At 41.1% G+C, this 204,947-nt stretch overlaps 11 protein-coding genes and 1 long non-coding RNA gene across 19 annotated transcripts; 7 read left to right on the forward strand and 5 right to left on the reverse strand.

The window, feature by feature from the left end:
• Nucleotides 1–315: 315 nt before the first annotated feature.
• On the forward strand, nt 316–7,278 carry LOC119134667 (zinc finger CCCH domain-containing protein 6). Of its 5 annotated transcripts, XM_037271641.1 has the most exons (13): nt 316–601; nt 702–812; nt 1,972–2,197; nt 2,274–2,396; nt 2,455–2,695; nt 2,777–2,925; nt 2,997–3,122; nt 3,561–3,675; nt 3,756–3,865; nt 3,944–4,194; nt 4,262–4,665; nt 4,739–4,927; nt 5,000–7,278. In XM_037271641.1, exons 2-13 carry the CDS (start codon nt 727–729, stop codon nt 6,436–6,438), a joined length of 3,459 nt encoding a protein of 1,152 aa, XP_037127536.1. In that variant the 5' UTR covers nt 316–601; nt 702–726; the 3' UTR covers nt 6,439–7,278. The 5 variants fall into 5 exon arrangements, with proteins under 5 accessions (XP_037127536.1, XP_037127535.1, XP_037127539.1 ...); XM_037271640.1 differs by having other exon boundaries at nt 316–812; XM_037271644.1 differs by lacking the exon at nt 702–812.
• A 6,445-nt stretch (nt 7,279–13,723) lies between these two features.
• Nucleotides 13,724–49,884, reverse strand: itga9 (integrin, alpha 9). Its single transcript, XM_037271645.1, has 28 exons — nt 49,445–49,884; nt 49,125–49,252; nt 47,650–47,756; nt 45,726–45,849; nt 44,660–44,727; nt 42,767–42,896; nt 42,603–42,688; nt 42,454–42,516; nt 42,035–42,172; nt 41,667–41,772; nt 40,565–40,659; nt 39,713–39,803; nt 39,373–39,418; nt 39,144–39,295; nt 37,888–38,048; nt 26,234–26,386; nt 25,472–25,548; nt 24,411–24,558; nt 21,194–21,280; nt 21,013–21,092; nt 20,804–20,887; nt 20,326–20,434; nt 20,136–20,243; nt 18,785–18,910; nt 18,585–18,704; nt 18,400–18,495; nt 16,245–16,364; nt 13,724–15,997 (listed from the first exon to the last, which is right to left on the reverse strand). Exons 1-28 carry the CDS (start codon nt 49,618–49,620, stop codon nt 15,899–15,901), a joined length of 3,078 nt encoding a protein of 1,025 aa, XP_037127540.1. The 5' UTR covers nt 49,621–49,884; the 3' UTR covers nt 13,724–15,898.
• Nucleotides 49,885–50,873: 989 nt separating this feature from the next.
• On the reverse strand, nt 50,874–69,660 carry golga4 (golgin A4). Of its 2 annotated transcripts, XM_037271528.1 has the most exons (25): nt 69,454–69,660; nt 68,425–68,502; nt 66,246–66,347; nt 64,577–64,645; nt 64,145–64,471; nt 64,031–64,078; nt 63,879–63,935; nt 63,678–63,776; nt 63,361–63,505; nt 63,091–63,281; nt 62,247–62,330; nt 62,008–62,155; nt 61,724–61,902; nt 61,481–61,579; nt 61,254–61,409; nt 57,394–61,067; nt 57,158–57,279; nt 56,964–57,094; nt 56,730–56,816; nt 55,377–55,397; nt 54,859–54,927; nt 54,442–54,517; nt 53,208–53,305; nt 52,007–52,093; nt 50,874–51,489 (listed from the first exon to the last, which is right to left on the reverse strand). In XM_037271528.1, exons 1-25 carry the CDS (start codon nt 69,529–69,531, stop codon nt 51,472–51,474), a joined length of 6,243 nt encoding a protein of 2,080 aa, XP_037127423.1. In that variant the 5' UTR covers nt 69,532–69,660; the 3' UTR covers nt 50,874–51,471. The 2 variants fall into 2 exon arrangements, with proteins under 2 accessions (XP_037127423.1, XP_037127424.1); XM_037271529.1 differs by lacking the exon at nt 66,246–66,347.
• Nucleotides 69,661–78,756: 9,096 nt separating this feature from the next.
• Nucleotides 78,757–93,565, forward strand: kcnk12 (potassium channel, subfamily K, member 12). Its single transcript, XM_037271767.1, has 2 exons — nt 78,757–79,615; nt 91,913–93,565. Exons 1-2 carry the CDS (start codon nt 79,276–79,278, stop codon nt 92,782–92,784), a joined length of 1,212 nt encoding a protein of 403 aa, XP_037127662.1. The 5' UTR covers nt 78,757–79,275; the 3' UTR covers nt 92,785–93,565.
• A 7,286-nt stretch (nt 93,566–100,851) lies between these two features.
• Nucleotides 100,852–107,134, forward strand: msh6 (mutS homolog 6 (E. coli)). Its single transcript, XM_037271588.1, is given in 16 exon segments — nt 100,852–101,216; nt 101,565–101,770; nt 101,865–102,031; nt 102,147–103,365; nt 103,368–103,432; nt 103,434–103,530; nt 103,533–103,556; nt 103,559–103,612; nt 103,615–103,632; nt 103,635–104,702; nt 105,149–105,435; nt 105,565–105,682; nt 105,757–105,846; nt 105,920–106,074; nt 106,247–106,446; nt 106,511–107,134. Coding segments are annotated over 15 exon segments (3,777 nt in total). The 5' UTR covers nt 100,852–101,216; nt 101,565–101,637; the 3' UTR covers nt 106,593–107,134.
• Nucleotides 107,135–107,219: 85 nt separating this feature from the next.
• fbxo11a (F-box protein 11a) lies at nt 107,220–115,695 on the reverse strand. 2 transcript variants are annotated; one of them, XM_037271655.1, is made up of 22 exons: nt 115,340–115,695; nt 113,543–113,667; nt 113,378–113,459; nt 112,987–113,128; nt 112,581–112,710; nt 111,931–112,014; nt 111,697–111,829; nt 111,507–111,613; nt 111,315–111,426; nt 111,117–111,223; nt 110,913–111,050; nt 110,598–110,815; nt 110,335–110,515; nt 110,106–110,228; nt 109,755–109,840; nt 109,573–109,649; nt 109,358–109,501; nt 108,851–108,961; nt 108,679–108,786; nt 108,496–108,604; nt 108,319–108,417; nt 107,220–108,162 (listed from the first exon to the last, which is right to left on the reverse strand). In XM_037271655.1, the coding sequence occupies exons 1-22, from the start codon at nt 115,431–115,433 to the stop codon at nt 108,033–108,035; spliced, it is 2,640 nt and encodes an 879-aa protein (XP_037127550.1). In that variant the 5' UTR covers nt 115,434–115,695; the 3' UTR covers nt 107,220–108,032. The 2 variants fall into 2 exon arrangements, with proteins under 2 accessions (XP_037127550.1, XP_037127549.1); XM_037271654.1 differs by having other exon boundaries at nt 112,987–113,131; nt 115,340–115,694.
• Nucleotides 115,696–124,499: 8,804 nt separating this feature from the next.
• Nucleotides 124,500–140,485, forward strand: foxn2a (forkhead box N2a). 2 transcript variants are annotated; one of them, XM_037271766.1, is made up of 7 exons: nt 124,500–124,673; nt 126,838–127,033; nt 132,866–133,443; nt 135,136–135,260; nt 135,510–135,559; nt 136,338–136,406; nt 137,105–140,485. In XM_037271766.1, the coding sequence occupies exons 3-7, from the start codon at nt 132,880–132,882 to the stop codon at nt 137,527–137,529; spliced, it is 1,233 nt and encodes a 410-aa protein (XP_037127661.1). In that variant the 5' UTR covers nt 124,500–124,673; nt 126,838–127,033; nt 132,866–132,879; the 3' UTR covers nt 137,530–140,485. The 2 variants fall into 2 exon arrangements, with proteins under 2 accessions (XP_037127661.1, XP_037127660.1); XM_037271765.1 differs by lacking the exon at nt 126,838–127,033 and having other exon boundaries at nt 124,501–124,673.
• Nucleotides 140,486–142,112: 1,627 nt separating this feature from the next.
• Nucleotides 142,113–152,301, forward strand: ppp1r21 (protein phosphatase 1, regulatory subunit 21). Its single transcript, XM_037271678.1, has 22 exons — nt 142,113–142,745; nt 143,659–143,727; nt 143,955–144,101; nt 144,587–144,688; nt 144,801–144,965; nt 145,066–145,124; nt 145,207–145,301; nt 145,534–145,586; nt 145,717–145,866; nt 145,945–146,046; nt 146,129–146,217; nt 146,297–146,433; nt 146,524–146,616; nt 147,489–147,616; nt 148,002–148,151; nt 148,326–148,418; nt 148,663–148,914; nt 149,184–149,219; nt 149,321–149,437; nt 149,747–149,845; nt 149,931–150,059; nt 151,081–152,301. The coding sequence occupies exons 1-22, from the start codon at nt 142,686–142,688 to the stop codon at nt 151,108–151,110; spliced, it is 2,355 nt and encodes a 784-aa protein (XP_037127573.1). The 5' UTR covers nt 142,113–142,685; the 3' UTR covers nt 151,111–152,301.
• Nucleotides 148,726–155,536, reverse strand: LOC119134792. The gene is made up of 2 exons (XR_005100396.1): nt 155,400–155,536; nt 148,726–149,462 (listed from the first exon to the last, which is right to left on the reverse strand). It is a non-coding gene; the product is annotated as an uncharacterized LOC119134792 (long non-coding RNA).
• Nucleotides 153,287–159,078, forward strand: LOC119134687 (stonin-1). Its single transcript, XM_037271687.1, has 5 exons — nt 153,287–153,448; nt 154,442–154,567; nt 155,482–157,404; nt 157,563–157,765; nt 157,910–159,078. Exons 2-5 carry the CDS (start codon nt 154,483–154,485, stop codon nt 157,973–157,975), a joined length of 2,277 nt encoding a protein of 758 aa, XP_037127582.1. The 5' UTR covers nt 153,287–153,448; nt 154,442–154,482; the 3' UTR covers nt 157,976–159,078.
• A 593-nt stretch (nt 159,079–159,671) lies between these two features.
• gtf2a1l (general transcription factor IIA, 1-like) lies at nt 159,672–163,045 on the forward strand. Its single transcript, XM_037271465.1, has 11 exons — nt 159,672–159,698; nt 160,197–160,298; nt 160,382–160,505; nt 160,625–160,668; nt 160,857–160,950; nt 161,063–161,343; nt 161,448–161,606; nt 161,738–161,757; nt 161,946–162,270; nt 162,463–162,552; nt 162,638–163,045. Exons 1-11 carry the CDS (start codon nt 159,672–159,674, stop codon nt 162,743–162,745), a joined length of 1,374 nt encoding a protein of 457 aa, XP_037127360.1. The 3' UTR covers nt 162,746–163,045.
• Nucleotides 163,046–163,702: 657 nt separating this feature from the next.
• On the reverse strand, nt 163,703–170,443 carry LOC119134695 (lutropin-choriogonadotropic hormone receptor-like). Its single transcript, XM_037271700.1, is given in 11 exon segments — nt 163,703–165,012; nt 165,996–166,043; nt 166,165–166,353; nt 166,689–166,763; nt 167,372–167,440; nt 167,618–167,695; nt 167,882–167,956; nt 168,221–168,295; nt 168,916–168,987; nt 170,059–170,130; nt 170,250–170,443. Coding segments are annotated over 11 exon segments (2,010 nt in total). The 3' UTR covers nt 163,703–163,949.
• Between the last annotated feature and the right edge of the window lie 34,504 nt (nt 170,444–204,947).

A 204,947-nucleotide genomic window follows, 5' to 3' on the forward strand; every position in this document is an offset into this window, starting at 1 on the left:
ACTGTGGTCAAAGTGGGAAGCGCGAGTACTCAGGGCTCAGTTGTTACTTTCTCATAAACATTTGTGTACATTTAAAATATATTAAAATTCGGCTATGGAATTAAATTAGGAAAATAAAGTCTCCCAAGAACAAATTCTCTAATTTCAAGTTAGTCGCAGACAGATGGAAATATATGTGCGAAAGAGTGCGTATGTAGGAGGACTGACATCAATTTACACCAATCACAAATGCCGTTCCGATGACGCCAACAAAACATTGACCAATCACAGGCGGCGATTGTTGGGCTCCAGTTAGTTAGATCTGCAATGCGTTTGAAACGTGCGGACGAATACACCATTTGGGAATGTGCGCGACGAGGCAGAGTAGCCATTTTGAGATGATATCGCTGTTGAGAAATCCCGTGAAGATGCTGAAATCAACGAACATGGTTACAACACAGATTGTTTCTCCCTCCGTCTCCTCTCTTCTTTCACCATGGCAGCTGTCAACCGACGGGACATTAGCAAAGCGGGGTATCGAGCTGTGCTCACAGAGTTAAAACGTCATTGGTATGAAAGAGGAGAGTGTCTGTACATTGTCTCAGTCGAGACATGAAACACCGTGAGTTCTTTTGTTTCCTGCAGTCGGAACATCTTCCAGCATCTGTCACAACACAACGTCTCATTGACTGCTTGAGTTAATTCACTCTTGTACTGGACAGAGAAGTGAAGCAGATTTGATTTCCAATGGCCTCTGTGAGCCTTGTTTCCAGTCCCCCAGCCCCTGTTTTTGACAAAAACATGACAGACTCTGAGCTGGCAGGGGACGAAAGGTCGAGTAACAATCTTAATGCAATTCTTAACACAATCATCTGTGCATTTCAGTGCTGTGCATCGACATTATTGTTTTCATTTTTTTTCCCTCCTCATCACACATTTAGGGGTTTATACATTTCCTGGTGCCCCTTTTACAATTCTTGCATGCCTTTTCAGTGCATTGATTGCCTGCAGTTTTCCTGCCTGTCTGTCGAAACGATTCATTCACGTACATTTCCATGCGATGGGAAACATAATTATGTGCACTGTAGTGTTGGAATTAATCCATTGCTGCGTTGTTGCCATCTGCAGGGGTTGACGTAATGGCACGCCCATTTTTAGTAACGTTCGTTCCTTAGCTGGCCGCTAGGCGGTACTGCACCATGTTCACTCAGGGCTGATGTGATGGTGATGGTGACGATTTATATCTACCCTAATATCCATATACATCATAAAATTGTACAAGTTGACATCTGACGCTTCAGTAGTGGACTGGTGCAGTTTTTTCTCTAAAAGTATATATTAAAAAACCCACCCCCAAATTTACAAAAAAAAAAAAAAGGGATTGGAATATGAATTGCAAATATGCAAATACACAAGAGTAAATTGAGTATTGGGGTGGTCTATTGTCCACTAAATATGCTAACAATATTGGCATCAAAGCAGCAATATTTATTTTGGATTTGACTTTAGATTTGATTGCACAATAACTTGTAATGAGAGACCAACCCTCTTGTCAGAAGTAATTAAAGTAATTACATCTGGTACATTGAAGAATTTTGCATGTGTTTTGCACAGTCAGCGTGCATGGGATGCAAAATTCAACTCTGGCCTTCCTGTGTAGAGTTTGCATGTTCTACCTGTGCTTGCATGGGTTTTCTTCCTCCCACATTTCAAAAACTGAAGACTCAAAACAAAGTTAAAACTGTATAAAAGTTTAATGGAAGTGGATTTTGCACATATGTTAATAGCCTTGGCTTTCCCAGCCTTAGTAGAAAAAAAATGTCTAGCAAAAGGCATGCGATCCAAGATATATATTTTTTAATCCCGTTGTTACACGTTACTGCTTAAAAGGATATTGAAATGGATCAATTGAATCAAATAATTTAGGGCGCGGATTTGCTTTATTCATAGACTTTAGTTACCGAAGTACTCACCTTTTAAATGACATTTCAGGGAGGATGGTGAGTTGGAAGATGGAGAAATAGACGATGAGGGAATCGGGATAGAGGAAGAAAAGAAAGAGGCCCTAGAGGCAAATGAAGACAAAGAAAAGCCAAAAGAGAAGGAACGGGACAAAGCGAAAGAAAAAGAAGACAAGTCTCACAGGCACTCAAGGAAACGCTACAAAAAGACACGAGAGAAGAGAAGGTCGAAAAGGAGGAGACGGGACAGACAAAAAGTAATCTACTTGACCTTACAATTTAAATTGAATTGATTCCATTATGTAATTTATTTCTGTCTGTCTGTCTCTTCAGCATCACTCATCTTCAAGTAGCTCCAGTTCTGACAGCTACGACTCTGACTACGACCGTCCAGAGAGACCCAAAAACAGGCCGAGTCATGGATCTGGACGTGATTGTGACATCCAGAATACTCAGGTGAGTGTATGCACCCCACTGTATATTCATGCAGTTAATGAGTCTGTTTATTTTCCAGTATGGAAGAGACCAAAAAGCATCACGCGGCAACTTGCACAAGTCGCCGCCGCTGCCTCACAAAAGCAGCAATTTTGACAAGTACAGTGATTACAGCGATGACTATGAAGATGAGGAGGATCATTATGAAGATGAGTCAGAGTACCACCAGTCGAAAGATTCAACACCCGGGCCAGGAAGAGGCCGCTATGCGAAAGAGCAGATGATGGGGAAGAGGGGGAACATGAGGGGCATGAGACAATGTGAGAAAGCACCAAACTAATCTTTCATCCCAAACACGTTAAATAGCAATAGAAAAAAAGCACAGATTTGTTTCACTGCAGTTGGGCCGAGAGGAAGAGGCAGAGGAAGTGGACCGGGAAGAGGACGGGGGATGCTCAATAAGAACAAAAAGATGAAGGGCGGCAAACCCTGGATGGGACGTGGAGGACGAGGCAGAGGGGCTGACCAGGACATGGAAGACGTGGCTCCTGTATGCCCATCAAATCTTCTATTTTCAGCAGATTGTTATGGGCCACTAACATGTTCCTATTTATTTGACAGGAAGTGAAAAATTCTGGGTTTCAGAAGAAGCGACTGATTATGAGCAAAGAATTTATCAGTCAACACACAGTGGAACACAATGGAAGATACATTTGCAAGTATTTCCTGGAGGGTCGATGTATCAAGGTACGCTACTTCGAAAAAGTTTTACTGTTTGCTGCTTGAGCTGTTCTCTGTAAAAGTTTTACATAGGGATGCGTTATGGGAGCAAGAAGTAATCGCATTTTCTTTTTAACTAACTCTGAGCTTTTTTTCCCCAACATTCCTTATTTCTAGGTCATCTTGAATCATTTAAATCTGCATGTGATTGCAGTAACCACTAAAAATGCTTGTAATTGCCCATAGATTCCACAAGATGGTAGCAAAGTACAATTATGGTTGAGTGAATCTCCTCAACTTACTTCAACATACTTTCTAGACACCAAGGACAAAAACCTAATAGTGGATGATAGTTCTTCAAAAAAATCTGTAAATGTCAAAGTGTGATTAAGTTGGCTGGCATTCTCTGTATACTGAGTTTAAAAATGCTAAACTCAAAAGACAAGTGCTCACCTCTTCCTGTAGGGGGAGCAGTGTAAGTTTGAGCATGAGCTGGTCATCCCAGATAAGAAGAAGGAACTTTGTAAGTTCTACCTCCAGGGATACTGCAGCAAGGGAGACCATTGCATTTACATGCACAATATCCTTCATTGACAATCATACATGACTTTGTAAAAGTAACCTGACCATTCAGTGAGACTCCTTAATTTGTGACCCAACGTGAATATCCCTGCAAGTTCTTTCACACCGGAGCCAAATGCTATCAAGGGGACAACTGTAAATTTTCCCATGATGCTCTGACTGATGTGACGAAAGAGTTGCTCGATAAGGTGAGACATGTTTAAAGTGTAACAAATGCGCAATTCATGGGAATCCAAAAGCAATTAATAGTCAAAAGCAATTAATAGTATCTTTTCTGCACACATGATAAGATCATTAATACTGAGGAGGAGAACGCCCGTGAGGATGAGTTGGAGCTAGAGGACCTGAGAAAACAAGGCATCGCCCCACTTCCCAAGCCGCCTCCAGGGGTGGGCTTGCTCCCCACGCCGGGTCAGAGCAGCCCGACGGATGAGTCTTCTCAGGGAGGGAAGATCCCCTCCCTATTCGAAATCAAGGTTCATCCTACAGTCGACCTGGCGCATAAAATTGCCTCAAAGTAAGTCAAACCAAAATTAGGTTGTGTTTTATCAGGAACCTTTAAATCGTTTTTTCCTCAATACCAGTGAGACCAACTACCAGGATTCCAATGAAGGCACTGAGCAAATTAGTGGCGGATCAGAAGAAACACAAAGTGGAGCTTTGGTGTCTTCAGGCTCTGACGGCACCACAGTCCCTTCCTTGGGGTCGCCAAGTTCTGTGGGTTACCCAACAGGACCACCCATGAGCGCCCAGAGCCCTCCTGGACCGCAGCTGCCGCATGGCTACCCAATGCAGCAGCCAATTCCACCTGGTCAGCCGCCAGGGTTTCATGGAAATATAAATCATCACGTGAATATGCAGAGGCCTCCATTCCCTGCAGTGCCAGAACTACAGATGCTGCAGAATATATTTCCATTTCCATCATTGGGCCAGAACCCACTTGAGGTCCTCAACAACTTGCTCCAAAACCAGCCAGCGGGCCATCACGGTTTGTGTCACAAACACCGGTGCGAATTTTGAGTTGCTTAAGGTACATTGGATCTTTGTTTTTGTTATATTAGTAGAGCCCGCAATGAACCAGGTCCAGAACCTGCAGCAGAAAATTGGTCCAGATGTTCAGTTGCAGTCTTTACCTCCAGCGGTGCAGAAAGCCATCATTTTACACCTGACTCAGAACCAAACCGAGTCCAAGCCACCTGAGACCGAGCCGCAAAGAGCCGAGAGCCAAAATGATAAGAATACAAACCGAGGTGATTGTCCCTTCCGATCGTAAACAGGTTCCACCAAAAGCCCAGTCTAACTTGTTTGATCTTTTCCTCCAGATGAAACAACAAACTGGTATTCCAGCGACGAAGAGGGTGGGAGTGGTGTCGCGTCCATCCTCAAATGTCTGAAAAGGCAGAGTGAGATGCAGCAGTCCAAGACTCCAACACAGGCTCCTGCAGCACCTCTGGGCGACCCACGACTTGTCAAAGATAGAACTCAACCAAGTGACCCACGTGTAAAGGCAGACCCTCGACAAAGACCTCCCGATGTGAAAAAGGAGTCTGATGCAAGTTTGGATCCACGACTGTCGAGGGACCCCAGGAAACCGAGACCTATGGATTCGAACACCTACCGCCAGCCAAACCAGCCGACTGGCCCGAAAAAGCCTGCTGGTGAAGAGGATGATGAAGGAGAGAGGGAACTCCGAGACAGAGCGGCTCTCATCCCATTGGAGGCCAGTCCGGATGTGGTGCTACGGGACCCCCGCTGCCAGCTGAAGCAGTTCAGCCACATTCGGGTGGACATTCTGCTTCAACGTCCAGCCTTCGCCCAAACGGTAGTCTGGGCTCCTGAAGACCTGATCCCATCTTTGATACCCAAACAGGAGCATAGCATCAACCTACCCCTGCCACCTTTAATCGCTGATGCTCAGATGAACAGAACAAGTGTGCCAGAGCAACCCCCTGCCTCCAGCCCCCCATTGACTGACCCCAGACTGGCGGCCACTCGTTTAAAGGATCGTCTCGCTCGTCTGCCATCTGGATCCTCAACAGAGAGACCTGTAGATCCACGTCAGCAAAAGAATATAGACCCCAGAATCAGGCGTACAACAAGTCTGGACTCCAAGCTGCTGGGTCAGAAGGAAGCTACGGGAGGAGTTGTAGAAGCCAGGTTACAAAAGACCAGTGCTAGCCCCTCCCTTTCCGAGCAGCTGCCACCCTACGCGCCACGGCTGGCTTCATCTGGGGGCGTCCTGGAAAGCCCCACGACAATCCTGGGAGGAATCAGTCTGTATGACCCCCGAAATCAGACAGAGTCGGTTCAGAGGGATCAGGTAGAACCTCCGAAAAAAGCAGGCATTCTCAAACATCCAGTGAAGAAAGACACTCCTTCAAAACAAGCCACCTCCCCAAGTCAAGGCCGTGTCTCTTTGGAGGAGATGAAAGCCACGGACAATACCTCCAAGAACGATCATACTCCACACGACAGTCCGCAGCCATCTTCTCAGGACTCCATCGTCACTCCCCACGCAGTGCATAATCTTCCAGTTCAGGCGTTGGCAGGCTTGATCCGACCCCAATACACTGATGCCAGGCAGGCCAAACTGGCAGGACCAGGGTCTGCAGGGGCACAAGAGGATGCAGAGGAACAGAAGGAGCAGAAGGAAGTTCTCGTAGAGGAACCCAAGCAGATGGACGAGGAGGAGCTCGAAGACAGGACTCTCAAAGAGGTCTTCAAGACTTTTGACCCCACAGCGTCTCCTTTCTCCCAGTAAACTGCATTGAATTGCTATCTTGGTGACACATGCCAATCATTATTGAGCTATGATTCTATTTATTCCTCTACATTCACTTTATACATATTCATAAGTGGATGGTATGGCAGTGCGCATGTTAACGTCTCTATTTTTTATTCGATTGTTGATTTGTCAGAAAGACTTTTCCATTTCCCTGCAGAATATTTCTACTTGAATTGTGAAGTGGACTTTTAACGATCCATAGTGTTTCAATTTAAATGTGTATGAAATTGTTCTGTTAATATGGTCTACATTCATTCAAGTTGTGAAGTCCATTAAACGTTTAATCAAATATTTCCTATTGACAAGTAACACTAAACTCAATAGGTGAATCTCAACAAATTAGAAAATCCTTTTCTAGTTCACTTAGAAAACATTGATAATCAAGGTGGTATACAGGTTAATGCAAATCTAAAATTCCCCTTCTCAAGAAATCGGAATATTACATATAATCCAAATGTCTTAATTTAGAAAGTAGGTAGGAATCAGTCTTGTTGAAGATATTTTCCTGTATTTAATGAATTAAAGTTTTCTTTATTGTACTGAATACATTCATTGAGATGCACTTGTAAATAACAGTTTAACACTTGTAGCTGTTTTTATATCAAACGTGTTACCTTAAAATGAGCTTGGATGAGTATTTTAAGCCATTTTGGAGCTTTTATTTGTATTGTTTTTGCAGCCTTTTAAAGACATGTTTATTGTATGTCTATTTGTGGTGAGCTTTGTTTTCTGTGTACATTTAATCACCTTTTAAATATAGTCCACTGTACATATCTTGATGTGAATTAAATGTTTATACTACAACCTGACCTAAAATTGCATTGAATGAATCGTTTTTACTGCAGCTACACAAGTTATGCAAAACACTACACAGCAATATTAAATACTTTGTCTCTCTCAGTCAACAAAGGCTTATTTTGACTGATAACTATAACCGTTTAAAAAAAAAAAAACATTCCCTCTCAGACATTGTCAAAGCTAAGGGTGATCTCCTTAAATCAAATATTGTGGTCTATTATTGTAACCTCTTAATTGAAGTGTCAAGTTGGAGCCGTCTTGTACTGGAGACGCCAGACTTGGTACGACGGATTCTGATGAAATCCTCCTCAAACCCAACTCATCCGTTTTGGGGTTGGAGGTCAACTGGGCTCGGTGGATCTCCAGGTTCTTCTTCCATTGGAAACACAAGGCAGTCGCTTCGGCTCCATCTGAGTTGGGCTCCGGCTGCTTTAAACCCTCAGACAAGAGAAGAGATGCAACTTTAAAGGATCTTTAATGTTGTTTTATAATATGTAAATGCCGGTCTGTCCTGTTTACTGTGATGCAGGAGGTCTCTGCTGCATGAACCCCTTTAAGGACTGTGTGGAGGAGGTTCTGCGTGTTCTTCACCAGGATCTCATCAGATGATTTACAGCCGGGTGTTACAGAATTGACACTGCAGTACATAAGAAGATCTCATTGCATTCACTTTTTTTCTGTTTGATGAACCATACCTGGAAAGGATGCTAAGCTGGTTGGTGATGGTGAGAATCTGCTCCACTATAAGGGAAAGGTCCAGCGCACACTGTGCATCCAGGCAGTGGTTAGCTATGACTTGAATAAACTTGGTCACCGATTGGCCGCTTGTCATCACATCTTTGGCTGCACACACAAACGCTTCTTTGTTCTAATATTAAAACAAAGCCCAAAGCTGTTACATGATAGTTAAAAACAAAATCCATAAGGGTGCCCTCTAGTGGGGTTACCGGTATTGGGCCTCTATTCCTCAGGTATTGGGTCATATGGTACAGTGTGTCCGCCATCTTCCTGGTCTCCTGGACTATCTTGTTGTCTTTTGGGTCCCAACTGGCGCTTTCTTGCTTCAGCAAAAAGGAGGTGGAGGTCAGAGAGGACGCATCTTTAAAGCCAGACGCAACCTGCAGAGAAATATGAAGGCATGGATCTTGGACAAAATGCCAGACATGGGGTGGAAAATTGCATAGATCAATATACAAATACATATAAATATGTATGGAACATGCACTCTATTTGCTTACCCAACAGACCAATATGGAGCTATTCCGTGGCCACAAAATATTACTTAAATACTTACATCCTTTACTATATTTGTGGGTCCATATTTCTTCCAAGCGGACACTTTTGATTTTACAGCATCTTCACATATATGCCAAGAAGCTTTTTTTGTTTCTTTATATCTCTTTCCATCACATGTCATAGGGACATTCTGGATGCATCCATCTGATGTCATGCCCTGAAGGCCTGCTCTGATATTGTCCTTTACTTCTTGGTTGATTCCATCTTGCTTACTGATCTCCTCTACCAGATAGTGAGCTTCTGCTGACCAGCACTGAATCTTCACCTCCAGGTTGAATATGTCATTGATTGAGCTTGTTTGTGCCATGAGACGCACCATGCTGATGATGTCGGACATCACAAATGACAAATGTGTGTTAATGGAGCGCAGGTTGGCACGTTCACATGTATCCCGCATGTAGATGAAGCTCTCTTCTACTTTTTTGGTGGCATCTTTTACATTCTCAAGGAGTAAACTAACAGAATGTTCAAGTCTTTGCTGTGCGTCATCTGATTTGTTCTTCTCAGTTTGCTTTGCTGCCAAATGAGCAATGCTGACAACATTGTGGAGTGGAGTGTCATAATATTCATTTGCTTTACTCAAAAGCCCGGCGAGCTCTTTCATCTTCATAATGAGGTTCCTCCGAAGAAGCTCTGGCTTTGCAAGCTGCATGATACTTGGTGGTACAGCGAGGTCCTCCGCTGCTTGAAGGTAGCGCTCAGTCAGCGTCTTCAACTCACTCCGGTAAGCCGTCAGCTCTTTTGATTTAAAATCACTTCTACAAGTTAGGCTGGTGAGCCTTGCAGCTTCCTGGATTCTCAGTGAGCCTTCCGATAAGATGAAAAGTTGCTTTTGAGGAGAGTGTTGGCTCATAGCGCCAGACGTTCCCAAAATCCTATCCAGAGAATTGAACAAAATGCAAATGGAGAGACCCCAGTGGATGCACAGACCCTCGAGCTGATCCAGCTGACCATCAGATGAGGTTGTAAACTCCATCAGATGTCTTGTGTTGTTTTGGGCTTTGTGCAGTTTGTTGTGCAAAAGAGTCATGGTCTCCTGGTTTTCGCTTTGAGGGGTCACATGTGATGACTTGAGCACCAGCACGGTGTCAGCGCACCAGTTCATCACTTCACTGAGCTGCTGTTTCACATCCGTTGTCTTAGTTACTTGAGCTCGCCTTAGTTCGGTGTAAATGACGTGATACCAAGGTTGGCTTCCTGGCAGCAGAACTTTTCGAATGTTTGCAATGAGGTCAGAAAACCGCGTACAGAGTCTGCAGATGTTTTCTGTGCCTAGCGACGAACTCATTGCCGTCTCTTGAGCCGTCTGGACCAGCAGAGGTGTCAGTGACACCAGTTCAGCTCGAAAGCGTTCCAAATTCTTACAGCTGGCGTCATCTACGATGGCTAAAGCTTCTCTCGTTGCTTGGGAATAGCAGTTTGAGAGCTCAAGAACACTAGTGCACACTCGGCTGAGGACTGCAACATCTTTTTCTTTGGTCACAATCATGAGTTCTTGTAAGAGGGGTAAAAGTTCAAAGTCGAAAGTCATCTGGATCATTTTGGGTTCCTCTAAGGAATCATCTAGGTCTAACTCATGATCATATTTAGCAGAAAGCTCCAATTCCACGCATTCTCCATCGGACTCCTCCTCATTTTCTGTTTCAGTTTCAATCACATCCAGGATGGAGGAATCCAAACTTCTCAGCCCACGATCCTCATTCAGATCACAAGACTCGTCTTCGGAAAGATCTGACTGACGGGCGCCCTCCCGCAGAGGACTGAGTAGATGTGGATGCTGGTGGCCATCCAGACCCTCTCGGAGGACTTTAAAGTGATGAATAACAGCAGACGCATTGTCAGAAAAGGTCGAATAGTGCTCCACATTCAAACTGCGACCTAAAAGCATGTCGGTGACCGATTGGTTCATTTTGCTTTGACAAAGCTGAGCTTGTTTCAGCAGTACCAGGAGACCGTTTCTGTAGATGGGGTCCTCACTGTGGTCCAAGTACGTCCTGACTGAGTACATCACCAGCTGCATGTGACGTCTTAGGTCGACCGCATGTTGACTAAAGAGTTCGTAGCTTTGCTGTCTGTATGCGGCATCACAACCACCACGGTCATTTGTTATCTCGTTAATGGCGAGACTCGTAAACTCCTTGACATCCATCACGTCACTGAGAGCATCCTGGAGATCTTTCATCACTTCTTCCCATATGGGAAACATTTCTTGAAGCTTTCGAAGCGTCTGCATAGAGTTGTCAACCAGTTCCAGAGACAGAGGAGCAATCTGAGCTTGGAGTCTGGTAAGACACATTCGGGAGTTCTCCACATTCTCTAAGCTCTTTGCATCTTTGGCTGCGGCAGAAAAAAAGCTGGCAACTTGGATGAGTCTATCCAAGGAGGAGATGAACTCTTCCACTGGTGACTGAAGAAAGCTCACGTCGGTTTCTATGGAGGAATCTGCAATCAGAGTTTGACTCACCAACCGTGAAAGTTCTTCAAACGCAGATGCTGCAACCAAAAGTGTGTCTAACAATCGATGAAGAATGGCTGCCATCATTGCTCTATCGAGATCTTCTAGGAGCTCCTCTAACAAAGCGCAGATGTTTTGAAAATGCCCCTCGTGATTCTCCGGGGACTTTAAGATCAGTTTTATGTCAGACCACAAGTGGAGAACATGTCGACTGTGGAGCACTACTTGTTGCTGGAATTCTGTTTGAGAACAGTTGGCCACAGTCATGCAGTGAAAGACAAGATCTCGAACCAGAATGTCCAAGTCACGACCTGGTAACAACGATGAGTTAGACCAACCTTCCAGCAGCTGTGACAAACATTTCCTCGTCTCGGTATAAAAACCACAATCTCCAAAAGGTCCTCTTTGACATTGGCTTTTTAGGGTGCTCACAATGTCGTCCACTGTGCTCCTCACCGTGTCAAGTATGTAGCTCTTTGCAGCTTGGGCTTCCTTGCTCAGTGGGTGCTTGATAGTGGTGCAGGTAGCAGTATGTATCATAGGGATGCACCTCCTTAGGGTCTCCAAGGAGTATCCAAGTTTTTGGGCCTGCCGGGGGTCCTTTAAGGAATCTGCTCTCTCCGTAGTCAGGCGACTGAGGAGGAGCAAGGCGTCAGAGAACGCCTGAAAGACTTGGACCAGGGACTGGAGGTCTGAACAGGAGGCGAGCTCAGAGAGATGCTCAGACACTTGAGCGGCAGCTGCAAGGATTTCTCTCACCACAGAGTCATCATGCACGAAGAGAACCTGAGGGAAGAAAAAGAAAAAGTTAGTACGAGCAGCTACTTTCTAGGGCCACGACTGCGATAATTCATCACTTTGTTTAGGGAATATTAACATTTATGGAGACTGTGCTAATAGGTCATGTTAAAATTCCAACCTCTCCTATAATCTATTTTTGCTATACTTGAGTATAGCTGCAGAAATTCATGAGATACAACATCTGCACCAAAACATCTGGTCTTGCGCAACTATGTTGGAGTTTACCGTATAACAAAATTAAAGATCTTCAGATGATGAGTATACCGTCCACTTTTGTCCAACGATTTCATCCTTACTTTGACTACTCCTAGGAAAACGGCTTGTGCAGCAGTGATGAGTTCCTCTTTGTGCGCAGTCAAATTGGGCTGGATGCTGAGCTTCTGGGCCGCCAGCAGCACATGTTGGCCTGACAGAGTGATGGGCTCCAGTAGGGAGACCATCTCTTTACGCAGCACATCATCGTCCGTGTCAGTGCCATGTCTGGAAATGGAGAAATGATGTTAATTTGGAGATAAGTGTATTATCGGCCTATCAATGATCAACACACCTGGAAGCCACTGCAGCCATGTTGCTAGTAGCTTTAGCTACAGTCCGGGCTGCTTCTTCCAACTGGCTGAAGTGTTCGGGCTCCTCTAGGCTGTCACACAGCAGCACAAGGTGACACAGGTGACATGCAAACGGAGCAACCACCTGGTCTGCCGCTGTTGTTCTTATCAGGCCGTGGTCCAGTAATGAAGACATACTTGTAGCTTATTGTACAGAGAGCTTCTTGCAGGTCTAAACAAAGATGTTCGAAGCAGTTTGTTAATAATTCAGTGCAGTCCGCAACAAGTGCTTGATGACATTGTCTCCCCAGCAACGGGTGTCACGTGACCAAAAAGTAACACTATATTATTTTTGACTTAAAATATAAAGAGTTTGAGCAAAAAGGAAGAACCTTTGATTTTTCAAAGAGCAGATGTACCCAAAATTGAGTGACTAATAATACAGAATTTTAAGTTTATTTCCAAGCAGGAAAGGTGATGGTTCAGATTTTATTTTTTGCTTTTTAATTTGAAGCCGACCCCCCCCAAAACTTTTTGTGCAAACCGTAAAAAAATAAAATTATTTGCCTAACATTTGCTCAATTGTTTATGTCCTGGTTTGACTTTTTGTCAGGAATGAGTTGAGCCAGGACGAACCAGGATTTAGTGAAGGGAAAGGGAGTTGGAAAAGAGGTAGGTGGGGAACCGAAGACACAGACGGGATAGAGACTCACGGCCAGCAAACAGACAGACCGACCGACAGAAGTCCACTTGGACAAGGTTAAAATTCTGACCGTGAACCTCCAGACAGACCGGGGGAAAAACCAGACGACAGGAACAGGAACACTGGGCACGGACATGGACGGAACACAACAGTAGACACCAACAAGTGAAAAGTGGAACGGAATGAATCGGTTGAAGTATGTGGAAGTAGTTAAGCGTCACAAAAGTGAGCGGAATAAGTAGAATAATAATAATAATAATAATAATAAAGGACAGCAATAACAATAGTGTGAAGGTCTTCACCTTCACACTAAAAAGGAGGAACACACGGGCAGGGTTTAAATACATCAGGTAACAAGAGGGTGCAGGTGACAGACGTGACGATAACGAAGGGGTATGGCTGAGGGAAGTTGACGGCCGAGCGTGCTCTGGCATGGGCGTGACATTTTTGACATTACTTACATTCTTACCTGAAATGTAAAAATGTTATTCTATATGCTTCTTGGACTTGAAGATATATGTATATTGCATCTGTAGTATTATATATATATATATTCTTTTTCATCAATGATGAACGCAGTGAGGTTGTGTTGCCTGTTCGTATGGGGCACAACAACCAGTAGAGGGCGCCAGACACTATCAATCAAATTAATAATATTAAAAAAATAATAAAAACACAGCATTTGTTTTTTCCACTCAAAAATTATTTATCATTTGATAAATATACAACCTCAATACAATTTTTAAAAACATCCAACACTATAATGGAAATGATAATGTGTGACAGTAGTATATTGGGAACAACCAAAACCATCAAAACTATTTCCATCACAGTTCAAATTGACCCCCAAGGAAACGTCAAGTGTTTCTTGTATCTGCATTAAAATTTGAATGATCAATGAAGCTGACTGAAGATGTGACGGTGTACACAGTAAATGCTATCATGCCAGTGAAATTCATTGGTAACATTGGTAACAGCACATTTCATTTCATCCAAACACACTGGATATGAGTGTCTATTTAAAAGTGAGCTAAAAACACGTGAAAAAAAATTGCATTCAAACTTTTAGGTTTGCAATGGAGAACTTGAAAATACTTAAAAATGTTACATTTTGGGGGACATTTTATATACATTTCCTTTCACTGTATTTCACATAAGTCTCAATGACGTGGCTGGGGGGCAGTTAAGCACTATTTTTAGTTCGCTAACATTTTATTACCCGAATAGAATACTTGCCCAAGTCAAAATACCAACGTATGTGCTAAAAAAAAAGATGTTTCTTTACATCTGCGTAGATTCTCATTCATCCAGGTCATGAAATTGAAAAGGAAGAATTGAGGCAATTGGATTTAGGCAATTATGTTTTTAGGCTGACTGTTCATGTTATCTTACAATGATCTCTAAAAAGTTCTTTTATGTAGCGGAATATATTGTTGCCTATTTTTAGGGCATGAGTCACACTACAGGCCCATGAGGGGGTCCAATCCCACACATACACACATCTGGCTGTGGAGGGCCATGTAGCTCAGGTTTCTTACTCCAGACTCCATATGATACTATAACCACACTATATAGTAGTATACTTTTACATCATAGTCAAACTTAATACTCGCAGCTGTCGTTAGCTTGCACATAAATCATAACATCTTATCTCATGACATTTAGTCAAACATTTCCTTGAGAATTTCGAACATGATCCGTTAAGATGGGCTGGATACAACGTTAGGCACATCAGCGCAATCTCATCGATCTAAAAAATGCTGTCTTTGAAAAATGAACTGTTTGTTATTGTGGTTTAAGTTTGCACAATATCACACTGACAGCTGTTCGTAGGTTTTCATTCTCATGTCCAATCCAAATAATCCAATCATAACATTAGATAAAACCTGTCAGTATAACACTGTGAATCAAAAGTGGGTTATTCAAAATAGGAATTTTTATTTACAGCAAATTTATTTACTAATTTTGTGGTCAGTCATCTTCATACCAAATAATTATTTTGGGACTAATTAACACATTGCACATTAAAAACAAATCCTTAATACAAAAAATAAAGGCGGCGTACTTGGTTATCATTGTTCGTGGCATCCGAGATGAATGTAAAATGTGTGCCTTGGCTCAATAAATGTTGGCGACTGCTGGTGTAAAAGATGGAAAAGCCCGACCTTTAAAGTGTTCATATTTCTAATGACCTCAGTCACTTGAGGGCCAATTCTGCCGAAAGCCACAGAGGCTACAGTGTTTTAAACGGTGTGCGCGCGCGTGTGTTTGTGTCTCAAAGACACCAAAAACTTGAAATGATAATCAAAGAGAGAACACAATCTTCCACTTTCAATAAGGAACATGTCCAATTTGTTCTGGGCAGGATATACTCCGTAGCTGAGGCATCCAGACGTATCAGTGCTTTTAGGAAAACATACTACAGACACAATGGCCCCACCTCTTCTCCAAGACCACCTTTGCACAATATGGCTTAAAGTGTACAAAAATAAAGTTGCTATGTAACACAGCCCTGAGGTTTTTGTTGTCCACCAGTATCCACATTAGGACTTTCAACTGGCAGCGCCACGCCGCCAACTGTAAGTTATCGTAATTCTTCATCCTCTGGCAGGCCACGCTGTCACCTCACAAGTTCCTGGACTCCCACCCTCGAAAACATATCAAGTCTCCAGAAAATATGGAGAATATTCTTCTTCCACATATGGAAGGCTTGATGGGCCCGGTGCCATTGCGGCGGCAGGGCTGGAAAGGAGCCCCGTGCCGCTGGCTTCATCCTGACACAATTCGGAAATGTCTTTGGCGCCAAGGGGACCTCCACCACCATCGCCAGCACGAGTATCAATGGTTCTTTTCCATCCAGTCCCAGCTATCATCGCTGTCCTTCCTGTTCCGCTCGGCCTCAATGATCTCGCGATACCGCCGACGGAAGAAGCCCATCTGTCAAAGACAACAAATGTTTAACTTGGACTGCTCCTCTGTTATTACATTTACAGTACTTATCAAATTTATTTGACAAATACACTTTAACGGACTTTGCAAGTGCAATTCATTGTAGTAAATAGAAAAGAACTTTTGTTGGTTTGTAACACTGGCGGAGCTGGACGAGGGGCTGCGGGGGCCTTTTTTGAAGAATATTTTGGGTTTGTAAAAAAATGTGAAAACATACAATCTTGAGTAGTTTTACCTTCCATAGCAGCACAGCTAGGAGCAGAAAGATGAGGATCCCCACCAGCAGACTGATAGCGATGATCCAGCCCACTACATAGCCTCTGGGCTCCTGACTGTGCAGTGCCTCGAAGATCAGCTGTAACACACGTGTATACACTTTTTGTCAGGTGTGTTAACTCTTTCAATGCCAGCCATGAAAGAGAGAACCTATTGAGTGCCAGACAATTTTGTGCCTTCAACACTCACAGAATATTGTTTTTATGTCGAGGTAAACACAAACTACCAAATGAATGATTAAATCTTCACTTGCATGAACCAGTATCCACAGAAACCTTGCTCCGCCCACTCCCATAAAAAAAAGTATTTAGTTGCAATTGATGCATGAGCATTCAAAGAGTTTATAATGCACTTTGTACATATTTGTGCAGAATATCAATACATGGTGTATTTTCATTACTTTGGGTCCGGGGAAGGGACAATATTTCTAATCCATGTCATGTTTTTTTTCTTTTTTTTTAGAAATGCTGCATTATTAAATATCTTTTCTGATAAATGGTGTTTTTTTTTGGTGACCGTTTCCCTAAAATATAACTTAATATTATTAATATTCTATGAAAATGATCACACAGGTGAAGGGCAATGCATTGCATGCATTCATCCTATTAGGTCGGAAAGGTCCTTTAAATCATCCACTCCCTTTTTAAAATTTAGAGTCTCCATACATCAGAAGTATTTTTTTCCTTCACAGCTCATAGATTTAGCCTGCTTCCCAGTACATTGACCTCTTGGCTCATCCATCATTGCCAGCAAGTCCAGTTTTTTTAAGTAAATGCAAAATGCAGCAGTTCACCGCAAAATCTTGTATTAGCATGTACTTATTATTACCACTAGTGCTTTAATTTTTGCTTAATTTTCTCACGATTTCTTTCTGTTTCCATCACAGTTATATGATAATTTTTGCTTCGGGAGTAATTTAATTTGATATTCATTCATTTCCAACACAACTCTGAAACAACTCAAACTCGCCTGTGTTTATGCTGGCGTGCAGGAATCTAATGAAGGGCAGTGAGATGCATTTATTTAGTTACTTGTACAAAAATGATCTCAGACAAATGCAAATTTCGTCCATTTGTTCAGGTCCACAAGAACGCTCCACAAAAGGCAGGACGTCATCGTAAATGCAGCTGCCTGGCTCTGAAGTGCCATCTGGCCTTTGAAATGTGGCAAATGTCGCACGAGATGACGAGAGAACACAAATGAAGATAATCTCTGCTGAATCGTTTCTCGCATTAACACCTTCGCCCGAGTTGTCGTGTTGGAATTCAACAACTGCATGGACAGATGAATATCCCCCTCTGGTCAGTGAACAATCTGTTCATTGTTGGAATGTGAAGTTCAATGTAAAGTTCATACATCATGGATTTATGTTGGTGTGTTGACATAAAATAAGTGACGAGAAACCCAGCTTGCTGGCCGGCCGCAAGTGATGCAACCTGGGACTACAAATCAGACTTTGAAGTGTGTGTGTTTACTACTTAATGGTGGTGGGTGGGGTGGGGGGTGAGCATGCCTGGAGCTCAGGGTCAGGAAGCCTGCGGTTTGGTCACTAACGTAATTATTTGAGAGATGCTACCTAAAGCATCGCGGGTGCTCAATTTAATCATCATGACTGATCTTCTGAGCCATTCAATCAGCGGGGAGCAGCGCTTGTCCTTGCTCCCAGCAGAAGTGCCACCACATACCGAAAGGCTCCAGCTGTTCCACAGAGGGATCAACACATTACTATCTGACAGCAGATGGTAAAGTAACAAATTTTCGTGTGGATTTGTATTTTTTTGTTAGCAGAAAAACAAAAAAAAAGTCAAATAAATACAAAAAAAAATAGGGTTATCACATTTTCTTTAGCGTTCATCCTCATTAAAGTCATATTTCGGTACATACTGGACCGGTCACTACTTGAAAGGACAATTCGTTCCAAACATTTCCCATAACATGAACTGATGTTTTTTTAATTTTTTGGTGAGGTTTTAAGGTATGCATCTCCCGAGAGTTCCGCGGCCACAAACCTCAATGTGAACGCTTCTTATTGGAATTTGAACAAACACATTTCCACAGCAGCCTTTTTTGCAGGCTTTGCAGAACAAATCTCTAGAACAATATTTTGTACTCACAGCGATGTCCTCTGGCAGGCCTTTGGGCATCTCCACCGTCCTCTCATTTACTTGCACATGGCCACGTGTTACAAACTGAATTACAGAGGATGTATCCTGCAGAATATATAGCATTGCATTTAGCCTTTGGCCAAGGTCACAACAACTTACAAGCGATTGACTACTATTGGTCAAACATCTCTTACCGTCTTTAGAATTTCAGTATTGAGTAAAAGCTCGATATCTATATTCAACGCTTCTTCTTTCAGCTGCGGCCCCAGATGGCAAGAGATGGTCATACACGCTCTTCCTGGTCGGTCACAGTCCTGATACAGATGGTAGAGGAAACATGTTGAACAAAAAACAAGATGGCTGTCGGGCAAACATGAGCATGGCGCATACTTACCAAGACTTTGCGGCCTGATTTGGTGAAAAAGGCAAATATAGTGTGAAAGATGCTTTCTCGATCCTGGGGAATCGTGCAAGGTGTTGGGTTCCTATGTGGGGTGCAGTTTCCTCGGCCGTCGGCAACCTGAAAAAAAGACAATAACGGGGAAAATGTTTCTTTACTGAGCATCAGAACATCAAGTTTTGAGAAGGAAACAAGTCAGAATGATAATAATGATGTAAATGTAAAAATTGCCCAACCGGGGAAAGTAGGAGGTCTTCCCAAACAAGTAGTTGCACCCTTCCTCAGGTTTCTCATATGGAGTGATTTAAAGGTAGCTGCTTTACAGCTCAGCGCTCCCTCAAGGGAACACTTCCCCTTTTCCCCTCTCTTCACTCTGACCCGAAAATCTCTAGGTGAACCTCTCCCATCGCCAGGGGTCATACATCTGAAATTCGACTACTGATCAAGAAAGCGCAAGGTGACTTGATAATAAATATAGCCGACTCTCAAAATCCCCACCACAATCAATGTAAGACGCTCATATAGGAAAATAAGCTTAAACGAATGAGCCATTTTTTTCAAACTTCCTGTGTGCTCTGCTGCCACCCAACACGCCAGACCGCACACTTTACTACATTACTTTCTGCCTTCATCCTGCCATCGCTGCTGCGATGATTCATGGGCCCTAAACCTGCTGGATTCTTCCCTGGGAAAAGCGTATTTACACGTCAAATAAGCGAGATTGAGGGATTTGCGTGGAAAAGTAGGAACATATGGGGCAAGAGCCAAGAAAGTGGATGTCATACTCAAAACAAATGTGTTAAAAGTAAGAATATATAGAACTAAAATACAAGTGTGCAACTATCTGGTGTTCTTTAGGCGATTATTTCAAGGCCTTTTTGTAATGTGGTCCTCAGCTAGTAAGGTATATTGCAGTAGCCTGCTCCACAGGTGTCCCATTCCCATTTCGTGCAAGCTGTCTGATCCCTTCAGAGTGATTCCAGATGGGTTCAAGTCGGGTGGGATATAGTCAACCCCGTCCGTCCATTCATAGTAAATACAATTAACAGCTTGAGCCCCAACCCCCATGATCTACCTCAATGAAAAGGCCAATGGAAAGGTTAGGAAAATATCCAAACCAACTGGGAATATTGTGTTCCTTTATCTAAATGCAAAATGTTGTGAAACCAAATGATTGGCTAGCTTCAGTCGCAACGTCAACAGTTTGACTTTTCGCCTCACACCCTGCTGCGACACCACAAGAGGTCAGTTAGACAATAAGCTGGATAAATGAGGGCAAGATGTGACTGCCTGCAGGTGAATAAACAAACAATCAATGTTTCAGTCTGGAAATTCAATCATCCACCTGTGTCTCAACAATGTGGAACATATCAGCTCCATTGCCAGCCAACCGGTTGGGTATCCTAATGTCCACAGTGGAGCCCGGCAGCCGACTGGGTCCGTTATTTATCACCTGGAACACATTGGAAAGAAAAACCATCAACGCACACGTAAAGCTAAATAAATACAGCGTGTGCAGAGCGTGCTGGTGTTACCTGGAAAGTGACATTGAGAGGCTGGAAGCTGCACTCCATGTCTTCAAGCTGGACGAAGCGTGAGGCGTCGATGGAGTTTCCGTACACAAAGGAGCTCGGCGCCACCACGCTGCAGAAAACAGGAGAAGAAGTCCTGTTTACATTTTTTGTGTATGGGATTTATAAGTCTCTATGAGCATCCCTGTATACTGTAGTAGTTGAGATAAGAGCCAGATGTGCTTTGACGCCTCCCTTCGCATTACAGACAGCAGACATAGCAGCCTTATCAGATGTCAAAGTTCTGGTGGATTTAGCCTGTTTTACGTCTCTCTCCCTTTCGCCCGGTGATAAAACATTTCGTGATAAGAACTTTCATGTTGATGTGCTCCTCCAGTGTGACAACAGTACTCCCTTATTTCCTGAGCAAGTGGGCACTCAAGCCATATGGCCATTTTGTGCACATTTAAGGTATTAGCATGTTTTTTTTATTGGTTCTTACCCTGTAATTGTTGTATCAGTCTCATGAATCAGCGGGATGGATATATCCAGAATATTGTCTGAGAGGTTGTGCTCTGGATTGGCACTAAAACAAACAAAGAAGCAAACTGGTTAAATAATATGAAACACATTGATCATTATGTTTTTTTTTTATACAGCTATTATATTAGGAAAATTGTCTATAGAATAAAATGTCTGGTAAAAACGTACCTCTTTGCTTGCACCAAGAACTGCAAAGTGTCATTTTCCCCAGAAATTCGACTGGTGTCAAAAAGGATTGCAAAATGATACTAAAGGCAAGCAAAGAAAACCAGAATAAACCTTATTGAACTGTTTTTACTTATACCGTAAACTGCTTTACTGACTGACAACTCCATCCCATCTTGCTTACCTTTGTCTGTGCTCTCATGAAAGGAAATCCCACGCTGCACCGGAGGAAGTCCAAGTCGACAAGTTCACAGGAAATGCCCTTCTCTTCCTGCAAAGAGAGAGATAGACGGAATAATCGGGGAGCCAGACGGACTGGAGACGGAGTAGGTAACATGGGAATTGTAAAAAGAAAGCCATTTCAAAGACGAGACTTTAATCTAATGACAGAGCAATCGTGTCTGATAAAAGGTGAAGGTTGTCAGTGGCAGCGTGTGTACACTAAAGACAATAATGTTGGGACACCTGCTCATTGCACTTCCAGATAGTGAAAATGAAAAAAAACCTGGTAAGACTTTCGCCAATGTTTTTTTTTTTTGTCCATTCACTTGGAACATTTGTGAGGATTAAACCTGAAAGTTGGCCTGCTCAAAATCTCTTTTTTTTTTTATTCATCTCAAGGGTGTTTAATGAGCATGAGGTCAAGTTACGCAACACCATACTCAGCCTAGCATGCCTTTATGGACCTTCCTTTGTGCACTGAAGGACACTAAATAGCTTTCCATTCCCATAAAGGTAGAAAACCAGTTATCAACAATGTATCTCTTGAAAACCCAAACAAGAAATGTGAAATCACGCAAACTCCACAAGAAAACTTGAGCTGAGATTCAAACTCCACCTCACAACTGTGTGATAAACTTAATAACCGCTAGGGCATCATGTCGTAACAGAATGACCTTTTGCACAGCATAATGGAGAGATAGAACAAGAGATCATAACGTCATTAGTAGCTATTGTTAAGGATTGCTTCATTTTATACGAGTGTTACATTGTACAAAGCAGAGATGGCACACACACACGCACTCATATACTAATCTTGACGAGTGGGTAAGTGGGCCGTGCTCCAGGTTGTGTGTTTGGAAGCTTGTCTAAACAATATGGAGCTCCACCGGCTGCACTGTGTAAACATTCAGGCCCCGACCCTGTGAGTAGTACGGAATCCAGAGGTTCACTGGGAGGCTTTTGGCCGAGCCTGTGTTGTGGGAGCATGGACGAGGGTGGAGAGACACAACTGAAAAAGACCCTCCCGGAACATTCTGCAGGGGGTCGGCCTTGGAGGATGAGGTCTGAATCCACACATTGCTGCCAAGTTTTAAGAAGCCTGTTGAAAACACTTCCAGTGAGCTGCAATGGTGACACATTTGTATGATCCTTACTTGGGTTCTGCTGATTCAGCAGGGTGGGGCAGGGTACCTCATCGTCATTAACTCAATTTAAACAAGCTTCTCTCTTTTGGGGGTGGGGGGCAAGCACAAGTGGCAATGATGGAATTTCCTCTATTTCCTGTATTCCTCTGTGCAAACACCACCCATCCCGTTGGGCTGTGCATGCAGTGCACGAGGGAAGACGGCCTGTTTACTCATCACCCACCTGGCAGTCCTTGACCAAGAACATAGCACAGAAATGTCCTAAGGTTCCTCCATGGGGAAAATGACAAGATTGTTTATTCAGCAATTCTTCACTTTCTGTCGCTTGCTTACTTTGTTAAGTCTCACATGAAAACACATGCACGCACAAACATTGGCATTCTCACAAATGTCGGGCCCCAAAGTGTCATTTGGACTGGTTAGTGTTGTTTAATGTCATCCCTAACCTCTCATGGAGGAAACTCATCAGGATGACAATTCACAGGCGGTGCTGTTGCATCACTTCAGCATCTGTATGTTTATACAGTTGGCTCTCCAATCACATCTGGTGTTCCACAGGGTTCTGTTCTTGGTCTCCTTGTGTTTATCATTTGTCTTTCTCCACTTAGCAATATTTTGTGTAAATATAACATCCGTTTTCTACATATACAATCTATATCTTCACTAGGTCCATGTCAGATGCCACATTGATTACAAAATTCTGTTCCTCACTTTTAAAGGACATCCATAACCTCACTCTCTGCACTCCTACACATCACATCAGCCCACTCGCTCATGTCCTCCATGACCCTCATGTGGTTTCAATCCTTTAGCAACTCTGCCTCCCCTCACCCCTGTAACAACCTCCCCCAAGACAATCACAATATGGATTATGTAAGATATAGTTCCCCTGCTAGTTCTAAAGATAAAATGCATTTCTTCCATTCAATGTCATGTACCTATCTACCCTAAATAGTGGGCGATGGGAGCCTGTAATAATAATAAAAGCCATGAGGAATTGAAAAATGTATTGAGTTTCTGGTATATGAGACCTAATGATATTCTTGGTTAAAATAAAAAAAAACATATACAGCAGACGAATGCAAATATTTCCAAGAATTACTAAAAAAAGAAGCTACTGCGGCACCACAGTAGTCCCAGCAGCGTTGTCCAAGCAATTGGCTTCCACAGCTATCTGACAGCTTACATTGCAAGAACAACAGCGAGCTGAGACCCCTCCTTCTTAAATCTGAGGGGCAGACAGGTTCACGCTGGGTTTACCGTAGGAAATTACCTCTGGGGAGGACTGAGAGTTAGCCTCAGCTTTGCATAAATACAGCACATATCATTACTTTGGTCTTCTCCTGTAGTAATTAGAAGTATCTCTGAGAGCTTTAAATCTGGCCAATAGATTGTTTGTCACCTCTTCATAAAGTTGGCTCCCTATCTCCTCAGTACAGCAGGTTACCCAAACTATCAGGTTCCCGCAGCACATGAGGCTCTGTGAATCTTGGCAGCCTGATAAATGACGTCATAAGGGGACATTAAATTAACTGGGGCACTATAAATCTGCTTTTCTAATAAAACTTGCCCATACCTCCGGTTCTACTGAAATAAAATTTGATCTTTATTGTTATTTTACATCATTGGATGTGAGCCTTCATCCATCACTTGGTTCTGATGAGAGTCTGCTGATAGGATGTGGTCCCTGTGTAGCATCCAAGAGCAAACTGATGGGGTGTCTCTGCGCTCAAGTAGATTTGCGCGCCTCCTCTTCCAACTGACATAAGCAAAGGCAGAGGTTGCCACTGTGAAATCCATTTGCTATTAAGAAAATCTCTCCTCCAGGTATGGCAGGAGATGGTAGTGGGTTGAATTTTATTGTAAAGGTGACATCATGATGGATTTCCATGATGAGTAAAGTGAAGCTCTAATCGGATATCGGATATCACGAGTTTTTTATCTCCTATTGCTTAGCCTACCATCATTGTATTAAATCAAACTTTAAGGGTAAAATGGAAGAAAGGGAAACAGCCAACCAGGCGAGGAACTAACCTTCTGCCAGAAGTTGATGTAGAAAACCTCCCGGGAGAAGTTGAGATAGACGTTGGTGTCGTAGGCGTCGTCACCAGCATTTGAGATGGTCAAGTTCAACGACACATTCCTTACTCCTCCCAGAGCCAAATGTGGCCTGCTGTGTGCCCTGATTGAAACATAAAGTAAACAATATATCAGCCAATAAACTATTTTCTAAACAACTCTGAGCAATGTCACAGAGAATTTCTGAAAGGTTATTCACTCCTCAAAAGCCACAACGTTCGATGATCTTAAAGACTACTGACAGCTAATACAAGTTATAGAATTTTGGCTTTTATGAAGATTATTATGTATTTGATCGGTTTTGATGCTATATGATGCTGTTCCTAAAAAAACTCAACAAAACAAAAACAACCTCAACAATAATCAAGCTCTGGCCAGAGAGGCAGTTTTAGGAAATAATTAGGATTTTCTTTTTATTCATCTGTTGTATTGGATATTATTAGACTGCACATGTGTACCTAATGTCCTAACTTAATATAGTTGATTTAATGCCAATTTTTGGACCACAAAATATAATACACACATTGCTTGACCCAAGTCGCACAATAGTAAAATGAATCCAACATTTTATGGAGGTGTCTAATCTTCTTGCATGCCAACAGGTGGTTTTCACTAATGTAAAAGAGGGAGGATGAAAGTAAGAAAACATCTGCCTGAGCATTCGAATAAAATTTCCACAGCTCCATAAATAATATAAATGACAAAAAAAGAACATCTGAAGAGAAGGTAGCAAAAGTTCTCTGTCTTTCTACAAGCGTATGCTATTGAGGCAGGGTTGCTTCATTGAACTGTACTTTAAAATAAAAATTTAAAAAAATAAACCAGCAAGACTGTCAGTGAGTATTCATAGAGTAATACGCCATAAAAAGAGAGGGAACACCCTGTGCATGGAAAAACATATGGATATCCTCCAAGCATGCGTCATGGACCCACACCCACAAGGCCGATGTCTCCTCTTCGCAAAAAGGCCCAAAACCGACTTAATCAGAACAATGAGGTAGTAGCTTTGTTTTTACCCAGAGAGCAACAGCTTCCCATGGAGACGCAGGTCCGCAGCACAGTCGTCGGAGAGGCAGTTCTTCTCAAACCAAGTCTGAAGAAGAAACACAAAAGTTCACAAAGGCTTCCTCAACTCAATCTAGGGGGCAGTGTTGCACTGATGTCGGACTGCCAGCAATGGGAAGGTCTTGGTTATTATATTGAACTTTTTCATCAGTCTTTCTATGATCAGGTTGATTCATACTGAGAGACTTTAAGAGCAGCAGGTCAGAAGCTTCTTTAATGCTACATTATTGATTCATTATAGATAAATTGATTTTGTGGGTGCTGAAAGACATAAATCCTTCCTTTTCAAGAAGTGCCGCCCGTCTTGGAAGCATGTGGACCAGGTTAGAGTTGGTGAAGTGAAATTAGATGAATCTGTCTTTTGAATTAAGAAAATCTTACACAGATAATAACAAGCTGGTAACCACCAATGTAGATCTGAATTTCTGAATTTGTACGGCTGAAATTCTGAGATGATGTTTTTTATTAAGTGGCTGAAGCAACAGCGCCTCTGCTGGCAGCAGTCAAGTCAACACCACACTTTGATGATTTGCCTGCTGATACGTCCGTCATCATGCTCAGTTAGTATAGCTTTGATGTTGGAACAGTTTGTAATTTGGTTGAAACCAGAATAATTGGCTTTGGCCACAAAATAAATGCACTGCATCATTGCAAATCAGCTTGGAGAAGCCACAACAAGACTTGGCTCATGGCCATGTTTTATTGTCTAATACCTCATTCCTCACTGCGATCTTGTTTCCTTTTCTCCACCGAAGCACAGGGGTGAGAGCCGGCAAGTCTCGGTCCTGGTGTCCACTTAGTACATGCTTCCCAAGGCTGTATGCCACCTCAAACGTGATGGCTGTGAATACGTCCTTCACATCCTTCTGTTTAAAAAAAAAAAAGAAAAAGGAAAATTACCGTGAATTCTGCTCTACCATAAGAACCAATTGGCCTCTTCATGGTCAAGTAAGGAATAATTGTTTTCTTATTGAACAATAAGGGATCCACAACAGTTTGGAATTTTAATTGTATAATTATTTTAAAACAAAAAACAAAATGACAAATCATGAGTAATCCAACATCCACGGAAATGAAACATTTTGCAGACGGACAGACTGATGACACACAAATGAAATACAATCCGGTTTTCAATCAATGACTGCAGTGAATTCCTGCAAAACAAGATCATCTCAATTGCTATTATTGTCTGATTTACTCAATTCATCAAGACAATCTACTGAAAGTAACGCAAGCGAAGCCGCTGATGATGACGTTCGGTGTAATTATTCTGAACACGTGCAGCATTTTTTTAACCTGATGGTTGTGCCTATGAGAAATATCCTTAATCAGAGACCACGGGAGAACAGTTTGTTTTGGCATGGGCTTTGGAAACATGTTGAGACATGGAAAATAGAGCAACATCTGATCAACTCTCATATCTTCATTAGATGACAGAATCATCTGGGAAAAAAACTCTTTTCATCTCCTTTGTCCATTATATATAGAGAGTGGGTCAGGTCAGACTGTCTCAAAGTCAACAGTACAACCACGCAGAGGCTTCATCAGTAATCTAACGACAATGAGCCAAAATCCACAATGAAAACACCCAGTTTCCGGGCATCACACACTCAATTTTGCCCACTTTCACAAGATTTTCCATTGACCACCCACCCATCCTCTTTACTCACACAGGCACACAGCCAGTCTGGGCTTTTTGAACATGCTGAGCATCACGAGTGGTGAACCCACCCAGCTCATCAGCAGTGAGAGAGTAATAGCAGGAAACAGCACTCATTAGAGCAGGACATGAACAGACAGAAACAGATTTGGGTCTGCTTTGGGAAGCGGTGTAGCACGCAGATAAAGAGCCCGCCTTGAGATGATATCACTTTATTATTTGGTTGCCGACAACAGTGAGTTGCTAGTGCAAAAAAAGGGCTTTGTAGAATGATTTGAGGAGCCTTGATTACTATGATACTGTACATACAGTGAAAACGCGGCTGACATCATACAATTTGGTTTCCAACACTCATTTTCAGCAGAACTATGATTCAAAAGTGGAAACATGTAGATCGAGCCATTAGGGATGGGTTCCCTTCGGTTACTCAGTTGGACACCTGAGGACCAAAAGTCATTATATGTCACTTACTCTACTTATGCTACTGATCAATATTAATAAAGCAGCTGGCCAGAGACAGAGGTCAGACTTCAATCCATCAGTGGGCCAGCTGAGATTCATGCCGCATTGGACAGAGATTGTGTTGTGTTGGGTTTTGCTGCTGTTCAATTGGAGGGTGGTAACATGACCAGTGTTGGAGCCATGAGAAATGGCGGCAGACTTGTCTCCACCCTCAGTAGCCATTAAACCAGCATGCTTCTAATGGCCCCTGTGTGAACGGAACCCCCTGGGAGTTCATTGCTCGGGTGTGGAGCCCTGAAAGTCCCTCTGCTTATCTCACGTTTTCATAAGCCACATGGCTTTAGCGAGGAATGGGGCATGATGACTTGTAATGTTGCAGGCTGAAGGAGTGACTTTTTGGACCACTAAATAGGCATAATTATTCTATTAAACGACTATGCTGTGAAGGGATTTCCACATCTCTTTTGAACAGAACATTCATTAGATACAGACATCTTGACAAGACGGCCGACTGTTAACTGAGCAGGCTTACGAGCTGGAATCTGTCTACTAACAAGTCTTCTGAATTTCACTTATCCCTTGATCAATGCTCACAATTGCCACCACACCCCTGGCACAAACACCTCCCGATGTTGTGCCGACATCACATACAAGCATTCTTGAGCACCAGCTAAAAAGGCAACTCGGATAGTGTTAACTACAGGCTGAGTTGATGGAAATACACTCAACAACTGTTTGACGCTAAACAGTGGACAACAGAAAGCTTGTGAGGGGCCTTTCTTACATCAAAAGACTCCTCAAGGGTCAGATGACAGCATTTCCGGGAATGTGATGCTTCTTTTAAGACTGCTTTAATAAAATAATTTGAAATGGAAAAAAAAAAAAAAGGGGAATAAAAGAAGTCACTTTTAAGAAAGATGTCACACTGAAAGGCTACAGCTCATCTTGATCTCATATGACTTTATTTTTCACGAGGTTATTATGCTGATCATGGGTGTGATGCTTTGCTCAAGATCACTTCAACAATAGTCAAGAAGATTAGCAATACATTAAGATTCCTTCATCAATTTGTATCGGACTCAAATCATGACTGTCTTAACAGAAGAACCCCTGCCGCCCATTCGCTTCAGTAGTGACACAATGATATGTGACGTATTCTCCAACATCTTAGTACAGGAAGTGTAGCGTGTCGGAATTTTTAGGGGGTATTTTGTTGCCGGGTCATCTGACAACTCCTGTGACATGGTACTTGACCTCAGTCAATAGGATGACCGTTTAATCCCTGGCTAACACAGCAGCATGCCAACATGACATGAGAGAAAGCGAGACACTTCTATTGCTTGACGAAGAATCGCTCGTTGAGCAGAGCCAGCGGCACTGCTGACTTTTGACATCTACTCGAGGGAGTACCGCAACAAAATCAAACGGACATAAATTACTCCAAATGTTGAGCAATTTGAATAACCTAGACAACTAGATGAGTATTAAACATTTCTATTTCCTACACTGTTGTGTGTATACGATATAAAAATGTCAGAATTACTGCATGGTGACTGTAATCCTCTGTCCCCATCTCATCACTGACTTGTTAATGCTTCCAGTCACACTGTGTGCAACCCAGCAGGAACTATTTTCTTTCCAACTCTGCTTTGGCAACCGTAAGCTCTCAAATATAATATGACAAATGTACATGTTACTACAGTTGTGTTTTTCTTGTAAGTGCTCTTCCTTTCCATATATGTATTCATGAAATTGCAGGAGGTTTGCCCTTCGTTGTGTTATGAAAGAAAACAGCTGTGGCACAGAGCTTTATCGACACCACCACCTCACTCTGGAACAGAGTTGGAGCCAACGCTTGGTGTTTATGTTCACACACAGAGCCAGCGTATTTGGTATGTGCTCACTCTACAATCGCATAAACAGAATGTATGTTTGCACTCAAAAGACTTCAGTGAATGAGGCTTATTGCAAAACTCCACCTTGGTATTTCTCGAGAAGCTCGGATACTCACGTTAATCTGATCGGCATAAGGGTAACAAACCAAGCGTGCCCCCCCCCCTCATAACCCGGCACCCCCTTTGGGTCGGAGTTTAGCTCCACCACAGTGGTTCATTGGGAAGAGTGACGTCAGGCTGTAAGAGGCTCTGATCTTTAAACGCCTCACGCTTGCCTGAAATGCACAAGGGCTCCTCTCTCAGCCAAACCCTCAAAAGCATACGGTTGGATCCTGCTCATGGGAAGTTTTATTAACTTGCGAGGGAAACACACACAAACCCTACACTCCTTATTAGGACAATAGACGTTTGGATGACTTGCAGCTTGAGGCTTTTTCATTGGAGGGCTGAACGCCAGGGAATCTGAGACCGAATGGAAAAAGCTTTTGAGTTAAGTGATGAATGAATCCAGCCTGTCCAACCTTAGCGTGAGATGTGTGTATAATGAGACATGTATTACTTGCAAGAAAAAATTCCAGCCTATACTGTACTATGGCACAATGTCCAGAAATGTGAAGAGAAGTGGTGTGCTCCACAAGAACCACAATCCTGCTTGAAGACGTGAGAAGTCTGGACTGGACTAAAGTGGTAACGGGAAGCGATGTCTCGGGGAAACGATTCTCAGCTCATGGAGCTCTGTAGGTGTGTTTTTTAACCGGCCAAGTTGCTCTTGTGAAAATTCATCGGAAAAAGTCAAGCACTCAAATATGATCAAATGTCACCATTTAAAAATGTCACACTGCAATGATAAACTCCCAAAAATGGAAAGTTCTCCTGCCCCAAAACACTCCATAAACATATCATTCATTCATCGACACTATTTATTCTGTTCAGGGTCCCAGCACGAGCTAAAGGAACACATCAGACTTAGTAGGATTGGTCACCAGTCAATCACAGGGCAAGTCAGAGATTCGATTTCCTGCCAACATGTGAACCACTCCCCCACAAAGGCCCGATGGGAACAGAAAATACATGCATGTAAGTTACCTCACCAGAAAATGTCTGATCAAAATGCATTCCATTACAGTACTTGCTTATTCCACGAGCACTTGAGTCACCACTCAAATGTAGTTATTGGTGGATAGGTCAAGTGAAGTCATGAGTTCTTGTTGATGCGTTTCATTTTGTGCCAGTACATTCTGCAGTCGGTATGAATTGACATACACGTCAAAGCAAAGAGCAGCCACCTGCATGCAACCGTTGGCCTGTTGTGTCAGAGTCAAGGACAGAGCGACTGGCTGGGTTTCATTCAAGCTGTTCTTATTCTGACAGATTCTGCAAATACATATGCATGAGTTTGACCAAAACAGCTTCCTACTTTTCCTAAACTTAACCTTTGCAAGATTCAAGGGCTTCTAAAATCGCACAACGCCGTTTGTAATTGCAAGCCTGATTACAAAAAAAAGCTTACAAGCCAAAAAAACATGCACTTGGACTTTGGAAGCTTGAGAGCCATTGGAAAGTCCAGCTAACACCAGATGTATGTTTTGAAAAACTTCAACAAACATCCAACACACGATCAAACATTCGGCCTGTCTGATATGAGTGGCCGTGGTAGGCAGAGATGTTTGTCCAGCTTCAGGCATTAACCCGATAACCTCCAAAACCTGCTGTCTATCACAACATAGTGAACATGACACAATCCAAACAAACTGAGCATTGAAGAGGTCAGTGCACACTGTTCCCTTTGCAGTACTCACGTTGTTTACTTACTGCAATGTATTATTAAATCAACTAGTCATGTTTAAGAGAACACGTTTTATTCACTTGTGTCATTTTTTTAATTGATCCACAGTTATCGCTGCGTCAATTTTTTTTGTGGAGCTATGTAGTCTCTGAATGCTTTTTACTTTATTTGAATTATTTGTGCAGTTCTCCTTTACACTACCCACAAATCAGAAAAAACAAGTTCAGCTTTGCTTTTGTTTAATTTAGAACCTTATTTGGTTGCAACTATCCATGAAAAGGCAAATCTTGATCTTGCAAAATACAGCGTGTGGCAGTGTTGAAACACATCCTATGAGCAAATACATATTTCCTCCTGACCATCACTTAACTGACGGAAACCATCTGGACTGTCATGCAGGAAGCTGTTACACAAGATCAGGCATGCGTATTAATAATTTGCAAAAGTGCTTGAAATTTGCAATTTAAAGTCCACGACTGGAACGCAACTTTTTTTTCTTTGCATGCAATGTTTTGGCAAAGCTGAGTCAACAAAAACCTGCTGGGTGCAGATAAGGCGCTAAACCTAACATTTACACTTTGGCAAACGGATTACATGTACATCATCAAATATCACAAATCCAAATTATGTTCAACTTTTATAGCCTCGAATGCATCATAAAGAAGGCATTCAAAATTTGACCCTTGGATAGTGAAACCACAGCTGGGTTTCATAAAAGAGGAGAGCTAGGTGCCTGAAGTTCCAGCTTGAAATAGGCAGATGAAATGAGCTTAGGCTACTGGTCAAACATACCAAAATCATCTGCGTTGTTATTTTTACAACATTCTATCAACAGCTACTTGATTCAGTGCCAGCTACCACAGTTGTGTTATGTACCAAATGCATGTGAAGGACTGCCAATCGCCTATAAATACACAGATGTGATTTTCTCACGGCTTTCTCATTCAACCCTCCTACATTTTTGATCAGGCCTATGCTTCTGTTCTATTTTCAGGATCACCGGATTGAATTCTGGAAATGACCCCGAAGCAGCACAGTAGCAGAACCAAGAGGTGGGCTGGTCAAAAGGTTTACTCTTCTAGCTTTGACATTCCACAAATTCTTAACCCAACTTATTATTGTAATCATCATTATCATCATCATCATTAACCCTTCACTTCTACACAGAAACATTGGCGATGAGTGCACTGTAGAGTCACGTGCAACAAACTAAACTAAACAAAAGACCAGAGTACAGATGAGATCCTTTTAAGGAAACAGTTCCTAACAACGGGTAATCAAAGAGTCCGGTCACCACTGCAGCAAAGAGCTCATAAAAAAGGTAACTAATTGTGTCCAAATAAACATTTTCATTAGCATGCAGGCAGGCAGTTTCATTGTTAAATAATTCACTCAGCGAGCCAAAATTCTGTTGTTGTTTACAAAAGGATCCCTCTAAAGACTTCCTCACTTTGAGAAATTAACTTCCTCCAACATGGTGATTAAATTTAATCTATAAACAAGAAGATCATTATCTCCACACTCATGCAACCAGTTAAAACTAGCCGGATACGAATAGTTCCGTATTAAAACAACTCGAGTGTGATGATTGAATCTTTGGGAAAGTTACCTTAAAGTGCTAAATGCAAAAGAAAGCTACAGGGAGGGGCAGTTTAAAAAGTGCAGTGTTTGTGTTTGAGACCGTTCCATCCTGGTGATGGAAGAAGGCTCCAGATGCTTCCTGGAGCTGATTTCGTCACTCAGCGCAAACGCCTTTGGCCACTCTGCTTTACTGTTGTCATTGGAGACATTATTTATGGGCCCAACCCCAATAAAGCTACAACACACAAACGTGATGGTGCTAAACATCCTTCAAGAGCTCTCTATGCTGGATATAAACAGATATCTCACGTATACATTTTTATGTTTACGTTTCTGCAGACGCTGGCTTTTAATGCAGGAAGCAGAGGGTGATGTTGATATCTACAATAATAAGCATTAAAAAAGAGAAGTGGGAAATGACAACACGGTCACGGCCATGTCTCCAAGTGATGAAGTAATGGCAGCCCGCCCCCCACTCTATAGGATAACAGGGTTGTGCTCTCTTTACTTGTGTTTCCTTTGCCGTGGAAGTTGAGGAAACATGGCGAGAGAATCCCCCTCATTGTGGCCAGACTTGGCCACCCATAATGTTTCCTTGCGGTGGCATCGTGTGGTAAGCAGACAGCCAAAATCCTGCAGAACCATTTTGCCCAGCTGCCAAAGTCAACAAAGTCAGCCAATCGGCGCAACTTTCAGTCAGTCAGATTTGGCGATGAATTTACGATGGCATGACCAGACTCGGTATAACGATCCACGGTAGAAACGACACCTCATTAATGACTCGATTGCACATTTATAAGAACGTCAGACGTTTTACTGCAAGAGGAAAAAAAAATCTGCTGGTTGTGCACTCCCAAAACAAGGCTGAAGAAGAACTGTTTCACATTCCCTCTGGCACGACCATGTAGGGAAATCCTGGCAGAAATATTAGTCTATGCTAAATTTAACTGGAATAATTCATCTTTATAACCTTGTGATATAAACAGCCGGAATTTCAGGACAAAGCACCAAGTATTAGCCATTGACGTTTTCCACTTTCGATATTGCTACAGCACAGTTTAATTATATTCTTTAGACACGATGCTTGACGTGCAGCCGTGTGTGACAGAAGACAGCTGGATATGATTACCTTCCCGCTACGTACTTTCACTGTATCAGCTCTCTCGGTAAATGAAACCAAGGGGGCGGCATCAAGGGAACTGCACGTTTCGGGTGAGTCTGTATTTTGTCTGCAAAGCGGCAAACAAAGCAGGCAGTGTGACAGCAGGCCCGGCTCAGGGCTCCCACGTGCCAAGCGATGCCGTCTTTGAGACGTGATCCACATGGGGGACTCTTTGGGAGGTTGTTACAGGAACTGCTGGTTTGCTTTTCTCTCGCCAGGGTTTCCTGTTTGTCTGTCAAGAGAAAGCTGCTAGGTGCCAATGACATGGAACATTTGAACACTCACTTAAAAGGAGTGGATTATAGGATTTCAAAGCATCCATTTATTTGGTTAATTTAAAAAGATGGCAACTACAAAAGAACCAGTGTATACTGTAAATAGCGACTGATACACTTTTCAATTTTAACATCTGAATGGCGCTTTTGTTCCACAATAGAAAAACAAGACTTAAAACTGACTACAGTGGAAGTAACCCCTCTAATTTACAATTCAGAATACAGGAGTCAGAATCTTTGAGTTTATATGCAGCCTTTTTGTTGAATTTGTGCGACAGCTATTCCCAAAATCCGCCTCAAAAGTAGTTTTAAAAGAAGACCATAGAAAGATATGCAAATATACAAAAATGAGGTGATGTCGCCATAGGTATTATCTTATACTTTACTATTATTACTAGTCAACAATTGTGTGGCAGTTAATAATTCAAAAGTCTACACTGTAAATAAGGGTTTTGTGATTGCAACAGTGTGCGCTGATAATAGATGTTATTTTCTATTTTCCTTTGGAAAAATGGTTTGGAAATCTGAACATATTGAAAGTAAAATTGTCTTCAGCCATTTCTTGACGAAGGCCTATCATTTTCATGATATAGCACTGTTAATTACAAAGCAACAGTAAGTCAAGGTGGTGAGAATAAGCATATCAATGGAGTTTAACATACGCCTGTAACCAAAGGAAACAATGGTGATATCGTATTTTCCCCGTGACCGGACGCAAAAGACAAGTTCCACAAACTACAGCATTGCAATGGTGCCAGGCAAATGTTAGTGGGGCACTGGAATATAGGCCAGGGCAAAGTGCACGTGTTGGGGTGTAGCAAGCAAGACACTTACAAGCTAAATTAAACGGACAACTGTTTCGAGCAGGGCTTTAGCAGCCTATTTTAACTCCTCCTTGGAGACTGAGATGCATCCACTGACCTACAAAACACCAGTCAATGTCCACAAATGCTCTTGCTGTAATTTCAAGGCACACATGCATGAACCTATGATGGACTCGCTGTAACAAAAACACACGTGTGACGATGGACACTTTGCAGTCGATGTAAACAATCCATAAGCATGACACGTGACCAGAGACGGAGTTCAGGAGAAGTGCAGAGCACCTAATAAGGCCTTAGTTGAAAAGGGGTTGTTGACTCGGACGAGCTATGAATCAAATGAATCAAAGCAATGCAAGACATGTAGACTCCATGAACAGACAGAGTGAATAATACCTATGTTATAGTGAGACAGGCTGTTTATACCAATGTCACATTAACACCGCACCTGTTGTGCCACTGAACATTCTGCAGATGAAGAGCACACTGAGCCAGTTCTCAAAGACAACTATACAAACCGCTGTACCACAAACGCATCACTGTGGCGATAGGGCAAGTTCAAACAACTTGCACAAAAATACATCACTGAGCAGCTAATAATAATAATAATAATAATAATAGTGCAAATCATCTTCCTTACTCCACCCTCCCTCGTGGTTTATTGTACATTACAATCCATGTTTGCTTCTATTCTATTTTCAGAATTGAAGGGTTTCATTATTTACATTTGTGCATGAATGCGCACGGAACCAAGCATAACAATGATGTTTTAGTCAAAAGTTGTCCAGTTTGGGCAAACACTCTTTCTAACTTTCTATGTGGTTTCCGACTTCATGTTCACAATAACATGGCGGTCTTAAGAATGTTGTCACCTAACACGCCAGGTATCTTTAGTAAAAAGAGATATGCATATATATTTTCATTTTCAGTTCAATGTCCACATCTGCCAAAGTTTTAAGAGGTGTTTCTTTTGGCATAATGCATTGAAAACTCGCCACACCAGAAAAGGACGTCAATTATTCCAAATCATTTAAGGCAACAAATCACGATGAAGAATTTGGCTTGCCTGGCAACGTGACTCAGTGGCACACAGCACCTCTGGTCATTCAAATCCTAATTACTCATAACTGTGCAAAATCTTTTTTTTCCCCTCCAAACAGGGGCAAAAGCACGTGAGTGGTTTTATTTAGCCGAAAATAACCAAACATGGACCATCTGGATGGCTGGTATGCCGCAAGTCCATGCCAATGAAAACATGTTGAAAACGGTCAACATGAAAGACTTGCATAATTTCAGCAGGTAATACTGAATATGAGCCTCTGCATGCGGCATACTTGCTGCTATGTTACATGTTTTCACAAAGTGTGATTTACTGGTCTAGACTTTCACTTGAATGGTAGAAATTGAGCATGTCTGTTCCGGTCCGTTGGATTTTGCTGAACAAATTCAACCTTAACGCTGTATAATTTTTTTTTCTTTCATTTAAATGGTCATTCAGGACTGGTAGGTAATCTGTACTAGCTGGCTGCAAATATATATTTTTCAATTGCTAGCTCAGAGTCAATGTTTAGCAACTTTGGCGTGTCACAGCTCAAGAAATCAACTTTGACGTGGGGCTGACATAAAAGCAACACAAGTCTCAACACCCTGCTGAGGCACTCGACCCTGTTCACTGTATACAAAGACTCCCTGGTGAAGCTTCCAACCCACCCATAAGGATGCAACTGGGAAACCAGATGCTTTCCATTAACATACCGCTTCTGGGGAATGGGCCTACTGACTGGTTGATGTGGGACAACATGTGAGAAAGATAAATGACTCCACTGGTTAGGAAGACTCCTCGAAAGGGCAACGACATCATCTCTGCTAATGCTGATTCTTTAAAGTTTAGGACAAACACATGGTGGAAAAGAATAAAGAGTCCCACCACTTCATCTTTCGCTACGACATCCAGTCACCCTATAGATGTGTCGGTGTTGATACAGCACATATACAAAAAATGAAAAGTAGCAGTGGAACAAAATATCAACATTGTGACCGACGTATGGGTTGAACAGTATCATAGATAAAGCATCAAATATCACTATTTTTCATCTGTGCTGTGTGATGCAAACTATTGTGTCTGTAGGTCACCAAGTAAAAGCTTGGCAACACAGCTTCCCACACAAAAAGTACGAAGAGTGCTCTGTAAAAAAATAAAATGGTCATGAATTTTACAAGCATGCATTATGGGCTTCCGTCTATAAGAAAAGGAAGCATGGCCGGTGCCCTCAGGACGTGGACCCTCCCTGTTGCTGCAGAACCTAATCACAGCGGAACACAATAGAGGGACTGTGATGACAAAGGCAACTTTGTTTCTGTCTTTTTCTGAGACTTGTACACTTGAGGCTAATAACACAGAGCCCTATGACAGCATGATTTCACCAAGCGCATGACTGTCACATTAACCTCAGCAACTGTTGGTAAGGAGGGTGCCAATATTCTCAGAGCACGTCCATGATTGTGAATTTTGCTCGCTTGTATTACCGAGCGTAAACATTTTAACTGGAAAAGTGTGCACTTGGCCTCCAAAATAAACAGATGAAGATAAAACAAACTTCTGAGGGAAATAGTTCTAATGCCACATTGAGTGTTTCCGTCGTGGGAAACAAACTGAGAGACTATTTAAGGGAGTTAGCAGGAAAGAAAACAAGCCAACACGAAGAACCAGACAGTCCAAACTTACTTTGACATAGGCAGTGAAGTGCTGGCACTTATCATTGTTGACGTCCAGGTTGAGCTGCTGGCTTTTCTGGCTGATCTGAGAGCCACTTTGAATGAAGTAGACCCGTGAAGGCAGGTTTTTTTGTCTCTTGTCCACATCAGCCGTCAAGTTGTACAGCAGCTCTAAACCGGATCATACACACAGCGTCAATTGAATCCAATGGGTATTAATCTGATTGCCATTTAGAGTGGTGATTTTATTTTGAGATTGTCATCTCCGAGGTGACTAATAAAATGAGTTATTTTGATTCTGGGATGAATGAAGCAGAACTTTGTGTAATAACTGAGTTTAAGGTGAGAAGATGATGAAAAACATTGGAAAAAGGAAACCAATCCTCCAGCTGGTCAAGCAGACGATGTTTTTATTACACCCCGGCTGGTTCCACCCCTGGCTTTAGTGATGGAGAAAATGAACAACTACTCTCATTTTGAAGAGGAATCACAAGTATGAGGTCAAGTGTTACTGGCATTTCTGAGAAATCTACACACACGTCTCCTGTCATTCAAGCTCCAGTACAGTGAATGAATCAACCTCAGTCTGTAGTAATTGCTTCACAGGGTGTTAGACTGCTAAAAGACTGGGAGGGGCAACAAACACACCCAGGTAGGACCGAACCCCTCTGTTTCTTCCATCCAGTGGAGCACCATGAGCTCACTCTCAAGGAGGCAACGGAAGGTTGCATTGTGGACGTCATCAAACACATGGCGCTGCACTTTCCACGCGCTTTGCCAGACGACCAAACAGAGGGGCTTTATTCCGGCAAGCGCTCATTATGCAACACGTCTCTTACTCCCCGGGGGGTGGGAGCTGGGAGAGACCGCACCCAAACACTAGAACAGGACAGCACCTCAGCGTTCAACGCCACCATAAGCCCTCAGCAAAGACTAAGCACACAGACTCTCTTCCTGTCCTGGCAGAATCAACATGATTAAAAGATTCCTTCTGTTTAAATGAGCAGCAAAAGGTCAGAAAGTAAGATTTTTACTTGAGCAATAGCACCAACAAACGCCTAATGGGATTTTTGGCTTTCAACATTATTTTCACATTATCCTCTGAATTGAGAGCAGGCAGGGTGCAAAAATGTTGATCTCAAGCTGCAAAAACTCTCAAGTGTTTCAAGTAGCGGACATTCGTTTTCTGGAAGTGTTAACACACTGTGGGAATATGATGGAGATGGACTGTGTGTGTGAAACTTACTGATGTTCTCTCAGCCTCACCTATTTGTCCAGGAAGTTGTCTTCCATGGAAGCGCATGCAAACGGTGATGTTGAAGCAGTTTATGTTCTGGCCTTCGTGGCACTGAGGTACAGAAATGTTGATGGACACAGGCAAGAAGATGGAGACGTCCACTGTAATGACAGGCCGGGTCCTTGCAACACAGGGATTATGAGTTAGTATAAATAAAATCAATAAAAAATACACTGCTGCTTTACCATAATTGCTCACCTTAGTAGCACCACACTATCCGTCATGAAAGCTCCAATGGTGATATCTGCAACAAGAATATGCCACAAAGATTGATCATACGGTGTGTGGCATCACTCGATACGCACCTGTAATTGCTAAACAAAGAACCACTGAGAGTCATTGTGGTTCAGATTGAGGAATGCTGTCAACAAAATGCCTCTGTCACGAGTCTATTGCAAGAGAATGAGGGCCAAAACTTGTGACTATGAAAAATGAAATGGTTAATGGTCTTTCCCTGTGTTTTTGAGGTTTTCATTCGATCTTTATGCGGTGGTTGGGGAAATCTATCAAACCTCAATCCCATCTGATTCGTCCCTACCTGTGTATCCATTACCGTCCATGTCTACATTGCCAGATATTGCCTGACCAAACATCTGGAGACCAGGATTGACACTACGCCCAGATATTTTCTGTAACACAAGATAGCACCCATTAAAATAAGTTCAAGATAACATTAAGACTGTGAGACTTGCACTCTGCTTTGTGTTTGTTTTCCCACAGTGACAGATTTAAAAGCATTCGGGGTCGAGTCAAAGAGCAGTCATTAATAAAGAATAATTAGCAAAACATGTCAAAAATCGGAAGAGTGTCCCCAAAGTAGCCTTTTATATACTATATGTAAAAAACAAGTGGCGGATCAAATACATTCATACGGTACTTCAATAATATCATGATAAAACACGTAAAGATTTTTGACTGTTAGACTATATTACATCTCGACATCTTGTGTTAAATACCCAACCGAAATTACAAATAAAATGTTCTCATGAGCAGACCTTCAAGCAGATGATTATGAACAGAACAGAAACAGAAATACAAGCCTACTTTTTTTTTTTTTTTTTTACAAATTACTGGAATACAGTCAGCACTCTCATCATTAATGTTGTAACCATACATCAGTATTACGACTAAAGCGACATGATCCAAAATGGCTTGTGGGGTTACCCAAGTAATTTTCAGCATAGAAGTGCATTGTGGGTTATAATGGTCATAGCTCAGTTAAAGCCTTTTCAGGACTAACATTAATTCCCGAGACCACATTCTCTTCACAGTTCTCTTTTAACTCAAGTTATTCGACACACATGCATGGTGCCCATATGTTTTCTATTTAAAATCCAGCACATAGCCTACATTATACATGCATTGGTGCACATTAATGGCAATGTCTCACCATGGAATATTTGCTGATGATTCCTGTGGCATCCCCGTGATAGATATAAACAGCTCCTCCATAGTCGTCCTCCTTAGGAGCACCTATGGCTACGTCTGCAGGGGAATTGAAATACAACAATGGTAGACTGTATGGTTGTGAAGCATTGAGGCTTGGGTGTGCGTTAGGTTGGCCAGTACACACTAGGGCCACAAACAGCTAACTGTAGATCGACAATTAAGTGTTGTTAGTGGCTAGACAAATTTGGACGATCTTCTGAGGGAGTGGAAACAAGACTATAAAGTGCTGGCAAGAGCAGTTAAATAACATTACCATATCCCATTTCCACAAATAAAACACATATAAGCTGAAGCGAGAATTATAAAAAGGGATAGCACGTTTGAGTATCCAACACACAATAATTAACTAATTATGACTCAACATAGAAGTTATCCTCATAAAAACAATTATTTCTACATATGTTGCTTGAAATTGAATGGGAACTCTGTCAGTCACTCAGTCGCTTTGGCTCTTTTTGCCATCAAGAGAGTAATTATAATAATGGGTTATTAGATGATTTAGAACTGACTATTTTTCCACCACACACAAAAACTGTGCAAGGCTGCATGCCGAGAGACTGTTGAAACTGGGAAATAGTGGGGCATGAGAAGGGTACCAGGTGGCACACCGAGAGCCAAGCCAGGTAAAAGCCAGGAAAGTAGCCATATTAATAAAATGTCAGAATGACAGTTTGAGCTATAATTTAACCAACTTTGAAAGTTGGACAAACAATAATTTGTTCTGAACCCTCATCAGTTGCTCATCTTTTAGAAGCTCTACTTATTCCACGACGGCGAGTAAAGCACAACAACAGTAGTGAATGAAAGTTAGTGAAACACTTCCTTGATTGCACAATTAATATTTGACTTGTGACTCAAGAAAATCTGCAAATTATGTGAAGGCTAACCAAAAAAGATCTCTTGAGCATGCTTTGTCGTCAGAAGAGCGATATGGAGCAAGCACCAATTACTTGATGGCCACTGGACCACCTGAGCCATGCTGCCCTACGTTGGCCCCTGAGCCACGGAGTAAGTGAACCGTGATGCTATTACTTTACACTGACCTTGGTAGCCGTCATCATCGACGTCTCCAATCGAGGAAATGTACTCTCCAAAGTGGGCGTTGTAAGCATTGTCTCCGGTCAAAACGGCCTGCTCCTCCATCACCCCCTGAAAAAGGATATGCAGGCACGCAGTGAGAAAAACAGACACACAGAACTCATGATGTGAAACGAAAACTCAGGAAGGAATCACACAGAGCTCTGAAGCAGAATAACGTCTGTGTTTGGTGGTAGGAAAAATACTGCCCACATAAAAAAAAAATCTACAGAAATTGCATGTGAAGACTGAGAGTGTGCCGCCAGTTTGGAAGCAACTTCAGATTTTGGAAAAATGTTCAGTTTACATGATAGAATTGTGCCAACCCACTTACATTGCCCTTGCTGAGGTACACAGTTACGCGGCCCTCATCCCGTAGCTTGCTGTGCATGGGTGCCCCCACCAGCAGGTCTGACAGACCGTCCTTGTTCAGATCAACTGCACACAATGAGGAGCCAAAGTAAGAGCCCATCTGGAACCAAGCCGAGCCACAGAGCATTGGGTCAGATCACAGACATTTTTTTTCCTATTTCATCATTGACATGCAGACAGTCTGACTGGTGGTATGTTCCCTTTTAACAACTTAAAATTAAATACAAATAGAAAACATTAGCTACATCAATTAAAAGTATATTTTGGTATAAGATAGTCAACATCATCAACATCACATAAATCTATAAAACAGTAGCCTCTACATAATAATCCAAAACAGAAATGTCAGTGTGTGCATTTAAACCACATTTGAAGCCATACCATTTTCCCTGAGGCTTGAAAACTCTTCACCAAAGACACGCCATCAATTTTGAAAATGTAAACCTGAGGGTGGAAAAAAAAAAAAAAAAAACATCATCAGTGTTGCGGTCTGCACCAGATAGAAAACAGCAGAAAGATGAGGTGGCTACCTTCCCGCTGCCGTTGTGCTGAGGCGCCCCTGCGGCTATGTCGATCACATTAGGGGAGGAGAAGTGTCCAGCAGTCACAGCATAGCCTGAAAACACTTTGGGGTCAGCTGTTTCATTTGTTAGACTTTTATATTCCACATTAAGACATAATAGCAGCCTCTTACCAAGATAGCTGTATCTGTGGGAGTCGACATCATCTTTGTTTGGACTGTAGAAGGTGTCAGACGTCAGGTTGTAAACCTTGATTGTCCCAGTCCAGTAGTAAGACCCGGGGGCCCCCATCACCACCAGCTCCTGTAAATGAACCCCCACCACTTTCATTCAGATAATTCTCTCTTTGGGGCCATGAATTACCTTTCATCTGCACAGCTCAAGTGCCTCGGGGTGAAATTTTGGTTAACCGAAGGCCACAAACGGTTGCGCGCTATCTGCTGCTAAATCAACCGGTCGGAGGCCAAGAAGTGTGACGAGGAATGTGGAGCCCGTGCAAAATTGACAGCTGCGGGATGGCTTGTTCAGTCACGGCTTTGCACTGCGACAGCTTGGTGCAAACGTAACAGTGAGCGGTCAGTGACAATAAAGGCTCGCCACACATAATCACTTCCAATGTTTCTCTGACAGTCTCTCTTTTATTGAATTGGGCTTCACACAAATATGAAAACAAAAGCAAGCAACATCTTGCTTGGATGTGTCATCACGTTATTCTTGCTCAGTCACGCACGCGCGCACACACACACACCCAGTCCGAGCGATCCGTCACAGATGCCAAACATCTGGCGACCGGTGAGCTCGGTGCAGATGAGGCCAAGATTTAACAGTTGGACATCTTTTGAAGGAATTCCAAACATTCCTTTAGGAGCGAGGGCTTGTTGGTGGGGGTGGAGTGTCATTCAAATGACTAAATAGCTCAACAGTGAACCTTTGTCGATCCAACTGTTTGATGATTTCACTTTTTGTCCATTTAAAACTACATTCTAAACACTTATTTGAAATGAGAGCAAAAAAAGTTATATGATATAAAATCATCTATCTATTTCTATTCAATCTGCAAACCGTTTAATCGATGTAGTGCATTTCTACAGTTTAATCTATATTGTGTTTTATGGAACAGCAATTCTCAAATTGATTGTTGAACCTGGGCAATTTTTATTGGGAAAAAATGCTCAGTGCACTCCCAATGTTATGACAGAGTATTTGATTTTTTTTCGTTTTACCACAGTTAACTCATGTTTGTGTTAAATGACTTACCATTGGGTTTCAATATTAGCTGGTTAACTTATTTTTTACACTTGGATGACTGTAATGTGACACAGTAATGCAGCTGCAAACAGTAACCAATATGTATAATAAGTAAGACTACTTCAAACGTCACATTTGATTCCCCAGAGACGGAACATGCCTTTCAAAGAAAGACAGGTCTGTGATGGCCTCTGCTTAAATTGGCTCTGACTGCAATGTGAGACTTCTGAGCACCATCAGGAAAAGATTATATCGCAAATGTACAGACAAGATAATGTCACATTTTAACATATACCTTATATGGACTTTTTTTTTTTTGCACTCGACAGTACATTTCACAGAAAGACGCAATTGGACCGCATCTGTTCTACTCACTTGGGCCGACCGTTTAAGGATGGAGTGCTGTACAAAAAGCTATTGTGCGATAGTGGATGATGTCATCGGTCAGCAGTGCATCCCCCGGCCCCGCTATATTCAGAAAAGGGAAATGTGTGTTTTCTTAATCGTTTTTATCGCGGGGAACCACCCCAGAGGTGAGGAAAGGCCGCTGCAGCCGGCGGAAACATAAAATTGCAGTTATCGGCGACATGGATTTCTTATTAAGTTTGAGATTCCACTTAATTTCACAATCTAACATAAAAAAATATTCTCATGATCCCACAGAGTCAAAGAAGAAAAATAGAGCCTTGCAGTAGTGTTCGAACAAAGTAGAGTAAAATTAGGAGGAGTCATTTTATGCATTTGCGATGAAAACATGAAAATACACATCACTGCGTGTGTCACAAAGATTAGGAAGATGAACAAGCACCGTTACTGACCTCTTTAAAAACTCCCGCTATCCCAGCTTGGCAGGAACCGTGCTCTTCCCCATACTTCTGCTTATAATCTGGACACAAAAAAACAAACCACAAATTATTTCACTGTGTGCTTGATCCAACATTTACTGGGGTTTTCGCTCTCTCGGCATTCCATATGGAGTTAGTCAAGGAGCGGGTCACATCCAAGAGGAATCTGGGGGAGCGGCGTGTAGGCAGAAAGGAGCCGCGCAACATCCAACGAGACCACTCAATTTGAGGGGGACGCTCTCGGATTACAAAAAAAGCTCAACTCGAATCAGCGTAAAATGCACGGTAAGTTGAATACAAGACAAGTCACAAGTCCGCTGCTGCAGACTGGATGCGAGGCGAGCGAGTACGACCTGGTGAACGTCATTGGCAGCACAAATGCTGTGAATTTTTCACAATAGAGGTTAACAGATACCCAATCTCCTTTGAGGACTGACCAATGCATACTTTTGACTTTGTACTTTTGTTGGACTTGTGGAGGGGGGATCACAATTCACTCTACCTGTTTTCAGAGGCTCAAAAACAGATGTGCGCCTCTATGACGGCACCATGCACGCATGTCACGTGACTAAAATGGAACTACACATGCAAGTAGTAAACAAATTGCTTCCCAAGATGGGTGAGAAGTAAAAACAATATTTATATATGAATCATCCTTATATTGATAATAAATGTCCTTAGTTGCAGGCACGACATATAAATCACATCATTAAAATCGAAATAAACAAAAGCTGTCATTATCATTAGAACATAACACTGGATGATCCAAAAGCAATTTGGAGTTCAACCAAAACGTTTCTGAACGATTTACTACGTCGTGTGTACTGCTTTTTCTTTGGCTTTTTTGGTGATACCACCACGGAAGGATTTTGGTGAGAGAAAAGTGTGATGGTAACCATAGACTCTTAAATGGAACTTATTGCTGAACAATCAGAAAAACAGCAATGAAGTGCAAATTTCAGTTCCACCAAGAATATGGTATGAATTTACTTTATTTTAGTTTTATAACACAGTTGTTCAAGTGGTCCACTTTACGTACCTTCGTAACACGGAATGAGGGGTTGGGTCCTGCCCTGGAGAGATGGCGGGATGATCGAACAGTATCCATGCGGGAGGATATGCTCCGAGTCATAGTAGACGTTTTTCCAGCGGTGGGCACAGGCCTGCAGAAAATAAAACTTTTACTCTTTTAAACTGTGTACAGAAAGCAGATTGACCTCGACCGCATTGTGTTTGCTCAAGACGCTCTCGCGCTGGGCTGGAGTCAGTGGGTCTCAGAGGATGTGGAACCTTCTTCCATGACTCTGCAGGCTGCATAACAACGCGGGCTTTATGGCATTAAACATGCAGCGTGGACGAATTGTATCTAAATTTAAGCAATACAAAAGCTTGAGGCAACAAAAATGGGCTCCTAAAATAACACCCAAATCATTTGTATGGTACACTGGCTTATAAAAAGGGAGAATCGTCTCCTTCACTGCTGTGAAAACCCTAGATTTATTATATTTTCTTCCAATTTTTTTGTCCAATCAGATTTTACTCTTTACGTTGGCAAGTCACTTCACTGCCGTATACGCTATAAAAGGTTGAGTGTATTTACAAAACGACAGTGCCAATCTTTTAGGCCCAGGATTAATTGAGATTAACCTCACACATTTAAGTGGCAATAGAATAACCTCGCATATAAATGGCGCCACATCTTATTGTCATGTTCTTGTTCAGTGAGAGCCTTGGAAGAAACATCTGCCAAGCAGACGGTTCCCCCCTGATGCGTTGCAACATGAGCTCATTCAGATGACGAGAACAAAAAATGTTACGGGCTGTCGAGCAGCCTAGCAACACATTGGGATATGATGAGTCAGCACCTTTCTTTTATCATACACTTATCGAGACAGCCGCAACACTTTGCAGGTGAAGGTGGAGTAACTTCTCACTCACATTCCTGAAACAGCAGCCAGGGGTAACAGGATGCTGCAAAATCATGCCAATTGATTCCACCAGGGCATATAAAATATATTCACCGTAAATCCTCAGAGACATAAAGATTCCTCTGATTTTTCCTGCATGACGAAGAAGTCAGACGGAAGGCTTTTCGAGCCAATATTCGTATTTACAGTAAATCTGTGTGACTCACGATGATTTTGAAACTGGCTTGGACTTTTTCCTGCTTGTCTAACTGATGGTTCCCCTGCCGCCCATTATAAGAGGTTAATAAAGGACCACCATAGAGGGGTTGAGGTATGCACTGACAAAAAAATGGTGATTTGAATTTACTCAATTTTATTTAATCAAGTTGTTGCATTAAATAAAACGCATCTGGAGTCAAAGATATTTTTTTAGTAGATTATTAGTCTAACTGCCCAATGGGCTGATTTAAAAGACATATTGCAAATTGATGGCTGCTCTTCACATGTTTCTGAAGTAAATGAAGGAAGAAATGAATGAATTTCAAAATCACCACTATGTCAGGTGCGTCTGCAAGACACTCGAGCTGCCAAATAGGCAAAAGTGCAGCGGGCCTGTGCTGATATGGAAATCAGTATCCGCCGAGCGCAAATACGCTGTCTACTAAAATAGAGCTCATATTGTACGTACAAGCCGAAGAAGAATTTAAAGCTTTACCAAAGGGGAACAGCCAAAAACATGAGAGTCTGCCCTTGTGTGCGTTTAGTTTTTATTTTATTTTATTTTGGTATTTTGCTTTGTCTTTGAATTTTGTGATACTTTTCAATCCATGACACATAATAAAAAGACCTTTGGAATAACTTATGAATCAGTGCTACTGTATATAAATAAAACCGAATTGAGCTACATAAAAGAGCCCCCATGATAGGCAACTTATACAAGGCAACTGTTGTGTTAATGAGAGAAAACTAACGCATAATGTGAAACCACATGCTTGAACTATTTTTTGAAACAATGATGCCACTGTAATCAGGCCCAGCTCTCATTAATCAACTCACCAGTATTTTGCCATCGGCTCTGTTCTGACGCGCTAAGCTTACTCCCATCCACTCGTCATCTCTGTCCCCTTGGCACGTCTTCCCGCACGACTCTCGGGGCTTGTTTCCTGATGGACAATGAGAGCAGTTTGCAGACGTCACAACGTCAGGACAAAGGATGCCTTGCCGAAAAAAAATTGTCCGCTATTGTCGGACTTTTGGGTCTTGTCCTGTCAGCTTGGCAAACAATATCCTGATGCTTTAAAAACATGGAAGTTGTTTGTTTGTTTAAATGTGGTTGCTAGGTAGCTGCAAGCCAAGAGAATACATGTACAGTGGAATTGCTTAAGGAAAATGCTCCATAAGTGGCTTGATTTGGAGATCAATCAAGGATTTCGTGAGAAATAGGCCTCAAACATCAAACATAAGTAGGGGCTTAAACTTCATTGTGTCTAACGTCACACTAGATATTGACAAATCTTCAAAAAGATTAAAAAAAATCTCCATTAAAGTATTTTGCTTTATCTTTGGCTTTCTTGGTGATGCTACGGAAGGCTTATAAAACGAGACAAAACACACGGAATAGAACAAAGTAAATGAAACTTGTGATGATGAATCAATGTCTGTCTGCCCTGTAAAAAATGGGCAGTACAACTAACATTTTTGCATCCAAAAGCTAATTTTACCAAACAGATGCTGAGATAAATAGAAGATAAGGCTAATAGCTGATGAACACAGATTAGCTTGGACATAAATGATGCCGGGTTTTTTTGCCACATGGCTTTCAGGCATCTTGACGGCTGAGTATTTTTAATTTTAGTTTTCTTACACAGTGGCCAACTTCTCTTTACATTTGTAAAAGATAAAAAGTTTTTTGGGGGGATCTCCAATAAAGATTTTATGATAGTGGAAGTTTCAGCAAATTAATTCAGTTTTTATTGATTTCAAACGGGTCAAATTGAAAGTTAACCAGCATCCCAGAAAGGTTTGTGTTCAACTTTAGAGGTTTGATTGTATTGTGATAGGATGAAAGCATGACAGTTTTTTTTTTTCTTTTTCAAGCATGTTGGCAATGGGTAGGTTGGACACTTTGTTGTCTATAATGATCAAGATGATTCTTCCTGTTTGTCACCATGTGTTTTTGGTGACACGCTGATTATATCAAAGTCATGCACGAACCCCGGTGTTCTTCACAAGAACAGAAAATGAGGGTGGACGGTGGGTGGTGGAAGCTTTTTTGGCTCTGTCATATGCAGAAGGAAATATTAGCTGGGGAATAAAACATATTTATGTAGGCAAGTAGTGAGAAAAACTTCTGCACACAGAAGCCTCTTGTCTCGTGAATGTTGCAGGTTATGATTTAAAAAAAAAAAGACAAGTAAAGGGCTGCATTATTGTGATAAAACAAAACAGATGTTTGGAGGAGTTTTGTAGATTTTGGAAGGTGTCACAATTTATCACATAGCTGTGGCGTGGATGCTGCGAGCTCGACTAACCTCTTCCCAAGTCCATCTCTGTACAGCGGCGCTCCGGGTTGCTGTGGACTCTGCACTTGAACACAGCACCAGGAGCGTGCACTGTACTACTGTAGGTAGAGTTGGCTCTGGGAGCCCCTACTATGACCCTGAATAAACCAAGAGAGGGAAGAGGAGTGCGCACCATAAAAAGTCAATGAGCATCCCTCAAGTGTCTTTATATTCAACGCATCTCGTCATTTCTTAATAAATCAACAAAATAGTTAGATTGCGTGATTTCTTTTAGCTAATAAAATGTTACAAATGAGCAAAACAACAGCAAAAGGACAAATGGGACTCACCAGCGTGTGTTGTCATAATAATGCTCCAGCACAGAATAGCCAAAAAAACTAGAATTAGGTCCACGGAACACCAAGGGATGTTCCAAGTCTATATTGTATGAGAAAACCACAGAAATAGAAAGGCACACATGCAAAATAGTTTGTAGTCCCGTTTTTTGTCTCCGACGTGGAGCCATTCCTTTTTGCGTATCGTGCGTAATTGCGCAGTAAAAGTGTCCAAAGGGAAAACAAAGTCAGTTGCACGCTGGTCAAAAAGTTTCCAAAATAATGTGGAGCGTGGTTCCTGCTTTATCGTCGCACATAGGTTGTAATGGCAGGAGGAAAAACTTCGCCGAGGAAAGTTAACGGTCCACAGAATAACGGTGCGTCAGCTTCTCTCCATTCTGAGTCCATCTGATAAAGTTACAGTGGGCTGCCAGAGTTCCTGACGGGGTGAGATAAACGCGCACTTCCAAAAACAAACTCACATGAAGGAGTAGAGGTGGGACAGAAGTTTAAAAAAAATTAACAAAGTAAAAGCATGAGCGTTTGGAGAAATTGACGACGGAGTTGGTCGCAGTCGGTTTTACTTTGAAAGGGCAACGAATCTGGACTGTTGAGGCGTAAAAGCATTTTTGATTCACACGTGATTGCATTTCTCAATTTCTTTGGCACTGCGTTCGGGGAGCAATGTCGCCCTCTATCGGTTGTACACTAGTGAGTGCAAACCTCACTTAAATCACTAAAAACTGAAGGAGGGATGTTGCATGGGATAAATGAGGGCAATTGCATTTACTCTGAAAATCTATGGATGAGAAAGACATGGCATCAACTAGCAACAATTATATTATTATTATTTTGTGTGCAACTAAGAGCTCCACTCCCCGCTCACTTTTGCTTGACGTTGCCCTCTGGCAAATGCCACAGGACACTTAAGTCTGCAAAAGCCTACAAAATCAAAAGAGAACAGAGCTCTACCATACAACACAATACATTTGAGTTATTTTTGTGTTTTGTTTTGCATATTAATGCACAGTTATAAGTTGGAAAGATTCTGGATACTGTGGTTGTATAGCATGTCGTGCATGCACAAAAACCATAGGAAAACACGTATTCTTGTTTCATTAAAATGAAATTAGGCCTGAATAATATACAGGTGTTTGGGGGTCTGATTCATCTGAGTGCATACTTGCTATAAAAGCTTTATGGGTTTATTTATATCCTGCTGTAAATGTGCTCCCTACTGAGAGGGCCGTTATTGAAGGCAGCTGAGAACCAGAACTATTTTCTCTCAATGATGACATAAACATGAGCTAAAAAAAATTGTTTCTTGGGTCTATTCAGAGAAAATAACAGATTTGGATGACGTTTTTGATGGCACGTCACTAGCGAGTTGGAATATGTACAAAAAGTGATAGGGGGGAAAAAAAGAGATGAGCTAGGTGGTGGATATATTCTGTAAATAATATTTAATTTGTTATACAGAAAATGTATAGCAAGTTATATAGAGCCCTATAGTACAGTTTACATCTTAATACAAATTACAGTGTTGTTGGGGTTGGTGGGATGGAATACAAAGCTCGGGGAAGAAAAAAATGATCAATAGGCGTCTAACTTAAATATGTAGTGAGGGCAGAGGTCAAAAGGTCATTTACAGGTTTGCAGCAGAAGTGAACCAGACGACAGAAAAGCACAAGAAAACTTTAAAATCAACCGACTCTCGCCTTCGATATGTGATAACAGTACCATTTATTGCACACGCCAATCTGTATAAACACATTAAATAAAAATCATACCTCCTAAAACACCAGTTAATCTAAAAAAAAAAAAATGCAGATTTGTGGAAGATCTGTGTTTGAATTCCCTCATACTTGTAGTGTTACTCATACATACCAAACTATACAAAGCGCACTAAAATCTCAATTGCTGGCCATTCATACGTGCATACATACAAATACATAATGGGGAGAGAAGGGTTTCATTAAATCCTTGGCAGTCTTCCCTTTCAGCAGCAGCAGCAGCAACAGCATGATTTTCATCTCAAAGCATCAGACGCTCAACCAATGCTGCAGAGAAACAAACATCAATCGTCTGAACACTGCATGATTGTATTCTGTAAATAAGCACTTGACGTCTATTGACCTTTATGCCTAAAGTCATGTACAAGCCACTATCAGGCTTTTGTCATTCACAAACATTTCGCCACATTTGTTAAAATTGTCAGTCTGACCTGACAGTTGTGCGTCAGTAAAAGGACGTTTAGAGAAAATAAATATATCAGTCTTCTCTGATCAGATATTGTATCGCCAACATAATTTTAAAAAAACCACCACACCCGAGGAAAAACAACCAAAGACAAAAAAGCTGAAGAAATCAGGTGTCAATAATTCCAGTCAACAAATTTTTAGTAATCAGCCATTCAAGTAGTTTTCTAGATATTTTTTAAAGTATCTGTTTTTAAATGAAATAGTTAAGAAGTACCGTATTTGTACCACCTTACTTGTACAAAGGTAAAATATGTTTATATTTATGCAAATTAGACAAACTTCCAGTCATAAGGTAAAAATAAAAGAACAGCCCTACCATTGCTTTGGACTCCTCATTGTCCAAAACCTTTTGAGCCTGGTCTGGAGGAAACTTTAGCATGGATGTTATCACTTTGGCCATCGTCTGCGAGTGAAATCAAAATAAAAGTTGAAACTCAATAGTTAGTTTAACATCATCAACAAATGTATGTTTACTCATTAGTTTTATGTCACGCAGAGAAACATAGCTTTAGCACAAATACACAGGATAAAATATACGTGTGATGCACTCATCCTACTAAAAAGAAAAAAAATCAGAGACGATTAAGTATGAGAAAAAAATCCTGTGCATAATCAACAGCAGGCCTATCTTGCCAGGGTGCATGCACCAAGCCGTAAACGGGGATAATCAAGAACAGGGCTGCCGAACAGAGAAACCCAACTGCGTGTCTAACAATAAACAAGCGCAGTGTGTCTTTAAATGTGTGCGTCATGCAACACATATGTGCTCCATGTCTGCCTGCGGGACATCCTGCACACAAGGAACGCTACCATGCTGCTATAAACACGGACGCTCTGGAAGCTGCTGGAAAAATCCTGCTGACTTTAGGACCATGTCAACAGCACTGTTAATTAGAGGGATCGATGCCAATTAGATGTTGACACACATTGTGTGCTGCAGACCTCCATTATCAGGTACTCGTGTCATTAGGTAATGTTCCCATAAAGTCCAAACAAGCTAATGTGGACAAATTTGGTCACTCCATTAGGGTACAGCTGCTGCAGCTTTGCAGTTTTCCATTCTGATGTTAATTACAACATGTCTATTATTTTGTAATTCTGTAAAGCTTTGTACAGGAAGACTGAAAGATGCTCTCATGCCTTGGCTTTAAAGTAATATGACACAACAGGCAATTAAAATATCTTAAGTATATGTTTAACTGAATTACCCATTTTTGCCATGATGTGTATTTTCCTTACCACAATAAATAAAGCAGAGGAACAAATATTGAAATAAGAATGGGTTTGTATTTTTTTTCCAATCTCCACATTTTAAACCTTCCACAGTTATGAACGTTTGGTTTATTTCAAATATTTTTATTGATCTATAAAATATAACAAAGCCCACTTCAGAAATGAGAAAACAGGGAAATGACTATGTTTCTGTGCCAATGTCAAGAGTTCTCAGTCCAGTTGGAAAAAAGATTCAGTCGCATTGTTGGTGCACTGTTATTAAAGAAATAAATATAAAATCGTACTTTTGTCTCACGTCCCATCATGTACTCAAAAAGCACCTTCCTCAGGTACTCCATCTCAGTGGCTTCGGAGAGCAGCTCAGGATTGTTGAGTGCAGCACCTTTGGGGGTGCAAAATAAAAGTTAAGCGAATACAGCACGCGAATGTGACTAATGAGCCAATGACATACCCTAAGTGTCAGAAATGTCTGTTGTAAGAGACCCCCCCCCCCCTCCTTCCTCCTAGTCCTACCAAACAATTGGCGCCACTTTGCACAGTGGCACGGGTGCAAATTAAACACTAAATAAAAGTGGAGGCTTGCGAGTCCAAGCTCAGCGTGAACAGGCCTGCAGAGCATTTTAATCCATCGCCTAAAGGTACATAACATTAAAGTTCCAAAATCAATGCTGCACATTGCTGGTGAGGGCTGTTAACACTTACCACTGGCATACAAAGATTTTATTACTATTTTAACCAAGTGCAGATCAGTTTATTCTGTGCCTGAGATAGCAACACAGTTATGTTATAATAATTATATTACAATGAGACATATATATATTACCCATGCGCCAAGCATTTTATGATGAATAAAATCATCAACATGATGTCATTATATTGTACTTGTGTATCCTTAAAAAAATGCTTGAGAGGAAAAAACAGATTCAGAAGATAACAGCAGTTGTGAGTCAGAGTGACGAATATAATAATTTAACATCCCAACCTGCAAAAGTCATTCTTTTCATGAATAGCTGCTTCACAGAACCCCCCCCCCCCCCTTCCACCTTTCACCTTCTGACAGAAGCTTCACTTTCTTACAGCAGCAGCAGCAGCAGGAAAAGTTCAAAAGGGGAGAGTAATTCACTTGATCCCATGACAGGTTTATCATACTGTACACATGAAGACATGGCACTGATTTATAATCCCAGGGGGGTTCAGCTACACGACGACCCCAAATACCTCTTATGCTAACCTTGACCAAAGGGCAGTTCAAACCGCAGAGCTCAACTGAGGCCTCAATCATACTTAGCCATACTGTCCTCTAAAGCACGTGGCCACATGCCACAACACCCCCACATAATACCTCCGCACATCCTGTGTCCCCCTCAGATGTGTAAGGAGACATGGCCGCTGACAGATAAGCTTATATGCATGTGCTCCGGTCTAGGTGCTGCAGTTCCGTTTTGAAAATTTGGTGTTACCCAGCAACAAAAAGGGAAATGGAATCCAGAAGCTGAACTAATCAATTTGCAGTGTTACCTTTGTATGCGCTTCCCAGATGAGTTACGACTGCATTCCGGTGGAAACATTTAATCTTGTCCTCGAGCGAGTGAATCTAAAAACAAGCAGAGAAATTACCATAAAACAAAGCATTTGACCCCAGCGGGTTAATTTCCTCCATTAGCTTAATTGATATGTGGGACAAATGAGAAGCATTTTGCTGAACGTCCTTGGGGATCGGGATGTTTGTGAGAAAGATGATATATGGGAGAGAAACCGTGGGAGGCGTTGCTCTGATTGTTTATGTGGCTAACAACAAATGTAAACAGATGTGCAGTAATTAAGTCGTTGCAGCGGGAGGGCCGTAGCGCTGGCTGGAGGCCACCAAAGCATGGCAACACACTGCTCCAGATTTGCCGTTCACTCGTCCCGAAAAGCACACTTGCAAATAGTCACCTTCTCAACAAAGCTCTGCTCCTTCAGCCGAGCTTCACTCAGCAAAGTCGTCTTCTCGGCAAGTTGGGCCTGCAGTGCAGAGGGATGAGAGGAAGGGATCAGTGAGAGCTCCAAGGGTAACATCTGAACAGGAAGCGAGGACACGTGTGTTCTTACAATCAGGCTATGGAAAACACTGCCAGGCCAAAAGAATTCCGCCTTTGGAAACAAGCTACTTAACCTTAACTGATGCTTTAAGTAGTTTCACGTTGTCCTAACGAACCCGTCGAGCAAAAAAAAAAAAAAAAAAATCTGTCAAGAACTAATGAGATTGCAAATATGATTTAAATTGGGTTCATTTCTTCTCAGCTATTAAACAGTAAAAAAAAAAAAACTGAAGAAAAAAAACAATACAATGTGTGTTCAATGAATGGCATTTCCAAATTTGATTATTATTATTATTTTTGGGGACGGTACAAAAAGTAATTCGGGTTGGAAAACATACGAAACATTTTCACAATGAAAAACTCAGAACATACCTGCAGTTCCTCTGAGCTCATCTGCGTCAAAGGCAAAAGAAAACAAATATGTATTTAGGTCATTGGAATGGAATATGTTGTGTATGTACGTACATAGCAATTCAAAATTGGAGATATTTTGTATTTTTAGTTTTATAACCCAATTGAAACTTTTAAGAGCCCAATAATCCAATCATGGTCTTTTTCTCCTACCAAAAATACCAAAATAAGGATAATTAAAAATAGGATGATGGGTTTAACAAGTAAAATACATTTTCAAGATAGGCACCAACCATCCTAATGCAGTTTCATATAAAAATCTAATCAGCATTCTTTTCTCGAACCTTTTTGATCGTCTACTATACAATTTAACGTCCTTAACATTTGTCCACAATAGTGCACTCAACTTCAACTCTTGTAGAGGAGGCATGAAATCATTCCCAAATTCTGCCGCTGTAAATCCTCAATTAAGTTCCACAATTGCGGACAGCCCCACACACAAACACAACATCCCATGTCACAATATGTGCAGATTTTTTTACGGGCCCAGCTGCTTTTATTTTCCCGACCCAAGCATACTGTCGTGTTCCATTTTTAAAAAGCTCATCTTCAGTGAAAATCAGTGGCTTTGTAGGCTGCTAAACAGATTTTTTTTTTCCCCCTCCAATAAACTCACATCTGAGACTAAACTACTCCAGACTCTCACCAACTTTATTTGCACATTCTGCTAAAAGGAATGTTCAGAAGGCATGTTTTGGAACTAAGTGAGTCTTGAAAACCGGCGTATTGGTGTGCCGTCTCAGCGGAAAGACACACTGACCCACTCTTCCGATGACGAATGGTTTCTGAGGCCCTTTGCAGGGGAAGGCCTCCCTGAGCATTAAACTATACAATCCGTCCATAAAGTTATTACCTCACAGGGGAAATATGCCATAGAGAGACTAATTCTTGTAAATCTGAGCGAGTGTGGTAAAGATAGAGGAATCAGCACTTGGATCTAAACAGTGTAACATCAGCTGGGTCAAGCGTCTCCCTGAGGTGCTTTTGTCCTACCTGGCCGCTTTCCAGTGTGCATTTTCTTGCATGATAGTGTTGCCGAAAGAGGCCAGGGTCTTGAGTCACCTCCGAATAATAATTAAGAGCAGGGACAGAGTCTGGCCTCAGCCTCGCAAGCTCTTGTTTTCCAAAAAGAACATTCCTGAGCCATTCAAATGAACCCCGCAGCTTCCGATACACTTTGGAGAGTCGCCACTCGGCTGAGGCCGAAGAGACGGATTGGACTCGAGTATGAGAGCAAAGTTGAACTTTAAGGAAAATTTACTGGAACCACTTGGCGACTTTTAATACACAGTAAATCTTTTTGACGTTAGGTACCTGAGACGTGTCGTGGCTCTTAGCTTGTAGCTCCTCCAGTTCTTTCTGGACCTGCCACACTCGAGTCCCCATCTCCTCCTCTCGACTCTGAAGAAAATGACAACGACTGAGTCATTTCCTATGTATCACGAAAGCATCACGACTCAAGTATGTTGGTCTCGTCACGGCCTTATTTCAAAACTCCCACCCTTTAAACATCTGATGGAGCTTGGCTCGAATTATTTTCTTCAGTACCTGTATCACCTGTTCATATTTCTGAACTGTTTTGTTCAAGTCTTCCTCCCTCTGGGCAATCACTTTCTTCAGCTGATTGGTTTCCTCCCGATGGCTACTGAGAAGCTCCGCCTCCACAACCTGGGCCTTACCTGCAATGGGTAACAACCAAATTGAGACACTAAAATCCTTCCACGAAAACATCATACACCTACCGATGGTTTCTTTCACTGCTGTGTCAACCTCTTTCTCTTTTACGGCTATTTGTGTGTTGAACTCCATCATTAGCTGCTTGATTGCCGAGTTGTGCTTCATTTCAAGGTCTTCTAATTCTAATCTGTTGGGTCAAAAAGTAGCATGATGATAACATTTAGTTCATGGCACACCTCAATAATCTAATGACAGCTGTCTAAAAAAAAAAAAAAAAAGACATTTTGAAGGCAAAACTTACTTAAGCTTCTGTTCACTCTCGTCCATCAGCTGCTTCTTTGCATATTCAAGTTCCTGCTCGTGCTCTTTCCTCATTAATCGGATGTCTTTCTGTAACCTGGTGAAATCTTTGTGGATTTTCTCTTTCTCACTCTTCATGTGATTTAGTTTGCTCTTGAGAGCATCGAGAGAATCCTCATCCGGTTTGGCTAAGTGGTTTTCCATTTCATTTTCCAACACGCTCTTTGTTTGTTGAAGACTATTTCGTTCCGTTCTGCTGTCAACTTCGACTGATGTGTGGGCCTGCATCGAAGCAGCTTGATGTTGCTCAAACTCAACAACCTTCTGTTGGATTTCTTCTTTCAGAGCACTAACTTGTTCAAGAAGCTCTTCTTTCTGCTCTTCAGCTTCTTTAAGCCTCGATTCAACTTCAAGTGCTTCCGCTTGTTTGAGCTTCATTTCATGGACTGAATCTTGAAGTGCCGAGAGCTTCTCTTCATACGTGCACCTCAGTTCCTCGAAAGACTCCTCCAATGTCCGCTTCACGTGAGCCTGTGTCTGTTCCAGTTCCTTTGCCTGCACTTCTTTGAGCTTGACAAGAACCTCCTCGAGAGATTTGTTTTTTGCCTCTAATGTGTCAATGCATTCTTGACTGGAGATTTCATTTTTCTTGAACTCCTTGTGGCTCGCCTCGAGACTCTTGATCAGCTCATCTTTTTCATCGAGCTGTGACGTCAGCTGCTTCTTGATTTGTCCGATTTTTTGTTCCGCTTTCTTCTTCAGCTCGGATATTTTACGACTGCTCTCTGTTGTCAACCTCTCCTCGGTTTCTTTCACACACTGCTCTTTGCTTTTCATCATTTCCTCTTTCAACCTTTCAAATTCCTCTTCCTGAGTCTTGAGTTGGTTTTTGCTCTTTTGGTTGTCCTCCTCGAGATGGTGCAGTTTTCCTTCCAGCTCTTGCTCTAGATGCCCGTTGCGTTGAAGCTTTTCAACCAATTCTCTCCTCTCGTTCTCCCTGATGCTATGCTGCTGCGTGAGGTCACGTGAGAGTTGTTCGCACTCTTTTATCTTCAAGGCCAACTGCTCCTGGAGCTCACAGAGCCGAAGGTTGGCACTCTGCAGTTCCACAGTCAGCCCGCTCACCTTCTGCTCCTTCTCGCTCAAAACTTGGTCCATCTCCGACTTGCTGATGGACTGATTGTCAAAGCTCATCGTGAGCCTCTGCAAAGCTTCGTTCTTCTCAGAGACAAGGCGTTCCAGCTCTTCCAGTCTGGTCTTCAAAGATGCTACAGTGTCGTCACTTTCAGACAGACTAGCTTTGAGAGCCTCGACCTGCTCCGAAGTGGACTCTCGCTCCTGCTTTAACCCCTGAAAGGTCTCTTCCATTTCAACTAATGCTTTTTGTCTCTCCTCTTCGTGCTGTTGCTTCAGCTCGAGTATGGCTTTCTCCTTACCGTCTACTTGATGTTTCAAGTCACTGATGATGCTTTCCAAGTTAACCACTTGCAACTCATTTTCTTTCAGACTCATTGATATGACTCGGTTTAACTCCTCCGTCTTCTGAGCCGTTTCACTGGCCGAAAGAGAATTTTTCTCATTCTCAATCGTTAAGGCTTTGATTTGCTCCATGTGAGCATTTACCTGAGCAGTCGCCTGTTCTAATGAAATGCATAGTTTGTTATTCTCCTCACACTTCTGGCGGAGATTCTCCTCTAAAGTGCAAACTCGATCTACTTTGTCAGAGAGAACATTTTTAAGGTGCGCAATATTTTTCTGGCTACAAAGAAGTCTTTCTTTTAAATCCGAGACTCGATATTCAACTTTCTGACAAAGTTCAGCGGCCCCGTCGGCCATTTTGCACTGGACGTCATTACAGTAATGCTGCATTTGGTTGCTGATCATAATGAACTGCTGTTGGAATTGGGCTTCCAAAGCCTCTCTCTGAACTGCATCTTCCGCAGATTTAGTCTGCAAGCCCTCACATTCCTTCCGTCTGGAACTTTCAAGGGCTTGAAGCTGCTTCTCCATATCCACCAAATTATCGGACAATGTCTTGATTTTTTCTCTGCTCTCTTCGTCTGTTATGTTGAACTTGTCCTGCAGGGAGTTTCGCTCATTCAAAGCCTGCCCGAGGTTCCTCTCCACTGACTCCAGTTGCTCTCTCAGCATAGCGTCACTTGTTGACAAACCTTCGAGCTTGACACCTACATGGTGAAGTTCTTCTTTTAGTTTTTGCACTGTTGTTTCTTGAATCGCAAGCTCCTCCTTTTGGTTCTTCATTACAGTAAGTAGTTGCTCATTGTCTTCTTTGCTGCTGTTGAGTTTTAAAGAGCATTCTTTCAATTCTTGTATCTTTTCCTGGAGTATGTGCGAGTGTTTTTCCGTTAATTCCTCCTCCTGCTGTCCCAATTTCTCCTGCCAATGGCGCTCCGTCTCAGCGAGCTCGTCTTTATGGCTTTCCCGTAGTTTCTCCACTTCCCCCAAATGGTTAGCTTGCAGCTCTGCCATTGTATTGCTTAAGCCTTGGGAATTTTTTTGGGCCATCTCTAAAATTTTCTCTTGAACTTGCTGCTCCTTTTGTTGAAGCTCTGCGTCTTTCTTTGCAAGTGCCATCTTCATGGATTCTTCTTTCTGCTGAATCTTTTTCTTAAAGTGATCTTGCATTTCTTTGGCTTTTTGTTTGATCTTTTCCATTTTAGTTTCCTGTGTTTTCAGTTTATCTTGCATCTCGGCGATAGTGTCGTTCAGCTTCCTTTCATGAGCAGCTTTTTCATCCTCTAATTTTTTCAGAAGGCTTGTTTGCTCTTCCTTTTTAGTGCTAAGATCTTCACTGTGCAACTTCTCCTCGGCGAGTTCGTTTTTGCTCTGCTGTAATTGCTGCTCTAATTCTTGATGTAATAACTCTTTGTCTTGACAGTCTTTTTTTGCCACTTCAAGCTGATGTTGCAAATCTGTCAAGGCATTCTTGGACTGCTCAAGATCATTTGAGAGTTTATTTGATTCTTCTTTAACTTCTTTCAAGTTTGAATTTTCCAGCTGGAGATGTGATAAGGATTGCTGCAAATCTTCCAGTTGCTTTGCTCTGACATCGAGCTCTTCGAGACTGCAATGCGATTTTTCTTTTAGAACTTCCTCTCCTTGAACGAGCTCTTTAATTTGATTTTCCTTTTCTCTTAAAATAAGGTTCAAAGCATTAACTTCCTCTTTCAGCGTTTTCTCCATCCCCCCAAGTGACTGTTCATGCACCAGCTTAATATTTTCCATTTCTGCACTGTGCTTTACCACCAGATCCTGCAGAGCTAAATTATGCACATCTTGTACTTCAACCAACTTCAGTTCCAAAAGTTGTTTACTCTTCAAAATTTCAGAGAGCTCAGCTGAAATTGCTTCATGCTCAACCCGCTTCGCATCCAATCTCTGACTCATCTCCTCTGTGTGCAGACGAATCTGCAGGTCTTTCTCTTTCAGAAGTGTCTCCAACTCAACCCTCTGTTTTTCCTTGAGCTCTTCCAGAGCAGCATTGTGCTGTTGGGATGAAGCGTCCTTGTGCTTTTCCAGCTGTGCCCGGTGCTCTTCCTCTAATGCTGACATTTGCTCTTTGTGGTTATCCTTCATCTTGTCCAGAAGATTGGACTGCTCATCTGATCCATCTTGGGACATCTTTTCCAGGGAGCTCTCCAACTCCATTATTTTCTGAAGGCATAGGGAGATTCATTCAATGCAGAAAAAGATATAGTTCATCAATCACAACAGACAATATTATAAATAAAAATATTTAAAAGAAAAATAGCTGACAATGTTGCGCTTCACAGCACAAGTTGGAAGCATAAAACTACCACATGACAACCTTCAAAGTTGCCTATAAAAACCACAACTCACAGTTTTTGCTACTTCCAACTCTTGCCGCATCTCTTTAACTCTATTCTCGCCCTCTGCAATAAGAGCCGTCTTCTGCAACTCTGCATCCTCCAGCGCAAGAGCAGCCTGCTGCTCTTTTTCCTCGATTCGCTGAGCAAACTCCTCTTTACACTGCTCCTGAAAACCCGTGCAGCAATCCCATGAAATGGTGACATAGTTGGGAGGAAATGATCAACTTTGACACCTACCACAGCTTTGCTGATTCTGTCATTTATCTCCTCTTCTTTGGCTGCCAGGGCTTCACTGTGGGATTTTTGCATAATGGCCTCCCTCTCTTCTGATGATTTCTAATGTTGAGGAAAAAGATAAAATGGTGATTTTGTGGCTCATAAAGTCAACTGCTTGACCAAAATATTGATGAGGGGCAATCAGCTTTAAGTGCAACGCTGGACGGAGGTATTGTACATATAGTGCAGATATCATGCTCTAACCTTCATGATTGTGACAACTTCCTGTTTGACTCGTGTAAGCTCCTGCTGCAGACTCTTCCTCTCCTCTTCATTGATTCTTTCCGATTCACTCATTTGGTCCTCCATTTGAACCTGCAGCTGCTTTCGTGCTTCCTCGGCCTTATGTGCTGCACTCAATGCCCTCTCAAGCTCTTCAAATACTACAAGAAATGCACAAATAATAAACACATGAATAGATTGTTACTCCAAGATGTTCCATATGTGCTTCCAGGAAGTAATTTTTTACAGGAAGTAATTTCACACACCTGATTTCTCAGCCTTTTCCTTCTGGTCCTGCAGCTCTTCATTCTGGGCATTGGCCAGCTGGAGCCTGGAGCGGAGCTGTGCAACCTCCTCTTCTTTCATTTCCAGAGTCTCGTGCATCTGCCGTTTTGTCTCAGCAATCACCATACCCTAAAAGCCATTTACATTAGTTTTGTCTTAAATTTAGTGCAAACATTGAGTGGATGAAAAACATCAAAAATTCAAAGCTCTTCCCACTGACCTTGTCCTGCTCTAGCTGTTCATTTTGGTTCTTGACATCACGCAACTGATTGATCAACTTACTCTTCTCAGTCGTGTGTCGTTCCTACAAATTATGAACAAAAACAAATCTCACCAAATTGTTCATTCACTTTTGATCTTTGGACATAAATTGTAAATGGTTATGATAAGTTTCACTTGCTCCACCACCCACAAGCCAAACCGCCGTGTAAAACCAGATAAACCCAAAACACTGACCTAAATTACAGCCCAGTTTAGTGGTAGTGGCTTGTAGAAGCAATGTACGTTTTACGACTGTTGGCTACGACACACACGCAGACCGGACTAACTCCCAGGTTTGAGTTTATGAGCATTAGGACCAACACTGATAGCATAGAGAGTACGAATAGATTCCTGTTTTATGATGCACTTCAAGTGTGCTTTGTCAAAGATTTTGCAAGATCATCTGGTTTGTGTTAAGAGGGACTAAAAAACATCCGAGAAATGACAAAAAATATTATCATTCCACTGAGGCGCTAACCCCCCCCTACACACAATGATTCAGGCATGTCACAGTGACACAGCATTAGCAAACATCCTGGCTGAATCCAGGAGTGTTTGGATTGAGCGACTCAACACCACAGTGTCACAAAAGTCTGTGTAATATTGACTCGGACAGCCTTTCTCAAGAAACTATTGATTACTTGCTCTGATTGGCTTTATCTCAGCCTAAGAGAGATATTCTGTGGGAAAATATGTTGGGATGATAACCAACATATTTTGCAAACCAACTTGTAATTGTGACATGAGCTATGAGCTATTGTGACCCATTTTTTGAAAGTGGCAACGGAAAGGCTTATACACACCTTCATCCTTTCCAGTTCTTGTAGTCTCTCCTGCAGCTGCTCTTGCAGAGTTTCATTCTCGCTACTCATGTGGACGCTGCGCTCCTTGTGCACACGTATAATTTCTTTGCACTTCTGTAGTAGGTTCTCTTGTCGCTTCACTCGCTTCTGCAGCGCTTCCATAAGTTTAGCTGGATCACTGACGCCCTCTTCTGTAATAAAATAGAATGCACCATTTAAATCCAGGTTTGTGTTCAACTGTACTTTACGAAGGTAAAAATAAAAACACACCCTCAGGTACTTCAGGCTCAACTTCTTGGTCATTTAAAGGCCTGGTGGATTTGGATTCTGCGGCATCTGTAGAAACGGGCAGCTCACCCTCAGCCACCAAAGCACCGTCAGACACTCCTTTAACTCGTTTCTTCAGCAAAGCAACCTGTGTCAAAAAGAATTTGATTACAAGAAAAGCAAAAACGGAAATATAAGACAATTTGGAGTCTTCAAAGTCTTCATTTAATGCAAGTAACAAAATCCACAATGAGCACTACTCCTTCCCTACCTTTTGAATAGTCAACATGACAATCTACAGTACACAATGAAGTAGTTACCTGAGTTTGCAGGACAGTAATCATCTGGTCTTTCTCCTCCAGTGTAGCATCAAACTCGTCTTGAAGGTGTTTCTTTGCCTGCTGGTCCATTTGTAACTCCTAAAATCATTCTAGGGTTTAACATCACTTAACCATACAAAACACATTAAATAAATAAAAATGATTGCTCTTAGGAGACCATTTTTTTTAATATAGCCTGACCTCTCGTAGTTCTCCTATTCTGCGCAGAGCTTTGTCTTGACACTGGCTTAGGATGGCCTTCGCAGGAAAAATTGACATGTTTATATAATAAATTTTTAAAGTGGGGGGGGGGGGGGGGGGGAAACACGACGACGGATTTTGCAGGAGGTTACCTGTGTTTTTTCTTTATCTCGCTGCACTGTGCGATATGCAGTAACCAGCTACAGGGTAGACAATGAAGTTAATTAGGTAAACTAGTCAACAGAAATGACCTGAAGGCGACTCACCTCCGAGTACTTCCCGCGATACTTCCCCAGGCTCGTCTCCACTCGGACCAACCGATGCAAAAGCTGCTCTTTGGGGAGAGACTCTGCATTCCCTGGTGCCTCCTCAGCTTCGCTCTCAATGTCTGAAGGTGGGTCATACGAAGGGGCACCAGAGGCTTCATTTTCTCCTAAATGTGTCAAGGACTCGCGCGATGAGCTCCGAACCAGGCTTTCTTTAGAGGGAGAGCGGAAGAGGAGTTCAGCCCGACTGGCGCCGCCTCGAATTATGGACTCCATTGAGGGTACTTTCAGCTGTAGTTTTTGGGCAAAGGACTGAGGTTCTTCTCTCTGTCAGAAAGTTGGTCCAAATGGAAAAAAAAAAAACTTTAAAACAGGTAAGGAAAAAAAAATATATATATATCTATGAAGATGGACAAGAGTGTGGTGACGCACATGAGGAGACACACTTCCATCCCCGTTGATACTTCCACTGGGAGATCTGGTTGGACCTTTAGAGGCACTCTGCAGAGATAATGTTTATTAGAAAGAGAGCGGTTACTCGTATGTCGGGTGAACCGATGTCCTGGGTCAGTTAGTTATCCAAACCCAGCATGACTCCCTGATTACTCTGACGGGAGCAATATTAGTATTGCTGGGAGCAATGCAGGGGCATTGGGCACCCTCATGCAACTCAAAGGGGAGGGAAACTGAGGAGTTAAAGACATAAAACGAAGGCATCTCTACAAAACAAAAGGGTTAAAACGCGACTGACCAGCCACAGAGTAAGAACGGACGGACAGTTACATTCAAGTCGGAGAGTTGGTCTTAAGAGAGCACAAGAGAGTTATAACTGGGCCAAGTTGAACATTGAGCAGCTTAGCTGGTTTAGTCAACTGGTTAGAAGCAGATTTAGCAAAGCAAATTATTCTCTCCTCACTTGTCCAGCTCCAAGCTTCCCTGGCCTCGTGATACACAACATTTTAGATTCCAAAGGCACATATAGAGACGTTAAGTCCTGTTGATCTTTTATTTTATTTTTTTTGCTCCGAGGGAGATATTTCATTCATATTTCATACATATTTCACATAAACGTCCATTGTACTCCAATTAGCAATTATTCGATTTTCCAAGAACATTTTAATAAGGAAATAAAGAAGAAAAAAAAACTCCAAACACGGTTGTAGAGTTTGAGTGGCCCTGATGACAATATTTTGACAAGATGGAGATAGAAAAGTCTGATCTGTGTAATTGCAAATTAAGGTTTCTGCACGAAATATTAAGTTCTGTTTTTCTGATGTACCAAATACTTGTTTCATGCAATAAAATGGAAATTAATGATTGAAAAATCATAAAATGTGATTTTCTGGATTTTTGTTTTAGATTCCATCACTCACAGTTGAAGAGTACCTATGATAGAAATGACAGATTTCTACATGCTTTGCAAGTGGGAAAACCTGAAAAATCAGCAGTGTATCAAATACTCGTTCTCTCCACTGTATTTGCAAAGAAATTAGGATTGAAATCGCAGTATGTGAACAAAATTATAGGATAAGAATATACTATACTCGCCCTTCAACAGAGATTTTAAATAATGACAATTATTTCAGTTATGCTGTTTATCTACAGAACCCCCCCCCCTGCCCAATTGCTTAAAAATCATAACAGTAAAGCAAAGTTAGGAGATATAAACTCTCCATTTGGAATAAACACACATAAGGGGGCAAGGTCTTTCAGGCGACCACAGAAGATGCTGTATCGGTGGGGGTTTAAAGAAGGCAGGCAATTGGGGACAAAAGACAAGGGGTATAGATTGTGACAAGTGGGCGTAACACATACAGCAAAAAGCAGACAGGCTTTTTTTATACCACAACATAAGCTAAAAACGCTCATCAGATGCAGAGATATCCCTGAATGGAGATGCCTTCCTGTAGCTAAATCCAAAAGCAAACGGGCGACAGAAGAGCAGGGAACAGGCCCTCCCGAAATGGGCTGCAACCCGCTTCCGCTTTCCCCAAAGGGGGACAGAGTCAGGACGGAGGACCAGAGCAGGAGGAGGAGGAGGAAGGAGGAGGAGGAGCAGCGATGCGGAGGAAGAAGAGGCAGGACGTGAGGACAAACTCACCACACTGGCTACCTGGGCCGTTTTGGGTCGTTTTGAATGGTCCAGAGCAAAGATAGTATACTCAGAGAGAAAAGCGGGTTCTGCTATCATCCCGGCCAGCACCTGACCCCCCGTCAGTGCAGTTACGGGTCGAAAGGTGGAGGGAGGAGAGGAACACAGAGAGCAATGAGAAAAACAACAACACCATGACAGTGGAACGGCGCTGTGGGGAGTGTGAGGCAAAGTGAGAGAGAGAAAGAGAGAGACGGAACCTCTATAGTCGAATTAAATTACGCAGTTCATAATTTGACCATTTGGAGGGTTTCTTTTGTGCCTTTCGAGATGGGCCGGAGCAAACTTTCATGCTGAAATTTTTATTCATTCATTCATTCATTTATTAAAGAAAAGATGTGACACTGGTATCACTTGAGATAATAATCGGAAACTGAATGAAGTAATAATGTAAATATAATCAATTAATAGGTCAATGAAATAAAGAACATATTAAATTGATATGCATTTTTTTTTTTCTGAATCTATTTCATCATTTATAATTCATCAATTTAGCAAATTTATGATTGGAGTAATTAATAAAAAAATATTCAAACATTTATAAACACACAATATTTTCAGAAAAAAAAATCCTAATCAGGTAGATCTTTTGTTTTACACTCTTGACTTCTACAAAGGCTCATCTGCAAAGCAACGCACGATGACAACTAAAATTAAGAGCATTTTATTCTTTGCAAGTCTTCTTAACAGTGCTATGTTTTGTTGTTTTACACGTTATTCAAATCAGTTAATTTTACACCAACAGTATATGATCTTGACATGAGCCCACTTTTTTTTCTCTGTTCAAATTTCATCTGGGGAAATGTTTGGAAAGGCAAACAAAATGGAACTCTTCCAGGATTCAACAATAGAGGCTCCACTATATAAGCAAGAATGAAAGAGCAAGAAAAATAAGAGAAGCGGGTACATGAAATAGTTAATGTTAATGTCACAAGTAACAGTTTAACATCCAAGTGTGTGGTCTTCAAGTTGGGCAGCTGCTTCAATTTCTTATTTGAATTGTCCAGAGGTGGAAACTTCTGCATGTCTTGCCAGGACAATCATATTGATCATTGATGTACTTAAGTTGTAAATATTGTCTTGTTCTTTGAAATTAAAAAAAGAACAACAACAAAAATTCAATGAATTCTTCCTTTGGTAAAAGTTGAAAACACACTCCCAAAGATGTCAAAGTGTTGGAGATTTACAAAGTGAAAATGATGCTGCCATCATGACATGTCATAAAATGGAGGGCTGGCTGGAGGACCTCAATTACAATCAATTTAATCTAGAAAATAAAGGAGGACCACGACTATTTGGGCTGTATCGTCACTAGTCTAATATTTGATGTTGATGGAAATTGAACCAAAGCAGAGGTACTTCTAAACATCCAAGGCTCTTTCAGCCTGATTCTGCGACAACCCATTATCATCTACCTTCGTCTTGTCCATATCCTCAAACTGAGACTGTTATGGAGAAAAGAAAATGCAACAACTCACCAGGGATAGAAATCACTTGAGGTTGCATTCATTATTAATGAAAATATATACTGCACTAAAAAGTAGTCTGTTCTATACCAATCAATCATCCTTTATACAATGCTTCCAATTCAGAAACCTAATGGTGGGTTCTGGTACAATGATGGGGAAACAACTTGCTTATCCACTTATATTAGCGAGCTTTAATAAATGATATTTTGTTGTGATTTTTCAGGGTCAAACATCAGAAACAGTCTTTATTAAGCATCTGGCTTTTCATGACAATAATTGCTGCTCTAGAGCAGTGCGAAGTCATTATGATGCTTGTCATTGGGTTTAAAGTAATGACGAGGGCTTGATATAGAAAATAATGACAGAAATGAATCCCGACAACTGTGATACGTGTGGAACATACAGTGAAGATATTTTTAATTCAATGTGAGTCAGTGATTGACGATGTATATTATGATGATTCATTGGCCGCATCCTTAAAGGTTTAAAAGGCGCTGCAGGGTAGCTGGGTTACATTTATTAGCGGAGGGCTTGTTATTAAAGGAGATCAGAGCATAACAAACTGGATTCTTGCGCAATTATTGCACTTTATCTTGTATAGAAAACAGAGGAGATATAAATAGCTGTCTCTAGCTATCGGATATCATCATCATGCTCACCTCTCGGTCACTGGCAGAGGGAACAGCGTCATTGTATAACGGGTGGGTTTGGCTGCTCCGGCGGTCTGCAGAACCCAGCTGATAGAGAAGAGAGAGAGAGAGACACGCACAGGCAGAAAGAAAGAAAAGAAAATACATCTATTCATCATGTCATTTTTATTGCCATTGTTAACTACTTGGTGGTGCAACTCATTCGGACGGGGATTTAATGTTTCGTATTTCATGTCCACCGACAGCACTGTAACATGGATTGTAAATGTTTCATTAGTGAGTTACAAACAAATAACTCTAAATTAAAACTAAAACAATTCAAAACAAAAAACTCCAAATTAATTAAGTGTATGCATCCAGAGTTGCACAGTTAAACTATCAGACTTACTCATTAGGCAAAAAACGTCTTTAAGACAACCAATATTGGTGAAAACCTTGCAGTAAATGAGTAAATAATAGAACATCAAGAGTTCAACCACGTGACAGACAGACAATGCCCATGCAAACCGATGCTGAATAGCCACGTTTGATTATTTTTTTTATCATATTAATCTGCCAACACCCTTACTGTCAATATTATGCACTGTAGAATTTGCTTTAGTCTTTTTACATATTCGTAAGCAAACAGCTGTCATGCACCGACGGGATCCGAACTCCACTTGCAGCCCACTGACAGCAACAGTCACGCCCATAAACACATTTGAGCGAAGGTCCCGTACCCTTCGTGAAAGTCACTCCCAAGTATTTCAATCAACAAGAAGTTTTTCCTGGATCGTTCCTAACGAGCATATAACTTCACTTGGTTGGAAGTGAGTTGCAGAGTTGTTAGCATACATCTACGTTTGCAAGGCACTAAAAATACAACTCGAGGAAGCGTTTTACATCTTAATAAGCTTAGTAAGAGGGATAAAGAAAACAACGATCAACGATCCCAATGTCACGATCACTTTGCTCTGCGATCGTTCGCCAAGGCCACAAGTTTACACGGGAAACAGATGTTAGCCTAGCCAGTTAGCTCCCAAAGGCACAACAACTAACCTGGGCCTGTTGGGGAGTCTGCGCGTTCCTCTGCGGCGACTGCTCCTCATTTATCTTCTGCTTGAGTTTTTTGAACATCTTGTCCCCTCGACGTTGCTTAAAAAAGTTGACGATCGTATAACAACTGTCGATCGGAGAAGTCTTTTGATTTCACATCCAGTGATCCTTTACTTCCTTGTTCGTGCAGGTGACCAGGCTCTCTGCGCATGTGCGGCCAACGTGGAAGACTCCTGAAACGTCAGAGATTTAAAGGACTAGTCCCCAGCTGTCATGACATCCACAGAAAAGACAAAATTGAAAACAAAAGAAAAGAAAACGCCCTGGGCGGATATTTAAGTGTTTTTCTTCTGCGTCATAATGTCCTCCCAATTGAGCCAAGAAGCTGACGGAAAAGAAATGAATTTCCGTTTGGACTTTGCATCTGCAAACATAGTTTGACTTTTTTTTTTTTTGTAGTGTGGAAAAACGTGACATTTTAAGTAATTTCTGGGCCCTAAGGCATCACATTAAGTCTTTATTTTTTATGTCATTCCTATACATATGACGTTGATGCATGGGGGCTTGGAACAATGGGTTTCAACAATGGGTGGTTAATGGCATTCCAGCGACATGCTGCAATTAATGTGCCATGGTGAAAATTTATAAAATGCATCTGCTTCGTGTCTGATTTATGAATTTTGTTTTCAGCTTCTGCCAAATGAAAAGAAAACAGTTGCAGCACAAACAACTTCTTTCCAAATGTCATTTGAAGTTTGTCTTTATGGTTGGAACAAATTATTGCATGCATCTGTTGCTCAAGTTTACACACCAACTGTTTTGGGAATTATATTAGTAATTAAGGGCTGATACACTGACCAACTCTTTTGCGTCTCATATGGCGTCATCATTGGAAAGTGCCAGTGCCTTCTGTCACTGTGATTCAAGCCAACTCCGAGGGTTGTATGTACTATTTTGCCTTTACAAACATGATCAGACTAACCAAAAGAATATTGTTTTAAAGGTTGAACACCAGAGTTGCTGATATAATACAAATACTGAAGTTAGAAATGACTGAAAGCCACTGAGATGTCAATGTTGACTTTTATTAATTGTGGATTTAATATAGTACACCTGTCTATTATTTGTTATCATTGAGTATTGCTAAGTCTGGTTCCCAATTTTGCAATGCTGAATATTAATCAATTAATCAATAATAGTGATCAGAGTCAGTTCCAATCTGGCATTAAAAGGCAACTTGGTTGTTGAATGATGGGGGAGATGTCCACTAGAGAGCGGTATATTGCTGCACTTCACAACATTGCACAATGACTTGTTTTTGTTTTGTTTTCTTAAGAGGAGAAATTTTCTGTACGCAATGCGATGGCTGAAATGGCATTTAACATTATAATATAATGAGACTGATTGAGAGAATTACAGAAAATGGAAAGACGGATGACCTCATGTCAATAATGATATCTGGAAAAGGCAGATTGAATGCACAATCAGTTTGTGTACAGCATTACATATGAACAAAAAACTTGTGATAAAGGGCATTGTTCTCCAACAAGTGTAGAAACAATGCATCTTTCCATCATTGTCAAGGAAGTGGAAAAAATAGAGTGCGGGCACTAATTATGTTAATTCGAATAAATGATCATGTGGCCTTTGCCAAATGGAAATCAGCGATGGAGGCCAAATGTTAGCAGGCTGATGGCAAGCATTTCCACTGGACTGATCATTTAGCCAAATCATGTAAATACAACTACAATTCCTTTCTTTCTTTCTAAAGAACGCTTCATTTTGCATTTGGTGTTTTAACTACAAAGATAGAGTATTGCTGTGTATGTTCACACAAAATATTAGTGAAAAAAAAGAACGTAATTACTGTCCATAACATTATGACTGCACAATTTAATGAGATCCAATACAATAGCCAAATAAAATATTCTACCGTTACGAATGTAACTGATATTGCTGTGTTAAATTATCTTAGAAGTGTTTTTGTTTTTTTTCTTTGGTGTTTGGTAGCTTTAGCTGGCTGAGGTTCAAAGCTATTTTGCCACTGCAAACCATGATCACAATAAAGAAACTTGTCATTGTTATCGCAGTAAAAGCGGAAATTGTGACACAATTGTAATTGACTCTAAATTAATTTGCGCAGATGGTTATATTGTTGCCAGTCGGGCTATAAGTAAAACAAACCCCAAATCATTGTCATTCTGCAACAACAAAAGTTCAATTCCACTGCGTCCGCAACCCTTTTTAATTTGTCATTTTGGGACATCACAGATGTTACCAACAACAAAGCTCCCTTCCAACGCCATGAAGCCATGAAGTTTTGCAGAGAAGCAGCTTGCACATGTTGCACTAGTCACAGTAGAAAAGCAAAAGAGTATTAGACACGGGCTGAAACAATAGACGACTGGTAAATGGCATCTGTTCCACAAGACCATGTAAACATATTTTCAAACAACTGTGAAAAAGACTTGAACAGAGGAGGGGCATAATGAGAACTTCATCGAAACGTGAACATTCTTCAAGTGAAAGTAGAAAACCAGAAGGTCAGATGATTTAAATGTCATCTCTCATATGGACACTGTGTCAAAAGCATGAGGGGGAATGATTACACTCTGTGAGTTTCATTTAATACATTTCTATTAATTTTGTACTGTAAAGTATTTTTCACAGAAATAAAACCGTAAATTTAATATCCCATAATGACTTCTACTGTTTGAGCTTCAGGGTGTTGTCTTGTTGCACAAGCTGGCTTACAGTCATGCATCATGTCCCACCATGTCAAATAAATAAATGTGACGTAAGTGTGGGATGGAACAAGATTCACTATGAGCAAAAACCTCACGATTGCTGATGTTTTCAACTTGCCACTCTAGAGTGCTCATGAAAACTAATCAGGAGCTTATGATGGTGAACTGATAAATCACAGTCTTTTACTCGGAATGGAAGAGTGAATTTGCCGCGATAGGGATTCACACAATAATCAGTCCCCCACTGCCCCTTAGGAAATAATTACTTTTTAGAATTCTACCTTTTGTGTCATCAATCAGGAGAATAACGTTCTTTATAATCCCAGCGGGAAGCAAGAAAGGATGACTCTTACCCGTAGGCGATGCTGACTTAGCTGCTGAAATTTGCTGTCTTGCTGCATTGCATTGGAAGGGAAAAAAATGACTATATACAAAGAGAGAGAAAGAGGGAGATATGAGAACATATGAGGATGCAATTCTTCTCATAATTGTTTGGGCTTCCGAGTGATGGAGTGCATATGCATCGCAAAGCTACAACATTCAGCTCCTTGGGAAGAAATGGCTAAATGAAGATGTTTTATGAAGCAGGGACCAATTTCTCACAAGGCTGCACTCGTCACAGTAACACTCATTTCTAGCAGTCGGATTGCCATCTTCCTCAGTGGACAGAGCCAGTGGCATTTCCAGATGGCATGAACACCATGGTGCATAAAAGCTGCATATTCATCCCCGCCCCTCCCTCAACCACCAGACTCATTAGCATAGAACGGATATACACTAAGGACCACAGTAAGTTCTATTTCTGGTTCTGTGGTCATTCTCACTATTTCTGGTGCCCTCTTGTGAAATGCGAAAGAACAAAGAAAAAGTGTCAACGGGAAATCTCTGATCCCAGTTATTGTGTTGCATACGTTAGCAGTCAAACTAATGGTGGAGAAAATCTTGAAATGATCTATCTGGGTCTCATTTTTCTATAGCACAAAAAGCGAGCATTCGAACAGGAGTGTGTCGAATTTTCATATTCGTTGTATGCCGTAGCTTGACAAGATATGTGTTTTGAAATTTAGTATGGGTGTATTTTTCCCAAAATTTTATTTGAATTCAAAATGATGTATGACCTTTGTTTTTGTCGCCGCTAAAATTGAGTAGAAATACCACAGGCGTATTTTTTACAAGAGGAAATTCACAGAATAGCTCGATAGATCTTTTTCTCATTTTTCTTCTCCAATTTTTTTAATCATTTGATAAGATCAACGAGGCTTCCAGAAAATATAAAATGAACGCTTTGGAGACATATGTACCATTTATTTTTGCCGTTCTGCAGGGAACTGTGTACTTGGTTGTAAATTGATTAAAGCTGAAATCTGTGTGCAACAGAAACTTGATGTCATGAAACTTGATGATCCATAATATACAAAACTGTCCTATGCGAGTTGTTATCTTAAATATGCTATTAGTGAAAGATGGGGTCGTCAAATGTTTACAACAGGGACGTAATATGTAATGACGGAGTGACAGGAGGGAGAAACTGAATAAAATGACTGCTGGCCTCAGGCTTGTACTTATCTCTCAACGCCAATTAGCTTGTACAAGGCCACGACCACATGTTCAGACAGATACACTCCAATGTTCGGGGATACAACGAGTCATCTGCCAGCGAAGAAGATGCAGTTGTCCAAGTCTACGGCCTCCGATAGGCTTGGACAAAAAGAGGACGTTTGCACATGTGACCTTGCAATAACAGAGTGGAGTTGTTATCTGCTCACTCATCATCATGCCTGTGGTAATCCTAAAGCGATGCTTTGTGCAAGATGATAAAAGCAATCCCGTTGATACCTGTCATTCGCTCCCCACCTTCCCCCTTCTGACAGCGGGTCTAAGATGGAGGGAGAAACTAATGAAGTGGAAGAGGGGCCTGTAGGGAGAAATGAAGCATCCGTCAAAATCTCAAAACCCCCCCGCCTACATTCCGAATACAGTTGATGGATTACATTGGCACTTTGAGATATGGTGTTGTTCAAACATTTTTTTTTTTTGCTTTGACTTATGGGTGACAGTAAATTCAGCTCACTTCATGAACTTTGGCGATTTTTACAAGGTAAACAGACTGCTAGGGGTTGTGAAAATTAAGGTGTGTTTATTTTTATGCTTTGTTAAAACTAATATAACTACCTGGGGTGAATAATTTGAGACTACACCAAGTTATTGATATTCTGTATTGTCGGAGTTTATTCTAGGGAAAATATGCAAAGATTTTTTTGTTGCTATGAGCACTAGCATAAAAAAATTAAACTGTTTATACACTCGTTCCTATTGCAGTGTCAACTTAAAATCACAGACCTGCACGTGACACCCAAAACGAAAAAAAGTTCCAAATGGAAAAAAAAAAGCTCAATTTTGATGGACACTGTCATAGATGTATGCTGTATTGCGCAACTCCATGAATATCAAAAAGGCTCTTTTGTAGTTCTTTTTATTTGAGTTTTCATTCTATGCAGTACAAATATAAAATGCTTTGTTATCATTGTTAAGTGAATGAAGTGCGCTGTCGGCTTTGTCAAAACCTTGTTTCCTCTCATGGGCAGCGAGCTTTCACAATCGCTTGATGAAGACACAGTGTCCATGCTGCGACAACATGACATAGTGTTCAACTCCCTCGGGCCCTTCACATCTGCTGAACATCCAGTTTGTGATTCTGAACAGTTTTGAACGCTGAATAGCAGTCATTCAAATCTTGCGTAAATGTTTCATTATTGTGTCCAAGTTTAGCTTCTGTATGTACTGCATCTTTTTTTTATATGCTGTCATTTTATAATCAAATTTAATTTGACAACCCAAGTTTGCAACTTGCTATTATATATAATTTGTGTGTGTGCATATTAAACTTGCTGATTCTATCACACCAAGAAATCTAAATGAGAAAACAGAGAGCCCGTATGGAAGGAAAGGAGAGGAAACCTATTGGAGTCTGTCAGCATGATGAATGCATCGGACCAAGTTAGTTTTCCTTCACTGTACAACTGAAAGTCTCGGTGGGCTATGTGAGTCGAAGCTTATAGGAACTCTTCTCATAACATGAAGAATCTATAGGTTCCAATTGATTTTTGTTTTCCCGTGGGCAATTCCCTCTTCTGGTAAAAGTAGTAAGAGAGAAACAAAACTCACTGGTGTTAGAATTAGAAACAATAGCATTATCTCATTAGCAATAGCAGGAAGAAAAATATACTTCTAGTCCTAATGGAATAGTATAAAAAGAAATATTTTGTTTTTAAAAGCTAAATAAGGAACATCAAATATTAGATGTATTATTAAAAAATATTAGATATGTAATATTAACAACAAACATTGCTAAATTAACCCTCTATGCAGCTTTAGTCATTAATTTGGGGTTATTATCTACTGTATTATTGCCATGCCACTTGTGATGGTTTACTTGACACTTGCTTCACCCAATAATAGTTGCTTGGTATTAAATTTGTAGGCAAATAAAAGACCCAACGGAGAGCTGCACTGTTGTGGTTGTGCAAGTGCCACTTAAAATTACTTGACTGAGACATCTGCTGCTTCAGGAAAATCGCAGCATCCACCTGTGCAGCCCGGGAATTGTGAACATGTGCCATCAGCTTCTTTTCCTGAAATGAGAAGAATCTCAGGGTGACTCTTAACCTTACTTGACCTCATTGAGGTGCATTTATTCAAATATGCAGAGTAGCTCTGCCTCATCAATTTGAGTCACACATAAAAAGCGGGAATATAAATCAATGTTTGTTGAATAGAACATTTATGTTGCTTATCGGGAAGTCGAGGCATATTTAGTTTTGTAACTCCTCTCCACTGAGAGCTGTAGAAAAGGTGGGCGGATGAAACACTGCAGCAATCCTTCCAATGTCCACCTCCATGATTTCACTGGACTCTGGTCACACAGTGTGTCATCAAGGGACGTTTAACACAAAATTGTAAAACACTCACACGCATTCAGGGCTAACTCAATATAAATGCAGAATTTTGCTTACTGGGCTGAACGTTCATTTCATTTCCCCCGATAAGCGAGAAGCTCTGGGAAGAGACGACAAACGGTGAGCGATGCAGTCACACATTCTTGGCTCCTTCACGCTGATGAATCACTGTTGCCACTTGAGAAACAAAGTGTTACTACTCTACAAAACACGACGGGTTGTTAGATTGTTGGCCCTTTTCCCCCTCTGCCATTTAAAGCTCTACATTTAAAGAGTTAAAAGTACCCAAATGGAGTGTGGGTGGCCGTCAAGCTTTTGTATTTTCACTGTGTATCATTTATGACAATATAATGTATGCATAAATAAATAAATAAATAAATAAATAAATAAATAAAGTTAAATAAGTTAGTCATCATGGCTACAATTTACCAGCGACACACTTAAAAGCAAAGCACACTGAAAAGGCAAAGCTTTATGATTCTGATCAAGCAACACATCTGAAAAGAAAAAAAAGAAAAATGTATAAGATTTGGGAGTATGAATCTTTTGTTTGCTTCAGTCAAAGTGAATTGAAATGCCTGGCAGACACTCACTTACCAATGTTATCAAAGACGCCTTTATTATTTGTGGCGTTTGTGTACCAAACCACAATATCTCATGAAGCACGAGACACATGGTTGGCAATTCTCTCGTTAAAAAAGTGACATTCCAGCAGCCTGAAAGCTAAAGTGCTGCTGGTCTACTAATCCACAGTTTCTAGATTCAAGTCCCATCTTCTTTACTCATTCTCATTTTTGCCTCAAACCACCATGACAAATGACTTTGTGTGGTGTTCTTCCGGACACTCAGAGGACTGGCCTAATTTGCTTTGTCAAGCCAGAGCTAGATCAATAAACCCTAATTTATTTTAATGTAACCAGGCAAGTGCCGTGTCTTAACCTTCCTTTCGAGAACTTCCCGGGACTCATTAGATCCCATTCCACCACTGAGCATTGAGCATTCCTGTCTCCCGACTATTTCCTGCATGACAAAGGGTCGGTTCCACCTCTAAATGACGGCGAGGCCGCTTTCGTTCAGCAGGGTGAAAGGAAATCCCTCTCTCCCTCCCTCACTCAGCTGCTTCATTTCTCAGTGTACGTGCATGTGTGTCCTCCCTTGTTTTCTCATCATTATTCATTGGAGGAGCTGCTCTCCCTGCTGCATTTTGAAGGATAACCTCACCTATGGCTAGCCCACATGTCCTCTGTATCTCTTGTAATCGTACACTTATGGGCTGCCATGGTTTGGGTGCTTGCGCTGTTTAAATCAGTGACACGGCTCAGCATTTGCTGACGGACGGGACTTGCAAGTGGGTCCTTCTCCAACAAATGTGTCCGAGCTCGAAGCCTAGTCAATTACTATGCAAATTCAAATTCGATACCACTTTACTTTGATGGACACTTTGCTGCGTGTGACTTGATTTTGATCTGCTGGAAAAAAACAACGATAATTGATTAATTGATTCACCATTACACCAACATGGTCATATTTCAACGTTGCCACTCTTGTTGGTTTGATATTGAAAGTTTAAAAGGTATAACTTTGTGAACAAGTGCATAACCAATGTTGTTGTTTGTCTCGCTAACATTCAAAGCAGTGTTTTCATTTTTATTAAATCTTGGAATGACCTTGCCCCTCCACATAACCCTGAGAAGAAATTATAGAGGGCGGAGCGTGAGGATCAAGGGGTTGTATTTATTAATTCGATTAGAAAACGCAATCAATCCAGCTACCTGCAGTATTTTGCAATCAGGATAAGCACTCGTGTCCTCTCTTTGGAAAAGAAACTCCAAAAGTAGATTTTCCACATGTGCAGTCTCTAATTTTCTACAATTTTCCAAATTATTCCCAGTCACACAACACATTGATCGTCTTCTTCCTTCCTGTGACAAAGTGAGAGTTTCTTGGAACACATACACCCAAGCGTTCATGTTTGAAAGAAATAGTCAATACTTACTTGGCCATCTTCATGGATCAGCAGTTTGAGGTCACCATTGATTTTGCCAAGGTGTAACACACACATATTGTTCTTTTAGTGGACACTAATTGAAGCCCCTGTAAATGCTCATCAAGCAGAAAAACTGCAAGAAGTATACAAGTCTCCGCCAAAAATATTGGAACAGCAAGGTTAATTCCTGTGCTTTTGTTGTACTCTCTAACTAATACATTTGATTTTGTGATCAAAAGATGGTTATGAGACAACAGTTCAGAATTCTAACATTTATTTAATGGTATTTACATCTACTATAAATATTTTAAACAACTTAGGATTGACCCCACTCAATTTTCAGGATCTCAATGGGACAGCCAGTGTCATTCCCAGTTAGAACTTAATAAATAAAAACATTATTACTTCTTAAAAGTTTTATTTTATTTTTTAAGAAAAAGCTGCTTTTGCACATGTATAAAGGTGGTAATTTGACGTGTTTTTGTCAAGACGTTTTGAAAACGCTCAAAGCTTTCTGCAAAACTTTTGAAAAGCATATTGGGCACACGACGTACGCACTTTTGTGATCTGCATTCACGCGTTCCATGCAACAAAGCAGTCGGGTGCCTTTCTCTTTTGGCGAGATGGTAAAGTGGAATGAGCTCGTCATTTGCGCGCCACTGAGCCAGTGCAGTCTGCAGCTCCTGCGTTTACCCTTCGCGTGAGACGTTGCGTGAAATATTTTTTGGCGCAGGGCACGCAGTGGAAAGCTTTATCGTGTCCACCGTTGTTATTTTTTATTATTTTTATTATCAAGACTTTACTATTTATTACTACTCTCATTACTCGTTCTTTTGGATTCCCGGTTCGATTTGGGCAACAATTGCGTGCTGGGATCAAGCATGAGACAATGCGCCGGTGCTTTTTCTCCTTAACTCTCGCTCCTCGGTCGGTCCGTGCAAAGTGGTGGATTTCCCCGAGCGAAGCTTCTTTGATGCCCACTCCGCCATGGGACGGGGTGCCGTGGCACTTGAATGAGAGGCATCCCAGGGAAGTGCAGTGACGGCGTGGCAGTGAGCGCCCACACGCTGCTTTTGATGCCTCCGCCGACGTGGAGCTTGTCGCTGTCCGACGCGCGAGTGGTGCTGAAATTTGGATGATGACTGGCCATCGTCTGGAAGGCTGCCGCTCCTTGCACTTGAACGAGGACAACGGGCGCTTCGTGCTGCTCGCCCTCCTCGTCATCATCTACCTGCTGTGCGGCGCTGCGGTCTTCTCTGCCATCGAGAGGCCCTCCGAGCTGCGGGCTCACGGCCGCTGGAACGGGACGCTCCGCAACTTCAGCGAGACCTTCAACATCAGCCTGGGGGAGCTTAACTCTTTCCTGCGGGAGTACGAGGCAGCCTTCGCCGCTGGGATCCGAGCTAATGCTCTTAGACCACGATGGGATTTTACAGGGGCTTTTTACTTTGTTGGAACAGTGGTGTCAACCATAGGTGGGTGATTTAGAATCTTTTATGATGATGTATCATATACGCATCATAAAGTCCTTTCCTTGATCTTTGCATCCTGAATGGTCTTTGCGACTATTCAGTTTCTAACATCCCGAAAAACACACTTAAATAAGAAACTACATGTGATTTTTACATTTAAGTTCATTATTTACGTTCAAAATGTGTTTCCCAAACTTAAGTGAGCCAAAGTACATGGCTGGCCACCACACGAAATGTTATAAAACTCAATTCAAGTCAGCTCATCCTTATTTATCCAGCACTTTGAAAACAGCTGCAACATGACATGAACAAAAAGTGAAAATCAGGTTAATGATGTACATTCTGCCATCTAGTGGGAGTTCATGTATGGTAATCCTTCTGACTGTCAATATACATTGCTGGTCTCTATCCATCTATCCATCCTTCTCTCTATCCATCTCTATATCTATCTAGCCAACTATGCAACTAACCAACTAACTAACCACCTATCCAGCCAACTATGCAACCAACCAACTAACCAACTATCTATCCAACCAACCAACTATGCAAGCAACTAACCAACTAACTAACTAACTAACTAACTACTGGCTATCGAGCTATCTTTCGCTATCTATGTATGATATAGTCAATATAGTCAATTCCCACTGGAGAGCATTGTGATTTCCTCATGCATTCCAACACACAGGCCTGATGAAAACATAAGCATGAACTCTGTAAACTACATTTCCAGCAACACCTGTTGCAAATAAACATGTGTTATATAAATAAAATCACCCAAATGAACATATTCAACGTATCAGTGCAATAACATAGATGTCAATATTGACAGATCTGGGTTTCTATCCCACAGGTTTCTTATACAGGCTTACATGCGGATTATAACAGATGCAGGCATTGCTTTTTTTTTCTCCAAGTCATGTGTTACATTTTGGCTGTGAAGGGGCTGTTGGCAAGGGGCTGTCATCTGACTGCCTGCCATTTGGAACAGCACACTCATCTCTAGCTATAGGACAGCACCCATGGGTGCAGTCTTTTGCCACATTTCCATTCAAACCAACTGGAATGTCATCCAGTGCCCCATTCTGCATGCCCTCCCAAACCACCCCCTGTAACATTTACTCATGGAATAGGTCAGAAAAGAGCAAGTGTCCCTCCCAGGATATCCCGCGGGCCAATGCTGTGGTGATGACCTGCATGTATGATGGCTAATATCTTATGCCTGCTCTCCCACCTGGGAGCAGAAAGTTCAATCGTGGAGGAGGTGAGCTCAGGGATGAGGGAGACATAATCACTCTCCGCCTTTGCCCTCTGCACACAACCATATTGTACATACAGAGTATACACACAACAATCCCCCTTGCAACAAGCATGATCTGATGTTCTCCTTGCACACCTTGCACTTTTTCTTACATAAAACACACAAGCAAAAAGCTCCAGGGCGGTAGATGTGTGTCTGCTTAAAATCCTTTGTGCTTCATTTGTCCCACACTCTTGCCCCTGACAAACACAACCCATAAACTGACTCAGCCGTCTCTGTCTGGTGGGAGGGGAAGAAAAAAAAAGGGGGTTGATTCAGAGGTTCTCTCTAAAGTGTTTCAAGAGCTTGCATGGGTTTCTGTTTGGATTTCCATCTCGCTTTGATCTGCATAGCACCCCCCACCCCTTTTGGCTTGTTTGCGCTATGAGCTGCTGATATGAAAGGGATATGGGGCCTCCCCACACAAGGTGTTATTACAGCGGCATCCCCCAGCAGCTTTAGACAATCCTCCCAAGCACTTCCAGCTCCAACTTTGTTGCCGAAGAGGATTCAGTTCCGCTGAGTTGATTCTCATCTTAATGTGGCACCGCAATATGGCTGCCAAGGATGAAAGTTGCCTCCATTTGGTCAGCCTACACTTTGTGTCTTTGCCAAGTTAGGGGAATATCGCAGAGTGCAATCATGGGAGAAAGGCCATTTCTGCCAAAGCTGTCACAATAAGGGCAAAATCATTTTTTGGACTATTTCTCAGCAAAATGAGCCTCACTCAACCATTTTTGTTATGTCAATGAGCTGTTCAGTCACTCAGTGATTGACTGGCAACTGGTCCAACATGCAGTCTGCTTTCAGCTCCAGCCGCTGCCTTTGACCTTTGCATGGTATGGAACAATGGATGGACGGACTGACAGGCGGACTGACGGATGGATATGTTTGTGTGCTTACGTCATTATTTTATATATATATATATTCTATACAAGCAATAATACTTCTTCCAGTTCACCCGGGTTATCTCTTGACAAATACAGTGATATCTTGGAACAAGACCAGCACACGGTAAATCACAGATGATGCATCAGTAGCAATCGGGAAGACGTATTGAGCTGGTTTACTCATTGGTCATGCTGTAACTGGCTGTAGCATATAGTCCATGAGGTCGTAAATATGACAACTTTAGACTATTTAAAAAGGCAGAACATTTCTGAAGATATATAGTATCTGAGATATTATGGCAAAGACATGACTAAGTGACTCAGCCATACACTCCTATAGTCTTACAGATCCCCCAAGTGTCTGTTTGCTCATACAGCCAACGCATCTGTGTTGTCCCGCTTTAGATTTCCTCGAAGAGAATTTACTCTTCATTAAAAGGGGCACTTGAGTGAGTTCAGTAAACAGTCATTTCTAATAATACAGCTGCTATTTATACCCTCTGAGATTGATTGATAGCTGATGGCTGCCAATTAGAACAGCTCTCCAAATCTATTTATGGGGCTCAAGATCTAATTTCTGCTAATTTCCATGCTTCAGTGGCATCCTAGAGATTCTCTTTGTTCTTTGGAAGTGCTCACGGTAGGAATCAGGTGTGTGTTCGGTGATGAAGAGGTTCAAACCAGTTCGAGTAGTTTTTCGTATCATATTCAGCTGCAGGTTTATACATGGGTTTATTGCCCTTCCCCTTTTTGCCCTCTGGCAGGCTTCCGCCTCCATCACACTTACAGCCACCCACACAGTGAAGTCAAGTGTAGGCAAGGAACAGAAGCACAGTTCACTGGTCAGATGGACAATTTCATAAAGTATATTTAAAAAAATGCATTTTGATTGACACTGTCAGAGGTATTATTTGAGCGTACAGTACTGAGCAAAATTCACCACTCGCTTTTATTTTTTGAATGACCCATTTTTCATAGCCGCCATTATGACTTGCGAAACATACACTTTACTGATGATCTGGATAAGAGTGTTTTTTATATAAATATTGTGTGGTTGTAATTGTGATCTAATCAAATGATACAAAAGGATTTTCCCAGTATTTTTCCCCACTTCATTTACTCTCATAAGAGGACTTAAAATGTTACAAATAGAGACATGCGGGAACACTTATTAAGCAATAACCTAATTGTTAAAAAAATACAGTTCATTATTAGACTATTAAATAATCATGCCTTGATGGAATTTAGGCAACATGAATTGCACTACACTATGAATTGGCTGCAACCAGCAAAGGTGCTGTTGATACAGCCGAAGCAACACATAGGTGTCAAACCTAAGGCACGGGGGCCAGATACGACCCGCTATATAATTTTTTGTGGCCCGCAAAGACAAATTTTTCATCGACTTTGTGTCATTACTAAAATTTCAAATTGTCTTCACTTAAAAAAGAAATAGCGATAGTGCTTACAATTTTTATTACCATTCGTCTTTTAAAGAAATTCTAGTTTTGTAGCCTATATTGTATATAGAAGACGTTGATCATCATAATGGCCCTCCGAAGGAAACTATGACTATGATGCAGCCCGTGACAAAAAAATGATTTTGACACCCCTGACCTACACAATATCGAAGTCAGTGCTGTGGTAACACTAACTAACAGCATTATTTGCTGGCTCAAAGCAGCAATTCAGATAGATTCTCTGAGTCCTACCCCACAAGAAACTACAACCATAGTAATCAGTTAATGTTAGAGTAATATAATCTCTAGACAGTGAACATTACAACTAAAAAAGAAAATATGCTAACGATTTTTAATGGCTCCCATTAGACATTGCAGGTGTACCTAATGGCGTGGGGAAGGTAAGATGGTGTAAAACAAGCCCTTGTTTGGGGATGTGAAGCAGAAGCAGCATAATAGCCGGAGCCTTTCTACCATCCAGGTGCACAGCATGTCTGTCAGTCATATGAATCCAGGTGGATGCCATAATAAAGTAATTAAGGTGGTCTCATCGGGCGAATGGCTCTCACCGTAATGTGCACTTTGTCGATGCGGGGTGTGCGTGGCGCTGCAACTGTAGGATAGAGCATTTTATGTAACCATGATGCCTATGGCGTTTTAATGGCACTGATTTTGGAGGACAAAATCATGCAAGTACCTATTTAACTGGGGCAGATGATGACAGACAAATAAATGCAGCTTTCATCTGATTGCTGTGCTTTCTTAGGTTACAAAGTGACGCATGTATCGCATCCCTCAGCAACCGGAGAAAACAAAACGGAACTGAGTGGATCTTTACATTTAAACATGGATATTAAAACTAGATAGAAATTAGTTTTGGTCATATATGTAGTTTGACAGAGTGATAAAAATACTTATCATATATATGACAGTATTCATGATGCCTATAAAAAATAACTGGCTATATAAAATGTGATAAAGCACATGATGTATTGAGTGACACCATAAATGCATTATTAAGCCAAAGGACAACTAGTTGACTGTAAAAGCTAGGGGATGGTGCCAAAATAAAACACTCAACTATTCTATCATAATACTTTATTTGGAATGAAGATCAAAGTGAGCAACCAATCAAAAGATCAGATAAGCAATGCAGTGCACATTCATTAAAAAGTAATGAATTGGCTTACTCGGGTGCACGCTTGAACTACCCAGGCCAAACACAAAAACATGAATGAGTTCTATGTACGGTCAAAAGACAAATGTGACCTCAGAATAACGGAACATGAATTTTGGCATTCAAGCAATCTAATAGGTTAAATGAATCATGTTTTTATCAACAGTAAACGGTTCGGCGCTTCCTCGCTTGGCAGTAAGCCAATTGTGTGGTTATTACTGTTGCTTGCTTATACTGATGCTTGTGATCAATGAGGTCATCTTGTACTGGGCTTTGAAATAGGTTTGAACATGAATCCACAATCCCAGATGCCAATTAGAAATACTTGGAATTTGTTTGGATGCAAGTACATCTGCGCCTTTTCTGAGTCTTGCTGTAAAACTGATTCTCAAAACATAAAGTCCTGCTTCTTTGTTTAAAATAAATCCATCCATCGATTTTCTACAGCAAGGGTAGGCCAGAGCTTATGCAATTCAGTAAAACCAATATGCATTCTTTTGGAATGAGAATTAAGGCAAAGTACAAGGAGAAAACACACACATGCATGTTAGATGCTGGTTTAGAAAAAAAATGAAAATGTATTCCAAGGTCAAATTGATGCCGTCACAAAACTTTATAATTAGGACAACTCTATACTGGTATGTATGACTAGAGAAAAATGCAGCACAGTACCTTTTCCAGTTCCTTTTAACAAGCTTCTCAATATGAGCTACTATTTATGCAGCTCACGTCATCCTGCCCTCTTGTTTCCTTAGATGTGCTATGCTACTCTGTGAAATGACAGAGTCAGGTGAAATGTCACTGTTAAAAATGGACAACAGAGGACCTGCAGTCACAGCAACTCTTGGGGGTCTCTTTAGATAGTGTGTAGTGCTGAACTCAGCATAAAATAGTTTTCATATAGAGGACACTAAGTTAAAGAAGAATTCATATAATGAATGATCACATTATTTGATGAAATTGAATACTGTCAGTTTGTATTATTATAAATTAAAACATTTCTGTATACAATAGAATCATTCGGATATCCACTTAAACCAAAAAGTGAATCAGTTCTAAATGTCTGTTGTTTTGTTTATCTAACAGTCGGTCTGACTAACAAATCAAAGACAATAGTAGATTACAATGCAATTTCAAAGTTAATGCGTGACATTTAAGGCACTACGTTTTTATAGTAACTATGACAACAAAAAACAACTCACATTAGTCACGGCCTTGCAGTGAAAAGCCAATAAAACGATCACAACAGGCCATAAAAATCAACCTTTCTAGAAGGCCAAGGGAGAATATTCACATTTTGTCAAACTTCAACCATTCACAGGAAAATACAATAATGGTGCAATGCCGAGCTCTGCCAAAGCCCACAACTAAAAAACCCTGAATTGGACCAATTGTACACCATCACAGATTACAAATAAACACATAGTAAATTGTTTTAAGAGGTAAAAGTTCAATGATATCATTAGAATTCTACAGTATGTTTTCAGAAAGTCGCACACCGTAAAGATCTTTATAATAAGATCGACAATGAAGCCCTATATGTATCCACACACACCTCTGCAGCATCACTGCGGGACATAAATCTATGCTGACAAGCGAGGGCGTCCACCCGCCCACATACAGTAACTCAGAGTCTCAAATCATGGCACTGAAGTGATCCCAAGAACAGTTTAGAGAAGACAGTAGATTTTCCCAAAGCTCCCTCTTGGTAATGATTATCCTTTCACTCATTGTGCTTTGTGCATCAGCAGAGCAAAGCGACAATTTTCTCTGTGTGTTCTTTGCACCCTGCGGGCACCTGACCCTCTTTCATTCAAATCTGGACACCAGGTTAAGATGTTTTTTTTTTGGGGGGGGGGGGTGTCTACGATGAATCTATCCTGTGAATCATTAATATACTACAAAGATGCCACCTTTTACTTGCTGAGCAAAAAGTATTGTCAGTGCATGATGTGGAACGTTGAAATTCAAGTCTGCGCTCGCATTACATACAAAAATTCTGTCGCCAGACACTTTATTTAATGAGAGAAATAAAAAAAGATGTGCCTTTACAAAGAACAAGAATACCCAGTGAGGAGACCTGCCTCCTCGAGTCAGCCTTAATAGGTATCGGTGGTAAGACGCCAGCAGCAAATAGTGTGCTGTTTGGCAGTCATTCATTTGCCCTAAAATGAAACAGGCTGTGTGAATGATTCTAAAAGTTATCAGCTGATGAAAACAAACATGACAGTGTGGTTTAACAGAAAATAGAAATTATCTGGAAAACAATTACGGGACATGGGGAAGTTATTCCTTCGCCACTCCTTCAGCTGCCGTGGGCTGATGCCTCTCTTTGGTTTTCGTCTCACCTGGCTGAGCCTGCCTTCTTCTCAAGGGGTTGGATTTACCGGATTGCCTCTGTTATGTTTTTCTTTAACCCCAAATTGCTGTGCTCCGACGTTCATTATGAGGATACTCATGTTTTGAAGCTCTTGGTTGATATTTCTTTTTGAAATAGCTTGCAAGCTCTTATGTACACAGTTTCAAAGATGCTTATAGCAAATGGCATGAAATGATTTGTCAGAGGTTTACTGCCACAATAAAAGGCAAAAAAGAGCAGCATTAATTTGTAATGCACACCTCCAAAAAGATCAGCTCATTGAGCAATTTATGGGGTCGCTTTAGGTACAGCAGTGGATCATGTTCAACAACATCATTGCACGGATCTGCGACGAGAGCTCATCAAAAGCTTTTTACACTGCCTGATAAAGACGAGACTTTTATCCAGGTCACTCATCTGTATAAACAAATCTAAAATGTAAAGGGGGGTGGGGACTTCATGACAATATTCTGCCTTATGATGTGGTGCCAGAGGGGTTATTTGTGCAGCTGCTATATAATTGTTTGCATCAAAAGAAACGGCAAAATGACTCATTATTATATACATTCAACCTTTCTGTGATTTGATACTGTGTAGCTGGGCTGCAGGAGCATCTAATATTGTGGCCAGTAAACCTCTTATTGGATAGTTTCTCTCTTGTGGACTGGGAATAAAACAATTAAGTGATTGATGAGAGAGTTAAAAATCTATTTACTGGTGATCGAGCATTGTTTCGTCATGGAACAGCTTGCAGTTTTTCACTGCTACAACACAAAAAATCACTTTTAAAGTTGCTTCGCAGTCTATTTCTTACATGAGCACGCTTTGATAGTCCTATTTTTCACATTGTTCAAGAGCTTCCTGCAGATCCTCACATTTTATGTAGCACCACTGAGATGCTATGTCAGCGACTTTTCTGCTGAATATGATCTCATAGTGGCAGTGTTTCGACGGCTCCAACAGGGACAGGTGTGTTTACTCTGTGGGGATAATAGCAGAAGGCTTTATGACTCTCAGCTCATATTCAAACACTGAGGGCAACTACAGTGTCATGAAAAAGCCAAGGACAAGGCCAATGGCTCTGTCAGAGGGAAGCTATTAATCTGATGGCTGAATGCATCTTGGCGGCCACAAAAGGGCACATCCATGTCACCATTTGCAGATAATTTTGACTGAGTATATTCTTGATATCAGTGGCGGCAAAACAAAAAACCCATCACTGTATATGTGAGCATACACAATATGCTTACATTGTGTGAATGCTTCTCAGTGCCAAGAATCTTGGCAGCTCCTTAGCAGATGGTCTGATAATAATGTCGCTTTTCATCTCTTCTTTGGCCTCTCTGTCCTGTCCCCCCCCACCATGTTGCCCCATGACTAATGATTTCCTGTTTGTCATCCAAACACAATCATCAGAGTAGCGGGCACGCCCGCTGTATTCTGCTCCTTCGTCCTTCTGACCAATTTTGGATCATTCCCACTTGTGGGAGCAGACATTTGGATTGGGAGCATGTTTATAAAGCATTTTAATTGAAGACACAGGGCACCAATGAAAGACACAGTTGGAACTGAAACCTTTGGGGTTCTCCCCTTGAGTTTGGAGATGTGCACAAAAACAGTGTCACTGGCTTCCAGACGCAATGCTACTTTGAAAGATGCAAATGTATACACACCCCTTTCAACAATTACTCAGCTCAATGACGGTTGCCCTTGAGAGGCTGTTTTTCATCCAGTAGAATCAATGCTTCGGACGGATGATTACCGTTTGTTGTTTTTAAAGTGATCTGAATGGGATTTTTACCATTTTTTTTTTTTGTCCAAAATACCTTTGAGATTATCAACCAGCTAGTTGTCAAGCCACAATGTCATTGTATTCAAATATTGATAATGAACACAAGAAATGTGGGATGTAAAATATAGTATCAGCCAACAAAAAATTCAAATTGGGAAGAAACCCGAACTAACTAGACCCCAATTGCAATTTCAAAAATTCAGTATAATGTAAAGATTTTTGTTTTGGCTCACTTCTTCAGGAAAGCAGTCAAGACCATTTTCTGGTATTATACATGAGGGGGGAAAAAAAATCAAAATCTTTACCTTCTAAGTACTCCACCACCAGTTAATGTGTTGCACTTCTCAGTTTGGTGCATTAAGACACAGCAGGATCTACAGCACAATTTTACCGCTAAAGAGCTCCCTACTGGTTCTGGAAAATAAACATAAATGGAAGAAACAGGGAACTAAGACACTAAAGTTCCAGGCTCAATATATCCAAAGGAGAACATAGTTACATTATCAATTATTCCCTTGCTTGGAATGCTTCCTCGAGTCAGATTTGAACACAAATACACCTCATAGCAAGTTAGCAAATATTTTGAATTCCACCTTTATAAACATCGATGCTGTTTTAATGCTCAGATATTTTGATTACATATACTTTTTACAGATTTTTTTTAAACTTAATTTAATATTGCCAAGGGCATTTGTGTTGAACTAAGTTATTGATTTATTAGGGCAAAAGAAGTCCGGTGAGCTTTGACTTAATGACTCATTGTAATTTGTCATCAGAGCCTAGCAAGAGAGAACCCGCTATAAACTGTCGCCCTCTAAAATTGTTGCTGAGCACATGTGATCAAATCACACAGTCCAGAAATCTGCTTTGTTTTGCTACAGCCCATCTTTACCACTCTGTGCCGAATAACCAATTCAGCATTTTCTTTTGCTTTTAAATCTGCCAAATGGTAAATTATTGATACAAATTGCTGTTCTTGCTTGAATCTCTGGAGTGTAATTACATTTGCAAGAATCATTAGCTATTAACATCATTCTGGTGTGGAGATGAGCACAGTTAATGGTTATGAATAAATATGTTTCTATGGGCTCTGGTGGAATTAGCACACACATGTTTTTCTTATCCGTTTCTGCTGAGTTAAATGGTTCCTCTTGGCTGGTGCAAGATAGAATATTATCACCCAGGTCGGCGGCATCATTAGTCGCTGCTGTCGACTTCCGGATCTAATCAGGAATCTTTGTGAATAAAATCATCCTGAAGCATCCAGGTGTAGTTCTGTTCTTGTTCTGTTATCACTAATCCGTTTTGACACTCTGCTTTGGCATAATAGCTCTGTAATGTCGCGCTCAATCGATGCCGAGTGCCTTTTTCCTCTCTTAGGTCATTTGCTTGGTAATGAGAGACGGTGCGCAAGATGCGCTCCGCTCGCTTAGAAGAAGACGTTAAGGTTTCACTTGGGCTGCAAGAGAATTGGCCTGCTAATTAATTAAATATGATGCTCAAAGGTTTTCATCTCAGAGGTTAAATTGGGGAATAGCTAGCCATCACCTTTTTTCGCTGTCAACTTTATTATGATAATGCAGTTGTGCAAACTCTACATTCTGTGAGGTTTTATTCTCTGTTGTATCTTTGAAAGCATCTGTGCCAATCAGTACCGATCGACAGTAAATGACCCAGCATGTCAACAGCCCTCACGAGAGTGTTTGTCAGTGAGCAAGATAAGGTCGGTAAAACCGTTTTGGGTACCATAAAGGAAGTGATGTCTCCATATTGATGTCATGTATGACTGGCCAAGGGTGGTTATAAAGGTGCTCAATACCTAAATGGATAGAAAAGTGCTTCCTCAAAGGAGACTCAAAATTCCATGATGGAAAAATCGCTTGACCTTAGCCCAGAAGTGATAAAGATCAAGAAAATGTTGATTTCACACCATGCATACGGCTCAATACGTACGTGAGAGTATATGTGTGAGTGTGTATTCCGACTGCTGCTTGTCAGTGCATAAAGTATAAAATACAGATTGTTTTGCTGTGGACTGTGAAACTGTTGTATTAGGGGGCCTGTGCCCCAACAGAGTGTTATCCCTAGCAACGCCCCTGGTTATTACACTGCATGGTATTTTTTAATCATCCTCAAAGTTCAATCCTTCGATGGTTGTGGGTGAATATTTGCACCTCAAATGTGAAACACAAATACCAACAATCGGCCCAAAGCATTTTTCATCCCTTTCCATCAAAGTCAACAAAAGCCCAACTGGAAGCATATCCTGGACAATGATCCTTCGGAAAACAGTCAACAGTTAGCTTAGCCTGTCCTATTTTTCTGCTACTAATTCTCTTTCTTCTTCTTTGCAGTCTAGATACATTACAAAATTCTACCTCTCACAGTTGATCACAGGTTTACCACTAACTATAAGGGCACATGAAAAATAAGTATACAGTATAAGCCCTTTAGATGGCGGGGAAAATTTTCTGCACTAAAACATCTGTCACATAGAGGTTACCTCAGAGCCCCACCTGTGACACTTAAGAATGACAAGCACGCCTCCCGTCTTGAACACTTAATGTAATTGACTAGGAAATCAGATGATGGTAGGGAGCCATGCTTTAAAACTGGGGTTAAATAAGCTTAGCTAAGATGTTTTACAGACATTATTGTCAACCCAATTTGTCCCTTTATCCTTGAATTTTGCCTTCAACAGTATAAGCATACATTCAGCAAGCTCAGCATTACGTAACGAATCGTTTGTCAGACACTGAACGAGAGATGAAAACACCGGGTGAAACTAAAACGGCAAGACTAACAAGAAGTGGCATCACATGGACAGGAAAAAAATGAATATAAATCTAAACTTCAGGGCGCATGAAACTAAATACTGAAGAACAGGCTGTGTGAATAATGTAAATAGTGACAAATCATCCAGGTTTGAACTTGAATTTCTTGTCTTGAAAAACCTGTACACTGACCACAATGGCCATTTGGCAAGACAGCCAGGTCACACTACAACCCCCCCCCCCCGACTTATTATTATCCAGTCCGATTGTGTGTCACAGGAGCTCAATGTCCCAAGAGCCACACAACAGAGGTTCTTACAGTTAATAGGCCAGTCATAAACCTTTGAGGTGTAATTAACTGCGACCTCAATCTAGGACTATTATGTTGAAATACCCCACCCACGCTTTGTTTACACTGCCCAGTCCTTGAGATTTATTTTTCCCAAAAGTACATATACTTTTCCTCCTCTTACTCTGACCACACCAACCAAGATTCAAACCACAGAAAGAATTAACCTTCTAATTTGGATTTTTGTCCTCTCTCTATACAGGTTTTGGGATGACAACTCCTGTGACAGTTGCAGGCAAAGTGTTCTTGATCTTCTACGGGCTCCTGGGCTGCGCTGCCACGATTCTCTTCTTTAATCTCTTTCTGGAGCGAATAATCACATTGCTTGCGGTTGTCATGAAAGCCGTGAGGGAGCGGCGGATCAGAAACAGCGGCCTGCTCCCACCAGGGGTTCACCGGGACTTCTCGGCTTTCTGTCTACCTGGCTGGAAACCCTCCGTTTACCACGTTATGCTGATTCTAGGCCTATCAGCCATCACCATCTCCTGCTGTGCTTCGGCCATGTATAGCCCTGTGGAGGGCTGGACCTACTTAGATTCGCTGTACTTCTGCTTTGTGACCTTCAGCACCATTGGCTTTGGGGACTTTGTAAGCAGTCAAACTGCATCTTATGAGCACCAAGGTCTCTACCGGGTGGCCAACTTCTGCTTCATGTTAACAGGAGTGTGCTGCATCTACTCGCTCTTCAATGTCATCTCCATTGTTATCAAGCAGGTGCTCAACTGGATGCTAGAGAAGATGAGCTGCTTGTTTTGCCAGCGTTGTAATAAGGCCGGCACCTTCCTGGGCAGACGTAACGCAATCCGACCGGGTTCCAAGGGTCGCCATCCGCCATACGGACCGTGCGACAGTGACACAGAAGGCCGCAGAATGTCCGGGGAGATGATCTCTATGAAAGACCTGGCTGCTTCCAACAAGGTGTCACTGGCCATAATGCAGAAGCAGCTTTCTGAGTCGGCTAATGGCTATCCCAGGACGGTTTGTGGCAGCTCACGCCAAAATGGTTTCTCCGGGGGAGTGGGTGCCCTAGGCATTATGAACAACAGACTGGCAGAGACCAGTAACTCCAGGTAGAGGATAAACCCAGACACTGGAAGCAGCTTTAAGAAACACTTGTCAAGTCAACGTGTTATCCACAATACACAGGACTGTATGGATTAATGTGGCTCGGATTTCCACTGTGATGAGAGGGATCCTTGACTATTAAACATTGATCATTAAGCAGCAGGGTAAATTACTCTGAACGAGTGACAACCACCAAACAATTTAAATAGGATCTCCGTTTATGAAGCTAGTCAATGAAAGCATTTGGAGCAATGTCTACTGTTTGTTTGTCTATATACTGTATATATATATAAATGACCATAATCAGTGGAGATATTAATATTTAAGAAAGAGTATACTATACTGGATGATACGGCACATACCAATCTATGCATTATACATCTTGTGAATTATTTTTGCACCATGTCCTATACCTTCTTTTAACTTTAGGGTATCTAAGAGTGGCAGCAAAGGAATTTATAAGCATGATGTAGCAGATGTGTTGTTGCTGCACTGGGAGGGGCTTACAGTGTGTTAAACTAACAGGCAACAAGACATCTTGCTGTGCTCCCGTGGGAAAAAAAAGATCTCGAAGTCTTTTTCTCGAGAGAGTCACTGGCCTTATCAGCTCTGACCATGTTTCTGTGTAAGAGAAATACCTTTCAATGTTTCCCTCTCTCCTCTCACAGCTGTGTGTGGAAAGGAAACCAAATGTTAAAGACTTGCAATGTATTAATTAATCAGTCTTTGTACCGAGGAAATGTACTTGTATAAAAGAATAAATGAGCTGTACGTTTTTGCTTGAAGACGATTATGAGGAGGTAAGTGGGTTTATACTGCAGGCAAATTGCAGATTGAAAGAAGCTGGGCCAGTCTAAAGTGGGTAACAAAACCCTGAAGGATTCTCTCAGTCGCATTGATTTCTCGTTTTCTGCCGATTTGCTGCATTCATCAAAGGAGGTATCATTTCAGATTCATATCTCTCACGCTCGCTCGCTCGCTCTCTCGCTCTAAAACAAAGATGACCCAAAAGCCTGCAGAGCCTGATTTTCCTGCTGATTTTGGTGTAAACGTGCTAGCGAGGATTAATGGCTCAGGATGTTCGGAAAGTATATTGTGCTACCTTGTCACACTACACGATCAATGTCCTTATTCCCGGCGAGTGTCTTTTCCAAGGCATCTGTGATTTAAAGCTGTGCGATTAATGTTTGATGTCCGCATACAGACACAGGAGGTTTACAGAGAAGGGGTGGGAGGGGGGCAGGGGCAGCCATAGCAATAGTGCAGTAAAAGATTTCTGTCAGATCCAGATTCATGTCCACTGCAAATCAACAGCCACAGGCTCGGTTTTTCCTGGTACATTCGGGCTCTGCAAAATCCCTGGTCACATGTATGACTACATTCATTTACACACACAGCACCATAGCTCTTTGCGTTCTTGTCTTAGCTCTCCCTTCAGGCTCATCTGCCTCACTGGCGTCTACTGTTGATTGAACGTAAGCATATTTCAGAACCTAATCTTAATTAACTTTTGTGTGTCCATCATGCTCAAAGAAAGCAAATAAGCACATGGTACCAAATGATTTCCAAACAATCCTCAAGCTGTGGCATATGGTGTATGTCTTTTGTATGTTCTTTTAGGCATGCTGGGTTTTCTATTTCGATGACCTTGCACGTGGAAAAATGCCATATCCTAGAGACATTTAAACTGGCGTAGTATAGGATTCTATAGGGCGACCTCGTTTCTCTCATATGAGGCCCAAAGTCCTGCAGGGCCATCGGTATCAGGATTACAAGCTATCCGCAGAGGTTTTGGTTTCAGTTGGTCATTAACCTTCAGCAGGACACATGGGTGCCGAAATGACTGGAAGGAAGATTTTAGGTACTGTCATGTGAAACAATGGCATGCTTCCTGCAATCGAGCCTCCCACAGGTCATTTGATTCAATAAACCTCATAAAATAGTGACTTTTCAGCTCAGGATTAATTACTTAGGCTTCCTTACTTAGTCTATGTATTGACACACACAAAAAACAGGTATTCATCCTACTAATGTGCAAAATGTATCTCCATTGATTGCAATGGATTGTGCCCTTGTTGTCCTCTATCTGTAGGAGAAGACTTGAGTTTTCATGCTCACTGCTCATAAAGCAAATTTGTGAGATGCTGCTAAAATGCAACGTTTCCTGTCACCTTCTTGCCCAAAAATCACCTTAAATGATGCACGAGTCCCACTACGCATGCTAAAAAGTGAAAAATACAAGCTTGCATTGCAGCGCTGCATAATTCATCTTACCACAAATTGTTCAGGTATTCGACTCAAGACATATGACAAAGAAATAAGGAATCAGCACTTTACCAGTAGAGTATTCTTATTGAGCGTGCTCTATATTTGATTCAATAAAAATCGTATTTTTGATAATGTATTTGTTTCAGGATTCATTGGAGTACACTGAAAGCAGCAGGCAGGGAAACATCTCCGTATCAGAATGATGTATTGCTTGCTTGGTCGCTTGTGATGTGTGACTGAACTCACCTTTAGCTTTTTGACCTGGCACTTGATTATCAGAGCCAACATCCCTGATGGCACGGAGCCAATGAAATCATCCGCTAACTCTTTCTGTTAAATGTGTGTGATTCATTAATTTGCTGATTCCTTTTGGTTCTATTGACATTGAAATTTACACCTCAGCCCCTTCATGTATGCAAATGAAATTCTGTTTGCGAGTTGCACATTTATACCAATGATTGTAATTTTATATTTATGTAATTAAACGTAAGACCTATGCTATTGGGTTTCATTAAGCACCGCTACCCAGTGAGGTTTCTTTGTTTTTCCACTTGATTGGGAATCTTTAGATGTAAAAGAACGTATGATGTCCAAACTCTTAAAGGGAAACTATGTTTAATGAGCCCGAGCTCGAATCATTATTTTATATGAACAGACCATTTTGTAAGGCACACATTCATCATATTTTGGTATAATGACTCCGAAAAATTTACTTTAGCTGAAGCTTTACTATCTAAACGTATTTGCTTTCCTGGCCACACTATTTGCATCATATATTTCTGTGATGTTACCATGCATGGCATGTTTAGTGACTAATTACTCAAAAATTACTTATTGCGGCATAAAGTTCATTAATGAATAAACTCTTCCTGCTTTTTCCCCCTTTCATTTAATTCACGAGATCTGTCATTAAGCTTATCAATTGGAAATGTTTGAGATAATGTCTGTTAGAGTGGTGCTCACTCTAACTTATTTTGCAAGAACCACACGGGAGACAAGTAAGTCCTTTTAAACACCTGCGGGTGGAGAGTCCATTCAGCGACGATCGAATGAGGTCTGACTCTGGCCTCTTGCAAGAGCATTTTTATTAAGAGAAACAGGGTGGGGGTTAAGTGGACTGGATAGAGAGAAAGCCCTTGACCTCTAGTCAAAACATAGCAGGGGGTGTTTTACGACGTTGTGTAGGATAGGACAAGCTAGGTTATTTATTACAGGTTACATTCCAACATAAGCATAAAACTAATCTAGCTAGGTTATTTATTACAGGTTACATTCCAACATAATCATACGATCAAGATAATCTGGAAAACCCTGACAATGTCAGATCATTTTTTAAACTTATCTTTGCTGTCTTATATTGTTACTATTTGTGATGATCAGTTTGAGATCTGATCTTGAAGATAAGATTAAAACGTGAATTGGTGTAATATATTTCGGAATATAACAGACTTTTGACACTTGACATTTCTTTGCATCATTGCCAGGATAAGCATCAACAAATGTAAAGTCCATTTGACTCACATATTGGCCAAAATATTACTTGTTTAACTTTGCATCACACTGTGGTGCAAGTGTTAAATTGCTGCACAACAGACACATCATGTATAAATGTTTAATTTACAATTATAAACAAAAAGTTTAAGGGGAAAGCGTGTTGGGTCGACTTCTTCCGTAATGGGCCAGTTATAATTTAGTCCTAAAGAAGGACTCTGTAGTTGCATTCGTTAAGAAAATCAGTCTAATCGGCCAATAATGTGGATGAGCATATATTATCATAATGCTGGGGATGTTAAAGGCGTTGCAGATGAAGTGTCCCACAACGTGGACAGTGGGTCATCTAAGTGGATGTTTTCAAGAAACAAATTGATGCTCGCTGACGTTTTCCAGTAATATCATTTCCAGAACTGATTATTCATAAAAAAAAATTCTGCACTACCAAAAAACAAAATCATTCAGCTCATCTCTAATGAAGAGATGAGCTGAGGAATAAAAAATATCAACTTTTTAAAACGACTTTTTTTTTTCCATCTCTGGGCTGAGGGTAAAGTACTCTCCGTGATTATTTTATCCAAAGCAGGCGGAATTGTTTCGTTTGGGCTCTCCAGCATTTCTCTTCCGATGCGTTACTGTATTGCCACTGGTGGTTTAGCTTTTACTACAACATTGCTTTCTGGATACGGAGAAGTTTGTTTGCTAGCTACCAGAATGTCAGTCGTGGTAGTCTGGAATACCGCTACATCTTTATTTTTAAGATTTGTCACAAGTGTTTAGAATGCAAGCTGTTAAGAATGATCTTCGTAAAAGCTTGTCAAGACGAACAGTCCAAGCATTACAACATTAAAATAGGCCGAAGGGTCTCATTATAAAAGCCCTCCTTTCATACTACTGTATAGCCCACCATTTTACCACCCTTTCACTTTTTTTAAAGCCAGTCTTAAATAAACACCGACGTGACGGTGGAGAGAAAGTCGACTCGGCAGTTTATTTTGCCTTCTGATGGATTTTAAGAGCTCTAGCATCAGAGGAATGATGGGCAATATAGCCTCTGTGTAAAAGCCAGCATTTTGGGCTCCTTGTTTTTTCACCTTTTTTTTGTGTTAATATCGAACATGATTGGAGTGCGGGCAAAGTCAATTCCCCTCATGCAGATTTTCAATATCTCGTGAAGAAGCCTGAATGTCAAAGGGTCTAATGAGTTTTGCTAGAAGAGAAATCCAGTCAGCTTAAAACTTATACAAAAAAGTAAAAAGGGAAAACTCTTAAAACCAATGACATGAAAATCTTGGTACCTGGTGAGAGTTCATACAGTAGGCAAGATAAAGCGAAAAAAAGAAGTCATGTGGAAACAAGACATTTACATGTAAACGGACTGAGCAGCCAGAGAGTAATGAGCCAATTACCTTCTGACATCTGCTCTTTCAATTACCGTGGGGATAGATAGGGAGGAGAGAGGAGTTAATAGATAAGGGAAATTCACCAATTCAGCAAATGAAATACATTATGAGCTCTTCCTCTGATCGGCATCATGAGGTGTTTATTGTTGCATAAATTCTTCAAAGGCAGCCAGCTTCAAATGCAATAAAACCTCGGAGCGGTTTGAATCAGATAAAGTTGGATGAATACTGATCAGGATGGAGAGGAAAAGCTTTCAGCTTTGGACACCCACTCTCACTCACATGAAATGGAGAAATAGACTACATTTCAATGAGTTTGTTGTTATCTATACTAAACAAACAAACTCAAAACTTTAATGCGTGTATTAAAAGCATGACGCCGGTAGATGGTTGTGGAAGATCTTCAACACATTGGTGCAATATGGTCACGTTCCTGTTTTGTTTGTGGGAGTGGCGAGCATTTCTTCTTCCTAACACTGCAGCAAAATACATTTTCACATGGGAGAAAATTGCCTATTCAGCGCTGCGGAGTGGATAGTATATATAGCAACGGTTATTTCACTACACCCCTTAATCTCAATGTGTATCTTCACAAAGGAGCAGTTTTTTCTGAAGGTGTCTAATCTGCTGAGTAGACCGTAGTGCTGCCATTTGTAACTGTCCCCACTTTGGTGCTGGATTGATGTGATTGATTGTGTTTATGTCCCTTTCAGATGGAAAACGGTGGTTGCAAGAATGCCGTACGTTCAATTAGATTTTATAGATTTTATTCAAGTTAATGAAGACGTACAATTCTAATGAAAGCACGTCAAACCTAGAGTTACAATTGACTGGTTTGTTAGCAAATCAGTTATATTTTTTCTCATCCTTTGAACCATGATTGGAATTTTTAAAAAATGCCTCTGGGATCATACAAAGGGTTAAGGTTAAGGATTTGGGTTGAAGGTTTGGCACATACATATATTCATTCCACGCAAACCTCTGTGCTCTCTCAGCAGTTTTATTGCTTTTACACTGAACAGATGGTGATCCACAAAAACAGTACTAGAAGAAATTCCACCTCCTGGTGCCCCCAAGATCGTTGCAAAATATTCAGTAAGAATGTCTATTTATGCATATTATTTTTTGAAGCTCCACGACGTGGAAATTTGCTGGATAATGTGGTGTTCTTCACGACAATGTTCTCATTAACCATGACAGATAAGGGCACTAAGTTGCTCACAAGCTGCAATACATCACAAGTGAGCCAGTGTTTACACAACTTTCCATTATGTCAATGAGAGATGCTAGGAATTTCAATTACGCTTTGGAAATTTAATTTGTGATGTACATTAACAGTTTTTTCTTTTGCATACATATTCTCGGTGCATTTTAACTGGTCACATTTAAGATCAGCCAGGAGTTTCCTTTCTACCACTTGGCCAGTTTATTTAAATCATTTCACACGGAGGTGTAGCTCAGAAATAATATATACGTGCTCTGAGTGTAAATACACTTAATGCAGCTCGAGTGCACTGGAGCCTACAGCTGTTTTTTTTCTGAGATTGTACTGAAGAGGGCAAAGTAGGAAATAGCACATGAATTAACAGTGAATAATAACAAGTTGACCTTCATTTACCTATTCATTAATTGCCAATTGCTCAAGCATCATTTTTAAGGGGACCACAGGATTACTATATACATAATATAATTGCCCTTTGAGACGAATATTGTCATTTAAGTTTGTGGTCTGGGGCTCTCAGCTAATCCCAAATACCATTAGCATTTTATTTAGATTAAAATGACTACTATTTTACTGGTTAAAATACTTATCATCTGATTCTTATCAAGCTACCTAATCCAACAAAACACAAATACACGGGAAAAAAATCCTTGAGTCCCTTGAAAAAAACTCGGCAACCACTTTATTTTGTGTTGGTAGTAAAATACAGCTACAAAGGCTGAGACATACTTTGTTGTTATTTTTTATATGGTGCATATCTGTGCGCTTCAGTCTTCATAGCGGCATAAAATTAATAGAAGTCTTTGTTTTGTGTGACACATGGCAGTCAATTTATGTTTACCCCTACCATGAAAGCAGTGAGATAATAAGACTTTGTGAATTTTCCCAAACGCAGCGTCAAGAAACAACCTCTACATAAGGTTCCATAATCCTTTCTTAATTAGATGTCACCCATACATAGCCCTTGCCACAATTTAGATGTCTGTCTGGGTATTTTGCTGGGAATGCTCACCTGGTGGCTGTGTCAGAGGAATAGGAGGCTGCAGACAATTTGCAGTCACCCTTGACCCTGGTAACATAACAGAAGATTTGCCCAGGTTGCACCAAAGGTCAAACGCTGTACCATTACATTACTCAAGTGGACAACAAACTGTGCACCTATGCTTCAATGCTCTGGTTAGAAATGCCCAAGTTATTAATTGGTTGACTTTTCCTTTGTGGTTAAGTATGCAAAGGAAAAAGCATAACAGCTCTTGTTGCAACTCAGATTTTTTTCACAACAAAGCTTGTCTTTTACAGTATTATTATTATACTGCCCTCTTCTGGAAGGCAATTATTATCACGGGAAAAAAACACATACCGTACTGCAGCCTACTGTAGGTCTCTATTTTATTTTGATTTATTATTTTGCATGCAAGAACAGATAAGAGGGATGTGCTAGTACCATTGTGTAATTACCTTCATTTGCTGGTTATGCTTGCGTCGAAGTATTGATACTTCTGGGTGGAAAAACAGCTGATTTATTTTATGAATGTTTCTTTCAGGCGTCACATGACAGATGCCATACTTGCAATTCACATTTATCACCACTGGTTGATGCCAGGGCGCTCTTCCATTGGGAGTTCCGGTGACGTTTATGCTACGTAATTTCCGGCTCTCCCGGTACTCGTTGTCATTGGATGACCATAGTTGTAGTCGCGCCTTCCTCCTGACGCATGTGCGTTTCCCGCGAACACAGGAGGGCTCATGGTGTTTGCCGTAGCTCAATAGCTAATAGCTAAGAGTTGTCACCAGACCAGAATCTGTCATGGCGAAGCAAAGCTCACTTTTAAATTTCTTCTCCAAGTCTCCTCCGCCGGTGTCCAAGCCGAAAGCCCAGTGCTCACCCGACGAGGCCGACTTGCCGTCTCCATCGAGAAGTCCAACTCTTCTCCAAAAGAAGAAGCTAAACTACTCTCGAGCAAGACCACCAAAACCAAATCAAAGAGTGTCGTTAAGAATGCGAAAGGAGGATTCAGCCAACTGTTCGGCGATAAAGCGTCAACAGCAAAAGACGCGTGAGTTAATCTTGCTCAATTCAACGATAGTTTGTGTGCGTTTAGTAAATGAAACGTGCATTTCCCATTATTTTACTTATACATTGCTAATGAATGCATGTGAAGTAAATATATTGTTTCTTGACATTTGGGTAGTCGATCAGAAACAAATGCACGTAGATGAAACAAATGCAAAGACTATTTCATTTTTTTCGTTTAGTAGATGCTAAATAATTTTAGAATAAAGTAGTAACCACAACGTTGACTCAATGCCTTGTCTGGTATGTTCTTACAAGGTCATGGTTATTGATTTATGAATGACCATGATTTCTGGAAATCATTTTTGGAATGTCCATTTTTGGTTTTCAGGAGCACCACATGCTCATTCAATGCAGGGTCCCTTGTGTGGGCAAAGTTGGAGGGGCACCCATGGTGGCCATGCATGGTGGTACCTCAACCTCTGAGCGGCCAGCAGATGCGAGGCCGTGGTCGGGCCCAGCGCATACATGTCCACTTTTTTGATGAACCGCCCACACGGGGATGGGTCAGCACCAAATACGTCAGAGAGTACCATGGTTAGCCATTACTCAAATTTCTATTAACACTTAATGAATCTTGAGCTTCTAGCAACTGTAATTGATGTGGAATGTCTTCTCATTTGTGTTGCAGGTTCTGACAGTAGTGATTCTAAAACCGGAGGATTGTTTTTTAGTGGGAAGCCTGAAGTCCGCCATGCAATGGAGCTTGCAGACAAAGTCTTGTTTGATAGCCCAGAAAAACGATTAAAGATGCCTCTCTGCTCAGATCCATCAGATGAGGAAGAAGAAGAAATGGAGGTGACACCATTTCATTAAATATTTTGACAAATTTGATGTAAATGGACCAACTGTAATGTAATTGTCTTTCCATTTAATAATGTGCATGTTTTTTTCTTTTTTTAAATGCCAACAGCTTGATCAGACGACAATGACTGACGGCGAGGGCAGTGATGAGGATCAAGTGAAAAATGAGGAATTAAAGTCATCAAAAGTCAGTCCGCATCCAACCCGGTCCAATGGAAATAAAGCCAAGCGTCGCCGTATAATCGTGGCTTCAGAAAGTGAGGATTCTGAGGATGAATTCAAACCAGAGCAAGCCGCTAGCAGCAGTGAGGATGATGAGGAAGAAGCCACGGTAAGCAGTGAGGTTGAAGAAGCACAGAGCACACAAGAGTCTGAAGCGGAAAGCCCAGTTAAGCCTGTAAAACGTAAACGTCCCGTGGAGAAGCCCGCGACGACAAAGCCAAAGATAAGCAGTATCCCTTCCAGTGCATCGAAACGGCCTCGGGCATCTACATCTGGCGACACAAAGTCTCGTTTATCTGCCTTTTCTGCCCCTGACATCTTTGAAAGCCAGGCCAGCGGATCAGGCACAGATGGATCCACAATGTGGGACCACGAGAAGCTGGAGTGGTTGCAGGATCATAAGAGGAAAGATAGTCAAAGGCGGAAAGTGACGGACGAAGGATATGATCCTACCACCCTGTATGTGCCGGAAGACTTCACCAACCGGAACACTCCCGGTATACGTCAGTGGTGGCTTATCAAAGCCCAGATGTTCGACACTGTTATTTTCTATAAGGTTGGCAAGTTCTACGAACTCTACCATATGGATGCTGTGATTGGAGTCAATGAGCTCGGATTGACTTTTATGAAAGGGACCTGGGCTCACTCTGGCTTTCCAGAAATCGGCTTTGCACGCTTCTCAGACGTACTGGTCCAGAAGGGCTACAAAGTGGCACGTGTGGAGCAGACTGAGACCCCAGAGATGATGGAAGCGCGATGTAAGACTCTGGTCAAGCCCACCAAGTTTGACCGTGTCGTTAAGAGAGAAGTGTGCCGGATCATAACGCGAGGTACCCAGACGTACAGCGTGTTGGACGGCACCCCTTCTGAGAGTCAGAGCAAGTTCCTGCTCAGTTTAAAGGAGAAACCCGAAGATGAAGGAAAGGGTTGGTGTAGCCGGACCTATGGAGTCTGCTTTGTAGACACCTCTGTTGGCCTCTTCCACGTTGGTCAGTTTCCAGACGACCGCCACTGTTCACGTCTACGCACCCTGATAGCGCACTTTGCCCCAGCCGAAGTGCTTTTCGAAAAGGGGAACCCATCGGTTGAAACGCGCAAGATACTCAGGCTTCTCTGTCGTCAGCGCTGCAGGAGGGGCTGAATGCAAGCTCACAGTTCTGGGATGCTCAGAACGACTCTGAAAAAGCTGTCAGAGGAAGACTACTTCAGAGAGAGTGCAGGAAAGGACAGGGCACAAAATTTTCTACCTGCTGTTCTTAAAAAAATGACCTCGACAGCGATTCGCTCGGTCTTACCCCAAGGAGGGTTACGAACTGGCGCTCTCATCGTTGGGTGCGTGCATCTTCTACTTGAAGAGTGTCTCGTAGACCAGGAGTGCTCTCCATGGCCACTTCGAAGGAATACATCCCTGTCGATGTTGAAATGGAGAAAGCTGCCGGAGAGAAAAGTTTCTTTGCTCAGACTCGCCAGCGCATGGTCCTGGACGGAGTGACTCTGGCTAACCTGGAGATATTTCAAAATGGCTCCGGAGGTACAGAGGGAACGCTGCTGGAGCGCCTCGACACCTGCACCACTGCTTTTGGAAAGCGGCTGCTCAAGCAATGGCTCTGCGCTCCTCTGTGTAATCCAACATCCATCGAGGACAGACTAGATGCACTGGAGGACCTCATGGTTTGTCAAGGGCAAGTGTCCGAAGTTTCGGAGCTGCTGAAGAAGCTCCCCGATTTGGAGCGCCTCCTGAGTAAAGTTCACAGCATTGGCACACCGCTGAAGGATCAGAACCACCCGGACAGCAGAGCGGTTCTCTACGAGGAGGTCACCTACAGCAAGAGAAAAATAGCAGACTTTCTTTCAGCGCTTGAAGGTTTCCAAACCATGCAAGAAATCGTCAATGTCTTCGCATCGGTTGCTGGCGACTTTCAGTCCAAGTTACTCTGTCAAGTGGTAAGTCTTCAAAATGACAGCGGCGGGCTCTTTCCTGACCTCTCTGCCGAACTCAAGCGCTGGGAGACGGCCTTTGACCACCAAAAAGCGCGAAGCACGGGTGTCATTACCCCGAAGGAGGGCTTCGACCCCGAATATGACCAGGCTCTGCTCGGCATCAAGAGTTGCGATCAAAAACTGCAGGATTATCTGGACCGACAGAAAAAGCGAATCGGTTGCAAGAAGATGGCGTACTGGGGCACCGGGAGAAATCGCTTTCAGATGGAGGTACCCGACAGCGTCTCTGAAAGGAATATTCCAGAAGAGTACCAGGTGAAGTCCACAAAGAAAGGCTGCAAGCGGTACGTGACCACGGAGACTGAGCAGCTGTTTTACGAGTTGCAAGGATTTGAGGAGAAGCGAGATGCTGCCCTGAAAGACTGCATGAGGAGGCTCTTCTACAACTTTGACAAGAACTACAGCAACTGGAAGACTGCAGTGGAGTGCATGGCAGTGCTTGGTATAAACATTTAATGAATAAATTTCCTCAGCGGCGTTCCAACACAATTTTCCCCCCAGTTTAAAAGTGCAGTCAAGCCTTAGTTTATGAGCAACTCTATTTGTGAATAAATCAGATTTTACAAGCCGTCTTTGCTTATACGAGAAGTGAAATCAAAACAATTCTTGACAATAATATGCTCAATGCGTCCCCACTGGTGTAAACATGGAATTCTGATTAATATGGCGTTGGTGGAATATGAATTAGAGAGCAAAAGTCCGCCTGTTTTTATCCATTTTGGCCATTTTACCACCCATGAAAATGTCATGACTTGATCAAGACTCAGGTCATTATCAATGATGGCTTGTTTTCTGAATTTGGTCATGTGACATTCGCAAGTTGAGGTTTGACTACAGTGATAAACTGGGTTTTTATTTTTAGCTCAACTAATCGTAACTTGTTTTCAGATGTTCTGTTGGCCTTATTACGCTACAGCCAGGGTGGAGATGGACCAATGGCTAGGCCACAAGTTGTTCTCCCAGATGGCGCTGAGCAAATCACACCCTTCCTCGAACTCACCGGTTCTCGTCACCCGTGTGTTACCAAGACATTTTTTGGCGACGACTTCATCCCAAATGACATCTATATCGGCTGCCCTGGAGGCAGCGAGGATGGCGATGATCAAAATAATCATGCCCCATGTGTCCTCGTCACAGGACCCAATATGGGCGGAAAGTCCACTCTCATGAGACAGGTGGGTCACTCATGGCTGTACACTTGGAGTCATTAACAATTTTTTCCTAAAGCAAAATTGAAACGTCTTAATCGCGAGATGTCACACTGTTTTTGTTTGTACCATATTATTAATACATGTCGCCTGCAGTGTGGACTTGTGATCGTGCTCGCTCAGCTGGGCTGCTTCGTACCTGCCGAGAGTCTGCGCTTCACGCCCGTCGATCGAGTCTTCACTCGGCTCGGCGCTTCCGATCGCATCATGGCTGGTGAATGAGCAAAGAGAGGAGGAGACGTGCACTTCTGTGATTTCAGTTTTTATTAACCCTCTTGTCCACTACAGGAGAGAGCACCTTTTTCGTTGAGTTGAGCGAGACTGCGTGTATTCTGCACCATGCCACCAAACACTCACTCGTGCTTCTGGATGAATTAGGTACATGTTCACTCGCCGTGATGCTTTAGTTTTTACATGCAATTGTCTGACCGTTCGGTCGTACTGTGGGCAGGAAGGGGCACGGCCACATATGACGGCACGGCTATCGCCTGCGCGGTTGTGAAGGAACTTGCCGAAAAGATCTGCTGTCGTACGCTCTTCTCTACACATTACCACTCCCTAGTGGAGGACTATGCCAACAACCCGGCGGTGCGCCTTGGCCATATGGTATGTATGTTTACTTGTAATATACTGAGGCTCCTCGATTGAATTTGTACACACATTGTAGTTTATCCCGATTGTTTTCTGCTTGCTACCCAATTGAATTATGTGGCGTCATGTAAATTTTAGTATATAATTGTGATTTGCCCATATGTACTCTGCAATGCATCTTATTTAGGCATGCATGGTGGAAAACGAATGCGAGGATCCAAGCCAAGAGACCATTACGTTCCTCTACAAGTTCATTTCTGGGCCGTGTCCGAAGAGCTATGGCTTCAACGCCGCTCGACTTGCCAGCCTACCAGAAACTGTCATTCAGTCAGGGCACAAAAAGGCCAGAGAGTTTGAGGAGAGGATCATCAGTCTTCGACTTTTCAGGTATGTTCCCAGAGGGATTGTTGTTGTTCTCCAGCTCATTGTGATGTCTCTCTATTCTTAACAGGAAGCTCTGCCAGTTTGCTGAAGACCCCACACAGGATAAGACCCACTTTGCCACACTTGTTCAGAAGATTCAATCCATGTAATTTGGAAACTTATATTTTGGGCAAGTTCTGTCTCACTTCGCTTTAGTTTGGCAACCCCACACTCACAGACGGTGCACTGTCCTCCTTTTGTGCATTTGCAGTCTTGTTACTTTAGTGACACTGTGGCTTACTTTCAGACATGGTCTTGTCAAAATATACCAATTACATTCCACGTTTTGTTCTGGAGGAGAAAAAAACACTGTCGTGATCTAATAAAGTTTATTTTTTTTAAAAAAGACAATGTTCACCTAGGAAATTAAACCCTTTTAATTCAAGCTAGCGCCTACATAACGGTTATTGAATACTTCACAATATATTAAGTCTAGATGTTATGATACATGCATACATTTCAGTCTGAATTAGAACCCACAATCACCAGTACACATGAATTGGGGGAGGGATAATGAAATTATATAGTGCTGTATGTAGATACTGGTCTCAGCTTTAATGGAGTAAAAAGCCTATTGGCTTTTCCTGCAACATTGACAAAAGTGGGCGGGGGGGGACTGAAAAGGATTTCACAAGACATGAGACCCAATTAAGTAGAAACAATGAAGCTTTTAAACTACAGGGTGGCATAGACAGTTGTCAGACAGCCATGAGTGCGTCAAAAGAAGAGAGCAGACGTGTCTTTTCAGTTTTATCTAATTAAGAGTCCTACAAATACACAGATACCCCTTAACAGTTCATTAGATGGGAGGGGGGGGGTGAATACATTGACGTAATACAAGTCTTGTGAAAGTACAATTCAGTCTTTGTGTTGCAAATGTGCCAGTGTTGCAGGAGAAACTGCTTAGTGTTTCCCTCTCATTTCTCAGATCTCTTTCACAGAAAGAAGTTAGATACTGCGACATGAGTATAATTACAGCAACTCTGGGGTATAATAACCAACAAAAAAAAAAACACGTAATAAAATAAAGACATTCAAGTACAGTAATATTTTGCATGAAAATACAAAACTACACAAAAAGCATTAAAATCAAACATTTGAGTTGGATGTTGTGGGCGGCGGAAGTGCTAGTTCATAAATTCTCATACGTAACGTATGAGGAGCTCGGTGATCCAGCGATGGAAGCATTGTGACCTTTAGGGCCATTTACTCCACCAGAACGAATGTCTTTTTGCAACATGTTTCTACATGACTGCTTTTTTTTTTTTTCCCCTCCAAGTTGACGATCCCCTACCCCAGTTGTCACTGACACTCATTTGGGAAACATGACGTACCCACAAACCCCTCTACATCTTTTTCAGATCATGTCACTTTTTTGTTGTTTTTATAAAATAAACAGAAAAGCTAGGCATCTTATGTCCAAGTCTTTTTTTACCCCCCATTGTAAATGCTCTGTAAGAGTCTATATTTAAATTGGGCTTTCCTCTTCCTCCACTGCGGTCCCGAGCATCCATTACTGCTGAAGCGCGACTGGGCTTGTGGTCTGGGGCTCAGTTGTGCTGCAGCGTATTGGACTCTATAGGAGGCGCAGAGTCGTAGAGGGTGTCTGTGTCGTGCGTCGGCTCTCCGGCTAACGTGCAAGGGTTTGATAGCGTCCCTGCACCACAGTCGCAGAAGAACCTACGAGTGACGAGATGGGAAAAGGATTAAATCACAATGACAGAATTGCAGCGTTGTTTAGCTATTCAATCGTAAAAGATGCTAGGTTTACAACTGTGTTGGATGACCACACTAAGGAGAAATAATTCATCCAGTGATAGTGCTGTGCACACTCACCGATCGTGTCTGATGAATTCCACATCGTGTCCCTGGTGGCACTTCTTGATGCAATTCACACAGATGGCGTTGCGATCTGTTGTGTTACAGGTGTGGCACCTGTGGCGAGCCAAACGGTAGCCGTGAAAAGTCAAAACAAAGACAGCGAGTTGACATGGTTCTCTAACATGAAGTTACCTGTAAAAATCGTGCATTGGATAGCTGGTGTAACTTGAAATCTTGTACAGGCACTGACCTCTGCTCACAGCCTTTTCAATGGCATCTTGATTGTTCATTATTTTGTTATCTGCAGGAGAATAAAGATGACAATTGTCATTTGACAAAAGTTGGTCAGGAAGGTTCGTCAGTCCAAGTTAGCACCTTTCATCGTAACGTTGACACCAGATGCTAGAAAAAGCCCTCCGAAGCGATTGTTGAAGATCTGATTGCCCTCTAAAGTCGCTGTGGCGTGATTGGTGATCTCGATACCTGGCGAAAACAAACTATTTCAACACTGTAACGACACTCATTCCTGGATTTCACATCAACCTACCTGCGGCAAAGCCGTCAAATATTCTATTTTTCCTCAAGACGGGGTGACTGTTGGTGCTGATGAGGACGCCTGCTTGGGCGTTCCTGAAGATGTCATTTTCCTCAAGCAAACCTGAGGGAAGAAAGACAAATGTCAATTTACATACTTTAATCAAATACTTTGGAAAGCTACACAATCTTTGCAAGTAGAAAATACATTCCAATAACTACAATAATAAAATATACAGATTTAACCACAACAGTGTTGTATCACCAATATAAGCAGTGAGAATAGAATGGATTAGCAGCCAACTAAAATGCACAGGTTAGCTGCAACAAGCTGCTAAACAAACTGTCTCAAGATACAAAAATCTTTGAATGTATCAACAATACTTCCTTAACACCAATTACGATGAGCGCTTCAAGGAATAGTGGAGAAAATACAACACACAGAAATCTAATAATTTGTGAATGGGCCAACTCCAACGATTCATATCCCAACTCCAGTGATTCATGCCAACATCGTTACCTCTTCCTCCATTAAATATGCAGATTCCGCCATCTCTGCCATCATGGATCTTGTTCCTTCGCAGGGTGGGGTTGCTATCAGTCTTAATCCACACTCCTGCCATAGCATTGTCAAAGATCTCATTGTCCTCGATAAAGCCCAGGCCTGCAAAACAAACCGGTTCAAAATCAATACAAATAAATAATAAATGAATAGAGATTAAGTCCACTTCTCACCTGAGTTGTAAACCAAAATACCGCCATTCTGACCTCCCCATATTTTGTTCCGCCTGATTTTAGGGTTGCTACCAGTCCTAGTGATGACAGGGAGGGGAAAATAGAGACACAAGCTCACTTTCAGAACACATTTCAGCTCTGCATGGACCAAAGTAATGTGAAGCATTTCTCTTCGTACAAACCTTATTTGAACTCCAGAATACATGTGATTGTAAATGTCATTGTCTTCCAACACACCATGGCCGTTGTCATAAAAGTAGACCCCGACCTGACAGAGAGAAAACACTGTGATGAATCTCAATATAATGAAAAGACCATTTAATGTAATGCCTTTTGATATATAAAAAAAAAACATGCTGATTATGTTTATCTTTCAGTGGTCATTACATAACAAGACATCATCTCGATTCGGCACGTTTTACCAAATCAAATTTAAAACCATTTTTAAGATTAAGAATTTTAATTTGAAGTTAATTTCAGACTCATGTATCGCAACATCCAATGTACACGAACGTGGTCAGAAAATAAATGACCTGCTTGCCGCTGTGTATCCTGTTCCTCCGCAGTACCGGCGTGCTGCCCGTTGTGACCCACACTCCAGCCAGCGTGTTGCTGTACACCTCATTCTCCTCTATGACACCCTGTCCCTTCTCATGCTGTGTTAAAAAAAAAAAAAAAAGGCATGCGCCTCAATAAACACTGCATACACATCTAAAAGATAAGAAACGTTCAGACTCGATGAATTTAGCCAAAATCTCTTACCACATAAATGCCACCGTGTTGACCGTCATGGATCTTGTTGTGTCTGACAATAGGGCAGCTATTTGTCCTGATCTGTATCCCAGCCAAGGCATTCCCATAAATGTCGTTTCCTTCTATGAGACCTCGGCCATCACCAAAAATATACACTCCGCCTTGGTTGCCATTAAATATAGCATTCCCCCTGTATTAAAACACAGCATATTTCAATATAGACTACACTGGTAGATAGCTATGGAAGCATTTTGTGAGGCGGCCATACTGACCGTATTGTAGGGTCACTGTTCGAGGTGATCCACACGCCGGCAAAATTATTTGCATAGATCTTATTTTCGATAAACTGTCCACGGCCCTTTTCATGCACGTAGATCCCCCCCGTCTGGCCGTGATGGATCTCACAGCGCACTACTGTCGGGTTGGCGTACGCCTTCACCTCAAATCCTGCGATGCGGTTCCTATGGATGTTGCAACTCTCAAAATAACCCTGGAAACAGAGCAAAACATTTACCTCGACGGCCTTGTGCTGCAATGACCGAGAATGCCGCTTACAGGGATTTGGTGTTTGAAAATGTGAAATTTACCATGCCGTGGTCAAACGTAAAAACACCAACATCTCTGCCATGGTGAATGTGATTCCTTCTAATGATTGGGTTGCCGTGGTTCTTTACCCAGATACCAGCCAGAGCGTTGTTTGAAATCTCATTGTCCTCATATATTCCCTGGAAAAACAATAAAAACAATTTTAGAAGTTCCTTCAGACTTGCGTGAATGAAGGGGCATAGTACCTGCGCATGGTCGGTGATGTAAAGTCCAACATTTTCACAGTCGCTGATATTGCAATGCTTGATTGTGGGACAAGCACCTTGGCCACTAACGCACACTGCCGACCCCACTGAAGAAAAAAACAAAACGCCGGTGTCAATAAATGTTTAAAGTACAGACACACTTGAATCAGAGCAAGAAGTAGCAGCAGGCTTAATTACCTGTGCAAGTGCTGCGTATGATGCAGTGGTCAATAATTGGGCTACAGTTGACAGTAATCTCCAAGCAGTGGTGTGCATTATGATGCTGGGCGGATTTGTCGTCAGGATTAAACTACAGTGGACACATAAATTCTGATTATCACCTTGCCTTTGCGCTCGGGGCACACAACAAAAATAGACATGTCAACTCACCCTTATGGTCATGTATCCGACGTAGGCGTCTTCTGAACCTTCCATGAACACAAACGTGGAGTCTCTGGTATTCTCAATGATGACTTTCTCTGCCACTTTTCCAGGAGCTACAAACAGAGGAGAAAGGTCAAACCAGAGTGCAGCAGACTCATGAAAAAGAAACAAAATGGAAAAAGTAAGGCACGCATACCAGCACCAATCATTGTGATGGGCGACTCAATGTAGATCCATTCATCGGTGTAAATACCAGTGTGAACAAATATGAGGCCGTCAAAGTGGGGCTCCTGGCCCCCTCCAAGGGCATCCTCTATGGTGTCATAGTACTTTTGGGGGGGGGGGGGGGGGGGGGGGGGGGGAAACAAAGGAGTCAGATGAATTTCTGGATACTGAAAAGGAACAAGAAACATTGGACTTCACCACTTACAAACATGTTATCTCTCCCTTTGTACCTCGCAGGATTGCTGTAGAAGTGTTCCGCATAACCTGGCTTGACGTGAGCGCCTTTATACTGCAAAATGATTATCACACATTTAGCCGTTTTGACAAAAGACATTGTCGAGCTATGACGGTATTGAGATGGAGACGAGTGAAGGTGAAGCTATCAAGAAAATATTTCAGACATGTTTTTGTTCAAGGAAACCTTGAAGGTTAATGTAGGAACAGGAACAGAAATTGAACACGGAGTGCCTCTCCCACCCTGCAAATGGAAGGTCACAGTTGCGGCCTGTCAAGTTGTCCTTTCGCATAGCCAACAAAACGCAGCACGCATGACAAAAAGACAAAATGTTTCAGGATAGTAGTAAAAAATGGCATCTGTATTTTTTTTATTTTTATGTTTTTTTACACAGTGTGTCAGTTGAAATGCACTAGATTCCACTGAAAGGCATTTGAATGCAGTGGAACATTTATTTAACAGTGTCTGTCAAAAATATTACAAGTGATTTTTTTAAAACATTGTGTGGTTCCATTTAATGTAACCGTGAAATTGTTCCGCAATGCTGAAATTAAAATATTGCTAACAAACGCAGAAAAGACGAAAACAAGATTGAGAAAGTTGATGAACTGTCAACATACCAGCTGTTGAAAACTTTCCTTCCAGGGATTTGGCTGCTCATATTCTTCTGGGTTTATTTGGTAGAACTTCCCTGCCTCTGGGTGCATCATGGGTCGCGTGTACTCAAAAACCTCCATGTACAGTCTTTTCCTGCAACAAGAAAGAAATCTGTTATCAGCGTGCCACAGTATCCAGTTACTAAAATAGTACTACAAAACCTCACTGCCCAAAATATGAAAAAATTTGTACATCTGTACGTTAAAGTCATGACCTTGGTATCATAGTGTGACAAACGTAACATTGCAGAAAAAAGTCTGCGAATGTCATTAAAATATAACCGTGTCAGCAGATGAAGACACTCAATGTTAAAAAACTAATTTTAGCAAGAAGTGCTTGAAATGATGTCAGGCTCCACCAGAGACTCACCAGAGGATGGGGTCGTTTGCCAGCTCGCTGAAGCGCTTGCACACGCATGCCGAGCGGCACAAGTCCTGCTCCAATAGATATGAGAAGATCTTTAGCACCACCTCGTCTGGAAGCTTCTCCTGCAAATACTGCTCAGCAGGGGCTGCTGAAAGGAAAGAAAAAAATAATAATAATAATTTAGTCAGGAAAACCTGTTTGGGGCAAAGAGTATATGTACTTGATTCCAAGAAGTCACATTGTTTGTTGTTTAGTTATTTTACGTGATCAGGTTAATGTAGAAAAACTAACATAGGTTTGTTGATAATCAGTTGCCTAAAGTGTATTTTAGCCCGATTCAAAATGTCAATAAGAAAAAAACCTACAGTCCACTCAAAAATGTGTGCATAGTTACATGGTATATCTTGACATTTGCCTGAAACTCTGGGTCGCTTTGGTCGGTGACCAAAATTTTCTGTGGTTGAAGTGGAAGCACCCTATGAGAAGTACAAATCAAAAGGGATAATTAGTTGACAAAGGTGTGTTTATGAGGCATGAGCACTGCTTTTGTCATTTGTACCTCCATGTTTGACTTTGTCGGACACACTGTTCTCTTGGGCAGAGACTTTCTTCGAAGTTGGTATGGACTATTCTGAGCTCCTGGACCAGATTCTTCTGCAACCATATCTGCAGGAACGTCCTCATCTGCAAATGGTAGAGATAGAGCTTAAAGTAGTGAACAATACACGCATTATGCAAGATATTATTGATAATATTGACTCCGAACGATCAGCCAGTAATCGACCAATTTACATGGGAAAGTTGATGATCATATTATGTCAATCAATAACCTTTCATAGGCGATCGCAAAAAGTGATAACCTGCAGCTTGTACTTTTAGAAAGCAGTCGGTGTGCAGTATAGTGTCCCCTCCTGCTTTCCTTAACACTGCGCCGGCACACCGCAAAACAAACAAACATGCCGTGTGGAGTTTTTGTGTGTTTTGAGAGTGTGCAGTTAATAATACATGCAATCTGTGTCAGAATCAGGATTGACCAATGCCACTCATGGATAATCGCTATCGGAATCAGCAGCATAGAAGCCTGAATAGGAACACCCCTCGTAAAGACAGATATGAAGTACAGGTATCACAACATATTTGAGAGACGTAAAAGTAAAGCATTAGATCAATGTAATTTCAAAGTACTCTGACATTTGTCCTTAACAGCACAAAAAAATAAAACCGAGGGGAAAAAAAGATTTAATTACCTACTCTGTAGGCTCCAGAAACCAATACAGATCCCATCAAGAAGGGGATTCAATCAAGCCTAAATAGAGCATTCACCCAGAACTAGATGCTAAGAAATGATGGGTTGTTAGCAACTCCTGCAGGGAGATGCAAAGCCTTGTCTGTTTGTTGCTCTGGTTGCAAAGATGACGCTCAGGGCTAGTGGTCTAGTAACCACCAAAACATCCCGATCGTGGTCAATTAAAGCAGCTACAAATTGCACAAGACCAACCTACAAACACCTTGTAACAGTGACTAGTGAGCAAGAATTATTCTTCCGTATATGTTATGAGATCACATCATGACACCAGCCAAGTTGAGAGATGACGTTAAACGATATCCACTTGCACCTTATTACTATATCCCTACCGAAAGTGGCCTCTTTTCTCTAGCAAACGTATTTCAGCAATAACAAGACTTGAGGGCACAACCAGCTAATGTTTACGTTTAACATTCGCAGCACGTACTTCATCCACTACATGGCAGTGAATTTACGTTACTGTACATGCAAGTTAAATCATCGTCGTGAAAACATAAAATCCCCAAATTGTATTCCTTCATTGGCAAAAAATAAATAAAAATAAAGTCTAGTATGAAACACCTGGGTTCAACTAGTTAGCCAAACATGCTAATAATAGCATCTGGTACGACCGGGGTTCATTGGGTATGCTACGACAACCACTTTGTGTACCATTTCCTACGTTTGCCACTCGTGAAACAAGCAACCCCGGCATCAAGCTCGTCATTTTACCGTCACCGCAAACGTTAGTCGGTGGGACAGCACACTTTCTCAACATCGGTAATGCAAATAATGGCAAATAAATGCCCACGCAGAGCAAAAAAATACAGCAAAACAAAGCGCGGCCTGAACGGCAGCTCGGAACACTAAAGCCTCGGTGTTTCTTGACAATACAAGCCGAGGTACACGCCTGCTTTGTGGTGCCTGTCGTTTCAACAACAACCAACATTCTGCAGATCTGAAACAATAGTGACGAACACACTCCATAAATTAAACAAATATACTTCAAACGAATGATTAAACGAGTGACAGGGCAACGCTAACGCCTCCCCAGACCAATCTCGAGGTTACCTCTTTCCTGGTGGTTCCTCTCCGGCTGCACCGGGCGCGGCCTCGACACTCGCCTTGGTCTTCTGCTAACGTTACTTGCTCTGACGGAGTTCATTTGGGGTGTTGTTAATCGGAAGAAATGTCGAAGCCTTCACAGCAGAAGAGGCAACGTCGAGTGCATCGTTTAGGCCTTTTCCAGGAGCATTGCGAGATCTGTCATCTTCCGCGGTGGGCTCCGGAAAATTGCACGGTGGTCGGGTTATTCCCAGTCCCCTGCGCTGGCGTTACGTTTCGGCCTAAACACTGTGGCAGGAGGAGCCATAACAGACGAGCACCGTCCGCCAAGAATCAGTCGCATCACATGGGACAACCTCTCCCCGTCACATGGTCCTCTCACATCCAGCCCAAACATTCAATTACGATTGTACCACCTATATCCAAGACGAAGCCAAAGATTTAAGAGGCAACCTTTTGGATGTAAGATGCCTTGCTCAACGGTGATTGTAACCTTCACAATTTAAGGATATCCCAATGCAAAAGTTGAATCAAGTACTAAGCCTTTTGCAAGAAAAATTATTATGAATGAAAAATTATTATTTGATTACATAAGTAACGGCTTTTTTATTCTGCTTCTGTGAGGTGTATCAAATGTTTTGCACCAATACATTTAGAGTGTAAATATAATTTTGTCTATCTGTCAATACAAATTTCACAAATAACACATCCTTGATTTTATATTAGATATTCAATTTTTTATTTTTATTTTATTTATATTAGTCAATATTTTTACCTTTATCCACTTAAAGGTGAAATAAACTTGACTTGACTTAAAGGTGAAGTCTGCTTTTATTTTTTGCAATAATGTATTCTAATAATTGGTAACTTGATATTTACTTTATTTTCAGCTTTCCACTTCGAGTCTCTTTTTTGCTTGCTCATGGGACACTTAGATTTTTTTTTAAATGTCATATATAGTTAGAAATAAATCAACTCTATTAGTGTGGCAATTGAGTACCTTCTCTAACCTCTCATATCCTCTTAAAACATAAAAACAGCGATAGATCTAAACATTGTAATGCTATTTCTTTTTTTTTTTATTCGTAATGCACTCAAGTTAATGTAATGCAATATAAGCAAGGAAACTGTATTAATACCGACAATCACCCCTGGTCCTAATTCCTTCTAGCTCATTTAAGGTGCACTGGTTGCCCACTAGATGTCTCCTCTCACTTCTCATCAGCTGTTGAGTGAAATGAAATGTACAGTATTTGTCATCCATTGTCTGGGAAATGCTTGAACCTCACTCAGTGAGTATGGAATAACAAAAGACAAAAGTTTTGCATCTGCATTCTATAATGGGAGTATTAATACAACTCTTAAAATGTTTATGCCGATTCAGAGATGATTGACTACACAATAAAGGATTCTTTACGACAGATTAATTTTAATCTTCAACATTATAGTAATTCACTCTGTGACTTTAAAAACATTTTCTGGACTGGTCTAAATGTATTTTTTCCTGTTTGAGCTACATTCTCAAACAATTGAAGACTTGTGCTGCAAAATTAATCATAAGTGGCCTTAACATGGCATCTTTTTTGGAGCCAATCAAATGCAGTTGTCCCCCTCATACTTTTCCTTTGTATGGAACAACATCAGAAAAAGCTTGCAAAATCTCACTGATTTGTTTTTCAATCTTATTTTTCCAATTGTTTATTTAGTTTTCTTTCATGTCACCTTAGGGCCTCTCTACCGTTCCGCATTTGTTTGCTAGCTACAATTGCCTCCACCAGCGTAACGGCTTTTGGGTCACTGACCATCAATGTGTTTGTCTGTAGCTTTGTGGCTTTGCGACTGACCTTGCAAAGGCCCTAATCAAGAGTTAGCTGAGGATATTTTTTATGCTGGAACTGTATGTACAAAACCCCTCTCTGTTCCTAATGCTCTTTACTCTGAAAGCATTTCTTGTATAATAGATAGTAGTCAGCTGAGACCTAATGAAGCATGAATGAAAATGAAATAAAATGTTAGGACTCATTGTTACTATGACCAGGAGGACCAAGACATCATCTTTATTTAGCCATGTAAACATCACCAGTCTTCTTGCAAAAGCACATCTTCTTGACTAATCCATTTGAGTTATGACGGTGCAGCCCATGTGTTGGCTTGGTAACCAATCTAGTATCCAGTGGCAACAGAGGTCTATTGAATCCTCTGTATTGGCTGATTTGACCAACGCTATCATGTCACCAAGTCACAGCATACAGCAGCAGAGGATAACGATTGGGTCGCGTATTATTCGGCTCAGTAGTTCAAACTGTGTGTGAAAAATTGAGGAGGGGTCATTATTGGGCTGACATTACAAACATCCTTTGTGATGCGCAATTTCATGTATACTGATGATGGCGGTGTGGCCGCCGTATCTCTGTCAGATGTGCACGGAAATCATTTGAGTCCTTCAATTGAAATAACCGCTTTGTCCACATATTCGATTGATCATCATTTAACTCCGTCAATATCTGAAGGCATCCGCTGGGGCAGAGGCAGACACAACAGGATAAGCGTCTTTGTCTCAGACGAGTGTCCGTCACAGACCCCACCCTCCGTCCCCTCCTCTATTTGGGCGGCTGTTACAGAGAGGGCAGATGGCTCATTACCATAAATAGGACAAGGAGAGAGTGAGTGAGGGGGCCGTGCACACCGACCAAGAGGACCATACCGCCTAAAACCGAGGAAATGGGAGGCCGTTGCTAGGAGAGAGGAGAGACAGCTTTATGGTAACACAAAGCTGATTCCTCCCATCCCTCCATCCCCCTCCTCCATCTAAACTCATCTCCTTCCTGCCCCCTTTTTGCCCTGAGCTCTGAGTTTGCTGGTTGGGGACAGATGGTCATTGGGCCCCATCGTCTTTACAGCTGGACACGGGCGACAACAACACAGTGAGACCTGGAAAGGATGAATCGCACCTCATCCCATCCAACATAGGAGGAATGGGAGCAGCGCGTGCTGAAGCCCGAGCCAGCAGCTAAGAATAGATCCATACTTGTTGCCCACAGGAAACGTATGGCATCACAATAGGCTGTCTTTTAAGCTAGTTTCATTCACGCTGTAGGATTCCCTAACCTAACATGATACATTTTCCCACGTACACATTGATGCTGATGTTAGGAGAGTTGTTGTTTTTTTAGCCAGCCAGTGCTGTTATTTTTAATCCTCCACTTGAGTCACTGACCTTGTTTTAAAAGCCCGCAAAGCTTGATAAATGTATTCACCCGTATACAAATTAAAAGCACGCCAAAATATGGGCCATACTCCGAGGTGAGGTGAGGAATTACATTCTGCCATGTTGAGTCTGTCAATCAAGTCAACATGTCAGACTGAGGAGCAAATCTGTCCTGAGTGGACCTTTGATTGCAGCCAAATGTCTCACACAAAAAGAAAGAGCAAGAGTCTCATGAAGCTAAATGTTAAATATGAATACTTCAGTAGGGGTAATTATTGAGCTGTTCATTTAATATGATTAGAAACTACGTACCGACTCCAAATGATAATATGTCATTTCCCATGAAAACTCATTAGATGTGATATGTTGCATGACAGGATTCATATTTTGGGAGCACAGAATGGGAAAGGCGAGAGCACGGAGACAGCATAGAGGTGAGCCTGCATCACCTAGCGCTCCGCCTTGGTTGCATAGGAACACGAGAGCCATGCCTACCCTGCAGACACACTCCTTTCCTCTCTTTTCTGCCATGCTTCATTACCCCGTGCTCAGCCAGGCACGGAGGCACTGCACCACTTTCTCCAGTCTACAGCCGTGCGCCCTCTTACACTCACGCATGCAGTCAGGCTCGCTAGGGTCTCATGCTGGATGGGCACTTGCCCTCAGGCATTGGGTCACTCTTGCTTTTTAAGCGCTGGGAAGGGACAAAAGTGGTAGAGTGGTACTTGTAGCCATTTTTCAAACAAGGCACCATAATTAAAACTATAGGGCAAGGAACCGTCTTTGGTTTATTTTTATTTTGCTTTATTAAGTAATAGGTTTGACATTTCTTTGTTCAGACAAACTTTCTTCTTTCGGCTGTCATTCCATCGTTCATCGGAGCTGTGACGTGTCATTATTTTTCCTGGTTGAATATATCCAGAACACCTTTGGAGGGAGCTGACTGAGAGGCAGGAAGGAGATGGCCAACCTACCTCAACGGAATGCCCTGGAACCACCACGTGCGGGTGGCCAAGTTGGGGCCTGGCAAAATGTGTTGTCAGGTGGCAGGTACTATGCTGCCCTGCTAGCCCTTCAATTACCAAATCTAGCTCTTCTGAGGTTAATCATTTCAATCAGTGCCCTATAAAAACTTACACAAGGATTCAAAATGTATGAATTGAATTTACTATACAATAGTATCGGATTGAACCCAAAAGTATTGCAAAAAGTGCCCTGTAAAGGGTTAACAGTATGTTTGCGACAAACAGTTGTGGTTGCATCTGTGGCGTTCACAGCTGCTCCTGTTACACTGTCAACACATGGGTGCTCATACTTTTGGTTAGCATCACTTGAGGCTGCAAAATAATTTCCGTGATGCTGCAAAATAATTTCCACAAGCAGTAATAACTTTAACACTACATGCACTGACGATGGTGCCGGAGCATTAGCAATGAATAACACTGGTAGTGCCAGCTAACACAGCTGGACATAAGACCACAATTGTCCAAGAAGATACAGTGTGTTTGTGAGCGAGGAATGGTGGGGCGGACCACAAGCTTTGCAAATCTATGCGGGTGTCCAAGAACAAAGCTTTTGGTGTTGTGTTGTTGTTGTGACAGCGAAGCCATCAGCCAGATGCCTCGCAGACATCACAACTTTGCATAGTGCATTTTAAAGGGAGGAATCGACACATGAAGTGGGTTGACTTTTCTTCATACTGCTGCTCCACTGTTAATTGACTACAAGTGTTCATTTGCCTGTAAGGGGCAGTCATTAAGGGTGAATAACCAAATTTGGTTTGGCAATAGAGTAGCCAGCGATCAATGGGTTTATTCAATTACCCCTACATGCGGTGTATTGTCTAACTCTGCTATTCGAAAGCCTGTGCACGGGAGCCCGGACGTTTCGGTGGCTTAAAAGCGCAATAAGGTAGCAATGGTCAATAAAAGGAAAAATGGGACCCACTTATGGCGATGCAACAAAAAGATGACAGTTCATTGTGTTTCTTTTTGTGGAGACAAAGCGATTGAGTAGCCGTCGCCTGTTATAATCAAGTTGTAGAAATCACTGTGTTTCTAAAGAATACAATCACTTACAGTGTATTGATTTCTTTAGCTAAGCCTGTAATCGGTGATGTAAACAAGAGAGAATGCAAATTGAAGAATGTAGTTTGTGTCAGACTCGACTTTCACGGTCTTGTTTTTGGGCAGATTACATGCATGGCTAAAAGAATAGTCTTATAATATGTGGTGAATGTGAATTCATTTTATGAACATAATTCTAGACGCAACATATTTTGCCTTGCAGAGAAATTGTGCTACTGCTCTGTCTTGAGTGGTTGATGTGTGTGATGTGTAATTGATGTCTTTCAAGTGCTTTGTTGGTAACTGATTATCAGTTTAGCAGTAAAAAATGTAAAAAGGGACATATAATCAGCCTCTACGCAACTAGTTAAAGGTCATTTAACTGTTCAGTTTGTTTTTAATTAAATCCTTGTTAAATTTAATTTACTCTCCCGAATGATGGCATGCTTAATAATCCTCCAAAGGAGCAAATTGACGCTCGGGTCCATCCAGTAATGCAACGTGTTCCCGCTGTCACCTGAATAAAGTGCATCAATACAGAATTACAGGATATTTGTTTGACTATTGAAAAGACCATTCCGCTGCTCTCCACATTGAGCATTTTATTGCCAGCGCCTGAAAGGAGGCACTTATCTGCTGACAGATAACAGACAATCAGCAAGTGCTGACACAATTCATAAAACTGGGTTAACAGAAAGGATTGTCAAACAAAGACTTCTGTAGGCAAACATCCTCTTCAACCGAGGACGACTGCAGGCAAAAAGCTGGGAGAACCTCTGGGGAAAGAAACCTGAAGAACAAAGCAAGTGTTGCATTTGAAACAAGTTGACCACGCCCGGTTTGGTCTAGTACTAACAGTTGGTGGGCGGGTAGGGTAACATTTGCAATACATTCACAGCAAAGATCAAGCTTCTTAGCCTGTGAGTATAGAATTAGTATAGATTTTTACAGAAATAAAATGAGCTTTGACCCTTTTTTTTTAACAACATCCGGAGTCCAGCAAGCGGGCTCTGGGAGTAATTATTGGGATTTACCGGACCCCTTGATACAGACGGTTTCGTTCTTGTGCAATGCAACCCGTGTCAGAATGTGGTTCGCATTGCCGGCAATATATCTGATTCATTTCCAGTGAGGATCAGTTCTCATATTATCCACTCATACACCACATATTTAAATGCTGCTAATGCTATACTTTTAATTAAATTTAATTTAATTAATTTTGTGTCAATTTAATTATTTAATTATTTATTTATTCATGCATCCATCCATCCATCCATTTTCTGAACCGCTTAGTCCCCACGGGGGTCGCGGGTGCGCTGGAGCCTATCCCAGCCGTCATCGGGCAGTAGGCGGGGGACACCCTGAACCGGTTGCCAGCCAATCGCAGGGCACACAGAGACAAACAACCATTCGCACTCGCACTCACACCTAGGGACAATTTGGAGTGCTCAATCGGCCTACCAAGCATGTTTTGGGGATGTGGGAGGAAACCGGAGTGCCCGGAGAAAACCCACGCGGGCCCGGGGAGAACATGCAAACTCCACACAGGGAGGGCCGGAGGTGGAATCGAACCCGCACCCTCCTAACTGTGTCATTCATTTATTTATTTATTTATTTATTTAATCTATTGTATCTACATTTCAGATATTAGCTGTATTTGCCAGCTACTGTTAAGGCTCTATAGCAAATGAGATTGGGCTGACTGGGCACCTCACTGTCAACCACTGTGTTTCCAGTCCAAAGCTTGCTAAAAGGAGAGGGAAAAAAAGAAAATAGAGAGGGTCCAACAAAGGCAAGAGGACAGAGGGAATATAGTGCAGTATACAAACAAGGTTTGTCACTGTTAGACAGTTTTATGAGCTCCAGACCTGCTGAAATTGAGTAGCGCGTGTGTGCAGCGCCTCTTATCGCCTCGCTGGCAGTAAGCGAGGGCAAGAGGCTCAACACTTGGCGCTCGGTAAAAATGGTCTGATTCATTTTCCGCCTGAGAGGGTCTCACTGGGGCAGCATCAGAGCAGCCAGCCCACACAGATTTATGGACCATTAAAGCAGCGGGGCTCCTGACCACTCTGCCACCACAGGCCGGCTTGCAAAGCACACACCGCGCCCTCATTCATGCTCAGTGTCTTCTCTCCAGGACGGGATGGATTCCTCATTGTTCATCCCCTCACTTTTACTGCCTCACATGAACTCCACTCAAAGTCTGTAATCCTGAACTACTTCACCTCGCTCCCTTTTATCTAGAAGATATGTTTACTCTTAATTGTGCTCAACCGCTGATGGTTAGCACCAAACTTTCAGATGCTTCAGATAAACATTTTTTCCCCCAATAAGATGCTAAGTGCCTCGTGTGTTGTACACAGTTAGGTATATGTCCCACGACTATGCTCAACATTTCTGATGCAAGACAGTGGGGCATGTTGTTTTAGCCTTAACAATCAGATTAGCACCATTTTAGACACATCAGCTAATGGTCCTGTCTTTCCAGGCATCCTCTATCAACAGTTTCCCTGGTGATTAATGCTTCTCCTCTCTCTCCCTCGCTAGCTTTGCAACTTCATCCCTGACAGTGACGCCGGGAGGGAAAATGGGACACAGTCTAGGCGGCATGCTGTCCCTAAGAATAGCATTGTTGCGCAAGAAAATGATGTCAGCATAGGCCTTAAAAGCATGAATGAATATAATATGACAATGAAAATGCTCACCTCAACCATGAATCTGTTTCTTTCTCTCATTATTTCTGTGTGCTGTACCTGTTTCGAATAAAAGCATGTTTTTAATGACAGGGCTGAAGCAAGTGATGAAGACAAATGCTATTTCAAGTTACGTGTTTGCCAATACAACCACGGTAAAACCTGTTTGTCAAGTCAAAACAAGGCCAAAACAAATGTGTGCATCAATGACAGACAGGAGTGCGTACACCATGACTGCATGACAGATATGTGGGCTTATGCACAATAAAGGCACACAGGGAACCTATTAGATCAGACCAGAGAGAGGTACTTATGTGCGCTTATGAAATCGGTTGAGCACTGTATCACCGGTATGTGAAAGTTGCAGTCTGGTGTGAAGTCGCTTTCAGCCAGTAAAGCTGCACTCCACAGATAGCCAAGTAGAGATAAATAATAAAAAAAAAAAGCTCTTTTCTGCCTCTTATTTAGACTAGCGCGTCAATATATTCTCCTGTAAAGGTCTGCGTATTTGAGTTGCAGAGGATGCATTTTGTGTACAATTAGGAAAATATAATTGTCATCAAGCTAATGTGCAATCTGTCAACATTTGTAATTTTGGGGTTCAAGAAAATACTTTTGTTAGGGGTGTCCACATCAACACAACCTACTTTTGGGTTTCGAACCTATGAATTCAGAATCACAACCACTCATTTACATAATCAATGCTTAAACCCACATCTCACCAATAAATATGAGACGAAACTTGACACAAACGATAAAAGTTTTTTTTTTTTTTTTTTTTAATAGGTATTACGCAGCATGTGATCAGTAAATGTGTTTGTCTGGTTAGCTTCTGAGTATCACGGTTTACTTTAGGTGGGGCCCAGCTGAGGGTCCACGTTGGTGGGTGTGGTGACATCCTCTCTCCGCCCAGAGGTGTTTGTGTTTAGCCTAAACAACATTCCGTGTAAACGCCCTCTAACAACCCTTCCGGCGTCTACGTCACCGTCAGTCGTGCGTTATTAAAAGAATATCTGTTTCTCATATGTTTGAATCTATTTTTCTATCCTTGAGGGAGCTTACGAAAAAGTGAAAGCCCATTTGGCGATGCAAAATAGGATAGCGTGCGCGCTCGTGGAGCCCCTTCGCTGCGGCAGTTGCCAGGGGAGATAGGAGGGGAGGGGCTGTGATTGGCTGGAGTGGCTGTGTTGCCATGACGACGGCTAGGGGTTTGGTAGCGTTGCTGTGCGCTCTGTGATCCGCGCGCTGCGTGCATGGAGGAAGCAGCTGCTGATCTGATCTCTGACATTGTGCGACTGCGAGGCAGACATCCGAATAAACTGCGTACTGTCGCGTCTTTAAGCACGCCACACCGAGACCCGACGTACATGATTGTGAGTAGTCCACCCTCCTCCTGCTTTCTCGGTTTTTGTCTTAAGCCCGCGTGCGTTTGGACCATGTTTGCGAGGCGTGTGTTTCGGAGCGAGCTAAAAGTAAACGTGGTCAAGTGACTTTGCTCAGAGCGGCCAGCATGGCACAATAAGCGACAGCATGTGGCAGTTAGCTAACCTTACTTCCCCTCTCCTTTCCAAAATCCAATATTCAAGTGGCCAGCCTTTTATACTAAGCACATATTCTTGGCCATGTCACGTTTATCGACATAACATCGATAGAGTACTTAAAGTTGTTCCCTGCTAACGCTAGCGTTGGATTTACCCTCAGTGACCTACCGAGTGGCTGCTAAGGCTATTTCGCTTCGTGTTTGCTGTACTGGGTGAGCGAACGCATTCAGTTCTGGTAAAGTTGGTGAAAATATTTTTAACCGGGGATAAGTTACTCGGTAACGAGTCCGGTTTGTCGGGAAGTATTGTGTAATTGCACACGTCACTGCGCGTAACTTCATATTCCACGTTGTGTGTGACTGTCGGTGGTGATTCATCCCCTCTTTTATCCTGTATTAGCCACTGTTTTCTTTTCTCGCTGTTAATTTTCACAACTACCTTTAATCTCTCAGCTATTCAATTTGACAGAAGTGTTACTCAACATTACATTTCGGCAGGACCAAAGAATGTGAGGCTGCATTGACTGAGCACATGATGTCATGTCACAAGATTGTCCCATATACTGAGCTGTCTATAAACAATATCTGACTGCAATAATTATGTTTGTAATAACACTCAAAAGGGACTGTTGTCATTGCATGCCATCAAACGTTAGTTCCATGTAGTATTACTGCCTCTGTACTTCATATTATATTATTATATTAGCTGGAACCATCATACATTTCCTCCTTGCAATATGTGTGTTTGGAGAAGAAATGTTGTGTTGTTATTCAGACTTTTGTCAAAGATCCAGTGATAAATCAAATGTAGAAAAAAAGGTAAATGAACAAAAAAGATGTTATCAATCTGCCATTACTTTATAGCCAGCGTTTCTATGGCCACAACCATCTGTTGTCTTCATTGTTGTTTGTAGTCCTTGCATGTATTCCACGTCTGTATGTACTGAGGCCTTTGCAGGGTTGCTACTCTTGCCCCCCAGAATAGCCGAGAGCCTGCTAACTTTACTAACATTCGTTACTATAAATAGGACTCTGCAATGTTGTTTTTGCTTCTGCTCAATAGCTTTAATATTGGTCAAGCCCTGTGACAACAAGAGCAACATTTTATTCTTTCTGTAAGTAGAGGCCACAGTAGTGACTAGGAGTTAAAAATACTTGCACTGAAATGAAAGCACATGCTAAAAATTGAGATTGCACTAGATGTTGCCAGCGCATTGATGTTCTTCAATCATTTACTTGCGAGTTAAATTACTAATTGTTGATGTTAGTTTTAAGACTCACAAGACAGCACTGCAAATCAGATTCGGTTAGGTAACAGAATAACAGCCTGCTTTTTAAAAATGAAAACCCAGATGGAAGACACTTCCCATTGTATTTTCGTCGAAGCTGAAAAAAAGAGTTGAATTTAGTTTACCTTTGAATTTCTATTTTATTGAGTGCATCATGGAACACATATTTTAGGTACTAGTACAGTAATGACAAAACTAATGCATCTCCTGAAATAAATACAACTGAGGGGTGAGCCTGCCCTATGGAAAGCCTTCGGGTTCTTCAAGGTGATGACCTGACAGTGGGGGGTGGAAGGGGCGGTGAGGTTGTTATATTAATCTAGCACCGTATACACTCTGGGATATTAGTTTTCATTTCAAAATCTCAATCTGTATTTAGTGCGAGAGGCTGCATGCAGTTTGTGTCACGAGTAAGCATTCCATTATATGCTTTCTTTCTTGACAGTTAAAAGTCGAGCTGAATACCATGCTCAAGCAAGAAGTTGTCGAGATATTTAAATCTTGTCCAAAATGCAGCATTTTGCTGGTGTGTAGCCTATGTCGGGGTATGGGCTCTACTTGCTGAACGGAGTTCATTAGATTAGGGCAAAGTCCAGACCGTACTGATTTTGAGCTCAATTGGATTGGATTATGGACAGTCACGTTTTGTATTTGTGTTTGGACTGTTCTGTTACACAGCACTCATTGTTGGATATTTTACTCCAACAGAACACTACTGAGCTCAGCTGCAACAAACCTCTCTGGAACCCTTGTCAAAACCGCACAATTTCCCCCCCCCCAACGTTGAATACTTATTGATTTCACTGTTCTAAGCAGTTGGTCCATTTCTCTCCATCCGATGCATCTGCGGGGATTGTGTGAAGAAATGTGATCAACGAGACTACATTTTCAAAATGCACAACCGGTTTGAGCTCACTTTCAGCGCCATCCTCTAATCTAAACTATGTATTTGTTCTTCCCATTGAGGCTAAAGTGCCATAAGAATTGCGGTTCAAAATGGTGGTGTGGCCATGTAATCAGTCTTATCACAGTATTGTGTACTCTGACCCCAAGTAAATGGAAGGTTGCGTCCTTTAAAATCCGCCATGTGCTTTCAAGGCGTATGACTGACTAGAGTTTGGGAATTGTTACAAAGGCAGATAATTCTCATTCAGTGTACCATTTAAGAGTTTGTAGTATCTTGTATAAAGGTCTAAAACATTGCCACAAAAGAGAAATGGCTATTATAGAACCTCTGGTTTTGTGAATAACAGCATTTGAAGCAAGGATTTGACTGAAAGCACTTGAATGAATTGATAAATCAATTCTGGGTTAAAAGGAGTAAGTGCAGTAATTTCACGTTCCAGACACTTTAAGGTCTGCTCATTTTGGGTGCCCCTATTATTTACAAAATACTTGTCCAGCTTCACTGTGTGGGTCGCCACTTGTTGGCTGGCTCACTTTTTAATCTTGTGTAATATGTGCGAATGTGGGGAAAAGAAAGCCTAGAAGCATCTGAATGTGAATTCAAGAAATCAAAAAATGAAGGTGGTTGGTCATTAGGATGAAGGTGAAGTGCTTTTTCTCTTTTGTATTCCTATTTGCACTTTAACCAAGCCAAATTATATTCATCAAGAGGTGCCAAAATTCAACAACTTGAGGTGTCAATTACTTCAATAATCGAGAAATCGTTTCGAGCCATTGTTGAACTTAAATTGTCCAAATCCTCTCATTTCAGCCTTGCCACGCAGTAACTATTCTTTGATTTGTATACTCCACCATGAAAGCAGACCGACTATCTTTTGTGTTTAATACAGGCATGTTTTATCTTAATCAAAATAAGACATTTACAAATATCAGTTTTTACTTTGGAAAACAATAACTGAAGTACAACAATCTATGTGGTGTATTATTTTCTAATTTGTTGTTTAGTTGTTTTTATAACTAAACAATATCAAATACACAGCAATCATTAGTTGATAACGAATAATCAGAAAAAATGCTTTTGGAAACTCAAATTATTGATTCTAAAAATAAAAAATGATTGTATCCAAATATGAGTTTATTCAATAGAAGGCTACTCGCATACTAAAGTATTAAATAGCTGCAGGCTGCCCTACAGCTCCCCGTTATATTGTCATAACTTAAAGATTTGAATCTTGAGGAGTGCTGTAATGTTAAATGGACCAGTCCCATCTTTCTTGGATCATTCAACATCATCATCTCCGTCTGACACTTTGCAAGCTGACTCTGATGTTAGACAAAAGCCAGCATAGAGAAAAGTGTGTCGCCAAAGTTTTACAATTTAGACTTTAACAGATTGCTTACATTAGTTATGCACATATAACTTGATTGGGAGTAGCACCTCATCCCCCTCCACTCTCGCTTCTTTCTGAGTGGTGGATGCGAGACGCTGCTGATTAGGGCACGCCTCACTGACAGCAGTGATGTGACCGTTTCCTTGATTGAGTCGAAGGCAAGAAGAGAAACACAATGGGTCTTTGTCTCATCACCCCGGGCGTAATTAACAGGGTTTATTTAATTGACAGTGCGACGTTATACCCAGGCAGGATTTGGCAGCTTTTGTGCAACTAGTTTGCTTATTCTAGCACTGCTGGAGATGTTATGTTATGAAAGTACAAAAAGAAATCTCTATCCTCGTTTTTTAAACCAAAACATGCAAACGTGTTGAAAACATAAATAACAAACCGATGAATTTTTGGAAGGCTGTAGACCCGAGCTGACAACAGTCCAAAAGAAAATAGCACGGCAATGCTTGTTGTTTGCGGTATTTGGAGGTATATGAGATTGTGGTGGGAGGAGGGTTTCTAGACCAGACGGGTGCGTGACCCTCGAGATAAGGTTTCAGTGTTTGCTAGGAGGCTGGTCTGTCCTTTGGAAAACTAACCTCTGATTCGAGTCAAAGTGCAGTTTGAAACTATAAAGTCTGTGCCCAACTCAATCTTTCCTGTGTTACTTTTGTTTGCCTGTGTGAGACTTACAGGCCCGTAGCATTGTGTAAACGTTTGCCCTCTTGTTGCGCCAGTTCACTCTTGGTTTTGAGCTGGCCCGACTCTGAGTGCTCTCTGAAAATGGACTTCCTCAACGGGCAGGAGGTGTTTCCTTCCCTCCTGGTCGTCTGTAGTTGCGTAGTGAATATTGAGAGATTAGAAATGGGAGGTGGAGGGGGGAGAAAAAGACAAAACAACTGCTTCTTTGTGTGTGAGCAAGCTTTTTTTTATTCACTCTTACCACCATCACAGAGTGGATTGTTTTAATCTACGTAGTAGGTTTTTATTTCCAAATAAAATGGTACTTTATAAGTGTCGTGAGAGGAGCCTTCTCTTTGATTGTTTTAAAGCATACAGAGCAGCGTTACACTCCAATCGTCTAATTCAGGTTTTTATTCACAGGATAGGCTGAAACATCACGGAGGGTTTCAAATAACAGCCATTGGGGTTTTGCGACACACCTTTGTGTACCGAGAAGTGGAACTGGTTTGTGTCGACTGGTTTAGTTAGTAGCCGTGATCAGGGTGTGGTTCAGCGGTGTATAAACGCAAGCATCGGTTCTAAAATTAATTTCCTCAAAATCCTATCTTGTATAGCTATATAATGAGAAACTGTGCGTGAAGTATGCACTCACTGGAACTTAGCAGCATGTCATCCAGGTTGGCTGCCGCTTTTCCCGCCCCTCTTTGTCAGACAGGTTTTGTGGAGAACAGCGCGAGACTGCTGTCCTCAGCAGTTTCCGCCTGTATTGATCTCCCCACATCAGCTCTCTCTTCATGCACAGACATGAGCGCAACCACGCAGGCTGCCGTGGCAACTGATTCCTGAAAGTCAGATCTGCTTGCCTGAGATCATCGCTGACGCGGCCGCCGTGGTCTCCCGTTTACGTTCTGCCGTCTATGCGACACGTCAGTGTGCTTGATCCGCCACTTAAAGCTAGCAGTGTGTCTTTGTGTCATTTTTGAATAGGCTAAGTGCTTAACGGGATAAAAGAGCATTTTGAAAGGGGGGGAAAAAATTGCCTCGGCACCTGCTGTTTGTCCCCGCCTGTTTGCACATGATTATGATGCGGCTCATGGCACGCGGGGCTATTTTAACTTGCAGATGAGCCATCAGGTCAGCGCCATTCCAGCTTTGGTGTATTTTCAACGATGACCTGCAGTCAACAGGCAAGGTCCATTCATCGCATTGGCTTCACTCTTATAACATTAATGGTTGGAGTCTGACCTTCCTCTAAAGGCTTTTGAATAGAGTTGTGTTTACATTCCAATGTCAGTCCTCTTGGAGGTACCAGTCAGGAACTATGGGCGGTCGAGACTAAGATGGAAAGTGGCCAGTGTTCTGACTCTTTAACCAGGCCATGACTTGTTTTCTTCTCCAAGTAACAGGTTTTCCTTCTTGTAAACAAATGTCAACAGAATTCAGTCACAATTCTGGCGCCACACCTGTGCCATGTGGTTGACTGTCACCTTAATGGCTGTCAGTGGAATGTTTTGGGTAAGATAATTCGTATGCCATGATTACCCGTTGATTGGAAAGAGCAGTCTCAATCAGGACATCACTGTTTATCAGTAAGCAGAATTATCCAATTTGTAGGAGCAGTTCCTTTCATTTTCGAGTCTATTTTAGAATTTCTCCACGTGTCCTCGGGCCGCCGACTCATTAGTTTAGGTAGTAACGTGATAGATAGGCAACCTCGAAAACCAGCTATGTTTAGTCATAAATGTTTAGAAGAATGATTGTCATATTCCTCATAGGGTTTATAAGCTTGTTACTCGCTATATTGGAAAAGGACTTGCACACCTTAGGGTTGAAGTAAAAAAAAAAAAAGTGTGGGAGGTCAGTATTGGAAAGAACATGCCTTAAAACTTCAGATCGGAACCCCAAAAATTTGATCGGGGCATCGCGAGTAAAAAGTAAAAGTAAAAACGATACAGTAATGCAGAAAAACTCAGACATATTATTATATTAATTTTAACCAAACATCCATATTGCTAAGGCAAAACCAGAACGGATTATTTGCATTTCCATTTCTGTCAATAAGAAATACTACCTCACTTTATGAACGTTTGGGTTTTAAACTGAGCCACTGAACAAAATAAATTCATAACCGTGTTAAATAAAGAGTAAAAAAATAAATAAAAGATGATCATCAAGTTCCCGTCAAAACTATATGATAGCATTCTTGGAAGTGTACCTCCCCATCTTTATAAATAATACACATTGATGCATCACAAACTGTAAACTGCAATCTGCACAGATCCAATCGATCAATCCTATGCGTGATGAAAAAAAAGCCTCCTTGACAGAGGTATCAAATCCACTGCAAGAACCCTGAAAGATGGAATAACCCATGATTCAATCTGAAGAAAATTGGAATTGTCGTATGTTCCTCCACGCTCATTGAGGGTTCGATGGTAATTTATTAAATGCCCCTTTCCTTTCATTCTTGTTACCACTGGCTGACGTTGACTTGTGTATGCGCGTGCATACACTCTCTCTCCCGCCTCGTTCTACGGCCAAACACTCTTTGGTCTGACCCAATTCCTGTCTTGTCACATAAATGAAAAGAAACGCCTATCTGACAGATTATACTATGTCCCCGTGCATGGCTACGTTGGTTCACATTCACACATCGCCGCACTCAAGAAGCATCTGGTGTCCACAGTCAGGTGCTGCGGCATTTCCTGTGCTGTAATATGTTGGAGACAGCCAACATGGATTACTCATTTGTGAAATTTCTGCACTTAATTGAAAGGACGGCGTGGTTGTCATGGTGACGCCCAAGACTTAGAGCTTGTTGTGAGCTGAGCCCAAGATTAATCTCTTTGTACACTTGGCTTCACCAGTGTACAATGCGCTTATTTGTATTTCTTTGGAGAATACATTCAAGCATACAGTAGATGTTAATATTAACGTAGGGCACGATACGACTGGCATTTTCAAGGAAGGCCAAATTTCACATGACCAGCCGGAATCTTGTATGTATGAGGAATTTGTAAGAAACTGAGCCAAACACATTTTTTTGCTGCTGCCGGTGAAAAGCAACGAGAGCTATTGCTTCCTTCTCAGCTGTGCTCACTGTTACACCGATCAAGCAATTTAAAGGAGAAATATGTCTACTTGGCTTTTACCAAGGCATTTTTATTATTGTGCTTTCGAGGAAAGGAAAACAGTTGGTTGCTTCAGAAGGGCCATCATCTCATTTGATGTACTTTGGTTCAATCGACAGTCATTTACATTAGTTTGTGAAATTTCCTTTAAATTGTAAGAGAATAGAAGACTTCCAGGACTGTACACTTTTCATAATCCTGAAAGTGACAAATTGCAACTTGATTCTTGCATAATGTGGATTAGCCTGTAACGAGCCTCGCGCAGTAAGGTGGAGGCAGTCATTTGATTCCAGCAGTCAATGGCGGGTTTCATGCTCATTTACACATAACGAGCAGCAGGGTCTTGCCTGAAATGAGGTGGGCGTCAATAAGTGGAGTCTTAAGTCCGCTCAGTTGCTTGAGAGGATCTCATTGAAAGTCCTTGGCTAAAGTCAAGGGGCGGAGAGCTAAGAGGCTCTCCGTCCTTGCCAAGCGTGGAGGAGAATGGCTGGGAAGTACAGTTGAGATGCAAAAGAAAGACCACAAGTATGCTTGGCTCCAAGAAAGACAATGTGGCCAGTAACGGCAACTTTAAAAGTCTTTCTGATTAATCACGTGTAACCTAATTGATATAAATCTCCTCTTTTTCCGCAGACCTCTTTGATTTAATGGGTCCAATTATTGGGATGTCACCAGACAAGAAAACGGAAATTCCGGGTACGCAAGAGGAGCGGACATGGCTTCGAGGTGTTTGTGGAGTCGGAACACTGCCCGAGGCGGAGTGCGCTTCCAGCCCCCTTGCGACCAGCGTGGACCGAGCCGGCGGTGCCGAAGACGAAGAACTCACCAACCTCAACTGGCTTCATGAGAACCTGCTTCAGAACTTCACGTTGGGAGGTCCTGAAGCGCAACCCAGTGGGAGCCCTCTCTTTGACATCGAAGGAGACTACGGATCCAACCAGGGAACTTCATCCTCGTCCACAGCCTCAACTCACAGTAGGGGTAGAGAGCGGGACTCCTTGAAGTCCAAGCCCCCATTTTCTTTTTCGCTCCTCATTTACATGGCCATTGAGCAGTCTCCCAGCAAATCTTTACCCGTCAAAGAAATCTATGGCTGGATTCTTGAGCACTTCCCTTACTTCTCCAATGCTCCCACCGGATGGAAGAACTCAGTGCGTCACAATCTCTCCCTGAATAAATGCTTCCGCAAGGTCGAAAGGAGTTTAGGAAAGGTATGTCTTAAAGCTGCTTTCTCATTCTACGCACTTTCAGACAAGCACGGTCCAATCATTATACTATGCTAAATATGTTGTATTTCAAATTTCAGTTGCCAAAATAAGCAAATCCCTAAATAGTGTGGTTGATGTGACAAACGTGCAGGTCTGCCACATAATGGCCGCTACAGCGATAAGACTGGAATTTCATCCAGGTCATAGCTACAAAGGAAATGCAAACAAAGCACAGTATTTTGTATGCGCAAGGTATGCAACTCTAGACCCAGAAATTGAGCGAATGAAGGTTGGAAAAGTCCTCTTATCATTGTCATCCCAAGGCAAAGTGATTACTAAGGAGCCATTTATCACGGCGCTCTATTAAGCAGTGTAGATCGAGTAAATGTAGAAAAGTCTTATCAGTATATTTACAAATATTTTCATTTTCTAAATCTAGTTAACTGTTGATTTGAAAAACAGTTCGATGACAGCTATGTCCGCAAAAAGGTGATTATTTTAAATCACGTGGCTAAGTAGGACACTAGAAATTGAAGTGAGTGCTGGTGCTATGGTCTGCAATAAACAATATTCTGCCTTGCTGTGTGATAGTATAAGAGACATTGGTTAAGTCTAAAAGCACTAAAAACGGTGAGTCATAATGTGTAGTAAAGCAACGCCTTGGTCTCCTATGATGAAAAACAAAAGCCTGGTTGTGATATTCAAACTGTGACACAATAATTTCGCAGTTTTTGATTTTCTAAGCAACAAATAAGTATAGTTGTTGACTCTATAGCTGCTAGAGCGCTCATGCTCCATAGTAGAACGTTTGCTCGTATCCAGTGTTGGCCCAATTTGTGACACAGACTGTGTTACGTAGATCCAGATAGGGACACAATGGTTGCCATATTGAGCTTCAGTATGAGTTTGGACTTGTGACCGGTAGAACCCGTAGTGCCAGGTCTGTCCATGGCTACAATGTGCTATTTTTGCACCACCGTAGGAGATAGGGGCAGGTTAGCACTCTGCGAGGCGCAACACGGAGTAGCGCAAGTCGCTCAGCATGCAGGTGCGCAGTGTGAGCACTTCGTCTGCTGACAGATCAGCGGCAGTTTCACATGACACTGGCTGGTGGTTTCCGTTGCCATGGAGACATTTCCTTCTTCCTGCATCGGGGACGGGCTTGGTAATGTGAGTCAAGGTTATTCTCCACCCTCCCTCGCTCGCTCGCTCGCTCGCTCCCTCAGACTGGGCAACAACACAGCACCATCAGATAATATGACCGTTAACACACTCCCGCACACATCACCAACAGACAGTCGGAGCAGTGTGTGCAGCCTGTGGAGGAAGTTTGTTCACGAGAAGAAACGCTGTGAAAATGAGACAATCAGTGTGTGTTTTTCACCAGATTGAATATGAATGCTGGATTTTCTATAGGGGGACAATTGGCCTCAAAATAATTCTTTCTAGTAAATATGAGTCCTCTCATAACACGGATCGCTAGAAGCAAGATAAACAAAGTAGCAAGGAAGCCCGTGTTTCTTTGGGTTTGCTGTTACTTGAACTGATAGCAGCAATAAGTTTAGTTGTTATTAACAGGGTCAAACATTTTATTTATCTAATTAACTGTTATTTATTCACTTAAGGTAATTGAGCCTCATTACAGCAGAGGATGTTGACTCTTGATAGTCTCCCAATGTTTCACTATCATTGCAGGCCAGTGGAAAAGGTTCTCTGTGGTGCGTCGACCCAGAATACCGCCCCAACCTGATCCAAGCCCTTAAGAAGCAGCACTTTCCCGCCGCACATGCCTTCTGCACACCACCCGCCTCCCCGCCCAGGTGACCTATCTTCATTCCCCACAGTAAATTGTGACAGGATGTGACGATGCAGGAAATTGTTCTCAGACCATCAAGTCGGACCATCACTCCGAGTTAAATGGTCTTAGTTCTTTGAAATTGAAGATGCTTTTTATGGTGTCATTTTGATGGGTTTTAGTAGTGGCTAGTTCTTCAAGCACACTTTTGAAATTCAAGTATGATACAGTGCTTGATGTTTCTTTTCTTTTTTTTCTTTAATCTCTCCTGCAGTGCCTCCTCACCCCCTCGCCATCTCTTTCTGCAAGGTTGCTCATTTAAAGGTGAGGCAGAGCTCTCTTGGTTTTTGTACGCTCACGTGCTTTACAGCTTTGTGAATCCGCCGTAGTGTGCTTGTGAATGTATCGCAATTGTGACGCTTTTGTGCATTTCAGTCACAGAACATCCAGCATCTTGTCCCCTCCCCACCCCTCGCAATTCTTAGTTTGATTTATTACTTTGAAGTCATTGATGCCTCATGTGGTCCATTCGATGCCTCAGCTATAGCTCCCCACTCACTCTGCCTCTTAGATTTGTAACCTTGACAACAGGCAGAGTTTCCGTTGGTGCTGAGTGTGGAGCACTCAATCTTGCTGTAATCATTAATAATTTAGAGCCCCAGAAGTGAGCCATGAGGCTTTTAGACACTTTGTCAGGTCTGAGAAGATCGGATGCATTCTTGCTATCAGCGGCATGTATTTATCCTCTGCTTTGTTTTGATGAATATTTGTTTTGTCCGATCCATTCCATTGGCATTTTTGGGGTCACTTCAAGTGGTACGCAGAACCCGTTAAACCTTGCTATGGCTTGCAGTTCCACCATGGGGCGGGCAAGTGGGATGGCGATAGCTTCAAAGAACCAAGAAAATAAACAAGGAGCATTCAGCGTTTTACCCTACCGATTTAAAAACTCCTTGCTTATCAATCAATGACTTTTGCGACCCTTTTCAAACTTTGCGGCTTGGTGGAAATGAGCAATGTTAAAAGGGAGCGAAGCGCCCCGCTCGCTGCCTTGCTCTCACACCTTAGCACTGACCGTCATGCATGTTCTCTCCTCTTCCAGAGTCTGATATTGATGCTGCCACTGCCATGATGCTCTTAAACTCTGCCCCAGGGCACCACGTTGACCCATGTAAGAGAATCCAACAAGCAACCATATGTTCACCCTCCTCGCATAACATCCACCTCATTGCTTTAAGTGTTTTTTATTTGTCTGCTGATTCAGTTGGACATACTTCTCATCCGTGTTCATAATTTTATGGCAGATGTTTAATTCATTTAACGTGAGGACCTTTGGTATGTGGATAACCATAGAAGATTATTGAAAACAATTCTAATCGTTGTTAACAATAGAGATGCTATTAGAATTTTGAAGGTGCTGTATATTTGGTTAATTGATTATTAGAAATTTCATTGATTGCTGATGAATTACTCGTTGAAGTAAGTGAGGTGAAACGGCAACAGCAAAATTGACAACGGTTGATTTGGTCTTAATTAAGCTGTGGTCTACTGAAGGAGGACATGAGGTTGTCAGTTATGACAAGTTGAGCTATACATGTAAGAAGACTTCCACTGTGACAACACTTCCAGGGGCAGTGTTAATTCACTCAGTCCAACTCAAACATTAAAAATGGAGTTCCGAAGAATCAGAGTCTCTGATTTGACCCCCGTCACGGCATTTACATGTACCAGTTGATCGAGGAACTCCACTGCACATTGTTGATTAGAATGTGTTTAATGCAGAGTTGATTATTTCAATAAGCCAGACGCAAGCGGCTTGTAAACTGTTGGTTTGCCCTCATCACTTTTTGCTACATCTGCCCTCGGCAGGCAATTCTGACGGCCCACTGGACCTCTCCAGACCCGACTCGGTCCTGGTGAGCAGCGATCCAAAGCAGGACCACAACTACAGCAGCGTCGCCCTGCAGCGCTGCTCCTCCCGGTCTTCCTCGTCCTCCCTTTCCTCCCTAGATGAAGGAGGCTGCGAGCGCAGGCAGTCCCGCCGCGCCGGCAGCGAGGGCTTCCACAGCGACGAGGACTCTGACCTCTGGGATGAGAGGGGCGTCAACCAAACGCAGCGCCGTCCACCCGCCATCAAATGGCCTGCTGGCAAAAGGCCGCGGCGTGAGGTCAAGCCAGAGCTGGATGAGGAGCTTAAAGAGGCCGCTGGTTCCTTGCTGCACCTGGCGGGTATACGCAGTTGCACGGAGGGCTCCAAACGCAATGTCAAGAGCACAAAACTTAACAGGAAATAAAGATAACCCTTCATCAGACTCTGGACCCTGTGAACCCTCACCTCTGACCCACCCCCAGTCGCGTGTCCCGCTGTGCCTCCTTCTCCTTTTCTCATCTCGTGTCTTGGCCATTTTGAGCCTCTCTTTCGTTGTTTGTTTGGGATATCTCTGTCCAACGAATCAAATGGCAATAGTATTGTTCACACAGGAGAACGAAGCCATAATGAGACTTTTGCAACTCGGGGGCGGTCACAACATATTTGGGGAGGGGGGGGGGGGGGCTGAGCGACGGAGAACGGACTCGATCCAAAATGACCTGCCTGCTTCTGTCGAAATAGACGATGGTGACTCAAGATTTTCTTTTTCCTGTGAAAAATGGAAAACGTTTTTTCTAACTCAAAGCGTTGCATGCTTCCTCCTCAAACTTGTATCCTCTTCCAAGTGAGTCTGTATATGACGCGAACGAGTGCATGTTTGTAAAAGACAAAATCTAACCTCCTGCTGTTGCGCGTTTTCCCCTTTTGTGCTAACGAAAAAAACCAATGCGGCACGGTTTTAAAACGTGTGCTCTACACCTCTTGAGAGAGAGATGCAATAATGAATCCACAACCTTAACTTTTTCACGTCATTTAATATTGTGACTTTTTCCACCCCAGAGATATGCTGGATAAGATGCAATTAAGCAAATGAATGAGATAGCGTTATTTGTCTTGTTACGCCGTAAACATGAGGATTAGCAAATTGCGGAATTAGTATTTACTCTGCCACTGCCAAATTTTACTTGCAAACTTTGCCCCTTCGCCTTGTTGTCAATCACGTTCATCCACCGGGGTGTTTTACATTTACGGCACACTTGGGTGTGTGCGCAACGAATTTCCTCGACTACTTTGACTTTTTTTGTGTGTGTGTTTTCTTCAGTCTAAAACTGAAGGTGAGACAAGAGGGTCAGTTACTCTTATGTTGAAAAAAAAGTAGCCAGGCTGCTTGACCCTTGTGGACGGGATGCTAAATAACCACTGGTTCTTGCACCATTTATTGCAGTTTATTTTTTGTTAAAATCTGGCGGGATGCCTGTCTGATTTGGGAGAGTTGAAGTCGAGCTTGTTTAAAGCACGATAAACCCGACGGTACAGTCATGGTTGGACATAACTGGAATCCTTATGATGTGAGCTGCTCTCGTGATTTGACCCCAACTTCCGGTCGGCCACTCGTGTTCCTCTCGCTGCGCTTCCTCCTTAAAACAAAATGAGGAAGTACAAAACCCCTTCACGCTGTGAAATGTGGTGCTTACTGTCTGCTGATTACGGTCAGCTCACTGTGGGAGGTTACAAGGCAAGCTGCATTTGACATTTAGGTTTTTCAAATCAAAAGTACTTAACAATATGAGGAAAACGCGCACAATAGCATCTCATCCCACATAATATTTAAAAAACAAAAGTGCCACAATGTGTTTTTGGTGGCTTTAAGTATAGCCTATGTTGTCATTGCCAAACATTTTACTGTGCCACTGATGTAAAACCGCAAGGGGCCATGGTTGCGATGTTTCCCTGTTGCCACAATATAATTCTAGATTGTCACGACTTGTTGTCCAAAGTAACCGGAAATGTAAGCGGACTCTGGACACATCCTATCCTTTGGTTTATTTTGACCACTTTATGGTTCGGATCTGCTGCTGCAGACGTACAGTAATTCTTGCATACACTGGTCTTATTTTGCTGTGAAAGAAGAACAAATTAATTGTTCGTGAATCTTTACCTTATTTATAACTTTAATTTATCGGGTGGAAACGCCATCAAACACTGGTCATCTGAAAGGAGAATGACGAGGCACATTTAATTTCTTTTTTCATATAAGAAGTATTTTATTTTTCTTGTTCTGCTTTGATTTCACAGCAATACAGCCTATTTTCCCCTCTTTCCATGTGTTAAAGTATTTTTGCCAATTGTCTATAGAGCGGGTGTTTTTATTTTTGTTTATTTTGGAAATGTAACTATGACTGCCAGATATTCTTTGCTTTTTGTTAGCCTGGATAGAAAATGTTGATCAACATTCATACTGAACCTTTCTTTTGCTGCCAAAATTGATGTACAAACTGGGGTGGTGCAAAATGTCACATTTCCCTCTTGTGTTGTTGAATTTCTGATTTAATCATTTTACATTTTTGTCTTTATGTGTACTTTTTTTTTTTAAACTTGAGCTAACTACAAAAAAAAAAAAACTACTGCCACTCATTAGTCATGCTTCCAAGACTTGTGAATAATTGTGATTGTCACTGGAAATTTGGAGCAGACCCATGCGGTCACCCAGGCTGCTTGTGTAGTTGCAGACCCTCAGCCCGTTTTGAGGACTGGGGATCCGGTCCGAGAGCAATTAAGGCCTCAGACGAAGCCCGTAACGTTTAACCCACAAATCCAAATAATAGATCATTTATACTGTGCTATATGATAAGAAACATTTGTTTGATTTTAAGATCAGTTTTATTCTTGAATTTAATATGGCCCTTGGAGTACACTGTAAAACCTGATTTGGCCCCTGAGCACAAAAAGGTTCCCCATCCCGATAGAGTTCTCACTCATTCTTTTTGTAGCACTTGTCAAAAGAAGGTTCTGTTGCTCTCAGTAAAAAAACACACCATGTTGGGCCGCCACAAATTTAACGCCGCTCATGACACCGGTTGCTCTGTTGCTTGTCAGCTTTTATTAAATATCGGTCATGTGGTTCTCGGAATTATGTTGCAGCTCTGTATGGGTATGATTAAGTTGCCTTGGTTTAAAAAAAGAAAAAAAGAAACGCAACAAAAAAACTGCCAGCCCAGTATCAGTTTGTGTCTGCCATGGCTTTCGGACCGGCGCACATTTTTGGTTTTTGTATGCTAACCTCTGTTGATAAAATGTTTATAAGATTTATTTTCGCCAAAGATATGCAATTGCATTATATATGGTATTACAAAACTATTAATAAAAACCTGTTCTTCTTAGCACTGTGAGCACTTTTTTTTTTTTTTTGAAAATTCTGGTTCACAACCAGTGTATTAATAGTCAGTCTACACTTCCTACATTTCTGATCAATGTTACCACCTGCTGTGGTTGCCAGAGCACTCGTAGAAGCTAATCATAGCCCATTATTCAACTATAACTACTCATTCATGTGGCAGCCTTTTCAGTTTTCACATTAGCATGTCACAGCTGGCAAATATTTCCCACCAAGTCTGGCTGTTTTAGTCGTGTTTTGACTGCACAATCTGTGATCAGCACCACGTGTGTGACTCCTCCGCCACACACTGCCGCCTTCATCCTACTTGTCTTTTTCACTCTTCCGACATGGCAGACTGCCAGAATTGCACCTCACATTAATGTGGACCGTGCCGAAGATGGCTATATCATCCCATGTCCTCAACACATTCTTTGCTCTAAGTTGATTTGTCATAGAAGACTGAGGGATGAGCACGGTGGTGACCTAGTACTGTACAAGAGCCTCAGGCCCATTGGTGCTGCACTATTGTTCAATAGAGTCCTGTGTGTGGACTGGAAGTTGGGAGGTGGGGGCTTCTCCCTACTGACTGCCTCAATTCAGCTGGAAATCAGAGCAGCATCACCTCCCCCCCTCCCACATGGCCTTAGCAACCACGCCACGCCGACAGTTGCCAGGCAACCAGACAATGCCGGAGCCACTGGCTGCAGTGTGTGTTGAGTTTTCCACGTACAAAAGTGGCAAAGGATGCTTCTTATGTTGGTGAAGAATATTCACTTCTTTATGTGACTACTTGTGAAGCATCCACTGAGATTGAAATTGTAGAGCTGTTAATATGTCATGACCATATAAAGAGATTATTATGGATTAGGGGAAATGAATTGTCAAGGATTTGAGCACTGTTGGATGCTTTGACAACATGCCATTTTACTTCTAGTCAAAATGAGGTCATGTAAATATTAGTCTAGCTTTCAATGTTCAACAACACCTTCAATGCTAGAGTTATTAATTGGAAAGTTAATCACTGACATGAAAGTAATTATAACTAGAACTGGATCAATTAATGAAATGATAAATGTAGTAGAATAATATTACAGTACATTCCTATCAAATTAAGAGACCACCATTTTTTCTCCACTGTCTCCACGTCACATTTTCTTTTGAATCACTTGATATACTGGTGCCATACATTCAAATGATAGTCATAGTGCTTTAACTTGAGTTTGGGCACCACGACATCTGAGTAAATCAATCAATTTAAATTAATTAATTAATTAATTAATTAATTAATTAATTTTATTTGTGTAAAAAATAAGAACTATGCACTGCCAAAATATATCACCCAAAAACTTAAATTCACTCTTCTGCAAAAAAAAAAAAAAAAAAAATAGGTATGGAACAATTTCATTCTCATTAGGTCACATACATTTGTGCTGCTCAGTCACGTCCACAGATTGCAAACGTAGTTTTGTTGAGAGCCACATAACGTTTTTCCAGAGGGCTATTATAACAGTGAAAACCTTACACTTGAAATATTTAAGGTTTTTCTTGCAAGAATTTGTTGTTTGTAGCGTTCACCATATACCTCCAGCCGCTAGAAAGCGCAATAAAGCTGCTCAGCAATTCTGTTTTTCCTTGAACTCTGACCCCTGAGATTGTTTCTGGCTGGTTCGCTGAGGAATAATAATAAAACGAAAGTATTGTAGACGATGACTGGCTTGTCAAGGTTTTGCTTGCCAACGTAACAACAGCCACTCTTCCTTTTTGAGAGTATTCGTAGAGAGTATTGTGTTGGACCACTCCGCAAGGGCTTTATTGATGTGCTTTTTGACACGACCGGGTTGTGTTTTGCTACTTTGCTAACTCGTTAGCCTGCTATGCGCTGCCATCGCTGATAATGCTAACTTCATCTCGCCGCTTTCAAGTCCGAATAACATCCGCATTTGCGTCATTGCGTAAATCTGCTGAACACCGTTTACGTTGTCCAAAACCAGTGGCTCCTTTTAAGCGATGTGTGCACCGCCAATGATTTATTGTAGTGCAACAATCATCTCGCAAAAAGGCAAACGGAGCTAGCCAGGGTTATTATTCGCAGCGTCAGTCAAGCTGAGTGGGGAGTTTTGCTCAAGTTCTTTGGAAATCATTTCGTACGCAGAAGAAGGTTTCATCGCTTGCAGTCTCAGGACGCGACAAAGTTTCCGATAACTATGGCTAATGTCACGGATCTGCAGACCAAATACAGCAGGTTGGCACAGGAGTACTCCAAGGTAAAGTAACCCTTAATATCACACAGCTTATGATATTTCATACGAACGTACATACGTAGACTGTCACTAAAGGGATACTTGAGATGTGATTGTGTACCCCCACACCCCCTTCTCCAACTATTACCTACTAATAATTTGCTTTTCACCATGTCGAGTCAGTACGAAATGATTAAATTGATTATTTCAACATTACATCCTCACTGTGAAGACATGACATTATGTCCCACATCATAAAGCTTATTTAGCAATAACCCTCAGCAGACAAATGCATCTTGATATAGTAGTAGGAATCAAGTGTGCCACGTGTCGGTTTTAAGATAATGGAAACTGAATGTGATACAACTATTCCTGCTTATTTTTTCACTTAAATGTATGACTGATGATATTGAATTGAATGTTATTTTATTTACTTGCATAAGATTGTCTCTGAAAAAACACTTCTTGTTCTTATTATTTTGAACACATTTTCAAACTCTTATTCTTGAATAAAATATAATACAAAACTTGTTAACCAAAGTCATTTGTTTGATTGATATTTCTTGTGGGTCTACAATTAGACATTGAAATGTCACGTGGTTGTTGGCTTTCAAAACTGCATATGGTAAACTGGTTTGTAATGGCGCTAATGACTGTTTTTTTCCTCAATGTGCCCTTTGTTTCTATGTCAGCTGAGTCCTTGGCCATTGGTCAGTCAGTATCTGCTATTTCCTGTTTGATCACCAAGTTCGAGAACTGCTGTATCTCACTCAGGAAGTGCTGACGATGTAGTTGTCCCTGACACACGCTTATGCTAGTAGAGTTCAGGGGTTTAAACAATTGTGCCCTGTTAAAATGAAAACGATTTAAACAAGTATAATCTGGACAGCTGATGTTTTAATACACATTTATACCACTGTTGTGTATATTTTCACAGCTTCGTGCCCAGAACCAGGTGCTGAAGAAGGCGGTTGTCGACGAACAAGCCAACTCGGCCTCCCTCAAAGTAAAGTGACTTTAAAATAAACCACACAGCCCTACTCTGCATCTTTGTTTTGTTTTTTTCTGTCTGCTGAAATATTTAACAGTTCAGAGACCCATATCGCAATTTCTAACAAAAGTTCCTTCTACACAGAGAAATTTAGAAATTCGGTGTGATCTCCGTGTAAAAGAGTCTGGTGATTCTTGCACCACCATTACTCCTTTTTTATTGCTTGGTTTTTTGTTTTTCAGGAGCAACTGAAGCAAAGGGATCAGAGCCTGAGGAAGCAAGAGCAGGAGATGGACAGCCTCAGCTTTCGGAACCAGCAGCTGGCCAAGAGGGTAGAGCTTCTTCAAGAGGAGCTGGCTGCTAATGAAGCAAAGAGCAAAAGGGGGAAGGTGATCATTGTTCAATTCTTCTAAAGCTGTAGTCCCAAATCTGTTGCTTGTTCTCAAATATTAAAAGTAACCAGTACCTACTTTGCTATGGAAACCAAAATACCACTGAAATAAAATGAAAGACTACAGTACTGGTAGTATACAAATATGGCCCCAGGGCGGCTATGGGAATACATTTATTATACGTCTTCTGGGATATGTACATGTAACAAGAAAAAACCCACATAAACTCAAAGAGAACATACACAGAACACACAGGACATCCTGAACCAATATTTGATCTACCAGTCTCAGAACTGTTTGCCAGACGTGCTAACAGCTTGGCCACCCTACTGCCATTATTATGTGCTGGTAGACCTAAATAATTGTATTTTTGTGATTAGTAGCTTGAGTGTAAATGTTCAGGAAATCAGGAAACACTGACAACAATTTGACTGCGTGTATTTTGACGGTATGATTAAATACTCTTGTTTTTCCACTGTCAGAATAAAGGAGATTCTCCTTCACACCATGGTGGGCGGACACAAAGTGTTTTTGATGAGGACCTGCAAAAAAAGATTGAAGAAAATGAGAGGCTTCACATTCAGGTAATGCACAATTATAAAAAATTTTAGGCCAAAGATGCTGAGCACTGAGCAGTATAGAACGGTATTTGTTATAGAGAACTGCATTCGTTATTCTTTTTTGGATTTTTTTTAGTTTTACGAGGCAGACGAGCAGCACAAGAAGGAGGAGGCTGAGATGAGGTCACGTCTGGAAGAGTTGGAGGGAAGCTCTCAACATCATCAAGCTGTCGTGGATGGACTCACTGCCAAGTACTCAGAAACCATCGAGAGGCTGCAGAGTGACAAGGCACGATTGGAGGTGAGAATGAGCTTGAACAAGGAAGCCAAGGGGACGATTCATCAGACAATGGATTGTAAGATGACTTGGTTGTATTTATGTGTTTTTCCTTTTTTTTTAGGTTAAAACACAGACTCTGGAGAGGGAGGGAAAAGATTGCCGATTGAGAGCAGAGGAGTGGTACGTTTTTTTTTCTCAATGATGCATTGCATGGTCAGGAATGAGTAACAAATTGTCCTGTTGTGATTTTTTGTGTGTGCAGTCAGCAGCAGTTAAGACGATGCCAGTCAGAACTTAACAGACAACTGAAACAAAGCAGCAGCGTTATCCAGGAGAAAGTGCCCTTTAACGACACCCGTGAGTGTGTTTTGTACTCAAACAGGAAATTATACCACGAGATATTTTTGTCATGAATGCAATAGAAATACATCATTTTGCTACTAAGGGCTGTACAAGGGCTTCTCAGATTATGACATAACATGAGTTTGAGAGTCAGAGAGCGTGCTGAAATTGATTATTACCCTATGCTAAAATTCTAGGCAAAACTTTTGCTCAGTGAAACATCTTCCTTGTCCCTCTCATCTTCTAGAATTTAGTGACTACAACAGCCTAAATGTCCCGTCACACAATCGAAGACATCAGGTGGGTGTTTAGAGGACGTTCTCGTCTGTAGTGCGCCGTTTGTTCGATTCAATTTGCATTTCAAACATCAGCAATTGTACACTCTGTAGTTTTAAGTAATTATTATTATTATTATTATTTTTTAATTCAGCTTAAAGCCCGGGATTTGGCAGGTCAAGCCTTTAGCTTCATTCAGGACCTGGTGGCTGGTCTGTTGAACTTCCATTCATACACTGAGCAGAGAGTCCACATCTATCCACTGGACTCTTCTATTGAGTCCATTTCTCCTTTGAATCAGAAGGTCAGTAGACTGACAAGCACAACTTAAATATGAATGAAGACTTGCGTACATAGGCTTACAAACTTTGTCTCCTGCCAGTTCTCTCAGTATCTGCATGAGAATGCGGTATATGTACGCCCCCTAGAGGAGAGTTTTCTGCAGTTACACCAAAGTATCACGGAGGACACGGTTACAGTGCTGGTGAGAGGTTCTTCAAAAAAGACATGCTTCCCCTGTCTTTGTATCCAACTAAAATCTATTTTACCTTGTTGATGAATTGTAGGAGACTGTGGACAAGCTGAAGAACTTTAGTGACATTTTCTCCACATATTGCCGTTTCCTACAAAAGCTTCTCCCTTATCAACTAAAAAGGTCAGCAGTGTTCATGCATGTGTGTAATAAGGGCAAAGAGTGGAGGAGGATTTTTTTTTTTACTGTCTTCTCCTCCTAGCCTAGAGGAGGAGTGCCAAACACCACTTTGCACTACTGCCCTCACATTAAAGAACCGAGAACTGCAGAATGATGTGAAGAGAGTGACATTAGTGTTTGACAAACTACAGAACTACATTAGCCTGTTGACCTTTCCCAGTAAGTTAACATGAATTATTCAAACCTGTTTTAGCATTTTTGCCTATGCTGTTTTTAATATGCATAAATGTTTTGTTTTTTTTGTCTTAGGTGTTCGTCAGGATGGTATGCCGCAAAGTAATACCTCTGCTGTCTTCACCCAATTGTCAGCTTGCTTGCACAGTCTTCATGATGCCGTCAAAGGTAAACCGCTGTTTCAGTGATATAATTATATGAACCACTGACTTTTATAGCCTTATGAACCCTGGTATTGCCATCTTGGAATATTTTTGATAACGATTCAGAGAATGGATGTTTTTCTTTAGTATAAAGAGAGAAAGGAATCGTAATCTGGCCTTGTATGATTTAGTGTTTGGTTGTTAACGTGTCAACCAACCCCAGCTGTAACCTCTCGCAAGCATTAGAGCGAATAAAAGTATAACAGCTAATTAATGAGCTAATGACAATCAGAATTAGTTTTCCTTATTCTTTTCCATAATCCATTATAAAGCATTTACATAAAAGCCTAGAATAAAAAATGAAGTGCTGACTATTCACAATTTGACATGAAAAACATTTAAATCCACCACAAGTTTAACTGTGTTTACTCTATCTAATCTCTGAACCCATTCTTTAAACATCCGTGCTAGAATTTGAAAGACACTGACATCTAGTGGCAAGATAAAATGTGATGACTAACAACGACTTTTGAAAAAGTAGTCACTTGAGGGGTCAGCAGAGTCATTAAATATCGCAATCAAATCACAAATTTGACAGCACAGACTTAACCTTTGTTGAACTAACCCCTCTCTGCTCATAGCCACCATGCTGTTAGTGCCAGCAGTGCAGGTCAACATATAACCAACCATACAATGGATCCTTCTTGTGTCATCATTACTCGATTTCATTCTGACACTGACTTCATATAACAAGGCACTTTTATCAACCCATTCCATAGGTGTCCTATTTTCAATGTCATTCATTTCAAAATATGATTCAAAATCGATCCAATATAGAAACCTCTCTTGCATTTCTTACTTTTCTGCGTGTGTTTCTCGCTTTGTATGTGCGCACAGAAATGTCAAAGCACTACAACCAGAAGGCGAGTTTAGAGCAAGATCTCCCCACTGCCACAGAGAAACTGTTCACCACCACAGAATGTCTGCTGGGTTCCCTCGGCTCACTGACCAGCAGCACAGGCAAGGTATGACCAATAGGGGGCGATCGGCAGCCAGGTTCCCCACTCATCTGTCACACACCACACAATATCCCTTCTAAGGCACAGTTGAGATTTGACAGCAGTTGGTATCATGATGCTAAATTGCCACTTTAGTCGGAACTCAGGTGGCCGGCAGTTAAATTTTCAAAGCGACTGTCAAAATCACCGTTTTTGCAGCTGCTCCCCTGCCAGAGTGACTGATAAACGGTTTCTCTTTTTGAATAAAGACATGAGTGATGCTGCACACATGCTGCTACACGATGTGTGAAATCCTAACTGCGCATTTATTTTAACTATCACTGTTGCCTTCTATCTCAGTAGCTACTAAAGTTTGAATTTTATGAGGCTCAATATCTGTGGTTTCTTGCAGCTTGCTACATTCTTCAGCAACAACTTGGATTTCTTCACGTCATCGGGCTACGGTCCCAGAGGAAACACAGTGGCCCTTAACCCTTTACAAGCCGAGATTATGCTTTCCAACAAAAAGAAAGCAGCTGCTTACATTCAAGCTCTCAAAAGGGTAAATGTTCCCCGCCTCTTCTCATTTAATCTAAGAGTTTTCACCATATGGTGATCCAGTATAGATCTATATTTACATTCAACTTATTATAGCATTATTTATGAGCATTAGTTAACCTATTTAGGCAGATGTAACCTCCTATAAAGTTTTTTTGTTGTGCCTACTTGTGTTTAGCCCAGGCCACAGTCCGTTCCATACAGGGAAGCACTGGCCAATCGCCGGATACTCACGAGCTCTACTGAGAGTAGAGAAGGTCTCACTCAACAGGTATGATGCTGCTTCCTCCGTAGGTCACTTTCATTTTGTGTCAGTATTATGTGACTGTCTTGTATGAGGCTGATTGGACAAAATGCCAATTCAAGTTGAATACAGGTAGTTAGTTCATCGTTTCAGAAATTGCTGCAAAAAGAGATTATGCTAGCTGGATTAAAATGTTTATGTATTCCGTTTGAGAATGGCTTTGCTCCCTTAGTTTGCTTCTTCTTATTTGTACCCTGCTGGCCTCCTGCAGGTGCAGCAGAGTCAGGAGAAGATTGCACGCCTTGAGCAGGAAAAGGAACACTGGCTCCTTGAAGCTCAACTGGGGAAGGTGCGACTGGAAAAGGAGAACCAGCGTATTTCAGACCTGGAAGCGCAGCTCGCCATGGCTCTCGGGGAAGGTCGGAACTCTCAGACGACTGTGGTCAGCTCGCTGACACAGAACCACGAGGAAGTTGAGACGCCTTTGAAAACCACTGCGAAAGAAACTATGTGCACCAGCCTGGTACAGTCACTTCTTAATTTTATCTTGCGGAGGAAAGTTCCTCCTTGTGGTCTGATTTTCTGTAACTATTATTGTCTGTTCCTGTTCTTCCCACGCTTTTTTGTAAGATAAAACTCAGACATCTAAATTTGCCTCAGACATCTAAATTTGCTGATGCAGCGCAATAGAAGAATATTAGAGGTTTAATGTGCCCCTATAATCCAGAACTGGTCAGGCCTCAATTTATTATTGCAGTTTACTCAACAGCTGTGTTTGTCTCCTCCCTCCAGGTTGGCATGTTGTGTACCGTACCCGTTGTCGAGCATGTGAGTGGCCATGCATTTGTATGAAAAAGTTCAAAGCCACGTATTCCCAATCGATAAATCCGGTGTAAGTAACATTGCAGGATGTTGCGTGTGTTTTGCAGGTGGGAGACGAGGAGTCCAGGGAGCAGCTGATAAAAACTCACTACATGACCAGAGTGGGAGAGCTCACCACTCAGCTCCAGGTGTCAGACAGCAAAGCGGTGCACTTCCACTCTGAGGTGAAGCCTTCCCTTCAAAGTCTTTCTGAAAAACAATTGTAATGCTTTTGAGTAAATAACCTCTTAGCCATTTAGTATTGTAAGTCATCTTTGCAATGACTCTTACAGAGTAGTACGTGTGAATATAACAACACTTCTAAATATTTGAAGGATAAGGAGTGGATGATGGGGGTCGGGGTAATCGTTATTATGTGTCAAAAATCTCCCTACTTCAATCTATATTTTAACTTTTCACAGTGTCTTCAAATTAAGGCATGCAATATTGTTTTTTTTTGCATTTAGTAAAATGTAATCACTTCATCTTTCTAGTGTCGTGCTTTGGCCAAGAGATTAGCCATTGCAGAGAAATCACGTGACACGATTGTCGAAGAGATGAAACGGGCCAGTCAGAACATCACACACCTGCAGGTATGTGGATCTTCCAAAAAAAGCATCACAGACCAACACTCTTTAGTTCCAGTTCCCTCTGTTAAAATTGTCATGTGTTGTGCAGGATGAATTGAGCACGACCAAGAGGAGCTATGAAGACCAGCTTAGCATGATGAGTGACCATTTGTGTAGTATGAACGAGACGCTGAGCAAACAGAAAGAGGAGATCGACACACTCAAACTCGGGAGCAAGGTACACAGAGGACCAAACTTCTTTTTTATTTCTAATATTTGAAACTCTATATGGTTGCCAGTCAGAGCAGGCCATATTTAGTTTTTATTTACATGTATATATGGGTGAGCCAAACCAAAAGAAAATTGGAAGCTCCAAGGAGTGAATGACAAAACTCAAGTGTCTCTCGAGGCATGAACCTATGTTTTCAGACTGTGTGCCGTGGTGTTGCAAAGATTCTGCCGATTACAAGGCGGACGCAGAGGTCAGTGGTAGCAGTGTGCGTTCTGATAGGAAATGCACCATCTGAAAAAGGCATTAGGTCTGAGTTGTAAGAGGTCCACTCTTAAGTGTGTGCGGGCTGCCAAGAGCAGGTTGCCAAATGGCAGGACAGAACATGTGTGGGATCTGAAGGTGCTGGTTTTCTCCTAAAGGACAGAAACCAGACGCAGCATGTTTCCTAGATTTTCAAAGGAATGCAAAGTAAACCCGAGCTATTAGTTTGCCAGCTTGAATCTCACGCCAATCAGGGCTGTTCCTTTTCTTTTTATGTCTTTTTACATCCAGTAGGGTTATACAGTCGAGGCAAGAGGACCTATGAGAATTATTTGTCGTGAAAGCTCATTTTACGGGTTTCTAACGTGTCCAAATCACTGCTTTCACATATAATGCACACCATATAATGCAGTGTTCTGCACAATCATGATTTCATACGCAAATCAATGTGAAAATGATTTTTTCTTTTTTTTTTGCTCATGCCTGTTTCTTAGCGTGAAATTGAATCAGAGTCACTAGCTGCGTTTTGAAAAATCATTACCAGAGGGCTCGGCAAAGTCACTTGGCAAGAATGACTGCTTTTTTAAACTAGGGTCTCTCTGGTTGCAAAAACTAGACTTCATTGATTAAATTGAGGGTAATGGATTGTTATGGACGTCCTCTTTTGTACACATGTGATATGGAGAAACTTGGAATTTATGATGACTAGTGTGTGTGTGAGCAAAACATCCGAAAGTGAGTTGTCTTATTAATATATCTTCCACAGGCAAATGCCAAGAAGAACAAAGGTCGCTAGCAGTTCCCCTCTCCAAAAAAATAATGGCTCCATTTGGGATCATGAGAGCACCTTGAAGACAATGTGGAGCCCAGACCAACCCCCGACACACCCTGTGCGTCATCCTGGTACTAATACCACCATGTCACCAAAACCGGATCACAAGCAAAGCCTCAGAAACTTCTACATTTTACATTGTGGCAATACAAATACTCAAGACTGACATAGGAGGCCATTTTTTTCCTCATAACAGAATCCCATAAATTCTGCCGGAAGCTGTTTGACCTTTAGGCCAGAGTAGAATAAGAGAGAAACCACTTTCCTTCCAAATGGAATGCAGGAAATGGATAACGTTTGCTGACTTGAAGACCAAATCCTGTTAATCAAGCAGCCTTTTTGTTTTCCTGTTTCTGTATATGTGAGCGAGAAAAGACACTGCTCCTTCTGCGTATTGAACACAAAATGTGAGTGTGGCTGTTTTTACATGCTCAGATTGTTTCACACCTTTAATGTATAGCCCTTTTAACACTTGCATAAGCTTAAGAAGGGTTTCCAACGATGTAACACTTGAATCCATCCCTTCTTTTGGACAGTCCTCTTAATAGGACAACAATGATGTCTGCCAAGAATCTCTGACTGCTTAACTGTTTACATGGGAGAAAAAGTCTACAATGGACAAGTTGTAGCTTGTAAAGTGTCCCGTCCCGAATGAGTCTGATCTTTTTTTTTTATGCACTAAAGTGTGGATATACCCTCCTGTTAGTACGTTGCAGCCTCAAAATTTATTGTAGATGAGAATTATTTTTCACCGTACATTTATTATATGCATTGAAATATGTTCCACAATATATCCATTTATGTGCAAATGTTTCTCACACAATGTGAAGTCTGTACCGACTTAATTTTGGGTGTGTCTCAAAGTTTGTATAATGGGGACGCGGCGTTGCCTGGACTTTTGAACTGCTGCTTCGACAAGCTGGTTCACGCAGTGTGCAGCTGCAATTTTACTTCTGGCTTGTTGTGACATGATGAGGTAAGGCAACGTAGCCTCTCACTGGTTTGCTTGCTAGGAGGCTTCACTCGGGTCACATGGATTTGCTAACTAGCCACACGATGGAAAAGTACTGTGCTAGTATCATCACAGTGTAACCTTGAAAGCCCAACAATGTGCGTGCAAATCAGAATAAAGAGATATTTGTCTTTAGAATGAGACAGCTTTGTATGATCCTTAACATTGTTTTCTACATTTTTTAAGATTTTGTTTTAAACCAGACCCACCCTTTACCACTGAGAAATAAGGCAGCGCCATTTAATTTGACATAACTGTTTCAACATTATTATTTAATGATGTCACTTTCTTTGGCAAACAATGACGATGCAGTCCTAAAAAAATCTTGCTTAAAAATTCACAAGGTTAACTATTTGAAAGGCAATTTATTGCAAGTGTGACCTTGTGGTTCACTCCAGTTAAACAACAGGTACAAGGAAGTGAAAAGAGAACAAATATGAAATTAGTTTTCCGCCTTTGCTGATGAAGCATCTTTCACTTTTATGTGAAATTCAACACAATTTTGGAAAGTTCATAAATCTATCGAAACCTGTAAAAAGGTCAGAGGTCATGAGTTCAGCTCAGGATCTCAAAGCCCCTATCATTTAGTTTAGAGAGCATCATGGTAACAAATGGTTCTTATGTTGAATCTCAGCTTCCACCTTCCTGTGTAGAGTTTGATGTTCTCTATGTGCTTGCGTGAGTTTTCCGCGGGCACTCACACTTATTCTCACATTCAAAATAAATCGAGGTATATGGCTGATGATATCAAGGGTTGTTCTAGTTTTTTGTGTTGAAAGTGCACAGGCCAGCAAAGTCATCCAATTATGCAACCATTTCCAAAAGGGAATGAACCAAAGTATTCTGGCCTAATCCTTGATTAATTAGTAGCATATAAAGATTTTTCTTGCACAAATCTGTACTTGCAGTCTCTTCACTTTTAAAAATGCTGAATGTTAGCCCCTTTTAAAACAAATTCAACAATAGTTGCACAAACTATTAACATTTGTTGCGTAATCTGTGATTATATCTATGCTATGACGAGTAAAGAATCGTTTTCAGTTGTACACTTTCAGTCCCAACAACGAAGAGAAGTTGAAGTGTTTCCTTTCCCACATTCCTGAACGCAACGCGGCTGTGTTTTTTTTTTTTTTTTTTTTTCCCCTGCAACGTCCCGTCGGAGGACGGTCGGACAGAGTTAACACTCCCGGGATTCACTGCCATTTTGAAGAGAACCGAACCGACCTGCTGTCATCTGCGTCCATCAAATTTAAGTGATGACCTCAACGAGTGAACCATCTATGTGATTTTGTAAGTTTATCTTGCCTTTAGCTCAACTACCGCCTGCTTTCAGTGGAGTTGTGATAGTTTGTGCGACGTTCCAGTACGCCGAAAAGTCCGTTTTTTTAGGAAGTTGGGCTTGTATTTTTGCAATGTTGTCAATCGTAGTAGTTGAGTTAAGGGCGTTTGCTGTTCAGTCGTGTGTTGAGAGTGTGACGAAACGCACTATTAAGTTCACTAGATCAAAACAATCGCGATAAGCAGCGAATCCGGTGAGCGGGCCTGCGTGTTCGGGACACGAGAGCTCGGGCGACGCTGTCGTGGGTGTCAGCGGCTGAAACTCCGCTTGGATGTACTGAGCAGGGGAAGTGAAGCGATCGGCATGTCTCTCCCAAGATTTACTGTAAATCTCTCCACTCTGGAGAGCACAACATCACCAACCTCTCCTAACTTTCATAATGTAACCACACCAAGTGGTCACAACAAAAGGTACACCTGCACAATCCAATAAGTTATACTTAATTCTCTAACTGAGCATGCCAAGTTTAAAGTAAAACCACGATTGCCAATTTTCTTTAATGTATTGTACTATAAATTATGGTGGTTGGCATATGCACTTACAAGTACTTTTCTAACCATAGTCACCAAAACTGCATTTCAGTAGTGTAGTGCAGGGGCGATTTTAAGTTAAGGGGTGCTGAAAACTTTGGCACTTTGGGGTGCCTTGATCTACTTTTGGGGTACTTCAGCACCCCCAAATATGGACTACACAGGCCAATGCTGTACCATTGTGAAAGCAGAATCACTGACACAGCTCTTGTATTAGATTTCACTAGATACTGCTGGTATATTTCATACTATGAAATAAAAACTCCAAGGGGAAAAAAAAGTACTGTTTTAAAATGACTCCCATGTTATTATATTCCACTTATTGTTCTATTATGGGTGGGAAAGAGCTGGGGTCCATGGAATAAAAGTTAATAATGGCTAACGAGTGATGCTTGTTGCACGTTGTGTTTCCAGTGTGTGTGCTGAGCAGCAGTTTCTCTTCTGCTCGCTTACCAATGAGTCGACACTTTGCCTCCGGAAATGGGTCATCGCATTCTCTGCACTTGATAACAGTGACTGTGGTCAAACCAACCATCAAATGCAAGTCTAATTGGGTTTTTTGTTGTTGCTTTTAACATAAAATTACTGTTTTTGAACTCATCGTATTTTCAAGGCATGGTGTAACTCTCCACATGATTGAGCATGTTGGAATTGCTCATCCATCCGTACATGATGCTCTTAGTTTTTATAAACCAGCTTTGATGACCGTGATGCCTTAAAACGGCGTGGCCTCATTATGAAACAGAATGGTGCCTTTTACAACCCGTTTGACTCAGTCAACTCTGTCTGGTTATCGGTCTGTTATGTGTTCTAGCTTGTTGGGCTGATATGACTCAGAAATATTTTGCATTTTATAGGTATTTACAATGGGTTCATCACATTTCGGGTGTGTTTTCCAAGTTGATCTTGCATTTCGGTCATATTTGTTGGATGTGCGGACAAATGAGAGCGCATTGCCACATGAGTGCATGTCTGTTTGTCCAAAAAGAATGTATGGAATTTATTCTTTTGTTCTGTAAAGATTTCGAAGCTTCTCTTTTCTGTTCTGCTTAGGGAGCAGGAGTTCAGTCCCAGAAAATATTGAAATGTAGAGGAAGGGAGAAGCTCATGGAAAAGCCTGTACTTGTCTTTTGACTTTTGTTTTTAGCTAAATTTATTGCACCCTATCCGTCCGTCCGACCAAAATCATCTGCTTTTCTGAGGTTGGATCAAGGGTGCTCATTGGTCCCGTAAAACGGAATTGAGGCTTCTTTAAAGTTGTTGCCTTTCAAATATTACATAACTTTACAGAGGGAACCCCACACTTGAACACTTGTACATGTGCTTTGACATATATCCTGCATTTCATTTCAATACATTGACTTGAGCTCACCTTGTTCAAGCAAATCCGCCTTATCCAATTAAATCTCTTGCATGATTTTCTAATTGATTTCTGTAATTTCCCTTTCTTGCAGATAAAACTCATTCTGCGTTGTCAAAACAAAGCAGGAGCTTTTGTTTCGAAGTGCTATCAGTCATGTGTTCCACCAATCACTCGAACTGGGTTACATTTGAAGATGACAACACAGCACTTTCCTCACCACAGAAGCCCCGACAGTCAACGGGGTGTATCAAAGCGGCACTACCACGCCCCAATGGTCTCAAATTAGTGCTTCCTCCTATCAGAGACACTTCCTGGAGCTTGAACAGCTCCCTGGAATCTCCTCAAAGCCAATCAAGTGTCAGTGGAAGTTCATGTGTTTTGAGTAACACGCCCCTCCACACCCCCGCGAGTGGTGTTTCAAGACTCGGGTCTCCATTTCGCTCCAACTCCAGAGAGGAAAGCAACTTCTTCCAGCGCTTTACCAGCACATCTCCCACTTCTACTCCCTCTCCTGCACCAGAAACCCCGAGTCTGAGTTCAGATGGATCAAACCCCTTCCCTACTTACCAGGCAAAGTCAGGACACTTGAACCCTTTCTGGGACAGCTCTGGACACAGCATTGATGCGGGCAGCTCCTCCTCAGACTCAGAGCCTGACAACAGTCTACCGCGTTTCTTTATACGGACCAAAGATGGCCATGAGCCTCCACGTGATCACCTCCAGAACACTTTGTCTTTTGTTTGCAACAAAATGGAAGGCCTCCGAGCAGAATCGGATAATAACGGTGAGACAGAAAACTACAAGAGAGATGAACGGTCACTCAGTTCAAAATGTGAGGTGATAAGCGAGGGACCTTCTCAGTTTGTCCCCCGGGGCTTGTTTCGTAGCCACAAGAGAGATGGTTGGCCTGTGATGCTCAGGATTCCAGAAAAAAAGAATCGCATGTCGTCAAGACAGTGGGGGCCCATCTACCTCCGTTTGTTACCAGGAGGTGTCCTGCAGATGTATTATGAGAAAGGGCTTGAGAAACCCTTCAAAGAGTTCCAGCTCCTGCCTCAGTGTCGGCTCTCGGACCTCAAGCTAGAAAGTTACAGCGAGCCTCGCAAAGTTCTCACAGTGAAAGTCGAACATTTCACCTACACCGAAAAGAAACGCTACCACCCCAAGCTGGAGGTGAATCATGAAGCAGAAGTCGAACAACTCCTCAAGTTTGGCTCCACTGTACACAAAGACATGGAGGACCTGGTGGTGTCCATGGAAGAGGAGATCGTTAAGATGCCACTACCCCACCAGCCTAGGCGGAGTTATGAGGAGCAGGAGCTGTCGCTGCAGATCACTGACCACATCTGGATACAACAAGATAAGTTTGGAGGAGTCATGGAGCGGACTGCCTTCACTCAGGTTCACTGTCTTGCTTTCCTGAATGGAGTCGGCGATTGCTTCCTCGCTCTAAACGACCTAGGCCTGTTGCGTTCAAATGCGAGTTATGGATCTGAAGATGACAATGAGCTCTGGATGGAGATCACAGACTGCCACCTCCACAAGTGTGTGAATGAGACCGAGTTTCACATGTCCAGACTGATAAAGTTCAGTCCTCCTGATGCTTGTCGAGTGGAGCTGATGCGGTACAAGACCATGTATTTGGGTTGCACAGAAATTCCTTTCTCGATAAAAGCTGTGGTCACCGTTCAAGGTGCCTATGTTGAGCTACAGGCCTTTCTTAACATGTCAGGAACATTCCTCTCCGCCACGGGGGTGTCGGACACGTATCCGCTGTGTGAGAATGTAGAATTGCGTGTGCCGGTGCCAGGCGAATGGGTCAAAGTGACACAAACTGCGGCCTTGCTGCGGCAGAAGTCACTAAAGGCCCGCATGAACAGAAATGCCCGCTTGGGTTCCTTCAGCAATGCGCAGTGTCAGCCTGTCATGCAGGTGTCGGTCGGCAGCGTCAAGTACGAGAATGTCTATTCTGCTGTCGTCTGGAAGATCGACAGGCTCCCGGCAAAGAACACAGGTAACGTGCACACCGTACGCGGTCTTGACGAATCTGTTTTGGCCACAATGACCCATATAAATGTAATGGTACAACTTCAATGGAGATCATCGGAAAGTGCCAACGTTTGCCGTCCAGTAGAATGAGTTGAGCCCCTGACCTCGTTTGTTCCCTTGCAGCAATCGACCACCCTCATTCATTCTCCTGCAAGTTAGAGTTGGGATCTGATCAGGAAATTCCAAGCGACTGGTATCCGTTCATCACAATGGAATGTGAGATCGTGGGTGCTGTCGTGTCACAGACTACAGTCAAGTCACTGGGCACAGTCAACGACATCCAGCCACAGAAACACGTGACTAGCTGGACACGCTATCATTGTCAGGTAAAATGGCTTGAGTGGTGGGGGCGTGGCTTCGGTGGCTCAAGTTACCTTGTGTATGAAATATAATAAAATCTGCTGCCTTGCCTTTGGAAAATTAATGTTCCAATTATAATCTCACCAATTTGTGTGGTTTTTCCCTCCCAGGTGGAAGTGGAGAAGAAATGGATTGAAATCGAGTCAAAGAAGGAATCCAGTTGTATGACACAGTGATGATCAAAGAAACTCCTTTTTTTAAATATGAATTTAAGACTTTAAGGGACTTTATTCCTAATATTTCATGTCATACTTAACTAATTTCACATTGCTTGGTATTACCAGTATTGCTCATGAAGGTTTAGTGCTATAACTAAGACTGCATGTGTAATCATCGTAACACTTGCACTTTACATGTAATTGTTAAAAGTGGAATAACATGTATGAGAACTGTGTTTAGGCTTGCATTTCTATCATCTGCACTGCCCTCTAGATCATTTTCAGCCTAAATAAATGAATAGGCTGAGATTATTAATGAGCAGTATTCGCTGTTTGGGATAAGTAGATTTCCGTCGGGTTTGCAATTACTAAGTGTTGCACACTTGAATTAATTATAGTTCATGTTAATCAAAAGTTTTGACTCATGCTCTAAGCATCTTTCATTCCACATTGCTCAGAGGACAAGTAAGTCAATTAACTTGCACTAAAATATGGCAAATGCTTGACATCATCCAGAAGAAATAACATGAAAACGGAAACACCTCGTGGAAGAATGACTTCATCTATCACAGTGATGCAACTAGCTGCTTCATTTTGTCTATAACTTGGACTCGTTTGACTGAACTAAATGAATTTTAGTTGCAATGACAAAGCTGGTTGACATTTTTTTTTTTTGCATTGGTCTTAAAAATTGCCAAATGATTACACAGTCAAAGTGTAACAAATGTTTTACACAGGGAATTGGCAAATCGTGTATTTAATTATGCATCTTATGTCTGTGCACAACTGCTGCTGCAAAGTCCCACGACTAACACTCATGGTCTTAAATTACGCATAACTATTTAACATACTGCCAAGACAGTTTTAATGAAACCCCTTTTTTTTTCGGCATCCATCTCATCCCATGTGCTGCTTCAGTTTGCCTTTAAGTCTTTATCAAAGTTCAGTTCTGGCGGAATGTGTTTTCATTGAATCAAATGTTATGCTTTGTATTTAACTGTTCAGCCTGGTCACAATGAACTCAGAGGCCTTCATTTAAGACTGATAAGCAGTATGCGCTACCCAAATCCTGTCCTACCAAAGTAAAATGGGAAATAAACCTATATGACTTTTAAAACTCACAATGGTTCTTGTCTTTGTGTATCCCACTATCGGTCTATGCTTACACACACATTATTCAAAGTTAAAAAAATGGACCTTCTGCTCTTTGGCCTTATAAAGCAAAAGTGAACCCTCCGCATACTGGATATTGATAAAGCAAAAGTGAACCCTCCGCATACTGGATATTGTTTTCCCAAGCCATGCTGCAAGTGATACATCTAGTGCACACACTCTACGCATGATAAGAATATCTTAAGGTCAAAGTGGTAACTGAAATGTTAATCTTCAGATGGCTGGTTTGGTGTTTGTGACAGACAGCGCCTTCGGTGACCTACTGGCGAAGCCTTGAATGGCTCCCCAGAGATAAGATAATCCTTCTGTGGTGCACTCACAAAGTTCCAGTTGACACAAAATAAAAGGTGACATTTCTACAGTCCATTTCTAAGGTAGTATTTATTGAGTAAAAGCAAACAAGGAAATACAAGAGGCAAGGCTCTTCAGTTCAAATCACACCCCCTATTTTGAGGTTCATTACAATCACCTGAGAGTGACTGTGGAGAACATTAATTCTGATGAAAGTGGCCTGTGGCTCCATTCTTATTTCCCTTCGATCATGCTGACCAACTCAGGCCCAGCGGTGGTAAGAGCTGCTTTCGCCAGCAAAGTTTTGAGTATGGACAGGATCATTTGTAAAAAAAAAATATATATATATTGTAGGCTATCTCAATGGAGCTTTCTAGCCATTAATTGGTGTGGTTTGTTTTTGGGCGTGCAGTTAGTCTTATTTGGCCTCCAGTGAAAATGTGACACAGAGTATTATAGTATGTAATGTATGACCTCTAAGGACATATTTCATCCAAATTGCAATGGAGGACTTTTTTTTAAGCCCTGTGTTGAGCCCAAATGAACTTTGTAGGCTGAAAGAGTTCATTTGTAGCATAATATAACATAGCTAATGTGGACTCCTCATATAGTGTACTGTAGTTCATATAAGCAGCCTTCTGTAATCATGAGTCTGTTAACTTTGATACTCAGATGTATTAATTAGTTTTAGACTGGTTTATTGCACTTTCCCATGGTTCTCTCTAGTGACAAGGCCTATATTGATTTATTAGACTTTTCTGGGAAATGATTGCAGGTAAAGCTCTATCTGTCAATAATTGATGATGTGATCGAGAGCATGAGGGAGCTGTTCTTGGATGAGGGCCTTGAAGACTGCATCCTGGATGATTTACGACATGTAAGTCTTCAGTGTATTGTTTTATTCCAGCCGGCTTTGGCAAACGAATGAGAGAAAAAATATCTGCCTCTTCTGCCGTGCAGCTTTGGGAGACAAAGATGATGGAGTCAAAGGCCATGGACGACTTCAGGAAGAACAACATAAACTCTCCAAACTTTGTGCTGCAGCTTCCACCCAACTACAGCCGTAACGATGCAGAAGCCCCAGGTAGCACCAAGGCATCAAGACTTTGCTTATTGGTTGTCATTCACATCGGCTATACCTGTCATATTTACTATGTGATGTGAATTGAGTTCTATTTTGCTATTCTCTTATGACAGCTTCAGTAATGATCCCCCCAAGTCAGAATATTCACAATTTTCATGTCCAGGCAAGTATGTTTTGTGACTCATTTAAATATTGTCAATCATTTTTGAGAGTGTTGTTTACCAAACTCATCAAACTCGTGTATCTATTGACCACAAAAGATTCTGGGCTACCTGCCAATGGATGTATTTCGGTATAATGAGCTCCTTGTGGGTATAGTTACAATGAACTGGACCAAATATTTAATTGCAGAACAACTGTGAGGCTCTTACCACCTTCTCGCTTCCTACGGGTCTATCTTACCCAGTGCAGATACCTGCTGGAGTCACTCTACAAACAGCTTCTGGTATGAGATGACTGTCATCATATCAGCTGTTAATTTATTTTTACTTTGTTAAATGTTATCAGTTCTGCTAAACTGATTGGTTTGAATCACTCTCTCCCTTTATTACTCAAAGGTCAACTTTACAAGGTCAACGTTCCTGTTGTAGTCACTCAGGCCCCAGCAGGTCAGCAAACTTCCCAACAGCCGCAGAAGGTCACTGAGCAAAAAGAGGCTCCTGATGCGCCACAGACTTCAGTACAACCCGGCAAAACACTTCCACATGGACCGATGCCACTGCCTGTGCCAACCTCGGGCATCCCGCCGCCGCCACCACCGCGAGATTCTCTTTTACCGCCCAGTCAAGAGAGCAGCGTCCTCCAGCAAGACGCGATGCCAGAGTACCCACAAATTGAGGTATCAAATCATCATCGCCATCATGTCTCCACCCCGATTGGTCCAGAGAGCCATTTGCTTCCAGAGCCTGGGAATAAAAGCTCAACAATTTGTTTGACTTCCAGATCGGCAGCGAGGAGGTTTTCACAGACACAACTCAGTTTAAGAGCAGCGACATTGACGACATCCTCAAAGTGGTCATTGAAGAGGAGCGAGAAAAAGCGGCAAGGGCGAGAAACTTGGCTCTCACCAATTCTTATGACCAGCCTGAATCCATTTTGGGGGTAATTTCAATCTAACAGATCAGGGTCTAGGATACGATTTTAAATCTTTAATACACTTTATTCATCATCAAGATGGCACAATATTTGCCAACACATTAATGTTTGCAATTTGATGTGTTCTGTGTTGTTAGAGGATTTTTGGGCCAATTAAGTGAAATTGGATAATAATTGGTGCGAATCCGTGGTAGGCCTATATCACAAATGTAATACTTAATTTAGGTTTTGCAACCAGAGAGGAAACTAATTCTAATTACAATCTACAGATGAAAAATTAAACTGATTGAAAATAACTGTAGGATTTTTTTTTTTTTTCCCCTTGGCAATAATTTTTATCCTCAGCACTGACATTGGCACCTTTTGTGTTGTTGTAAATCTTCTATCTCTATTCCATCAAAATTTTGTTTTCTTTTTGTTCATCATCACCGTCATCCACAAGCTGGACCTGGAGTACAACTACAATGAACTGTCAGACATCGTCCAACTGGACGGTACGGCAGACAATTCAGACCCAGACGAGGAAGACGTGCCGCTGGAGGAGAATGAATTCCTGGGTATGATCAATGCAGAGGCCCTCAAGGCTCTGCAAGCAGGCGTGAGCAGTGATGGCAACAGCACCTCCTCCAGTAGTGACAGTGAAGCAGCTGAGGAACAAATAGAAGATGAGGTATGGGTTCCATTTTATATGCATTGTTCCGCTGTAGCATGCAAGAGATGCACTGTAGCTTGAAAAGCAGCCTCTTAACTAATGTCGGTAATGAAACAAATAAAATGATTTTCTCCTTTATTCCAAATGATGAAAAACATTGGAGTAGTTGAAATGATTGAATTCAAAGCCTCACTCTCTTCTGTTCAACAGGATCCATTGAATTCAGGTGACGATGTGTTTGAACAAGACATCCCAGATCTCTTTGACTCGGAGAACGTTATTGTTTGCCAATATGACAAAGTTAGTACGTGGCCTCTCGGCAAATGAAAATTCGGAGCTTTCATTCTTTATGTCGCAACGTCTTTGTGTTCTTTCTGCTTTGCAGATTCACCGCAGTAAGAACCGCTGGAAGTTTCATTTGAAAGATGGGGTCATGTGTTATGGTGGCAGGGATTATGTGTTCTCTAAAGCTGTTGGGGAAGCAGAATGGTAATGCGCTGCTACTTGCCCATCCATTTTTTTTTTTTTCAAATTGCTTTTCCTCATTCGGGTTGGGGCAAGTCAGGGCAACTCATCCCAGCTGACAAGATATGGCGCTGAACTAGTCTCCAGTCAATCACTGGGACTGCTACTGATGACGCAGGAAAAAAACATTAATACATAGGACATGATGCGAATATAGATAGTTATAATTTATAGTCATCAGTGATAAAAGAAAAATTGACACGACTTTAATTTGGTTGTAAATGAAATTTGATTTCACAATGTTTATGTTCTGTATTTTGTCTAAAGAGTTGTATTCAAACAAAACATGTAATGTTTTTTTTTTCTCAATGCATTTACCATGCTGTGTCAATGAATAAATCTTGAAAAAGTGGCTTTTAGTTTTATATGTCATAATAGCTATCTATTATAAATGATCCGGGACTGAATTTTAACACCCGCTTAATTACAGAGCTTCGAGGTGTTACCCTGTGGCATTTTGACATTCTCATTAGTTTCAGCCATTCCATTCACACTAGTATCCAGGTGCTGCTATCACCTTACAATCTTAATGCAAGAGAAAATTGCTTGAATTGTCTTTTTCTTTAATGAATTGAAACAAAAAACATGACTGTGGTCCAGACTGTGCAAACACAATCTGCTGTCTGTGCCAGGCTAAGGTTGGAAAAAAAGCATATACAAATGTATTCAATGTCCAAAACTAAAATGATATTTGCTTCAACTAACTTTTTGTTTTTAGTTGAATGTATTATTTTTTAACTTATTTGCCTCCAGAACCAGAAAACGTATAAAGTTTTGGACATAAAAGTGCAAAGGTAAAGGTGCAAACCTCAAAACATTTTCCAAAACAATCTCATTAAGAGTAATTTGTGGTTCAACGCCATTGAGAAATTTCTGAATGCTCTCACAGGATGATACCTTATTGTTGTTTGACATGTACTGTACATGCTGGAACATCTGTCCATCCAACCATCCATTTACTTTTCAGTTTGTCCTCTTGAGAGTCATGGGTGATCTGGAGTCTATCTGCGCTTACTTGGAGTGAAAGGCAGGGTACACGCTAAACTCTCTCCATCCTAAACCAAGTTTTTGAACAAATGTACAGGTTAGGCAGATGATGGCTTCTTCCTTCTACTTTTCGATAGCTCATGGGCTTCCCTCGGTCACAAACAACCTCTCATTCCCGTGAGAAGCTAAAGCGTGGTTTCCTGCTGGACATTATTTGGAGGCAGGTAAATTGGGAACTGTGGGCCTTTACCTTTGAATGCTATAAGAGTACCCCCCCAACGTTGGAGCAGAAGCCGCACCTCTTTCCTAAAGCCCCGAGTGAAGATGGTGTACAGAAAAGGGTTGCAGAGAGAATTGATAGGATAGAAAATGATAAGAAGAATCTTGGAGTCAGACATGGTGATAAGGGGCATGTGCAGGGTTGCAGAGATTGCAAAGAAGGAGATTGGTGCCATGCAAAGGAAGTCGGTGAAAATGAGCACTGCCATGCGCTTGGCGAGCTTTGCGTCATTGTAGCGATTGGCGGGCGCCGGCTTGCGGACACTCTGGTAGATGCACACGTAGCAGAAACACACCCCCAGAAATGCGACAACATTAAGCGAGAGCACGATCATCACGTATGCCTGAGCAGCCCGTGTATCGATATCCATTGGGAGACAGACGCTCACCTTGCCATAGCTGCTGACTCCCACTAGGGGCAGCAGAGCAACTAGCAGGGAGAAGGCCCAACCTGCGACCATGATGGCCACCACATGGTGCATGCTAAGCCTTTTGTTCAGATCAATGGCATTGATGATAGTGTACCAGCGTTCAAAACTGATCACAGTGAGCGTATAAACTGATAGCTCGCTTGAAAACATCGTCAGGAAGCCTGACATGTCGCATCCTGGGCCCGTCTGCCATTCCGTGGCGTGGTTATAGTACTCGTGGCGAGAGTGGCAGTCCATGCGGGCAATGAGCATCAGGTAAAAACCCATGCACAGGTCTGCCAGGGCTAGGTTACATATGAGAAACCGGGAGATGGTTAACTTGCGACTGGTAAAAAGCAAGATGGCCAGCACAGTGAGGTTAGCAACAATGGTTAAAAAAGCAATTATCCAGGTGACGTTGCCCAGGATGGGACCCAGGAGGTCCTCACAAGGGTTAAAAGGATCTTCCTCTGGTGTGCACTGGATGCCGGGGTTGCTGGGACAAATATGTTCCAAATGTGGATGGTCGTTGTAGAGGTCAGTGCCTCGACCTAAATTTCTGGAGGACCAAAGAAATTTGAGTTAATTTCAAAAAATGACTTCCCTGATGAATGATGTCCGTTATTTGATACATTTGTAGTGCTGCATGTCCCTCCTTATCAAGAAATGTAGTACATGGTCAAATATTCCAAGAGAAATGATTTTGGAACGTGAAAGGGAGTCTGAGAAAATTCACTCCTCATAGTATCCAGATTCAAACACTCATCCTCAGAACCGTGAGGCATTATTGCTCCCCACACATATCAGAATTGATTAAATATTACCACTGGAATTTGTTTTTGGAAAGAATGGAGTGACCTGCCAACAGTCTTGACCTTGATAAAATTGCACACCATTGGGGTCAGCTTGGGGGTGCTTTTGTTTGCGCTAGAGTGACCATCACAGTCAGATTGGCTGAAAACTCCTGCTGAGGAGGAGAATACCAGCGTGAGGAGGAGGTGCCAACAGAGATGGATGTTTTCCAACACAATCGGTGAAGGAACCGACTGTTTGGTAAAATATAAAATTATACAATTGTTGTTGACTTACTACTGAAAAGTCGGTAAAAGTAACATTGATTCAGTTAAAGGACTTAATAAGAAAGTACCAACTGAAATTTCTTTTTTTTTTCAAAACCATTGTGTAATGCTCCCTGGCCGAAGGTTTTCCGTGTTTGCAGCTATTTTTGTTTTTTCTGCCTTGACCCCAAGATCTCAAACAACTTCGTTCCTCTTTTGTCTTTTTTACACTGTATACATGGAGGTTATTTTTTCCAACCATGAAAACAAGTCTACAAGTAGTAGTAGATATGTTTTTGCAACAGTTGCATGCAGTCAAAAGCACTAACCTACATTCGCAAACCTAATGAAATTGTGCCCATTTTTTTGTCTTCATTTCATTGCTTGGTTTTGCAGCTTCTCGTGGATATTCTTTTTTATTGTCCAATCAGATTCTAGCTTCTATGTGTTGCCAAGTAGGCTGTCTTGTATTTTAACAACTTACGTGTGAATCAATTCACAAAACGGCGATGGATTCTTGAGGGCCTCTAGTCTGTAAATATAAAATCAGTATAGTATCAATATAAAAGTGTGATCAACATCAAACTTTTGATAGTTTGCATTAATATTTGTCATATTATTTCACATTACATCAGTAAGAGAGTATTGTTTACCTATGCTTGCTGTACCACAAGTGGAAAGCACAGCACTGGCTTGCGTAAGTCAGTTCGGCCGCCCCCAGCTCGGCCAGGCTGTCTAATGGAGGAAGGCGCTTCAGTGCAAAAGCAGATTTGGCTTTCAGGCGCTTTACCTGCTCCAACCCTTTCCGAGGGAGGGAGCTCAATGCTGTGGAGGACACATCCCTGAATCACACATACAAAATAGGTTACCCCTTAACTATCACCCTGATTACCCAAGGAAGGAAGAAATTCCTTTCGGATAGACATTGGAGGATGTCTGCCCTTGAGTAAAAACAATGCTGGTCACGAATAGAGGAAATATGACAGCTATAACAAAATCAAACAAACAAACAATGGTCTGTGGGGGGTTAATGATAGTCGTCTTCATCCATCAGTTGTGCGTTTACTGCTAAATTAAAACAATTATTAGTCTACTATGACTTGATTTGTAACCCCCTAAAAACTGACTGGCAGAATTTTAACATATTTTATTAGGTGAGTGTATTTTTAAAACTCACAGATAAAGCGGGCCCAAGGCTCCCTCGAAAGCATCTTCTGGAATGTACCACAGATGTCTGTTGTGCCTTAAATCCCTACAAAGAAAGAAAATGAGCTACATTTAAAGCGAGCAGTTTGAAGTTTAAATGCAATTTTACAAGTTTTATTTTCAACACAAATCTATTCAGGCAGGATTTGGAAACAGTGAGCTCAGCTGTTTTTTTTTTCCCATCAGTAAAGTCATTCTATGCTTAGCACACCAATTGCTTGCCAAAACAAATTTTTGTATGTAACCGAGGAATAAGTTGATGTAAAAAATTGTACTGATCAAAGATACGTATCTTGAGTGACCAATATCGGCCCATTGAGCTGAAATCACATACGTGTTGTTTTTTTTAAAATACTTTTGAGGCCAAAATATGCCATCATTTAGGTTGAACTCCAAATTATACAAGAGTTTGGCTGTTCAACTTTTGAGGCTCATTTTATCTATTTGTGTGTAGAGTGGGCATTTCTACCCATCAACATCTAGCAGTGTGTGGAAGGGCAAGAAAACAAAGGGACAACCAGTCTTTGTTTCGTCTTGAATACCATTTGTTTGCTCTATTTGATGATTAGAAAGAGAAAGCTATTAAAATTATCCACCATTCTGGAAAATGACAAGGAAAATACATCAACATTGTAACATCAACGGAAGACTTACAGCGTTCTGATGAAGGTTCCATTAAATGCATGTGGGTTGATTTCCTTAAAACCGCTTCCAATCAGGCTTCTGTCAAGGTCAAAATTTACTGTCAACAAATCCAGTGGTCCAGGTCACGGTGAACATTCAGTTACTTAAGCACATTTGAGAAGCAAAATAAATGACAAAAAAAAAAAAAAACAGAGAGAAAAAAAAAGCGTTCTTAAACTACTGCTGAACCATATTTAGGTAATATGATCTACTCACATGTCACTGGGCATCTTTGTCATACCATTGAAGGAATTGGCAGGGATATTTTCTATGGCCATGTTTTCTTGCATTTTTCTGCAAAATTTGATAGAGAAGGTTTTGCTAACTAGTCGGACAAAATAATGTGAATAAAGCTTGATGTATGTATGTATGCTGATGTTAGTGGGCATTCATTGCTGTACAAAAAAGGCAAACATGTAAGCGCACCACACAAATAAGATGTTGACAAGCACTTTATTAATTTTGAATGGGATTACTTACAGGCTGAACGGGAAGGCCAAGGAAGATATAGTGGATAAGTCAGGGAAGTGAATCACCCCAGTGCCAAAGATGCATCTGTAAGAAATGTTATTTACATGATGAGGGCCTACTTTGGAGGTACTCTTTAATCTCCATGTTGCAACATAAACAAAATATTTTTGCATTAGTACTCTGAATTTAATATTTTGATGTTGTCAACACAGGGTATCCCAAAGGTTGTCAGCCTGAATTTAAGCTTCATTAACTAGATGCTATAGCTAAATACAGTAGCTGTTTGCATACTGACAAAGAAAATCTAAAATAATAATACTACAATTATCCAAAAGAAGAAATACTTACAAATAATTCAAATCAGGCAGATCAGTGAAGGCACCCTTTTCAATTGTCCTCAAATGTTTCATGTTTTTAAGAGTGCTGCGGGAATACAAATACAGAAAGAAATGGGATTTTTTTTTCTTCCAATTTTACTACAGCACCAATGAAAGGTTTGGACAGTTTCTTGTGTCCAAATATTTGACTGATCTATGTCAAACGATTGCTTTGAAGAAGGTTATATAACAAAGAAACCTCTAACATTCTTTGTGGAGGACTTTTGCATAGTAGTACAGCTGAAGCGTAATCAGTCATGTACACTCCCTTCCAAAACAATTGGAACAGTGAGACCAATACCCCCTTTTTTAAGGAAGTTTATCTTAAATGAGACAAACATTTAGCAATTCAGCTTTTATTTGAAAATAAATTACATCAAAATTGGATACATAACTTAGAATATACAGTATTTGTTATTTGTGATAAATAAAAATAGATTGTTCTTTACCCATATAAAAATGTTAAGTTGAACTACAACTTCAACTCACAACTTGACTTCCATTAATATTTTCATATCAAACCCAAATGTTTCTGTCAAAAGGAAATTTATAACAATTGTCCTCACTGTTCCAGTACTTTTGAGGGCAAGTGTGATTGTTTGATTCTGTGAAAATTAAAATGGAAAATGCAGGAGTCTTGTTTTAACATGAACGCTATATACATACATTTCTCTCAAGCCGGGGATGGAGAGAAAGGCGTGCTTCTGTATCCGGGTCGCGGTGCAGTAGTAAATCATACTGTGACACACACACACATTGTACATTAGGTTTAGACATATGCTGAGTGACTAAATAAATAATAACTGAAGGATCTTACGTCCAAGTATAAAAATTTCAATGGTATTTAAGATGTCAACAAAGCAAAAAACAACATGTATATGGAAAATAATACAAGAATAAACAAATTAGTACTCTACTGGTGTGCTTTGAGAGAACCTCGTGGCACCAACAAATTCTTGGATTAATACATTTCATATGAGAGTGTAATCATCTGCGACACAAACACATTTCATTTTGTGTGTCTTGAAATCTAGGCCAGAACTCACCATCATAGGAAGAAGGACAGCAACGACCATATAAATAGATGGATGGGTTGATAAATTATATTCATTTGAAAGACGTTAGGGTTACAAACTTCCATCAATTGGTATGCAAGCAGTAGTTTTCAAGAAGGTTTGTAACACCTGATCTCGGCCAAATGAAAATGTTTAAGTATGACGTCTAAACAAAGACACTGAATGGTAAACACACTTCTAGATTTGTCCCTGAATGTTTTGTTTATTGATAGACGCATACCTGACCTCTTTCCTTTTGTTACCACTATTATGTTCATACACGTAAACAGTCACTGGCACCAAATATAACAGTCAAAGCAAAAATGTTTTATCAACACTGTTGAGAGCTGTTGTGGGTATGGTAGTGATTTGAAATAATTTAATAAACTTTAAACAATATTACTAACGATGTCAAGGAAGATTATCACAACTTAAGTTCTGTACTCAATACACACAGCCAGCGTTATTTATTTTTGACCAGAACAAAACAAATCATTTAATGTGTACTAGAAGCCAAATAGTGCAAATGGATTACTACTAAACAAACAAAAAAAACCAAAAAAAACAATGAAATCCTGTACAGAAGCAACAATAAAATTATGTTATATTTATTAGGACGACAATAAAATTTTCAACTTAAATTCAGCTTTAATTCCTGCTAGAAATTGATATCAAAAAATATTTGTGCTACTCTGCTGAACTCAACCCAAGAAGATATTCTTTAATATACAGTATATTATATGCAATAACTTACATTAATTTTATGTTGATCAGTTCTTTGAAGGCATGAGTTGGAAGTTCTTTGAGATCCAGGTGTTTGAGAACTCTGTTAAATATGTGAGAATGGAAATGGTTTAATTTACAGTTTTCCCTCTGCTTTGTCCAGCAGAAATGTTACAGCAGAACGTCCCAAAAGTGACAACATAAAATATTGAGAATAACCACAAAGAAGGAGAACTTATATACTTAAATACTTACATGGATGTGGTGTCACTTTCAGAAGCCACTTGAGTGTCATTGCTGCATTGGAGGCTGGAGGCTGTGCAGTGGCAAATTTTTGGACACTTGAACATCTCATAGGAGGTCACAATGAGGATGCCGGAAAATGCAACCACAACCCAGAGCACCTGGGAGGTCATTTGTGAAATGAAAAATGAAAAAAACGTTCTTACAAAAAATCCCAACTACTAATTAAAATAAATGTAATATTCCAATCCTAAACTGCAATAAAAAAAAGATGAATATCTTTCCTTCTTTTAAGTATCAGCAGTGGTGTTGCCTTGATGTACTCATGTGTATGTGACTTGCCCGCTCGCCTGGAGGAGTTGCCTGAAAAGTGGAGTACTTGTGACGTTTAGTGGGTGGAGATCAGGATAGCTCACTATCGTTGCTGCATTACATTAGAATAACATTCTGGAAAATGGTTAAAAGCTTGTTATATTGCATTATGTACTGTATGTCTGCACAAGATAACACAATATGTCCTTTTTAAAAAATACAATCACCGTTTCTACTACTATTACTGCTACACACAGCAATCAAATTGTTGACTTATAAAAGTATTTCTGAAAAGACTTTCTATAAAAAAAAAAGGTTAAAATGAAATACACACATAATTATTTACCATTGCGCATTAGCAGGATTTTAATTTGCATTGAAAAGGTCAAGTTCAAGATGACTTTTTGCATGACCTAGATGACAGGGGTGAAGGATGACACCCACGCAGGGTGCTTTAGTTGTTTCTTCCACTTGAAAACCTCTCAAGAGGATGATGGCAAGTTGACCTGGGGAAAATTGATCGAGACGTAACACAAAATCAACAAAGCCTCTGTGGCGTAAAACTACTTTGACAATTGCGCATGCTGAAAAAAAATTGAGAGAATTGAGGACCAATTACAATCATTTACTTGACACATACATTATTGTGGGAATAATAAAGTTATGATATCAAGAGAAAAAAAAATCACCATTAAATAGATATTAAATATTGAGATAGATAGATAGATAGATAGATAGATAGATAGATAGATCGATCGATCGATCGATCGATCGATCGATAGATCGATCGATAGATAGATAGATAGATAGATAGATAGATAGATAGATAGATAGATAGATAGATATTAGAATAAAGGCTAATTAGATTATGATGATAGATTCATATTATGAATATAGGAACATGACAAGGACAAAAATGTAATCTTATAAAAAGTAAGCCAAACTTACATGGGAAAAAAACCTAAGCTGTGCAAATAAAGTCCTGAAAGGGATACAAGTGATGAGAGTTGTTGTTTATTCTGTGCATCATTTTTTTTCAGCAATCCTACTACAGTGGGCATTGTGACTACTCTTGACATCAGTCCTTCGATGATGACCTGTATGTGGACTGCAACAACAACAACAACAAAAAACAGCAGGATATGAATCAAACTTCTCTTTGGGGTAATACAATTATCGCAAAATGATTTACAAAAAGATTTACAACTTTTTTCCTGCAATATCGTGACTTTATTCTCTCTCTCTTTTTTTTTTCTATTTCAGTGGGGCCCCAATGACCTTTCATCCATTATAACTGTGACCATTCGATGCCTGTCAAGAAACCCAGTGAGGTCCTGTCACTTGACAGAGATGATGGTGAATTGTTTTTGTCTCAAATAATAGCCGGCAGTAGGTGTGATCTCATTTCACCATACACACTCACCTTCACCCTTTTGTTGTTGGTTGCTGTCAGACGTTCTATTTTTGGGACTTTTTTTATCTCTTAGTGAGAGCTATTGACCTGGTGTTAACTTGCTGATCTGACAAGATGTGGCAACAGTTTTTGGTGCAATGGTAGACGAGGTATAACAAAACGTTGCGGAAAACAAGGGAACAACAAACTTCCCTGCAAAGTGTTCGAATTGAGAGGCCCTGCAGTCCATTACTGAAAGTGGTGGAAGAAGCAATTTGCTGTCATGTCCTGTTTTCTTCCTATTTCCACTGAAAGGGTCATTTTCAGCCAGCGGGGAGCTTGAAAGCCAACGAACATCAGTGAGGCGTTTGCAGTAACTGGCAAAAAGGCCACCGCGCGTGTTGTTTGACTTTGGTGTTTTATTGCACAGTGAATTGGACCTGAGCATCAAATCACAATCACAATGAAGCCATTAGGAGACTTGAAAACTCTTAAGAGCTCACTTGAGATGTGGCAGTGTATTAAAATAAAACACCAGTTGATGCGGTAGTGGGAGTCGTGTTGCATACAGGAGGGGCAAGAATTCTTATCACATTCAGAACCTTTGACACAACCTTTGTGATTAAGTGCTATACACATCATCTTGATTTGAGCTTATCAAATGAGGAATTTAAAAATCCTTGGACATTGTTTGGAGCATTAACACGTTCACCACTGGACACAAATCACTGTTGACAAATAAACATTGAAAGTTGACATTATATCTATTTCAGAAAGTTGAGATTAAATCACTTTTACCCGATCCGTATTTGGTAATATCATTTTGTTCAGGATGCTCTGCTGTCTGCAGGGTGAAGCTTCCTCTTAACTGTACACTGCATTTCGGCAAGTGTTTGTTTTGGTTTTGGTTGGCTCCTCTCTGTCTTTTAACTCTCAAATATATTTACTGCTGGCATGACTCAGCCAGCCAGTTTCAACTCTTAAAGTAGAAAACTTTCTTTGCTCCTCAACATCAAAACATCCATTTCCGAGCCAGTTGGACTCCAACAGTGGTGGGATCCGCTGTGTGTGTGTGTGTGTGTGTGTGTTTTTCATTGTATGTACGCTTGTGTGAATTGTAATTGAGAGAGAGAAAGTGTGGGAGTCGTGGCTAAATGCATCTTTGCCTTTGGGGGTTTCGGTGTTTGTCCAGATGATAAGGTGTGATGATTTGCCGAGACAAACTGTGAGGGATTGTCTGAAGCCACAATCTGAGTTTTGTAGGCGTTTAGCACTTGGGGATATATTGGTAGACAGGAATGTCCATCTTATTCTTGTGCGGCAGTTTATTTTTAATGCTCAGGAAGCTTGTTTGATGCAGTTTCTGGTGTGATGGAGCGTATATAAAAGCTACGTACGTTATGGCTTATTATTTTTTCCCCTTAACTTCACCATTTGATTAAGGTAGAACTAGAGCTGTTCCGGGTTACATCATCTGTGGAATGCCATGTATTCCAAAATGAGGGTCTCAGATATTTTATTATGTTTACAAAAGTGGGACATCAACACTCACCCATCTGGAGTAGTACTCAGTCAGCACTAATAGATGTCCTGAGGGGAATGGTCCAGTCATGTCTATTGCTGGTTTCTGTCATGTTTTAGGTGGGAGTTCCCTTTTCGCAATAGGACCATCCTGGGAAGTAGAGCTGTTTAACTGACTAACTCTTCTGCTTCTCAATTAATACCAGACGGCCACATTTGTGTTCTCAGGTTCTTTTTTGTTTTGACTATTCCCTGATGTCCTTCGTGTGCTACCATAAGCATCCTGTACCGTACTGTTATTCCCCCGGGGGAATAACAATGCCAGTCCACCTGAACACCATTATTCCCTCTGTGGAAAGTTCACTTTTACAGCCTGATAAGCAGTCTCATATTTACTCCAGTCACCTGTTTCGATACAGCTCATTAAGGTGGTGAGAGGTCCTGCAGACAGATCCTTAATTTGCCATGCAGAAACTTTACATCATACTGCATTGAACCACAAAGGAAACATGTTACCTTTCTGTACTGGCCATTTGGCTATACGACATGTTGGGAGTTTTCTTTCTTTTTTTTAAATTTTTGTAGATGCATGCAGTTCGAAACAGCCACTGGCACCGTTGTGGGTGTGAACACAGTCATTTTGCCTTCCAATTGATGGAAGCAGCTCCTCTCGTTCCCTTTAAAATCAGTGTGTTACAAGCACACAGTTTTTGGCATTGTGGAAGCACAAATAGCCTCACTGGAGTCCATGCAGAAGATCAAAGTACACAGTGCGTTGCAGGTAGACCTCCCCGGGTGGATGATGTAAAGTTGCCCAGGGCAATCACAGATCATCGCTGTGAAGTGAGCACTTGGAGACCACCTTCCAACCTGATGTTACATGTCTATATGTGAAACCAACCACCTCAGAGCTGTGCCGCAGCCAAAAATGATAATAATTAAGTGATCTCTAGAATAAATCAGAGGGTTAATTGTATGCTGCTGTAACTTTTATGAATGATGACATCCTTGCCTTGGATGAAATTCGCCAAAATTGTGTTAAACCACCTTCACCACAACTTCGAGCTCCTTCCAGCAGGCATAAAGTTTAGTTTTTTGCTTTAAGCAAGAACATTGATAATTGTCAATCTATTGTTATCTCTTATTGTGAATGTATTTCTGACATGCAAAATATTTTTTCAGTTTTCTTACTAAACCTTCCCAGCTGGCCTCATCTCTTGTGAAAAAGATGTCCCGCACTTCTGCTCCTGCCAAGTGCAGCAATAAAGCTCTTTTCTGTCCAGCATCACAGATCTTCACCCGATTAAAACCACTAATCCACTTTAGTCAGCAAACACTGATATTGGTTGAGTTGCACAACACATTAAAACCAGCTACCGTCTGCAGTCTCAGAGACATGCTCTTCTTCCTTTCAGCTTCACCTGCAGCCATCTGACTACATGATGGTCCTTTTTTACTTTAAATTAAATCCACATCAACATTTGTAGTGTACTTACCTCATTTTAACATCACCGAACTGAACGGCTTCCAGTGACAATGTGTCATGGAATGCTATTAAGAAGCAAGAATAAACTCACAATTACCTTTGTTGGTAAAAATTGTAGAGAGAGGTGATGACCATGAGACTCCCGAGAGGACAGGGGAGGGGATTCAATTTGGAAAGATGTCTATCATGTGGGCAGATTTAACCACATGCTTTTGGAGATTGGCAAAGAAAGAATGTTAATCATGGCTCTCTAAAAATCAGTCAGTGTCAAAGAAGACAATGCCACAATGAGAACAAATGTTCTCCATTTCACTTGCATTGAATAGAAGAACACACTTGTCAACTCTGTTCAGGAATCGATTCAAGTGGAATTCTCTCATGGAGGAGCACAAATTCAGCCTCGTAGGTTAAATAGTCGCACAATAAAAAGGTTGATCATCCAATCAATCAAATGCTAATCACAGGTTCAATTGCTTTTGAATAGATTTTTATTGAGTGTGTGAATACATTTTAGCAGGTAACGGCACCCTAGTGATTGGCCTAATAGATATTGTAAACACCTTTAAAAATCCCGATTTATTGACAAAAATTTAATCTTTATTCTATTTTGAGCATTTTAACTCTTTATTATCGAACTCATGAATAATGTTTTCAAGGGTGAGGCGACATGTTTAACATTTACAGTATACAGTCAAAGTAGTATATACTTTTGAAGAAAAAAAAATGAAGGTTTGCTTGAATGTGAACTTATAGTAGGACATTCCACGCTTCCACATCCTGTCCTCACATGAGTTATAGATTTACAATTTCAACATCGAGGCATGATTCACCTTAGCATCAAAGACATATATTTAAAAAAAAAAAGTATAGCAGCAGTTTTCAAAGCGAGCAACTCGCATCACTCCTCAGTCCAGTGTGTGTGTGAAAGTGCAGCAATCAATCCGGATTTGCCAAGACGTGGAGATGAGTGATGTTGCCGCTTATGATATCTAGTCTGGTGGTGAAAGAGCATTGATTGTAGGCTTTCTCCAAGACACTGCCCTGTCAACGATAAGATTAAGCTGCCAGAGTGGGCCCATCATACCCTCACACTCCCTCTGCAGCATCCGCTATGTGAATAACCTCAACACCAGTTTATTTTTTGTAAATTGCTAAACTGGCAACAAGATGGCTGAGATGAATGAATCACGATGATGTATATGAGTGTATGTATTTCAATGTCAGTGTCTGTAACGAAACCAAGCAGGTCATAGTCACGAGGCTGGAGTTTTATGACAGCAGTTTAGAAAGACCTCTCAACTTGGAAACAAATCATTTACTGATTAAATTTGCTTAAACACTTGCGTTCCCCCAGAACACAACATCTGCGTGGAGATTTGTAGACAAAACACAGCAAACTGTTGGAAACAAATATGTAAATCAAGTCAACACCTGCTCATAAAATATCTCCATTCTTATATAAGAACAATGTGGACTCAAGAATAATCTCAAAACAATGAATTAGCAGATTTTTTTTTCTCTCTCAAAGAAACCTTTTGTGTAAAACGGAAAAAAATACGTTTTTATAAGCTATGGTGTTCTGTTTACATACCAGGTGAATTGAAGGAGAATGACAAAAACTAAAACATTCTGATTTGCCACATTAACCACTGCAAACAAGAATATTCCCTCATGAAATTGAATTGTAACAATACTACATTATCAACACCATACTGCTACCCTTACTGACAATTTTTCATTAGAGTGAGTGAATAAATATAAATTGGATGACTGCTAATGTTTCAGTTCGGTAGTTCACATGACGACCAGTAGATGTCAGAAGGGTTTCTCATAAACAGCAGTTCTCTGGACATATTTCACGTGATATGAAAAAATGAAGTACAGCCAGCTTGAGTCATACATGTAGGTAATGAATTTCTGATGAAATAAAAGTGGTTTTGTAAGGAAATAGGAGAAAGCACATGTGGAGTGTGATGACATATCACTCTCATAGCAAGCAGAAGAACAGCTGGACAGATCAATAAGAGTGACCATCAAGCAACATCTTGCAAATAAACAAGAGTACCTGTGCTGTATGAATATTGATAAAAAGATGAAAGTGGTTGCAAAACAAATTGCCTCTCTCTCTCTTATCACCGTGACAACCAACCACAAAAAGTCCCACGAGAGCTTGCAGCTTTGAAGATGCAGGACATTATATTTGACGAATCATTCAAAAATTGACTTATTTTTTAGTATACTTATTCCAACGGCATATGCTAATGTCTAATATTTTTCCACTTACTGCTGTGATTTTACTTTGTAATGTCTTCAGGGACAAAGCTGCCCCATTTGCTTGGTGTTTTCCTTTTCGGGATGAGCTCATCAGACAGACCAAACACTTTTACTCCAGATGCACAATGTGGGCACAGCTGTTAGTCCTGCAAAAACATACAACAACTTTAATTGATCATGATCAGTGGTCACATTCACAAACTCTCTGTACCCACACTGGCCATCTTGGTCTCTGTCTTCCTAATCCAGAACACAAACAGGCAATTGCCTACATGACAATTCATTTCCATGCTGCAGCTACATTTTAATTACCTTCTCTTTTCTGGGCCTTCATGGTGAGAGATCAAATACACAAAAGATATTATGGGCTTTTGCATACCTGCGGGAAGGGCTGGCGGATTGGGGCGGTTTATCATGGTTATAATGGTGAGGGCGAATTCTTTTTGGTGACAATAAGACCATAATTAGCTGCGGAAATGCAGTCAAGTGCAACATAAGGCCAAGTCATTAACTTGCAGTCCACCTCAGACTCTAAATGATTGGAGCTGGGGGTTAAGGGGACGGCTGTCGATGTCCTCTATTATTCTGAGGAACACAAATTCCAATGATCACATAAAAAAATGGTAAGTAAGCCCAAGGCTGCTGGTCTGACAATCAGCTGTCTAGAAAGAACTGGGGTCACGGGGATGAGATTGCCGGAAGAGGGACATGACATGTAATTAGGATCTTCTAATGTGCCCCTCACATTAGTGATTTTTCTCGTGTTGCCTCCTCTTTTGTGAGGAGTTATGTCTGCCTCAGAGTGCAAGGGCTCTGGGTTAAAATCTCAACAGAAGTTTGTGGTTGTGTGGGGATTTTGCAGGCAATCTGGCTTCCTTCCATATTGCAAAAAATGTACACGTTTGGTTTGGAAGCGTCCACAGATGTAAATGTGTGTGACTGCTTGTTTGGCCTTTTGCCCAAAGTCAGCTGGGATAGGTTCCAGCTCACCCCGGGTTTAAATGAGGACTAGTGCTATAGAAAATAAAGGATAGATTAATAAATTCCCGGCTCAGATTACTACCATTAAAATATTCATGAAACAAATAGACAACTCATCCAATAGAAAAGTGATTTAAAGGATTGAATGACAAATGTAAAAAAAAGAAAAAAAAAGTGAATGAGTTGATTCTTTAGTTGCTCAGTGATCAAAAGGCTCCCCAGATTTTTTTAATGTCTTGAAAATGCTTAAACTCTACTTTGTACTACTATTAGGGCATTCGACTTTATAGGTTCCACTGTGAGCCGATGCGGCAGTGTGGACATGACAATAAGATATTTATATTCTACAAGAAGCAGTCCTCCTGTTGGAATAACAGTCTTCATACTCGATACATTAGAATAACGGATGAATATTTTATATACCGATGGAGTGCGATCTCGCCTCAGATGCTATTGGCGGTGGATACCATGGCTACACTCACACACACTTGACTCTCCCTCTAAAATGATCTGAGCCGTCGATGTTTCCTTGGAAGGAAATAAAGAAAGCTCAACAACAGAAGATGAAAGATTGTCTTAGCTACAGTGCTCACACACATTTCATTTGGTAAATCTGCAAGAGGTATCGGGCAGTCATGGTGTGATCTGACTCGTCTCATGCCACCACTACTGTCCAGGCTGTCTCTTGTCTTACCGAGTGTCTTGTGGGAACAGTTCTGTTCTGCACACTAAGATGGAGAAGCAGACAAGAATCATGCAGAAATCATGAATATCGGAGACTATTTGAGTTGTGGACATACCCAACAACCACATAGTTTTTCTGACATTGTTCTTGTCATTTTACTGTTGGGTGGAAGGTTGGGTGGCCTAAAAAAGGCCATGTCAAGCAACCTGAAAATAACGAGACAGTTTTGAACCTGACAAAAAAAAAAAGTATCCCCCACTGTTTTGGTTTAGGACACACTGGAGGCGATGTATGTTTTAAAGTACGATGACCACTATTGTGGATTTGAATTTCAACAATGATAAATAAAAACTACTTCATAGACATATTATTTTAATTTTATGAAAACTTTTGACTTTCTTGTCCCCTTGGAAGGTCACTTTGAAAGTTTTGTAGAAAACAGTATAATTTTTTAAATGTGCTCATAAAGGAACCTACTGTATGCACATCAGAGATTACTAGATTTATGGTGATTAGCATTCGAAAATACCCCCATTTTAATATCTATTATGCGGTTCTTATCTTTTTTATCTGGAAATTCAAAAGCTTCACAGAGGGATTTACTATATTACATTAAAAAGTAACCACTTACATCACTTACTTAAAGATTAAAGTTTTACATGATTTAAAGAAGATAATTCATCGTGTACTGAATGCAGAGTGAAGAGAATGCAGAGGAACAATAGAGTTTACCAGGATACTGTTATACACAACACATCTGTAATGATGAATATAGCAGAAATTCGAGAGTCGTTATTGTGAATAACACATTTGAAGCAGCTCTTGATTTTCAAGGCTCATACACTTGACTATCATTAAATCAAGTCAAGCAATCAGTTGCATTTTCTTAATGTGTGTGCTCCAGTCATGGGGAGAGCAAACTTTGACCGGCATGATTCATGCAATCACAAGTGTCATCCTGGAAGTCAAACTCAAAAGTGAGAAAGGGCTCCCTCCTTTCATGTTGTTATCAAAGCTTCCCTGGAAGGAGGACAATATTGACCTACGTTCGTGTGGACTCCTTCACAGACGGGTGCACTCTGCTATCCCACTCCACCCCTGCCATCAAATCAATCAACCTGCCTAATTAACTGCATTCAAATGAGCTCACCAGTACATCCCCCCTTTTCTCCAACAAAGAATGCGGTTGCCCATCGGAGATTCCTCTTCAATCAAAACTGGTAATGAAATTTCTGTTTGTCAATTCAGTTTTAGTTATTGAAATAGAAAATTACAATCTGTCATAAGAGGTGAGGTTTAAAGGATTTTACAATATAGTACTGTATTCTCCTGAGACCTGAAGATATTTCAATTTCTTTTCATATAATAATAATAATAATAATAATCTCCATAGTTCACAGATCCAAATTAACACTGTGCTTTCAAAACAAATTTATTATACTACTTTTTACTATATTTTACAACATTGACAATCAAGCAGACTTGAATCAGTTCACTCAAAAGATTCGTTCAAACGAATCGTTCAACGAATCGTCCCCCCCCCACACACACACTGATAATTTTTATTTTTTATTTTTTTTATTTCAATAACACACACAACTAAGCAATACACCAGACAAAAAACAATCAAGTAAACACGGTAATGTCGACAACGGCAACGCACACATTTTTCTCTATATTACAACATCCCGTGGGAACAACATATACATCAAACAATACAACTACACCCCCCCCCCTAAAATGTTTTTTATATATAATAATAATAATCTGCTCGGTTATTCACACATTTCTTTCTATAATACAACACCTACACTAGTGTTGGCTCGTGAGTGAACGATTCGTTCAATAGAACGAATCTTTTTAGTGAACGAGAGTGACCGAATGACTTCCTAAAGTGATTCGTTCTTTTTTCAGTTCATTTGACTTCAACCAGTAGGTGTCAGTAATGCCCATTGAAGCTGGTGCCACCTCGCCGTAAAACAAAACGAAGAAGAAATGACGTAACTTCCCGTTCACGAACGAGTCGTGAATTGCATTTACCGTTCACTAACGAACGAATCTGTGAGTGAACAAATCAGTGAGTGAGTGATTCGCATTTCCAGTTCATTGCGAGGACGGATCAGTGAGGGAACGAATTTTGACTTTCCCGTTCGCGAACGAGTCAATGGGTCAACTGCCTTCATTCCTTCCCGTGCATCAGTCAGTGAACGTGTTGCGTCTCCCTCCTGTCGTGAACTATGTAAGCCAGAATGTCGATTTACGATTTGCCAAGGAAAGAAAGAACCACTCACTGAAACAGCACTTCTTTTATGCGCGTTTTCTCCAAGCTAACGGCTTACTTTATTGCATGAACTATTGCACTTATAGTAGTTTTTAAATAACGTGTATGCATACGTATATACGCCTAAATATTGTTATCCAATATATCTACTGCAATTTCACATTGGATTGCTGGTTTGAAATTTACTTTTAATAATATTATTATTTTTAATAAAAATGTATGTTAAAACTTGTCTGGTGTTTTATTCCTTGTTTTATATTCGCCAATTAAAACATAAAAATCAGACATTTGGTTAACTGCTTTATATGACATATGTGCAGGTACACCTCATGGACACTTCAATAGGTACACTACACGAGGTCAAAACAAAACAATAAAGACAGGGTTAATTGCACAATAAACGCACATTTAGCTATATTCTCACACCTGGGATCGAACCAAGTTCTTACTGAGCAAGAGCCCGGGTCTTTAACCAGTTGGCTATTTCAACCTGGCTGCCCATGGTCGTCTGCACTGATTTGGACTAGTGATGTGCATTCCAGTTCATTTAAGAACTGAATCTTTAGAATCAGTTCACTCAAAATATTTGTTCAAAAGAATCATTCGCCGAATCGTTCGCTACACTTTCTTATTTAATCATTCATTCATTTTTTTTTTTTTTTCTTACCTCGTGTAGTGTACCTATTGTAGTGTCCATGAGGTGTACCTAATCACAGGCCACTTCAATAGGGAAAAAGCTTAAGTGAAAGTGAAAAGTGCCACACCCGCCCTCACCCCCACTTTCTGATTGGCTGTTAGATCTGTGATGTCACTTGGACACTCCATTAGGTACACCACCATTTTCAAGTGTACTTAATAACAGGCCACTTTATTAGGGAAATATCATGGTCAAAGGTCACAGGTGTCAAGCTCTGGTCCTTGGGGCCGCGTTCCAATATGTTTTCCAAGTTACCCTCGTTAAACACACCTGCGTGAAAAGTTTTAGCTCCTTTCACGTTCTGCAGGAGCTAAAACTTTTCACGCAGGTGCACTTAACGAGGGAATCACATGGACACTCCAGTAGGTACACCGCCATTTTCAAGTGTACCTAATAACAGGCCACTTTATTAGGGAAATATCATGGTCGAAGGTCACAGGTGTCAAGCGCTGGTCCTCGGGGCCGCGTTCCAATATGTTTTCCAAGTTACCCTCGTTAAACACACCTGCGTGAAAAGTTTTAGCTCCTTTCACGTTCTGCAGGAGCTAAAAGTTTTCACGCAGGTGCACTTAACGAGGGAATCACACGGACACTCCATTAGGTACACCGCCATTTTCAAGTGTACCTAATAACAGGCCACTTTATTAGGGAAATATCATAGTCGAAGGTCACAGGTGTCAAGCGCTGGTCCTCGGGGCCGCGTTCCAATATGTTTTCCAAGTTACCCTCGTTAAACACACCTGCGTGAAAAGTTTTAGCTCCTTTCACGTTCTGCAGGAGCTAAAAGTTTTCACGCAGGTGCACTTAACGAGGGAATCACACGGACACTCCATTAGGTACACCGCCATTTTCAAGTGTACCTAATAACAGGCCACTTTATTAGGGAAATATCATGGTCAAAGGTCACAGGTGTCAAGCTCTAGTCCTCGGGGCCGCGTTCCAATATGGTTTCCAAGTTACCCTCGTTAAACACACCTGCGTGAAAAGTTTTAGCTCATTTCACGTTCTGCAGGAGCTAAAACTTTTCACGCAGGTGCACTTAACGAGGAAATCACACGGACACTCCATTAGGTACACCGCCATTTTCAAGTGTACCTAATAACAGGCCACTTTATTAGGGAAATATCATAGTCGAAGGTCACAGGTGTCAAGCGCTGGTCCTCGGGGCCGCGTTCCAATATGTTTTCCAAGTTACCCTCGTTAAACACACCTGCGTGAAAAGATTTTGGTCATTTTCACGTTCTGCAGGAGCTAAAACTTTTCACGCAGGTGCACTTAACGAGGGAATCACATGGACACTCCATTAGGTACACCGCCATTTTCAAGTGTACCTAATAACAGGCCACTTTATTAGGGAAATATCATAGTCGAAGGTCACAGGTGTCAAGCGCTGGTCCTCGGGGCCGCGTTCCAATATGTTTTCCAAGTTACCCTCGTTAAACACACCTGCGTGAAAAGTTTTAGCTCCTTTCACGTTCTGCAGGAGCTAAAACTTTTCACGCAGGTGCACTTAACGAGGGACTCACACAGACACTCCATTAGGTACACCGCCATTTTCAAGTGTACCTAATAGCAGGCCACTTTATTAAGGAAATATCATGGTCAAAGGTCACAGGTGTCAAGCTCTAGTCCTCGGGGCCGCGTTCCAATATGTTTTCCAAGTTACCCTCGTTAAACACACCTGCGTGAAAAGTTTTAGCTCCTTTCACGTTCTGCAGGAGCTAAAACTTTTCACGCAGGTGCACTTAACGAGGGAATCTTGGAAAACATGTTGGAATGCGGCCCCAAGGACTAGAGCTTGACACCTGTGACCTTTGAGCATGATATTTCCCTAATAAAGTGGCCTGTTATTAGGTACACTTGAAAATGGCGGTGTACCTAATAGAGTGTCTGAATGACAAGTTAGCGGAGCAAATCAATGGATCATTGATTGATCATTAGCTCCGCTAACTTGCGGTGGGGCCACCTTATGTATTTACACATAAATACTTGCATTTGCTTGGATATGCGTACGCATACAAAGCGAGTTTCCAATTCTAAAAGTACGTTTAGGTATGTGCTCACACCTGGGATTGAACCAAGTTCTTTCCGAGCAAGGGCCCATGTCATTAACCAGTCGGCTATTTCAACCTGGCAGCCTTTGGCCATCTGCACTATTTTGTACGAGTGATGTGCATTCCAGTTTTTAAGTGAACAGAATCTTTAGAATCACTTCACTCAAAAGATTTGTTCAAAAGAATCGTTCACCGAATCGTTCGCGACACTTTCTAATTTATTTATTCATTTATTTATTTTTACGTCGTGTAGTGTACCTATTGAAGTGTCCATGAGGTGTACCTAATCACAGACCACTTCATTAGGGAAAAATCATGGGCAAAGCTTAAATGAAAGTGAAAAGTGCCACACCCGCTCTCACCCCCACTTTCTGATTGGCTGTTTGATCTGTGACTTCATTCGGACACTCTATTAGGTACACCGCAATTTTCAGGTTCGTTCGCGAAGATTCACGAGTGAGTGACAGACAGCGTTGCTGCTATGCCGACTTTGATGTTTTAATTTTGTATTTGTTGCATTGTAGTTGATGGTGTTATTATACCGAATGTGTTTGTGTTTGAATAAAAGGTTGAAAAAAAAAATCCCTTATGCCGACATTTGTTATTTTGGCCCAAAATCTTTGGGGGACACCAACTCATATAACAACGTAAAACACATATTGTCATATAAAGCAGTTAACCAAATGTCTGATTTTTATGTTTTAATTGGCGAATATAAAAACAAGGAATAAAACACCAGACAAGTTTTAACATAAATGTTTATTAAAAATAATCATCATCAATCATCATCATCTTCATCATCATCATCATCATCATCATCATATTAAATGTAAATTTCAAACCAGCAATCTAATGTGAAATTGCAGTAGATGTACTGGATAACAATATTTAGGCATATATATGCATAGACGTATATAAGTAAATCATAAATCTACATTCTGGCTTACATAGTTCACGCCAGGAGACGCAACACGTTCACTGAATGATCCGTTGATGCACGGGAAGGCAGTTCACCCATTGACTCGTTCGCGAACGGGAAAGTCAGGATTCGTTCCCTCACTGATCCGTTCTCGCGATGAACTGGAAAGGCAAATCACTCACTCACTGACTCGTTCGTTCACTCACAGTTCCGTTCAGTTGGTGAACGGGAAATGCAATTTACGGACTCGTTCGTGAACGGGAAGTTCATCTTCTTCTTCGTTTTGTTTTACGGCGAGGTAGCACCAGCATCAATGCGCATTACCGACATCTACTGGTTAAAGTCATATGAGCTGAAAAAAGAACTTCCTAAAGTGATTCGTTCACTCTCGTTCACTGAAAAGATTCGTTCTTTCACTCACGAGCCAACACGACCATCTTCTGCTTGAATCATTCAAAGATTTAGAAGTGTGTGTGTGTATACTTTCGTCGACCTACTGTATCTCTGATAGTTTTATGGCTGTAGAGACAACAGCCGCTCAGTGCGTACATCAAACCCTTTTAAGTCAACCCACTGATGTTGTTATCTGCTGTAGACTGGGGCTTGTCTTAACAAAGCCCTCAAGGCGCTTGAAGAGTCTGCAGATGACCCCCCCCCCCCCCCCCCCCCCACATTATGTGTGAACTGTAGCATCCCTGACTTTTTTTCCCCGCACAGGCAGCTTGTTTCCCCTTTGTTTACAATCAGGCCACATTTCAAACCCAACCCAGAAATCAGTTTCCCTTCTCTTGGATTAATTGAAACCTAGATGAGTGGCGAAAAGATGGGAGATGCGAAATACAATTCCAAAGGCTCTGCATAAGAAATTGAGTGGTTGGTTGTGATAAGACTGATGTAGTCTTGATTAGTCAAATGGTTTGTTTTGGGTGTATTTCATAGAGTTGTTTGACTGGTAACTTTTATTATTATTTATTTTAGTTTCTTTTCTTTTTTTTCGACCTGAATGACCGAATTATGTGAATGTGTGGTGTTTGGAAGAAAACCAGGTCTGAGAATAATAATAGAGTTGTTTGACTGGTCACACTTATTATTATTTATTTTAGCTTCTTTTCCTTTTTTTGTACCTAAATGACCGAATTCTGTGAAAGTGTGGTGTTTGGAAGAAAAACAGTTCAGAGATTAATAATTTGTTTCCAATAGTGAGTCAAGTTTGCTGTAGAACACAAACTTAAACTACAATATTCATGAATTCCCTTAGGAAACAATTGTTTCTCACACAGTTTTTTCTCTGTTAAACATCTGACCTGGACAATGCCAGCTTTTGGAAAAGTATTAAACAGTCTGTGGAGGACAAAATGATTTTGGGCTTTCACTAAAATATTTAAAATATTTAAGATCAGATGTCAAATGAAAATTCTTGCAGGGGAGGAATTGGGCTGCAAATAAAAGTCTGAGAAAGAGATACAACACAAACATATTGGTCATATTTGTTAGATGGATATATTGCACTGCATAATGTTAATCGCTTTTTAAACTAAAACACTTCTCTTAAACTAATACCTAATTACTTTCCCCTATCAACTGTTATTTGTAAATGACTACTTCAATTACTATTTTAATTACTTATTTTGGAACATATCGAGAAACCTTTGAAAGTATGGATTAGATTAATAGCATTCTCATTCCTTTCATTAGGGAAATATATTTGACAATTGCGAGCATGGTCATAGAACAAATTAAACTTGCATCTGAAGACATTATTGTGTCGTTTAATATTAATTTTAAATAACATAATTGTGAAAAGATATGGGAAGAATAATAAGAGCAAGGAGATTATTTTTATGCAAAAAAGTCATTAGTCAGACTTCTGCTGTCTAAATTTCACAATCAACACACATTTATTATGCAAACAAAAAAAAGCATACTTCAATTATTTGATGGTTTAACAGTTTCCAGATCATCAGGAATAATGTTTTTTTTTTTCCCAGGCAAGACTCTCTACAATGAACATGCATAATTCATTTTTTAAAGCTCCATTCTCTGAGTGGACCATTTGACTGTTATAATGCCTCGAGGGGGCAAGACTGTTTATTCTATTTTTTTATTGAAATAATCTCTCAGTGGGAGAAAAGTTGCCCATCTGAGGAATCAGATTTTCTTCCATTGCAGCCGCGATACAGAGAAGTCAGGCAAAAGAAATGGAGAGAGAGAGAGGGGGAGTACGCAAGTTCTCTATTTGAACAACAAACCTAACAAACAAAAAATTCAAAGTATTTTTCCGACCAAACATTCGTCCGTTTTCTTGCACTTGAGGTCACGGATTGGCGTTCCTAACACAGCAGGCAGACAACCAGAATCATGATTTCCAGAATCATTTGGTTGAACTCCAAATTCTAAGGAATTTGAATTTGGAAGTTCCATTGTGTTCTGATAGGGCCTACAGTATAAATATAGTCGAGCTCTTCATTCACCTACAACCATTTCGTTTTAGCTTTACATATTAGTGTGCGTGTGAGCTAGTAGGGTTGTAAACAATGTGCACCACATAGCTGACATGCCTAATGTGCTTGTTAGCCTCTTCGGGCTCCCCGGAGGCAAGAGTCTCGGTTGCAGGACTTATTTATGGCACATTATAACAAGTCCAGTCCATGTGGGCCAGCCTTGCAAGATTACGTATAGCAATGTAAAATGAGCTCTCCAAATGCATATCCATCCATCCATTTTCTGTAACGCTTAATCATTGATTTAGATCTCTGCCAACTGTAATTTGCATTAAATTGAGTCCGAGTTCAAGGTACCCTCGTATAAGAATGTAACGATGAAAACAAGATGTTTCTTGTTGTAAGAATTCACCAGTCTTCATTGCTTAGTAAATTAACTCAGATTTATTTACCGACCATAAAAATATGAGCGTTAATGTTTCGTGACTTGCAATTACCCTGATCTGGTGGAACTTTGAATAGATAGCAGACAAAAAAGCTTATTTGTGTTTTTATAAAGTTTATCTGGTGGAACTTTGAATAGATAACAGACATAAAAGCTGATTTGTATTTTTATAAAGTTTAGGTCAACCTTTTGTTAGCAGTAGGGGCTTATTGAATGTTGGAAAAATAAACAAATTTGACATTTAGTTCACTGGCAGCACTCCAAAAAGATGAATGTTGTTTTCTTGCTTCAACTGTAGAAAAAGAAGTTGGACTGTGAGGAGAAGGGGCAAGGGTGAATTCATGAATTAACAACCTTGTGGTAATGGAATTGAAGGTCTCATTGCGATGAAGGCAGTCATGCATCCGCTCTTCACTTATTAGGGTGCAATAAAGAGACAGCGTGTTTCGATTAATACCTCTGCGGGCTTGCAGTGAAAAGGGAAGACAAGTAGAAAGAGAAGAGGGATAAAATTACTCTGGTATAAAACAAAACGATGATCCCATACCTATGAAGTGATGGATTTCCAGCGGGACAACAGCAGAGATTTGGCAATTGGCTGGATTAGCATAGCAAAATGCACAACAAAGAAAAACAATAGCATCCACCCACAATAGTCAGTCTACTAAATATAACAACATGAAACGCGACAACTGTGCAGACACCAATTGAAATAAATAAAATGATTTGCAAATCCTTTTCAACCTATATTCAATTGAATAGCTAGACAAAATATTTATTTTTGTTTTAAAGAAATAGGTTTGCTTGTTTTGTTGGTTTCATGAAAAAAAAAACAGCTCTACGAAATACCCTTAATGATAAGCAGCATCATTTGATAAAAGTAGCTTCCACTTATTGAGCCACATTTTGCTCTCGCTCATCTTCACCTGGCTCCAACAGCTCTTTAAACACTGTAAACACGTTCTTACCGACACGTACCATTTGAGTTTTCTTTCTTATTTTATCTTATTTTTACTCAGACAGACTTTAATATTCACTTTCAACAAGCAATATCTGCAGCTAAGGTAACCATGGCAACACTTCACTTAAAATAGACCTGGAGGAAGAAAGGTAGAAAGTGTATAGGTACAATATGTTTCACATGCCACATGATTCACGATGATGTATAGCTCTGTTGGACTCTGTTGGACTTTAAATCCAGTTTGCTGGTTAGTTGGCTTTGTTTTCTCTCTACTTTCAGGATTACCGCTATTTAGGGTGGTAATGCAGAAAATACAAACCCTATGTTTCACACTGACATTTTATGAAACAATATCTATGTTTTCGTTTTGTCAAAAAATGTATGAGTGCCTTGTTGATATCCCTCCACCCATTTGTCTGTTCAGGTTGATTGGTGAGCTAGAACCTATTCCAACTGACTTCCAGTGAAAGGGCCTGACGTTGACGTGTTCTACTAAATATCCCGATTAACACTTTTTAAACCCCTTCACTCAAAAGGCTACACAGAACTGCATTTTGACAGCTATGACAGACACACTGTTTCACTTTCAGGATTAGCAAAAGCTTCGGCAATGAAGATGCTGGACAAGTAGCCCGGCAGGGCGTAATTCGTCTTGTTTAAGAGCCACTGCAGGATAAATTTTAAATCTGATTTGTGCTGTGCAGTCAAATAAAATCCCGCCAAAGCTAATTTATTTTACATGTTAAAGCATAATGTTGTCATAAATTATAACAATGTGACATAAAGCAGCATGAAACAAGTCACCTTCCTTAGCGGAAAATATTACGCACGGTTTAATTTGCAGTTGCCAATCATTCAGTCAGTCGTCTCAAGGGACAACTTCAACGCCTGAAGCACTGATTTTGCCGTTCTTGTTTACAAGAGCATAACTTCACTCACATAATTTATTGCACAATGATGAAAGTTTGCAAAATAAAGCCAATCACTATGCGACTTCATAATTCTTCATTGAACTGTTCAGTCAGTTCAGGCTGTGGTAAGGAGAAATGTTATTCATGAAAAGCCTGGGGGGACATAACAAACAAACAAACAAACAAACAAACATACATACAAACAAACAAACAAACAAACAAACAAACAAACAAACAAACAAATAAAGTAATGTAACATTAGAATGCGCATGCTTGCATTTCAATCCACATAGCCTTAAATTTGTGCCAGTATATATACATAGCATACCTTTTCCTTTTCTATGTGTCTACATTTCAAATTATGTGTTCCAATTATCTAATCAATCTATTGTGAACTCACAGGCAGAAGACTATTCTGCATTTGTATGTACTCTAAACGCTGCAGAAAAACAAGTCCACAACACGGGCTCGACCTTCTTTGTCTCTCTTCATCATCCATCCTATCTCTTTATTAGGCCCACAGTCTGACCAACAAGAAGGTGAAGGCAAAGGCGCGTGCTAATGAATTACTTGTCCAATTATAGATACGGCGGATGCACAGATATCCCATTTCACATTCATTTGCGCACGTTAAACTGCCATCATTCTTCGGTTTACCTCAATTACCCCCTGCGACAGACAACAGCACACCCCGAGGAAAGAAAGTCCAAGAGGAAACAATACCGTATATAGATGACATCACTCGTAAATAAATAACTTTTTTTGGGTGATTGTAATCGCTCAGGTATATGATCGCGGTAATTATTTCTGACATCGCCATCTGCTTTGGAATAGATCAGTAGAAAGTGCAAATTGTACATACGGTATTGCAAGTTTCTTTCTATACAAGACACTAAATGTGTGGATGTTTTTAGGCTAAAGCTGTAGCTGTTATATTTTCTCCCGCAGAGACTGCCCAATGGTCTTTTTCTCTGCCTCATGACAACTTGAAAAGGGGCCTTCATTTTACACTAGACCAAGCAGATTGTGTTTTCATTTTTGTCTCAATAACTCCTTTTAAGTGCCTGCTGCTCGGTATTTTCTTGTGCTCATTATAGGCAAAATTAATGTTTTCTCTTTGTTTCTTGAGCCTCCGTGAATTTGATGCAGCTCGGTTAAAAAGTGGGCCCTTGCGGACTTGAGTCTAAGTCGGTGTTGGCGTCAATCATCATATAATTGGTTCGGCAAAGAGCAATTTACGAACAACTTCGGGGAAAAGGTTGGAAGCAGCAGTCTCTCACAAATGGAAGGGCAAGCGTTGATATGAGCAAACGATTAGGAGGATGAAAATGTACTCCGCTGCTGTATATTGTACTAGATGAAAAGGAAATGAAAATGATCAACGTAACTTTTATGGCCGTACATATGTAAATAATGGGAGCAAAACTGTAACATAGATTTACACTACAGCAATGTCCTCTTCAGATTCCATGCTTCGTTCGGTCCATAGTTTGCATTTTGATTCAGATGCATATTCTCGGGGACATCATCCTTGTGGGCGTACATATTTTAGTTGTTATTTTGCATTGAAGCATCTATATGATCCATCCATTCATGGAACATAGCAGATGATTGGTGTTTGATTAATATCCATTTTGAAAAGAGGCTGGATTCTGATCTGAAGACACCCGATTGGATATTTTTTCATTTTACGCTGCCATGACCCATTTCCGAAGTGGGACACATGGCAGCGGATGTTTCACATATAAAAGCCATCCAGCAGCCCATCACAGTTTCCTCACAAAGTTTTCCTGTTTATTTTAAGTATGTGGTGAGATGGGGGGGTGGGGTGAGAAATATGCTTGGACCCCACAGGTTCCAGGCCAGATAATTGACTATTGGGATTTTTCTGGGAATTTTTTGTGTCCACATTTCCACACATCCCCCATAGGAAACGCATAAATTATCATTTTTAGAAGATTTTTTTAGGCATTGCAGACCCCCTGAAATATCCTTATAATGATAAGATACATAATGTAGAGTGTTAATTGTTATATTTCTTTAAACTAAACAAACAGTAGTGTTTTAGATGTTTCTGCAGAAGTGTTGGAGTGATTATTTTTGCATAAACTCACTCTTCCAGAATGTTGACATTGACACTATTTGTTATAAATTTGCAGACACATGTCACCAGCCTAAAACAATCTGCTATCAGGTCAAGCATGCCTTAAACTGACAACAAAACTTGACTTTTTCTTTTAGTTGTGTTTGTTTATGTTTCGTCATTTGAAATGCTAATCGTTTGTGCAAACAAATCATCAAATTATCATACCAGCCTTTACTGGGCTATGCAAACAGACTACAGCAGCATCTGATAAGCAGTCTGGCTTGCACTAATCGCTTATTGATGATATTTTTAGAGCCTTTTATTCAAGACATTGGTGGTTTCAATAGTTACATCAAACTAAGTGAGAAGGGGAACTGGTCCCTCACTGGTTGCCCTTCATAAGCTGCGTATTGTTTTTCCCTGGAGGTTGTCAGTAATTGGACAATCTCTACAGTGGGGACACTGAAGTGCATTTCTGAGTTTGCTTATAAGTAGCGAGATGAAGATGATTAAGGCAATCGAGGCTTTCCAACACTTGATTTGAGAAGGGGGAAGGAAGCAGACGTACTACTCATCAGAGTCTCTGTATTTGTTTTACACCAGGGTTGTTCAGTGAATGGAAACATGCTGATGGCTAAGCTATTTACACAGAGCAAATTCCCGCAATGGATTACGCATCTTTGTTTGCTTCATTAACATCAACACTAGATTTGTGAGGTCATGTGTTGTCTTAATCCATTGAAAATATTCACAATACCTGCAAAGAATTTTGGATTGCAAACATTTGTGATAACAGCTAGATCCACGTTGTCACAATGTTGAATAATCAATATTCAAATTATGTCTCGGATTTCCAATTTGTAACATCCACACAGAATTTCATATTATATGAACGACTGTGATCACAAATTTTCAATGCTTGATTGAGATCTAAGGTGACAAGCAAAATCTAAACTGATCCAAATAAAGCACAACTGCTTACGCAATGATTTCATTGAACCTGTATGGTTCCGCAAAATACATAATTGGATTTGACTGAATACGCAACAAATTCTGTTAAACGCCAAAAGTTCATTGAAATTAAATAGAAAGGACCGTTTCAAAACGAGGCAACAAAATTCAAATTTCAGATTCTTGTTTTGTTGGACTTCCCATGCAACCATTCTCCATATGACTGACAATTAACATATAAATATTGTTCCTATATACATATCACAATGATAGAATATTGCCAAGTTCCTATGGTAACTAAAGACAGGCTGAGTCATCAACACATCCTCTAAACAATATGCTCAGTGAGAATGAACGAGTACTATTTTTAACGCACTCTCCTCCCTCCAACCTCCATAACATTGATGTTGTTCATGGGTGCACATCTTTCATGTATCATAGCTGAAAATGTGTCATTGAACAAAAAACATGGGAAGGGGAGTGACAACTGTTAGTTGGATGGCCAGTGCAAAATTTTGCAATGAAGATTAGTCAAGAATCGTGTATTAAAGCCGAATCCTTCAGCTTCACAGGAGTTACAATACATTTGACAGTAATATGATAGAAAGGGGGGGAAAAAAAATCATGAACCGTGTGCACTCATGCAGTGAGCTGTAGATGAACGTGCCCTGATGCAATGATAAATCAATAAGATCAAAGCGAAACCGTGATATTGAAAAAGACTGTCAATCAACAAAAAAGGGTTTTCTTGACCTGGCAACGGCAAGGAAAAAAAGATGTGAACATTATGGATCGTCTGTTTGAAGAGGAACGAGTGGGCATGTGGAGCGCCACAGTGCAATCATGCCTGTTGTAGTCTATTCAAAGAGGTGGGGAAAAGAGTAGTACAACTTAAGTCAATGGCTGCATCTGCAAATGCAAATTGTTTTATTGAAAGCTTCATACTAGCTTTGCCTGGCATGTATTTGCATTATTTTTCTTTCATAAGTTGTTGATGAGCAAGTGAGTCATGTGAGTGAATTGCAAAACAAAGTCCTGCTGGTCCGAGTGGTGGCAGATTCTGGTGTCTGGTAGTGAGAGTGAAACTTGGCCTAGATTCAGAATTTTTCACTGTGTATTATTTGGTCCATGATGCTTTAATTTGAGTAATTTTAGTAATTTGTTGATGTTAATCTTTTCCCCAAAGCTCTTATGCAAAGTAACACTGAAACAACTGACTTGTTGAGAAGATTTCTCAAATATTACACTGCTGTCATACAAATTGAGAGACATTCACTTTGTAAGTAATTCAACGTAGATTAGGCAAAATTGACACATGCATGTTTCAGGAAGTTTAGAGAAGCTTAATACTTACTTTCAGAATGTGTTTTGGACCTGCTGTGCATAGAGGAGATGATGAGCAGAAACAGACAATGGAATCAAAAGAACCATTTGATGTACGTGGTGACAATTTTGTGGGAGCAGCTGAGGTATTTATATGCATCTGCGAGGAACCGGATAAATATGCCACATTAAAACAAACTCCAACTGTGAATTAATTGGCTGGAGTCTACAGTTTTTTTGGAAATACTGTAATCAAACGCAAACGACTACTGTAAAAACACAGACTAAGTCTACAAATTCTCAATTTAAATGAGAACCAACATTTACCTGCATGTGCCCGTTCTAATTGTTAAATGCATTTTATTGCGCAATAGCAATAAAATATAAACTCGTCCTTGGCTCCCCTCTTACAAAGTAGACAAGTTTTGTTGATCAACAATAATGTCCATTTGAGGGAATAGTCACACGGAAGCAGATTATTCTCAGAAGAAGCTGACATCTTCTGTCAAGGACACTCTTCATGCTTTAATTAGCCATGCATATAGTCTGACATTAACGCCTTGCTATTATTCTGATGTGACTGTCATCAGGCCTGTCATTATTCTGCTGAAAGCACAATTCTTCAGGCTGACTGCTGGATGATGTATCACCTGTCAGCTTTAAAATAATCACCTTAACTTACACTACAGTGGCACAGTAATGCACAGGTGTGGTGACTTTGGAAAAAAAAAAAAAGAAGAAAACTCTACCTTGTCTTGCCGGATCCTGGTGCAGTGCGGTCCTGGCACCTGTCATCTCCACTGGACGTCACTTTTCATGGGGGTAGTGTGTGTGTGTGTGTGTGTGTGTGTGTGTGTGTGTGTGCGTGTGTGTGTGTGTGTGTGTGTGTGTGTGTGTAGACTCACTCGACAGCACGCAGCAGGTGGCAGAGGATACTCTCATCAGCTTTCTTCTCACTTCACCCCCAAGGGCCATGGGAATGCTCAGCAACCATTACTGTGCTACTTTCACCCTACGTCGACCTACTACTTCTTCCGCATAATAAAACAGCCGTGACCTAATTTACACAGTCTTTCAGCCACTAGTGATCAAAACGTTTGCACTTCGTTTAACATCAATATTTTCATCATACAAATTTAGCAGGGGGTTTTAAAAACACTCTTCCCTGTGGTTTGTGAAATTCAGTGAACATTTACAGTGTGTTTAGGGAAATAAAAACTAACACCTCCTGACAGTGTCAATCAAAACTGAGCATTATTATCTATGTGAAGGTAGAATATTCTATATAATTTTCATTGGAATTGAATGGATTGTATGCATTCAAGGACCAGTGCATATAGTATGTCTCACCTTATTTCTTTACCCTTTATATATATAATTTTTTGCTGCTTCCATTTAAAAAAGTGAAGACACAGCATATACATTTCCAGGGGTTATTGGGGAAAAGGAGTCAGCTTTGTCATTAGTCATCTAGAAAGTAATGAACTGCAATGAACATCTCTTCTAATATTACTCCAGAGGGGGAAAAACAGAAATGATTAGCTTGTTAAGATGACACCCCAAAATAAAAGGAGACAGATTATTTGCTTATTTGACCTCATCCGGTGGTCGAGATCTTGTTTTTGCCAGTCACCCTTTATTCTAAATGTAGCTGGAAAATAACCTCCATTATGGATTTCTGCTTTTCTCCTACTACTTTTCAGATAAAAATCCATCAGACCAAGTTCCTCAGATTCCACAGAGACATCTGACACTCTGCTTCGAAAAAGACTGATCACGGATACATTTGGGTAATTATGGAAAGCCGCACCCCATCAATATTTAATACATGTGAGTGTTCCTTCACCGAGTCCTTCTAGATGGAGTATTTTGTTTCCCTCGTTGTGTCCTGTCGTGCAAAGTAGCCAGTAGAATGGTGGACACCAGCCCACACATCACGTTTAATCTTTGGAAAAATGCAGCAATTGCATCATATGAGCACATCCTATTATATACTACTTGTATGCTTTACTTGTCAGCTGTTGTTTGTAAGTTGTCCCTGTGCTTTGTGTGGCTTTTATCCGGTTACTTTGGATTCTTCCCACATTTACAAAGCCCTAATCTAGCGAATGTATAGATGAATGGGTACATTTGAGTAAACACACCATGCATAATTGCCATTGTAAAGGGAGACAAAAACAGTATGGTCCAAATGACCTACTTTTGTACCCAGTAATTGTACAATGTATTAAAGTCTGCCAAGTGGGCACATGTAACATTAAAACTAAGTTTTACCTCAAGTGGCACATTTCTGTTGCACACCCCTGAGATTTTGACCTTGACTGCAAGTTGGAGTCTGGCTCCAGCTGTTCATGCAGAGCCGATCTCAGGTCATATGCATCAAAAACAGTGTCTTAGGGAGGAAGTCATGTCCTTGACCGATCAACACACCTCAGTAGAATGTGGGAGTGGAAGTCATTTGACTAATGAGGGATGGAGAATGAATTATTGGGTGTTACAGACTTCTCTTGATTGAGTCACACTGTAAAAAAAACATACAAGTAACAGATGAGTCAATAATTCAATGTCAGTTCACCTCAGATTCATTTTCCACCTTTAATGATTAAATTTTAACCAAAACTTCATAATGTCTAAAATATCAGCTGCCCTTTGAGAATCCTTGGCAATAGTTTCACTGTTTTCCCTCTTGGTTGGCTCATCCACAACCGACAGTTTTAGGATTCATCAAACTAAAGCCTCTCTTTGATCTCTTGATATCTGCACATGCTTTCAGTCATGTAATCATTCATAACCCCCCCCAAAGACGTCTGATAATTACATTCCAGATCCAACTTTGCAAGATATAACTTATATATCACGTAGTTGTTAATTCCCCCCCCCCTCCTTCCATCGACATATTTGAACAAAGGTAGTGGAACAAACAATATTAAATTAACTTCAAGTGAGCGATGTTTAATTTATATTATAACATTTTATACATACACATTGAACCTAGACGGACTTTTATATAAGGAAGGACAAGCTCACTGTTTTGGTGTACGTGTTATCTATTTATTTACTGTCAAGCAGAGGCGGTGCATTCTAATTAGAACATTATCACTGTATCTTGTAGCACAGCAATCAACTCGTGCTGAGAGTGTCATTGTGATTGTAAATAAATAACGTGGGTGGAGGTAGAACGATTGGCAAAAACCTTGCCTCTTTATGCATCATCACTTTTTATATCCTTAAGGTTGAATACTGTACTGTGCTGCACTCACATGCCACTGATGCATTACGTCTAATAACATTTTGGAAAGGTGCCCGACACTTCCCATAAAACTGCTACTATATCATCTAAGTTTTAATAAAAAAGCTATTTAGTAGTTTTTACGGCACTCCTGGTCGTCCTGAGCTGGTTGTCCCGAGACTGCAGGCTAAACGTATGTGTAACCTGACTTACTTCTGTTATTCATATTTTCTGTGTACTGTTTAAAAAAAAACTACATTTAGAATGTAGCCTTCTTTTTTGTGTTTCAAAAAGAAGCCCAAAAAAATTAAAATAAAGATGGCTACTCCTCACCACGTGCACACAATGAGTTCTACTAGTGGGCAATGTTCGGGGGAGATATTTTTGACTCCTCCATCCATTTTCTCTAGTGGTCTCCTCATTAAGGCCACGGGTAAGCTGGACCTTATCGCAGCTGACCTACGAGTTATAAACTCTACTGGTTGCCAGCCAATTACTGGACACAGATACAAGAACAACCAATTGCACGAACATTCATACCTCTGGACAATATAGAACAGGGGTGGGCAATCAATTTTGCACAGGGCCCATGTGAGAATGGAACACTTGCTGAGTGCCAAGCCAACAAGCTTCTGTACCCTCTACATTTATTTTTTATTTAAATTAACATAAGAAATTAATGTTGAATGATTCTGAGACATGAAATAAACCCTATAACCATTGGATATTTTAGATACTCGGTGGTGGTTTCATTGAAACTCATATTTTATTACAATACCACTGTCAAATCTTTGGCCTTGAAGATTCTCATAGTCTCTCAAAGCTTCTGTAACATTCTAAGGCTGATTTCCCAGAGCACCTCTTAGCTGGGTAACTCAAAGATTTCGGTGCTAAAAAAGAATTCTTGCACTTTAATATGTTACTGTGAGAGGTATAAAGTGCGATTCAGTGTACTTCAAAAAGGGACGTATAAGGGAGGTGACAGCTGAGCAAAAAGATACATCGCCTCGAATAGAGGCTGAATTGTCGACTCAATAAATAGTGCTGCAGGGTGGCGTCTTCCTCGAAGAGCAGCCTGCAGCTAATACATACTACACATTTACCCTTTTGCTTAAAACAAACTATAATACTCTGGCAAAAATGAAAAAATAAAAAGATGATGTGAAGAAAAAACTGCAGACAGCAGGGTACTGCATGTGAACTGACAGGTTAAAAAAAAAAACCTGACTGTACCAAGGCCGCCTATACATTTGTGACATTGAGTGTTCTGACACATCCATCGCGAGGCTGACGTAGTGATGATAAAACAATGAAAACAACAAACAAGGATGTTGTCTAAACTGTGTTGTTTCTTTTCTATAAACAAAAGCCTGGAATCAAGTGAATTATAGAAAAAAGGACTTAATGAGATATCCTACTGGTTATTGATTTGCATTTGTAGAAATGAACGTTATCAAATTCATCGTCATTTTCTCTGCAAAAAGCTTTCTTTGGCATTTTGTTTATGCATTTCTGACCCATAGGTTTTCTGCATGGGTTAGCATTCAATGCTTGCATAACATTGTTTTGCCTGCCACACCGTCACGCGACTGTCAGCAAAATATCACAAAGCCTCAGTTGAGTCGATGAATATCAGACTTTGCTCTTTTGGAATGCTTGGCTATGAACAGTGAAACCACTTTCTTAAAGTCATCCTACTTCTATAGGTGCTTCTCGAGTCAGTCATGCTAACTAAAACCCACTGTGTTGCCCTCCCCTAAAATAATCCTTAAGGTTGAATCGTAATAATAATTTAAAAATTATTTTTTTCTAAATTTTTTTTGTAAAAATTCAGAATCTTTAGCACACATACAATCTATAATTATAGTCCAGATACTTTTGTCTACACACAGTTGAAATAATACTTTTTTTTCTGCACACCCTTGGTGTTAAACCATTCTGGTCACCATTTAGTTTGACACCAATATAGTAACAAATACATCCTGTCACAGTTTATATATTTACAATCATGCATCACTACATTTATAACCTCGAAAAAGCAGCATGATTATGTTGCTCTTCCTGTTTACGTACATGTGTAATATGAAAACCTGTACAACATAGTCAATGTAACAATGCCTGAATAAACAGCATCTTTGATAAATCTTAATTTTTCACCGGCCTGCAAAGACTGTCGACATAAATCGAAAATAATGGGCCTCAGCCAGGCAGTAGTTATTGTTGTTAGGCTTTTGTAGTGGATTGCGTAATGTCATACAGGTGTTGCTCCTGCATGAACAATTTTCATTTTTTTGTGACAATGACAAAATTGCTGCATTGTTTGCAATTGGTTACTTATTTATTGTGTGTTCATATGATCATAAAATCTACTGTATTTGATCATTTTACGAAGTAAATCGAGGAATTATCCCAACCCTAACGCTAAGGCAACACCGAGTATATAACCATGGATTATATTTTGTTAATTGAAGAAATTATGTATACTAAAGGTCTTAATAGTTTTGATGTTATTTTCTTGTTATAGTCGTTGAGGTTACAATTTGACAGTAAAAATATATAAATATATCACACTTGTGTATTTTATTTGTCACCTTTGACCTAGACATTTGACAAGCGATAGTGTGCATTATTTTCTTGTCTGTATGAACTCAGCTATTTAATAATCCCCTCAATTAAAAAAAAAATCATGCTATATGTTGAAAGATATTATCTTTTGATGGACTGTGTAATAAACATTCTTCCCCCCCCCCCCCTTCGAGGAGGCGGAGTAGGATGTTTTGCCGCATATTAAAATTGCAGACATACAGTACATGAATGATTGTTGGCCAGTTGAAAAGTCACACTTGAACCGTTAGCCTGAAAATATACCCCTTCTGCATCCCCTCATCTTACAAAATATACCCGTGCACAACTCAGAGGCTTATTCTCGAAAGGCACTTGTCTTGTATGAAAGACTAAGCTCTTGTCAACGTCGAGCAAGAAGGCCGAGGGCAAAGAGGATTGCAATTGATGCTATCCTAAACAATACCTCTTGAGTATGGGCTATACAGTCTGGGAGGACAACTCCATCTACCTTATCACCTCCAAACCTGAAAGTACCACACACTTCTTTTGCGCTTTATCCCCAGCAGTAAACAATCAGATAAACAAGAGTGACCTTCGAATGAATAGGATAAAACCAATGTGTTCTATATCGAGTAAGGAATTGGACATCCATTGCAGACAGATGAGCGGTAGATTGACAAGCAGCTTGTGTCTCTTCCAGTAAGTTCAGCCTTTCTATCAATACTGCATCTTTATAATGAGGAATAATGGAAAGTTCTAACAAAGAGGTGCTATGTCAATGTTACGGGATATTTCCACTATCAACGTTTTCTTGCACATGAGAACGATTATGAAAATTCACTATTATTTGGCCACAGAGTGTGGAAATGTAGGGACAAATATGAATCGGCTTGTGGATGTCCATTTTTGACAAGTAAATTACAATGAACAGGAATTCAGTGTAACTGATTTACTCAGCTGCTTAATTTGAAGGAGGCTTTTGTTTGGCTGGTGCTAGACACAACGTTGACCATTTTGTTCGGACAGAGAATTCTTTTGTGTTTCAATGGAATGGAATTTGCAACTGTCTCACATTTGTGTGTCATTTTTTTTTCATTCTCATCAATAATTCAGTGGAGTTTGAGGTGGTAATAAATTCTTCCTCATTGCTATTTCACCCTCAGTTTTACGAACAGCACGGACCAAAGTTGTATGTAAGCACTCGAGCCAAGTAATGTCTTGTGCTTGCTGCACTGATGCGTACATGTGTTTACCTTACAATTTGGTATTCATATCTTTAAAATTGACTACCTGTTGCTTCAAAATCAAGGCATAAAAAATTTACCTCACCCCTTTGTCTCTGGCGTTTTTTTTTACGAGCCGAGGACGGCAAAACAATAATACATACACTAGTAAGTGTTTTGCCGTCACTTTTTTAAATCAAAGTGGAGCCTTCTCAGGTGGAACTGTGAAGCAGATTTCCATAATAAAAAAATGTTTTTCTTATTGGAAACTGAATCTACTTTACAAAAATTCACTCAGAAATCAAACCCTGCGGTGAACCGCTCCTTCAAACTGCATAGTATAACAGTTGCGTTAACTGAGAGAATTCTGTTTATTTTATCTTAGCGTTAAAAAGATACTCTTATTTAATTTGCTCCAGTTGAGTTATTCCTGCACAAACTTGACATATTACATCATGTGTCTTGTCTTTAATTCATCTGTTCTCATACAGAACACTAATCCTTGCATCAATGAAATGAAAAGCTGTCTGAAATTCGTACAAGGTAGGAAAGGGAGGTGGGGTGCTGTTGGATGGAACACGATATACTATATATTACATTGCAGTACTTCCAGAGAAGGACAGCCCTCAACGAGCTCCTAAAAGAAAAAAAAAAGTGAGAAGTGCAGAAGAAGAAGAAGAATCTACACAGGAAGGCTGTGGAGGTAAGATGACTCACGTTTCAAAGCAGGAAAACTCCAGTGGTGTCCTAAAACTTTGGTGTAGTGCCACCATGCATATGAAAGGTTTTGTTGCTGTTTGTCAGAGCTTAACTTCTTTTATCTTAACAGTCACCTTCACTTTCTGGATTTCTGGTGAAGCTATACAGCAACAGTATCTAACTTAGTCTTAAAGCACTGCATTTCAAATTTGTAGTAAACAGAAAAATAAGGAAATATTTCATCTGACAGATATTCTTAAAAGTTAAGCTGACTTTTTTCTTTAAAAAGAACATTACAATGTGCTGTCTACAACGCAGCTGTGATTTCTACCTTCTTCTATCTACCACTTTTTGACGGATTGCGGGTGTTACACTGTTTTTATGCATTTCTACCCCAGAGTCAAGAGTAATAAATATTTTAAATTCCTCTACAAAGGAGCGAAACTTTCTTCCGTGTTGGCACATACTGCTTCAGGCCTCAGCTTAGGTACGCACAAGAGTGGCAACGCTATTCAATATAAGTGCAGGTACAGTAGCTGTTGACAGAATCATTAAGCTTTCATGACGCTACGGGACCATTCCAGATACAAGAAAATGATTGTCTGAAAGCGAACATGAGAAACATACTGTACTTAATGAGTCTTCCCAATCTTGACACAACAGGCTCTATTTTTGTAGACAGGACGCTTCATCTAAAAACATCTGCTTCTTCAAATTCAAGCCGTTCCAAGTCTAACGCCTCGCTAGGCGTTCTGACGGATCAGACAATATGGTGACAGAATTACTTAATTTGTGTGCCATTTTCTATGGTGCTTATTTGGGCAACACAAGTCTGAAAATGTTATGTTTCTGAAGAAAAGGTTACCATTTAGGGCAGCTGAAAACAATTGACCTTCTCTGCATTTCAAAGGAATGTCCTTCAGTGTCTCAAAGGCCTTCAGCAGTATGTCATGTATTTATTGATTTATAGACTGAGAGTCATAATAAATGTTGCATTTTAATTGCTGTCTCCAATGACTTGTTTTACATTCCAGCCAACATCCCCACAAACGGAAGGCAATTAAGAGAGAACGTTACTATTACACAATCATCAGTGGATGTGGACGTTGGTGCCATGTAAATGATTCACATTTTGCATGACACAAAGCTCCAGAGTTCTCTCAACGGTGTTTTTGACTTCCCACCACCTGGGATGCTACAAAAGATAGCCCGGTATTTATTTGCAACTGCAGTGGCTCCATCTCAGTATCAACTCCAGCTTCTCCTAGCCCCACCCCCTGCAGTCAAACAGCGATGAATAATGAGCAACAGCCCCATGCATTAATGTAACAGCGTGGGCTCTAAAGGAGTGTGCAGTAGCAGGTGATTGTTCGCAGCCCTCTGCGGAGCTGTCAGTAAACATGTGCCCCCTGTTGCGTGGACCATTTGAGAGGGAGCAAATCTTCCAGCTCAAAGCCCTTGCACTGCATCCTGGGAAATTACAAACAAGTGTATCCCTAACCCCAAAGCTGAAATATTAGCTTTTAGGCCACCTCTGTCTTCCAGTGATTTATGAGTAGATTTTCTCATAATAATAGTGTTTATAAAGGATGAAAACATTGAGATATGCATTATGGGTTAGTGAACACATCAGAATCATCAGAATGTAAAACATATTGGATATTTTCGGGTGACATGCAAAATCGAGTTTGAGGAATCTGACAGAAGTTGCACTCATTCTGTTCATTCAAGCCATCAAACAAAATCTGGCTTTAAGATAAGAACGCATTAAAAATTGAATGGTGTGATCACATAAAATGTGCTTTATTGATCACAAACTGCAGCTTTCCGTAACCAACAGCAACTGATAATCAAAAGTTATGCTGGTGTACAACAGCAATTCAAGCACTGGGTTTATTATATCTATTGATTTTACTGTCTTGATTTTTTTTAAACAGAGATAATTTATTGCCTGAATAGCGTAGTCAAGAGATGGATCTAAACTAAAAATCCTCTTTGTTAGTTTGTAACACAATCCACGACTAATGAGTCTGAAGAGATATTTAACAGTCTGATTTAAACAATGTGTTGCAATTCCTTCCCCTCCCCTGACTTTTGAAAGAAGCCCCACAGAAAAATGATGATTAATTCACAGTACATGCCCAAAAGAAGTTCTGTGGCCTACAATGATGACCAAAGAAGAATCTGAATAGTAACTTACATCTCAAAACAATCAAATCGAATGCATGACTTGTGGCGCAACTAGTCTGTGGTTTCTAGAAAAACTTTTTCGGTCAGCATTATTCAGCTCTGTAAAACAAAACAGGAGGGGACAACACTTTCTTCCAGCCCTTAAAAAAATAACATTTGCAATCAAACATTTTACATGGATTTAAAGTCCATGCATAACAATTTTTACCTTACATAAGCAGTAAGAAATAACATTAAATATAGCTCTATGTGCATATAATAGAAAAAGCAGAAACCGCAGAGAGGCATTGTCAAACCCACTTAATTGTTAGTTCTGGTCTGACGTGACAGCTAGTGACACAAGTATTTTTCTTATTTCAAGCTTGACTTGTTCATTTGCATCCATGGCTGTATGGATGGCATTTTATTTTTGTCAGTCTGTTATTTTTCATCACTCACACACTGTAGCACCTCTTCCTGAGGAAAAACAAACAACCTTTAACTCAAGCATCATCAATAAAGACTAGCTGTAGTATGAATCTTCTTGGCGGCTTTTATAATGCTTATCTATTTAGAACTGTGCTGACAAGAGTGGAACCCTGAATATTTGATGAGATCCCAGACACAAAATTTTACTTTAGGTGTCACTTCCTTGCCACCTTCATGGCCACACACTCCTGTCGGCTTCACTAAATTATACCAGATGGGAAATACATATTCCATTGCTCAAATGGACTTAGCATGTGCTCCCCAGAGCTCAGAGAAGCAGGATTCTCCACATCATGTCTACATTGAGGGTTCATACAAAGGCCATGAACCCGTTCAAACATATTTGCGCTACATGAGCGAAATGTCATTGTTAGCGACATGCATGTTATTCCATCATCCAGAGAAGATATGTGTCAATTTTATTCATCTATTCGTTTTGATGCATACGATTGTATTTTGTTTTTTTACTCTCTGTGTTCGACAAGTGTGATCAACCTGAACCGTCGACTTTGCTGGCAAGTCGTAACTGGAAAAAGGATGGACAATTCTGTGAAAATCTGATGTAATGTGTCATAACTCCAA

The sequence above is a fragment of the Syngnathus acus genome, chromosome 15 (genome assembly GCF_901709675.1).
Source record: "Syngnathus acus chromosome 15, fSynAcu1.2, whole genome shotgun sequence".
In the NCBI taxonomy this organism is placed as follows: domain Eukaryota; kingdom Metazoa; phylum Chordata; class Actinopteri; order Syngnathiformes; family Syngnathidae; genus Syngnathus; species Syngnathus acus.

Coding starts and splice junctions, on each gene's coding strand:
- fbxo11a (XM_037271654.1), bottom strand. CDS start 115,433: ATGAACTCCGTCAGAGCAAGTAACGTTAGCAGAAGACCAAGGCGAGTG. Junction 112,015..112,580: donor AGGAAAGTTTTCAACAGCTG/GTATGTTGACAG, acceptor ATCATTTTGCAG/TATAAAGGCGCTCACGTCAA. Junction 111,830..111,930: donor AAGGGAGAGATAACATGTTT/GTAAGTGGTGAA, acceptor CCCCCCCAAAAG/TACTATGACACCATAGAGGA.
- golga4 (XM_037271528.1), bottom strand. CDS start 69,531: ATGTTCAAAAAACTCAAGCAGAAGATAAATGAGGAGCAGTCGCCGCAG. Junction 63,777..63,878: donor GAATAGGAGAACTACGAGAG/GTCAGGCTATAT, acceptor GAATGATTTTAG/GAGTTACAAATGGACCAGCA. Junction 61,068..61,253: donor AGTTGGAAGTAGCAAAAACT/GTGAGTTGTGGT, acceptor CTATGCCTTCAG/AAAATAATGGAGTTGGAGAG.
- LOC119134667 (XM_037271640.1), top strand. CDS start 727: ATGGCCTCTGTGAGCCTTGTTTCCAGTCCCCCAGCCCCTGTTTTTGAC. Junction 2,198..2,273: donor GGAGACGGGACAGACAAAAA/GTAATCTACTTG, acceptor CTGTCTCTTCAG/CATCACTCATCTTCAAGTAG. Junction 4,928..4,999: donor TGATAAGAATACAAACCGAG/GTGATTGTCCCT, acceptor CTTTTCCTCCAG/ATGAAACAACAAACTGGTAT.
- LOC119134687 (XM_037271687.1), top strand. CDS start 154,483: ATGAGTCGACACTTTGCCTCCGGAAATGGGTCATCGCATTCTCTGCAC. Junction 157,405..157,562: donor GCTCCCGGCAAAGAACACAG/GTAACGTGCACA, acceptor GTTCCCTTGCAG/CAATCGACCACCCTCATTCA. Junction 157,766..157,909: donor GGACACGCTATCATTGTCAG/GTAAAATGGCTT, acceptor TTTCCCTCCCAG/GTGGAAGTGGAGAAGAAATG.
- itga9 (XM_037271645.1), bottom strand. CDS start 49,620: ATGGCTCCACGTCGGAGACAAAAAACGGGACTACAAACTATTTTGCAT. Junction 44,728..45,725: donor CCTCATTCCGTGTTACGAAG/GTACGTAAAGTG, acceptor TTTTGTGTCCAG/ATTATAAGCAGAAGTATGGG. Junction 38,049..39,143: donor ACAACTTCCTGGACAAATAG/GTGAGGCTGAGA, acceptor GATCCGGTTTAG/AGCTGCTGTACAACTTGACG.
- foxn2a (XM_037271766.1), top strand. CDS start 132,880: ATGGGTCCAATTATTGGGATGTCACCAGACAAGAAAACGGAAATTCCG. Junction 133,444..135,135: donor TCGAAAGGAGTTTAGGAAAG/GTATGTCTTAAA, acceptor CTATCATTGCAG/GCCAGTGGAAAAGGTTCTCT. Junction 136,407..137,104: donor AGGGCACCACGTTGACCCAT/GTAAGAGAATCC, acceptor TGCCCTCGGCAG/GCAATTCTGACGGCCCACTG.
- gtf2a1l (XM_037271465.1), top strand. CDS start 159,672: ATGCTGACCAACTCAGGCCCAGCGGTG. Junction 160,951..161,062: donor CACTCTACAAACAGCTTCTG/GTATGAGATGAC, acceptor TATTACTCAAAG/GTCAACTTTACAAGGTCAAC. Junction 162,271..162,462: donor AGGAACAAATAGAAGATGAG/GTATGGGTTCCA, acceptor TCTGTTCAACAG/GATCCATTGAATTCAGGTGA.
- kcnk12 (XM_037271767.1), top strand. CDS start 79,276: ATGATGACTGGCCATCGTCTGGAAGGCTGCCGCTCCTTGCACTTGAAC. Junction 79,616..91,912: donor AACAGTGGTGTCAACCATAG/GTGGGTGATTTA, acceptor CTCTCTATACAG/GTTTTGGGATGACAACTCCT.
- ppp1r21 (XM_037271678.1), top strand. CDS start 142,686: ATGGCTAATGTCACGGATCTGCAGACCAAATACAGCAGGTTGGCACAG. Junction 143,728..143,954: donor CCAACTCGGCCTCCCTCAAA/GTAAAGTGACTT, acceptor TTTGTTTTTCAG/GAGCAACTGAAGCAAAGGGA. Junction 145,867..145,944: donor TTTCTCCTTTGAATCAGAAG/GTCAGTAGACTG, acceptor GTCTCCTGCCAG/TTCTCTCAGTATCTGCATGA.